Here is a 226,521-nt window from a genome sequence, read left to right as displayed (position 1 = left end):
ACCAGAAGATTAAAGCAAAGTAACTATTAAACATCAGATTAAAATACCTCCCACACAAAGTCTTATCAAAAGCACTTTTCATCTATAAAAAATGTTACTAAGCAAAGTATCTCTATACACAATGAATATTTGTTGACATACTGACTATTAACCTTTCAATCAATCAAAATGGACTAAAATATAAAGCTAATATATATTATATATAAAGGCTTGACATATGTCACTTTGCATGTAATGAGTCTATGTTATAATTTTGATGATTATGGCTTACAGTCCATTCAAATTCCATTCAAAATGTTCTAATTTGATGAGATTTTTAACCCTAGAACGCGATTGCCAGGTGGTTTTCACCCGAGTATTACATTTATTTGATTTTCATGATGCTGTGTTTATCTGAGTGTCCTGGGTCTCTGGGCCTCAGCTTTGTCTTTGACATCTTTGATAGCCTGGGTGTTTTCCTAATCCAAAACACACTTTCTCCTACAGGCTCATGTTTGGGTGATTTTCACCCAGCAATAGTGATAGAAGGTAAAGTAGGTTTCGGGTGGATTCTACACAGGGTTAGGGTAAAGCCTTCACCAGGGAAGTCTCAAATATCCCAGGAATGGCTCGACCAAAAAACAAGATTCCATCTTCATTATTTTTTTTAGGAACTTTTTGTTCCCAAATTCCTAATTTTCCAGAAATTTTGGAGCATTTTCATATGGTCCCCTCATGATGCTTTTCTTTCATTTTGTTTGACATGACACTGTTTAAAATAAAAGAACACTTTGTCATGTTTTTATATATTTTGGTGACAAGTACTTTTTATCGGGTAATGTTATGATCTCCCAGTGTCAGTGAATTTGAGCAATAGGTTTCTAGGGTTAATTTGTTTTGTTTTTTTACAAACTGTGAGCCATAATAATCAAAATTATAAACAAAAATAGGCTATACATAATAGTAATGACTCTGTATCATACATTAGTGTCACAGTTTAAGTTGAATTACAGAAATGAAAGCAGATTTCAACAATATTCTAATTTTCTGAGTTTCACCTGTAATGTATAAAAGTTTGAAACAGTTTATGGGACTTGTTTTGTCATTTCTGTGTTGTCATGTCACACTCAACCAGTTTTAGTTACTGTCTATCAAAGAGGAAGATCCAGGAAGACTAGTTTCCATATTTGGTCTAACACAAACAGTCATGTGAGAGACTGTTCAACTTGACTACCTGTTCACGTATTATAGCCATGTTGTTTCTGGGAGGCGTTAAAGCGACAGAGTTAAACAGAACAGTAATGCAAACCAGGAAAGATAATGAGAGTCCTGACAGCGGCCCTGGGAGCATAACATCCTGAATAAAGGTGTTAAGAATATATAGTGAACTTTTGATACATTGCGGTTATGTAATCTAATCTTCTTTTCAATGCCATTATGAAAATATATTCAAAGTACATTCAAAACTACTCTATATCAATAAAATATACAAAACAGATATTTATTCAAATCAATTGGATCACCTTTGGTTTGTGATATGTATCTCACTGCTTTTTATAAACTGTATCTGAGGGAAGTTTATTTAAAAAAGAATATGCAAAAAACAAATGAACAGAACAGAAATATATAAGCTGGATCTAAGTGAGGTGACATTAGGACTACATTTAGCAGATTATAGTTAAAACCAAAGCCTCTTGCAGCTTTTCACAATACGAATTGGAAAAAAATGTTAAAAAAATTAGGATTCATTATGTAAATTTAATCCCGTTTGAATCACCAACTCCTATTGGGCCAATTTGGGGTACTTAAAATACAACCATAACACAATTACTCATTAAAAAAACAAATGAACAAACATCTTTCGCAGCCAGCCACACAGTCCATTACGACTTGTGACTTTTGTCGTGCCAGAGCGGTTGTCCTGTCTGCTGTGTGAAAGGCGAGTGGGGCAGAGGTGTGGAGGAGAAACCGGAGAGGCCTTGGTTTCACAGTAACTTAGCGCCTCTGTGTGCCAGTCGTTCACACCTCACAGCGACCTGCACCGGCCACAATCCTCACAATCAATAATGGAGGAAAGCTGCATCAAAACAACTCTGTATATGCAAAATTTGGCCATTAGGTGAGCACTCATCTACAAATAAGAAAATGTAATTGGTCTATATTATGTCTTTTTACATTTGTGAACAGCAATACAAAACGCTAATATAGCCTGCCTTTATTTGTTTCTTCCAAGCCTATACATGCCTTTCTGTCATGTGACTTTTGTTGTTATGGTGGCCATTTTGAATTCCGAAATAGAATCATGCAGTACTACAACATGCAACAATATCTCTACACAGAATATAAAAGAAAGACAACTGATTGACAGTGACATTTTTGTTTACTTGTAATCATTGCACAAGAAGAAAACATTAAAAACACGGCGCCAGAGATGCAGATTTATGTGAAGAAACCAGTGAGTCAGTGTTTAAGATGTTAGCATACTACTGGTTAGCATTTAGCTTCAACAGCTCAGCTCTGACCTCTCCAAGAGAACGCCCTGAACCACACTTCAAACCTTGGCTACAACATGTGAGCTGTTACCGTAGTGTTTCCTCAGGGTTCAGAGATGTGAGCCACACGTGTTTATCATGATGACAGTTGCTAACCGGTAGCATGCTAACGTCTTGAGCAGCTAAAACATTGACTCAGACTGAGAATCTGTTATCTCTCTTATTTTATTTCATGTTTTCACATTAAAAATTAGGCATTTAGGCTATGGGCAGAGATGACCATGCCAACTACTGACTCTCAAATGCCTGGCCAATCACAGTGGTCACATGCCGCCCTCGCCTTCCTCCCCAAACCGGTCTGGCCGGCAAACCGCCCCAGACCCCATGGCTGGTCTGGGACTGGAGCGGGTTGGAGCCCCCCATATACGCTCCAGCTCATTCCGGTCTGGTGCTGTCGAAAAGCCCCTATAAATCCACACCTGGGTCCAAATTATAACCAATATTAAAAGGTATGGGGCCTGTTTGCTCCCCTATTACATAAACTTACATCTAAACACAAACAAACAGTGTACTCTACATAATAATCCGCTTTATTACTTCATTCAATCTCTCTGTTCAGGTTTGCAGTCAGTGGCTTCGTATCTCAGTATCTCGCCTTAACTTATTGTGCATTTCAAATTTTATGATAGCTACACAATCATGTTAGACAATTTGCTTTATTGATTATGAAGCAATACATTCACAAAATCACATCAGTGCATATTTGCGGCAGTCATTGAAATCAGGTTTAAGGTGCTTTTCATGACATTCTTCAAACACATATATTTACAATGAAGCAGGCATTTTAGGAGAAACTTTTACAACATAAAATATTGATTTCAAAAGTGCTTCCAGCCCTTTGAGAAGATTGGCTGGTACTTGGAGCAGAAGAAGAAGATAAAATCTGGTTCCGAGGAAAATAGTTTGTGAGGATTGCCATGAAGAGTAGGCTACACAAAAAGTGGTAAAAAGAAACAACAACAACAACAACAACAACAACAACAACAACAACAACAACAACAGACAAAACATAATAAATGTTCAAATCACAATGGAAAGAAAGCTGCTGTTGCACATTGATAAAAGTATATACCATTCAAATAAAGGAAGTATTTATTAAGTAAGTGATTTGAAATTGGATGGAAGTGGCGAAATAGCTAGACATGTAATAACTTTGTAATTAAGGCAGTACAACAGGACACTCATTTATTTAGTGAATAAAGACTAATCTTAATCCAGCCTACAGTTTGTTTACTGACCTTTATTTAACCAGGAAACGTCCCACTGAGATTAAGAATATCTTTTACAGGGTAGTCCTGGCCCCAGATGGGAACCTATTGTACATGTTTTAGTGGTAGGGGACACCGGAGTACCCGGAGGAAACCTGCTCAGACACAGAGAGAACATGCAAACTTCACACAGAAAGGCCCCGTCCTGGTGGGAATCGAACCCTGGACCTTCTAGCTGTGAAGCACGAGCGCTAACCAAAGTAGTGCCCCAAATAAAAGCAAAAAGAGAAAATGTTACTTGAGTTCTGTGAGTAACTATTGGAGCGAAAAAGTCGGATTTATATTTCAGTTGTGACAAAAAAATATGAGAAACGAAACTTGGAATAATGTGAAAATCCTCAGATTTCCACAGACAATACCATAAAAACTTCATACATTCAGGGGCGACATGAAGCTTTTGCAACTTTAAAATGTACTCAGTGGCAAAGTAAGTTTTTCTACTCAACTTAGAGTAAAGATACTTCACTACAAGATTAGTAGTAGTAGTAAAAGGTACTGAAGTACTCAAGAGCACTTGAGTAAATGCAACTGAGTCCTACCCACCTCTGGAAACAGGGCAATAATGATAATGCATTATGCTTTGTAATCAATTATCAATATGTTATTACCATGTTATTACAGTGCTTTTAAGTACAGTGCAACCCAAGTCCACAATCAACAATAGAAACTGACGGCAACGAGTCATAAAGGGGGCGTGGCTTAGTTGAGGGGCAAGAAAGTTTGCAAAGGGAATCACAATTTAAAAAAAATTCTGGTGGACCATACACATATTTAGCACACACAAAAAAACCTCAAGTCTAAATAATGTGAATGATCTTGTCTCAATCTGGTATCAAAAAATTAAGCAGATTGTCCAGTAGAGGTGAAAAACCGGCACTCGAAGCTAGCGGTTAGCATGACGCTAACGTTAGCATCACAGTTAGCATTCTCTGTTATTTATGTATTTATGGGCTGTAGAGAGTTACTTGATCTATGTCCATTTATACATACTCCATTTGCTTGTGGGTGCTCGACGGCGCCCTCTGCAGGTACACGCTGTCCGCTCTGGGCTCCAGCGCGTACACTCCCGAATACGCCGGTCCCTCTTCCTTGCCCCTCCTCTGGCAGAACCGCAGCAGCAGGATGACGCCGGTCGCGAGCAGGATTCCCGCGGTCGCCCACCCCACGTAGAGCGCGGCGCCCAGCTCCCTCTTCTGCGCGTCCATCAGCGTCGGGTTGTAGAAGGTCCGTATGACCGTGTGCGCCACCCAGCAGACCGGGATCAGCGTGGTGAGGCAGGCCAGCAGGAAGAAGCAGCCTCCCACAGCCAGCGTGGTCGTTTTCGCCGCCGGCCTGTCGGCGCAACACGACGTCACCTTCGTCCCGCTGATGGTGATGGCGAACGCGATGACCGAGATGACGATGGACGCGATCGTGAGCCCCCTCGCCGCTTGTAGCTCCGCGGGTAAGATCAGCAAAGAGTCGTAAACTTTGCACTGCATCCGGTCGATCTGCTTGATGCAGTTCATCCACAGCCCCTCCCACTGGTCCTCCATCACGATGAGGTTGGCGCCGATGAACGCAGAGACGCGCCATAGTGGTATCGCGGTGATGGCGATGGTGCCGATGATGCCCAGGGCGCCCAGGACCAGAGCCAGGATCTCCAGCTTGTCTCTCATGGCTGCAGAGGGAGAGAGGAGTGTTGTCGATCTGAAGGCTGGGAGCGTTGTGTTCGCTCAGGCCGCTCGCCAAAGATGATATCCTCGATGCTATGCCGCCATACTGGTTTCAGGCGCACGGACATTGATGAAAAAGTTTCAGTCATAAGTGGAGCAGAGGTTTGTTTAAGTTTCATCCAAACCTGGAATGAGTAATTGACATTGCGTCTTGCCAAAGGCTTGGCACAGAACTGTCGATGGTTTGACCAATCAGTGCCTTGAATATGCAGAGGTTTGTGAAGAAAGACTGTCCATGTTCTTATGAGGCATTTGTATCAATTGTGAGCTTGCAGGTTAGTTTTTTTAAGCATTACTGTGACAGTGACACAAAAACTGACCCTGAAAGTTGTAAAATGTGCTTATAAAGTCATCCCTGTGAAAAACGAGTATGTCCGAAATCCATGGAATATGTTTGGACCACAACAACCAGCTGAAACTTTTGCTCCCTTTTTAATTTTTGTAAAACAGAAAAACAAATCTGGTATACAGCCTGTAACGTTTATGTTAGCTAGATATGTAGTAAACAAAAAACCACAAAAGTAAGTGCTTTATTTATCATTGTACAACCGTACAATGAAATTGTGTTCAGGTGTTAGTCCTGAGCCGCTGCGACTGAGCCGCCATTGTGGCCCAACCTGACCAGCATGTTTGTGGAGGTCAGGGAAACCGAAGTATTGCCCTCAGTCGACTCTGATCCTCTGAAACAGTGCAGTGCCTCTGGGGTTTGTCCCTGTTTCAGAGCGTGGTGTCCTGCACTGGTTATCTCCTCCACCTCCTCTTTCTGTAATGTTTCCTCAGTACTCATAGATGTGAGCCACACATCGTATTGAATCCATTGACAGTTGATTGATGACAGTTGCTAACCAGTAGCATGCTAACGTCTGGAGCAGCTTAAACACTGACTCACACTGAGACTCTGTTGACATGACAAACTGTAAAAATCACAGAGAAAGGTTTTCTGTTTCCTCTTTGATGTGTTCATTTAGAGGAGTGAAGCAGGTCTTTAGTAAATTCCTCTGTAGCTCGACAGACAGAGCTGCTACATCTGTGCCACATTTGCTGGTTATATCACATAAACATGCGTCTCTGGGGCCGTGTGTTTTCCTGAGTAGAGATATTGTTACATGTTGTAGTGCTGCATAATTCTACTTCGGTGTTCAAAATGGCCGATGATGTCATTGGAAATATACTAAACTAAACTACTTTGCCTGTACTTGGTTAAAAGGGGCAGATTTGCACATTTAACTGCACCGACCGTTGAGTTCACTGAGGTCTCACCGGAGTTTGTGTGCCACTAACTTCACAGCACGTGCCTCAGCTTTAGAAACAGCTTTTCACTTTAAATGCACCAGCAGTCGACGGCTTCACTTGAACAGTTTTACAGAGTATTGTGTAAATGTCAGTCAGACTCTCCAGCAGCAGGTGAAGAAGCCTCGGGGGTTTGTTTCTCCTTTGCCTAAGCCACTCCTGTATTCAAAGTCTCCTGATGCGCTACTGAAGTGAGGGATAGTCGGTGATAGGCCACGGAGCAGGAACAGAAACTGAAAAACCAGTCAGACAGGATGGAGCACGATACTGTCGTCACATCCTCGCTGCTTCAAATGTAAACACACTGACGTTCCCCCATCAGAGACAATCACCACAAACCACGAGCTTCACTTATGGATCTACAAGGAAACAGCTTGGTCACAGTATCTCAATAATGCAATCATATAACAGAATATATGATGAATATGATTGCAAAACAGCTATAAAAAATATGGACACAAAATAGAAAAAAAATGTATTTGATTGTGTTGTTAGTGCCGGCATCACATAGCAGCACAAAAGACACCTTTCTAGTGATTAAATAAATGTTAAACTAAATGTGGGGTCATGGCCTGATCTTCCAATACATGTGTGTGTTATTATTCAGAACTATTCAGGCAGAGAGTTGTTTTGATGGAGCTCAACAGGACTATCCACTCCCCCTGCTGGACGGGATTGTAACTGCAAGCTGGGACCTTTCTGGAGGGTTTGGTGAGAAGTAGATATTTTATTAAATGCTACAAAAGGTAAACCTCTGGACTATTAAGATACAAATCAATAAAATACTACCATTATAAGCACTTTGTTGCATACATTTATATAATTCTTTCAATATATCTTAAATAGGTGGGCCACATCAAGTTGTGTGATGTTGTGGGACAGACTCGAGAAATTCAAACTTAAAAGAAGACCAGCATTGAAGTGTTTCATTTGCTAATTTAGCCCAAAAGCACAGAGATAGAAACAGGTCCCAGAATATTGTAACCCAGAGAGTTAGGACACGGAACATTGTACCTTTCATGCAAAAATCATGGGTTATGCAGTATCATGGGGGTCATTTAACAACCATTTTCTCTTACGCAAAATTAAAGGAACCTCTGGAGCCTCCACAGAGCTCCAGAGCTTGATTGACAGGCTCTGGAGCCAGTCAATGTACAGAAAATGCTTAAAATTTTTGGGTTGATAAACAAAACCTAGCATGGTTAAAAATATTTCTCCTACCCCAGCGTGGTCACATAGGTCATAGCAATTTTTAGAAAAAGAAAAAGTCTTTGGAGCCAGGCTTTTAAGCCGTTCTTGGGACGTTTGAAGTCCTATTAGAATCAATGCTCCCAAGTGTCTCTTGGAGTCGCCCCTGGCCACCAGGGGGTGGTATTACAGCAATGTCAGCTCCCCACCATAGAGAAGTGCGGTCCTCGCCCATTGGATATGTTCTTACTTCAGCTTAGACGAGTTGATACGTACCTGTCTGGGCTTTGTGCCCGTGGAAGAGCGTGATAGCGTCTAACTTCACCCCAGTTTGGAGCTATAGGAATAAACTGGGAGAGGCCAAATGCAAACAACATCTTTGGTCATTTTGCATTTTACGTATCAACTCGTCTAAGCTCAGGTAAGAACACACCTCAGCATGGAAAAACTGTGGCCTGTTCCTTTAAAAGCACGTGCAAAAGTGGACCAGCAGCAGTAATTTCTGCATTTTTACTTTTACTAATCAGATTCCCCAATATTGTAATACGCAGCATTTCAAATGATGAATGAGGTGCAATATGTCCACAAATCGCTCTTCGCTATTTTCCAGTTTGCACTCACTATTTAGCAATAGTCTTAATGCATGACCCTCAAAGTCATTATGTTTATTCACCTTTATAGTGCAAGTTACTGCAACATTGAACGTCTAAAAGTGCAACCAAAAGGGAAATGCTAACCTTCAGTCAGTTGTGCTCACACTGTTGTGGAATTTTCTTTCAGGATAAAGAATTCTCTTTTGGCCTTTCTTGTGATGTAGCAGAAATGAAAGTACAGCCTCAGACAGAAGCCACTAAAGCAGAGTCTATCACATACTCATCTTGTTTCAGTGCTTTGACCTGTCTTACACTTATAAAACGAAGTGTCAGCAAAACAAAGAGTCATGGAGAAAGAACAAGCTCAGTATTCACTGTGTGAACTGTAGCTGAGACACTGAGGCAAAGTTAACACTCAGAAACATGAGGCAATGAGTTTCTATTCAACTTTTTTATGGTTAGGACAATTAGGTGGAGGGAAATGCTTGAAAAAATATAATGTTACAGGTACAATATATTGCTAAAACTGTTTAATTTACTTGAAAATAACATTATTAGGTTTCAGGGTTTGAGATAATGATTTTGCATAAACTAAACTATCATTATGAGTAAGTGCTATTATTGAATATAATTTACCAGTATCTGTAGACGGTACATTTAACAAATAGCTGAAATTAAATGATGGAAATAAAGCTTTGTAGTAGAAAATAGTAGTAGAAAATGTATTGTCCCCGTGGGGGAAATTCATTTGCAGTGAGTACACAAATACAACAATGACCACAGCAGACAAATCCAAACATCGACAACATACAAAGAACAAACCACGGCCAGTCAACCTCAGTTTAAATTGTTAAAATCGTTATCTACATTCCTTAAAAACCTTCTCTGACAGACCAGAATAAAAAAAGAAAAAAGAAAAAAAAGAAAAAATCACTGTTGGTTACTTCGAATTGTTGGTTTGTTTAATTGTAAAATGGCTTGTGGCACAAATGACTGCCTGGTCCTGTTTTTAGACAGGGCGGGACACCTGTACCTTCGACCTGAGGGGAGCAGCTCAAACTCACTAAACAGAGGATGTTTTGAGTCCGATATTATTATGTCTGCTTTATTCCGAGCTCGAGTAAAATAAATGTCCTGCAGACCCTTCATAGGAACACCCAGGATTTTGTTTGCAACTGTACATATTTTCCTGAGGGAGTTCTTTTGTGCCTCAGTCATGGCCCCGAACCAACAGATGATAGAGAAAGTCAGTACACTCTCCACTCTCCTTTGGTAACCTCTTTTAGAGCGGGGGAATGCAAAAAGTTATGTCAGAGGTGCAGATGTTGAGTAAAATCTTAAAAATTCACTAGCGCCATAAGTAGCACCAATATGCAGATGTGGGAAAACGGTTTGATGCAGGGGCCACATTGAGCCTTGAACTTGTCTAGAGAGCCAGACCCCCAGAGCATTTAAAGCTGCTCTAAGTGATCCCGTTTTGCCGGTCCGGCTACGATGCATTACCAATAAGCTCCTCTAGATGCGCCACCATGTTCACCACACGCAAACAGTAGAAGAAGACCAGAGCTACACATAGATCCATGCCCACACCTCACATTTTAGTAATGTTTCTGACCAACTTTGACAAAAGTCAAACGCAAAGAAATGAATCACAAACTTGCGAAATTAGCCCCAATTGCAATATATGTGAGGGCAAATAGCAGTCCCAGGTCTTCAGCCCTGCCACACCTGTGGAGGAACTGAACATCCAGCGGTGCCAAAGGCTCTCCAAGCGCGCACTGCGCCATTACGCATCACACCTCCAACCGCAGCAGCAGCTATCATTCACCACTCTCATTATATTATATTAAATGTGTAGGCTAGGTCATCGCCATTTTACTCACAACAGCGACACCAAAGCACAACTTACCATTGATGTCTTCGTGAGTCCTTCTTCTCCTCCATGTGCGTCACTGCCAACTCCATATCTCTCCTGTCACTTCCATCTCTGTCCTCAAACGTCCTCGTGTCTCAGACTCCGTGTCTCCCGTACTTCCGGTTGTTCGGTGACTCGAGCCTCGGATCCGCCCCGGGTTCCAGTGCACATGATGCGGGTAAACTCCTCTCCTCTCGACAACCCGTCGGGCCTCGACTCCGCTGCTGTTCTCCACTAAGTCCTGCGTCTCTGTCAGAGTTCCTCTGGAGAACGTGCAGCCAAATGTCCAGATCAAACTGATGTTGTTCATTTCTCCGCAGTTTCGTCATTTAAGGATAAAAATATAAAACATCACAGCTGTGTTTAGCTCGCGGGTTTTTGAACAAGATTTGACGGAAACTCGCTCCATCAAATGAAAACACGTGAATCAGCTCGAGGGCGTTTGGGCAGGTGAGCCTGCGCCTCTGATTGGCTGAAGGGTCAGCTACGTCATAATGTCATATCCAGTAGTTTGCCTTAATAATTATCACCATTATATTATAAACAATCTGAAATAAACTGCTGTAGAGAATTTCTTCTGACGCCTGTGATTTATAATAAAATATAGTGAAAGGTGTATATGGTTTAGAGTCTAATGATGGAAAGAAAAAGCAATTTATTTATTCATGTATTTACCGCAGCAATAATTATTCTTCCTGGGATCCATTTATTTGTATTTTTTCTGTTACTTGAGATGAGTAGTGATATTATATTGAAGTATCTTTACTCTTGAGTGTATAGTTCTCTTTTTACTGAGTAAATCTGCAAGCGGAAAACTGAATACAAAAAAAAAGAAATGAATCAAAGCGCAATTAATCTAAACCTGTATTAATTTTCTTGTGTCTTATCAGAAGAATTATGTTTTTTTTTTTTCTGGGGCATTATTTTCACATATCAGAATTGGGGGCGCTGTTTTAGTAGACGTCTTATATGGTCGTAAATCAGGGATAAGACAAACGACCACTTGTGTCGTTTTCTATTGGAGGACAAAGTTTCCCTTTTCACCTGCAGTGTCTCACCTTTTTCTAACCAGTGAATGTGACTTTTAACCTCTTTAATGTAACACCGAACAATAACAGAACAGTCATAGTCGGCGCAGTGATGATCCATTCATGTATTTCCATTTTCCTTTGTACAATTCTAAACACCGATTATGCAACGAAGCCGAGTTTGGACGTCGCAGAAAGTTGGTGTGACAGTTACAGTGAGAGGTGCACACAGACAGGCACAGTGTGGTGATCTCTGGTGGCACAGATGGCACACACACAGTACACACAGTACACCCAGTACACACAGTACACACTACACTCCCACTCACTGGAGGATCACAGGTTCACTCCCGCTGCCGTGCGCTCTGTGCCAACCAGCCTTTGTACCAGGCCATTCACACACACTGTACAAAACTGACCATCATTCATTCAGCTCCGTCAAGCAAAATGTACTTAAAGAGAAAAAGTATTTGACAGATGCAGGTTTTAGATGGTCATGATTGAAATGTAATTGAGTAAAAAGGACATACACCTGCTCTAAAATGAAGGGGAGTAAGGTGTTCTTTTTTAAAACCTACGTTGTAAACTTGATGCTGTAAAATGTAGTTTGGTTTCGAGGAATGCCATGTTATGCAATGGCTCGTCTGCTAAACTTTCCCGCATTTCTCTCCGCCGTGGACACAGTCTGTCGCTCGCACTTTCTCGTATCCGTCGTCGTGTGGCACGTTTCAAGATGAGTGCCAGGTCCCGAACACAAGAGGGGAGCTACGGCATGGCTATTCATCGAAACTTAAAGGGACTATACTGAGTTTAAAAATGTTAAAATGAAGTATTTTCCTCCCACTACATGTTCCAGCCATGTCCTAATGTGTAGAATGAGCTCAGACCTGTTCACCAAAACTGCCTCTAAAATCCTGCTGTCACTCAAAAAGTTGTTAAAATATATTTAATCATTCAAATACAATCATGTCTGCATCAATATCACTTTATCAAACACCTGCACTTTGACTGTAAACTTTGCACTGCCAATGTTGACTTTTGATCTTTCTATATTTTCATTCGGCTTTCATTTTTCCTTTTATTATTCATTTGTGTATACTGTATAGTTTTGCCCTTTAAAGGGACTAGATGCAAGTTGGTCATTTTATACTAACTACTGCCACCTCAGGTCTTGCGCAAAACTGCAGGTTCTATATTAAGATCGTGCGTGACTCACACCTTTTTGCGTGAGTTTGCAGGATTTTAGAGGCAGTTGTGAATAGGTCTGAGCCCATTCTACACCAGGGGTGCCCAAATTTGGCCCACCGGAACAATTCCCCAAGACCCACTTTTGCGCCATGTATAGTTAATACCAACTCTCTCCCATTCATTCTCAATGGTAAATATGAATGCAGTACACTTTTTGGCCACCATCGTCAAATTGGGGGCGCTGTTTCACTCATTTCACAAAGTTAAGGAAACACTGTTGTGGTGCTTGGTGTTTATCAATCACATGATCAACTCCTATTTTTCCAACTTTAATTGCAAAGGTTGTCAACATCAACAAAGGTACGTGTTAAAAATGGACTTGTATAAGAATTTATGCTGAAATCACACTTTAAAAATGATCTAATATGGCATATTCTGCATTGTACATGTTTTTACTCCCCCCCCTTTATTTTTGCCCCATTTTTTCTTGTTCTCCCAATTTTACCCCTTCATTTTTGCTCATTAAAATAAACTTTAAAAAAAAAAACACATTTTTCCTATTTGCACCCATTTTCCCCCCCAGTTTGTCCCCAAGTTTTCCTTATTTTTGCCACAATTTCTCCCAGTTTCTCCCAAATTATTCCCCCCTTTTCACACATTTCTCTACATTGGGGATGAAAACTATTTTGTAAATATCTTTTCTGGTTCTAGATGACAAATATTTTCGTATAGGTATCGGAAATAGTATCGTTCAGGTATCGCATCGAAAACCAAGCATCGTTAAAAAAGTGGTGATAATGATGCTGCCAATTCTTAATAAAGACAACTGCTCCAAAGGATACATAAGAAAACCACTGTATTTATTATGATATCAATACATCTTCTATGTACACAGTCATAAAAATGCAGATTTAGTAGCACGAGAAGCTGTTTACAAGTTCTTTCGCTCTTTCAGGCAAGTCAAAATATCCCTTGATTGCTTAAGCAAATTCCATAGACCAAAACAAACTAAAGGCAAACAAATTAATTACACATACAGTATGAATAAATAAAAAAAAAAGTTGATTTCCAGTGAACATTATTAAGACACAGTATAGCTAATGTGCAAATTCTCTATAATGTTGAATGCGCACGTGTTAAAGAGTGTCACAATATGCTGAAAAACAATTTATTTCACAGTAAACAGAAGTCGAAACAGCCAATTCAAGTAAAACAGGATTAAGAATAAAACATATCGAAACCCCATGGTCCGCAATGGCTATGACATGATTCAGCTATTTAACAAAAGGAACAATATATTTTTAAAAACATAAAATCCATTTACATAACAGGGAAGTGACCCAAAATAGTGTTAGAATTTACAATTAAAAAACAATTATTCGCGATTTTTTCTTTTTACAGCCCTTGACTATAATATATCCGAGTAACACAGACACGAAATAAAATGTTGACAAAATATGTTGAAATTTGGTAACAGCAGGCAGGACTGTACAACGCTGCCTAAATATGTGCAAACCATGCCAATCGAAGCGACGGATTTCTCTGTGATTGTTCCACTACTATTTTTTATTTTTTTTAAAAGTCTTTTCAGGCAAAGGAATTGATATATTGCTCCCGTTTGTGGCGCCGACACCGAAAGTAAAAAGGAGTGGACTGAAAAAGCGCTGCTAGCATGGGGGTGAGACGACACGGTATGCTAGGCTAGCGCTAATTTTGAAAACTTGCAGGGCGAACGGTAAAGCTAGGAATGTTGACGTTTGTACAGAGCAATGTGAAGCCAAAGTAGGGCTATAGGATAGTCTTTAACGGAAATGTACTTCAGCATAACATATGTAGCCTCATTTTGCTAATGCTAATGGTCCAAAGATGCTAGGCTACGGCTAACAGCTGCTTAATACAATGTGCTAACGAGATATTTCGGACTGGGAACTTCTAGTTTTTTTCCTTATGTACCAAGTTTCGATGCCTGAAATGTCCTTAGGCAGCACTCAAGAAAGTATTTTAGTAGTACCACAAAAATAAATTAGAAAAACACATGTCTTTTATCGAATGAATGGCTTTCAACTTTCCGTTTTATGGTTCTAGATCATGAGTAATGTAGCATAGGTACAAAAAAAGGTGCCGGTGCTCAGAGGTGGGAGTAAGTCACTAAATGCAAGTCTCAATTGCAACTCAATTGGTCATGCTGTAAATGTCATATTGAGTGAGACATAAAGTACTTATTTAAAGCCACACCACGTAGAATTTTACCCAATAAATAAAATTGAAATACAAGCATTTATTTTATGACAGATGTTTTCATCATTGAAAAATACATCATAAATGTACAATCAAACATTTATGAAGCTCACCCCTCCTAAGATATGACTGTAAACTTTACCGGGAGTGGGTACGTCTCCAGCTCATCTCCATGGAGATGTGACGACAGGCAGTAGAATTTGCGATTTAAACAGGTCAGGTTCTCATCCAAATCCATTATTTTTTTACACACTGCAGTAATAGCACTTTCTGTGTCGAGCTGGTCACAGGAGCATGTTTTGTTTTGCTGGCAACCGTATAGTCCAAAATGTTACGCAGTGTACCTTTAAAGGAAACATTTTGGACTATACTGTACATCAGTACAAAAACATGCAGCTAATGAGCAGCTCAACACATGCTATTTCTGCAGTGGGTAATCAAAGAATGGAGAAGAATGAGGAACTAACCCACTGAAATCTTAAATACTTTAGTCACATCTCCATGGAAACGTAAAGTTACCGGCACTGGTTAGCGATTATCTTCTAGTACGATAATCACAATAATCTATTAATTGCCAAATTTTTTGCGCAATTAACGATATTATTGTTTATCGTCCCATCCCTAGTCGGGACACCGAAAGAGCATGTGGCTAATTAGCATACGTAAACATAAATGCGCTGGTTTTTCACAATGAATCCTGTTCTTTCATCTGTTAAACTCGAAGCCAAGCCATTGCAAGTTACTGATCTCAAGTCAAGTCCGGATCATTGGTCGAGTTCAGTCTCAAGTCCCGAATATGGCAACTTAAGTCATGTGACTCGAGTCTCCCACCTCTGCCGGTGCTTGTATTGGTCCCAAAATAAATCCAAAAAGGTACCTCGCCCTTGTGAAAAATTCAAGCTAACATGGCTTATATTTTATGCTAATAGCGTTGACCTCACAAGATATGCAGCGTTCATGAAAGATTAAGCAACATATCTGTGGAAAAGCTGAGCATCGTTAGCAATAGCATTTACATCGCTGTGCGCTTTTTAGCCGCAGACAGAAAATTCACATTATAGTAACACTGACCGAGCATGTTTTTGCAGCTTTGCCGTGACACCGTAGCTTTGACACAACCTGAGAAAACTTGAGCCACACCGACCTTTTAAAAACGGCGACATTTTGCGAAAAGCGTCTTTAGCTAGCTGCTGCTAACCAAGTCCACTCCCCTTTACTGCCGTCGTCTCCAACCTGTACACAAAGCACTTAGCATAAGGTTAAATATAGTTCTACTAGCTGTATGTCAATGCCCATGCACTGGTGGTGAGGATGGGTTTATAGTGGAGCTTATTTTATATTATGTCGTCCACAGGTAGGGCTGCACAGAATCAAAATCATGACCTCCATGTAAAAAGTTAAATTTAACTCTTGATTTTCTTAAAGGAATAGGCCACCGTTTTTACATACTGAGATATGTTCTTACCTGAGCTTAGACGAGTTCATGTGTACCTGTCTGGTCTTCAAGTCTGCCCTCAGTCACGTAAACACAACACACGGCGTTAGCATTTAGCCTCTCCTCTATAGCTCCAAACGAGGTCAAGATAAAAGCTACCAAGCTCTTCCATGTTTTCCTTATTTAAATATAGTTACGTGAAGTATTACACTACAAAAATGTAGATTTTCTAAGCTGATAAAAGGGGGAACTATATTGTAAGGCGTAATAATACCAGGAGTAATATCTTCACTTTACTGTGCGGACGCCAAACTACTCCTGGTATTATTACGCCTTACAATATAGTTCCCCTTTTTATCAGCTTAGAAAATCCACATTGTTTAATTTAGCTTCTATCTTGACCTTGTTGGGGCTATAGTGGAGAGGAGAGGCTAAATGCTAGCGCCATCTGTGCTCTGTTTACGTGACTGAGAGCGCAGTTGAAGACCAGACAGGTACACATGAACTCGTCTAAGCTCAGGTAAGAACATATCTCAGTGTGTAAAAACAGTGGCCTGTTCCTTTAAATTACCTCCATTTTAGTGTTGATTTTCCTATTTTAGTTCAATTTCAGTTTTGATTTGGTCCTAAGTTAATATTTTCAAGTTTTTTTTTACATTACAAACTGCTATCTATCAATTGAATGGGATCTACTGTACTGTAATGGTTTAGTACAGTATCGCACTAATCCTATAGAGATTTTTCAGACAGTGATCACATTTTGCAGCCTGTTCCCCCTCGCATCGTGCAGCCCTCTCCACAACAGCTCTACGTTTCACAGTCTGGGGACTCCCTCCTCACCCACACGTCATCGTCCGCCTGCTGCCCCTCGTCCGCGCCGACGCTAATCTGCTTCAAGTCCTCCATCGGGGACATGAGATCCTCGCTTTCCGTTTCCTCGCTCTCCAAAGACATGGCGGACATCGGGCCGTCGATGGAGGCGTGTCTCAGCTTCCGGCAGAACTCCTCGTCCTCGTCGCTCAAAATGTCCGTCTCCTTCATCTCCTCGCGGTCCTCGTACTCGTCCAGGTCGAACTGCTCCTCCACCCAGCGGTCCGTGTCCGACTTGTGCTGCTGCTGGGGGTCGCTGTTGCCGCGCTGCAGGCGGTCGGGGGGCGTGTCGTCGGCGGGGGAGGGGGAGGAGTCCGGCGGCAGGGCGAGGTCCGGGTCGCTGTCGAAAACAATGTCCGTGTCGATGGTGAAGCGGTTTCGCACCAGCTTCCTCCGGCCCAGCGTCCGGGTGGGCGCAGACACTGTGGGCAGAATAAAGTTACTGGCACTTCTATAAAGAGGCTGGTACTTCTCTGCACTAATGACCAATAAAGCTCTTTAATTTACATATATACTTATTTTCATCCGTCATCTTTCCTCGCATGAAATATACCATTTTGTATTACCTGGTTTAGAATTGACAATGCCCCGGGGGGTCTCAAGGCTCAGAGAAAAGATATTTTTGTGAATTAATAGAACAAAAATATTGACTGTCAGGAGGCTGAACTCTCCTCATCCCTCCCTATGCTTCCCCATATTGTGTACATATTTTGTAAAATTGTTCTGCTTCTCACATTAACTCGTTTTTTTTGTACAAGGGATTTAAGCAGCATTTTATTTATCCTTTATTTAACCAGGAAAGTCCCACTGAGATTAGGAATCTCACTTCCAGGGGAGTCCTGGGCCCAGGGGGGAACCTGTTGTACATATTTTTTGTGGTAGGGGAAACATGAGTAGAGGAAACCTACGCAGACACGGGGAGAACATGCTTTGAGAACATGCTTTGCCACCTTTTGGAACAGAAGTCCTATTCTCTGCATGTGCTTTACAATTACAAAGAACTATGGTTAATTTGTGTTTTTATTATCAAAGTGTTTTTTGTACTCTGAATTTATGTAACAGATTTTTTGCATCTGTTTTTCACCAACCATATTGAAAAAAAAGTCAGTGTATTTTTTTTCCTGCTTCAAACTCAATGACGGACACATGTAACTATACAGTGGAGATTGGAATCATTCAATTTTGTTTTCAGAAAAAAACACGGCTTAATGTCCAATGCTAACTGTTCCATGTAAACCAATGGGTTGACTTTGAAGCAGCAAAAAAAAAAAAAAATGCTGAATTTTCTTTTAGAGCAGCGGGGAAAAAAAACACTGAATTTTTCTTCAATATGGTTTAAACTTTCTTACTGCTGCTCAATTAGCCTGCAGTGCCCTCTAGTGGCATGTGCAATTATATATTTGAGAAAAACAAAAAACAAAACAAAAAAACGCATTTTACTTGCTCCGGAGTACCCCCCGGCCAAACTATGAAAAAAAGTGCGACTTATAGTCCGGAAAATACGGTAATAAATATATATTAAAGTACATTTTACATGTTCTGCTTTGTCGTTCTGATTGTTATTTTGAGGGTTGTCAGCCTCAGAAGTTTAGGAGCCCCTTATTTTGGAAATACTGTATGAAACCCCAGCTCTGCTTATCATTTTGACATTTTCAGGTTGTGCTAAAGAAATGAGCCGTTAATTAGGCCTAGTTCTAATTAGAGGTAATGATTAAGTGCCAGGTAGCCAGATAAACCTTCCTAAAACACTTCATTCATTCATTCTGCAATACTTTTGGACATCCTAACAATGGCTTTCAGCTTTTGAAAACAGTGCACACGAGACTGTTATGACATGAGGGCAATTGGAGATCAGGTTTGAACCTTTAAGGACTGAATGTAGCCGTGCGTGTTCAGGTAAGTCAGGAGAAGCGCAGAGCGAATGAGGCCAGTGGGCGCTGCAGGGCGAAGGGGACAGGAGGGAGCGCTGCATTTACCTGCTCTATTTATGACGGGCCGCGCTCCCTTCAGGGCGCACAGGCGCTTCCCTCCGAAGGGCACGTACTGCTGGCTCAGGGGCAGGCTCTCGGTCTTCAGCAGCTGCCTCCGGTGCTTCTCTCGCAGGATGGAGTGCACCGTCTTCACGAAGTCTTTCCTGCTCTCCGGGGAACTGGGGGCAGACAGAGAAATGGATAAACAGGCCTGCGTGACATGGCAAATGATAGTTATTGTAGGGTAATGTGTGTAGGATGCACTCTCTGAGGTTTAAAAGGAACTACAATTGTTTAACAGTGGGCAGCAGGAATAAACCGTTTCTGTATTGTGACGAAATCCGGGTCCTTACCTACAACAGAGCTGAAAGACCCTCTCGGGACGGCCCTCCGACTCAGACTTATTGTGGACGATTTCACACACAGCGGAGCCTTCGCCATCTGGAAAACAGCGTTGTTTTAGTGAATATTGCTCATCAGGGAGACATAAAGATCCAGCTATTATTGTATATGTAAACTTTTTCATTAGACTTTTCATAACACTTTAAATCTATAAACTCTTTATAAAGAATTTACTTATGGGGGGGGCTATGGGTCTGTGATTGACAGGCCAGGTAAACAGCCCTCTCCCTGGAGAATGATGGGTGAATAAACAGGAACATTGTTTTAGGCTTTACGCGGTGTTTGTCCCTCAGCAATGTCTGCAGGAAAAAGGAAACTGAAAAAGTGTCTGTGCCACTGAAGTAAAGTGTGATTCAACTTCTTAAAGCAGTACTAATTAACTCATGTCCCTAGAAGCCATAAGCGCTACTGCAGGTGTCGTAGCATGTTGCGTTTTTTCAGGTATTAATTGTCTCTGAGAGTAAACACTACGCTGACAGAAAAGACAAAGGGACAGAGGGATATTGTTCATCCAATTACACAATGGAGATACTTTTTTTCACTCAAACTTGGCTGTAAATACTGTTTAAGTGGCGCTAGCCCGCAGTTAGCTTTGCCCGTTAGCCTGCTAGCTTCTTCTTCGTGATTCCATTAGTGTGTATTGGGGCTTCCAACCCGGTGACAGTCAAGTTGCAAGCATGGTTTTCTGGACAGAGATACCAGGGGGAGATGAAAGACCCCAAATCATCCCATTAACACTTATATTACCCCCCAGAGAGACTACGGAAAGGATTTATTAAGGTTAACAAGTTTCTTAGTACTGCTTTAATCGTATTAAACCACACGTCATGAATTAATCGGAATAAATAGAAAGAAGTCTGAACATATTTATGATTTGAGCAATAACAATATGAATCCTTTTGAGTTTATGAATGGTAATTATTAGATTATGAAATTGTCCCATTGGTTTGTGAAACCATGGCAACACACAGTATTTATAAATCAAAGGTCACGACATGGTTGTCACGGATATCATGGATTGCGTTGACCAAAAGCTTCACACACCTGCGTTGGCCACGGCGCGCACTTGCAGGGCATTGGTGGGAATCATGTGGCGATAACGGAAAGGGTCTTTGTCCTCAGACGACATGGACACTCTGTGCGTGCCGCCCTGAAGTCACACAAAAACAAAACAAGTCAATGTACAGTATTATTACAGGTTTACCGTACCCTGAATGTGGCAAAAAACGTGATACGAGCTGCGTGAGCCGACGTACCATTTTCTTTTTCTGTTTGGAGCCGTCCTTACAGATGAACACCACTGCTGTTTTGAACACTGTGGAAAAACATTTCAAATCAAGTTAAACCGTAGCAAAACATTCAGACTTGTTATTTACATTGCGTTGAGAATTGTTATGTACCAAATGTCGCCATCTGCGGTTCCTTCTTCCACTTTCCCAGAGAGGGGGGAGGGTTGAGCCAGGTGACGGTGGTGTGAAGCAGCAGATCCCCCATGGACAGGTCAGCAACCTAAAGAACGATATATTAATGTCCAGTTCATATAAATACACGTCTTAAGCGACTTCATTTAACCTCTAAACCCCCACCTTGACCGAGCGCATTTCCTCCAGTTCGGCTTTACCCAAATCTAAAGCTTCTTGACTGGAGATTTTATAGCCTATAGACCAGGGTAACGGCTCATTTGAAAACTACAAAAACGATCTAAACGGATCTTTTTCCTCACGTTGTTCCATTCACGTTTTCATTGCTTTTCTGTTTCTTTTTTTTATTGCGTTTGTCACATTTTTGTTGCTTTTTTTGTCACTTCATTGTTGCATTTTCATTGCTTTTTGGCCACTTTTTTGTCACATTTATGTCAATTTATTGTTGTGTTTTGGTCTCACTGTTGTTTCACGTTTTCATAGCTTCTATTGTCCCTTTTTTGCTGCGTTTTCAACAATTTTTTGTCGCTCTTTTGATGCTTTTTTGTCACTTTTCTGTGCATCACATTTATGTCACTTAACACATTGAGTGAAAACGGAAACGGATTTTTTTGTTGTTGCATTTTTATTAACAGAAGTGAAATAAATGACGATCAAAATCTTGTGAAAAGCCACGATCTGGACATTTTATATATTATTGCGTTTCTTTTATTTCTTTTTTTTCTCCGCGCGTTTGACAAAGCAGAGCGGCTTCCCATGGAAACAGGTGAGATTTGAGTTTTTAAATGGTTAAAATCGGTCCAAGGACGACTGAGAAGCATCCTGTTAAAGTCTTCAATCCGAGAACCAGGCTGTCTAAAAGCACACGTGATAATGAAGATCGATCTGCAGCAACACGCGGTGTTTCAAAACGTGTCAACACTGTTGTCCTTGAAAATTGACTTGAAACAGAGATATTTAGGCATTTGCCTCTTCACATAACGTTAATGTTCGCCCAAAGAGGAGGAGAGAGGAGTCAATCAAAAAGGAGAGTGTTTAAAAAAAAAATCCAAACTAGCCTCTGTTATGTTGCATTTTCCCCTATTTTTTGTCGCTTTATTGTCATGTTTTTGGTCACTTTTTCATTGCGTTTTTATCATTTTTTGACACTTCTTTTTTTTATCAAGAAGCTTTTAGATTTGGGAAAGGCCAAACTAGAGAAAATGTGGTCAGTTCAGGTGGGGGTCAAGAGGTTAAATAAAGTAAAGTTTGTCTTCTTACACTTTACCCTCAGATTTTTTGTTTTTATTTGTTAACGTTTGGTGAGCCAGCCAGTCCTTTGTATTCAAAAGCAGGAGTGTCTGGCCCCAAATCTATAGTTTAATCTTCTTATAAATCATGCCCATCGGATAAGACAGGGTTTCATACTGTCCTCCTTGGTGTAGAATAACAATGTGGTCCCGGGGTAGAAGTTTCAGTAAAGTTAACAAACACTGACCTCTTTCTTTTCTCCGATCTGCTCCGTGATGAGCTGGTCAAACACGGCCCCGAACTCCTCGTGGATCTTCTGCATTTCATTGATGTGACTCGCGACTTTGTTCATGGCTTTCATGGCGACTGCAGAGACAGATTGAGCCGCATGGTTAGAGTTCAGAAGCGTCCACGTTAGGTTTTTTAGTCCTCGTATCGTACCGTCGAGGTGGTAGTGCTCCTCGCTGTCGGGGTCGGTCAGAGAGTAGAGCTCGCGCAGCAGCAGCGGGTACTTGAGCACCCTCTGGATGGGCTTGATCAGGTAGGACTCCAGGGTGGACGAGTGCTGCTGCTTCGGGTTACGCTCGTCCAGGAACGCCTTGAAATCCGGGTCGGATTTGGCTGCACGACAGAAACCCTCGATTACAACCCGTCACATGCTTTTCTAATGCATGATCTTTACATTCTCAGTCCCGAGCCTAAAAGTTCCTACGATAATTACGATATCGACTTGGGCTTTTGGGCTCAATATCTGTCAGCATATTTATTTGCATTTCCCCCACATTTTTCTAAGGCAATACTTATTTTTAGTCAGTCAAGTTGTGTCTCATTGTATTTTATGCTCACTGTGGGATATCCATTCATTATTAAGCTTTAGAGTTATCCGCCTCACTGTACTGTTAATTATCCATCTATGACTAGCAAAACAAAAGAAACAAATGTGATGTCAAAGTGAGACCAAATCTAAACCAGGACCAAGGCGATGATTGATTTTTGAGCGTTGTTTATTAATCCATTATCTATCTTTTTCAAATGTTTACACTACCGGTCAAAAGTGTGGGGTCACCCGGGCCAGTTCTATAGCTCAACACAACAGTTTTCAGCAGTGCGAGCATAATTTCCCGAGGGTTTTCTAATCATCAATGACCCTAGCTAACACGACTAGCTAACACAATGTACCACGAGACACTGGAGTGATGCACCTCTGAACATCTATGTAGGTATTCCATTAAAAATCACCTGTTTCCAGCTAGAATAGGCATTTACAACAATGTCTAGACTGTGTTTCTGATTAATTTAATGTTATCCTCCTTATTTTAATCAAAATTAATGGCATTTTAAGTGACCTCAACCTTTGGACCAGTAGTGTATATTGCAATTAGAATTCTATATTTCACTTATACTGACAGAAATATGAATGTATTGCAAGTTTTCATGAATTTATTTTTGGAACTATACAGAGTTTAAAAATGTTAAAATTATGTATTGTCCTCCCCCTACATGTTCCAATGTCCATGTCCTAATGTGTAGAATGAGCTCAGACCACCACAACTGCCTCTAAAATCCTGCACTGTCACTCAAAAAGGGTCCGAAGTGCCGTCATGCATGAGCTTAAAAGAATAGGCCATCGTTTCTACATACTGAGATATGTTCTTACCTTAAACAATGTGGATTTTCTAAGCGGATAAAAGGGGGAACTATATTGTAAGGGGTAATAATACCAGGAGTAGTTGGAAATCCGCGCAGTAATCTTACAATATAGTCCCCCCTTTTATCCGCTTAGAAAATCCACATTGTTTAGTTCTGTGTAATTATACTTTGTAGTGGAACACTTCACGTAACCATATTTCAATAGGGAAAACGTGGAAGAGCTTGGTAGCTTCTATCTTGACCTGTTTTGGAGCTATAGTGGAGAGAGGGAGAGGCTAAATGCTAACGCCGTCTGTGCTGTGTTTACGGGACTGAAGGCACGGGGGAAGATCAGACAGGTCCTAAAGAACCCGTCAAAGCTAAGGTAAGAACATATCTCAGTATGTAAAAACGGTGGCCTATTCCTTTAATATAGAAGCTGCAGTTACGCGTATGACCTGAGGCGGCAGTAGTGAGTATAAAATGGCCAACTTGCATCTAGTCCCTTTAATGTCTTCACATTAAAAATATGGTGTTTTGTGTGTCAAAATGGTCAGTATTATCTGCAAATTATGTACTTGTATATATGAATATGAATTAATTATGAAGATTGGGATTTTGGATATCTTACTTAGATTTAAAATAAGCTTGTTACTAGTGTGTTTTTGGGGGGCTTCAAAAGTCAATAAATGCTGATAGAAATTGGATATCTGAAAACTTTCTAAATGTTTTTGTAAGTGAAAGACAGGAAAGTTGTTGTGTGTCGGGGCAAATGTTGTGGAGATATCGTTTCAACAATGTGACAAAAATCCATATTGAGAAAATGGCAATTACAATTTCTCATACAAGTTGATGTAAAAACTGTGACATGTGAAAGTTTCTCTGCCTACAGGGTGGCTAAAACCTGAAAACTTTCGCTTCCACTAATGTTTAACACACAAAGGTCATGTGGACGTCTCCCCGGTCGACCCATCAAAGCTGTACATTCATGCTTCCCAGATAAATCCACATCCTTTTGCTTTGAGCCCTGGAAGGAAATCAAAGCCAGATGAAAGCGCTCACCCTTCGCCAGGACCTTGGGGACTTTGGTGTGGCTGGCGCAGAAGGCACTGTAGATCTTAAAGCGGTCGGCGTAGTACAGGAACGAGCCGCCCAGCGAGAACAGGATTTTCTGTGAGGACAAGACGAGTTAATGCAGGTTCATGGGTTTAAACAAATTGTGGTTAAATATATGGTCAATTATCATCAGCGTAGGGCTTTGTCATCAACAGGTCAGTTCTTTTTTCTGTAGAATCTAAACAAAAACATGTTGCATAAGACCATTACATTTATTACATAATGCCGGACGATTATTCTTCGCCGTCGCACCGGTGCAACACATAGCCATTATACGCTCTGTGATTTCAAATGTCAAGTGTGGAAAAGGTTATGATAAAGGTATGGAAAGCAGCAAATGTCAAGAAGGCTGGCATTAAGAATGGCTTAAGAAGATATACAATATACCAATATTATCAAAATTGCAATTTTAATGTTCGATATTGCAAAGCCAGCAGTTACTTCTGTTCATTGCAAACAACAGAATAGATAATAAACGCTGCAAACCTTGTAGCCTAGACCCAGCAGTTTTGGATGTGCACTGTGATAAATTCTTAATCTTGAAACATGAATTGGAATTCTAATCCAGACTGCAATATCCCACAGAAAAAGTGAAATCTTTCCAAATATGGCAGAAGCTTTACGGTCCTTTCTAATAACCTGCCTGACCACCTGGTTTAACTAAATGATCTGATCTGGGGTTTCTAATAGGGACGCAACAATCCGCTTTTTTTGAGCTCCCGATCCGATATTTTGACACTTCATCTGGCCGATACCGATACGATCCGATACAGTCTTTTTGTATTATTATATTTTTATATAATATATATCAATATTTATCACAGCCTATGGATATTACAGTAGTTTCACCAGTTGTTTTTGTTGAACAAACATGCAAGAGGTTTTGGCTTTAGCTTTGAATTTTAAATTAGAAAGTTTTTTAGAAGCAGGTGTTAGTATCAGGTTATGGATAGAAAAGGAATTAATTTATATCCTCCTGTGTGATGTGGATGTTGTTCTGTTGTGATTGATTGTACAGTTTCTGTGATTTTACTTTGGCAGCATTTGAATTCTGTTTTGAGATGTGTCTTGCAAACCCATGAGGACACTTACTTATGTGCAAGACACAAAAATAATAAGTCAAATCAAATTAATCAAACCAATCAGTATCCTAGCTTAGCGATAGCATGAAGGCCGTGAATCTGTGGTCCTGGTTCTCCAGTCTGCAGGTTTACCACTGCCGCTGCAGATCCATGGCCACTGATTCACAGCCGTCTTTTGAATCGGACCCATCCAGTCATCAAATCCGGTCCAATCCTCTCAAAATGCCCAGATCGGCTACCGATACCGATACTGAATATTGGATCGGCACATCCCTAGTTTCTGCAGTTGGTCAGGTCTAGATTCAGCAACACTATCTGCCCAAAGAATGAGATCAGGTTATTCCATCAATGGATTTCTTGCATATTCCAAGACGACAATGCCAGGATTCATCGGGAGCACATTGTGAAAAAGTGGATCAGGGAGCATGAGACCAGCAGTCCAGATCTAAACCTCCTTGAGAATCTTAAGGATGTGCTGGAGAAGGCTTTTCACAGTGGTCACACTCGCCCATCATCAAAAGTGTACTAAGCCCTATAGTTCCCTCAAACCATAGGAAGTTCTTCTTGTTTTGTAGAAGTAGCTTATGTAAGAAACAAGTTAGGAAACACTGCACCTTCTTAGTGTGAGGCGAAAGTTTCAAACAAGAGCTGCACTGTATGATCGCTGCAAACTTTTCGAAACTTTCAGACAATCCAGTAATTATTGCCGGCTAACCTCTCTTACTGAGTCACAACATGTCACCGAGTACGACATACAACCACCAATTTGAAGCGGCGCTGTGCCGTCTGGGCGTGACTAACGACTCGAGCGACTCGGCCACACTGACTGAAGGTTTGTTCTGCTGCTTCCATATTTAACGAAGATCTGTGCCTGGAAACCAACAATTAGGTTTTTAAAATCATATCAAAACCTGGTGGCACGGCCGTGAGCGCTGGAAAGGCCTTTTGGCAGCTATTCATTTCAAAAAGACACGGCTCTGTAGTCTTGAAGGGATTATGAGACGAGAGCAAAAAGTATGAAAAAATAGCAACATTTGTCTCCAGATTTTGACACACTCGGAGTCTGCATATTTACACAATACGACTGCCTGGTTCTGCGTCAGAGAAATTACATTAGGAAGAAACCAATCACTAGGCCCTGCATCTGTATCATTTGCACACAAAAATATTCAAAATGGCTGCCACTGTAGCTACAGACAGCCATAGGTTGTACTCGGGGCGTGGCCTAGCCTCATTATGGGAATTATCATTGTTCACTTCTTTTTGATGTTTTCTCCCGGACTATAAGCGTATTTAGCACATCCAAGTAAAGTCAAGTCAAATTCGGGTTCTTATGAATGTTTTGTCTCATTTTTGCAATAGAAAATTAAACAGATTGTCCAGTAGAAGCTAGTAGTTAGCATGTAGCATGAAGCATAGTATAGTATTGGTATGTTGTATACATTACAGACACTATACCTTTTTTTTTTTCCTAGTTGTGGAACAAATGTAGTGTTGTCCTCCTTTAGTATATCGTAAACTAGGGGTGAAATATCGTATTTTAAATGAGACATGGAATTAGAACACATCGCGTATATCGGGATATTTCAAATTCAAGGTAATCTCAAGCTGATTAAAAACGTTTATCTTAAACTGAAAACTTTATTTTGTTATTTTGTCTCTTTATATAAACGCTGCCCTTCGAAAAAGATTTACCTATTTTATTTTCTTGGCTATTTTTATTTAAGATTTTTATTTAATTTAAATGTGCACCTTACGGAGCTTTGTTATGCAGTGTTTATGTTCACATTTTATAGTGAGTTTTCAATAAAACTACTTGTATTTGGCTTTGACTTTGACTTAACATTTAATTTCACAGCTCTCACTTTGCGGAAGAAATATCAGGATATATATCGTATATTCATATTCAACCTAAATATATCGGGATATGACCCAGATGGTCCATATCGCCCAGCCCTATTGTAAACTCAGACCATTGTGAGGGGAAAAAAACATTGTCCATCTAATTAAAAAGCATTTGTATGGATTTCATGAATTCTCAGGCTGGTTTTTCTACCATGTCTGTGATAATGCCACTGGAAAGTGGCCCCCCATGTTGTGAAACGTGCCATTAAACTCATCCCTGTGAATAATCGGGATATTACAAATATGGTAGAAAGTTAGGAATGAGTTTGGACACATCTAACACTTTAATTTAGGGACTTCCTCTTTCATTGTTTGTAATATAAAAAAAATAATCAGGTATAGGGCCTTTAATTGTGTCTAATAAACATATCAATCATGGCACATATACAAGTGTGCAACCACTTGTTTCATGCCTGAAGAAAGGCTACTTTGTGGGGCCAAACAATAAACACTCTTTGGGAGCTCTTAAACTGTGCAGAGATATGATCATTTTTCCAAAACGTTTGATGAAGTGGTGGTGTAGTAATGGGTGAAAGAGCAGTAATCTTCCCTTTTTGTTTTCCCCTCTGGCAGCTGTGAACGTGACCATTTGTGGGCGTTCACAGAGATGCCATCTGTGTTAGCGGATCCTTTTTTTCTACTGTGCTTTTGTTGTGAAAGAAGACGGCAACAGGCTGCTTTTCCTCAAAACTTCTTCATCTTATTGGATTAGGAACGCCCTTAGACCCCTTATTACTCAGCTAGTAACTTAGCAAAGACCTCACTGTGATGTTGGCCAATGTAATCTCTTTAAAGACTATACAGTATCCATCAAGCAAACTTTTCTGAAGCCAAATCCAGTGTTTCCATAGTTTTGTTACCTTAAACTGCTCCACTCTCTCCAGCTTCTCCAAATCCGGCACCAGCCTGGTCCCATCCTCCAGGGTTTTGAGGAATTCCACTTGAAACTCCACCATCTCCGGCAAATTCCCGAACAGAACGTCCAGCTGGAGGAAAACAAGCGCTTATTATAAACATGTTAAGACTAAAATGTACCTTTTAGAACTTTCTACCCTCATCAATAAACTTACTGGGATTTGTGGTAGTTTTCATATATAATCCTGCATATTTACATCTAATTCAAGATTTCAGTTAGTGATTTACGGCTCTTTATTGGGAGCCGAGTCTTTGGGATCCGTTCATTTCAGAGAGCCGTTCAAAAAACTGGCTCTTTTAAAAGGGACTTTTCTTATAACGCCAGCCAGATAACACAATATCTAAGACACAATCGATAAAAGGCACTTTTCCTATTTATATCATCTAAAATTATAATGGGACTGTAATGTAACAGGTTTTCAAATAAAATATTGCACCACAACTAATAAAAAGAGGCTGCAACTGTTTGAAAATCATTTTTATTGCATTAAGCTTTCACTTTAGTGTAAAAAGCTTTGACTTGTGTGGCCTGCTCCATTGTTGGGCTGATTTTGGGGAATTCTGGGTAAAATTGACTGACAAAAAGATCAGGGTCTTTTTTTCAACTGAGATCCGGTTTGAACCGTTCAAAAGAGCCAGTCGGTCATTAATGTCACTAATTTCAGTTCATGCTTTTGAACGATCAAAAATCCTCAAACCCATTAATAAAATTGGGGCTCTAAGTGTTTATGACACGTTTTGATGCGTTTGAAAATATGACTTATTTAGACGGATCTGTTATCCAAGAAAATTAAGTTATTTTTAAGTACATTTTTAAGTTATTGACAGGAAGTGACATAGAGGTAAAGTGTCATAACAGTTTGACTCATTTCCCATACGTTTGTTAAGTGTGACGTCACGACCCCCCCTTCCGGGTACTAGCAGACAAGCAAATATGCGAGAAAAAAACATTAAAAACTCTTAAAAACAACCATCAATATTTCTGAGTTACTGAACCTACTTATTTATCAGACTCATTAGCCAAAAATGCCACACTTACTGCTAAAAAAGTAATATTTACTAAAATCGGTACTTCCGGGGGGTTAGCGTAGCTGCTGCGCCGTTAGCATTTATCTCTGCTAACCCGGATGGACCGATTTTGGTAAATATTACTTTTATAGCAGTAGGTTCAGCATTTTTGGCTCATGGTTCTGATAAATAAATATGTTCAGTAACTCTCTGTTGAGTTTCAGAAATATTGATTGTGATATTTAAGAGTTTTTTGCAGTTTCTCGCACATCTGCGAACCCGGAAGTAGAGCTGTGACGTCATCACTTAAATGTATTGACTTAACATGGTTGGCACGGCAACAGTTTAAAATGCTTTGCCTTTATCTACATCACTTTCTGTCAGTGTCCAATAAGGAAGTGAAACTATAAACCTCACAAAAAATTGTCAAATGGTAGAAAACTAAATCTTAAAAATAATCGAGTTAACTATGTTTTAACAAAAGTTGTGTCTAATGTGTCATATGCACTTTAAATAGGTTTTCTGATCAGTTTCATTTTTTTCCAGCAAATTACTGACATAAATATAAGAAAATGTGATATGTTACTAAAAGAATGGATAGAAATCTTTAAATTTTATGTGTAAAAACAGCCAAATCTGCTTATTTTCAGCAACAAAATCTGAATAAAAGGCCAGAACCAGGCTTTAAGTTTGGTTTGTTGATATTACAAGGAGTATTTTCCCCCGCAGATATAATTTCGGATATTTGAGTAAACTAATTAAAATGTTTTCCTGTAGATTTTTGCATAAATCTATAGAGAAATGTTGGTGTCTCTCCTAAAGCTATAAAATGTGAATTGCAATGCCATAAGCTCGCTCTCACTGTTATTTTCTCGACACTCGCAGCTATTACACAACTCATATTCGCTAATGTGAAACCGATACAAAAACACGCCTGTTCCCTCTCATCACCTGCTCTTGTCCCTGCAAACTCACCACACGGCCGTTATGTAAGCCACTTGATTCTTTCGACAGCGCTGTGGCATTTGAACAGAGAAACAGACGTACGCACCTCCTCCTGCGTCAGGAAGGACTCTTTCTGCAGCGGCGTCAGGTATCGGCTGATGAGGCAGTTGAGATCCTGGAGGCAAACAGAGCAGAGGATAAAAGCGCTTAATTCAGGGTCAGGCCGGAGAGTGATCAGGGTAAGACTGAATCAACACGAGGCTTATCAACTCCGAGCACTGATGGGAGAGAGAGGCTTAATGTCGCAGCAGGTAAAGAGGTGAGGCATGAATTAAAATGGGAAAGACAATACAAGACGGTCATAAGAAAAACTGTAACATATTCCCAGACCCGATGAGAGAGAGCTACTGAGCCAATATTATCGTTAAAAAGGCTGGGTACTGCCAAAATGTAAAGGAAATAGTCTTTTTTGGAACACATTCATATTATTGTTCTGTTTTCTGGTTCTATATGACACATATTTCAGCATAGGTATTGAAAAAAGTATTGTTCAGGTATGGGTATCAAAAACAAAGTATTGTTAAAGTACTGGAATGGAAAGAAATGTAGCGGCGCCTCAGCCCTAATCATTAATCACAGCACTTTCGACTGTTTTGTTTGTAAAATGTGGATTTTACAATGACGTGTATCACCACAAGTCATTGTTTTTTAAAGCAGAACTAAGTAACTCGCGCCACTGCAAGTGTCGTAGCATGTTTCGTTTTTTTACTCATTAATTGTCCGTGAGAGTAAATATTACGCTGTCAGAAAAGACGACGGGACAGAGGGATATTGTACATCTAATTACACAATGGAGATTTTTTTTTTTTACCCAAACTTGGCTGTAAATACTGTTTAAGTGGCGCTAGACTGCAGTTAGCTTTGCCCGTTAACCTGTTAGCTTCTTCTTCGTGATTTCATTAGTGTGTATTGGTGGCTCCGACCCGGAGGCAGCAAAGTTGCAAGACCCCCAATCCTCCCATTAACACTTGTATTACCCCCAGAGGGACTAAGGAAAGGATTTATTAAGGTACACAAGTTACTTAGTTCTGCTTTAAGCTGACAATCATAAAGGAGCTCATTTACACATTTAATGGTTTATTTCATGCCACTAAAGCTAATTTAGTTTGTATGGTTGACAGGCTGTGCTAAACCTTTAATAATCCTAAATAATTATAATCTCTTTGCTTTATAGCTTTTGATAAACTGATGACACCACAATGTCCACTGGCAGAAGTGTCACTGTGAACATGACTTTTCTCAAAAGCGGCCGCTCTCCTCGTCATCTGATCATCACTTTGACATTTTTCTTATCAAAAGCGCCGTCTGCACATTCCTTCATCAACATGCTTTCCGCCTTCATACGCTACAGTATTTAAAACTGTCCTGCGAAAAGATAATGTCCCTGTGACATCACGTACTGGTGCAGATTGTCGAGGGGGAGAGAGGGGCGGAGCCTGCAGCCTGTGAGTCCATGGTCTGATGAAGCAATTTCTCCTATTTTCATCTCGTCAACATAAACCCATAAACGTCTAGTCATGTTTTAGTCTCCAAAGAGCTATTTTTAGCCCGTCATCAATACGTCATCGTCCCTAAAAGAAAATGATGTCGTAACAGTCTTCGTGGCCGAAAACAACATTGGGCACAATTCTAAATACAGTCAACAAAATAATGACATTCTGTGTATTACGCCTAGCCTACCTAAATTTATGTTGCCAGTTTATGTATTATATGAAGTGTTCATGAGTGGGAAATGTGCTGAGTTGTTAACACAGTCTCAAAAGGACCCTTCCCTTCAAGAGGAGAGGTTTATTAAATATAATGTAACATAAGCACTTAAGCACTGAGAGCGCAATCGTCCATGTTGAGCCAGATCAGCACAAGTTTTATGAGGAGCCTCAAGTCAAATTATGCTTAGGGCCCATGGAGGCCTGAAACAGTAAAGTGCCCACTGCTCCTTCAGTTTAATCATGTTTGTTTTGTCTGCGCCTTAATCACAGAGACGTCATTAAGCTGTAAAACCTTACGCTCAAACTGTACAATTCAGATCGACACAAAACCGCCATGTTACGTAGGATTAACGGTCAAGCTGAGCCACGGCTTCATACCTGCTCTAAAATGGTTATAGCGCTCTCGATCAGACTTTACCCAGACGAGGACACAGCTGCGCTCCGGCTGCATCGCCCTCGTTCTTACTGAGGCTAACACTGATGGATGGAACCGCGGGTACACGGAGAACAATTATCTAGGGCTGCAAAACGGATCACTATCGAGGCAAAATGTAAATTGTTGCAAAAAGGCACCGTTTGTGGTTTGATTGACTGTGTGCACAATATTAAGCAAGTGAGTGTTTTTTAAATCATTATTGTTTTTTTCTTCACATTTTCAAACTCCAAAACTGAAAGTCTGTTAGATTAGAGCGTCCCGGGAGACGGACACCTGTGCAACGAGGAGAGGTCGATCAATATGGGTTTTCTAAGGCAGATGCCAATTTTCGGGGATGTTGATTGGACGATGCAAATTTTTAAAAATGTCTCGTCTATAATCCTGATGCTTCTCAACAGTAAAATATGTCAGTGTTGAACTGTGACAGCAGGGGGCGTTCCGTTCATCTTTACTGCTGTGCAGCCGTGGTGAAAGCGCACACAGTCAGAGGCATAGGGCTGATTTATGTTCATGATTAATTGGTACTTCAGAGGGAGCTTGTTTTACACACTGAGTGTCAAAAATGAAAAAGCGCATTTTTTTTTTACTAAACTAGACACTTTAATACACCTTATGTGTGATTTTAGTAGCTCTGTGATGAACAAAACTGAAATAAATGACGATTAAAAACTTGTGAAGAGTCACATCTGGATATTTCATATATTATTGCATTTCTTTTCTTATTTTTTTTAGTCTGAGGGGCGTGGTGTTGCGCAGCGAACAGCTGTAAACCCGACACTTCAGTTGAGATTTTAACATTTCTCTGTTTTTAAATGGTCAAAATTGGTCCATGGATGGCTGAGAAACATCCTGTTAAAGTCTTCAATCTGAGAATCAGGCTATTTAAATGCACACGAGATAAAAAGCGATCGAGTCACAGCGTATAGTGTCCATAGCTATAACATTGAATACAGTGTAGTGCTACAAAAATCATGAGAAATTGTCTGGATTGTTGGCACGCTATAGTTAAATCCCCAAAACAGCACGGCCTCAATGTGTTAAATAACAAAAATCAGAAGATTCCAAATGTCTTATGGTTTCGAAATTCTGAGCAAAAGTGCAACATAAAATAAATATGATCTGAGGCGATGTTTCTCAGCTCCACTGAGGTGTAGGAACTTGGGTGGCTCACTTTAAGGCTGTGACTCTTTCCTATGCTTCTAATGCAAAAAAAACGGGAAACCGCAATCACTTTTCACCCCAGACACATCGCTCTTTAATCGGCATGATATCAACTGATTGCCGATATTTTGTAAAACACCCATGAGTTGGCCCTATACTTTGAGGAGAAATTATGAAAAGCATTGGAAAAGCTATTCAAATGACAAGTTCCCATCTAAATCTAACTATGGAATACTAAAGCTGGTCGTATTCCATCGTCTTTACTCACTTTGACATAGGTGCGCTCCGTCTCCACCAGTTCCCCGATGACTTTGCGGAGCTTGTCGGCGTCGGAGAGCTGCCGGGGCGGGGTGGGCGGCGGGTAGGGGGAGTCCGGGCTGGGAGAAGACGACAGGCACTCCGACGGATTCATCTCATGGAGGCTGCGGCAGAAAGCGGCCACTTGCTCCGTGCTCTGCGGAAAGTGGAGATCGGAGAAATTAAGAGAGAGAGTTGCCAAAATAAAGTAAAAAAAAAGTCCCGCTCGGAATTGGAAAAGCGCTTGAGCGACACCTGAGGGTGATGTTCACTGAATCATGGCGGAGGAGGGAGTGAGAGCAGAAAGCAGCAGCGGCGGCGGCGGCAGAGGTAGCTCCGCGTGTGCTAATTCAGTCTATTTTGAGGCTGTCAAAACATTGCCCCCCCCTCCCTCCCCCTCCTCCTCTTAGTGACGTGACGTTCAGGAACAAATCAGATCTTTTCATTTGGTCCTTAAACCTCCATCATCTCATTTGTGAAGAGGCAGATCTTTTTCTGTTGTTTTTTTTAACTTTTCAAACACATTTTTGCTGCACAGATGTGACTGAATGAACACAAGAAACAGCAGACGCAGAAACTCAAGTGTTTGCTTTAAGAATCATTTTAAACAACAGTTCCTTTTGGGTTCCTCAGCATTGACAGTTTGTACCTTTTTTACTGTAATTTAACCCCTTAACTCCCACCTGAACCGAGCACATTTTCTCCAGTTTGGCTTTACCCCAGTCCAAAAGCTTCTGGAAATAGCAACAAAACTGAGACGAAAACAATGATGGAAATGTGACAAAAAAGTGAGAAAACATTGACAAAAAAATGACGAAAAATTGATAAAAAATGACAAAAAATTGATTTAAAAAATTGACGAAAAAATGAAAAAAAAAAAAAAAATGTGACAAAAAATGAAAAAAAAAAAATTGACAAAATTTGACAAAAAAAAGACAAAAAATGGACAAAAAAATGACAAAAAAAAATGACAAAAAATGTGACAAAAATGTGATAAAAATTGACAAAAATGTGACAAAAAATGACAAAAAGTTACAAAAATGAGTTGAATACCCAACAAAAAAATGATGGAAAAAAATCTGATGACGTGAGGAAAAAGATCCTCTCGGTTCAGGCGGGAGTTAAGAGGTTAAACACACATCCTGTCTTACACTTTGTGGGTTAGAAAATGCCACAATATACTGGCAGCAAAATATCTGATCTTGATTCAAAGTCTGGTTTAACAAGGGCCGCCCCCTCCCCTTTACAACACCTCCGTACAGTACCTTCGGAATATGTCAGTGATAGTGAAGCTTTGGCGGATGTTTTTGCATGTCAGCGCTCTGCGAGAGGAGGATAGGCTTTGACAGTGATTGGAACGTAAGACACGTGCTCGTAACTTAAAAAGGTGGCTCAGGTGCGCTTAAAGGGATATTTCAGGATTTTTGACATAGGGCCTAATTTCCTAGTTATCCAGAGTGTTGCTGATTTCTGGAGGTTTTTTTTGCAATTCATGCAGTTCTTATATGCAGCTAACCGCTGCACGGTAGCGCCTCCGCTTCACAGCTAGAAGGTCCCGGGTTCAATTCCCACCAGGACGGGGCCTTTCTGTGTGGAGTTTGCATGTTCTCTCCGTGTCTGCGTAGGTTTCCACCGGGTACTCCGGTTTCCCCTACCACTAAAAACATGTGCAATAGGTGAATCCTCCAGCCAGGTGATTCTGACCATCAGCCTGGCTCCACATCATGGAGATGGGTCCACGGGCGCGCACGGCCGTCGACCACTGCTCCTTACGGGTCGCCCCAGCGGCATCGAAGGATGGGTTAAATGCAGAGGACAAATTTCTCTATGGGGACAATAAATTATACAAAGAAATACAAACAAAAGAGTTACGTGGCGCTAGGCTAGTGCAAGGCTAGTGCATGTCTATGGTATCAGCTAGCCTGCATTAAAAACAGTCTGACCCGCTCCACAGAGCACCTGAGGCACATCACTTATAACACCAGACTAACCATATAAATGAATGATCGCATTTTCAGGGACTATTTTCTAGCAGATCACTCCACCGCTGCATAGTTTACAACCACAAAGCTGATGCTGCTCAAATATAAGTTATTTTAAATGCAAAGTGGTTAAAATTACTCTATCGACGGTTAGTCTGGTGTTATAAGTGATTTGCCTCAGGTGCTCTGTGGAGCGGGTCAGACTGTTTTTAATGCAGGCTAGCTGATACCATAGAAATGTACTAGCCTTGCACCACAAAACTCTTCAAATATAAGAACTGCATGAACTACAAAAAAAAAAAAAAAATCAGCAACACTCTGGATAACTAGGAAATGAGGCCCTATGTCAAAAATCCTGAAAAATCCCTTTAAAAGCTCAGACCCCGTCACGTGGTTTTACATACACTCAAACATAATTCCGGTATGGAATAATAGTGACAATAGTACAAAAAACAAAGAATTCAAAATGGATGAGTGTGGTGGTATAGAACATACCCATGTACCCACACTAAAGTAGCATCTTTATAAGAATATACCTTGAGCAAAGCAACTTGTAGCCAGTTCTGACCCAGAGGAGCCACATCGGGTGCATGAACAGGTTGTTGTGATTTTCTTACCTCGCTCTCTCTGTTTTTATGACGGTTGAAGGATATTCTTGTAGTTTCTGAACGACACTGAGCGACACGCACAAAAGCACATGTTTCAGCACACGCTCATTGTTCTGGTTCTTCAGAGCGCAGCAGCCGCACGTTTCTAAGCCATAATAGTGAGGACAGATTCAGACGGACTTGTTACGACGTGCAGTGCGGATCTAAAAACAGCGGAGATTGGATCGCCGCTGCGTTTGTAAGGAACTGAAAGCGGAGCCTGATCTGCAGGTGTGAATCTGAGATGACTCCGCCCTGATGATTAATACGGCGCAAAACGGCATCAGTAAGAGGCATTGTTTATGAAGGAGGGATTTGATTCTGATGGATTACAGGAGGAAAACTGGTTCTTCTTGATTCCCATACCAACAACAGTCACACGGAAATATACAAGTTACTCAAACATCCAACTCAACTGTTTCTGTAATAACATGTAAAACTGAAAAGGGCCCCAAGTAATATGATTTATCAGCCTGACTGCTAAGAGAAAACAAGCTCTTTGAAATGAATACATCCAGGAGATTCGGCTCCCGTAAAAGAGCCATGAATCCCAGTCCTCCCCCTCTCTCTTGTTGATCCTCTCCCACTAATGGCCGACCCGTGCAGTGATTCATCAAATTCACACCAGCAACAAAACAAAACAAAATACGCAGCAGGAGACGTCCGCACGGCAAACACAGCAGCTCCGGAAAAGGTGACAATGTGAATAAATGTATAAATTACGCAGATGAATCATTATTATAAAAGGACAATATTGTAGGTCTGAGTGAATGAGAAGGAACAACAAAGTGTGACCCTGGATTATAATAAACAGCTCAAACAGAGCTTAAAAGGGCCTGCGGTAAATCACCTTTATTGACCTTGTTTGTTCAAAAGAAAGTCCCTCTTAAAGGCCCTGCACCCAATTTATTATCATAGTAGTGAAATGATACGTCTCATCTTAAGTGTGTTGTAAACACAGACAATTGTGAATGAATAAGCATTTACATCACTCGTGAAGAAGGAGGCTAGTCGATGCTTCTGGAAAGGTAAGGAACAAGTTTATAATGTATGAACAAAGTATTAAGGAAGTAGGAATGAGTTTGGGCCACAGATAATGGTTCAAACTTCAATAATCAGGTACAAGGCCTGTTTCTGAGCATTTCAGCGCTCAAATTTCCTCCAAAATTAGGGCTGGGTATCGATTCGAACTAATGCTGCAAATAGAAGAAGGTAACTTGGTAAATTAGTAAAAATATGAATTACATAAGTTGGTCTATGACAGTAAACAACATGGCTGCCACCACAGACATTAGACTGAAGCTGTTCATGTTAAGATTTCTGGAAATAAACCACTAAATCTTGGTTTGGAGGATATGCGGGACAAAGAAACATGTGCGCAAAAGCTGTTTTATATCAGGGGGAGTTTTTTTTTTTTACTTGTGTTTTTGTTGTAACTCTGCTCTCCGGAGGGCTAGAGCGACGAGCTCACACTCGAGCAGAAGAAGAAGAGCAGACCACGGCGAACGCGATGCAAAAAGTAGCACGTTTCAATCTCATTTAGTTCCAAAGTTATTGTTCATTGAAACACACGACCTTAGGGTCTTTTTTTTTTTTGGGATATCGGCCGATTCAAAGGAAACTTGATTCAAATTGATTAATCCATTAATCAAACCCAGCCCTATCCAAAATACAGCTTTCTAACTCTGGTTTGTTCGAAGCCTTTGCAGTTGCACTTTGTGCGCAAAAAAAGCTTTTAAAAGCCCAGATACTATATTTTAATCATCATTAATAATCTTTTCACAAACGATGAAAAGATCAGTGCATATTTCATTTCTTGAGATTTGCAAACATTTAATCAAACAGAGGAAAGAAAATTGAATAAAACAGGAATCTTTTGAGCAAAAACAAATGTGGTCAGTGTTTTTGACCAAAATGTTGGTATGTTTCGATAACGAACATATATGGTAAAACTTGTTGACAAATGTCAAAATTTTCCAAGAAATGTAGATTTAATGCCAGTTTGAATCCAATTTAATGCTTTTTAATGACATCTAGGTATTGATTTTGGCAAAATTCATCTTTAACTAAATACTTTTTAATGCCCCACAAAAACCCTGTTCATGCACCTTTTAAATACATTGTGCTGATTTAGAAACTCAAATGCACCATATTTAGGAGCAACAATGTCTGTTATTTTGTTTTTTAATGGCTGCAGTGCAAAATAAACCTATCATAGCAAAAGAAATCTACACTGCTGCAATAAAATAAATGATCGCCCAAGCTTTAAAACATGCACTTGATTCTGCAAACTTTCCTCTGGACATTTTCCCCAGAGAAAAAGGACACCATGTCTTGTTCAGAATGGATAAAAACGAGTCTCAAAGCCAAAAGCAGGTTCAGCCAAATCAAATTCGCGCTGTCATAGAGTCTCATTAGTTTCATTTTCGTCATGACTAAATGCTGAAATGGGGCTGCCTGTGAAAAGTGCACGTCACGTACTGGACTGCTGAGGATTTGACGGGGCAGACAGAGGCCATCTCTCTCTTGTCACCGCTACAAGCTCCTCCGGGACAGAAAACGTACGTCAATAAATCTCAAGAGCGGCAGAAACGCTTTTTTCCGAGATGGAATCACTGCATGAAGGAATTGGGCTTTTGTGTATTGTGAGTGCAAAAGTGCATCAAACCCCAGCAGGAGTTATAAAAATGAATTTATGATGAATGGCTGCGAAAACAGAGCGAGACGTTTTTCAAGCTGCAAAGATCGGAAACGCGGGGAAGACAATGCGCCTCGTGTTGACATTTGAAGGGTAAATATCGATACAGCGTGACATTAAGAGGCTTGACTTTAGCTCACTTAGAAGTATTATATTTGACAGCAGTAATAATCATAGTCCTGCCAAGTCGCCAATAACAGATTAGTGAAGAATTGACCTTTGTTGAACCAGGAAAGATGCAGAGAGATTTCAGAATCTCTTTCAGGGAAGTCTTGGTCCCCTCTTTTTAGCAGTAGGGGAAACAGGAGGACTCTATGCAATATATTTTGGCAAAGGGCATGGGGTTTTTATGCAAAATCAACTTTTTTTTAGCTTATTACGATGTTACAATATTGATCTCTCGTCAAAAACATACACGGAGCAGTGTTTTGACACTGTTGCGCATCTTTGAGTGATGTTTGAATCTTCTATATCCTCCTGAGGTCCTATCTATGTATCTGGGAAACGCTTTCTTCACCTCTCCATCTCTTTCTGCATCTCTCTGAATCCTTTCATTGTGAAGTAAAATCACTCGCCATAGCTTCACTACAGCCACATGGGCCGCACTGAACCTTTACTCTTTAAAGTCCGTATGACACATTCGACACAATTTTTGCTAAAACATAGTTAACACGATTATATTTACGCTTTTGCTTAAGATTGTACCCGGTTTTATTTAGTTTGGCCATTTTTGTGATGTTTATAGCTTCACTTCCTTTTTGGACACCGACAGGAAGCGACGTTGAAGAAGGTAAACAATTTTTAACTGTTGCCGTGCCGACCATGTTACGTCAATGCATTTGTTAACAGCTCTACTTCCTGGTTTGCAGATGTGTGAGAAACTTCAAAACACTCTTTAATACCACAATCAATATTTCTGAAACTCAAAGGAGAGTTACTGAACATACTTATTTATCAGGCCCATTAGCCAAAAATGGTGAAACTATTGCTATAAAAGTAATATTTACCAAAATCAGTACAGGTTAGCAGAGATAAATGCTAAGTCTGAGGAATAAGTAGGTTCAGTAACTCTCCGTTGAGTTTCAGAAATATTGATGGTTGTTTTTAAGAGTTTTTTGTGCTTTTTGAAATGAAATGAGTTCTTCTATGTCACTTCCTGTTGGCAGCTTAAAAATTCAAATAAAAATAACTTTTCTGCCCAAAATGTCTTTATTAAAATTGCTGCTTCACTGAAATAAAATGATAATTGACTCTGTGCATAACTTCCAATCATAACAACGCTGCCCAAGAAGTGACTTACTGTTTCGATTCCGCACACCAAAATAAAGCGCTCGAGGCATGAGGAGGATAAAAGTAAAACGCAAAAAGATTATGAAGTTTTACTTTTGAGAGAAGACGAGGCAGATTTAACCTCTTACCCCCCGCCTTAACCGAGCACATTGTCTCCAGTTCAGCTTCACCCAAATCTAAAAGCTACATAACTCATCACTTTTCTATGTCACTTTTTTCGTTGCTATTCTGTGACTTTTTCATGGTAAATGGTCTGAACTTATATAGTGCTTTTCCACCTACATCAGGCACTCAAAGCACTTTGAGTCTTAGTTAGTTTATTTGTTTATTTGAGCAGTAAACACTCTACTCAAAAGGAGTGGGCCGAAGCAAGAGATTATAAGCGCCCACTCCCAAAATCCATACAATAAGGTTATACAAAGGCATATAGTGCAAAAGGAAAAAATAGATTATACCAACTCTCAGATCCAATCACAGTATAAAAGACCATTTACATATGAAACACATGTACTGTATACATCTTCCGCAAAGGCGTAACTAATTAACAGAATGAATTAACAGAAACAGAAACGAAGCACAACTACAGTCTTGCCCAAGGACACAACGACAGTGTGCACCTTCAGGAGGCAGGATTCAAACATGAGATCACTTCAGATCAGAGCAACATGAGACGAGCCCCTCTAACAACTGCGCCACTGTCGCCCACATCACAGTTTTAACGCTTTTTTCAAGAAGCTTTTAGATTTGGGTAAAGCCAAACTGGAGAAAAAGTGCTCAGTTCAGGTGGGAGGTAAGAGGTTAAAACAGAATTAACACATTTTATTGTATTTTATGAATCAGTTTTCTTCATATGAAAGATCAGGAGACTCGCTCAAGTTTAATCCCCCAAAAATAATTGAATCACTGTCACTGATCACTATCACTTTCCTGGTTAGAAGATGCAATATTGATCTGAAACAGCTTATTCAAAGATCCAATTGGCTTTGCTTCAGTTCAATATTTATTGCAAATAGCCTCAGTATCTTCAACTCAATCCGCTGCTTGTCTTTCCAGAGTCGAGTATGTGAAAAAACAAATCCAGGTCTGCATTAGGAGAGGGAACAACATTGGAGGAAAATGGTAGAAATCAGACAAAAAACTGATTTTACATAACCCCCCCTCCCTTTCCATGTAGAGCGGTGAACATTGAACTGATACTAGAGCGGAAACCAACCAAAACTAACACCCGCACTGATTCAGATTCAGTTCATTTCTCCTCAAAGGTAAATCCTCTTCACTACAGCCACTTACCTCGACCGAAAGAGGAGAAAACTAAAACCTATCATAAATATCCAAGCAAATAAATGAAAACCTCAGACTTTATGAAGCTAAACCTCACCTCGTGTGGAAAATGATGTTGGTGTGAATCATTTCTGGTTAAAGGGATGTTTCAGGATTTCAGGATCATAGGGCCTCATTTACTAGTTATCCAGAGTGTTGCTGATTGTTCTTATATTTGAAGAGTTTCGTGGCGCTAGGCTAGTGCAAGGCTAGTGCATTTCTATGGTATCAGCTAGCCTGCATTAAAAACAGTCTGACCCGCTCCACAGAGCACCTGAGGCAATTCACTTATAACACCAGACTAACCATATAAATGTCTGTGTCCATAGAGTAATTTTAACCAGTTTGCATTTAAAATACCTTATATTTGAGCAGCATCAGCTTCGTGGTTGTATAAGCTACGCAGCGGCGGAGTGATCTTCTAGAAAATAGTCCCTCAAAATGCGATCATTCATGTGATGCAAGGTCAGTTATATTCCAAAAATTATTCTATCGACACAGACATTTATATGGTTAGTCTGGCGTTATAAGTGATTTGCCTCAGGTGCTCTGTGGAGCGGGTCAGACTGTTTTTAATGCAGGCTAGCTGATACCATAGAAATGCGCTAGCCTTGCATTAGCCTAGCGCCACGAAACTCTTCAAACATAAGAACTGCATGAATTACAAAAAAAAATATCTCCAGAAATCAGCAACACTCTGGATAACTAGAAAATGAGGCCTATGTCAAAAATCCTGACATATCCCTTTAATAATGAACTCAAACCTCTTTCAAAAAAGCCCATACAATGAAAAAGCAGATGTGAAAAGTACGATGTAGAGCAAGAGACAAGTCAAATCTCTGAACTCTGGCAAAAAAGTCAAAAGTTGTTGGGCAATCACTACTATACTATAGAATAGCTCTGGGGGAAAAAAGGAAATTACAGACGATAAACGCAAAGAAAGCAACTCAGCAGAACCAACACCACGATAGAAAACAAGCTGTAGCCTAACTTTAACTGAAATACTCCCCCCACACGTCGAAAGATCGAACTCCCGTAACCAGCAGTGACTCCAGAGCAGAGCTTTCCCCCTCATCTCCAAACCCGAGAGGAAACCCCACTATCTATCTCCCCCCCCACCCCGCACTCAATCTTCACACTTATTATATTTCCGAGCACACTGGCACACGCGGGCTGCGACAGAGCGGTGACTCACTGCTTCCTCGTCTGTGTCTGTGGCAATCGAGCGCCAGAGATGCATCTTCAAAAAAAAAAACCTATGTTAGTTCACCCTGGCCGGCACAACTGGGAAATCTGGCGCCAACGAGAAGCAGCGAGCGGGAAAAAAAAATGGCTCTTACCAGATGCAGCATGTCGTAAATGGAGTCGGCGGAACGTTTGCGATCTTTGCCCCAACTCAGGATGGACATGGCTGGCAGGAAAAGTTCTCACAAAAATAATAATAATAATCTTCAGCGCATCAGTGATAAGAGTAGAGGCTTTATTCTCCTCTCTGAGCTCCAAATCGTGCAACCTCGAGACTTGGAATGAGAATCTATCTTGCTTCTTCAGAGAGTGTATCAGGAGCTCAAAAGCGCGCGCTGGAGATGACCAAAGTGGTGGGAAAGATGGGTTTGTTGCTCCGAAGTGAGGAGGAGAAAGAGAGGGGAAGGGAGAGAGAGGGAGAGAAGGCAGGGGTGGGAGGGAGAGCAGGATTGGCTGGATGAGCGGCGGCACTTCTCTGATAGAGAGATCGGCCTTTAACGGGAGGAATTTCCTTCTGGACATCAAGGACAGCGAGACGACGTAAACGCAGATCAGAGAATACATTTCCCCCACTGCTCACAATCCATCCATGATCAAATCACATGATGAGGAACAGGCTAAATCTTAAAAGTGACATTGAAATCATTCTTTGTCTAGTTCCGAACAGGCTTAAACTGTAATTTTGAAAAGACTTTGACCTAATCTTGCAATACAATTCTCTGATCACATGACATGTAGGTGGATAATATCTGTTGTAAGTTATAATTATCATTTTATGTCAGTGAAGCAGCAAATTAAATAGGAAATGTTGGGCAGAAAAGTTATTTTTATTTGAATGTTTTAACCTCTTAACTCCCACCTGAACCGAGCAGTTTGGCTTTGCCTAAATTAAAGTTTCTGGAAAAAAGCAACAAAAAGTAAACGAAAACGAGGATGAAAATGTAACAAAAATGTGGCAAAAATGTGACAGAGACACAACAAAAAGGCGACAAAAAAACAATGAAAAAGTGTCAAAAATGTGATTAAAAATATTACAAAAATGTGACAAAAATGCTATAAAAACACTACAAAAAAGTGACCAAGAACTATAAAAAGTGGCAAAAATGTGATTAAAAAGTGGCAAAAATTCAATAAATAAGCCTACTTTTTTTGTTTTTTTTTTATAAAAGTGACAAAAATGGGTCAAAAACGCAAACAAAAAAAAGAGCCCAAAAAAAAAAGGCAACAAATAAAGCGATGAAAAAGGCAAGGAAAAGGATCCATTTAGATCAGTTTTCTAGGTCTTTGAATGAGGCTGTAAGCTTTCAGATTTGGGTGAAACTGAACTGGATAAAATGCACTCAGGTCAAGGTGGGGGGTAAGAGGTTAAAGGTGCACTATGCAACTTTTTAAGTGAAAAAGTGACTTTATGGGTGCAGCTTGTCACAGTGGCGTCTATGATGCTCCAGCACCAGTTGTTTTATGGGTTAGTGCCAGAAACTGTCCAGAAACCCCAAAACAATTGATTCTGGAGCATCATAAAGGCCAGACAAAAAATAATTATGTATTAACAATTTCTCCAATGTATTTTTTCCATACCTCTAATGTATATGTACTGCCATTTGTATGTAAAGACAATTTAAGAAAAAAACATGACAAGGAAAAGATTCATTTTACACATTTGTACCCTAAAATAAGCAGATTTCATCGTCCCCAAATGGCCTTTAAGCAGCACTAAGTGACTTCTTTACCTTAATAAATCCTTTCCGTAGTCCCTCTGGTATGATAATGGTATGATTGGAGGGTCTTTCATCTCCCCCTGGTGGCCAGAAAACCACAATTGCAACTTCGCTGCCTCCGGGTTGGAGTCACCAATACACACTAATGGAATCACGAAGAAGAAGCTAATGGGCAAACGGGCAAAGCTAACTGCGGGCTAGCGCCACTTAAACAGTATTTACAGCCAAGTTTGTGTGAAAAAAAAAGATCTCCATTGTGTAACTGGATGTACAATATCCCTCTGTCCCTTTGTCTTTTCTGTCAGCGTTGTATTTACTCTCACGGACAATTAATGAGTAAAAAAACGCAACATGCTACAACACCTGCAGTGGCGCTTTTGGCCTCTAGGGGCTTAGTTCTGCTTTAAGCACTTGGCCCTAAGCCCCACAAACAGAAACAATAATTACACTCCTCCATGACTGACCTTTAAGAGCAGTTAACATCATCACAAGGCCTTGAGGTGCAGTTAACATTACCTCCCCTTGTTTATAGCACGTACTTCTTTTCAGGAATGGCCAGAGGAAAACAGGAGTGGAAACAGAGGAAGATTTCATTTGGCAAATTTGAATTCAGAGTAGATGTTTCTGCAGCAAACGAGTCAGAGATCTGCAAACTATGACAATATGAGAGTATGGTCATAAGAAAGTACAACGTGTTCTGGAAATATCTAATCAATTCTTGGCCCTGTTCCCTTACACAAGTGCCCCCTTGGACCCGGTGAAGTCCACACACATTCCCCGGCTTTTCTATTCTTTTTTAAAGTCAATTAACCCGAATCGTTGCATGAAATAACAAGTCCAACGAGTATAATTGGATGAATTGGGCCCATGATTTTTCCCAAGGTCGATGTGTTGACAATTGCCTAATTGCATTGCACACACAGTCCTGTCGCACCAGCGCTGACCTTGCCACTGGACAAACACAACTTCTGCATAATTAACCGAGAAAAGCTACTTCAGCGAGAACAGCTCTCCACTGGAAACATGACGGAAGGGACGGAAACGGTCTTTTCCTCCACATTGATTACACGGCAGCCTGGTCAAGTCTAATCTCATCCAAATTACAAATAGAAAGGTTCAATTCCAGAGGTTGTAGGTATTTAGGAAAGAGTCGTTTCCACACAGAAGTCCCTGAAATTAGACTTTTCTTTGTTAAGCAGATGCTCTGTGAATGTGTAAAATATGCACATTATGGCAAATTCAATCAACTTCACCTGAGTGAACGCACCCAAACACAGGAGAATGTGCAAACTCAACAGAAAACAGCCTTTGTAAGACTTTTTAAGACCCTCCGGAAACATTTTTAAGACTCAGCGCCACAAGTTCTCGCCAGAAATGCACTTTTAACTGTACTTTCCCACTGTACGGCTCAAATTAGGACATTTGTTCATTTCTACTGGGCCTACAAAACATTTTAGGTAAAAAATGATAATAAAAAGTGCTTCAAAAATACAGAATATGCCATTTCCAGCATCATGTGGATATATATAGTGTATAACAGTGGGGGAAAATTGAAGAATGTTGCCAAAATGTAAGTAAAAAGTATTTAAATTTATGGAAAGTTTTAGCCAAAGGTGCAGTTGAAAGTGGTTCAGATGATACGTTTTGTATTTTTACTGATTTATACATTATTTTCAAAGACATGTAGCTTTAATGTCTGCTGGAATCAAATGAAATGCTTTTATTGACATTTAAAAAGTGCATATGACACATTAGACACTATTTAGATTTTGCTATGTTTTACCCTGCTTTATTGGCTTGAGATTTTGTGATGTTTATAGTTTCACTTCCTCATTAGACAGGAAGTGACATAGATAGAGGCAAAGCATTTTAAGGTGAGACACTGCAGGTGAATAGGGGAAAAAAATGAATTTACAGATATCAATTTGAAACTGTTGCTGTAGATCACTGACATAAATGTGAGTTTTTAAGTTTTCTGTCATTTTATCTTTTCATATAAGAACACGGTGTTTTATGCCTAAAAATGCCCCAAATTTCCTGTTTTTTCGGCGACGAAATCTGAATAATGGATAGAGCTACATTCAAATGTATGGTTTCATTTTATTGATAAATGAGTTACCAAGACTTTTTCACAGGGGATTTTGGATTTCTTGTTTAGTTTTAAAATAATCTGTTTTTTAGTGGAAAAATGTGTAAAAAAAATATTTTTGCCTTATTTTTTGACATTCAAAACTCAATAAATGGGGCTAGGGATTAAATAATAAAAAATCCCTCTGAAAAAATCTTCCAAATATTGTCTTTAGGTCTTTAGGTCCTACTGACGTGGACATAGTGTCGCCACAATGACAGAAAAATGTGTTTTGAGAAAAAGGCCCTTGAAATTGCATTGTCCCATATAAGTCTATGGGCAAACATTGAATCAGCGCAATATTTAAACATGTTATTGTGAAGATTAGGTATATTTTTTGTTTCCGGGTGAAAGCTTATATGTTCAGAGACCAATTTGGCCCAAAACCTGAAAACTGAAAAAATGTAGTTTTGCCTGTAGTGTCTCCCCTTAAACTGTTGCCGTGCCGACCACGTTATGTCAATGGGAAAAGAGTTGAACTGCTACTGCAAACTTTACCTTAAAAGGAACAGGCCTCCGTTTTTCCACACTGAGATATGTTCTTACCTGAGCTTAGATGAGTTGATGCGTACCTGTCTGGACTTTGTGCCCCTGGAAGAGCGTGGTCGCTTCTAACTTGATCCCTGTTTGGAGCTATAGGAATATACTGGGAGAGGCCAAATGCTAACAACATCTTTGGTCGTTTTGCGTGACTGAGGGCACGCACAAAAACCAGACAGGTACGTATCAACTCGTCTAAGCTCAGGTTAGAAGCCTGTTCCTTTAGTTTATGTCACTTCCTGTCATAAGCGTTTCTTCATTAATTTGCTGCTTCATTGAAAGGAAATGATGTTACTTACAACAAATATTATCCACCTAAATAAGATATACAAAAGCATTAAAACCTGTCACATGCACTTTAACCTCTTAACCAAGCACATTTTCTCCAGTTTTGGCTTTACCCAAATCTAAAAGCTTCTTAGAGCCTATAGGCCAGTGCCTAAGCTAAGACCCGGAAAACATATCGAAATGGCTTTTCCTCTTCACTTTGTTGCTGTGTTGTTGAGACTAGGGCTGTCACGGTATGAACATTTTACCTCGCGGTTATTGTGACCAAAATTATCACGGTTTTCGGTATTATCGCGGTATTTTTTTTAAATGTGTGTTAATATGTTCAGAAAGCATTGATAGTCCTGCACAAACTGAAATCGTTTCAAAAAAGTTTAACAGTGCTTATTATATTAAAAAAATACAGACAAAGCCTTTTCACATCAAAGTAAACAAACTATAACGAAGTGTTGTTGATCATTCGAGGGTATTACATGTACTATTTATAGCGTCAGAAACGAAGATAAACCGTCTATATCAGGAACATTGTTGTTGTCCTTCCAGTGAGCTTTCGCTTTGCAGATTTGGGAAAATGCCGTCATTATTAAATTCATAAAACTGCGGCGAGAGTGAATCTATTGCAATCTGCCACCGGGAGCCCCGTAACGCATTGTGCCATCGTGCGGAGGTATCCGGACACGGCTTATGCTGGCGGTGGCGCTGCAGCCGCACTATGGGGCGACTCGTTACATTCTCCTTCAACCCAAAGGCCCACATCAGCATTTCAGCTAAAACGCTAGCGTTAGCTTACTGCTATAGAGCTGTGGGAGACGGTCACGCAGGAGAGTCAATGGTTCGAAGTATTGCTGCATTTGGAGACACTTTTTCCTGCATGCTCCGCAAACTGAACTCTGAGGCTGACAGATCCTGCGCGCTGTCGTGTCGGACATGATTCCAGCTTCGAGAAAGCTTTGTTTGGGTTGCAAACAACAAAGTGCGCATGCGCGGAAACTGCAGCAGATGAGACGGTGGCTGGTGAGGCTCACCGTGCCTACACCGCGGGTGCGGTTATTCACCGAGATAATAATAAAAACACAAAACAAGACGGTCATTTTCACCGTCAAAATTTTTAACGGGGTTTACCGCTACACCGGTTACCGTGACATCCCGAGTTGAGACATTTTTGGTGCATCCTCCTTTTCATTGCTTTTTATGGCGTTTCCGTCTCGTCTTTGACACTATTTTAATGTTTTCTTCAAGCTTTTATTTGGGTAATGCCAAATCTGGAGTAAATCTGCTCCGTTTAGGCGAGGGTTAAGAGGTTATGTCTTTAATTTTGCGATGGGAGAATGTACTAAATGAACAATTCCACTGGGTTTTAAAGTCACTGTAAACAGATTAGAAAATGTCTCATCTAACAAGTCAAATCTCCGTTTCCGCTTCACCTTGACCAGATTCCTTCCTGCATAAATAAAGCTCCCTCAGATCGACTGAACCCCTGCATGAACACGAGCCGCCCCTGTGATTGTCGGCGTGTTTGCCTGGGCGTCAGATGCCGGCGCGTGTAAACAGCGGCGTTATGTAAAACAGGTACACGGTGCTTTCCTTAAACAACGCCTCGGTGGCAGATGGCGCGCGAGGCAAACTGTTGTTGAGCGCTTGCGTGCGGGGGAAGACGTGAAGGACAAGGCCGCCGCTGTGAAACCAATCGAGCGCTCCCAAATGGCACCGCGGACAGCCTGTGACATTATATCACAACGAGAACAGCGGCCGCTCAGGAAACAGCAAACAGTGGACGGACAAACGCCATGATTCTGACGCTGTGCCAGGGACGGCTCCTCCTCCGAGCTTCATACTGCTATTGTGATAAACAATATTATTAAAGACCTTTTAATGCCATAGAAACAAACACTACTAAAAACACTTACTTAGTACTTCATCTTGAAATTAGAAATGCACCGATCCAGCTTTTTTTGCTTCCAATACTGGGGTTTGAGTATCTGCCGATATCCGATATTTACCGATACCAAGAGACTTTCTTAAAAGTGGCTTCTCTGAGTGAAAAATGTATTGATCTTACAATGGTTGAGAGTCAATGAAAGTCATATTTTATTGTCATACAGCTCTTGGATAAACATTTAACATGGAAGACTTTTTTACACTAAATATCCTTATATGACAGGCTTCAGGCTACATTAATAGAGATACAGACCGCATCTCTGGATTCGCCCATATATGGTCATGTTTGAAAACAGTTAAAGCAGTACTAAGTAACTTATTTACCTTAATAAATCCTTTCCGTAGTCCCTGTGGGGGTAATACAAGTGTTTATGGGATGATTGGAGGGTCTTTCATCTCCCCCTGGTGTCTCTGGCCAGAAAACCATGTTTGCAACTTGACTGCCACCGGTGCGGAGAAAGCAATACACAGTAATGGAAACACGAGGAAGAAGCTAACATGCTAACGGGCAAAGCTAACTGCGGGCTAACGTCACTTTAAACAGTATTTACAGCCAAGTTTGAGTGAAAAAATATATTTCTATTGTATAATTGGATGCACAGTAACCCTCTCTCCCTTCGCCTTTCCTGTCTACTCTCCAAGACAATTAATAAATTAAAAAATCGTAACTTGCTACTACACCTGCAGTTGCGCTTATGGCCTTTAGGGGGAAGAGTTACTTAGTACTGCTTTAAGGGGGAAAACAATTTGGAGAAAAATCTAAAAAACTACTTTAACAAATGCTGAATTATTGATATACTTTTCTACTAAATAAAGATACAAAGACATGGGGAGGAGCAAAGTGCTTCAACAGCCCATAAATACATAAATAACGGAGAATGAAAACATGATGTTATATGTTAGCATCGTGCTAATTGCTGCGACTGCCGTTTTTTCTGCTTCTACTGAACAACCTGCTGTGAATAAAAATCCATAGGGACCCAATTTAGCCTTTATTTGCATGTGATAAATCAGTTAATATTTCACTAGAAAATGGCAAAAAAGTGTGAAAAACTGTTTTGTTTTCTATTTTCCCCCTCAACGAAGCCACGCCCCCTTCTATGATGCGATGCCGTCTATCTATAAACAACTAACATGAAGTGATCTGATAATTACAAATACGCTAGATCAGTTATACTTATACTTGGCTTCAGCAGTGTTTTTTTTTTATTTTTATTATTTTTTTTATTTAGGTATTTCTATCATAGTTTCTGACCCAGCCTTGATTAGTTTTCGTTAGCAATAGCTCCCGCTAGCTTTTGCATGCTATTGCTAGCCGCAAAAAAACCAAAAAAACAAAACAAAACAATTTATTATTATTTCTTCTTCGCTCCCCCTTTGTCACTGTACACGGCATCCTCCTCATTGGGTGCTAAATAAAAAATATAATAAATAAAATAAAAAGAAATACGTTTGCGGAGGTTAAAACTAACTCAGCGATTTAATTCCCCAGATTCTTAGCGTTACAATGACAGACAGCATGCCCATATTCACTTCGATGCAGTCGGTGAAAGTTGTTTTTTAAGGCGTTGAGAGCTAAAATTGGTATCGGTTCAGTATCGAATATTTGTAGCTGATACTCGATATCGTATTTTTTCCAGTATCGGATCGGTTCATCCCTACTTAAAATATCCCACTACAAACATGGAATACAACCAACTTAGGATGAAAAATAAAGCTTTACATGAGAAAAAAGTCACATAAAATGCAAATAAATGTACATATTAAGTCCAAAAATATATAGTTTATGTGTCATTCTTCAAACGATAAGTCGATATAGAAACTATCGTAAGTATTTAAGGTATGAAAAATATTATTATGCACAGCTGGGTAGAGGCTAAAAATTGCACCCGAGTAAGAATACAGTATCTTCATTTTAACCTCTTAACTCCCACCCGAGCCAAGCACGTTTTCTCATTATCCAACACCTTTGTGAAGCTTCTTCAACAAAAGCGTCAAAGCAGCGACAAAAACAAGATGAAAACGAAAATGTGACAAAAAAAGCGACAAAAACGTGCCAGAAAAGCAACAGTACAACAAATACGTGACTAAAGAACGACAAAAAGGTGACTATAATGTGTTCATTAATGACTTATAAATGTAATGGATGGTATTGTGTTGAAACGGTTCAGTAAAACATCACTTCTAGCTTTTTAAAATCATGTCATGAAGCTCTATTTTCAAAATTTCCGAAAAGCAGCCTCGAACACTCAGGTATCCAATGTCCGAGATATATTTATTCAATCGATGACGTTTTGGCAGAACCTTCTTCAGATCATTTTTGAACCACCGTAGCCTACACGATACGCTGTGGTTCGAAAAAGAAAAAGCGTAAAAAAGATTGACCTCTGATATAACTTTTGGAGCGCATTCTCTTTCTCACATGAAGCCCTATTTTTATAAAAGTCAAAAGTAGTGATGAAAACACGCACATCTGATGTAGTCACTGGGCTGAGTGTAATCTTGCAGACTGTCATTTTAAAAGAGATAAAATAGTAAAAACAATCTGCAGGTGAGGTCTGGTCTCAGCCTTTACCTCCGTGATCTCATGTCTTACTGTGGATTTGTCAAAGCTCACCTCAGAGTTCAGACCCTCCAGGTTTAAGTCCCTGAGCTGAACGCCCGCACTGGTGCTCATTAGGACCGGATTGGAGACAGGTGGAGCTGGGATCTGGGAGTGGGTTAAAGGGATATTTCAGGATTTTTGACATGGGGCCTCATTTCCTAGTTATCCAGAGTGTTGCTAGTTTCTGGAGATATTTTGTTTTGTAATTCATGCAGTTCTTATACATGTATATGAAAAGTTTTGTGGCGCTAGGCTAGTCTAAGGCTAGTACATGTCTATGGTATCAGCTAGCCTGCATTAAAAACAGTCTGACCCGCTCCACAGTGCACCTGATGCAAATCACTTATAACACCAGACTAACCATATAAATGTCTGTATTTTGTTTTGTATGCAGAGCCCTTTTTTCATAAATATGATCTGTCTGTGTCTGACAATTATCCAATCTTAAGCAGAATGAGCTCCACTCTTATCGTTGCCTCATCCTAAAGTTTAGACCAACTTGGAAATAAAAGTCCCAATGAGAGTCTGTGCAGCGTCCAGTCATTACAGCTCAGTGGCTGAGCTCTGGAGGTTCTCAGCTTTCAAATGAGGAATTCACAGAAATGCATGTTTGTGTTCATGTGCAGCTTTGTGCAAACCAAGTTCAGCTGTAGTGACTGTTTCAAAGCAGTACTAAGTGACTCTTGTCCCTAGAGCCTATGAGCACAACTGCAGGTGTCGTAACAAGTTACGTTTTTTAATCATTAATTGTCCATGAGAGTAAATACTACACTGACAGAAAAGACAAAGGGACAGAGGGATATGTTGTATATACAGTATATATTGTACATCCAATTACACAATGGAGATTATTATTTTTTTCACTCAAACTTGGCTGTATACTGTTTAAGTGGTGCTAGCCCGCAGTTAACTTTGCCCGTTAGCCTGTTAACTTCTTCTTTATGATTCCATTAGTGTGTATTGGTGACTTCGACGCGGTGGCAGTCAAGTTGCAATTGTGGTTTTCTGGCCAGAGACACCAGGGGGAGATGAAAGACCCTCCAATCATTCCATTAACACTTGTATTACCCCCAAAGGGACTACTTAAGGTAAACAAGTTACTTAGTACTGCTTTAAAGCACTAAGAGCCTCCCACAAAAACTCACTTTAAATTTACTTCATCAACACGTCCTCAGGTTTATGCGGGAACACCATTTTCATGCGTCACATGAATATATGAATCTACATAAGTGTTAGTAAAAAAGCAACATTTTTGTAAATGGACAAATCAACATTACAACTTATCAGTATAATCTATATTTGATTTGAACATTACCTCAGATCTACATGCAAATCCTACATAAATCCTACATATTTAAAGCTTTTGTTATGTCCAGTCTATCTCCCAGACAAACCACATTTTTTACTGAAGTGAGGGAACTCTTAAAACCTTACTCAAGAACAAGTCCAGAAGTTACAGTCAAGTGAAAGTAACAAAGCAAAAGTAACTCTTCACCAGCCGCCTCTGATCTCAGGAACATATTTATCTCTTCTCAATCATCAGGAAATCATTGCACCAAAAAACTTCCCAGAGATTCAATTCAGAAAACTACAGTCGCCAACAAATGAGCAATTTAGCCACAAGTTTCAGACCTTGCAAGAGTGAAAATGCTTTTGCGGGTTATGTCAAAAGTTGAATACATTTTGATTGATTTGAAAAGACACTCACCTTTCTGCATTCCTCGAAATCGTTGAACAGCTCGGAGTCGTCGTCCAAGCTGTCGCCGGAGCTCTCCAAGAACAGGCCCACTCCATCGTCCAAGATCTCCTCTGAAACACAGGAGGGAAATGTGATTTAAATGAGATTCAACACAAACCACTGTTCAATTAGGGGTTCCCCAGGGATTTACATTAGGACCTCTCACATTTTAAGACCACTATTCAAGTTTGTATAGTCAGCAAATGATATAGTCTGGATTTAAAAGCATTTACATACAAAATATGCAGAAATTGGGACAAGGCAGGATAATATTAACCTGCTCTGTGTCTGCGCTAATTGGAGCCAAAGCCACAAAAGCCGTTGACTTTGTGGAGGAAAACGTCACTTTTCAAGTTCCTCCAACACTTTGACATTTAAATGTTCCTTATTATACTAAAAAGGTCATTATCCTGCTCCCTCCTTGAAGCCGGATGGAGATGGAGTTTCATAAGATCAAGTCAGGCCTGAAGAATCGTCGCCGTCACAATAACAGAAACAGTTGGATCAGACTCAGGCCAGTTCACGTCAAGCACAAGAAAAAACATTGACTTTTTTCATTGACAAAATCCTTTCCATTGTGCAAAGCATGAGAAATGAACAAATGTGTGTTTCTCAAAATGGAGAAATGGCTTTTCAATAAACTACAAAAGCGCTGAAATATCACTTTTATACCTGTTTCCCAAAGTTTCACCTCTTTATTTTTTAGCAAAAGTTATTTTCAGCTTTTGTATTGGTGACAATTGAATGGATATTGTGAATTTGCGATTGGAAATTAGCATTTTTTGCTATCACCTGTCCTTCTTTTTAAGTCTTACATTGTAACTGACTAATGCTATGTCTTTTAGTACTAATGCTAGTTGTCTTTTCTAAGGTGAATTGTCTTTAAACACTGTTTTATGAACTGCTGCTTGTGCTTTATGTCCTGTTGCCTCCTGCTGCATATATTTCACACTTTAGCTCCGTCATGCGACGGAGTGATAATAATATTGTGATCATTTAATTTGTTTTACCTATTTCCAGGGTTCCTACTGTACATCTGGCCTAGGAACTGGGACTAACTGGCATATGTCACAGTTGAGCTGTTATTTGAATATACTGTACACTCGGGCTGGACGATAAATCAAATGAATTAATTAAAGGCTGAGTGTTGTGTTTTCGGAGTTCTCGATGGAGTTTCCCCCTCTCTGAGCAGAGACACATAGCTAAACTCCACCCCTTTCCCCTTGAGTTTCCATAGAGACGGCTTTTCATCACAGCAGAGCTCGGGACATGAGGACGATAAAACGCTTTTGGAAACTCCATGGCTTATTATGAAGTTTTACTTTTGAGAGCGGACAAGGCATATTTATAGCAGTACTAAGTAACTCATGCTACGACACTGCAGGTGACGTTTTTTTACTTATTAAATGTCCGTGAGAGTAAATACTACGCTGACAGAAAAGACAAAGGGAGAGAGCGATATTGTTCATCCAATTACACAATGGAGATCATTTTTTTCGCTCAAACTTGGCTGTAAATACTGTTTAAGTGATGTTAGCCCGCAGTTAGCTTTGCCCGTTAGCCTGTTAGCTTCTTCTTCGTGATTCCATTAGCGTGTATTGGTGGCTCCGACCCGGTGGCAGTGAAGCTGCAGTTGTGGTTTTCTGGCCAGAGACACCAGGGGGAGATGAAAGACCCTTCAATCATCCCATTAACACTTGTATTACCCCCAGAGGGACTACGGAAAGGATTTATTAAGGTAAACAACTTACTTAGTACTGCTTTAAAAGTTTTAATTGTAGGCTCAATTATGAATCTAAATATAAATGGGCAGTGAGATGTTTTTTCTAAATTGAAGCACAAAATACCATCTCAGTTCAAAAATTAAAGAAGGTTTACTTCGCACATCTCCTTTGTTTTCAACAGGTGCGTAAGAGAAGGCATAAAGGCCAAATATAGAAAAGGAAAAATCTCTCGCACACTGTATACTTGCAACACCAGTGTTCTTTTATTAATGCAACGTTTCGGCCAGTGGCCTTCGTGTGTATTTTTCACTGCTTTTTTCACTATATCCTGGCTTTGTTTTTTCTGTGATTGGATGTATGTTGTATAAAGATGTTTAGCCATAGGCCATTATGACAGCTTCCTGTGAAGCAGCAGGCCACACCCTATTTAAGGTTGGCTTCTCATTCACAAAAAAACATTTTGCCTGACGAAGGCCACTGGCCGAAACGTTGCATTAATAAAAGAACACTGGTGTTGCAAGTATACAGTGTGCGAGAGATTTTTCCTTTCCTTACCATCTCAGTTCAAAATTTATATAAAATACAGCCTCCAGATTGATACCAAAGTGCCGCTTTTATTTGTAATTATTTGTGTCAAATAAATCGGGCTTTTGCCAAGTTAAAACATCGAGTCTGTGCTTCCTTTACACAGCGACGTTAGAACTTTTAAAAGCTCAGTTCTCTGGATAATCTTCTCCAGCGGTCCCTCACCTTGGCTCTGGGAGAAGATGTCCGTGTACAGGTCGTCCTCGGCTCCGGAGCGGCGCGGCGGCAGGAAGCAGAGCTGCCTCCGGTCCATAGGGGGCAGTGTGCTCACGGTCAGAGACAGCGAGGCCTGGGAGAACGCGGCTTTCATGTCGGCGAAGTTCAGACATGGGGCGTCCTTCCCGTTCAGCTGCAGGATCTCATCGCCAGCGTTCAGACCTGAGAGGGAAACCATTGGAGAAGTTAGAGAAGCAGCTTTAACACCTTCTCAAAGCCCAGAAATGCCAAAATGTGTGCATATTTAATTTCTCCACTGATCAATTCCTCCAGCTCCACAAACTTGTATTATATCCAAGCATGAAATTCTCTTTTGATGGGGGGGCGGGTCAGTGCACTGAGCCACATCTAACTGAAACATCTTTACAGCAGGCTCTTTGACTGAAAAATATGAGGCACATTTTTATACAACATGCAGCGTTTTGCAGCTTTTGATTCAGAAAATGCTTTCATGGAGCCCAATATCCAATATGGCCATGACCTGTCCCTCTGTGCGCGAGTTTGCATCAGCTCTGCTTTCTGCCCTGACGGTCGGGTCCTGCTCCCTGCGCTCTAAAGCAGGAAGGAGAGAGAGAAGGGACGGATACTCGGCAGTCTCGCTTATTTTATTTAATGATTAAACCCAAAGACTTTCTGTTCCTGGCAACTCCAATACAACTCCAATGCAACTCCAATGCAACTCCAATACAACTCCAATACAACTCCAATGCAACTCCAATACAACTCTAATACACCTCCAATACAACTCCAATACAACTCCAATACAACTCCAATACAACTCTAATGCAACTCCAATACAACTCCAATACACCTCCAATACAACTCCAATACAACTCCAATACAACTCCAATAAAACTCCAATACAACTCTAATACAACTCTAATACAACTCTAATACAACTCCAATGCAACTCCAATGCACCTCCAATACAACTCCAATACAACTCTAATACAACTCTAATACAACTCTAATACAACTCTAATACAACTCTAATACAACTCCAATGCAACTCCAATGCAACTCCAATACACCTCCAATACAACTCCAATACACCTCCAATACAACTCCAATACAACTCCAATACAACTCTAATGCAACTCCAATGCAACTCCAATACAACTCCAATACAACTCCAATGCACCTCCAATACAACTCCAATACAACTCCAATACAACTCCAATACAACTCCAATACAACTCTAATACAACTCCAATACAACTCCAATGCAACTCCAATACACCTCCAATACAACTCCAATACAACTCCAATGCAACTCCAATGCAACTCCAATACACCTCCAATACAACTCCAATACACCTCCAATACAACTCCAATACAACTCCAATACAACTCTAATGCAACTCCAATGCAACTCCAATACAACTCCAATACAACTCCAATGCACCTCCAATACAACTCCAATACAACTCCAATAAAACTCCAATACAACTCCAATACAACTCCAATGCAACTCCAATACAACTCCAATACAACTCCAATACACCTCCAATACAACTCCAATGCAACTCCAATACAACTCCAATGCACCTCCAATACAACTCCAATACAACTCCAATACAACTCCAATACACCTCCAATACAACTCCAATGCAACTCCAATACACCTCCAATACAACTCCAATACACCTCCAATACAACTCCAATACAACTCCAATACAACTCTAATGCAACTCCAATGCAACTCCAATACAACTCCAATACAACTCCAATGCACCTCCAATACAACTCCAATACACCTCCAATACAACTCCAATGCAACTCCAATACAACTCCAATGCACCTCCAATACAACTCCAATACAACTCCAATACAACTCCAATACACCTCCAATACAACTCCAATGCAACTCCAATACACCTCCAATACAACTCCAATACACCTCCAATACAACTCCAATACAACTCCAATACAACTCTAATGCAACTCCAATGCAACTCCAATACAACTCCAATACAACTCCAATGCACCTCCAATACAACTCCAATACAACTCCAATACAACTCCAATACAACTCCAATAAAACTCCAATAAAACTCCAATGCACCTCCAATACAACTCCAATACACCTCCAATACAACTCCAATACAACTCCAATACAACTCTAATACAACTCCAATGCAACTCCAATACAACTCCAATACAACTCCAATGCACCTCCAATACAACTCCAATACAACTCCAATACAACTCCAATACAACTCCAATAAAACTCCAATACAACTCCAATACAACTCCAATGCAACTCCAATACAACTCCAATACAACTCCAATACAACTCCAATACACCTCCAATACAACTCCAATGCAACTCCAATACAACTCCAATGCACCTCCAATACAACTCCAATACAACTCCAATACAACTCCAATACAACTCCAATACAACTCCAATGCACCTCCAATACAACTCCAATACAACTCCAATACAACTCCAATACAACTCTAATACTGCTGCCTCTTGTATCCTGTTGCTAGTTTTAGGCTTAACTTTTTAAAGCACATTATAGAAGGAATTAAAGCCGTGGTCCATCATTCAGACTTGCCATATTTATAATGCGCATATTTTTTTCCTAAATTGCCCCCATTTCCCCCCAAATTTTCGCACTTTTTTTTCCAACTTTTGTTTCACTTTTTTTTTTTTTTACTTTTAAATTTTCGATTATTTCTTTTCCTTCCATTTAATTGCTTTTTCATTTGTCATTTGCTTGAAGTGAAACAACCAAGAAACTTCCTTTAGGCCAAAAAAAACACTTTTTCCCCCCAAATTTTGGACATTTTTTTTCTTCACTTCATTTTTTCTTTCTTTATTTTCTACTTTTGCCCCAAATTTTCCCATTTTCCCCCCCAAATGTTTCAAGTTTTTCCCCAATGTTTCTCTCTCTCTTTTGTTTTGTTTTTCAGCATTAAAACTTGAATATGAAGATTTTTTGTTGTTGTTGTTATCTGCTTTGGATACTTTTTTCCCCCAACACCAGTAGAACCTAAACCTTTTTTTTTGTTTTTTGCCTTAGTTGCGGGGCCAGCAGGGGCGAGTAGGACACTGTCTTATTTGCAGGTGGGCTGAAAAAAACACTACCTAATGCAGCTGAGGGCACTTTTTTACAAACCACTAAGGCTGGAGACTCAGAATGTGGCTTTATCTTGTAGTACATTTACTGGAAAGTCGGCTGTGCACATAAATACAATTCTAAAACACGATACAGCCAAGTCACCAGAAACTTGACACCTTCTTCAACTTTCATTAAAATGATCAAATAAGGAAGTTCACAGTCGGTTTCATTTCCTCCCACCCTCGGCGGAATAAAAAAAACCACTTCTTTTGTAGACACGGTGCACTTTGCCAAATACATCTCTAAAAACTGATGTGTCATCCCCCACAAGAATCACAGCTCCGCTCGGCTTTACGTAACCGCATCCCACTACGGGTTCATCTGCACCGTGGAACAACTATTTCAACTTTCTCTTTGACTGACACCTGTAATATCGATTCATTATTGCCTCCATACACAGTTTAATTACATGTAAAGTAATGACAGTAATAAGTAATGACAGTAATAACTAGTGACGTGCTCCAAGTTTTGACCAAGTATAAGAGTATTTTTGCAGATAATTGTGCAGGAAATGGCAGCAGAGTCCAGACCTTTGGCGAAGGCGAGTCCTCCAGCCTTGACGTCGGTGATGTAGAGCTGCTGCACTCCGTCCTCCTCCACCACGGAGATGGAGAAACCTGGAGGAGGAGGAGGAGAGGACGTTACATAAGGATCAGCGAACAAACAAGAGTGCATGTGGACAGCTGCGCGTCAAGTGCAGGGAAACGTTCTGGAGCCAGTTACGAGTGTGCGATGTTTCTGCAGCTCTGGCAGAGGCTCACTCAGTCTGGTTCAAGCCAGAGGGTGATGTTTACGTAAGGCGGGTTTTTTATATGCGAACACAGAGCAGAACGCAGAAACGTCCATGTAATTACATTCGTTTGGGAAGGAAGACATGCAGATCCACAGCTCTCAGTGTGCTGGATCCAAAAACACAGTGCAGGGTAAGAATGGAGGAGAGATCCACACAAGTATATGCTCACCAATTATTTACTGTTCTCACCGGGGTCTTTGCCTTTCATTGTGTAATTACATTAGCAATAAAAGGAAGTAAAAAGACACCGTCACCTTTTGGGCAACTACTGCTGAGCACATTTACAGTAATAACTAGTAGTGGGACTCGATTAACCTCTTAACTTCCACCTGAACGGATCCCATTTCTCCAGTTTGGCTTTACCCTAATCAAAAAGCTTCTTGGGGAAAAAAAGCACCAAAATAGCCATAAAAAATGAGAAGAAAACAAGGATGTAAACGCAACAACAATGTGACAAAAATTTAACAAAGAATGTGACAAAAACTCAACCAAAGAGTGCCAAAAATTCAACAAAAATGTGACAAAAATTCAACAAAAATGTGACAAAAAACTCAACCAAAAAGTGACAAAAATTCAACAAAAATTCAACAAAAATGTGACAAAAAAGAAAGAAAAAAAAGAAAGAAAAAAAAACATACAAAAGGTGACACAACACAGCAACAATGCGAGGAAAAAGATCAGTTTTGTCGGTCTTAGCTTTCAAATGAGGTGTTACACAGCCAAAAGAGGACAGAATGCATTTGGTTTAGGCGGGTGGTAAGAGGTTAAAATGTTTTAGAGTTAATGGGTTTGTAATTAATCGCAATTAATCACATTTTAATCGAAAACCAAACACACCTTAATTATTCAATAATTAGATGGAAACATGAGTTCAACAACAAATGTATTTATTATTGTTAATCTGTATAGTTATTCAAGTAACAGAAGCAAAAAGCATTTATAGCTATTTAGCGTTCAAGTTTTTTAGGAACATAGTATATTTAGCACATTAAACAGTAATACCGCCATACCGCCATACCGCCTTTGCTATGCCCAATCCCGTCAGATCTTGGAAGCTAAGCAGGGAAGGGCCTGGTCGGTACTTGGATGGGAGACCGTTTGGTAACACCAGGAAGCCTGGGGTGAATGTGGTGTGTGAGTGAGTGGTTGGTGGTGGTCGGAGGGGCCGATGGCGCAGACTGGTTGCCTCGCTTCCGTCAGTCTACCCCAGGGCAGCTGTGGCTACAACAGTAGCTTATCACCACCGAGTATGGAGTGAATGAATAATGACGACAATGTAGCGCTTTGAGAAACTTGTTAATACAGGCTTGTAAAGCGCATTACAAGTGTAAGGCATTATTATTATTATTAATAATAATGCGTAATAAGTAAAAAAAAAACAGAAGTCAAAGTGCCATTTCTTATACTAACATGGGTCAGGGTTATTTTGGCTCGGAAGCCTGTGGTTCAGCTGCTAGCTGAGCGCTAACATTAGCATCGAGGACGACTCTTCTGTTTTTGAGGCTAACGCTAAGATTAGCATCAAGGACGTCTCTGCGTTTGAGGCTAACGCTAACATTAGCATCGAGGATGTCTCTGATTTTGAGGCTAACGCTAACATTAGCATCGAGGACGTCTCTGCGTTTGAGGCTAACGCTAACATTAGCATCGAGGACGTCTCTGTTTTTGAGGCTAACGCTAACATTAGCATCGAGGACGTCTCTGTTTTTGAGGCTAATGCTAACATTAGCATCGCATTGACTCATTTGTCAATTTTGAAATAAGAATGCGGGAAAGAGTATAAAAGAAATGTTCTTCTACTCCTGTTCTTCTTTGCATGGAATATATCATTACTTTTATTGCATTTGATAAATTGTAGCTTTCCATTAAAAGTGACAAGTGTAGATAACATAGGTTCAGTGCAATGGGCGAGGAAAGTGCTTCTCTTTGGTCCTCATATTAAACACAAATCCTACGTTTTTCAGTAAACTGTGTCAAAAGAAGACTTAAAAAACACTACATCAGGACCAAAACAAGACTAATGTTGAACTAAATGTTAGACCCAGGCCTGTCACGATAATGAAAGGTGGATTATATCTTGGTACAGTCTGTTGAGACGTCTCAGCAAATCTTGGGGCAGATCTCGGGGCTGAGTAGAACAACGGAAAGACTGAGAAAGGAACAACCTGCTCCGATTGTCTGAAATAATGCTGAAGACCTGGGGAAAAGCCTATTTATCCGGAAATTACAAAACTGGAATATTTCTTTCCTCCTGGGAGAACTGAAGGAGCTGGAGCCGTCAACATGCCCCCTCCAAGGCCAAGCCACGAGACTGAAAGAACTGTATGACTAGTTATACGTAACCTAAACATCGCTCAAGGTCTTTGCAAAGAGCCTCCTACTGCAAAACATGACATGACCTCTAACCACCCCCAAGACCCGCCCTCTGAGTCAGTGTATAAAGTGTGGGCGTATGGCTTTGCTTTATTCTCATTTCTAATTTCAGCAGAAAAGGGCGTCATGTAACGGTCGCCTTGGCGCTTTCGAGCTCATGCTGCGCGAAAGCATCGAAGAAAACTCCTAGTTGTGAACCTGTTCACTAACAATGGCAATGAAACCTATTCTGATTCTGATTAAAGTTTGATATATCGAGGCAGGAAACGATCGCGATAAACGATATTATTGAAGAAACTCAAATTCTAAAGCTTAAAAATAACAGGATCTACTCAAAAAGTACTTGTAATGAACATGAAATACACTGAGACACAGTTTACAGTATTAGACAAACCACTGAGCCCAAAATGTATTATTTTTCTGGTAATTTATTGAATAGTAAGTCAATATAATAATTAGTACAGGATATATGCAGGAAGTCAAAATTAATAACTTTTTAAAGACTTCTTTAAAACCTCTTTTAAAAACTTAGACTTCACGGCAACGCACCGTAACCTGATAAAAGGGTGCACTTTGAGAATATAATTATAATAAGCAAAAAAAAACGTAACAAATTATTAGAGATGAAAATAAACTATACAAGTCTATTTGCAAAGTTCATTAAATGGGTATAAGATCCCTTAAAGAACATAACTGGCATCAATTAAAGGCACTAAATGCAAGTTCGTCTATTTATACTCACTACTGCCACCTCAGGTCATACGTGTAACTGCAGCTTCTATATTAAGCTCGTGCATGACGGCACTTCAGACCCAAATTAACACCATTTTGAGTGACAGTGCAGGATTTCAGAGGCATTTGTGGTCTGGGCTCATTCTACATATAAGGGGGAGGTTACGTGCTGTTACACATAAGACCTGAGGTGGCAGTAGTGAGCATAAAATGACCAACTTACATCTCTTTAAGGGTCTTAATTTGGTGATTTTTAAATATCAACTTTTTAATACTTTTTAAGACCCTGCGGATACTCTGTAATAAGTCCTTTTTCTATGGATAATGTTTGCAATTTGCCCACAAAATGGTGGATTTCTCCATTCAGCTCATTACAGTTGATTCTATTCCATTAACTCTGTTCCAAATTGGTCATATTGGTTCAGAAGTATTGCATCTTAACAATAATGAAATGACGGCTTAAACATAATTGCGTCTTCTTACCGTATCCGATCATGCAGGACTCGTCTCTGTCAAACTGGATGACTTGAGTTATTTTGGAGCAGATCTCGATTTCTTTGTAAAGCTGCGAACGACAAAGGGAAGCTCATTATATAAAGCGCTCAATAATAGTCGGCTCCGCTCAACAAAGCGGTGGGCGGCGGACGACAGCCAGGAGGCACGCCATTCAATTTCACTATTTTTACGACCGTGAATAGATGATAAAAATACGCCGCATTGTGATTATTCCAACGCTGCAGGAATCAATTACAGGAAACGGAATCATCATTATTATTATTGTTAATACAGCTAAAAATACAGACACCGAGTAAGTTGTTCCAAGGGGACTTTTCAGAGTTTTCAAACAGGATTAAAGCTTATTTGCTCATAAAAACATCTTCTATGACGTAGCCACTTGAAGCCTTTGTTTTTAGCTTGTCCCGACTGAGACTAGCGCCCTCTGTTGGCATCTTTGAATACTGACGTTTTATGCTGGTTTTAGTGGTTAAAGCGGACTTTGGGAGGTGGTGGAACTCGAATCTAGAAGAACGCGACATTAGGTCCATATATAAAAGGCAAAGAAGGTGTTTTATATGACTTTTATTGATTACTGTATTTTCAAAATAAGTTGTACATTGTAATAAGTTGTTCTGTGTGCTCTTGTTTGAGATACTCTGAGAAAGTGAGAGCAACAGTCAGTCCTCCCCAGGATTTTTTTTTTAATACTACTTTATAAATTTTGTGCAATCTGGTGTATTTTAGGCAAGAATATGGTATTTCAAATCATTCACATGGTTTGACAAATAAAACATCTTGAATCATGAATCTATTTAACTCATTCTTATACAGTGATGAAAGTCAGAACTGTCTACATTATGATTACTTTTTTATTTATTATTTATTATTTTATTTATTGGGGAGAACTTGCAAACTCCACACAGAAAGGCCCCGTCCAGGTAGGAATCAAACCTGGACTTTCTAGCTGTGAAGCACGATCGCTAACTACTGTACTACCGTGCCGCTCTCTAAATGAAAAGAAAACACTGATTTGTATAGCTGCAATTATTATTTAATCTATTTATATATATTTTTTTATGTACTGTCAAAATCCCTCTACTGCCCGTGTCAGCTCCGCCCCTGTTCTTCCTCCGTCTGTAGCTGCTCATCGCGCTGAGCTGAAGAGGAGGAGACACAGGCTCCATTAGCATTACGGACGTTTTTGTTGCTTTAAAACCAGACAGATTCAGAGGATCAGATCAGAGGAAAGAGGCCGACATTGTGCCATAACTCCTGCACTGTTTTATCGCCTTTTCTCTTCATTATGCTTCCTAAATTAAAGCAGTACTAAGTAACTCTTCCCTAGAGGCCATAAGCGCAACTGCAGGTGTAGTAGCAAGTTACGATTTTTTAACTTATTAATTGTCTTGGAGAGTAAATACTACGCTGACAGAAAAGGCGAGGGGAGAGAGGGTTACTGTGCATCCAATTATACAATGGAAATATTTTTTTTCACTCAAACTTGGCTGTAAATACGGTTTAAAGTGACGTTAGCCAGCAGTTAGCTTTGCCCGTTAGCATGTTAGCTTCTTCTTCGTGATTACATGTGTGTATTGCTTTCTCCGGACCGGTGGCAGTCAAGTTGCAAACATGGTTTTCTGGACAGAGAAACCAGGGGGAGATGAAAGACCCTCCAATCATCCCATAAACACTTGTACTACCCCCACAGGGACCACGGAAAGGATTTATTAAGGTAAACACGTTACTTAGTACTGCTTTAATCTGGAAAAAACGAAAATGTAAGGCCGATTGTTGTGAAATAAAAACTGGGCAAAAGCTTGGGAAGAGTAGATTTCGTTTATGGATTAGTTTGTGTCCGTAAAGTTGATGATTTCATGATTAAAGTTGTTATATTGAGGTGCATTATTCTTTCTCTCTGAAGAGTTCTGTCCAGCACGGCTTCAGCAAATTAACAATAATCTCCATGTGCTCTTTCGTCTTCTTTGTTTATTTGGTGTTGGTGAGTGTCAGATGCGATTTTTTCTTTTCTTTTTTTTCTCCTTTCTGGCCCACTTTAACCCCTGACGACGCGTGAAGCCTCTGCCCTGATTCATTAAATTGCTGGTGTTCGTGACTTGTCATTAAGTGTAAACCTAGCATTAGATGAAAGCAACTTTGATATTTTTCTAGTCTTAAAAGTTCGTAAACATTGCATCCACACACTCCAATCAGAATGTTATTTTAAGCATCCCTCTCGGAGAATGTTTCTGCACTCACCAGGTCGCACACGTCCTCCTCCGGTTTGGGGATGTAAAATTGCACTTGACTTTCAATGAGGAACTTGAACCGTAGGTAGTGCTTTGTGGGGTCGAGGCTGTGGGCCTGTGTGGACAGAGTTAGAAAAGTGAGAATAGCCATTACATCACTGTTTAAAGGAACAGGCCAACGTTTTTCCATACTGAGATATGTTCTTGCTTGAGCTTAGACGAGTTGATGTGTACCTGTCTGGTCTGTGTGTGTGCCCTCAGTGTATATTCCAATAGCTCCAAATGTGAAGTTAAAAGATACCACACTCTTCCACGGGCACAAAGACCAGACAGGTACGTATCAACTCGTCTAAGCTCAGGTAAGAACATATCTCATTGTGGAAGAACTGTAGGCAGGTCTGCGTCATGGAGGCCGATTTTCATCATTGCCTAAACACCCAAGGGCCGAACCTCAACATTGTAGCCTAAAGTACAGAACTATTTTCTGCAAATGCCAATGTTTTACTATGTTTGTATGGAATAGTCTGAATGACACCTTAAAAAACTCAACATCCTTAAACGCTTTCAAAAACATGTTCAGATCTAATGTAATAAGCAGTTATAGAGACTTATCCATGCATTTATCTCCAGCAGGAGATAAAATCTGGAACAGATTGTGAGACAAAGGCCTGTCTCACATGACGATGTGAGACACAGCAGACAGTATTTTATCTGCACTCTTGCCTTTTACTGTAATGGATTCATTTTATGTTGATGTTTTTATTGATTCTATTTGTTTTCTTGTATATAGAAGCACTTTAAATTGCCTTTTGTATGAATTGTGCTCTACAAATAACCTTGCCTTGCCTATACAGTAATAGCACTAAATCACATATAAACTCTCCTGTGAACACTATGTTTTGTCTTTTCAATAAAATTGACTGATTCGAGACAAATTTATTGATGAATGTGTGACTTGTGTGAATTAACTTTGTAGCCAATTGATACACTTTTTTTTATTGTTGTTCTCTTCTTGCAGATGGTAAAACTGCTGTATGCTTGGCGCTTTAAAGGGGCTAGATGCAAGTTAGCCATTTGATACTCACTACTGCCACCTCAGGTCATACGTGTAACTGCACCTTCTAAGCTGCAATAGGGTTTGGCTTTAGAAAAGTGTTTCCCTTCAGCCAAAACCCTTTTCAGTCATTGTTTCAGTGTTTTCATGTTTTGTGGTTAATCGTGTCTGTGTGAAGATACTGACTGAACATAAACTAGACTAAAACTGTGTGCCAGCAGTCACGCAAAAAGACCAAAGATGTTGTTAGCATTTGGCCTCTCCCAGTATATTCCTATAGCTCCAAACAGGGTGAAGCTAGAAGTGACCGAGCTTTAAAAGTGGTGAACAGATGGAATATTCAACGACTCCAGTGAAGGCTAATCTTTTGCCTGTTGTGTGTCTGTACCTTGCAGATGTTCTCCAGGACGCACAGCGCGGACTCCCCCGGCTGGATGATGGTCAGCACCGGTTGGTCGTTGGGCAGACACACCCAGGACGGCGTGAGGTGGTCGGGCACCCACATGTCGCTCTCCGTGGGCGGCCGCGGGAGGCTCTTCAGCGTGCCCTCCTCACTCTTCTGAAACAAGAACAAGGTAAGATTTCATCATGAAACAATGAAAAGTGTCAAAGGTCGGTCTTACTGAGTGTTCCTTGGCGTGGTCGATGTACAGACTTTCCCCGGGGGTTTTGGTCGATTCTTCACCGTCAGCAAAGACCTGAAGAGAGACATGGGTGAACAGGTTATAAAGCAGTTTCTCGACTAAAAGTGTAGGAAACTCTCGGTGCTCTACAAGAAAACAAAGAAGAGAATCTTTTCTCACAGTTTAAAAAAGTGAACAGACTGCACTGTACTGTACGTAGCACTGCAGCGGCTAATATGCAATAGTTTAACCTCTTAGCCCTGCGTTAACAGAGCGCATTCTCTGCAGTTCGGCTTTACCCAAGTCTAAAAGCTTCTCCACTACTTACTCCTATAGGCCAGTGTGACGCCTCATTTGAAAGCTAAGACCTACAAAACTGATAACTCATAATGTTTTTGTTGCATTGACGTTGAATATTATTATCCTGGCACTTTTTGTCCCTCTTTTGTTGCTTCTTTGTTGCATTTTTGTTTAATTTTAATCCTTGTTTCCATCGCTCTTTGAACACTTTTTTCAAGAAGCCAAACTGGAGAAAATGTGCTCGGTTCAGGTGGGGGTTAAGAGGTCGGGGGGTTAGTACTCAGTTACATTTACTTAAGTTAGTTACTTAAGTACATTTATTAACGTATCTGTATCTGTACTTTTTAAGTCATTTTTTCATACAGTACTTTTTAAGTAAAAAAAAATGTTGATGCATAAAATGTATGTATTTTGTTTTTTGTTTCTAATTCTTTATAATGATTTCTTTTATGTTTTTTTCTTAAAAAAAAAAATTACAACATTTCACATTACAGTGGTCCCTCGCTATAACGCAGATCACTCTTTTTTTTTTACTCTTGAGTAATAATTTAAGCCACTACTTGTACTTGAACTAAAAGTAATGTTATTTTGGCAACTCTACCGACCTCTGACCCCCCAGATAATTTTGAGAAATATAATTGACTTTGACTGAATAACTTCAAATCCTAACAAAGCTGCCCAAGAAGTGACTTCCTGTTTCGATCCAGCACGCCAAAATAAAAGCACACAGCTCATCTCATAGATTAGTTCAGCAGGTACTTGTAACATTACAAGAATATAATTAAATACACACATTTTAAGTGCTTTGTCTGTTAATAGTAAGGCAGAAAGAAAGTTGAACTAATGAACAAGACGGTGCTTTTATTTTGGTGTGCTGGATTGAAACAGAAAGTCACTTCTTCAGCGGCGTTGTTATGATTTGAAGTTATGCACAGAGTCAATTAAATTTCTTAAAATTATCTGTGGGGTCAGAGGTGGGTAGAGTAGTCAAAACAACATAACTTTGAGATATTTTTTACTCAAGTAATCAAAAAATCAAGAGAAAACCAGCCCTGTTTTAAGTGCACCTGGTTGATGGTTGGGTGAGCCTTCGTCTTCTTCTTTGAGGTAGTGTCCAGGCCCCACAGTGAGGAGAAGCGGCTCTTGCGTTTGCTACAGGAGCGGGACATGGCCTGGGTCCGGCGCCGCACTCCGCTCTCCGTGCGCGCTGCCACCTAGAGGACAAAAACGATTCTATTCAACACAATAGACCAACTACAGGGACCAGCGACAAAAACAGCTTTGATCTCTTTAAAATGCATCTGTAATTGCAATCACAGTAAGAAAAGTGACAAATGGACATTATTAATTCAGTTTGTTAATGTAATGCAGCGATGTCGTAATGAGATTTGTGATTAGCTTGTGCGCGGCTCGGCCTGCCCTCCCGAAGAGCCGGCTGATTGGCCTGGATCGCTGTGTACAGAGTGCGGCTGTTATGCCTCCCCCTCACAGACACTGTTGTTTTGAACAAGCTGTGGAAATCTCCGCTGAGATTACCAACGCTCTGTGTTTATGTGCATTAGTCGCCCATTCAAAACAATAACAATAACACAGAAAGGTCGTTTTTATATCTGCTTTAAATCAGCCATTCCCACAGACACAGTTGGGCTGCACAGTAAGAGACACATTGTCATCTTCTGCCTGTTATGAATAAGACAACAGCTTCTGACTTTGGTCTAGGCACCTTAACACTTACCACCACCGAGCACGGAGTGAATGAATGGTGCAATGTAAAGCGTCTTTGAGTGTCCAGAAAAGCGCTATATAAAACCAATGCATTATTATTATTATTAAGTGTAAGCCGTTTTTATGAGGCTTCAGTCCTGCCAGGTTCATTATTATTCATCTGTTGAAAAAAAAGTTTCCTCAATAGTATTTTCCCAATCAAAACATGTTTTTATTTTGGAGCTTTTGTTTATGGGTCCTGGCGATAAACTCGATATATTTTGAACCCAGGAAAATGTACTTGGACACACATGCGCATCCTTGGCTTGACATGGCTAAACATTTACAGAAAATAATAGTCCTACTAAAAAAGCTATTCAAAATACACAAAGTTGAGCAGAATAAGTTTGAGTTATTGTTGCTTCTCATGTGGCCCCTTATGAAAATTAATCTCCCACCTCTGATCTAAAGTGTCGAAACACAGAACCCGTCAAAAGTGTGGAAACGCTTTTTATGTATCTTTTTTCAATTCAATTCAATTGTTTCCATGATTCTCAATGAAGGCATTAAACTATGAACGAACACTATGGGCCTGATCTTGTGTCTCAAATCGCCGACCACAGCGTAACATTTTGTGCTTAATAGGAGCGCCCTGTGATCTTGCAGCTCCAGACTTAGCACATTTGAGAGGGAAGTACGTAAAGTGGAGAAACATTTTTTCCTCCAACCAGACTCCGCAGCCGGGAGGCTGTCAGAGCTGCAGTACATCCAGAACAACAAGAACCAGGAAATACGACCATGTTTGTCCAGTGCTCTGGTCTCTGCACTGGCTTCAGTCACTCAGAGAACAGAATTTAAAACAGCTCTGCTTGTGTACAAGTTTTTTCATGGTTTAGCACCAAAGTCCATCTCTGACATGTTACAGCCGTATGAACCATCTCAGGGAGGGGTCTCCTGGTGGTTCCAGAGTCAGGACTAAACACGGTGAGGCTGCGTTTCAGTTTCATGCAGCTAAAATCTGGAACAGTCTTCATGAGGCTGTGAGACAAGCCTCAACTCTGACAATGTTCAAATCCAGGCTGAAAACAGCTCTTTTTACCCGTGAATATGACACTGAAAGTATTTTATCTGCACTCTTGCCTTTTACTGTAATAGAGTAATTTAATGTTGATGTTTTATTGATTTAATTTGTTTTCTTGTATTTATGCATCTGTGAAGCACTTTGAATTGCCTTGTGTATGAATTGTGCTTTACAAATAAACTCGCCTATATAGCCTTGAAATGAAAGAAAAATCAATAAATAGAAAAAACATCTCCAAACTTTTGACGGGGATTATATGTAAGAAATCTGACTAAAAGGCTTTAATCCAGGGTTGATAGTTCAGATCAGAAGCAGAACTTGATTGTAAAATTGCTGATCCACTTTCACACGAGCAGCTCTTCTTGCACATTAGCAAACGCTCGGTAAACGACCCCCCAGTGTTCCTTTTCAATTAAATTTCTAGAATAAGGAATAAATCTCTGCTTTCAAACAAAACTTGTTGAGTCCTCCGTTTCCGTGCCCTGTCTCTCTCCCCTGCAGCTGCCCGGCCGCCCACCCGCTCTGCCGGCGCGTCGGCGGCGTGGGCAAACCGGACGCCATCAGTCCACAAAAACCACTCGAAAATCAAACGGCCGTGTTCCTGCGCTCGCTCTGCTTTTAGCCCAGTGGGAGGCCTCCAAAACAAAGTGTCCCGCGACCACAAGACCCAAATCCAAAACCTCGTGGACGTCTCGGAAAACCTGTCTTGACACGGTACGCCTTCATTCCGCGAATCGATTGTTCCCCCGCCGTAAATACACACAGCTGTGGCCCCGGGAGAAGGTGAATCTGGGGTTATGTTAGCCTGGTTGCCATTGGTTACGAAGAAGGGGACCATAAGGATCTGCTCTTGAAGAGACTTTGTATTTAACTACCATCATTTACATTCTTTATGCTGGATAGAGCAGACGTTGTGAAGTATTTTGGGTATTTTAACTTCTACTTGCAATTTTTCTGACCAAAATATTTAAAAGGTAAGTATTTGGTAATAATCCCAAACACATCTTTATCACTAACTCACTTAGTTGGTTAGAAAATGCAATATCTAAAACAGCTAAAAGAAAATATCCAGTTCTTGATCCTCCAAGCGATCTCCTGATAAGCCCCTCCCTCCTCCCCTCCGCTGTTTCAATAAAGAAACATTTAAACCCATGTGGCTGTAGTGAAGCGAGTGTTTTCACTGCGCGATGAGAGGATTAAGCTTAGCAAGTGATGGACCTCAGGAGGAGCTTTTTGGGAGCCAAGATTAACCACTGGAGATGACCCGAAGATCACTCAAAGATGTGCAAGCAACTCAAGACACAAAGCTATGTTTTTGATGACAGAATAACATTGTAACATCACAAAAAGCTCAACCCCCCGACTCCTGGTATCCCTCTTCATCCATATTTATTAAAGCGTGATTGTTAATTAGTTCAGCACAGTTCATATGTAAATGTTCCTATATCGTTATATTTTTTTAACTATACTCGGTTTACGACACCTATACCAGAACAAAACTGTTTTCTAGGGCTGGGACGATACACGTTGTCACGATCCGATAAGTATCACAATACTCAGGGCCGATCCAACACGATACAGCAAGCAATTATGATATGTTTACCTTAAAATGTGCAAAAAGAAAGTTGAACAAAGTTTACAAACCAAATGCCATTTGATGCCAGTGTTAAAGGGACTATACAGAGTTTAAAAATATTAAAAATAAGTATTTCCCCCCTACATGTTCCAGCCATGTCCTAATGTGTAGAATGAGCTCAGACCTGTTCACCACAACTGCCTTTAAAATCCTGCACTGTCACTTTAAAAGTTGTTAATTCGGGTCTGAACTGGCGTCATGCACGAGCTTAATATAGAAGGTGCAGTTACACGTATGACCTGAGGGGGCAGTAGTGAGCACAAAATGGCTAACTTGCATCAAGTTGGTAATTTTTACACATTAGGACATTGCTGGAACATGTACGGGGAGGAAAACACTTCTTTTTAAAATGTTTAAACTCTGTATAGTCCCTTTAAGACTGAAAACAAAATGTAACAAAGTATAACTGTAACTCAAAAAGTGCCTGTTAAAAATGCCTCCAAACAAGCATTGAAAGTATTGCGATACTTGATAAAGTATTGAACTGGTATTGCGATCCGAGCCAATCTTTTGTCCCAGCCCGACTGTTTCCGATACTTATACTAAAATATTCTCATCTAGAACCACCGTATTTTATGGAACAATACAACATTATTGTTTATTTTAAATGGGTGTAATTTATTTGAGCTGAAACTCCCTTTAATGCTGTCCCTGGACCCAACAGGCATCTAAACCAGGTGTCTACAGATATAATACTTTTTCTGGTACCTGCTTTCGATACCAGGATTACCTAAACTGTTTTTCCACAACATACTGGTATCATTTAACGGCACCCCGTCCTAAATATGACCACAACTGTGTCTGTGAGATAACAAATGAATAGTTTTGTTTTTTTCCATCAAATTGAGACAAAACAGGACTAAAATGTGAAAACCATGACTAACATTAAGCTTAGAGTAGATGCAAGTTGGCCATTTATGCTCCCTACTGCCACCTCAGGCCATATGTGTAACCGCACCCTCTATATTAAGCTTGTACATGACTTCGGACCCGAATAAACTCCTTTTTGAGTGACAGTGCAGGATGGAACATGTAGGGGGAGCAAAATACTTAGTTTTAACATTTTTAAACTCTGTATAGTCCCTTTAAGTTACAATGAATCTTTGTGTTGGGCTATAAAAGATGGGTAAATGTGAGTCAGATGGAAAAAGTCAGTGATCTGGAGATGTATTTTGTTTTCTTGGGATATGGATGTAGCATCATGTAATAAAGCGATGTTGATAATTTAGTGATAGCCTGTTTAAGCCTGGATTTATATTTTCAAGTATAAATTACAGAAAAGACACATATTCAGTAGCTGCTTCTCCACATTTCCCCGCCTCACTATGATTGTTTTCTTCCACTCGGTTCCTGAGATGGTGCGAATTGTAAAATCACACTCCAGCGCAGGTGTCCTGGGGCCGCACACTCACCAGTGCGTGGAAGGAAGAGACGGAGAAGATGCCGAGGCGGCCCATGGCCAGCTTGGTGGGCCGCGACGCGAAGGCCAGGAGACGCTTGGGGTTGGGCAGCTCGCCTCCCTGCAGACTGGCCAGGTAACACCGGAATCTGAACAGGTCCATGTGAAACTGCTCCAGATTCTGCTCCCACAGGAAAATCTGCGAAAAGAAAAACGCCAAGACATAAATAATATGACACGTTTAAAGCCGTATTCGCACAGGGTTAGAATTACCTAGAGAGTCGAGGTAAAAAAAATACTTGAATAAAAGGTTCTTTCTGTCGAATTTGAGTCGGCTGGAACTAATTGGAGATAAATGCCAATGGAAGAAGCATAAATCACACTTGAAATCAGACAGATTCATTTTAAAATGTTTCTTTTTCACTTGAAATGACACAAAACAATCTGAATGAAAAAACTTACATACAAGACCAGGTTTTATCAAATCAAAGACCAGACGAAATCTATTTAAACTTTAGATTTAATCTCTTAATTCAAGTCGAAAATTAAAATTATTAGTCTTTTTCTAGTGCTATGAGTTTCTGCCCGTACAAATCTGCCATGTTGTTAATCTGGAAGGTAAAACTTCCCCTGATTTTTTATTTATAGTGTAATTTCACTATAGCTGCAAAGTGAGGTTATTTTAGTGCCGTGTGAATTGACATGCAGTTTTGAAAGTAATGAAGTCTAAAGAAGACAACATCAATTCAAAACATCTCTCTTCAATCGTATATAGAGGTGGAATGATATATCTACCGGCCAATATATCGGGCCAATATTTTGGGATTTTGCAATAACGGCGATCGGCCGATCAAAAACTATGTCTCTGCGAAGAAAAGAGAAAGAGGGTGAGCGAAGTCAGTTCTTTAAGCGAGTTCTCCCACAACCTCCTAGGCCTCAGGGGAACTGAGAAACAGCGATGAAAACTGGTTGGCCTCTACTTAAATTGGTTGCATGATAAAGACAACCATGTCTTTGTCATGTTGACTGGATAAATGCAAAAATTGAGGACACACATTTTTCATCAACAATATCCTTCTAGAGATCACATGAGAATCACTAAAATTAGAATATGGACATTTCATTTTGAAGCACAGAACCTGGAGAATTCAAATGCTGGCTTAGTTTTAAAGGACAGTCTGCACTGTCACTCAAAAAGGTGTTACTTTGGGTCTGAAGTGTCGTCATGCACAAGCTTAATATAGGAGCTGCAGTGACACGTACGACCTGAGGTGACAGCAGTGAGTATAAAAATGACCAACTTGCAAATAGTCCATTTAACCTCTGCAATTATTTTTTTGATCGGCTAGCAACAGCATGCTAATGCTAACGTCAACTAATCAAGGCTGGGACAGAAACTATGATTGAATCACCTAAAGTAAAATAAAATCAGACACTGCTGGAGCGGCCAAGTATTTATGTTTTTACAGGATTATCGACCAGACATTTGGAAAAATCTGTAAAAATAAATCAGGATTAGAAAAACCCATATTGATCGACCTTTAATCGTCTCTAACTACGCTCTATATTAACAATATTACAGCATCATGTGAGTTAAAGGTTCGGCCTGAGTGTAAAATATATATTTGTCTCACACATTTCACAGAGATGAGCTCACACTGCTCTGCACAGTTAAAAACATCCGTAATGACAAAGACATTAAAAATCTAATTAATTCCAGTAAATGATTAAAATATGAACAGATTAAACAGCAAACACTCGAAAAGAGGTTTTGTCTCATCGAAAACCAAACTTTAGATTGAATCTCTTAATTCAAGCACATTAATGTCTTCTTAAAGATGATTATTGAGCCTGAAGTAGAAGTTTGTAAGCATCATCAGTGGCATAATCTGTCCATTATTTCAGGAAAATAAAATCCAGGGGAGTCATTTCAATTTTACCGAAGTCCCGATGAAATTCCGATCCCGCAGAAGTTTTGGTTTCCCAAGTGTGACTAGTCCGAGCCCCTCTTGGCGAATGCGGGGCTGTTTACTAGGCCAGTGGAGCAGGACATTGTGGTTATTCACTGGGCTGTTCCCTCTGTCACGGTTCTGCGCCGGAGTTTAGGGGGTAAAGACAGGCCGGGGGGCGGGAGAGAGAGCCGGGCTGCATCATTGCCAAGTTTGCAGGGAGATGAGAAGGGGGGGAAACAATGGCGCGCATTCCACGGGCCGAAACGAGCAAAACCTCCGCTGGGCCCGTCCCAAGGAGCATTCAGCGGCGGCACAAAGCGAAACCTGACGCTGCCAAAGCGGTGCCGCGCCAAATGGGGTCTAACCTAAACGTCCACACACACAAAGGTTTCTGTTTCTACTGGTCACTGAGGTTAGGGGGAGAAAGTGGAGCAATTAGGAGGAAGAGGGTGGAAGGTGTTGATTGTAGTTTAAATGGTTCAAGAAAGAAATCCCCAAAATATCCAGGATAGAACTTAAATAGAGTCCACTAAGTCAATGCAGCTTTACATTTGTACATTAGTAGGGTTTATAAACGTGGCAGCGTTTATAAACAAATTTAAGGCTTTTGAATCTAATATGTTTGTATTACATATTACTGTTTCAAAAATTCTCTTGTGTTTTGTTTTGTGGACATTAAAGGGATATTTCAGGATTTTTGACACTAGTTATCCAGAGTGTTGTTGATTTCTGGAGATAAATATATATTTTTTAAATTCATGCAGTCCTTATATTTGAAGAGCTTTGTGGTGCTAGGCTAATGCTAGGCTAGTGCATGTCTATGGTAACTAGTAGCCTGAATTAAACACAGTCTGACCCAAGCACACTTAGACATTTATATGGGTAGTCTGGTGTTATAAGTGATGTGTCGACTGAATAATGTTTGAAATATAACTATTTTGCATTTAAAAGAACTTATATTTGAGCAGCATCAGCTTCCTGGTTGTAGCTACTCAGCGGCGGAGTGATCTGCTAGTAGTTTGTTTATTAGCATTAGCATAACTACACGTGGAATTCACAAAGGAGCTTTCTACAAATCAGACATGGCAACGTTTGGAGGACTACCCCATGATTTTGAAGAGGTTTTTAATGCAGGCTACTAGTTACCATAGACCTGCATTAGCCTAGCACTAGCCTAGCACCACTAAACTCTTCAAATATAAGGACTGCATGAATAATGAAATTTAAAAAAATCTCCAGAAATCAACAACACTCTGAACAACTAGTAAATGAGGCCCTATGAATCCTGAAATATCCCTTTAACTGCACACAACTGGTATTTCCTGAGACTCGAGCAAAGAAAAGGCAGTCGCGAGGAGGTCCCCGAGTGCATAAACTCTGGCCAAGTAGGATTAAGTGGAGACTCGCGATGCATACTTAAGCTATAGGAAGCCCAGGCTCCAGGGCGTCGGGCGTTTGCATCTTCTCTCTGCACAATAGGTTTCCTTATGAGGCCAGGACTCCCATGAAAATGAGATTCTGACGATTCCAGTGCCTGTCCTGATGAAAGCAAGGACAAAAGTAGATGATTTATGCTCACACCGATACATTGTGAGATCTCATGGTGTCCAGCATCAAACGGCTGCTCTGCGATGGTCTCAGAGGTCTGTTAAGAGACTATTGGGGAGCAGACAGCATCATGAAGTCCAAGAACACACCAGACAGGTCCGGGATAAAGTTATTGAGAAGCATATAGCTGGGTCAGGTTATAAAAAGATTTCCAAAGCTTTGAAGATCTCTCAAAGCTTTGGATTTATTAAGGATTTACCTTAATAAATCCTTTTCGTAGTCCCTGTGGGGGTAATACAAGTGTTTATGGGATGATTGGAGGGTCTTTCATCTCCCCCTGGTGTCTCTGGCCAGAAAACCATGTTTGCAACTTGACTGCCACCGGACCGGAGTCACCAATACACACTAATGGAATCACGAAGAAGAAGCTAACAGGCTAACAGGCAAAGCTAACTGCGGGCTAGCGTCACTTTAAACAGTATTTACAGCCAAGTTTGAGTGGAAAAAAATGATTTCCATTGTATAATTGGATGTACAATATCCCTCTCTCTCTTCACCTTTTCTGTCAGCGTAGTATTTACTCTCCAAGAGAATTAATAAGTCAAAAAATCACAACTTGCTACGACACCTGCAGTTGCGCTTCTGGCCTCTAGGGGCAAGAGTTACTTAGTACTGCTTTAAGAGATTTTTGCCAAAATTATATTTCAACAAAATGAAATAAAATTCACTAATTATACTTAACCATACTTGCCAAAACTCTTGCAGATTTTGTTCAAATTGATCAGAACAAAAAGTAAAGGCACCTAAAAAGTGACCCATCATCGATCAGTGCGGGTCCTTTGGGAAGTTACTTGGAAACGGCTGAAGAGCTTCTGACTGGAGATAACTGTTGTAATCAGCGTATTTTTTTTATTTTATTTTTATCAATAAACTAATATTAATAGTAAATTACAGCTACATAATGGAATCCAAACACAGATCTTAGGACCTTCTGTACCTGCTCCAGGATGGTCTTCCTCTTCTTGGTGTCGGTGACCGCGGACAGCTGCATGTCCCCCATCTTCTTCATCTTCTCGTCCATGTCGATCTTCTGCTCGAGCCGCTTGATCTCGGTGCGGAGCAGGCGCACCGTGTCGTCCCTGTGGTGCTGCCGGGCGACCGCCGTGGCACAGGCCGAGTGGATGGCCGTGATCCAGTTCTCCAGCTCCGTCTGACTGCAGGTCTGAGGGAGCACAGCGGGAGAGGAGAGTGTGGGTTCAGACTGGAAGTGGACATTCATGCATGGAAAAAGACACTTGATGAACGAGAACTCCACTGTGTTTGCTGCTTGGAGCGCCCTCTACTGACAGCAGGGGGAATTAAATGTGGCAAAAGCTCAACAGGAAAACTGAAAGTGTGTGAACATGCGACCTTAATTTGAGTCATCTTGACCTGCCAAGTAAAATTAATCTACCAGTGCAAGTATGTTTGTACTTTGCATGAAACGAAACATTTAGTTAACATTCAAATTGAGATTCATTCAAGTGTAATCAGTTTCTTTTCTAAATTTAAGTGCAAAATTACTTGTTTCATCAGCAGATTTCTTACCTAACAGTATGACTCTAAAATCAAGGGTAAAACGACTTCAGGGTTTCTACAGGTGGCAGCAAGTCAAATTTTTTAATGCTTAGATACTATACTTTTACTGTAACAACTGCAAAAAATCATGGCGTATTTCCATTTGTAAACATTCAATGGAACAGAAGAAAGAGGGGGGAATTTGGTATTTATAACCCGACTGGACACGACGGGAAACTTTTGAGCAAAAGACTATGTAAACATTCAGTCAAAACTGAAAAAATTCTTGTAGAAAAAAAAATGTCTGTAAAAATATAGGGTTCTGTGTCAAAGGAAAAAATCATATTGTATATTCAATACTAATAAGAAATGTTGATTTAATGCCAGTTTGAATCCGATCTAATTCTTTTAAATGACTTTTAAGGCCTTCATTTTGGTGAAATTAATTCAATGTTTTTATTTATTTGAATTAGGACAATACACATTAATCAACATTACAGCAAAAAGCACCAATGTAAATATGCTGGCGTTAGCAAAGTAGCTAATTTTCATCCATTGTCTTAAGGCAGGTGAGATCAACAAACCTTAACTTAGACAATATACAGAAGAGATATATACACACAATACAAAGACATCTTCAAAGATGCCCCCAACGCTAAAAAAAAAGAAAGAAAGAAAAAGGTGAATATGGTATATAATGGCTATTTTTGACTTTAAATGCTTTTAAATGCCCTGCAGAAACCCTGTACTTACTTGGGAGACATTTTGAGATTACTTTTTTGCAAGGTAGTGCAAAAACCATTGTCATATTTCAAAAGATTTATAATTGTTCATTTACTTATTGTTATTTTGTATATTTGGTCGGCACAGTGCGGAACAGAAACACGCCAAACCGGATTGTAGCCTTGGGCTGATTTCCATCCGTTGACCCCCACACTCTCACTCTCAAACATTCTCTCAATCATCCCAGAGGAAACCTACACAGACACGGGGAGAACACCGTCCAGGTGGGAATTGAACCCGGGACCTTCTCACTAACGTGCCGCTCTAAACTGATAAACTGATCATTTCTGCAACACGAAATAATCCACTTGCACATTTAAACATCTGAGTGATATTGCAGATAAAGGTGCAGCCCTTCAGTTCACTTTACGGGCTTGTTTTTTCCTGTTACCTGGAAGAGGAACGCGTCCCCCAGGGAGTTGCTGAGGCAGAAGACGAAGTCCTTCTTGGGGTGCTCTGGGACGGCCTGCACGATGCTGCTCTCCACCCACACGGCGTGTTTGGGGACGCTGGTGTGGTCGATGCCCGAGCGGTCGTCCGTCTCGTAGAAGAACAGAGTGCAGCCTAAAGACAAAGTAAACAAAAAACAAACAAGTATGAAGCGAGACATTTCATAAAAGCCCCGGGATTAGAAGAGCTGAAGGTTCCTAAGCGAGGGAATCCTGCTCTCCAGTGGATGACGCTCAGAAGTGCAACATCAAGGAAGAGATGACGTGATCAAATAGGATTTTCTTGTAAATAATTCATAAATATGCCAAGATATGAAGCAATGAAGCAGCATTAGGCCTGACCGATATACGATAAGGAATAATAATCCACTGAGAGTTGTGTGTCATTTTACGAGAACCTCTTCCCAAACGTGACACTGTGGATTATACCCAAAGATAGATTTTATGCAAGTCACTGCAATTTGTGTTTCCACCACCAGATGCCACCAAAGTCCACAGTAGTGCACCAGCTCACTCTTTAAATCACATCAGAGCAGTGTTTTGCTTGATTTATGCACATTTGTTCTCAGGAGCTCCCAAATCTGCTGACAAAGTGGAGCCTCAAGGAAAACCTATTTATGTTTTCAGAATATTCAAGACAGTTAATGTGCATCCCTGATACCAGACAGCAGGAAGTAGAAAAGCAGTTTGCAGACGATAATTAAGAGCCTTTATCTAATATATAGTCTTTTGATTTAGTTTAGTTTTTGCATTTTTTTTCTACAATAAAAATTAACCCTGGCTCATGGTGACTTGTACCCGCCCCATTCCCAAAAATCCCTCATCCTCTTTTGGAAATCCACACACTTAATTGTTAAATGCTACTTTAAAGGTCTCTCTTTTAGTTTATATATTTGACCTTACGCCCATCATCATGCCATGCCTTCAGGGAGGAGACTGCGCAATCCACGGGCCAGGTCCAGTCGACTGAAGAACAGCTAAATTCACCAGGCTGTCTCCCTTCCCTGTGCTTCCACCCCACACCAAGGGTTTGAGAGAACTTCAATTTCGATTCAAATCAGTGAATTGGCAATGAAAATCTTTTGATCTGTGTTAGTTCGTTATACTATAATGTTCTATTATTTTTGTTCAATCATGCAAGATTTAATTCAGGGTTCGTACAGATTTTCTCTTGAGGTTTTCCACGATTCTTCATGACCCCAATGCCACCATTTTACTAGCCACATTTATAATTAAGCTTACATATTCATCAGCGGTAGATTTTCAGTTTGGTATTTGTAGTGTAGTCGAGACCAGAATAGTGGAGAAAGACCAATGATGCTGAGACCACAACCGGGGCGCCTCGTGACAAACACAGCTGCTTTGCTTTTTTATCAACACAACCACAGACTCTTTGTCCTCCTTCGGGTTTGCTCACGGCGAGTTTAGTTCACTGCTCTGGTCGTGAGAGACAAACACAGACAGACAGGTAGAAGCCTATGTTTCAAATCAGCCTCATGGTCCGATGCCCTGAGAGAGTCCGTTCACATCGCGGTGATGAGTGGACGTGCTCATGTTTGTGCGGGGAACACCGTGCTGCGCAAACTGTACCTGGTTTACTGTAGTCCCGACTCCCAAAGAACATGCGAGTATAAACCACCGGAGTCCTCACGGTCTAATGTGGCGCAGAAAGAGGATGTGCGACGTTCACAAGGGCCTTGATTCTTTACTCCTCTGAGGAAACGTCCATCTCCAAATTCATTGTCTGTACTCCACTGTTTTGCATGCCGAACAATCACCATCCTGTAGTAAACTTTTACTGCTCCACTTTGCATTCCCTGGTCTTGTGTTTGTGTATTTGTGATGCCAGCTCCAATATTTATGTCATCAATTTAGCCGCATTAGCTGTGCACAAGCTCCTCCAGAGGCCGCGGGACGTGTCGCCGCTACAGGCCGAACCACTGCCTGAATAAAAATGTGCGCCGTGATTCTTCATTTACTTTTGATTTCCCCATTTTTTTTCGTAGCATGTTACGTTTTTTTACTCATTAATTGTCCGTGAGAGTAAATACTACACTGACAGAAAAGGCAAAGGGAGAGAGGGATATTGTACAAACAATTACACAATGAAGACATTTTTTTTTCACTCAAGCTTGGCTGTAAATACTGTTTAAGTGGTGCTAGCCCGCAGTTAGCTTTGCCCGTTAGCCTTAGCTTCTTTTCGTGATTCTATTAGTGTGTATTAGGGATTCCGACCCAGAGGCAGGAAAGTTGCAATTGTGTTTTTCTGGCCAGAGACACCAGGGGGAGATGAAAATACCCTCCATTCATCCCATTTACACTTGTATTACCCCCAGAAGGACTAGGGAAAGGAACAAGATTTGATTTTAAAATCCCATGACTTTTCCAGGATTTCCATGACTGTGTGAACCCTGTTAATTGTATGCACTGCTTCATGGACTCCATTATTAGACAGAGCACAGACCTGTTCCTTTGGCAGTGAATTTAAATTGTTAGAGGGTCTTTTGAACTGTGACCCTGAAGTTCTTTTCATCTTAATTAAATTGTCAGGAGCCCAGATTTTAATCAGCAAAATACGACTATGATGAAATATCTTATTCGACTGCAGGAAACCAACCTTTGAGCGACACCCAGTAACTCTTCCACTTGCGCCTCGTGGCCGACTCCACTTTCTTGTTCTTCTTGTGCACCAGGAAGTTCTTGACGGCCAGCCTGCCGGCCTTGCGCACCATGCCCTGCGCCGTGGAGAGCAGCGGGTCGGACTGGTAGGCGGAGCTGAGGGTGCTCTGCTCGTCGCTCAGAGCGCCCTCCTCCGGGCTCTCCATCTGACACGAGCTCATCTGCAGCTCCTGCCGGAAGTTCTCGTAGACGCCCTGGACGCAGTCGCCCCCCGGTGGCCCGCCGCCGCCACTGCTGCTGCCGCTGTCGCTGCCGGCGAACAGGCCCCGCCCCCCCGTGGAGCCCGCGGAGAAGGAGGCGGACAGGGTCTTGTAGCGGCGCGGCTGGTGGTCGGAGTCCGGGGTGAGGCCATCGATGCCGCTGTCCTCGAACTCGCTGCCCTCGCCGGCGGTGACGTCCTGGACACATCGAGAACAGCAGAGATATAAGAAATCGTTTGCTCTTCCAATGGCAGCACAGCGTTTTCTAACTAAATAAAGATATTTAATATAGATGTTTTCCTGCCAAATTGCTCAACTCATCCCACACTTTCTGCCACCTCACCTACAAAGCATCTAAAAACAACTATGCTTTTTATTATTTTAGTCCATCTAGAACCATGCATTTGGCATATTATGACAATGATTAACATTTCCCTGATATATAAAGATTATTATGACTACATTAACATTTAGTTCTATATTTAGCCAAACTCAATGAGTTCAAAGTGGTCTCACTCAGGAGTCCATTGCCATGACATGTAAAACGAAGGCATTGATAAATGGTGATTGTGTTAACGTTTTCAGCAAAACTGTAAACCCGACACTTTTCTCTCGCTCTCTGGAGGGCGTTTCACAAAGCAGAGCTTCCCATGGAAAGATCAAAACAGTTGATTTGAACATTTCTCTGAGTTTTTAAATGGTTACAATCGGTCCAAGGACGGCTGAGAAACATCCTGTTTAAGTCTTCAATCCAAGAACACGGGGTGTTTCAAAACAATGTTGTGAGAGGAGTTAATCATCTCTGTTTCTAGAAAAAAAAAACAGTGACTTTGATCAAAATTAGCCTCTGTTTAGCTTAGATTTCTCAGGAACCGAGGCACGAAGAATTAAACAGTTTTCACCTACGGAGAGCTTAGAGTCCCAGCTTTCAAATGAGCCACAGTGTGTCCACAGCTATAACGAAAACGCTGTGGTGCTACAAATATCATGAAAAATAGCCAACAGCTAAATCCCAATAACAGCGCAGCACTCAATGTGTTAATAGTTAAAGCAAGTTATTGCGAGTAGGCCTGTCACGATAGCAAATTTGAGTTTGATATCTATTGGGTCAGGAAAATATCGTGATAAACAATAACATTGACTACAAAGACACGATTTGGTAAATGGTCTCAACTTATACAGCGCTTTTCCACCCACATAAAGCCCTCAAAGCGCTTTACATCATGGAACCAGTTACCCGCTCACTCTCTCACTCACACACCAGTGTATGCAGACACTGGAGGCAGTGTGGGGGAAGTGTCTTGCCCAAGGGCCCAACAACAGTGTGCACCTTCAGGAGGCGGGATTTGAACCCCCGACTTTCCGATCATGAGACGACTCAGTAAAACCAATTACAAGCCTAAAATACCACACAAGCTGCAATACATACATGACACTAGGTCTGCACAATATATCACAAAAATATCATATCGTGATATTAGGTGATGCAATATCCGCATCGTAAGAAGCCACAATATATCGCAACATCACTAAAGTCTTCATCGGACTGAGATCGACACCTTTCCAAAAACAAACAACGCATTCAACTTATACATGTGTGGAAGTTCAGTTTTAGTTAAATGTGTCCTCATTTTGTTACATTTTAGTCTTGTTTTGGTCCTGATGTTTGCTGAAAAACTAGTTATGTATCTGAAGATATTTGGTCATGATTTGGAAATTGGAATTTTATTCCCTGGTCGAGTCCTGGCCTCAGGTCGTATATAATATAGCACATGCTTTGAGTTTCCGAATAGTAGTAGTTTTCGGTCCAGCAAATACAAGACACAATAAAGAAACATCAACATCCTTGTAATTTGTGAGGGATTTAGCTGGAAGTTCAATATTTTTGCCTCACTCCATATAATACGATGTTCTAAATTTCATCACAAACAAAAACTTTTCATATCGACTAAAAGATGAGACTCTATTGATCTCACAATGGAGTACTTCACTTGTTACAGTAGCTCCTGAGATGACAAACAAACCAAAGCTTGCACTTCTAGCACTATCAACCAGTGGCATTACCTTCATCTCGCTGGTAATTCGCTAGCCCCGCCTCCTCTTAAATCCCCCACTTTTCCTCAGCCATTTTTGTAGTTCCTTCTTTACGGGGGAGTCCGATCCACCACCAGCAACACATCCAGCTCCATGCTCGTTTCCCCTTTCCTCCTGGGATCCTTCTGTAACTTCTCCCCCGTGAGCGAAGCGTCTCCTCTGGTGCGTGCTGCGCCGGGCTGTGGCACCCTCGGGTCTGCCCTCTCCTGCCCGCACGTCCCAAAGGCTCCGGGGAGATGAGGAGGGGGGGGGGGGGGACGGGGGCAACACACAACATGCCATCTCCGTCTAATCATGTGACCGAATCATGCGCTCCAGCGCTCTCTCCAGTGACCGGGCCACCATACTTTTACTGTTACTTTTCCCCGGGCGCCCCATGCTATTATCATGACAAAAGGGGCCAGGCATTTCAAACGGGGAGTCAGTTTAAGCCCTAACCCCCCCCCACACTCGTCCGCCCCAGTCATCAAGCCTTCAAGGGGAACAACAAGTCTATCAGGCAAGTACAAGCCGCTTGCCCCAGAGTGATTCTGTCCTTGTAGTGCGTTTGTCAGGTGGATGTAGCCGGGGCGATGCTCGGGGCTGAACCGGTGACGGCAACAGAGCCAGAAAGAATTCGGGCACAGAGTTGAGTCTAAAAAGGAGCTCTGTTGTCACCGCAAACACTGTCGGGGTTGAAAAGTTTGGGGCCAAACGGAGAAGGCACTGGAGAACAGTAGAAGTGTTTACTAGTTAATGTGCGGCCCAATTGGCGCAATTAAAAAGACAAAAGGGATGCAAATGCGGCCAAAGACGACATATGTGCAGGCATCTGGTTTGAAATCGCCAAATGGTTGCACAAGGCTTAAGACAAAGGACTCCTGCTTACTTTGGGAAATGATTTTAAAAGGGACTATAAGGACTTTAAAAATGTAAAAATTAAGTATTTTCCTCCCCCTACATGTTCCAGTGTGTAGAATGTGTAGAATGAGCTCAGACCTGCATCCCACAACTGCCTCTAAAATCCGGCACTGTCACTAAAAAGGTGTTAATTCGGGTCCAAAGTGCCATCACACACAAGCTTAACATAGAAGCTGCAGTTACACGTAAGACCTGAGGTGGCAGTAGTGAGCATAAAATGACAAACTTGCATCTAGTCTCTTTAAGACCTTTTTTTGCAAGTCAAGGAGGTCATTTAAGAGCTCACTAAGTTCCACTGTTCTGATTTCATTTACTCTTCTCAAAACACTACACTTACTTATTTCGCTGTATTTCATTTAAATTCAATCTGATTTCATATTGATGATGATGCGACAGTGGTGTAGTTGGGAGAGTCATGATGAAGATGCACACTGTCATTGTGTCCTTGGGCAAGACACTTCACCCTCCTTGCCTCCAGTGTCTGCGTACACTGGTGTGTGTATGAGAGAGTGAATGTGGTACTGGTTCTTTGCTTTTTAGCACTTTGGGCCTAATGAAGGTAGAAAAGTGCTATACAGACCATTTACCATAGTGATAAAATGCTCCAACTTTATTGAACATGAAAGTCGTTTTCAAGTCGTTTAATCTCGGATCCAAAAGCTTTGTCTGCTCAAGTGATTCTTTCAGGTTGCAGGGTTAGTCTCTCATTTTTCTAAAGTAGGGAGGAGTTAAACCTGCCACTGACACATTAATAACTAGTTACATAAAAACCCTTTCATGTAATTCTGTGGTGATCTCTTGGTAAGACTGAATTACTAAAAAAAAATATGGCGTATGTCATTGGTGTATAATAATTTATGTTTTATACAAGTAGCAGGAGGACCATTATAACGCCTTTTTAATTACATTTTAATGCCCAATATAGTGCTTTAAATAGCAAGTCTACGCAAATCTACACACTTCTAGACATGCAAACAGATTGATCAGAGAAACAAATTAAAATGTGGATATTTTAATATAAGTTTGATAAAATGGGACGCGATTTTTTTTAATTGACCCCCCAAAAATCTGAAAATTTCAGTAAACATGTAGGTAAAATGAGTTTAATTTTGTATTTTCAATTAATTTATGGCATAAAAGTAATCGACCACACCGATAGTCAGTTCTAGGGCTGCAACTAATGATTATTTGGTAATCGATTAATCTTTTCACGATTAATCGCTTGGCTGTGAATGGTGTATGAAAATGTTATTTAAAAAAAAATAAAAAATAATCACAAAATGCTAAAGTGGCATTGCTTGAGGACATGTTGATGGAGTAAACTTAAAGTGACTGTTTGTTGGAGGCTCTTGGCGCCAATTCTGCTTCTGATTGGATGAGACACAAATTTTCAATGTACAAAACAATGCATACCTAAACCTTAAAGGGTCTATACGGAGTTTAAAAATGTTAAAACAAAGTATTTTCCTCCCCCTACATGTTCCAGCCATGTCCTAATGTGTAGAATGTGCTCAGACCTGTTCTCCACAATTGCCTCTAAAATCCTGCATATGGAGATAGAGATATTATAGAGATAATATAGACTGCAGCTACACGTATGACCTGAGGTGGCAGTAGTGAGTATAAAATGGCTAACTTGTATCTAGCTACTAAAGTAGTCGTCAACTATGTCAATAATCAATTAGTTGTTTCAGCCCTAGTCAGTTCCTCCCTCTTTGTTTTGTTTGTTAAATTGTTGAACACAAAGCCCAGTACTGCGCCCCGTTACCTGGATGGTCTGGGCCCTCCTGCCCTGCATGGTGGCGCACACGGACACCTGGCGCTGCCTCGTCCCCTCGGACAGACAGTGGGACCTCCGGCAGGGCAGCGTGTACGCGCTGTAGGCGTTCCCCTCCTCCTCCGAAGGCGACAGCATCTTCTCCTCCCGGGCGTCCCTCGCCGTGGCCCTGCCCGCCCCGTACCGCTTGCCCTTCGCCTGCCTGTGCGCCCCTGGTTTCTTGGTGTACAGCTCATCCAGGGAGTTGGCCCTGTCCGCCGAATCCGTGGGACTGGCCTGCATAACGCGCCCGTCGCAGTGGGCGTAGTCTTCGTGGCCGGCGAGCTGCTCCTGGCTGAGGTCGGACAGCGAAAACTCCAAGCTGTCGTTCCGCCACATGTCTGCCGACTTGGAGCGCTTCTTCTTGACGCTCGCGCTCTCCCGGGCCTTTTGGAGATACTTCACCTCCGTCATGTACATCTCCTCGTCCACCATCGGGCTCGTCACCGTCACCCGCATCTTCTCCGCGTGCGTGGCGGCGTTGGCCAGGTCAGTGTGGAAGGACATGGGCCGCAGGTTCATGGCGACGCGGTCCACCCAGATGGGGCTGCCGAAGTCGGAGAGGAGGCCGGGCTCGTGGTTGAAGGGCTCCAGCCCATGGTCGGCCAGGGACTGCGGGATGCTCGGGGTGCTGCTGGAGCGCGTGCTGGTCTCCGAGTTACGGTGCTCTATCTTGCCGGACGAGTTGTGCCGAGGGTTGCGGGACTGTTTGTGGCTCGGGGGCACGCGGAGGGAGCGGGACGTGTGCTTACGGGACAGGTAGCCGCGCTCGGTTCCGTAGAAGGCATGGTCGTTGTTCTGGCTCTCGGCATTCCCCATGGTTTAAAGGCTTAAGAGAGAGCATAAAAAACAGAAGAAATGTAAGTCAAACAATTTCTTTACGGAGGATCAAACAATGGAAGAATGACGTCTTATCTTAGAAAAATGGCTTGAAAAGTGCTTGAATTAATCCTTTAATGTCACCTCCACAACGGGAAAATATTTTCTAACCATTTGGGAGACAAACCACTTTTCTTTTTGTTTTAAACTGGTCCAAACCTGATCTCAATCAGTCTAAAACTGGTCTAAACCGGTATGAACCAGTCCAAACTTGATCTAAACCAGTCCAGACTTGATCTAAACCAGTATAAACCAGCCCAAACTTGATCTAAACCAGTCTAAACCAGTCCAAACATGATCTAAACAAGTCCAGACTTGATCTAACCCAGTCTAAACTGATCTAAACCAGTCCAAACTTGATCTGAACCAGTCCAGACGTGATCTAACCCAGTCTAAACTGATCTAAACCAGTCCAAACTTGATCTAAACCAGTCCAGACTTGACCTTAACCAGTCTAAACTGATCTAAACCAGTCCAAACTTGATCTGAACCAGTCCAGACGTGATCTAACCCAGTCTAAACTGATCTAAACCAGTCCAAACTTGATCTAAACCAGCCCAAACTTGATCTAAACCAGTCTAAACCAGTCCAAACATGATCTAAACAAGTCCCGACTTGATCTGAACCAGTCCAGACTTGATCTAACCCAGTCTAAACTGATCTAAACCAGTCCAAATACGATCTAAACCAGTCCAGACTTGATCTGAACCAGTCCAGACTTGATCTAAACCAGTCTAAACCAGTCTAAACCAGTCCAAACTTGACCTAATCCAGTCCAGACTTGATCTAAACCAGTCTAAACTGGGTATAAACCAGTCCAGACTTGATCTAAACCAGTCTAGACCAGTCCAAACGTTATCTAAACCAGTCCAAACTAGCATAAACCAGTCCAAACCAATCCAAGCCAGGTCTAAACCAATCCAAACCAACATAAACCAGTTCAAACTAGTCCAACCCTTATCTAAACTGGATATTTTGAGTATTACACAGAGAAAGGCAGAATTAGAAACAACACAGACATTTAAGGCTGGTTTTGAGCAGGTTTGGACTGGCCTGAAATAAGACGGCCAATGGAACAAGGCATTAATTCACTTTATAAAACAACTCAACTTGAACACAAGCTCAAGTGGCTGAGTTCTGGAAGTCCTTAGCTTTCAAATGAGGTATGGTATGTCCACATCGAGAAAAGCATTGAAGCCTTTGCTTGTGTCACTGGCTTGTCTTGTGGCTGTGTTATATCGATCCGTGAATCAAAGTGAGTGAACCGCAGCCACCGCCGCCTCCGCCACCACCGCCACCACCGCCACCACCGCCACCGCCGCCACCACCTACCTGCAGGAGAGGAGCGATGTGTCTGGCATTTTGGTCACTGGATCCTCACGCTGTCTGGACGGGCTCTGCAAAAAGGACAAGTGATAAGAGAGTGTGAATTCAGTCTTACAATGGAAGGAAATAAAGCAGATTACGTCGATGATCACTGCATGGTGTAGAGAAACAAGTCATTTTTGTCGAGGTAAAAAGCACAAGAAAGCAGGATTTTACATAAAAAAACATCACAAAAGATCAGACGATGAGCTTGGCACTCAATAGATCAGGGTAAGTTTGTTTTTTTCCAGGCGATTTTCTATCTTGTCAAAAGACCAGGTACCAAACATCTGAAGCGTGGGAAAAGTAAAGCACTTTCCTCTAATGTCAAAGTTATCCAAAAAAATAGAGAAGATGCTTGAGATTTATTTGGTTTGCTCCTTACTCCTTATGTACTGTTGTTTGTGTTGCCATATGTGACAGGGGATGTTGTATCTGATCTCATTTCAAATCAAATCTACCAGTGGGTACAAATAAAGTAGGAACCTTGAACCTTGGACCCTTAGACCAATTACTGGTAGCACTCTGGTTTCTAGCTGAATTGGCCAAAATTGCCAGAAAAGCCACTTTTTACTTCAAGTTTAATAATTCTACACAATTACAAGCTCAAAAACTTACATTTTCATGAAGGATAAAGTTGGCATTAAAGTTCTATGCCTAAATAAAGATGTGGAGTGTGGTTTAAACCTCTGCTACTGTAAATGCACCCAAATTAAATGTAGAAAAACAACCAAAAACTATAATATTTTGACTGAGAGTACAGACATTGAGTTAATCTCGTATAAAGCAAATAATATTGTGGGCTCTTATTGGTTCAAGGAAAACAGTAGTTGGAATACTTTTATGGAGTATAAGCCCAACAGCACTGACGATGTGTGTGATGATATTCCTCTAGATTCTTCAGATTAACCGCAACCATTATCTTAAGCAAACATATTACTCTGGTGATGGCATTAAAATTCTTGAGATGTATCCAGTTACTACACACCACATACAAGCTAAATAATTGATGAGCACATGTAAAGTAGAGCAGTGGAGCACTGGGTCGACTTGGAATATTTTCTTTCATCTTTTGCATTTTCAGATCGCATGACCAGGAAACTCCAAATCCATTTATTTAGAGAGAATAGTTAATGAGTTAAAAAGTGCCTCTTAGTAAAATTGTCACACTTGAGAAATGCAATAAAGATCAATTTTTTCAAAATGCTTAATTTCTCTCCAAAATTTCTCACTTATTCCCCCCACATTTTCCCCTAGTTTCTCAACAACAACAAAAATCTCCACATTTTCCATGTTTTTTCCCAAAATGTTAAATTTCTTCCCAAAATCGTCCCTAATTTTCTCATTTTCTTTCTCTCTTCTCTTTGCCCCACATTTCTCACTTTTCCCCCCACATTTTTTCGCTAAATTCTCAACAACAAAACAAAATCTACATTTTTCCCCAAAATTTCCAGTTGCTTTTCCCATTTTTTCAAACTTTTTTCATTTTTTTTTCAACTTGTCTTTCAAAATGTTTTTTTTTCCTTTTAAATTATAATCAACAAGAGCATCAAAACTTAAAGATTTTATATTTCTTTTCGGCGCCTGCTTTCAATACTTTTATTTTTTCGATACCAGTAGAACCTAAACCTTCTTTTTCGATATCGTTTATCAGTACCCGGCCCAACACAAAACAAATTCAAAAACAATATAAAGCATAAAAAACAATAGAATAAACAGGGTCTGACCAAAGACAAAAGGCTACTACCCCCCCGGTCTAAACTCTTGCCTGAAACCGTATCCACTCTGAAAGCTCTCCACATGCGCCCCGCGGTAAAACACGTGAGGTCCCGCAATCAGGGCACGAGAGAGTGAGCAAGAGCTATTCAAACCCGCCGCGTCCCGTGTCCCGTCAGCTTCTGTTCCCGGGGCAATAACTCCCGCAAAACAATGGAGGTTTGCCCTGTGGCCTGCTGTGAAAACCTGTCCTCGGTCAGGGAGGGGGGGCGCTGTAAAAGTCCTGTTTCAAGCTTGGGACAGTCAAAGGCAGGGGCAGGATTGAGTAACTGTATTGCCCCCCTCCCTCCTGATGTGCGCCCCTCGTGTTTTTGGTCTGGAAGCCCATGGGGGGGTGGGGGGGTGAGTGGGAACGCAGCCTTCTGCTGTGGCGTAAAAAGTCGCCCTGAGGCAGAGCAGAGCAGAGCTGGACAAGATGTTGCCAAGTCATTTTTCTGGACACTATTTAAGTAACTGTATGTTGTTACACAGTTTACTTAAAAGTTTAACATTCTCATTAGTGTTTAGAGTCAGCTTCATTGGATGGTTTTCAAAAAGTAGTAATCTGGACTGGGTTGTTCAGAATAAAGGACGTTTTGCCTCTGCTCTGAGATGGGAAGCTTCTTCCGCTCTGGGCACTGCTTTTTTTGTCAACAAAGACAAGGGCTGAAATTTGATACCGGTACTTTAACAATACCCCTTGGTTGGCCCCTCCAGGAACCGCCACCTTAACGTGGTGGAGGGGTTTGAGGACCCGAATGATCCTGGGGCTCTGTTGTCCGGGGCGTCGTGCCCCTGGTAGGGTCTCCCATGGCAAACAGGTCCAAGATGACGGGTCAGACAAAGAGCGGTTCAGAAGCCCCTTATGAGAGACCAACAGGCCCGGTTAGAACCATGAGGCCGTCCTTCTGTGGACCCACCACCTGCAGGAGCAGCCATAAGGGGCTGGTGCAATGTGATTTGGGCAGCTCCAACAGCTGCCCCCACGACCCGGCAACGGAAAAGTCGAAGGACATGGATAGGTCTGAGCTCATTCTACACATCAGGACATGGCTGGAACATGTTTTTTTAAACTCCGTATAGTCCCTTTGAATCGTTTTGTAAGTATGTATTGTTAAACAGCACCAATCCCTAACGAAGATGGTCACATAATAATTTTGCTGACGTCCTTTTCTTTCTCGATTCTAGCGGTGACGACAAGCTTAAAATACCTCTTTTGTGACTAAAACACAGTTATGAGGCTTCATTGACGAGATGGATGGAAATGTGAGAAAGTGAATCACGGCTTGAGTGCGGAGCCGGAAAACAGAACTGACAAAGAGAGGTGCATAATTATGCGACTGACACAGACGTCACTGGGACTTCATGTTTTCTCAGGACAGTTTTTTTCCCCTAATTAAATAAATCAGTGGTATGAAAGCTGAAAGCATGTTGACGAACGAATGAGGAGAGAGCTTTTGCTTAGTTTTCTAGTTCTGGTCTTTTGGGCCTTTTGAGTTTTCATCGACTAAAACTATCACATGTAGAAAGCTCTGGGATGCACTGGTCTTCACACTGGATTAATATGATGTTATTCTGCTAAATATGTTGATATTTATCGACCACCGCACTGTTTCCTCACCCCTCGCAGCCCCACGGGACAAACCGCGTTACATAAACTCCATCTGACCCCGTTTGGAAGAAGCTCGCGCTCGCTGAGATTTTCTGCCCACTCATCTCCTCTTAGCGATTCACCGCAGAGCGCAGAGTTTGATGGTGGAGATGTTCATTCATATTTCAGATCAGCCCCGCAGTCTACCCCCCGTCAAGGCCTTCGGCTGAACGGGACACATGGGAGCACGAGACGAGCACAAACCGCCACTGCTCTTGACGGGGAAATCGTGCAGCTGCAGCAAAAAAGCAAAAGCCCTCATGGCATCTGCGAGAAAGTGACCCATATTTGTAAGCAGAGAACGGAAAGAAAAGAGGCAAACACAAACAACGCAAAGAAACATGGATGCTAACGTGCTCAAAGTCGTGTAAAATGGAGCCTTGGACGGTTAATGGCTGCAGATGTGGTCCCGAGAGCGACATAAACAGCAGAGTGTGTTTAGTCCAATCCGGATCTCTCCAGTCCACAGGGTCCTTAAAGCAGGCTGTAATATGGACTGGAATCAACTCTACAGCTCCATCAACGCGTATTAAGGGTAAACTCTGCGCTATGTTATGATGCTTTAACTTTACGGCCCCTCTATGAGCCCCCGGTTTTAATGGTACATGAAATTAGCTTCGATGAATTAGTACTGCAACATAGACTCTTAAGACTCCGTGGTCTTAAACTATACCAAGTTGCAGTTTTGCTCAATTGCTTGGACCATTTTCTACCACGAGTCCGTTGAATCAATACAGCTGGACATCTTGATCAATCTTGCAGACAATTTGGAATGTACAAACTGTTTGGCCGCTGTATGTGACGATTTGAAATATGGAGCATTGCAGAAGGACCGCAGTGGTTGTGGGTGGCGGCACTCCCATGGATGCACACGCTAGAATACACATTACTGAAGGAAAAACAAAACGGCATGTAGACAAATGCTGCCTTTTGGTGGGGTTTATGGAATTATTCAGGAGGTGCCAAGGCAAATACTAGAGGAAAGAAGCAGCTAAAAGACTAACACTATGAAGGTAAGCTATATGCAAATTATGTGCTGGCACCAGCTAAATCTGTGCTAACAGCAGCTAAAAGCTATCATTTGCAAAATCACCTTTCTCAACAATGGTATGGTGTTGTAATATACCAAATCCCGTATGACCCGCCTGTTTCTTCTGGCCAATCAGAGCCCTGGACTCCGTTCGCGTCACGTTAGCGTCAGGTCCCAAAACTTGTACCGGATCAGCCCCGATTAGTCCTGGCCTGGGAAGTGGAGACCCTCACCAAAAGGACTTGTTCCACAGGCGGGCACGTATTAGCCCAATGTCTGGTCAACCCGGTTTGGCGAGTTTTTCCATAGCAGAGGCCAGGGCCAACTGTTAGAGGCCTAACAGTTGCAAGTTGATTAAACCTTCATAGTGGTATTTAGCGGTTACTAATCTCTTTTACTACAGCTTGGCACCTCTGTATGATTCAATAAGCCCCATCAGAAGGCGGCATTTGTCCACATTTGTTCTCATCACGGCTTAAAAAACGCTTAACAACGATCTGTACAGCGTGCTCCTCTGTGGGGTCGATACCCACAACAAATGCTGGTGTGTGTGGTGGAAACAGAAATGTGTGCGGGGTAGAGTCGGCACGTGCATGTAGATCATGGCGTGTGTGGTCGAGTCGCGCTATGTGGAAAAGTAGCTTAACTGGGTAGACCAGGCACTGGGCTGGTTAGGGACTGCCAGTGGAAACGGGGCATTGGTGTATTTTTTTCCACAAGTTTGTAATGTGGGAAATGACGTTTAGGATTTACAAAAGCGGGAAAACCATGGATTCTCTACACAGTTTTGTCAGAATTACGTTTTTCAGAGACTGGTTGGATCAGGTGGTGGCTTGATTAAGTGTATGACGCTTATGGGGTGCTAAAAGACAAGCGCCAGCTAGAAAATAGCCTATTTGAGGGCATGCTGCACTTAATTTATCATTTGAAATTGAGCGTATTACAGTATAATGGGGAAATGACAGAATGCTATGAGAGTTAGAAATGTGTAAATGACGCTGCTGCTGATCCACTTTTACATGTGCTTCTCCTTTTGTACAAAGGCTTAGTAAATGATATCCACAAATGTCTCATCAATCCTGGAAAACGAAAAAGGCTTTGCTACTAATATCAAGAGAACCAAAATGGCAATATGAATCTTCACATTTCTGAGTGATCTATGCCAACTCAAGTGCATCATAGAGGAATAATTGTTAATCCTGCATCACCATCTCACTAAAAAAACATGGCTCTGTTGCAGTTTGTCAGTCCCAGACACCAAACTATTCACCTCCTGCAGCCTCCATTATCTCCCGGAGCTGCTCCTTCCAGCTGTTTGCTATTCACCGTCTCTAGGGCTACACCATATCCGCACAAAACTACGTGCTGCTGGCTCCTGCGCTCCTGCCCCGTGCACATAAAGCCCTCTGTTTATCAACTCCGCTCTAATAAAGCGGCCCTAATAAGTGACTGGTGTGAGCCGATTCAGAGTTTCCGAGGACGTTAAATACAGTTGTAGAAATTCAGTTAGTCATGAGATGTTTGAGCACATTAGCGAAGAAATGCGGCCTCGTCCTCTCCCCCATGTCCAACCTGTGCAATTATCCAGACTGTGCTGTTGGGATTACAGGGGACACTGTTACAGCTTGTAACTAGCCACTTTGGAGCATTCCTGTCCATCAGCGCAATGGTCCAGGGTGAAAGAAAGAGCAAACATGAATGAAAGAGATATACAGGTGAAGTCGCACACCTAAAGATGGGTTTGAAGCCGGAAATTACATGTTAGGAATTGAACAAGGCTGAAATATTTCTGTTTTTCAGTGATGAAAACTGGAAGCGAAAACCAAAAACCCAAGTCACAAGCGCCCAACTCTGTCTCAGTGGTTTCAGACATTTTGTGCTGCAGCTTGAGTGTTTCATTTATACTCAATTATTGGGGTGTGGCCAATCATTTAGAAACAAAACTTACTCAAGAATATTAAGATGTGTGTTGGGTTCAATATAAAGGAGAGGTCGACTGGTCTATAATCCCGTGCATGAAGCTTCTGAACTGTAAAATGTGTCAGTGTGGCCTGTAACAGCAGGGGGCGCGTTATTAGAGGCTGATTTATTCAGGACATTCGTGTTTAATAGGTTCTTCAGAGGGAGCTTGTTAAAAACAACAATCAGCAGATTCCAGAACATAGTAATGTAAGTCTCTCGCTCTTACGGTCATGAAATTATAAGCAAAAGTCTGCAACATAAAATATACACAGTATAGGCCAATACAGTCAGAAGTGTAAAAAAAAACATTACCTCACACCTATTGGGAAGATTAATTCAGTGATATTTAAGTCTTTTTTTTTTAACCACATGCTAATTGCTTCACAAATATGATCTAGTCAAACATCCTTCATTTCATTTGACTTTTTAAACACCTGCTCCCGTGTTCGATAGTCAGTGTTTATGCTGCTCTAAGGCTGGGCAATTAATCGAAATTAAATAGAAACTGCAATCTCTACTTTGGTCAATCTCAATAATCATCATGGGACTTTATAATCGACAGGTTTACAGCCATTTCTTTGCCACAAACTGTACCTAGTTTCAGAGTTTGGACAACACAATGGAAGACTTTTGTGTGCTACATGAAGCTGGAGGAAGCTTTTTTTTTGTTTGAACTGAGGTTTGAACAAAATATGTATCGAATCTTATGAATCAGCGAGATGTATTAAATTGATTATGAAAAAAAATCAGATCAAGTCGAAAATCGAGAACGATCAATGTGGGGGAAATAATGGTGATTATTTTTTTTCCAAAATCGCCCAGCCCTATGCTGCTCTGAGCGTAACATAAAGTATATCATGTCCACAACGATGTAAAAAATGACAACGTTATATCAAACAATTATCTCACGATAATGATATGTGATACGATATGCCCCACCCCTAGTCTCTATCACTCTCAGTTCCGAAGATATCGACCTTTTACCAGCATTAAATCGGCCAATAGCCAATATTGTAAAACCCAAATATCAGCCCGATCGGTCAACCTCTAAACGTCATTCAAATTAACTTTTCTTTGAAAAAAAGGATGATGTTCAGTTTCACCTTCCCAAGTACTCCTGGGCCAAATCAAGTACAAGCGCCCCCCAAAAATACAAAACAAAAGAAAGATTGTTACTCAGTTGTATGTTCCAGTTCCGGGTAAAGGCTGTTAAACATACACTAGAAAAAAAGTGATTCCCAACCTAGGGTCCCCCTGGGGGTCTTTTGAGGCACTACACATCAAACATATTAAGAAAGCAACATAGGGTTTTTACATATTACTCATATTGAATCAGTGTTTACCTCAACATATAGTATTGGCTGGTGACTCTAAGACTCATTTTTTTCCTCAATAGTCCAAAACAATAGTGATTTATACAATAGCTTAAACCCACTATGACAAACAGTCTAATAATCTTGCGTTACCGCTTCATACTTTCGTGACATTATCGCGCTGACATCGATGGCAGCCGCTTTCCATCAGCTTTGGAAGCCGAGGAATCCTACGGCAGCTGTTTCTGCAACTTCAGAGCTGCCAGGTTTGTTTTGAAGACACGCACACCGCCCGGGGACAAGTATTTTCATTGTTTTCCATACTTAGTGCCTGACATTCTGTCCCGGCGTAGGAACAGGTGAAGACGCTCTTCCCCTCTGTCCCGACAGGCCCGAACCTGCAGTCGTCAAATATCAGCGCGACAGTTTGGGGCCCCGGTCGTCCCCGTCACATTCATCACACAACGGAACAGTTTCAGTGTCACTTTCAGAAGACTTTGATGTCCCCGTACGAAAGTTTCAGGAACCGTTTCTACGGCAAATATATTCGGGCTGGACAATACGATAAAAGATATTGTAATGCACCAAGTTTGTAATTTGTCATAATGAACCGCAATACTTGAGTGAAATGAATAAGAAAGCCCAAGTTGAGTTTACAAAAGTTATAAAGTAAATATAAATCAATCAGATGAGGTTAAACATTTTGAAAAGTGCGAATGACAGATTCTATATGTTTATAATAAAGTTATTTTGAATGGCTGGTCACAGTTGCATTTTTCCTTCTGACGGTACTTAGTTCACTTTACCAATACCTGATTGATGCTTTTTTCGATACCTATACTAAAATAATTGCCGTCTAGATCCATAAAACAGAACATCTTTGCTATACCCGAATGTAAAAGCTTTTCCAGTGCCAGTGTGATGCCTGATTGCACTTCTTTGTCGCATAAAGCAGGACTAAGTAACGTGTTTACCTTAGTAAATCCTCTCCGTAGTCCCTGTGGGGGTAATACAAGTGTTAATGGGATTATGGGGGGTCTTTCTTCTCCCCCTGGTGTCTCTGTCCAGAAAACTACAATTGCAAATTGACTGCCACCGGGTCGGAGGTGCAATACACACTAATAGAATCACGAAGAAGATGCTAACAGGCTAATGGGCAAAGCTCACTGTGGCTAGCGCCACTTAAACAGTATTTACAGCCAAGTTTGAGTGAAAAAAATATCTCCATTGTGTAATTGGATGTACAATATCCCTCTGTCCCTTTGTCTTTTCTGTCAGCGTGGTATTTACTCTCACGGACAATTATTAGTTAAAACCGCAACATGCTATGACACCTGCAGTTGCGCTTATGGCCTCTAGGGTTAGGACTTAGCACTGCTTTCAGTGTTTTTGTCGTGCTTTCGTAGTTTTATTTTTTTTGGTCGTGTTTTGGTCACTTTTTTGTCGCTCTTTTGTGGTCTTCAAGAAGATTTTTTGTTGCTTTTTGTTGTGCTTTTCCAGCATGTTTATGTCGCTCTTTTGCCGTCTTTATTTGAGCTGAAACAACCAAGTAACTTTCTTTGATGCCGTCACTGGATCCAACAGGCATCAAAACTTGGCCCTACTTTATTCATATTTACTTGCATAATATGTAGCACCTAAATGTAAACATACTATTCAATCAACCGTTTCGGATTCCCACATCATCAGTTGTAACGTGTGTCATTTTCCTCTGTAGCTCCAGCCCTCTCGTCACATGACCTCTCCTCGCTCTGCCTGATGCTCAGAGTTATTTCATGGGCTGCGATTGGCTCAGGGAGTCCCAGAGCACGCGGCCACCTGAGCCCGAGCGACGGGGTCGGCGGGTCGGCGCTGGCAGCTGCCCTCCCTCAGCACCGCGCCGAATAACCAGCTGGTTTACTGCTCACCTGGAGAGCAGGCGGATGCCAGCAGGTTTTAAATGAAATGCAAAACAAAAATAAATAAATATAGGATGTTGTTCCAAAGACAACATTTTTGGATGCACTTTCCAGCATAGAATAGAAATGGGAGGACAACTATGAAAAAAACGCCGAGAATTATAGCAATGTTTCCTGGTAGTTTTATGATCATTACACTGGATTAGGGCTGAGCACCATTGGTTTTGAAGAAAAATAAAAGTATCGAAAGCAGGAACCGGACAAAAATCTTTCTTTAGAGACAAAGTTTTGATGCTTTTGGTCCAGGGAAAGCTTTAAAGGAAGTGACTTTGTTGTTTCAGCTCAAATAAATTATATAAATGTAAAAGAAATAGCACTTTATGTAACATTAACAGCATTGTTCTCAATATTTTAGTATAGGTATTGGAAAAATTATCAGGTATCGGTATCTTAAACCAAGTACAGTACCCAGAGTGATGTTATTAGGGCTATTGCGATTCATATTACCTTGAAAACATTTATTTTGTGTCATGTTTCCAGGAAATTAGTCTCAAGGTGTTGGAATATTGTTCTAATGATCATTTGGGAGTCATCCACCTTTACAAAACTACCAAAACAAAAATAAATTCTCAAAAAATGGTGAAATGCTAAAACATGTGATCACGTGTGAGGCCTGATCCTCGATATAGATTGGGAGAAGTTTTATATCTGACATAAATTCATTTAGTTTGTTGTAAATACCGGTAGTGTATGTATAGATATATATCCACTTTTGTATATATTGCATTATTGTGGCACAAATGCATGTGTGTAAACGTGTTGTTATTTTGTCATTATACAATAAATCTAAAACAAAATGTCGTCTAAATTTGACCCAGCCTTCGACGCCGCTGAGACGAGACCCGTAAGGAGCAGTGGCAGTACCCCGTTGGTTCACCCATCTCCAGATGTGGAGCCAGGCTGATGGACAGAATCACCTGTCTGGAGGATTCACCTATTGTACATGTTTTTGTGGTAGGGGAAATGAACACATATGGGACTCATGCATGTAAACAAGCCATGCTGGATTGTAGCCATGGGGTAATTTGCATCTGTTGTCCCGCACTCTCACTCTCACACTCATTCATCCTGGTCTATTGTACATGTTCACATGGTTTGACAAATAAAAAATCTTGAATCTTGAATCTATTACAGTACTGTCAATGGAATAGAGGGATAAAAAGGCTTTCACAAAAATATAACAGCAAAGTTCCAAAATAATAATCCATTGACAAGGCAAAAGAATTGCTCATCTTTAAGTGATGATCAACAGAATGGTCCGTATCTGTTTTTGCATCCGAGCAAGAAGGTCTCAGGTTCAAATCCCAGATCATGTAATAAAAAATGAGTGTAGGATTAGTATCTTCTCGGTGACTCTCCAGTTTCCCTTATTAAATCAACAACCTTCACATATAATAAGGCTAATCTGAAATATGGTCAAATGTAGGGTTTAGACAAATCTCTCAACAAGAACTCCCCCTGACAAGAATATTTCCATCTAAACCTGCAGTTTTTCCCGAATGAACCGACTGTGTGATCCATACATTGACTTACATCCGCTATGGCAACTCCGACGGCAGCACAAAGGCTAATGTAAACATAATGTCGCGTCACACACAGGGCGCAGCAGCTGGTGATGTTTAGCCCGACTGCCCCTCTGTCTCGGGGGCGAGCGCTGTACGCAAAGGTTAAAGGTCACCAGGGCTGCGGCGGATCGGGCACAGTTGGGCTCCCGTACAGCAGATGCTGCAGATCCAGTAGGTCAGCACGGCTTCAGGCGCCCGGAGCTCTGAGGAGGCTGGGTTTAAAAAGAGACTTTAAAATCAGCTAGACAGAAGAGATCTCCAACTGTGATGTGGAATCCAATTTACATTATGATTATAAATGTTATAAAGGACATTATTATTACATAGCTATAAGATGGAGCCGCTTTCATCCAATGTGTTTATAATTCTGGTATTGTCATGGAATCAAAGTTATAAAAAGCTTGATCTCTTTTCCTGGCTGTAAAAACCTGATCAACCAACTCAGAGGTTTTAATCTCCACTGTTTGCAAACTGAGACAATTAGTTTTTACGACACGCTTTTACAGCTCTCTCATCAGGGATCTTCTCTTTCCTGACTGACTCTGTGAGATGTTGTCACGTTCTTTCTTCCTAAAAACAATGGGAGGTCATTTGCTCAGAGTGTCAGTGCTGAGGTGCGACTGACCACTTCCTCCCTCAGCCTCTCGCTCCTCTCCACAGGCCTTTGAAGTGGAACAGCTGGGAGCGGACACGACGACAACAGGGAGACAACGGTGGTGGTCGAATAACGCTGCAAAGTCTGGGTTTATGTTGTTTCAGCCCCTTTGGAAACACATTTGTTGGGGTGTCATCTTGAAATTCACCAAAAAGAAAGAAGAATCTATTATGATTGGGAAATGCTATCTTCATTCGCTTTCATACACCAATGTACGCAGACAATGGAGGCACTAAGGATTCGAACCCCCGACCTTCCGATCATGAGACGACCTGCACCACTGTCAACATCAACTCCATCAGACCAGGGGTTCACAAGCGCCAAAAGAAGTGGAGCAACATCTCGCCTCCAACTAATAACTTCAGGTGCAAAGTATGGACAGGGCGGTGGTGCAGCAAGAAGATCCCGGGTTCGATTCCCACCTGGAAGGGGTCTTTCTGTGTGGAGTTTGCATGTTCTCCCAGTGTCTGTGTAGGTTTCCTCCGGGTACTCCGGTTTCCCCTACCACTAAAAACATGAAGGACTCCCATACTTTTCTTTACATTTCACTTTATTTCCCTATAAATACACCATTATATATCCAAAACACATAAAAATGTATGTTGTTTTAAAAGAAAAATATTGTCTTAAAGTGATCACACAGACCCCACTTTAGGAATCACTGTATTAGAGCACTGTAAAATAAATGGAAATCTATTTGTCCACCTATATATTCCAGCCATGTCCTAATGTGTAGAATGAGCTCAGACCTGTTCACCACAACTGCCTCTATAATCCTGCACTGTCACTCAAAAAGGTGTTAATTCGGGTCCGAATTGCCGTCATGCACAAGCTTAAAGAGGGGGTATTAAGCTTTTTTCAATCACATAACACCAGTCTATATCACACTACAATGATGACAAAACCTTCTGTTGGTCTGTAAATGCAGTAAATTAGAATAACTGCCTTGCATAAAATTGCTCTCTCAAAATGGCTGTAGTGAATGTCTTGAAATAGGCCTCTGTCTCTTTAAGAACCTCTGACTCATTCCGACACGCCCCCTCCACACGCTGTCTGTGGCATCAGTGGGGAGGGGGTTCTGCTGAGGAGCAGTGGTTGGTTACTCGGCTGGTGACGAAAGCTCGGAGGCGTCTCCAGGAGGTGGGGGCGTTCCTAGGAGGACTCGGGCAAACCTATCCCTAAAATGGCCACCATCAGAGTTTTTACAGATTACTCAAAAATACGTGAATGTGCCAAGGCAACACTTCAGACATGTTTTTAATGAGGGAATGACATAATAACATTTTTTTAATTTATTTTTTAGTTTACTTTATTTCTAACAATTTAAAAACAATGATAATACAAGTAATGGATACCAATACAGCAATTGTTCAAAAAGGAGTGGGTTGAAGTGTGACCTTATTTAGTCCCACCCCCTTTCATGATGTAAAGCTTGAAAAAGTTGATTTTGCATAACACCCCCTCCCTTTAATATAGAAGCTGCAGTTACACGTATGACCTGAGGCGGCAGAAGTGAGTAGAAAATGACCAAGCACCTTTAAAGTAAGTGTTAACATATCTTCAATAACGCACAAATTGCAAAAAACGTGAATCACGATGAAGCAATTTACTTTGGTATTAACACAAATAGGATAAACAATGAAAACGCACATAATATGGTAAATATCAACACATTGAGTCAGCAAATTCTAATAGAACCGGCATCAAATTAAACTTGAGTTGAAACCAAGCCGTCGCACAGTGATTTAAGTAGATCAGTTCATCTTCAGTTCGAAAAGAAATGTCCCGTATCAGTGACAAATCTCAGTCCTCGGTCTCCACAGCTGACCTTCTTCACTCGCTGTAACTGTCACTGCTGTGAAAAGGTCTCCACAGGCGACAAAAGCACCGACATTAGCGAGTCTTCACACGACTCCATTTCCCCCCAGCTAAAATCTGCAAAGACTCTTAACACATGTGGGAATCTAACCTGCGACCATCGGGAATGACTGATATCACAACTTCTCTTCTTGTTGCAAAACATTGTTGAATTCATAAAGGGATATTTCAGGATTTTTGACATAGGGCCTCATTTCCTAGTTATCCAGAGTGTTGCTGATTTCTGGAGATGTTTTTTTTGTAATTCATGCAGTTCTTATGTTTGAAGAGTTTTGTGGCGCTAGGCTAGTGCAAGGCTAGCGCATTTCTATGGTATCAGCTAGTCTGCATTAAAAACAGTGTTACCCGCTCCACAGAGCACCTGAGGCAAATCACTTATAATGCCAGACTAACCATATAAATGTCTGTGTCGATTTTGCATTTAAAAGAAGTTATATTTGAGCAGAATCAGCTTTGTGGTTGTACAAGCTATGCGGCGGCGGAGTGATCTGCTGGAAAATAGTCCTTCAAATCATGCGATCATTCATGTAATGCAAGGTCAGTTATATTCCGAAAATGATTCTATCGACACAGACATTTATATGGTTAGTCTGGCGTTATAAGTGATTTGCCTCAGGTGCACTGTGGAGCGGGTCAGACTGTTTTTAATGCAGGCTAGCTGATACCATAGACATGCGCTAGCCTTGCATTAGCCTAGCACCACGAAACTCTTCTAATATAAGAACTGCATGAATAACTCCAAAAAAAATATTTCCAGAAATCAGCAACACTCTGGACAATTAGGAAATGAGGCCCTATGTCAAAAATTCTGAAATATCCCTTGAAGTTTGGATAAATGAAAAATAGAATGGACTGTACAAGAAACAACAGAGCTCCATGACTAGAAGTCTGCAATTATATCACGTAAGGGATAATGTATAGAACGCTGGTCATTATCGGGAAGATAACCACCGACAGGGCGAACCGCGTTGGGGTCCCGCTTATTATACGGCCATTTGCCAACTGAACACACACAACATAAACTTTGTACACTTTTATGAAGGTCGAAAGGTTTATTTAATGACTTCCGTGACAAATAGTTCCCAAAAGTTTGCGCGTTGCTCGGCAATGTTTTGCTAGGCTATAAGCAGCAAGGCTAGTAGATAGTGTCGCCAGATAGTGTCGCTACTACGTACGCGCGGAGTGATATGAAAGCACGAACTCCATTGTCATTGGCAGCGGTCATTATTTTTTTCAGAGGTCCCTTATCAGAAATTATTATACAGCTCTTCACAACGTAAGTAGAACGCTCCGTTGATTTGAATGGGATTTCTCAACGTTTAACTGGTCATTATTTTCTGATGGCAAATGGCCGTATAATAAGTGGGATAATGTATAGAACACGCTGGTCATTATCGGGAAAATAAGCCCTGTCGGCGCTTATTTTCCCGATAATGACCAGCGTTCTATACATTATCCCTTACATAATGACCGGTAGAACGTTGGGAAATCCCATTCAACGGAGCGTTCTACTTAGGTTGTGAAGAGCTGTATAATAAATACTGTTGCATATTGCTGCTGCTTTGCAAAAACATCACTTGGTCATTTCTATCTAAAATATTGAAGCATTTTTATCTCCCGTGCAGCTATTCCGAGCTTCGTAGACGACACATTGGCCACATCTTTAACCAGGAACCTCCGCGTGTGACAAACAACCCTGACAGATTTATGATCACTGACTTGTAAACGCTTGGATCAGCACTGGGAGCCTGCGGTTGCTAAAAATGCGGCCTCACACTCGGCCTGAAGGGAGGTGACCCGGAGCTCCGGGGAGAGGGAGCTCCAGCGCTGACACGGCCTGATGGGCTGATTTATGGGGAGAGGGGAAATATGCAGCTACAGGCGTCACTTGTGAAAATCATTACTCTGGCAATATATCAACGCAGATAGTTTTGTCACATGGGGGTTTGGGCCGAGGCAGATTTAGACAGTTTTTATAATTCAAACGGCTGTGAGAGAGAAGTGGGATATATATCGTCTACAAGGTGATATCAGAAGTGATGTTTGGAAGATACACAGATTTACTATATCGAGCTGATCGCCAGGGGCAAGAAATGTGGGAAAACAAGGGGAAAAACAGGGGGGAAATGGGGGTGATTGGGAAAAAAAGTCAAAATGAAAATGGGAAAACAATGCTTGCCCTTAAAGAGACTAGATGCAAGTTGGTCATTTTATACTCACTACTGCCACCTCAGGTCTTACGCGTAACTGCAGCTTCTATATTAAGCTCGTGCATGACGGCACTTCTGACCCAAAGTAACAACTTTTTGAGTGACGGTGCAGGATTTTAGAGGCAGTTGTGGTGAACAGGTCTGAGCCCATTCTAGGACATGGCTGGAACATGTAGGGGGAGGAAGATGCTTAGTTTTAACATTTTTAAACTCCGTATAGTCCCTTTAAGGACAATACATTTTTTGAGTGACAAAACAAATGTTTTCCAGAACATTTTGGCACTTTTCTGATGGTTTGCAAAAATATGGGGGTGTTTTGGGGAAATTTCAGGGTAAAATTGATGATAATTTGGAAAAAATTGGGGAAAATTGGGAGAAAAAATTGCAAAAAAACAAACATTTTAAGTCTTTTAAAAAATGTGGAATGGTAAGACAAAAATTGGGAGGGGGTAAAAAGTAGGATAAAAGATAGGGGGAGAAATTTGAAGAACAAAACGGGGAAATTGTGTCCGCCCTTCAGGACAATAATCTTTTTGAGCGACAAAGCTGCAGAAATGTTTGCCAGAACATTTCTGATGGTTTGAAAAAATGCATCATCGTTATTGAGCTATTAATGTTGGTCAGTTTTGCACAGCTCTTCTGTGAGAATATTGAGACAACAAAGTGATTGTCAAACCGAGTATATTAAGAATTACTATCAATATCACTTTGCGGCAAGATATGAGGGAAAATACCGATATGCGACTGTTTTGAATCCAAGTCAATGGAATATATACTGGCTTCTTCAGATCTGGATACACGTTGGATATTGGACATGGCAATAAGACTCATTGTGCAGCTCTACATTACAAACGAATTTCACAAACTACAACAGACGCTGGCCAAATGTATCTTTTATTGAATTAAGTGACCCCAGAATGAAATTGTTCCCAGCCTTGATGAATTAAAGCTGCAGTTTGCGATACCAATAAGGCTTGTGCTGTTAAATGTACTGCTTCACAGCGATCAAAAAGACTGAATTTTAGAGGTATGACATGAGACGAAGACAGAGAAACCTGGGCGGGAACTAAACGGTCATTGCTTTTGGTATTGGATATTCACAATCTATGCTATTTTTTCTGGATCGGATCCGGGTGCATCATCATTTTCAACCTTTAACAGTAATTGCACAAAAGGCTCGACGGGGCATCAGAAGCCTGTGGCGCAGCTACTCCAGCATAAATTGAGCCATTATTCAATTGGCTTTAAGTAGATTTCTGTCGTTTTTTTTTTAGATGCTACTCAGACGATACTCACATCAAAAGGTTTGTGCGATAACCTTCCCTTTTCACTCCTGCCGTTTTCTCTCACTGCCCTAATTCAATTCATCCAGTATTTCCAGAGAGCCCAGCTGTTTACATTTTGGTGCGGCCACAACATAAATTACTTGCATTTTTATTGACAAAGTCGGATGAGCTGCTGCAGAAGTGGCCCATGAGTAATTGAGCAATACAGAAGGCGGTCAGTCAGTCCGGGTCAGTCTGGGGCTGAGCTCCGGGCTAGACCGAGGTCCCGACCCCAGTCTTACAGTAATAGACGTCTATTTATACAAACGCAAAAGGTCAAGAGTCGGATGGTCCCCGCTGAGCTGCTCTAATGACCGCATAATCAGACCGCTGCGGGCGCTGATGCAAAATTATTGATTCATGAGGGAAACATATTTGGCAGATATTGCGGTTACGACCAGTTATTTTCATTACAAATCCAACGCAATCGAATAGAAAACATTACACATGAGTACAATGTCACAAACAGCAACCGCCAGCAAAGTTCGGGCGTTCTGCTCTCCCAAAATTTCATCCGATAGGTGTCAGAGCGACTGAATTTTGCGGTGCATTATGGGTAACATTTGACTTTGCAACTTCTGGTTCTGTCTGCCGAAGCGTTTTCATTCGCTCTGCTTCATCTTCTTCTAAAAAAGGATTACAATTCTGTAGCTGATATTTCATGATGACTTTGGCTGTTCCGACTCCCTACATTTGGGGCTCGTACCTCCCGTCCCCCCTCCTGCCTTCACACTGCCCCGCTGTACCGGACGGGATAGCTCACCGCTGCCCCCGGTGTCTGTGAGCTGTCCCTGGGAGACTATAGTAAAAAGCAGACATTTCATAAGTACTGACAGCCTCTGATCATCTCTCTCAGCCCAATGCAACTTTATCATGTCTGTGTTTTCAACGTGAGAACATCAGCCATGTCAAAGAAGTCCGTAGCCGAGCTGCTAACCGCTCGCCCGGAGCTAACTAGCTCCTAGCAGCACATAGATCCGGTGAAACCAAGTCTTATGAACTAATAACGTCAATAAAGTTGGTAACTATATAAAGCAGCCTTTGAGATGATCACACACTGAGCCGGGCTTGACACATTTGTAGTTTATTACGGGCTTTTCATCAACAATGAGCTGTAGGCGATTGTAACAAGCTAACGGGGCTAACGGGGCTAACAAGGGTTAACCTGGAGTAACCATTGTCCACTGGCACAAATTATCATCCTTTATTCGGACATATGGGCTGGATATGTGCTTAAATACTAGGGAGATCCTCATGTAGACCATGGGTATAGCTATAGTTAAAGACCCATAGGACATGGTAGTAACAAAGAGGGACTAGTTAGACCAAAACAGCCGTTATTTCTCAGCCCAGAGCTCCTTCCTGCGCTTCAGAACACATTTAAAATCACTCGCCCCTGACGTCTCAATCAGTGGTTTTGTAAAGCCCAATATCACAACAGGAGTCGCCTCACAGGGCTGCACAAACCATTAAGGCAATAAAACAGAACAGAAAAGTCTCCATCGCGTTTGGTCTGAATGCAGAATACAAGCAACAGGAAGTGAGTCATTGTTTGATCACAGCGCCGCTCAGTGGATGAAACTTTGGGAGAGCAGGACGTCCATATTGCCAATAGACATAATCCCAAAATCATGCATGTCAATCCAAGAGCCTTAACACTTGGGAAAAAACTTGACATAGAAACGGTGGCTCAGAAACTGCCCGCTGACCAGAGGGTTGATAGTTCGACCCCAGCTCCGGCCATGTGCACCTCTGTATGTTCCAATGTTCCAACAGTTCTCAAACTACATGAGAAAGGGATTTTCAGTTTAGTATCTGACTACAGCTGCTCAGCCTCTGCCAAAAGTGCTTCTAAAAGGGTTAAAAACGACGCTACATAAAATATTTAACCTTTGCGGTAAGTTTTGTTTTTTGGACCGGGATTAAAAGGTTCTCTTAAATCCAGACAGGGAGGTGCTGAGGTGAGGCGAGGACAGCGGCGGCGGACACATTTCCAAGGCAAAACAGGATTTGATGAACCCCGGGGAAGTCGTTACGAGTCATTCTGCGTAATATACTTTAATGGGGAGCTTGATTAGTGCTGCTCCCCACAGCCCAGAACTTCCTTAACTGACTTTGCAGCCTTTTCTGCTCATTCACAGCCGCGCCGAGGCCCCCGGGAGTGTTATCCAGCCCCCCCGCAGAGCATCCCCTTCACCTCCCTTCCCTTTTCAATATGGAAACTGTCTCCCCCTGAATGTGTCCTCCTCGCCGGCACAAACGGAAGGCCAAGGGCGCGCAGGGGAGCCGGGATACTGCGCATGAGGGATAGAGCTGTATATAGAGAGGAATTAAAGCCAGGACCATCCAAATCACAGGTTAATACATTTCAATATCGTTCATCCAGACGCATTTAAGAAGAGACATTACAGTCTACAGGTTTAGGGCCAGACTGGTCTCTTAAAAAACATCTACAAATCAATCCATTTCATTGTTTTACAGGACATTTTTTTCACTTCTCAGTCAAGGAAAAAGATCTACCCTTAAAGTTACACCTACAGACATCACATTTTACTTGTAATCAATAAAAATGTACGTTCCCTTTTTACCAGAAGAATGAGTTTTTGAGTTTTAGATTCTAATTGTCTTCTTAAAAAACTAAAATAAATCCATAAATCTGACTTTATCCCTTAATTCTTAATCATAAAAATGTCTCATCTCCTTATTAGTCTGACGTTTATGTAATTAATCTACAGCAAATGTTTTCCGATGTTATTTACATTTTCTAATATTAAGTAAGTCCAATTTGATCCTCACCAGGTGATAAGAAGTACTTCACTGCACATAAGAGACTTTTTCAGTCAATGCACATTTGGAACGGGACAAAAATACTCTCAACAGACGGCAACAAGAAGAAAATCCTCTTGAAGGGTCAACATCTATGCATCCTTGTTTAGAACATTGAAGAGAATATTTTAGTTAATGATTTGGTTCCTGTCGTCGTGACAACATGTTCTACGATTGGGGCTGGGTACTGTAAAGAAAAAAAATCAATACCGGTACTATAACGATACTTGGTTTTCGATACCGATACTTTTGTCGATACCTACCTGTCATATCGAACCATAAAACAGATGAAAAATGTTCATTTATTCTTTTTCCTTCCATTTCCAGTGCGCTTTTTGTCTGTAATAACTTGTACCTATGGGGTAGATAACTTGTATTAGTACTTTGTAGCTACATAATGTAATAGTGCACCTTAGGGTTAGAGTGATGTCCTATTACATTATGTACCTACAAACTACTAGTACACATTATTGCATTGTGTGTCTAACCCATAGGTACAACTTATTTACACATTGTTACAAAGCTTGCAGTCAAATGTTTGAAATGTAGCTTTATTTTGAACACACGTTGTACAAATAAAGTAAATTGAATTGACTGGGATGCCAATTGACTCTGTGCATAACTTCAAATCATAACAACGTCGCCCAAGAAGTGACTTCCTGTTTCGCTCCAGCACGCCAAAATAAAAGCACCGTCTTATTCATTTGTTCAACTTTCTTTCTGCCTCACTATTAACAGACAAAACACTTACAATGTGTGCATTTAATTATATTCTTGTAATGTTGTAAGTACCTGCTAAACTAATCAATGAGACGAGCTGTGCTTTTATTTTGGCGTGCTGGATCGAAGTTTTTCCCCCCCCCCAAATTTTTACATGTTTTCTTTAAATTTCCCTACATTTTTCTACACGTTTTCCCCCCACATTTTTCCCCCCGAGCAATTTTCCCAGTTTTCTTCCACTTTTTCCAAATGTTTTCACTTTTTTCTTATTAATGTTGATGACCAACAGCATCAGGAACTTTAATATAACGATTTTATATATTTCTTTTCAGTACCTGCTTTCAATACTTTCACGATTATTTCAATAAAAGTAATAACTAAACCTTTTTTTTTTTTCAATACCAAACTGGTATAGTTTAATGGCTATATCTACCATTGTATAGATATAAAACTTTTCAAGATGCGATTGGCTGTAAGGAGAGTTCAGACAGTCCTGCTTCTGAACAGACACAAAAAGCAGAAGGGGGTGGCCAGGCAACTGTACATCAAGTTACTCAACTCTGCTCAAGTTCTGCTTCAAATATAACAAATCTAAAGACTAAGGACTAAATCAAGAATCTCAAGTGCAGTGTTTCTTAGCCACAGCCCCGTAAACAGTTCGGTGGGTTTTCTTTTGGAAAAGTCGCCCGTTTTCCTCTTGAAATACTGTTGACAAAGTGATATCACATTTTAGTTTCATCCCCCCCTCCCCTCCCTGTCCATGTAGCCCATGAGTAATACGTTTCCTAATCCCGTTAACTCCGGAGCTGCTGTCGCCGTCACACGGACCCATCTTTGCTTCCAGGTCAATGAGTGGGAAAAATCAGGCTCGGCTCGGGCTCCGGTTTGGCGCTCTTCCCCGTCAGCGCGACCACATGTGCCGACAGAAGCCACGCTCCCGTCCAAGCGGATCTGGGTCAAACTATTCCCAGCGTTTTCTTGTACAATATTAATTAATGCGGAGAAACAAATGGTTCGTGTCACTGGCGGGACTGGGAGGAGGAGGAGGAGTTTTCGATTGAAATCAGACGTGATGTTTGGGGAATGTCATGATTTAGACTTATGAGAATCAGAACCAAATGTCTTTTATGGTGCAAGACTTTCTTCATGGTGAAATCCAAACAGCTGCCAGTCGGGCAAACAAGATTTATTGATTTACTTGTGCAATTTTTTATGAATTTTGGAACAATGCATTTCTGTTTAAGCTCCAAAAACTCTGATGTCAAATCTGAAAAGTTTGATCTAAACCAGTGAAGTCCAAACCAATGGTACTTGAGGAATTATCTGAGGGTACTTGGAATTGAAAAGGACGAAGAAACTGACTATTAGGACATTATTTTGAAAGGAATGGCTTTTTAAACAACATCTTGCAGTAAAATGTTTGAAATGTACCTTTATTTTGAACAACACTGAACATTTTACAAATAAAGTAATTTGAATTGACTGGAGTGCCAATTGACTCTGTGCATAACTTCCAATCACAACAACGCCGCCCAAGAAGTGACTTCCTGTTTCGATCCAGCACGCCAAAATAAAAGCATTTGTTTCTGCCGAACTATTAACAGACAAAACACTTAAAATGTGTGTATTTAATTATATTCTTGTAATGTTGCAAGTACCTGCTGAACTAATCAATGAGACGAGCTGTGTGCTTTTATTTTGGCGTGCTGGATCGTAACAGGAAGTCACCTGTTGGGCAGCGTTGTTGTGATTTGAAGTTAGAGTCAATAAAGGCTTCAAGGGGTCCGCAAGGAACCGATTTCCTAAACCAGAGGAGTCTTAAAGGAATAGGCCACCGTTTTTACATACTAAGAAATGTTCTTACCTCACTTTAGACGTGTTAATATATCCCCGTCTGGTCTTTGTCCGTGCGCTCTGCCAGGCAAACGGAGCACATACGCAGCCTCTCCCACATGTCACATAGCTCCGAAAAAGCTCACGATAGAAGCTACCAAGCTCTTCCACGTGTTCCCTATTTAAATAAAGTTACGTGAAGTGTTTTCATGCGAAGTATATTTACACAGAAATGTAACGTGTCGATTTTATAAGCAAATAAAAAGGGGGACTATATTGTGAGGCGTAATGATACGAGGAGTAAAACGTCCGCGCAGTAACTCCTAAAGACTTCCCCCGCTCACTTCCGTCAATAACCTTTAGGAGTTACTGCGCGGACGTTTTACTCCTCGTATCATTACGCCTCACAATATAGTCCCCCTCTTTATTTGCTTATAAAATCGACATGTTACATTTCTGTGTAAATATACTTCGCATGAAAACACTTCACGTAACTTTATTTAAATAGGGAACACGTGGAAGAGCTTGGTAGCTTCTATCGTGAGCTTTTTTGGAGCTATGTGACATGTGGGAGAGGCTGCGTATGTGCTCCGTTTGCCTGGCAGAGCGCACGGACAAAGACCAGACGGGGATATATTAACACGTCTAAAGTGAGGTAAGAACATATTTTAGTATGTAAAAACGGTGGCCTATTCCTTTAAAGGAGAAGTTTTAAATCATCCCCCAAACCTTTATTTAAGCGGAAACATAATTTATTTCTTAATTTTATTTGTTTATTTGACAGGGGCAAGTGTTGATTGGAGGGTCTTTCATCTCCCCCTGGTGTCTCTAGCCAGAAAACCACACTTGCAACTTTCCCTGCACCGGGTCAGAGGCCCCAATACACACTAATGGAATCACAAAGAAGAAGCTAACAGGCTAACGGGAAAAGCTAACTGCGGGCTAGCGCCACTTAAACAGTATTTACAGCCACGTTTGAGTGAAAAAAATGATTTCCATTGTGTAATTGGATGTACAATATCCCTCTGTCCCCTTGACTTTTCTGTCAGCGTAGTATTTACTCTCACGGACAATTAATGACTACAAAAATCTCATCATGCTACAACACCTGCAGTGGCGCTTATGGCCTCTAGGGGCATGAGTTACTTAGTCCTGCTGCTATATTTAGTGTTGATAAAACTGCAAAAGAGGCACCTTTCTGCCCAACAAGCAGGAGAGGTTATACTTTTGTGGTTATGATGCTGTACAAATAGTGAAAACTGTCAATTCCCTCTTTATATAATAATTGCAAAGCCAACGTTTTACAGTCAGGACTAAAACTGGCTTAAAATGATATAAAATACATCTGTCTGGTCTAAATGACGTCTAAACTGGGTGTAATCTTGTCTAAACCAGGAAAAAACAATCACCTAAATGCATTAATAAAGCATAAAAGAAATAACTTCATAAAAATGACTCCAATCTAAAAGTGCCACTGGCTTATACCCAAAACGCCAACTTTTCAACAAGGTTTTTTACGATTTTCTGTATCAGTTCAGTGAAGCATTTCCAACTCCATCCTGCCACACATGAGCGGACTGAGCCGCGCCGGTCCCAGAAATGCACGGGCCGGTTTAATAGCGGAGAGAGGACCCACTACCTCCAGCATTTATCAGGTGTAGCTTTTAAGAGCGGTGGTAAAAAGCACCCAAGCAATAAGTCACTCCCCGGACTATACGGCGAGTTCAATGTCAACACTACGGCTAAAAGCTGATGCCATTGCTTTGCTTCAACTGATAAATAACCCGGGTTTTTACACAGACACTCAACGACCGACAGACTGAGTTAACGATACAAAACCAGTGAATAAAACGCTCAAACAAACAAAAATACTCTGGATCAGTGAATCGCTGCTATTCCAGTTTTTATGGGTTACACTCGGGAAACGGCAGTGGATTGAACTTAATGTAACAATCTGGAGACCAATCTCAAAGTGCTGCAGGTAAATCTAGGTCTGATACTGAAGCAAGTTTTCCACTGTATTGGAATTTAGTCGTTTTCTTTAATCATAGGCAATAAATGTGCTTGGTGTAGTCCAATTGGATCGATACAGGCGACAAAAGGGGCGTGGCTTACTCGAGGGTGGAAAAAATCTCTCACATAATCACAATTTTTTGCTCTTTTTGGCATATTATGAATATATTTATTGCACACAAATACAGTCAAGCCAAAATCAGGTCCATATGGATCTTTTGTTCAGTAGAAGCAACACAAATTCTACATATGCCAACGTTAGCTTATGTAGAATAAAGTTAACGTAGGGATATTTCAGGATTTTTGACAAAGGGCCTCATTTCCTAGTTATCCAGAGTGTTGTTGATTGATGTTTTTATATCTTTAATTCATGCAGTCCTTACATTTGAAGAGTTTAGTGGCGCTAGGCTAGTGCTAGGCTAGTGGATGTCTCTGGTAACTAGTAGCCTGCATTAAAAACAGTCTGACCCAAGTGCATCACTTCTAACACCAGACTACCCATATAAACGTCTGTGTTGACTGAATTTTTTTTTTTAATATAACCATTTTGCATTTAAAATAACTTATATTTGAGCAGCTTCCTGGTTGTAAGCTAACACAGCGGCGGAGTGATCTGCTAGCTTACCGGATCTACAGTAGTTTGTTTACCTGCGGCCGGCATTACTACACATGGAATTCACAAAATAGCTTTCTACAAATCAGATATAGCAACGTTTGGAGGACGACACCATGATTTCGAAGAGGTTTTTAATGCAGGCTACTAGTTACCATAGACATGCACTAGCCTAGCACCACTAAACCTTTCAAATATAAGGACTGCATGAAAAAAAAATAAAAAAATCTCCAGCAATAAACACCACTCTGGATAACTGGGAAATGAGGCCCTATGTCAAAAATCCTGAAATATCCCTTTAAGTATCAATGGGCTGATGAACCACTTTGCTCCTCTCCATGTATCTTTATCAGAAAAAAATAGATTCAAATTGAAGCATTTGTTAAAGTAATGGTGGAGAAATAGCTCTTTATTTCCCCCCTCTGAGTCTGACAGCTTCAATAATGACCATATATGGGTAATTCCAAAGATGCCGCCTGTATCTATAAAAGAAATGAATAAATTGGGCAGAAGCAGGAGGAGGATATTGCGGTCTGCCCTTATGAAATCAATTTTGCACCAGAAGCTTAACAGAAGGATGATTTATTTTGGGGGAAAAACACAAAAAAATGTTTGCGCAATGTTCCTAATCATCGTTACATAAACCCGAAAGCCAACAATCCCACATCAAAAGCGCCTTTGTTTCAGCGAAGTCGCCCAAACTTCACCCACTTTGTTGTTATTTGGGGGTGCGAGATCTTTTCATTTGTCTTTGCACAAAGCGAACGTCTAATACAAAGATGCAGGTGCAGCCGGAGCATGTTGCGTAAATCAATAACCGGAGGAGCGGCGCCGGTAATTGGGCGGCGGATATGGAGGAGCACCTGATCCCACATGAACTCCGCCGGCCCTGGACCCACAATATGGCCTTTGTTTGAGCGAAGCTTATGACACGGAGCGCGAGCCGAGCAGGGAGCAACGATATGACACGGTTAAAAGCTTAAAGGTATATTTCAGGATTTTTGAAATAGGGCCTCATTTCCTTGTTATCCAGAGTGTTGCTGATTTCTGGAGATTTTTTTTTTTTTGTCATTCATGTAGTCCTATTTGAAGAGTTACGTGGTGCTAGGCTAGTGCAAGGCTAGCACATTTCTATGGTATCAGCTAGCCTGCATTAAAAACAGTCTGACCCGCTCCACAGAGCACCTGAGGCAAATCACTTATAACACCAGACTAATCATATAAATGTCAGTGTCCATAGAATCATTTTTGGAATAACATAACAATGTTTGGAGAACTGACACATGAATGATCGCATTTTGAGGGACTATTTTCTAGCAGATCACTCCGCCGCCGTGTAGCTTATACAACCACAAAGCTGATGCTGCTCAAACATAAGGTCTTTTAAATGCAAAATAGTTAAAATTACTCTATGGACACAGGCATTTATATGGTTAGTCTGGCGTTATAAGTGATTTGCCTCAGGTGCTCTGTGGAGCGGGTCAGACTGTTTTTAATGCAGGCTAGCTGATACCATAGAAATGCGCTAGCCTTGCACTAGCCTAGCGCCACGAAACTCTTCAAACATAAGAACTGCATGAATTACAAAAAAATATCTCCAGAAATGAACAACACTCTGGATAACTGAGGCCCTATGTAAAAAATCCTGAAATATCCCTTTAACCAAGCACATTTTCTTCAGTTCAGCTTTGCCCTAATCTAAAAGCTTCTCGATTGGAGCCGACAGCCTATAGGTGTAAAGCCTCATTCAAAAGCTAAACTGACAAAACTGATCTACGATTTTTGATTCACTTTTTTGTCACTTTTTGTCATTTTTTTTTGCTGCGTGTTGCTTTTTTTGCTGTTGCTTTTCTTATGTTTTTGGTCAGATTTTTGTTATTCGTTGCCTTTTTGTTGCTCTTGATTTGCTTAATTTAAGAAGCTTTTTAGATTTGGGGCAAGGTTGAACTGGAGAAAATGTATTTGGTTAAGACAGGGGGTAAAGCACTGTAATAATGTGAGAAACAATAAAGAAAATCGTCCCTCCACCAAGAAAACCTGCAATAGTGAGTCTCAGTATCAAGCCTGATTTGAGAAACTTCCTCCTCATTACATCTGAAAGAGGTCTTTAGCCAATGATATAAATTGGTTTGGACACTTTGGCGATAAATACTGTCTGCATTTATAACCCTCTCCCAGATGATTATTTCCTGGAGGCAAATGTGTGAGCACGAAACCATTTACAACGAGCTCGGTTATGATGATTCAAGATATTTTTGAAAGCGGATGTCACAGCACAGTTCAATAAAAGCTGCAATTACTGCATGGTACACTTATAAAACACCTATTATGGCAGAGCAGGAGAGGACAAGTTACAGCAACACAGTCTTTTTTGTTTGTGTCCTGAATTGTAGTTTTTGTTTTCTTTGTTGCATTAATGTCATCTTTTAAACTTGACCTGATTTAGCCCCAGTTTATCCCTGTTATTGTTATTTTATGAAAGGGTTATAGAGTACTTTGTGTGAAAAGTGTGAGAACTTCTGTTCAAGAGATTGTTTTGGTGGTACTTTTTTAAAGCACTAGTAAATAACTCATGTCCCTAGAGCAGGGGTAGGCAACGTCAGGTCCGGGGGCCAAATCCGGCCCACCAGCACAGAACCTCTGGCCCTCAAGATGATTTTGAGAAACATTATGACACAAATCAGAAAGTACTTAAAGATTTTTAAGGTTAAATGGAGAGAAATACTGTCAATACACCCCATATTATGTACAACTCTGGCATTTGTATAAAGTGCACTGGAAAAGTAATAATAATTTTAAGGAAGAAATGACAGAAACCTACTTGAATTAAGAAATTCAATTTAAAGTTTGAGTAAATTTGGTCTGGTCTTAGATCAGATAAAACAGCTTATCGCCAATGGAACAAGTTATTTTTCTCTTTATTCACAATATTTTATAATTTCAAGTGAGAAACAAATCTTTGTGAAAGTAAAAGTTAATTTGTCTGATTTCAAAGTGGGTTTTATGCTTATTCCATTGGCACTAGCATTTGTATCTTTAACTTAGATTTGTCCAAACAGGCTCAAATTCAACATAAAGAACCTTAATTCAAGCAATTTTAAGTCATTTATCTCAGTTAAGATGGTAATTTCTCCATTGTAGTGATTTACTTTGGAAAAAAAAATGACCCTCGGTTAAGAAAACTTGCCTACCCCTGCCCTAGAGGCCATTAGCGCTACTGCAGGTGTCGTAGGAGTTTTTTACTTGTTAATTGTCCGTGAGAGTAAATACTACGCTGACAGAAAAGACAAAGGGAGAAAGGGATATTGAACATCCAATTACACAATGGAGATAATTTTTTTCACTTAAATGTGGCTGTAAATACTGTTTAAGTGGCGCTAGCTAGCTTTGCCCGTTAACCTGTTAGCTTCTTCTTTGTGATTCTATTAGTGTGTATTGCACCTCCGACCCAGAGGCAGGAAGTTGCAATTGTGGTTTTCTGGCCAGAGACACCAGGGGGAGATGAAAGACCCCCCAATCATCCCATGAACACTTGTATTACCCCCACAGGGACAACGGAAATGATGTATTAAGGTAAACAAGTTACTTAGTACTGCTTTAACCTCATGTGACTTCATTTGTAAATTCCCTTTACAATGATGAGGAATAGAACGCGCAATGAAAGGACAAGGAAGTATTGATTGACCAGAAGCCCAGTTATAAATAAAAAGATGCACATGACGCCTAACCTCTTTTCTATAAAGGACTTATCTAAAGTGGAAACAGTGATAAATGAATCCCAGACATACAAATCCAAAGAGGCGCATACAAAAATGTGGAGCATTCAAAACCAAGGGACTGCGTCTGTCTTGAAGTAGATATTCAAACTGCACATCTTCCCCAAATTAAATGTTTAAACAGGCCCGGCGTCGGTTTACTTTTCCCAGTGGTGACAGAAGACATTGTCAAGATCCAGAAAAAAGCCTTGGGTGATGAGGCTTGACCCTGGCGTCCCTCCTTAAGCCGCGGACGCTCAATACATTTCCATAACTATGAGCCAGATGACCACTTCTTCTTCTTCACTCACTCACCCCCCCGGGAGTCACATCGCGGCCATTCAAACTGATTTTTAAATTAACTTGCACACCGTATAATAAAATAATATCCCCCCTCCCCGTCTCGTCCTTTTCTCCCACAGTGACAACTCTCCTTGACTTTGTCCATCCAACTGCTGCATTTGCAATTCATCATCTTTCTCCCCGAGTGCCAACAAGCTGCTTTGTCATTACAACGACCCCCCCCCCCCACCACCACCCTGCTGAATGCCAAACAGTGCCCCCCCCCCTTCTTCTTGTTGCTTCCTCACTTGTATGGTGTCGAAGTGCTGCTCTATAGAAGTGAGGTACAGGTACTGACATGATACGGCTACCCTACCCCCCCCCCCCAACCCCAACAAAAGGCGCTCTAAAGACCCCCGGGGTATGCTTACATTGCCCGCAAAGTAATTATAGATTGAGATACTGAGAGCAAAAGCAAGCATTGTGAATGAAAGTCTGCATGCAACAAGGCAAATCTTGCAAATTGCTTTGTTTGGTTTAGAATGAAAAGACTCGGTTCGCATTCAAACAGGTCCGGGAGCAGAGACTAACATTTACCATTCCAGTAAACGCAATGGGGAACTATTGAGAAGAAACGTGTGTAAAACTGACAAACAATTTACAGAAAAAACAACCGAGCGTTTCACTTTTCGCATTTTCAATAAAGTTTTAGTCAAAAACAGTCAAGCAATGTAAACATTTCCAAGGATATTTTTGCTTGACTGCCTGCTGGAATCAAACTGAATGTCTTTTTAATTACATTTAATTTTACCACAATTCATTAAACCCTGTCAGAACATGTTTGTAGAGGTCTAAACTACCTTATCATTATCATTAGACACAACCAGAGCCCATTAAGACACACTACTTATACTTATATCCAAAAAACTGCAGCCACTTGAGGCTAACAACAATTTTAATTAAACTGTAATTAATCTTGCAAGCAATTGAAAAAGCACTGGAAATTGGCGCAAAAAAACTTTGAACAGCAATGAAAAATTCTCCCACATCTGCAGATGAATTGACTCACCAGAAATGCGTAAACAGGAAATCCAAAAGAAGTATCCCAGGGCTAAAAATCACACTGTTCGCTCGACTTGGAAGAACATAAGGTCCCCGAAGATGAATAGTCGTCCTGCGAGTCTCACAGCTGACTGAGTGACTGAGGATGCATGGGAGAGCGCAGTGGAGTGGAGAGAGAAGAGGGGAGGGGAGAGGGGGCGCGCCTGTCTGGTCCCCCCCCCCTCCTCCTCTTCCTCCTTCCTTCAGCTCTAGGTCTAAGTCGACGCCCCCTCCCTCTCCACTGGCTGCTGCGGCTGATGGCTTTTTCACACTCTGCGGCGCTCACTCATTCAAAACTTCACCCCCCCCCCAAAATCTACAAACGCACAAGCCCCTCCCCGTCTGTGTGTGACCGCACCGACACCTCTCTAAATTTAGAATACACTAGTTCTGATGATTGAACTGGGCTTTTCAGTATAGAATTTGGCCAAAGAATTCATTGATTGCACAGACAATATGATTAGATGAAAGCAGATATTGTTGCCTTGTTTAAGTAATTGCCCAAGTCATTTTTAAAGTCTTTCAGAAAATTGGAAAAACACTTAGTAATCCCAATAGAGAGGTTCAATCATGTAGCAATGTTTAGAGAGTGAAAATCTAGCAATGTTTTGGACTTTACATCTGACAACACTATGGTGGAGTTGTAGACAAAAACAGCCATGTACAAGGGCACATTGTTCTCCCATCATAAACATATCTGGAATATGCCTTATTCACACAAGTCTGACTAAGTTTACGTTGGAAGTTTCCTCCACAATAGCAGAGATCGCTCCTTCTAAGAATTCCTGCAGATTGTTTTAACTACTATAGCAATTCTGAAGTCCCATCCGCATTTTTTATGGGCTATATCCACACAACGACAAAACGCTTATATTTTCAGAAACTTTTTTTTGTAAGCACGAAGCCAGTTCAGTAAATTTGTGCGTCCACATGGGTCGAAAACGGCGCAGTTCATCTTCCAGGCCTGTGTGAGGCGCTGTGAGGCTAACACAGGTAATAGAACAAGATGTAGAGCATGTGCAGTAAACTTTAGTGGAATGTAAACAGTGAAAATGAAACTGATTCAAGGATTTAGGATCTACAGAAGAGACGAGGAGGAGAGTTTATTCTTCAGACGTAACGGGACTAAAGTAGAAAAACCTGTCAGTGACTTTTACTGTCAGTCCAAAAACACGAGTCAGTCTGTGTTTTTGGACTGTCACCTGTGGCTTGTGGACGGTAGTGGAGCAAAGAGGAGCGGAGTCAAACCATCATAGATTAATGAGGAAAACTCATTATAAGGTCAGTAGATTATGGATAACAGACTCTGGAGCTGTGATGTCATCGTTTAGTAAAAGTTGCGGAGACGTCGCAACAACAGAGCCACGTAAACGGCGTTTTGAGATCTTTCCACTCTGGGACCTAGTTTGGAAGATGTTCGTTTAAAGACGCTGGCTCGTATGGACGATACACTGGATTAATAAAATATCTTTGTGTTTGGTCCTCAGCTTGACTTAAGTTCATAAACCAGTTTTGAGCAGATCTCTGTTTAAACTGTGGTCATTGCGCCAACATTAATTCGTTAGCCAAAAATAATGCATGGATTATTCTTCCTGCTGCCTGAGGAGAAAACTCAAAGAACATCTTTGCTCTTAAATGGTTAAAAAATGCAAAAATAAAACAAAAATTTAAAAAGCTGAGATGCCTTAAAGCACATATTTAAAAGCCATTGTGCAATGAGAGGATTTTTAAATATTTAATTCTACATCACTATTATAATTAAATTTGCGTAGAAATTATTCAAAGTAAAACAGCCATTTGATTGTGCTCCAGGAAGAAAGATTCATTCAGCAAAAAATAGACAGAAGAATAATAATCTTTATTCATATAGCACACTAGTACAGGCCAAACTATGCCACGAGCTGTTCATGTGATCTACTTGGGATTCAGAAGAGTTTTTCTTCTTTAATTATGTTTCATATAGTTTATGGTTAGTGCATTTTCATGTGACTCCATTTTAAAATAGGACATGGATTATACCGGTAGCAGCAAGTCAAATGCAATGCTTGTTAATGCCCAGATACTATTTTTTTGAATAATACAAACAAAAGGGTGAACAATATCAGCCAAAACTGCAGGTGAATATGGAAATGCAATGGAAATAGTTGAGCAATGTCATTACTTCCTCCCAAAAGTAGATTTAATGTTTGAATCCTTTTTAAATGACATTTAAAGCTTTAAAGCAAAGGCACAATTCCCTCACTGACTTAATGCCTCGTGTAAATCCAGTATGGATGATTTATTGATGTAAACATTGGCAGAAAAATGTGCCGTGTCACTGCTCGAGCAAAGTTACCGTTGACACTATTTTCGGAGTTTGTCTTTGTCCCGACTCTGACACAACAGAAATTCAAATGTAGGCAAACAAAAAAACAAAAAAAAACACGCCTCACCTTAAAAGCACCACAGACAGAGTAACAGGTCACGGTGACAAGGTTGTGTCTGACAAAATGGACCCGTGGCGGGGGTAAAGTGTGCGGATTGGCCGTTGTCATGGCGCCGGTGATGTGGCGCGGCGTCAGCGGTGATGGAGCGAGCCAGTTCGGTTTGGCTGAAGGAGCGCGACACGGGGAGGAGCGGCGTGTGCATCATGACAGGTTTTCTTTCTTTTTTTTGCATGTGCTTCAAAAAGAAAAAAATAATAATAATGCCCCGAGCGAAAAGGGAGAGTGCAAAGCCATGACAACGGCACAGAGGAGAGGGAGGGGGGGAGTAGGGGAGGAAGGGGGGGGGACAATTGCTGTGTCTAGACTCCCCGATGACTAGGAGCAAAATAAAAAAAACCCGGCCACACTGGTCTGAGCTGCATTCGCCTTGGATTCATGGCCAGCCGAGGTTCTGACCCCTGAGTCACCCGCAAAACCACACGTCTCACAACAGAGGGGGACTACAGCGGGAAGATCGACCACAAAAACAGAAGTATGTAAAAAGCAAAAGCTGCAACTATTTTGGCACTGCATTGTCCAGACTCCACTGGGTCTGACCATGTAATAAAATCTGCTGATCTTAAAACCGATATGGGTTTTTTGGGATGTTGATTGGCTGATGCTGATATGCACGGGCGATATCTAAAAAAGACCTCTTAATGTCTATAACGATGTGTAGTAGGGCTAGGCAATCATTCGAATCTGAATCTAATCGCGATTTTAATAAAGGTCGATCTCAATAATCGCCTAGAGCGTTTTCATCCGACGTCTCATTATTCCGAAAATGTCCCATTGAGTAGGGGAATCAAAATAAAATTAGGTTCAGGCAAGAGTCCACTGACCTTAAAGGAACAGGCCCATTTTTCCATACTGAGATATGTTCTTACCTGAGCTTAGACGAGTTGATATGTACCTGTCTGGTCTTTGTGTGTGCCCTCAGTCACACAAAACGACCAAAGATGTTGTTAGCATTTGGCTTCTCCCAACATATTCCTACAACTCCAAACGAGGAGAAGTTAGAAGTGACCAAGCTCTTCCACGGGCACAAAGACCATACAGGTACGTATCAACTCGTCTAAGCTCAGGTAAGAACATATCTCAGTATGGAAAAACGGGCCTGTTCCTTTAAAAGGGACTATACAGAGTTTAAAAACGTTAAAGTATTTTCCTCCCTCTACTCAGACCTGTTCACCACAACCGCCTCTAAAATCCTGCACTGTTACTCAAAAAGTTGTTACTCACTTGCTTAATATAGAAGCTGCAGTTATGCGCAAGACCTGAGGTGGCAGTAGTGAGTATAAAAATGACCAACTTGCATCTTGTCTCTTTAAAGTGGTAGTCTGGAAGTCTAAATGTTTTACAAATTGTATAAAATGTGCAAAATCGACCACCTGGTTTTGCATTTTGATATTAAGTTAGTAGAGATTAAACCTAAATAATTTTTGTTCCTCCTTCCCAGATTTCTGCAGCTAATCACAGTCTAGAATCCTCCCGTGTTGACCAATGAGACGAGCTTTTCCTGTGAACCAACCTGTCAGGTCCAATCAGGAGGAGAGGGGGAGGAGCTTGATCGTTTACTTTGCAAAATGAGGAGAGCAGGAACAGAATTTTGAAAGTAAGAAGGGCTTGCTGGTTCAAGAGGGGAGGAGTTCACTGTCACATTTCACGTTGCAAACTTACAGACGGTCACTTTAAGGTTAGGGCCAGTGGTTGTACATGGCTCTCTTATCCACAACCCCACTGGGTAAGAGATGTCGGACTAATGGCACCTCTGCTCAATGGTAAATCTTCAGAATAATGAGACGTCGGACTTATGGGTTGTCGGACCAATGGCATGGCACCGTTTTCACCGACAGGAGAATTGGCCAGTCTTGTCGCGATGCTGCAGCGCCTGTCAGATCAAGCGCAGGGAATCACACAGACAGGAAGGGAAATGCGAGAGCAAGAGAAGAGGATCTGGTGAATTTAAGTGACAAACTCGCACTAACTCGTCTAATGGGCAAAACACATAAGGATCCATCACGCAGATGAAAAGTTTACCTTCGAAGAGGAAAACTGTATTTAGATTATTTTTGAGGCTGCAGCCGACAGTCAATTGTAAGTTTGAACGCACATTTTACTAGTATTTCCTTATGTACATATTAAGTTGATCGTGGCCTTGAAAGGCTCTGAATGTGCTCGTTGTCTATTCTTCAAACATTCTCACTTTTTTGCGTCTCCTTTGCAGATGTTTGTGTGTTACATGGTGCGTTGACAGGTGAAATGACATGGAGATGTTGTACTGTGAGGCTAGAAGTGTGGAGCTTGTCTTTGCTGCTGCCTGACAGAGTTAGCCGCAGTTTTCAGCATCTGTTTACTTTGCTTTTTCATCCAGCTGTACTGTGTAGGATGCTTCTAAACTGGAACATGCATTGAACTGTGATATCACATCTGTCAGAAAGACAACAACATTTACAATAGCCTGAGAAAAAATATTGCTTGACCTAGGGCTGCTCGATTATAGAAAAAATAAAAATCACAATTATTTTAGTAAAAATTGAAATCACGATTATTCAAATGATTATTTGTTGCCTTAAAAAAAATCTTTTTTTATTTATTCATTTTAAAAAAAACAACTATGGACAACATTTTCTTTGGACAATAAAACCTTTTTTTTTTTAAAAATATGTTCACGTTTCTAAACTAATCCTATAGGGATACCTGCCCCCTGCTGGCCAGCCCTCACACCGGTCCAACAGAGCCACGCGGCCTGATGACATCATCACACAGGGCTAATGTTTTTATGTCAAACCAAAGCCTGAGCCTTTAGATCGGGAAATACGAAGGGAACAGAAACAATCATCACAGTGGTATAAAATAATAAGAGTTTGTTTGAGCTCCGTTGATCTGCTCCTGAAGAAGAGTTTTAGACTTTTCTACTAAACAAAACCAGGGCCTGAGCAAAGGATGTCGGGGCTTCTAAACAGCTGTTCTCCTTTCATCACAACTTGAGCTCTGTACAGTGGTGTTATGAGGTATAAACAAATATTAGGAGATATTAATAACAGTTCTATTAGCTGGTATTTCAGCTGATCAGATGCGTCACACAAACCGTGCAGGACAGACTTTTTGTGCTTTCGATGGACGAGCGGGAGAGCATCCTTATAATCGTTTTTTCTCGATTATGCTATTTTTGTGATTGTCTAGTGTAATAATCGAAATCGTAATTGAATTTCGATTAATTGCACAGCCCTAGCTTGACCTCTACAAATATTGGTTCTGAATTGAAAACTCCTTGATCCAGTTTCATTCTTACGAAAATCTTACCGGATCACTGCCTCTTTCCATCTAAATCAGACCCACTGCAAAAGGTATGAGGCTTCACATGCATCTTGTTAGTCACCAGACAAATGCTGAATCCACGTCTGCCTCCACCACAGGCATTTAGAGATTGCTTTTATAAAACTCATCTCCACAAACCACTCAGCTTCTCCCTTCTGAGACACACGACCGTAAAAGACATAGTGATCGTCGCTCAATTTAGACTGATTGAATTATGCGTCCGATGTACTGACGCGGCGCTCGATACCCCTCGGACTGCGGGCTTTGGCAGGCTGGACCCGCTGTTGCACATTCGCGGGTCCCGCTGGAGCCCGGCGATGTTGGTCCAGGTGTCATCGGCGCAACCACTCACTGCCAATCACCGTCAAACGCTGGCGGCAAAAGGAAATCTATTAAAAGAGCTGATGGCACTCAATGACAAGTTCATCTGAAGAGGTCTGGAGGTCTCTGTGGACGCAGCAAGAAGCTCAATGACCCCGAAACCACTAAACACAATAAAAACATCACAATGGAAGCACAGTGTCTGTCAAAATGGAAATTAATGGACCCATGGAAACAAAAATTACTATATTCCTCACTCATCTCCATCAACATTAATAACACCAGTCGTGAGAGACTCTATAAAACTTTCCATAACAAAAAATGGCAAGGCTAAAAATATGATAGTCCCCTCAGTGGTGTCGCAGGAGGAAACTATATTTTTAGATGCAATATTTGGAGCCAAGCTTTTAAGTTATTTTTGACCCATGTCCCATGAGGATTCTATATTGCCCGGACCTCCTGCCTCACAGCAAGAAGTTCCCGGATTCAGATCCTGGAATGTGGAGGCCTTTCTGTGTGGAGTTTGCATGTTCCTCTCCCCGTGTCTGGAGGGCTTTCATCCAGGTACTCCGGTTCCCCCCCTGTAAACTAAAAAAAAAGAAAAGGAACACAATAGGTGAATCGGACCATCAGCCTGGCTCCACATCTGGATTTGGCTCCTGAAGGTTTGTCCCAACGGCATTGAAGGATGGGTTAAATGCAGAGGACAGATTTCCCTACGAGGACAATTAAGTATGCCTAAACCTAAGAAAATCTTTATGGAGTCGACTCAAGCCACCAGGGCAGGGTGGCAAACTCGCAGCTCTTGGCCAATCAGAGTACGGCTCTTTGCATAAGATCCATCCATCCATTTTCTTCCGCTTTATCCGGGGCCGGGTCGCGGAGGCAGCAGTCTGGGCAGAGAGGCCCAGACCTCATCCACACGCACCTCCTCCAGCTGTTCTGGAGGGACCCCGAGGCGACACCAGGCCAGCTCGGAGACATAGTCCCACCAGCGTGTCCTGGGTCTTCCACGAGGCCTTGTCCCACTAAGACATGCCTGGAGCACCTCCCGAGGGAGGCGACCAGGAGGTATCCGGAACAGATGCCCGAGCCACCTCAGCTGCTCCTTTTGACGTGAAGGAGCAGCGACTCTACTCCAAGCTCCTCCCGGGTAACTGAGCTCCTCACCCGATCTCGAAGGGCGTGCCCAGCCACCCTGCGAAGAAAGCTCATTTCGGCTGCACGTATCCGCGATCTCTGTTGTGAGGGGATGCTGTACTCTAAGGCTAGAAGTGTAGAGTTTGTTTTTGCTGCTGAATTAGCTGCAGTTTTCCGTCCTTGCTAATCCAGGAAGGCCACATTTATTGTCGAGATCGATCAATATAGGGATAATTATCGTGATTTTTTCTTTCCAAAATCACCCAGCCCCAATATATGATACAATGATCACATTATATTTAATCACAATAAACTACCACCCCTGGATCTTGCAAATGGCGGTGCCTTTGTGGCTCTTCACAGGAGGGTCAAGGTTGAACATTTCTCTTGGTCTCTGACTAGTTATAGCCACCCCTGCACTAGGGGTTTGGTATCACAGCAATGTCAGCACACCGTCATGAGGACTAAAACAGTGCATTCCTTGTCTATTTTTTTTTTTTTGATACCTCTGTTATTAGGTTGATCCATCATCAAAATTTACAACAAGTGTGCCCTGCTCACGGGAAAGCCGGCAGCCATACCTCGAGCTTCTGGGTAAAGAAAGTACACTTCGAATGTTGAACACAGTGCTCTTGAGTGAAGTACAATGGGTTTGTTTACAGCACAGCACATGGCTGAAGAGGGAGGGAGCACAGCACGAACATGGTCGAACATTGAGTGCTCTCTGGGCGGAGGCGAACAGATCCGAGGGATAAACGTTTTAATGTGGGGTTTTGGTATCGTTTCCTTCTGCTATATCTAAAATATCTAAATGTAGCAAGACGAGAAGCTACAAGAAGCTTCCTTTCAAACACCATTTATTAGGGTGTGTATTATTAAGGGGTTGTATCTATTATTAATCCTTTGTTTTTTATCTTCCTCCAATGTCCAAACCCTAAACAATGAGTTGTCACTGCCACGGGACTGGACGTAGAAAAAGCAGCTCTCGGTGACCCCTCACTGTTCCTCGGCGCAGACAGATGGGGCCTTTGTGCGCCGTATTCCAGGGATATCCAAGAAGAGAAACGCAAGTGTTACAGGAGACATGAAAGCGGGGGAGGCGGGGCGTGCGGGCATCATTAGAGGAGGATTCAGGAGTTTCCAGCAGAGCGCGGGATCTCCAGAGTCAACTTCAAAGAGGGAGGAGATGGAGAGGGCTGTTTAGAATGCACGAGCACAGGGTAATGGAGTGGTCGGGGCGGAACAGCGCCGTACTGGACCGCGGGTGGCGGTTCAGGCGTGTAACACGACGCTGCAAATAGTGGATTAAAGAGGGGAGAGAGGCCGCAGTAAAAGGGTCGGCTCGAACAGGAAGGTAAGGCCACATGATCAATCCCAGTCCAAATGAAAACATACCTGCTCTGGTGGCAATAAACGTCTCCTGCATCTGTACCTAGTTTTTCATCACACACTGCTTGAACTGAGCATCAGAAAACCGACAACTGGTTCAAGAGCTGTGGTTTATTCATTCACTGTTGGTAAAAGGTGAATTGTTTCTGTAGCCACCGCTGCTTGAGACTGAGACTTTATTTGCCATTATACAACAACAACTGTACAAAACGTGGCTTCAAATATGGACCAACGACTTCAACTCTTTCTCTCAAACCGACATGAATCCTGGTTAAACACTCGCCCAGGCAAAATGAACAATTACAACCAATCATAGCCACTGTCGTCTTTTAAAATTGACTGATCATGCACACAATTCAGCCACCTCAGCACTGATTCTCACATTTCAGAATTAAAATAACGTTTGTGTATGGAAACGACTATCAGCAAGGACTGTGTTGGTCTGCAAAAGCAGGTGGAGCACCCTTTACAGGCAGCAATGAGACTTATTAACATTCAAAGTTTTAAGATGTATTGTCTTTGCAGTCTAACAAATCTATATTTTAGTTTTAGAGTCCAGTGTTGGTTTATGGGCTTTAAAGACGGGGTGTTATGCTTTTTGCAGGCATCTATTATAGAAAACGCTATCTCAATGGCCGCCGCCTGGGCGCCGCCATGTTTATTTCCCATACCGACTTTGAAGCTAAGCAGGGACGGGCCTGGTTAGAACTGCGATGGGAGACCGTTTGGGAACCTGGCGACAGTAGTGAGTGTGTGCGTGGTTGGTGGTGGGGGCTGATGTGCGCTGTGGACTGAATGAATACTGCAACAAATTGTACACCGACGAGCGTCTGGAAAAGCGCTATAGAAGACTTGCCATGTTCTTTTTCCTACAATACGCGGGCGGCCCCACGTCACCGTCCCACCGGCCGCGGGCATTGGTCACGGGTCCATATGGACCGCGGTGCTGCTGTCCGAGGACAACCCGCCGTCACAACAACGCGAGTGCACGAGATCTGACTGCCGTGCGTGTGTGTGTGTATGTGTGCGTGCGCGCATCCTAACAGGGCGATGTGTGTCATCGTCACTCACCCTAAACTGCAGCTGTAGACGCTCCGCTGGTACAGGTACATCCTCCAAAACACATCTACGCGTCTTTGTTTAAGTCTCTCCTGCAGTGACCGAGGCTGTGGTTCATTACAGATCCAGTGCTGTCATGTCAGAAGCTCAGACACATGCGTAAGACCCAATCCTGGTCATATTCCGTCTCCAAAGTTTTGCCTCCGAAAAAAAGTACACGCAGAAACACGAGCTTCAAATGAAACGCGCTGCTCCGAGAGCTTCAGCCTCCGTGTGCGGAAAGCGAAAGTCAAACCACTTAACGAGCGCATGGCCTGCACTGTTGCTTTTTTTTTTTTTTTATGTTTTTTTTTTTCCTTTGCTGCTGTACCATTTCTTCTCTATTTCTCCTTTACATTCTATAAATCGGCTTTGAAAGCATTGCCAATTGTATTATAAGGATATAAATACTGTCTCATAACAAACAACTTCTTCTTTTTTAGATTGCTCCAAACCACGGGTCCTGCACCGTGAACCGAACCGTTAGAGCTGAACCGCTAATATTTCTCCATAACTATTCCACTGTTTCTTGATTTCTATTCCCTGAGTTTTGCTACATATTGTCCATGTAGTTTATAAGAAAGGAGTACGGGTGCAAACACTCCAATTGCAGTTTGTTTGACATTACTTTTAGCATTCATTCTTTTAAACATTTGGAGTGGCCATAGTTTTAGGAATGGGTTGGGAACCACTGGTCTACTTACTGCGGGTCTACAGCTGTACTGAGTGACGGGTTATAGGGACTATACTGGACATTTCTTTGTAATAACTCATAATCTCTCAATATCAAATGTGGAGACTAGCGAGGCCCGGCCAAAGGCCGGGTCTCAGCTAGTTTGGTAATAATCTCACATCTTCATCACCATCTCACATTGTGCTGGTTAGAAAATGCGATATTGATCTAAAACGGCTGAAACAAGGAGGGTGGTGCACTGTGCAGGGCGCATTCCAAGGACATCTCTGCTTCATCCCGAGGAGCTGAAGGGCTGTTTGAGGAGGGCACAGCAGACTTTTACATATCTATCCATCCATCCATCCATCCATCTATCCATCTATCCATCTATCCATCTATCCATCTATCCATCTATCCATCTATCCATCCATCCATCTATCCATCTATCAATCCATCCATCCATCCATCCATCCATCCATCCATCCATGGACAAAATACTTCCTGATTTTCAAGCAGTCTCACCCCCACAAATAGGCTGTGACTGTAGTGAAGCTACGGCAAGTGCTTTCACTTTGCGATGAAAGGATTAAGCTTGGCGTGTGTGGAAGTCATTTCCTGGATACGTAGGATTTCAGGAGGAGCTTTTAGGGAGCTGCCTTAGAGGATAACATTAAACCGTCAATTGTCACACTGGGTCAAGCTGTAAAGTCGTACTATCTCGGTCGTATCCTTGACTGTGGTGCTCAGACTCTCGCATATCAGTATGACGCTCGACAGGGTATTTATCCCTCTTCTGTGGAAGCATAGACAGACTTGAATGGTAGGACTAGCGCAAAGTCTCGAGTTCATGTCTCCGGGTCCCGCACCGATGGTAAATAAACTTCTCCTGTATAAGACATGGAGACTGCTGCCTATTCTTCATCTATCCTCTCCAACACCATTGCTAGTTCTGTAACACTGCCGCCACAGTGTTAAGAACTGGTGTAGATTCAAAGATTGCTCAAAGATTCGCTAGAGACTCAAAACACAACTCAAGAGTATGATTTCGATGAGAGAACGACACAGAAACATGGCAAAAAAAGCTCTAAAAAGGCAATTTTGCACAATACAACAAGCCAAAGAGAACAGGGTTACTTAAAATACATTTAAAGGTATGTTTTTTTGATGAGGGACAAATCACAAAAAGCTCAAAAGTCGATTTTGCAGGATCTCTTCCCTGTTAAAGTTTAACAAATCCCAGCCTGGCATGTCAGTGGTTTCCCTTCGCAGCAGAGTCCAGTGCACTTAGTATCCATTATTCATGGTGACCACATGACCACGCGGAGGTCTGACAGCCGCTCACTCACCTGGCTCCTGTCCGCGACCGCGAGCCCGGGGAATCTCCACAGAGGCTCGGGCAACGCTCATCCGTCATGTCCCCTCAAACCACACAACCAGAAGAAGACACGTTACAAGAGGGCTACTGCATAAACTAAAGCACCGGGGCTAAAAATAGAAGGTAGGGCGAATACTATATTTATGCTATAATACAAAAATGTAATGGCGCCTCCGGTTGTACAGACAAAAAGCCATTCCCATCAAGACATAGCAGTAGTAAACAATATTATTGAAGATCTTTCAGTGCCACAGGAACGAACTCTCATGGACAACTCATGAGAAAAAAAACGTAACATGCTACGACACCTGCAGTGGCGCTTATGGCCTCTTGGGGCATGAATTACTTAGTACTGCTTTAAAGCTCTCCGTGAGAGTAAACACTACGCTGACAGAAAACACAAAGGGAGAGAGGGATATTGTACATCCAGCTACACAGTGGAGATGTTTATTTTTCACTCAAACTTCGCTGTGAAGACTGTTTGAATGGTGCCATTAATAATAATAATAATGCATCAGTTTTATATAGCGTTTTTCTGGACACTCAGACGCTTTACATTGCATTATTCATTCATTCCATACTTCGCCACACGCAACCACTCACTCACTCGCTCACTACATTCGCTAGGCTTCCTGGTGTTACCAAACGGTCTCCCATCCAAGTACCGACCAGGCCCTTCCCTGCTTAGCTTCCAAGGTCTGACGGGATTGGGCATCGCAAAGGCGGTATGACCACGACACATTAGTGTGTATTGGGGTCTCTGACCCGGTGCAGTGAAAGCTGCAAGGGTGGTTTTCTAGCCAGAGACACCAGGGGGAGATGAAAGACCTTCCAATCATCCCATTAACACTTGTATTACCCCCAGAGGGACAACGGAGAGGATTTATTAAGGTAAACAAGTTACTTAGTTTCTTCTTTAACATTATAATAAATGACAAATTGCATTTGGATTATAAACTTGACTGAACTTTTACTTCCTCCCACTCCTTTTTGAGGTTTTGTGCGGTATTATTTATATATGAAAGCATGTGGAAATGTCATGAATGTATGTATGCATGTTACTGTAAAAAATAGACATGTGTATATGTAATGTACATTGAACTCAGAATAAACAATCAAACAAACGTTTTACCCATTTTAAAAAAAGGTAAATATATCACTTATCATAATTACTAACTGTATCGCAAGATGTATCAATCAATCAATCAACCTTTATTTGTATAGTGCTTTACAACAGCACCCGCTGAACCAAAGTGCTTTCCATAAGTGCAAATGTATGGGATCGGCCCCTGAGTATCGTGATACGTATCGGATACGTATCGGATCCTGTCAAAAGTGGATCATCCCAGCCCTTGTCTGAAGGGTGTTACATTAGGAAAGGATCAACTAAAGCTCCCTTTTGATAAGGAAAAAGAACAAGTTTCTTTTACTTTCACTTTTCAATAGCTTTAATTTGAATAAAATATGCAAAAACCTGTGCTGTTCTGCTTGTGTAGCTCAGCGTTACCTCGTTTGGGAAACAGAGAACCTGCTTGACAGGCTTTGCTCAGTGCTGTGCCAACTCTTATTCTTATAAAACATCCCTGTTCCTGCCACACAGCCTGAGCCCGTGCATGACGACAATGTGATCGCTCATATTAAATCAATTTTGCGTAGTCCAATATCACATTAACAGTCACACAACAAGGCTTCGCAGAGACTGGATTTGATTAAACAGAAAAACATTCTTAAAATCCAGTCAAATATGGATTATTTAGCTTATTTTTAACGCTCCTTTTTCCAGTCTCTTTACTTATGAAGGTCATCATTTGTTTTCAAACTATAGTGGACTTTTCCATTGTAATCTTGCATTGCAACATTATTCTATTAAAGAGTTCTAACAGTCCAAGAATATGTTGGCAATATGTGGACAGTAGACCAGTGTTTCTCAACTGGGATGCCGTCAAGACCCACCATAAATCTAAGCTGGCAAAAAAGAATTTCTTAAATATCATGTAAAACACAGTAAGTACGATACAGTTGTGCAATATCACATAACACTATATGTTCCATTCTAATTAAAAGGGACTATATGGAGTTAAAAAATGTTAAAACAAAGTATTTTCATCCCCCTCGTGTTCCAGCCATGTCCTAATGTGTAGAATGAGCTCAGACCTGCCTCTAAAATCCTGCACTGTCACTCAAAAAGGTGCTACTTTGGGTCTGAAGTGCGGTCATGCACAAGCTTAATATAGAGACTGCAGTTACGTGTAAGACCTGAGGTGGCAGTGGTGAGTATAAAATGACAAACTTGCATCTAGTCTCTTTAAACACAAATCGTAAGTAACTACTTTTTCCACAAATTGTGTCAAAAGAAGACTTAAAGCAGTACTAACTTGTTTGCCTTGATAAATCTTTTTCCATGGTCCCTCTGGGGGTAATACAATTGTTGATGGGATGATAGGGGGATCATTATCTCTCCCTGGTGTCTCTGGCCATAAAACCACACTTGCAACTTTCCCTGCACCGGGTCAGAGTCACCAATACACACTAATGGAATCACAAAGAAGAAGCAAACAGGCAAACAGGCAAAGCTAGCTGCGGGCTAGCGCCACTTTTAACAGTATTTACAAACAAGTTAGAGTGAAAAAAATGATCTCCATTGTGTAATTGGATGTACAATATTGTTCTGTCCCTTTGTCTTTTCTGTCAGCGTAGTATTTACTCTCACAGACAATTAATGAGAAAAAAAAAGCAACATGCTACGACACCTGCAGTGGCGCTTATGGCCCCTAGGGGCATGAGTTACTTAGTACTGCTTAAAAAAAAAAAGACTACCAGGACCAAAACAAGACTAAAATTGAACTAAATTAGTAAATGTTTAAAGAAAACTGAACTTTTTGCCCCTTGAGAACCCCTGCTAAAGCCTCTGTGTATGAAAAGGTCAGGACTGAAAAGAATTAGCCGTAGATAATGCGTTTTCTGAAATTGTGATGAAACTCCCATATCGTTTTTTGCTCCATTTCATTTATGACCAAAACGTTTCCACATGCTTTGAATTCTAACTGGATAACTAGCCTTGAAAAACAGACTACTTCTACTTTTCTCTTGCCCACAATGCAAGGGGGTTTCCCTCAGCGCCCGGGTTTGCTCTGGAACTCATCTGGGAGAGATTCTGGGCGAGATGCTCGGGAGATAAAGCCCACCGTCAGCATCATAAATCCTACATGTGTGACCTCACTGGGCGACGCGCTGAAAGACTGGAGCAGTTAAAGGGCCGATAAAGGAGATATGATGCAAGGCGTTTGAAACCAGGCCTGCTTCATATTAACGACACGACGCAGATAATCCGGGCAGGGGCTCTTATCTTTATGACCTTCAGGGGCCAAACTTTTTCAGAACAAAGCACTCTGGGGTCCATTTTATCTACTGTACTTCAATCTAATCAGACCAGCAGATAGATGCTTTGTAGAGGAGATCATTTGAGCACGGAAATGATCAGTAATTATCTCCCTCCTCTATAAAAAGTCCCGGATTTTTAATCACGCTGTGGTACTTGGTATAGAGTGGAAAATTAGAGGCAGAAGCAAGTCCAATATGATGCTACATTAATGCCCAGCAATTATATTTTAAAGGACCTATATGATGCAAAATTGACTTTTTGGAGCTTTTAACCATGTTGTCATGATATTTCCGTCTCAAAAACAACAACAACTGAAGTAAAAACAAACACACCCCCTGAGCGTCTGAACAGATGACATGTTTGCACTGGAAGTTGTGAAGAAGGAGCTCGTTCTAACCTACTCTGGACACGCCTGGTCTTTTTTCTTACCTAACGATAATGTCACGGAGAAAAGCGTGTTTGGCTGCAATAGGACAGGACCTTTATTCAAACTTCCTTAAGAAGAGGCCACTCGCCAGAAGTAGTTTTTTCTCTCCGTGAGTCAGCGACTATCAGCCAAAATAGTGTTTTTCTGTGACTGTCTCTGATGGATGTTTGATGAACCTTCACCAGAATCAAAGTGGATTCACTTTTATAACCATCATGAGCCCCATAATGTGATGGAGCGGCCAGGACAGAGCAGTGAGTCAATCAAAACGTGTGTTAGCGTGTGTGTTAGCGTGTGTGTTAGCGTATGTGTTAGCGTGTGTGTTAGCTTGTGTGTTAGCTTGTGTGTTAGCGTATGTGTTAGCGTGTGTGTTAGCTTGTGTGTTAGCTTGTGTGTTAGCGTATGTGTTAGCGTGTGTGTTAGCTTGTGTGTTAGCTTGTGTGTTAGCGTGTGTGTTAGCGTGTGTGTGTTAGCGTGTGTGTGTTAGCGTGTGTGTGTTAGCGTGTGTGTTAGCGTGCGTGCTAGCCATTTATGAAGCTGTGTTGCAGATGTCAACTCCTTCTAACTGCATCGTGAAGTAACTTCACTTATTGCTGTGGTATTTATAATTCTATTACTGCTAAAGTTGTACGAGCGGAGAGAGGGGGCGGAGTTAACTGAATCCAAGCGTCTTGTCTTAAGGGTTTGCAAAATACCCCCAGAAAATACTGATATTTCTCACAAATAAATAGTACTCTATAGTGGTAGAGGGACAATGCCTATAGTTTACTTTGGGATGGCAAAAATAGCATGATACAAATCTTTTAACGCCACAAATGCAGAAGAAGTAAATAAATTGTTAAATTAAAAATATTTTGTGAAAATTAATTTCTTAAGATTTGCAAACATTTCATTAAACAGAGGAGCAAAAAAAATGTGGTAAATTGCCGCCAAAGCTGCTCCTGAATGTGTTTTAGACCACGCTGAAGTGTGAGGTTTACATTGAGTGGCGTTCCTCATATAGTATTCTGAGGAGGTTTAAAGAGGCGCACGGGCTGATGCTGGGACGCATCAATCCCAGTGTCTAATGGAGACAGATGTCCCGTCAGGACCCGGGGAAACAGGGACGCGCCACACGGATGTTCACCGACTGCAGCTCATGTGTCACTGTGGGCTCCGAAGACTCACTCACACTCCCTGCTCTTCAAGTGTGATTCTCTGACAGTTTCAGACGACAAGACGATAGATGACTAAGATAGATCACTTTGTACATTCATCACTTCACATTATCAACTACTGCAACAACATCCATGCTCAAACTTCCATCTGATACATATTTTTTGGCTGATAATGAGAATATGTTAGGCCTTACCAGGTGCAGTTACAGCCACAGAACTCGCTGTAGTTTAGTGATTAAAAAGCTCCATAACGATTATTGAGATTTATCAAAGCTGAAATAGTGTTTTTGATTCAATGTTGATAATTGACTAGCTCTGTCTAACATACAAGTCTGGTTTTAGTCACACTGAGCAAAGGTAAAAGGTAAAGGTGCTTTGTCATTATACAACAACTGTACAACGAAAATATAGTACGAGTAGGGCTTGTACAAAATATTGTTTTGCAATATACAGTGCCTCTCGAAAGTACTAATACACCGTGAACTTTTGCACTTTGTGTCATGTTTGCTACCATAAACATAAATATCTTATTTTTGAATTTTTTACTGAAAGTTCACACACAAGGAACAGACTGAACTGTGAAGTGAAAGCAAAATTATACATGATTCTGTCATTTTTAAAAAGATAGAAAAACGAAAAGTGGGGCGTGCATAAGTATTCATACAGCATGAATGAATACTTTGAGGAACCCCATTTTGCTGCAATAACAGCAGTAAGTCTTTTGGGTCTGACTCTACAAGATTTGTACATCTAGAGACTGACATTTTAGCTCATTCCTCTTTACAAAACAGCTCAAGATCTGTGAAATTAGAAGGAGAGCGTTTGTGAACAGCAGTTTTCAGGTCTTTTCACTGATTTTCAATAGGATTTAGGTCAGGACTTTGACTGGATACATCCCATCGTATTGGAAGCCAGATATTGCAATACTTTTGATACTCAACTACTCATCCTATAAAAAGGATGAAATTGTTTTGGATTTAAACAGGCCACAGGTTTTTCCATACTGAGATTTGTTCTTACCTGAGCTTAGACGAGACCGCACAGTAATATCTTCATTTACATATAGTTCCCCTTTTTATCCGCAAAATTGTTTAATTTTGTGTAACTATACTTGGATCATGTAACTCTTCATATAACCGTATTTAAAAAAGGAAAACGTGGAAGAGCTTGGTCGCTTCAGACTTCACCCCCGTTTGGCCCCATAGCGGAGAGGAGGAGAGGCCAAACGCTAACAACATCTTTGGTCTTTTTGCATGACTGAGTGCACGCATGAAGACCAGACAGGTATGCATCAACTCATCTAAACTCAGGTAAGAACATATCAGTATGGAAAAACTGTGGCCTGTTCCTTTAAAGTTGATCTGGTCAAAACCTGCATTGGTGCTGAACGGTTCAAACCAAAGAAGATACTTTTAAAATGACTTAGACATCGGGTAAAACATTTTGAAAACTGCAAATGGCAGACTGATTGAGACAAAGTATTGCAGTCATGAATTATATGTATTATATCGTAGCAAAAGTTCTATAAAAGCATCTTCTTTTCCAATTTAAAAATACATTACATTTAGGTGTTTTATTCATGGCCCATAATAAGACACTTATATTTTACTAATACTTGTAGTTTGCACATTTCCTAACTATTTGCATCTTCTGAGTTTTCTTAAGAGCCGTTGTAACAAGGGCCAATAAAGCCTTATGGTTTATCTAACCTGCTCTGGTCCTGGTTATATAATACCTTAGTGTGGGCTCAAACAAAGCTACTACAATACTAATCCCTCACACAATAGCTGCATGTATTCGTGAAACTGCCATGAAAAGTGTTGGAAGTAGATTCTTAAAACAGCTTTGGCTCCGCGCCTGGATCATCGAGAGCATTTGGAGAAACATCAGAGCTGTGACCTCAGCGACGCTGCACTCGAGTGGAGTGAGAAACAATTAGAAAACCAAAGTTGTTAAATTATAGACTTACTTTGCGCGAAAGTATGCAGCGATGATTTACAATTGCAGCTTATTATACAGTGGCTCGGGTCCAAGAGTTAAGGCAAAAAACTAAAAGGTGGCTGTGGATAAGAGCTCAGAAATAGCACCAAATATTGAAGAGTAGGGACTAAAAAAAAACATTATCTACAAATGTGCTGCACAAGAAGGTACAAAGTGCATTTGTGAGATACCGTCTCCAAATCAGTGCTTCCTTTACTCAAACATTCAGCTTATGTCAGTGTTTCTCAAAAAGAGAAACATCATGAGGCTTAGCACAAGTACTTGTTTTTGCTTTACCTTTAACACAATACACAACTTGGTAACACTTTATTTCACAGTACCCATTACATTGTACCTAACTAAATTTAGTACAATGTAAAGTGCTCTGCAAGAATGTGTAATAACTTATATGGGGTAAATACACAATGTAATAATATGTATTTGTCGTTTGTAGGTGCATAATGTAATAAGACATAACTCTAACCCTAACCTTAAAGCAGAACTAAGTAACTCATGCCCCTATAGGCCATGAGCGCAACTGCAGGTGTCGTAGCAAGTTGCGATTTTTGAACTTATTATTTGTCCGTGAGAGTAAATACTGCACTGACAGAAAAGACAAAGGGAAAGAGGGATATTGTACATCCAATTATACAATGGAAATATTTTTTTCACTCAAAGTTGGCTGGAAATACTGTTTAAGTGACGCTAGTCCACAGTCAGCTTTGTCCATTAGCATGTTAGCTTCTTCTTCGTGATTCTGTTAGTGTGTATTGGAGGCGCCGACCCGGTGGCAGTCAAGTTGCAAGCATGGTTTTCTGGCCAGAGACACCAGGGGAGATGAGAGACCCCCCAATCATCACATTAACACTAGTATTACCCCCAGAGGTACTACGGAAAGGTTTTATTAAGGTAAACAAGTTACTTAGTACTGCTTTAATACATGCTCGTACAAAGAAACAGGGTCACTCAAATTTCAAATTGCTATTTTCTGGTCCAAACTCATCGCATTTACAACATCAAAATTTGTCACAGGGAGTTTAAACCTGGTTTCACAACTTTCAGGAAAACTGTCACTTCACTGTAAAAAAAAAATGCTAGCCTGACATTTTATGACTGTTTAAAAGGCTTTAAAACCAGTGTGTTTTTTTTGGGATAAATGTCTGTTTTTACCATATACTAAAGGACAAACTAATTTTCCAATTTCATTTTCCAATAACAGAAAATGAAAAAATCACGGATAGCTCCTTTAATCCCAACCCTTGGGCCTCGTCTCCTATTGCATTATGTACCTACAAAATACTAATACAAGTTATTCCATTGTGTATCTAACCAATAGGTACAAGTTATTACAGATTGTTACACAGCTCATTACATTGTACTAAATTTAGTTAGGTACATAAGGACAAAGGGGTACGTGAGAATAAAAAGGTGAGGAACCACTGGCTTATGTTACAATTACTCGGGATGAACGATGCAAACCGACTTCTCTTACAAACTACACGATGCTGCCAACTTTAAATGTAATATTCCCCACCTTTTAAACGTACAACATGACGAGTACAACCGTCCCCAAACAAACCGAGTCCCACAAACTGACCAACTGTGGGCAAAATCTGCTATGTTTGTTTTTAAAGGGCAGCATCCTCCATAGAGTTACATAAGAGTCAGCAAAAGAGCTGCAGGAACAACTCCACTAACTCTCTGTTGCGGAGTCTGACTCACCTTTCAGATGGCCTGTTCTCGCTTCATTCTCTTCGTAGCAGAAAAAAACACTGACGAAAACGTAAACAAACATCCGCCGCCGATTCAGATCGCTTTAAAAACCTTCTACGCTGCAAAACACGTCCAACAAGGTCCTCCGCAAACTCCAACCAGCCGATCGCGACTGCAGACCAGTACTGCTGTTTGCATGTTATTTACTCAACACTTGGCGAAAACAAAGGGACGCCTTGAAGTATTTACTTTACAAATGTTAAGTGCGCGCGTGGGACCGGACGCACAAAAGGGCGGCTATGGAAGGGTTAAAATATGCACATCGGACAAGTCATCTGGGCATCTGCGCGACACAACTGTACACGCACGCCGAACAAAGTGCCCATTGGGGAGGAAAAGCCAACGCATTATCACATGAATGCGGTCATATGAATGCGAGGCTTTCACAGAGCGCTGCCATGTTGATCTAACATCTGGGATCTGACAGGGATCTGCAGAGCGGAGAGGAGGACGAGTGGATGATCCAAGAGAAATCAAAGTTTTTTTTTTTTTTTAGGTCAGATAGTGTCAAGCAATAATCTGACTTCTGACGTCTTATTGTCAGAGACGTCAGACGTCTTATTTGAGGCAACCAGTCTGCGCCATCGGCCCCTCCGACCACCACCAACCACTCACTCACACACTATATTCGCTAGGCTTCCTGGTGTTCCCAAACGGTCTCCCCTCCAAGTCCTCCCAGTCCCTGCCTGCTTAGCTTCCAAGGTCTAAGGCCAAGGTCAAGGTCGGGCGGCACGGTAGCACAGCGGTTAGTGCTCTCGCTTCACAGCTAGAAGGTCCGGGTTCGATTCCCACCTGGACGGGGCCTTTCTGTGTGGAGTTTGCACGTAGGTTTCCTCCGGGCGCTCCGGTTTCCCCTACCACTGAAAACATGCACAATAGGCCAGGGTGAACGATGTGCGTGAGTGAATGTATGGTGGTGTCAGAGGGTCCGTTGGCGCAGACGTGTGTAGTCGCTTCTTACAGTCTCCCCCAGGGGAAACTGAAGCTACAAACGTAGCTTTCCACCACCGAGTATGGAGTATGGAGTGAATGTACAATTGTCTCATGTAAAGCGCTTTGTGACTATATGTCTGTGAAAGGCGCTATATAAATAAAGATCTTCTTCTTCTTCTTCTTCTTCGTCTAACGGGATTGGGCAGAGTAAATACTACGCTAAAAGACAAAGGGACAGAGGGATATTTTACATCCAATTACACAATGGAAATAATTTTTTTCACTCAAACTTGGCTGTAAATACTGTTTAAGTGGTGCCAGCCCGCAGTTAGCTTTGCCCGTTAGCCTGTTAGCTTCTTCTTCGTGATTCTATTAGTGTGTATTGGTTGCTGCGGTCCGGTGGCAGTCAAATTGCAAGGGTGGTTTTGTGGCCAGAGACACCAGGGGGAGATGAAAGACCCTCCAATCATCCCATAAACACTTGTATTACCCCCACAGGAACTACGGAAAGGATTTGTTAAAGTAGGTTGTACTGCTTTAAAGGGGCTTGATGCAAGTTCGCCATTTTATACTCACTACTGCCACCTCAGGCCATACGTGTAACTGCACCTTCTATATTAAACTCGTGCATGATGGTAATTCGGACCTGAAGTAACATCTTTTTGAGTGACAGTGCAGGATTTTAGAGGCAGTTGCGGTGAACAGGTCTGGGCTCATTATAAACATTAGGACATGGCTGGAACATGTAGGGGGAGGAAAATACTGTACTTACTTTGAACATTTTTAAACTCTGTAGAGTCCCTGTAAACAATATTGTTGTTATATCCAAGACTGTGTGCTGCAATTTGGTCTCATTCCAAGCAGGAGACGGGAAAGAGCAGAACAGAGATGGTCAGAAAACATGTTGGAACGTGGCCCACAGCTTGACACGCAGTATGTGACAACAAAGGTGCTCAGGTTACTCGCTCTGGGGCAGGCGGGAGCTTCGCCCCAGCGGAGGGCTGATGCACGCAAAAGAAAATGTAATTAAAGGAAAATTATATATTAGCCTTTGTTGCGTCTTACATTGGATATAAAAAAGGGCTTTGAGACTTTGTAAGACCCCATCGACACCCGGGATAACTTTGTTTTTGACTTTTGGGTAAAACTTTTTGAAATGTGTCATATGGAAAATATGTGAACTAAAAGTCTAAAATTATATTCAACTGCGCTGGGCCATTTCGCCTCTACAATCGTGGACCATCATCGTTTACACACACGAGGCTTTCAAAATGTCGACTGGACCAGGTTGAGCAGAAGACATCGAATGTAGAGGGTGGGGCGACCCCCCGGCCCGCTAATCGTTGGCCCAGTGTCCCTGAGGGTTTAAAAGGCCGTGCCTAATTTTGTTTGTCCTCTCTCTCCTCTTCCCTCCACCGGATCGCTCGGTGAATCATCCTCCCAAACACTCTATTTTTGCACATGTAACAAATAAGACATGTATATTTTGATTCTCTGTGGTCTCTCCCTCTTTGTTGTGGTTTGTTTGAGCCGTAACAATGGGAACAAGAAATACAGCAGGTGGGTTTACGGCAGCGCTGACCTTAAATAACACTATAATCTCACGTTGGACAACAAATTCAAGATTTCTGAAGATAGAAGCCACAAGGCCGGATTTATGCAGGGGCTTACAAGGGCTGAGCCCTGGGGCCCAGCAGGTAGAGGGGCCCCTGGGCATAAGGAGAAGAATGTGTGCTCAGTGCGGGCTTTCAAATTGGCTCCCTCTCTCTTTGCAGACCTACATGTGTACGGCTTTAGCAGAGGACGCTATACCCGAGACTAAACCAGGACTAAACCAGGACTAAACCAGGACTAAACCAGGACTAAACCAGGACTAAGCCAAGACTAAACCAGGACTAAACCAGGACTAAACCAGGACTAAACCAGGACTAAGCCAAGACTAAGCCAGGACTAAAGCAGGACTAAGCCAGGACGAAGCCTAAACCAGTTCCAAACAAGGTCTGAGCCATTTTCATTGCATTGCCGCTGGGAAACAAATATCTACCTATTGGTTTGTTAAAATGCACCAAATGCACCAATAAAATGAAAAAAATCTCTGTGGCAGGACCCCCATATCCCCCTTTTAAATGTGTCCCCCACCAGTCTGGTAAAGGTTCTTCTGCAAAGGCCACGGAGCCCAATTTGGGGTCATTATGTTTTTTGTTTTTTTTCACTAATTTGTCATTTTTTAAACTAGTACTATGTTTAAGAAGTTACTTTTGCATGTTATCCTTTCATTGTAGAGAGAGAAATCCAACAGACATACAGTATAAATACAGATGCTGTGAATGCGCCATATATTAGCAGCACAGTAGCGCAGCGGTTAGTGCCTCCGCTTCACAGCTAGAAGGTCCCGGGTTCGATTCCCACCAGGACGGGGCCTATTTGTGTGGAGTTTGCGTAGGTTTCCTCCGGGTGGTCAGGTTTCCCCTACCACTAAAAAACATGTGCAATAGGTGGATCCTCCAGCCAGGTGATTCTGACCATCAGCCTGGCTCCACATGATGGAGATGGGTCCTCGGGCGCGGCACTGCCGTCGACCACTGCTCCTTACAGGTCGCCCCAGCGGCATCGAAGGATGGGTTAAATGCAGAGGACAAATTTCCCTACGGGGACAATAAAGTATACAAACAAAGAAATAAATACATTTAAAAATGTGATTGAGTATATGGGGGGCCCTGAAAAAAATTCAGCCTCGGGGCCCATTTTACATAAATCCGGCCTTGGGAAGCCAATCATCCTGTAAAGTAAACCCAGTCGAGATGACAATATTTGAAATGGAAAACTTCGACGTTTGTTTAGTATTTCAACATCTGTAGAAGGTAAATTTTAAAGCAATAATATTTTTCTCTACGTTTGTTCTTTTATTGTCTATTCTGGTTTTCACACATTGGTATAAGCCGTGAAAAAAACACACCGTTGTATAACAAATGTGAGAATCGTTGACTAAATACGGCAGCGTCTCTTTCCTCGTTTTTGGGACATGACTTCCACGGAGTCCTTGTTGAGCCCAGCACTATCGCGGCTTCATTACACAAACAGCGCCGTCCGCACCTGCCAGGGGAGGAAGGGCAATTACCGGACTCGCCGTGCACAATATCACGCGGGGGGGCGGCGGCTGCGGCGGGCACTGCCAGAATACAGAATGCCAAACCAACTCGACACCTCTGAAGTCACCCGGGAGAAGCATCGCCTTTCAGCGCGCTCACCTGCACAGCGCGGCCGATATGAGAGCGAGATAAAGGCACGGTGCCAGCTGTGGATGACAATAGGCGAGTGGCGGCAGCAGGCGGATGTAAAAGGTGCATGTGCAGGGGCGGTGCAGAGGGAGGGGTGAAACGGGGAGCGAAGATGGGCAACAAAAGTGGGCCCCCAAATCGTCATTACAAGCAGGACACACGGCACACTTCTGCTTTTAAAATGGCAGTACAAAATTAAAAGATATTTCAGTATTTTTTACATAGGGCCTCCTTTCCTAGTTATCCAGAGTGTTGCTGGTACCTGGAGATATTTTTTTTGTAGTTCATGCAGTTCTTATGTTTGAAGAGTTTTGTGGAGCTAGGCTAGTGCAAAGGCTAGTGCATTTCTATGGTATCAGCTAGCCTGCATTAAAAACAGTCTGACCCGCTCCACAGAGCACCTGAGGCAAATCACTCACAACACCAGACTAACCATATAAATGTCTGTGTCCATAGAATAATTTTAACCATTTTGCATTTAAAACACCTTATATTTGAGCAGCATCAGCTTCGTGGTTGTATAAGCTACACGGCGGCGGAGTGATCTGCTAGAAAATAGTCCCTCAAAATGCGATTCCAAAAAATTACACAGACATTTATACGGTTATTCTGGCGTTATAAGTGATTTGCCTCAGGTGCACTGTGGAGCGGGTCAGACTGTTTTTAATGCAGGCTAGCTGATACCATAGAAATGCGCTAGCCTTGCATTAGCCTAGCGCCACGAAACTCTTCAAACATAAGAACTGCATGAAGTACAAAAAAATATCTCCAGGTACAGCAACACTCTGGATAACTAGGAAATGAGGCCAAAAATCCTGAAATATCCCTTTAAAGAAAAGAAGATGTCTTGTCATATTTTGAACTGCTTAGCCTTAGGGGTTGCCAGATCATGTGTAAGGCTGGGCACCGTTTATGATTTTTTTTTTTTTTTTTTACTGTTATACCGGCACTTTAACAATACTTGGTTAACAATACCAATACTTTTTTTGACTTGACTAAAATATTTCTCATATCTGAGACCTAAAAATGTCTTCTTCTGAAACACCGAATAGGCACCAAGAGCCCCCCCACACCTGTAGAGGCACTACAGGGAACAGGGAAGGGGCAAACAAGGAGGTATCCGGGCAAGACTCACAGCTAAGCCACACATGCCTTATATTGTTCTGACTAATGGATGTTCATTGGAGAATAAAACAGCTGAACTGTTAAGCGCTACCCAGACGATGGTGAAAGACTCTAGTGGAGCGGAGGGAGCTACGCAGGAGGAAGAGGAAGGAGGAGGTGGGGCTGATCAGTGCAGGACACCACGCTCGGAAACAGGGATAAACCGAGGAGGGGCTGCACCGTTTCAGAGGATCAGAGGAGACTGAAGGCAGACAGGTTTCCTCAACCTCCAGAAACATGCTGGTCAGGTTGGCCCACAGTAGCGGTATTTGTCATGTAGAATCATAAAACAGAACAATAATCTGTATATAATAATAATACTGCCACCTCAGGTCTTAAGCGTAACTGCAGCTTCTATATTAAGCTTGTGCATTGATTCATACACATTAGGACATGGCTAGAACATGTAGCTGGATGAAAACACTTAGTTTTAATATTTTTAAACTCTGTATAGTCCCTTTAATGCTGCCCCTGGACCCCACAGGCATCAAAACTTGGTCTTTAAAAATCTTTTTTCTGACACCATGCTGGCATCACAGTACCCAGCCCAAATCACGAGGACTTGAAATCTGCTTCAAACAATCTAAACTGCCCCAGAGATGCATTGTGCTTATTATAGTTTGTAAAAAAAAACAATGCAGAATTTCATTGTATCGTTTAAAGGGACCAGATGCAAGTTGGTCATTTTTATACTCACTACTGCCACCTCAGGTCTTGTGAGTAACTGCAGCTTCTATATTAAGCTTGTGTATTACAGCACTAACACCTTTTTGAGTGACAGTGCAGGATTTTAGAGGCAGTTGTGGTGAACAGGTCTGAGCTCATTCTACACATTAGGACATGGCTGGAACATGTAGGGGGAGGGAAATACTTAATTGTATCATTTTTAAACTTTCGTACAGTCCCTTTAAATTGAAAACCATGGAAAACAGCAGTTGTGACACTGGGGACTAAAGAAAGACGGGTAACCACTTGTAACACGAACAAGCAATAAACTCAAAATAACTGTATTACAAAGGTGACATCCTGGATGAGTGAGAGCCCACACAAAACACCACCAGCCAAATATAATATTGGTATAAAATGAAATACTGTTGCAAGTACTGTTGTCGACCGAGAAGCAGCAGGGAATGTTACATACACTATTCCAAACACAAATTTCCCTTTCCTATTTCAGATCAAAATACGCACTTGTAAACACACGTTTCTATAACCAGATTTCTGTTGTAAACCTGAAACCAATCCAAATCCCTCATGTCTACCCCGGTGGATGGGAAACACGTTCATGTGCCGTCAAATCCCAAACGTGCCAAACGTGCCCCGTCATTGCATTTCTCGCCCAAACAGAAACGCACATTTCCCCATGTTTAGCTCGAGCCACATCAACAAGCGTCACCGAATCCGAGGCATTTCCACACAAAAAAAAGGACACATTCTCTGAGAACAGAGTGACGCATGAACGCAAACTTGGGGTCACAAGAATCCCCCCCCCCCCCTTCTCCCACCTGCAACACACGGCGTCTCCAACGACGCGCTGTAAACACGGTGCCAGTCGCGTTCAGTCAGTGACGAGCAGGTGGCGACGGCGAGCCGCGTTTATGACCTGATGCATCGTCGCCACATGGGCTTCACCGAACACCGCATTACGCAGAGCAGGGGCAGAGCAGAGCAGCACCCCCCCCCTTTAAAAACGTCCCGTCTGGGGCTTTTCCACGAGGTAGAGCGTGGATTAAAAGCCCTGTTAATCACGTTTATTCCTGTTTATCATCCTTTACATGCGGCGCGTAACGGCCACACGTGATGCTTTTTTTTTTTTTTACCCCAGCAGGAAAATCCAATCTAACTAAGCATAAAACTAGGGATTCCAAGGTCTCTGGCTCGCGATGCAGCAGCCGTCACCTCTCATAAACTTGCCTGATTGAACGACGCGGTCAAGCGTGTTGTTTGGCGCGAGGACCAAGCGGGAACATTTTTTTTTTTTTTTTTTTTTCTTTTACTATATTGCTTTAATCCCGCGGTAAACTCGCTCGGAGGTGGAAAGGATTTGGTACTTACGTGCGTCCTGCGTGGCCGTGCGCATCGTGCATCATGTCCTCGAGTGCGAAGCCCCGGCGTTACGGGCGATGTTAGCGGGGCGAGCGCGCGGCTGTGGCGGGACTGGAGAGGCTGGAGAAGAGGGTGATGCGCTGTTGCTGCTTCTACGGGAGGAACAGGAGCAGCGGCGGACCATGCGTGTTGTATCCGCGGAGAGGAGTGGGAGGGGCGGCTCGGTGCTGCTGCTGCTGCCGCTGCTGGGAGACTGCGTGCCAAGTGGATCATGAGAATGCCACTTATTTACGCGCGCGGCCAATCAAAATCGGGTTACCACACAACACTGCTGAATCAGGGAAGGATTTCGGGGGGTTTTGTAATTGGGAGTGACGTGAAATTGCGCGTAAGCTTTGAAAGGCTGCGTTAACGGCCACCTGAAGAAAGAAGCAGTAAAGGTGGGACAAGTTATGATGTGGTGTGCAGTGTTTGGAATAACGCCGTTTAAAAGAACGGCGTTAGGTAACGGCGTTATTTTTTCAGTAACGGAGTAATCTAATTCATTACTCTCCTCGTCGTTACAACGCCGTTATCGTTACTGGGTAAACAAAGTGGCACGTTACAATTGGGCAGAATGAAGCGCCGCGGTGTCAGCATGGGGAGAGCAGTGGAGAGGGTGGGCGGAGTCTGACGGAGCAGAACACGCACATCTGACTGTCCGTGCAGAGTACTGAATCGCGCTCTCTGCTCCATAAACTACTTGTGTCCCCGACCCGCGGCTTGTCATCCCCACAGCGCGGTGCAGCCGCAGGGGAGAATCAAGTTGGTGATCATTGATCAGTAGTGTTGGAACTTATTTTTAACCCAAAGACGCAGTGGACGCGGTGGAGACACGTCTTTCTCCCTCTCTCTCTCAGCGCCTTTCTTCTTCCTCTCTCCCCGCTCTCCGCTCCATAGAACAGTGCAAGGCCACTAACCCTCTGGGGCATGTAAACTTATATTTGCTGTCGATTGTTTCACGGAGAGATATCATGCTTGTGCGTAAAGTCTGCCCTGATCGTTGGCACATGTTACTCTTGTTCCTCCCCATTCTCTTTGAATACGGCCATATTCCTACATTAATAAAACAGCGGCGCAAATACAATACCACTCAGTCACAGGGGCCTCCCCCACTCACCCCCCATTCAGTTCATTCAGTTACTATGAACATCTTTGAACATCTTTGAACACCTGTCTGTTCTAACCATTTCAATTGACTTGTGAAAACAGCAACAACAAAAAAACAAAATTCTTTGACACATAGCAACACAAATAGTTACTTTCCCTGGTAACGAGTTACTTTTATTATAGAGTAATTCAGTTACTAACTCAGTTACTTTTTGGAACAAGTAGTGAGTAACTATAACTAATTACTTTTTAAAAGTAACGTTCCCAACACTGGTGGTGTGGCATGACAAATGTAAAGTTTGATTACATTAAAGCCACACTGCGTAACATTGTGGGTTATATTGTTGTATAAATCATCCTCACAGAGACCAGCCACACACAGAGAATGCTGTTTTGGCAGAGGGTAATCTAAGAATGGATTTGGATGAGGACTTTGGAGCCCCCCTCCTGGAACCGCCACCTTAACGTGGTGGAGGGGTTTGAGCACCTCTGTTGTCGGGGGCCTCGTGCCCCTGGTAGGGTTTCCCAGGGCAAACAGGTCCTAGGTGACGGGTCAGACAAAGAGCGGTTCAGAAGCCCCTTATGAGAGACCAACAGGCCCGGTCAGAAACATGAGGTCCTTCTGTGGACCCACCACCTGCAGGAGGAGCCATAAGGGGCTGGTGCAATGTGATTTGGGCAGCTCCAACAGCTGCCCCCACGACCCGGCAACGGACAAGTGGAAGAGGATGGATGGATGGATGGATGGATGGATGGATGGATGGATGGATGGACGGATGGACGGATGGACGGATGGACGGATGGACGGACATTGGAGCCTAATGGTGTGTTCCATTTGTCCTCGAAGGTCTTAGCACTGAGCGGGGAAAGAGTCTCGGTGATCCAGTTGTCGGACATTTTAATGACAGTGCAACAACTAATTTAAAGGAATAGTTCACCGTTTTCTCCATACGTTGATATGTGCTTACCTGAGCTTAGACGAGCTGATGCGTATCCGTGGAAGAGCTTGCTCGCTTCCAACTTCACCCCCCTTTGGAGCTATAGGAATACGTTGGGAGAGGCCAAATGCTAACAACGTCTTTGGTCGTTTTGCCTGACTGAGGGCACACACAAAGACCAGACAGGTACGCATCAACTCGTCTAAGCTCAGGTAAGAACATATCTCAGTGTGGAACAACGGTGGCCTGTTCCTTTAAGCTATGAAGCTGGTCAAAGCTAAACAGTGTGGTTATATTTATAATGCTACAAATAATGGGCGTTAGCATTGTTAGCATCGTGAAGCAAACAGTAGGCCTACATTTTGTAACCGTAGGCTTAACTCCTTCGCAGAAGCCAGGGGTGGATCTAGAATAAAAATCACGGGGTGGCAAGCAGGGTCAGGGATCATTTCTGGGGTGGCAACACATTTTAGAATCTTTCCGTTTAGATGCAGCTGAGCCGCCCAAAAATATATACAAATAGTAGCATTGTCCATTATATAAGTAGGGGGTTTCTAACTTTCAAGTTTTGTTAAAAAAAAAAAATGGCCAACTGGCTCTTTATTGAGCTTTAGAGAGACTAGATGCAAATTGGTCATTTTATGCTCACTACTGCCACCTCAAGTCTTACGTGTAACTGCAGCTTCTATATTAAGCTCGTCATGAAAGCACTAAAGACCCGAAGTAACAATGTTTTGAGTGACTGCAGGATTTTAGAGGCAGTTGTGGTGAACAGGTCTGAGCTCATTCTACACATTAGGACATGGCTGGAACATGTACAGAGAGGAAAATACTTAATTTTAACATTTTTAAACTCTGTATTGTCCCTTTAAGTTTAGCTATATAAGTTGTTTAAGTTGTTGTCAAAAAACTACTGAGAGTAAGCCTCTGTGAGCACCAAGTAGCTTCTGCCACCTCGTGCCACCCCTCTAGAGCCGCCTCTGGCAAGAGCTCAGTGACAGACAGCGAGTGGGCAGTAGAGAACAACTCAAGGGTTAAGTTAAAGAAAATAACTTAACCCTTGACTACTAAATAAAAAAATATAGCAGTCGGGTGATTTTATTTACTGCTTACAGATGTGTCGCTTTATTTTTTGCCCCAACTCGGGGCTTGTGAGGATCGTCCGACTTCCCCAGTGGGAAACCCGACATCAGGGGTCATTCCCGTTGACATGACCCACTTGTCTGTCTTCCGAGAACAAATGGAACACACCTTAAAGGTCATATTTAGCTGCCTTTAGTCAACATCTCCATGGAGACGAGCTGGAGATGTCCCGCCCCCAGGAAAGTTTCAGTCAGTCAGAGTCGCTCACAGCAACCACACATTTGTTTGGTCTTTTTTCCCTGTATTAAATTCGATCATAAATAATATAGTTGTAGCTTGTGTTGTATTCTACTTGTTGAGTGAAATGTCACGCAGTGTGGCTTTAAGACCACCCTTGAAACGTTTCATTCGCTGTTTTAGACTAAAGCCACACATAGACCTAGCTACCGAAACGTTGGAGCACTTGTAAATAAAATCTCCCTTTTTCTCTGCAAGTTTACAGTGTGTGAGAGATTTTTCACAGTTTTATATACGAGCGTTACGGACGACGTCTCCTACACACCGGTTGAAAGAAACAGATGTGCGAAGTGCCTCCTCTTCAGACATGGTTTACACCCAGTTCAGTCATAATTTACTCATTTTGACCCTTTTTTTACACCTGGCTAGTCCTGACTAGTCCTCTTGTTCTAGGGCTGGTGGTACTTGGTATGTGAAATGTTTTGTTGTTTTAATAATAACCTTTTTGCACTTCACTAAACACAACAAACCAAAAAATCCAAATGGTATTCATATTTTTTTATATTCACACGTTCTTGCCATGACCTTTATGTACAACAGAGATATGCCACTGTGGATGCTACTCCCCCTACTGGCCACACACAGAATCCCTCCAAATTAACCTGCAACAGAATTCTGGATCTCACTTTTTTTCTTGTTGTCGAAAAAGTTCTTGAATTGAGAAATCATATCAAAAATACTAGACTTTACACCGATACGAATATACAAAAGAGCAGATGTACAATATATACAACCTTCCAAAGGATATTTGCCCGTAAACTTTGGATTTAGTCTTAAAAAAAGAGTCTGATTAAAACATCTACCACCTCCCTCTGAAAGGAGGGGGTCCGAATCCCGGGCGGAAGTGTCCCATGTCCATGCCGGGCCTGGGGAAGGGCGGGCCACGTGGAGGGAAAGGCATGGGCATCCCGAAGCGGTCCGGTGGGAACATGGGTCCTCCGGGCATCATGGGGGGCCGACCCATTGGAGGGGGGCCCATGAAGGGGGGCATGTGCCCCATTCCCGGAGGAGGCATCCCAGGCGGGGGGAATGGGCCGGGCATGTTGAAGGGCGGAGCTACGGACGGGTCAGTCTTGGCGTTGCCGTCAGAGGCTGAGGTTTCAGTTTTGTCCAAAGAGGCGGCGTCAGGAGATTTGAGAAGAGCTGAGGGAGAAAAAAGACCAAAGTTAGAGCTAAGCTTTTTTTAATGAAGTACATTTAGTCAAGTACAGTAGGTTCATAGGTTTTGAAAAGCAACATCAGACGTAAAAAAAACTTAAAAGAGCTGAAAATGCTTTTTAGTCTTCGTCACATTTTAGTCATTGGTATATGTGATTGTTTTAGTCTAGTAGTTGTTAGTATTTCAACAAACTTTTTTAGATCAACAAGTATTGTAAATTGGGATCAAGTTTGACAGGTTGTATCAAGCTTTTGACATTAGACTGAAATGTCATGATGTGAACCGTGACCTCTCACCTCATCCTTTAATCATCGCTTCAAGGTTTTTTATTAACAGCACCGTCATACACATTTTAAACAGAGAGAGGATAAAGCTGCTCAGTTGCTGCTCAGACTGGAGCGTCGGGAGAGCGAGTGTGAGTCACGTGAGCAGCAGCTCTGTCACGTGGCTCGGGTGTGTGTTCACAACCAGGACGATTGTGAATGTCTGATGAACCACAATAACATTTTCGGCTCGTCAACAAACGTTTTATCATGCTCCAGTGGTGAAAGGGTCCTCGTATCTGACGTTCCTGCAATACCACCCCCTGGTGGCCGGGGGCGACTCCAAAAGACACTTTTTAAAACGTATTCCAATGTCGTCTTTATACCTCACAAATGCTGCTTAAAGCAGTACTAAGTAACTCATGCCCTTAGAAGCCATAAGCGTCACTGCAGGTGTCGCAGCATGTTACGTTTTTTTTATTCATTAATTGTCCGTGAGAGTAAACCACCAGGGGGAGAGGGATTTTGTACATCCAATTACACAATGGAAATAATTTTTTTCCCTCAAACTGGGCTGTAAATACTGTTTAAAGTGAAGTTAGCCCGCAGTTAGCTTTGCCCCGTTAGCTGTTAGCTTCTTCATGATTCCATTAGTGTGTATCGGTTGCTCCGGGCCGGTGGCAGGGAAATGGCACTTGTGGTTTTCTGACCGGAGACACCAGGGGGAGATGAAAGACCCCCCAATCATCCCATTAACACTTGTATGAGCCCCAGAGGGACGACGGAAAGGATTTATTAAGGTAAACAAGCTATTTAGCATTGCTTTAAAAGCCTGGCTCCAAAGAGTTTCCCTTTTTCTAAAAAATGCTATGACCCATGTGACAATACAGCGCAAGGTGTCGTCATTTTAACCAAGCTGGTTTTTGTTTTATAAAATTTCAAAGTTCAGGACTGAGACTTTGATGGACAGGTTCTGGAGCTCTGTGGAGGCTTGTTGCTACTCAGCCCGCCTCACGGGGGCTGAGTTTCCCCGCCCTTTTGTCCTTTTTTGGAACAGGAAACAGAGCAGCCATCATGGATTGTCCGTCAAATGGAGTAATTAATGTAAATGGGAAGGAGTGAGAAATGACTATAATGAAATGACGATTAATAATAGGTCTATGATCTGGACTCTGTATCGGCCAGTCCATCGTGAAAATGTCCCCTCGTGCTTCCTACAACAGTCATTCACTATTGGAGCCCGTCTCTGTATTGACATCTTGAAATATGCCTCCCCCATCCTCAGAGAAGAAAAACACACAGCATGGTCTTACTTGGAGTGCCATTAGCAGCCAGGGCCTTCACTGCTGGGACCACAGCGTCTGCCTGGATGGATGAGGGGGACAGCAGGCCCGGAGCGAGGGACGGGGGGCTCAGCATGGGGGCCGGCTGCTGGATCGGAGGCACCTGCACACACACAAACAGGATTTTCAATTTGTTTATAGAAAACAACAACATATACAGTAGTGGAACCAGAAGGTTTTAATTCACGAATGAAAAGGCTTTCACACTTTTTGGTTAGGCAGGGTTTTTTTTATTAATTAATTATTAATTAGATCATAGCACGTAACAATGCAAGTGCCAATAAATGAATGAAAATTGTTGTGGAAAGTGGGTCTTCTTGCCATATTTCTTATCCACAGGAAGAGCGTTAGAACTGGAATATACAAGATGTTGTTGTTGTTGCAGAATAATACAATTGTTGTCCTTCAGTAATCTGTAAAAGCAAACATTTGTGAAAAAGACCTTTGAATCATGTGCAATCAATTATTAAATGGACTAGATGCAAGTTGTTTTTTTTATACTCACTACTGCCACCTCAGGTCTTATGTGTAACTGCAGCTTCTATATTAAGCTCGTGCATGACGGCACTTCAGACTCGAAGTAACAGCTTTTTGAGTGACAGTGCAGGATTTTAGAGGCAGTTGTGGTGAACAGGTCTGGGCTCATTCTACACATAAGGACATGTCTGGAACATGTAGGGGGAGGAAAATATTTAGTTTTCACTTTTTTTAAACTCCGTATAGTCCCTTTAAGCATTTTTATCGATCAGGAACTAACAAGCAGGTTGTTTACATTACAGTGACAGTATTTCTCAAAGCGAAAATAAATAAAGGCTTTATCATCACTCCACTCAGTGGTGGTAAACTACTGCTGCTCATCTGCACCACCAGCAACCTCTCACCATCATGGCAATCTGGAGAACCAGGAGGAAACCTACACTGAGAGAACACGCAAACTCCACACAGAAAGGCCCGGTCCAGCCAAGGATCGAACCCAGGACCCAAAACTGAAGCACAAGCGCCAACCTCGATGTCACCATGCCACCAAAAAATTATTTGATAAACACAATAATGTACTTTCAAATGAATGCAGTACACTGCAATACTTACATCTAATTCTCATGGTGTATTATCATAACTTAGAGCAGACTTTTGCACTGAGGAGCTCCGTCTGTGTCTATGTTCTCCACTTGAAGCTAAAGTGCTTTTACCCAAAGCACTTTACAGGAAGGAACCACTGACCCATTCACGCAGACGTAATTATTACGTAATAATAATCATTTTAAAGTCATTTGTAACTTTTACTTGAGCTTCTCTACCTACCTCTGGTCCCTGGGCAGATATTTAACAAAGAAACAAATAGCAGCTTATTGTATATGTAAAAAAAAATCACTAATAAACAACTTAAGCAAATGCAGTTTACCAACAGTGCTACATAAATCAAAATATATATATATATATATATTTAAATATCCACCCACATGCAGTCTTTCACTCAGCGATCCCAAAAAGTACAAAATATTTTCCACATGTGTCTTGTACATAACCACATTAATCCTTCATTCATTACGGGAAGGTCCTATAACACGCCTTTAATCAGGATTTTTTTACTTTATAGAAAAGATATTTCAAAACTTCAAAATACTATTCCAGTGAAGCTGCTTGAACTTTAAAGACACAAAGACGCACCACCTCATGACATCAGCAGGTGGTGGGTTTGGAGCTGAATGAGATGAATGAATGGTGCAGCAGAGGCGTGAAGGGCAGACACAAAGTCTCCCCAAACTGAGCTTTTCACGGCCCCTTTTCAAACAGCACCAGGTCCTAAAATTGGAATTGCACAAACTCAAACTTCAAAACACCCGAGTACCATCAGAACAGTTGTGTGTAGCTTCAGGGCCAGGATGCATCTTAACCAGAACTACTACTACGACTACTACTACTACTACTACTACAACTACTACTACACTGAACTTCGAGTGCCTAAGGTAGGAGGAAAAGCACCATTTACAACATTGTGAGAGTGTACAATAAATGAAATGTTTATGGTCAAACAATTTCAAGTGTCAAAGAGGTCACTTAAAGAGGACACTTAAAAACTACAAAGGGTTTAGTAAAAAATATCACAGGAAAGAATACCATACTCACATATACTGTACATATTCAAGCGTTGTACCATCACTATATGATTACAAGAAGTGACCCAAATATAAATATTCATTCAGATTATTGTCATTTTAAGCACTGAATACACCCACAGACCCAAAGCTCCTCCTAAACTTATAGTAGATGAATACTGAAAGAACTGCTTCCTGGGAAACTTCTGATGACCAGCCATTGGTTTACAATCACCTCGAGCAGGGGTTCCCAAACGCTTCAAGCCGCGCCCCCCAAAATCACTCAACCAAAAACACACGACCCCCTTCTGTGAAATGATTTTAGCGTTTGTAGTCATTTAAAGCTGCCTCAATAATAATAATAATGCATCAGTTTTTATATGGCGCTTTTCTAGACACTCAAAGGCGCTTTACAAAGCATTATTCATTCACTCCATACTTGGTGGTGGTAAGCTACAACTGTAGCCACAGCTGCCCTGGGGTAGACTGACGGAAGCGAGGCAACCAGTCTGCGCCATCGGCCCCTCCGACGACCACCACTCACTCACTCACTCACTCACTCGCTACATTCGCTAGGCTTCCTGGTGTTCTCAAACGGTCTCCCATCCAAGTCCTGCCAGGCCCTTCCCTGCTTAGCTTCCAAGGTCTGACGGGATTGGGCGCCGCCATGAATTGTGCCCGCCCCTTTTCTCCTATTTGTTAACATGGGGCTGGAGAAGTCCAGATAACATCAGTCACTACACGAAAACAAAGCCGTTTTTAGGCCGCACAGAGAAACGCTGCAGTGTCGACATGTTGGTGCAAATGAACATCGGACATTTTACACAAATCAATCGACTAAACATCAGATTTCAGCGGAGAATATTTTCCCTCGTTCTCCGTTTAAATGAACGGGCAGGAAGTGCAGAGACAACGCAAAAAGTGGCAAAAGTGGGCGGGGCGGAATAAGGTGAATGGCCACCGCCATTAAGCGATGTCTTGGTGGAGTTGGAGTGGTGAGCTCTGCTCCACCACCACCCCCCTCCCCTCACTTGGCTCTGCCCCGTCGCCCACGCCCCTCCACACTGGTTAGACCACACGCTGCTCCGATTGCATTCAATGAGCTACGGAAATCTCATTAATCTTGCATGAAACACACATTCATCTGCATAAATAAGATATAACATAATAATTCCATTCAGAACTAAGTTTACAGAACAGTACTCAGCCTCTCCTCCGGTGCTGCTTTGTTTTGTAAGGGAAAAAAAAGGACGAAAAAAACCTGACGGGGGGCATGTGGGGGTGAGGCGTGTGTTGGGGTGTGTGCTGTGAAGTGAGGGCATCTATTATAATAAATGGGTGAGGGAGAAGCGAGGTGCAGCGCTGGTCTCCTGCTGTTTGCGAGTGAGGCGCACAAGGTGGCGCATCTAGTGGAGCTTAATGCATCGGTGCTGGACCGGCAAAACGAGATCGCTTAGAGCGGCTTTAAAGTGCAAAACATTTAAAATCTGGTTTAGAGATGTTAGTTTGGATACTGTGTTTGATATTTGTCTAAAATACATTAATAAATATATGCCGTTTTCAATCAAAAATGCATCAAGTTCAATGTCAGAAAAATGACCTTTGACCTACACTTCAATGTCCTGCGACCTCCATTTTGGGAACCACAGTGGTTCTCAACTGATGTGGCTTCAGGACCCACTCTCTCGCTCGGATGGCAAACCACCACCCAATAGGAATTTAATTTGTTATATACAAAGCAAAATAGTCATTTTCTCAGAAATGATTTTTGAAAAAGCATTAGATACACTTTTAAAGATGAAAAAAACATCAACTCAAACAAATAACAGTAATTTAAAAGGAAATGCTTCTATCCCTTTTCAGAAAAAAAATATTGAAAGAGAAAGGGCCCATAAACCCCTGAATTGTTCCACAACCCACTTTAGGTTCCCGACCCACCAGTTGAGAACCACTGAACTAGAGAAACCCAGTACATATACAGTAACTACTTTCTGAAAACCTTTGCTGTGATGGAAAACTCCTGGACAACAGAAACTTTGAACAAAAAATAAAAAGTATAAACCTGTACAAACTTCCCCAAATGAAGAGCTTACCTTCAACTTCTACAGACTGAGTTCAGGCTGATGCACTTTTTCTCTCCTCAAAAATACAAATGTCATTTTCAGCGGAGACACAGATGTTTGTTCTTCTGTTACAGATGAACAGCCTCTGTTTCAGGAACCACAGTGACACGGGGCCACACAGGCCACACTGCCAAGAACAGCAGCTAAATCTAGTACAAAGCACCTTTTGTTATTAAGACTAATGTATTTTATACACGGTCCCAGTCAAATAAACAGAGGTGGCAGAGGAGCCAAAATATTTACTGAAGCAAGAGTAACGTTTCTTTAAGATAATTCTGGTAAGTAAGAGTAAAATTTTACTTGAGTACTGTGACTATTAAGTAATTGTTTGAGCATAAAAGGTTGATTCATGTTTTAGTTAAGACATAAAATGATAAAATATTTAAAAAAAAATGCTAAATTTTCAAAGAAACTACCATAAAAACATATAAAAGATGAAGAATCAAGAAAACAAAGCACTTACAGATTTACTCAGTTACCATTTGTTTTTACTTAAGAGTACAGATACTCAAGTAGAAGTAATAAGTACTGTATGAAAAAAACTTCTTGCAAGTACAATTACTTCAAAACGTTACTTAGTGATGTGAGCAGAGTATTCACCCACTAACCTTAGCAACAGCTGTTGTGCCCTTTGGCAGGACACTACGCTGGTGTGTTAATATGAGACTGAGCGCACAGTCCAGGTCACTGAGATTCACGTGACTTATTAATAAACTTTGTCCAGATAAACCTTTTTTAGTTTTCAGTGTCAGAAAACGGGATTGAGGAAAAAGAAAAAATCAAATAATCTAAATCAATTACTTTGCACGATGTCAAAACATAAAGTATTAATATTACTGTTGGTAAAATAACAAAGTAAGAATATAAAGAGAATCTATGACATAAGACGCTGAGACAGTAGAAGACTGCTGCACTTAAAGTCTTGGTTAAGGTTTAAAACCTGGACTGTATCCAACGATTAGAGTCAGCGAGGTTATCTAGGCTTAGGGTTAATGCTGGTTTACCAGAGCTGCCAAGCAACAACACTTTCAGCATAAAACTACGAACATTCCCAGCACACAAAGACTCAGGGCAGATGCTGACTTTCGAATGTGTAACGGAAAACACAAACTCTGTAAACCACGTGTCAAGGTCAAGGCCCACGGGCCGCATGTGGCATCCATGTGACATCCCCGCCCCCGCTCTGTGTACCCAGGAAGAGCACAGACCTGCTCTCACAGAAACGAAGCTCTTGAAGTGTGATGTTATCGTGCCCATTTAATGTGGCCCTTTGAGGAGCATGAATTCCTGAGCATGTAAGTCTCCTGCAAGACACTTCACCCAGTGCCTGTGTGTGAGTGGTTGGTTGTGGTCGGAGGGACTGTTGGCGCGGATGTGAGCAGCCTTGCTTCTGTCAGTCTGCCCCAGGGGAAACTGTGGCTACAAATGTAGCTCACCACCAGCAGCATGGAGTGAATGAACCCCCCTCTCTTTCATGTAAAGTGCTTTGGGTGTGACTTGTGTCATATGAAAAGCGCTATACAAATAAGATTCCCTTCTCTAGCCCATTCCTGTGAAGTTGTGGATTTTGAAGAAAGTTTGCTCACTCCAGCCACTAGGGGGCAGCTTAAATTAAAAAAAGGAAATAATTCCACAAGTGTCCAGCAGAGGGCACTGACATAGCATGAGATCAGGATATAAACAGCGTATTATAGCAACGTGGTAAATGGTCAGTCTGCCCCAGGGCGGCTGTGGCTACAATAGTAACTTACTGCCATCGAGTGTGGAGTGAATGAATAATGACTTTAGCAGCACTTTGAGAAACGGTTGACACACAGGCTGATAAAACACAATAAGTATAAGTTGTTATTTATGAGGCCACAGTCCTTTACAATATATGCGACCCACGACCCGCCCTGGGGGCCGGAGGTTCTGCCCTCGACCCAAACAACTCCGACGCCCCTGCTGTAAACCGATATGCGGTGAACTCAATCATAAAAATCAGCTTCATATGATTTATCTTTGAAGCATGTAAACGTACGCAAAGGTCTCTAAATGTAACACTTTCACATTGACAATACAGAAATGTCAACTTAAAGGCGACACATTAAACAAAATGGACTTTTGTGAGCTTTAAAGCTGCTATGGAGACTTTCCTGTGTATTTACTCTGCGGGAAGCCTGCTCTGCCTTTGTTTATTCTGTGCTCTGGAAATGCACGTTTGCACCTTTCTAACATCTCCGCCCCCTCTGTGTACCCAGGAAGAGCACAGACCTGCTCTCACAGAAATGAAGCTCTTTAGATGTGATGTTATCGTGCACATCTGTCACATCGAGATATATTGTAATTGTATTTTGTAAAAAAAGACTTGCTGCCACACTTCTCGAGAAAACAAACGTGCTCGGAGCAGCTGGAATCCACAGCGCTAACTCTGTCCACTGCAGTTGTGCAAACGTTTGACAGATAATTTTAATTTCTGGGTTATTAAAATGTCTCCATAAGGAATTTTCAAGTTTGGAGTTTGTCTGTGGTCCATCCTTTAGAGTAAAATGTTCTATTTGTGCAGATCATTTTACAGACGAATGCTCCGTAAATAAGGACTTATCGGACAGTGGGAAATACACAGTTGGGCAAACCTGATGCAGTCCCTAGATATAAGACGCTGCTGCTCCTCATCACCTATAACAGCGAGTAAAACTACGGAGAAATGGTTGCATTTATGTCATATAATGTGCATTGAGGCCAGAAGGGCTAATAACTACTTAACATAATATAACACTAAGCCGGACTGACACGTTACACGTCTCACAAACTCTCACTACAAAACTCTCCTCACGTCGGCGTTTAGTCAGAAACAGGGCAGTGCTTTATTTCACCAGATGTTTTCTTATGTGATTGTTTATTGGTAGTTTTGGTTTGGGAGAGACATTTTCGCCTTGACGCTGTGTTTTAGTGACAACTAGTGACGTTTGCTTGAGGGTTTTTGGCTGGGACCCCAAAAATTGACACGTAAACAACAATTCCCTCTTATGCTAATTTAGGGCAGAAAAAATACATTTTAAAATCAAGTTAATATCTATTTGAACTTAATTTTTGATTTCACAAAAGATGATATGCTGTTTCATACTAAAAACATTCTTTTTATTTAATCTTGAAATCATCTGGGGACCCCCACCCAAGGCCTCCTGAGGAGGCCCGACCCCCACTTTAGGAACCACCAGCTTAAGGCAGTGGTTCTCAATCTTTTGGAGCCGCAACCCCCATTATAACAATTAATGGGGTTTGAGACCCGTATGTCTTTATTTCTGCTGTTGGGTCACACTGTGGGAAACGGGGACATTAGCTATGGCTAAATCAAATGAATCAAATCAAGAACAAATAACACTCTGGTAAAATAGCACACATGCTAAAAAAATAAACTAAATAATCAATATGATCTGGCGACCTCCCAATATTTTCTCGCGACCCCCGAAATAATGTTGTATGTGTAATAGATCATCTCACAATGCCATAAAAAGCTGATTTTTTTCCCCCTTTAAAGCACAGATCAATTATAATCTTTGACAATCACAAATATTTGTCAGAGTTTGTAAAGTTGGAGTGTGTGAGTTAAGTGAGTCTCAGACACATTTGCCATGAGTGATGAAATCCCCTGTAGAGGTCAAGACACCTCTTCATAGTAAAGCGCTCACAGACATTGGCATATGCTTCAGTCAATTAAATAGCACGACAAGTGCTAATTATTTACAAACTCATTTGACATTTTCATCAATTGTGTAATCAAATGTCAAAACATATTTAATTAATTAATTCAGAATTAAATGCATTTGATAACACTTAAAATGCCAATTTGAGATTTCCCTGCGAAGTCATAATACGCTTTATAAAGTCACCTGGTGTCGTCCTCCTGATGAACACGACAGTTCACTGAGCAAATGTGGAGTCGATTCACAGCAAGAATAACATGGACTCCCTTTGACAAGCGGTCAATAAAGGTAAAAACAAAATATATAATTCATCAACTTATCCTAGGGCTGAAAATAACTAATAAAATCAAATATATAAAAATACATGGTTTATATAACAATGCATTAGCCTATAGCACTTTCCTGGATGCTCAAAGTCGCTTTATAATTTAGTGTATTTGTTTTTCATGTAGCCGCAGCTGCCATGGGACAGACTGACCCCGTCAACCACCAACCGTCTCCCCTCCGGGAAAGGACAGGGTTTACTGTCATTGCAAAATAATTTTTTAGGGGAAAAAAGGAAAATGACTTCATTTTAATGAATGACCCTGGTGCTAACCAGGCCAGACCTGCAGCCGTGCGTCCTGAAGCCGTGTGAAGTTTCTTTACACTCACTTGTGGTGCAGCGGTTAGAGCTCTTGCCTCAGCGAGACGGTCCCGGGTTCGATCCCAGGCGGGGCCTTTCTGTGTGGAGTGTGCATGTTCTCCCCGTGTCTGCATAGGTTTCCGCCGGGTGCTCCAGTTTCCTCTACCACTAAAAATATGTACAATAGGTTCCCCACTGGGACCAGGACTCCCCTGAAAAAGACATTCTGGAATCTCAGTGGGACTTCCCTGGTGAAATACACCGTCCGCCATTTTTAAAGGATTCAGCACTGGCTGAACACAATTTCCAAAGACCAATATATTGAGCTTTTTATTCCTTCTATTGATGCCAAATGAGTCATTGCTTCCAAGGAAAACAAAGCAACTCTAGGAATAAACATTTGGAAAGGTGCTCTTCAATAACGTAGTAATATTTGCCAGGGGAGTCTGGTGGTGAGTTTTGCAGAAAGCGCAATGTTTATATTTATGCCATCAAGTTTCTTTAGAGCGGAGTGTGTGAGCTGTATTCAAAGTCCTGCCAGGTTAAACCTGCAGAAACACATGACCTTCCAACAGGAAACTGTTCATATACTGAGCATTACTGAGTCATTAGGTCCTGGTCTGTCGGTGACTGTGCGGTGGCTCCTGACCAGCCTCAGACCATTCTGCGAGGATTTCCGTGATTCACTTGTTTTTACATCAGTATCCAGGTTGCAGAGACCCCTGAAGCCTTTTCTGTTCACTCAAATTGTTTTTGAAAACACAAACACAGCCCTAAGCAGGCAGCTGCAGTTCACAGCAGCCCACAAATTTCCTTGGGGACAATAATGTTAATTCTGAACAGTAGGCAAACATGTAACTACACGGCTCCTCTCAGAGGAGACGGTCAAAGATTACACAGAGTCTTCCCCATGATTAGTGCGGCAGACTGAACCCGACTGAACAATATTCCTTCTGCATCACAACCAGGAATGATGAACACATGAACTGAATTACACAAAGAAAATGTACTTTGGTATTTTACTAAGAAGCACCTGAATGTGTCCCAATGGGACACTTCTAATTACGGGGAATCTCCATGTGAATTGCAGTGGCTGCTTTACCGGCTCATGAGGTGAATAAATAAAAGGAGCACAATGTGTTTAAAAGCTTGAGCTGTTGAGTCTGTGAGATACGGCCAATGACAAACTCAAACCTTCACTTTGGTCACTTCAGCGCAACAGACCTGTTTTCCCCTAGTACAGGCGACAAGCGTGAGGAACGTTTCATCTTCCAATTTTAGTTTAGTAATATTAAGGTTAGTACTGTGGCATTGATCTGACACAAAACCACTGTTTTGCATAAAATGCATTGAATCTCAGGAAATTAGCGAGGCCATAATCTCTCAATGCTTCTCACCTGCAAAAACTGCATGAAAACGAGTAAGGAAAGGTTTTCTAAGTAGTTTCTAGGTACAAAACACTGATCTAACCGTTAATATAATGAGCAGAACACCACATAATTGTACTACCACTAAAGGAAAAGAAATAAAAGTATTAATATGTTTCACCTTAAAGATTGATACAAGCATGTATTGACATATCTATATCAATCCGCCAAACAGTTGTTGTTGAAACATGAAACATAATTCAACAAACAATCTTGTACTTCTATATATACTAATCATTAAATGAACTATAAAGCAGAAACATGAATCACATCAATGCTGGCAAACAGCTGAGGCCTGAGACAATGTGAGTGGTTTATATTCAGGTACACAAAGGCCAGTGTGGGCCTTCAGTCAGAGCTGCTTCAAAGTCTTTACCTTGAGCAGAATCAGCAGGAGACACTGCGCTGCCTCTAATGCGGAGCAGGTCCAGAGAAATCCCACGGGTCGGACACGCGCTTTGATCAGTCATTCCTGCCTCCATCTTTCTATTGTTTATGCTTAAAACAGTCATATCCACAGACTGTACAAGTCTAACCCTGCTGTACACTAACCACACAGTAACATGCACAAACTAAAGCATTCTTTAGCAGAGAGGATTACAAGTTTAAGAAATCACTTTTACCGTCTATTGACATCTTTGCGGTCGAGCCATCGCGCAGGCGAAGAGTCACTCACCTTTGAGAGGCCTGAGGTCCAGTCTGGTTCAAACCAGGCTTAGTTCAGTGCTGTGACTTAAGTGACGATTTCCTCGCTGCCTGAAATCTGTCTTCGTTTGAAAATGACTGAAACGAGACCACTCAAGAGTCTATTACAAACCATTCCTGCCTGTGTGACATGTGCGCTAAACACTATTCACTAACTGATCTGGCAGGGTTTAGATAGAAGAACACGCTTTACAAAAGCAAAGCATATGGAACAATGTCAAAAAATGAAACTTTGTGAATGTTAAACCTGACAATAATCCCACATTAACAGTAATGCTGCTGCAGAGCAATATCGCACAACATTAGTTGTTTTCAAAGTAGCACTTTGTGTGTTTTGGAAATTAGAAAAACAAAGTATGAAGAGCTCCCAGCAGCTTACTGTGTCTTCTCAAGGCTAAGACATTCTTCTGACATTCAAACATGATCACGCTCATTCTTCACTGTGCACACATAAAAATACAGTGAAACCTTTAATTATAAATTAGCTAAATTATGAATAAGCCACAAGACTATTAACTAAGCACGAAGAATCTAGCTCAGAGACAGAGTTGGGCAGTACTTGGGCATCAAATAAAGAATAAAACATCAAAGCTTGTGGCTGTTTGGATGTCTCAGAACTAATACGCTTGTACCTTTGTGTTTTCCGGGCTTGTTGTTCCAAATGTTCAAGTGAGAAGTGCACGCATAAACCCTGTCGTCTCTCTGTAGATGCATTTGGATCTTGCAAAAGTTCCTGCCTCTTCACTCCCGCTGCTTGTTCCAGTTGTGGCTGGTTTATTGAACTACGACCACTGCAAGGAAGGGCCGTCGGAATCACTTGAAAGCCTCACACGGCGGTGCAGCTCATGAGTAGGGCTCACTTTCCCTCATTACATTTATTAGAATCATAGCTCAGAGCGATGTCTCTTTAACTGAGGTTCCCACTCTTTCCATTTCCAAGTTTGTTCCAGGACATTTTAAAGGGACTATACAGAGTTTAAAAATTGTCCATTTTCCAGCAAGGGTACTAGGGAGCCCCAAGCAAGAGTGTCAGTAGGGGGCCCTCTGGGGGCCGCCCTGTGTACTGCGCTCTGGAAGAGGGGAAGTTGTTTGGGCAGGAGCTGGTCACCTGACAACTCCCATAATGCATTTCTCTGCAAAGTTTCCCTCTGAACAGAAGGATGAGGTTCTTTTGGTCATGATGATTGTTACAATGAACTGGTTTCACTATAATAATCTAGTGGAGCCGTGAGTAAAAAGTCTGTCCACTGCTCATTATAAGTTAACATTAGGGAACCATGACTTACTAAAGCAGCAGTGGGATGGGGATGAACAGCACCAGAGAGCGGTGGTGGAGAGATGGTCTAATTGCAGGAACTGTGAATATCAAGCATTTTATGCAAGCTTATAGATAATGGATTAGTTAGTGGTGGCCTTGACTGTTGGGGGGGGCCCAGGCAGCTGCCTGCCTTGCCTAATGGCAAGCTACACCTCTGCCTACAAGTTCCAGCAATGTCTTAAGGTGTAGAATGAGCCCAGACCTATTCACCACAGCTGCCGCTGAAATCCTGCACGGTCACTCAAAAAGCTGTTAATTCAGTTCAATAATATTCACTTATTCCGAACCACCCACTTTTGCGTTGTCTCGGGACTTCCGTTGTACAGACAGTTCCGGTTGAGCGCGAAGCCCGTTCATTTAAACGGAGAATGAGGGAAAATATTCTCCGCTCAAATCTGATGTTTAGTCGATTGATTCGTGTAAAATGTCCAATGTTCATTTGCACAAACATGCCAACACTGCACCGCGCGGCAGAAAAACGATTTTATTTGGACTTCTCCAGTCCCATGTTGACAGAAAAGAGGCGGGCACAATTCATGGCAGCGCCCACGCGAACGTCCGGAATAAGGTGAATAGAAGCTGCAGTTACGCATATGTAAGTGCAGGAACCCTGCTACTGTACATGAACTGCTTTAGGCGGCACTCGGGCTCCTGTTCATGTATGAGTTATAACTAAGAGAAAACTTTAATCACATTTTGGTTCATTGTGTCAGGCCTTGTTAAGAACTGTAGTCGTTTGGATCTACACCAGGTTTAAATTAGGACAAAAATAGTTCTTGGAAGGCCAAATTATTTCTTTGGTGATACTTGTTGATACCACTGACTTAAAGCAAACTTTTCATGGTGTTAATAATACAATTGTTTTTTTTCATATATTAAAAAAATACTGCAAAAGTTATTAAATCTTACACAAAATATGGCTATGTAAATATAAGTTTTAATTTATAAACTATACTTTGAAAGTTTTGATATGCAATAGTCTTTAGAAAAGCACATGTGCAGCACTGGGAGTTAAGCCTCTGTGAAAGTGGCACCAGGCTGAGGGGCTGCAGCTGCCCAAAGGGTAGCAGGGCCCACCTGTGGCCAGCAGGTGGCACTACATGTGCACAGTTCAGTTATCAAAATTAAATATTGTAAAAATATAGAATAAAATATTTCTTTCTTTAATGACTGTTGTCTTACCTTGTCTTTGCGCATTAAAAATCCCGTTCCAGTGAAACTCGTGAATCAGCAGCGTGTCAGTGTACGGCCGTGTCTTGTACTTTAAACCAGTTTCTATCCTCTGACAATCTCCATGCTTTACCAGTTTACAATTACAGTTCTTTCTTTTAAGAATATTCTGCTCGGTGACCTTCAAATTAAAATATAACTACATTATGGCCGTTCTCAAAAAACACACCAAAGGCACTCATGAGTTGTCACACATCACAGAACTAACTTTTTCACAGCACCAGTTTTATTGCACAAATATTCTACATTCGCAATGTTAAAAGAAATTATATTCCAAAGAAACACTGATTTATTTATCAGCTCGGAGCTAAATCCATATCAGCAGAGGAGCTTATCCACGTTGGTGCTTACATGAAGGTCCCACTAAATCAACTTGTGTTTAGATTTGAATATTGTGACAGCATTTGAACTGTGTTGGAGTGATCCTGCAGACCGAGCGCCCCCTCCATTGCTGACAATATAACTACATTGCCTTCACTGAAGTATCTGTTATGGGTCGCGAGCTGAAAGTCCCAAAAGTACTAGTGTTGTTCCAACACCATTATTTCCACTCCAGTCCAATACCTGAGGGCAGCTGCCAACCAGAACCTGTTCACAGATGTGAAAAGATGCTGCGCTGAACAGGGACGTTTACTGTGAGTCACAGAGCTCAGTTCTGCCCAAGTCCCTTCACTCTAAAGAGTAAGTGAAGGATCATTGTGGATGTTTTGTGTCTGCAGAGGTTTCAGAGTCAGTATTTAGGCTGCTCTGGTCGCTTGCATAGCATTAACTATGATGTAATTAGGGATGCACTGATATCAATACTGGATCGGGTATTGGGGAAGATTTAGGGAAAAAAATATTTCATCGGTATCAATATCCAACACTCAAATCATTAATGACACAAACCAACTTAAATCTGTTTTTTTTTACTCATCAAATGTACTTTGAATGCCACAGAAAATAACGCATTGCTGCTGCTGCTATTGTCTACTGAAGGCAGGAACAGAAGCTATGATTGAGTCACCTGAAGTAATAAGATAATATTGTGGGCATGTCGCATCTAATTTACCATTTACCTTGGCCTGTATCAGAGAATTAGAGCCTGTGCCTATGTCAGTTAAGAGAAATTAAGTTTCAATTTATTAAAGGACAAGGCCAGGGGGACCACTCATTTTCTCACCCACTGCAAAACAATGTAAAAAATTGGATCAGCGTGGAATCCAATTGGTGAATTAGATTAGGTACTCGCTGATATTGACGCCAGAAAACATAAAATTAATTGGGGGAAATCCATTTGGGAAAACGGACAATAGACTTTAGTGCAAATGAATTAAAACTAAATGACTGCAGTTATTTTTGCCGTGCTTCATATTTAACTAGAAAAATCTTTTTTTTTTAAATTTAGATGGCGATTGTTCAAAAGTCCCGCTCATTTTCTTCACCATCTTCTGCCCTGTGACTCGACATTAGCGCCGTGATGTGTAATCAGACATCTGAGGTGTTGCAGCATTTATGACGGAGTCACAGGTTTAGAATCGTCAGAAAACTCTGTTGTCTTTAAAACACAAGGACTGAAATGACGACTTAAATGATTTACCATTTCATTCAGGGTCCATTCAGGTTTTTTTTTCTTTTTCCAGACTTACAGCTTTCCTGAGCGGCAGGCAAATTGTTGAGAGATTTCAGTTCACAAACACTAGACCCGTCTTGATCAGTTTACCACAGATTCAGTGGCAGATTAAACTAGTCAATATTAGAACAATTTACTTGATTAAACCATGTTGTCTAAAATGCAATATATGCTTTTATATATATACACAAATAAAAATTTCAGTTAATAAACATTATATCGCTTTACCATCAGAGCGATTTGTTGGTTGTTAGTTTGAGCCCCTTCATGAGCGATTTCAACAGCAGTCAGTACAGACTGACATCACTATACTTAAGTCTTTAACACCGTCATGATGTGACAGATAAACGTGCAAAAAAGCTCCACATTTCCAATGCAAGGCGTTTATTCAAACATGCAGAGTGTTTAGATAAGCTCCAATGCTCATATGAGACACTATAACTGTTAAAGGGTAGAAAGTGTAAAACAGCTGAGGTGAAAAACACCATTATTACCTGAAGTGGACCCGGAGCTGCTCCATCAGTCGATGTTCCCTCTGCAGCTTCGTCTGGCCGTCTCTGTTTGTTGAAGAAATCTTCAGAAATTCCCCATTCTGTAACAGAGAAGTCAAATTAACTGAAGTCCGGAAAAAACATCATAACCTTCCAGTCTAAAGTAGAAGAAGAAGAAGTTTACCAGGGTTAACAGAGTCGGGGTCGATCATTCCTCCCTCTCTGTAACTATCCAGCTCCTCCACTTTCACCTTGTTCCAGGGGATGTAGGTCACGCCCCGCTCCACGTCCCACAACTTTTTATGAGCCGATTTGATCCCTTTGTTAAGAGCCCAAGCAATCTGTAAACAGGAACCCTGAGTTTCACCAAGTCACAGCAGAACAACGAGCGAAGCGGAAACACTGTATTTACCTTAAAGTGTTTCTGGTTGACTTTGAATGATCCTCGGCTGAGCTTGTTCAAGGCAGAGTTCGCATCTTGTCTATGGACCATGACAATATAAGCACAGCCTCTTGGAGGAATCATCTATAAAAATAAACAACTCAGTCACTAAAACATCTTACAGACCAGTGTAGGACTGTGTAATGCTAATGCTGGCAAGTGTGGGGCTTACGTTAACAGACTCGATCTGGCCAAACTCTTCCAGGAGCAACATTATGTCGGTCTGCTGTGTTTTCTTGTCCAGCTGCCCAACCCACAGTGTTGTGCTGCAAACTATTGACAAACAGAGAAACAAAGTAAAGGACGTCACTTCAAGTCAACAGTAACAACATCATAATCATCACACGATATAAGTGCACATCTGTAAACGTACGGTTTATTCAGTCTCAAATGAATAAGAAGCACAGACACATCTTAAAGGAATAGGCCACCGTTTTTACATACTGAGATAATACCAGTAGTTTGGCATCCGCACAGTAAAGTGAAGATTACTGCGCGGATTTCAAACTACTCCTGGTATTATTACGCCTTACAATATAGTTCCCCTTTTTATCCGCTTAGAAAATCCACATTGTTTAATTTTGTATGATTATACTTTATATTGTAACACTTCACGTAACCATATTTAAATAGGGAAAACGTGGAAGAGCTTGGTAGCTTCTATCTTGACCTGTTTTGGAGCCATAGTGGAGAGAGGGAGAGGCTAAATGCTAACGCCGTCTGCGCTGTGTTTACGTGATTGAAGGCATGGGGGAAGACCAAACAGGTCCTATAGAACTCGTCAAAGCTAAGGTAAGAACATATCTCAGTATGTAAAAACGGTGGCCTATTCCTTTAATGTTCTGTAAGTGTGATTGCAGTGCAGTGCACAGGCACTCAAGCCCACGTTTTGAGAGGCTGGATCTTGGGTCAAAACTATTCTTACGGAAAATTAGCCTCCCATGCATATTCACCCCACACCAATATGGTGAGAACATGTGGAGTTTGGGTTTGAACCCTAGATTGAGTGGAGCAGACAGGATACAGTATGTTCTGTATAAAACACTCACTGCCACGTTTAAACAAGTTGGAGGTTCTCAAGGCACCTACACTAAAGCGTTTAGCCAGTGCACAATGGAGCCACACAACAAAGCACTTTAACAAGTGAAAACACCATTCTCCATTTCATTTCTGTGGTGGCACCAAAGTTACCAATGTAACTATGGCTCTATGAAGCCCGGATGACGGCTTGAGGAGGTCCTTGGAGCACAGACAGATCATACACTTGAGTGAAGAAGGGGTTGGTGGAAAAGGGGCGTTAATGATGTAAAGCCACTGTGCGACTCACCGCTGAGTGTCTGCCCCTTGATAATGGGGAGACCTCTTTGTCTTCGCTCTCGTTCTCGCTCACGTTCAGCACGTTCCATGGAGCGGGACGTCCTGTGGCGCTCTTTGGAACGGGACCGAGAGCGTCTGTGCCTGGACCTTCGGGTGCGAGAGGAGGAGCGCGACCGCCTCCTTCGGGGAGATCTGCACCAGAGCAACACAAACATGGTGTGGGGGGTTGGTTGTAACTAGCATTCTGATTAACTAACGGCACTGATGTTAAAAATCACAACAGGAGATTTACAAAAATAATCACATTTGCCCATTTACCTGGAGCGAGTGCGGGGACTCCCTCCATAGCTTCTGTGCCTGCTGTCGCGTCTCACAGGAGAGTCATCTCTCAGAAGTTCCTGGAGACAGAGAGACACAGATTGTGACATAAATCCAGAGGCTGAAACATGAGAGAATTAGACCAGGGCGTGTTCTCACCCGTGTGTAAGGCTCATTCACAGCACCGTATTCCTCAGGCGCCGGATGCATTATCTCAGAATTCATCACATGTCCATCATCCTGTGGGCAAGATGGCAAACACTGAGTAAATGTCAGTATTTCGTACCAACGTATATAAATATAAAAGTGTGGTTATGCACAACATCCCACTTTAAGCTTCTGTTAAACTGCATACCTGAATCCCACTGGTCGGAAGCATCATATGTGGCTGAGCGTTCTGTGTGTCAGGCAGCTGATCAGTAAACTGCTTCAGGACACTTTCAGCAATACTCCTAAAATAATAATACACAAACACAGATTGTAAATACTCCCTAAAACAGTGCTAACAAAGTGGATGCCATGTTTTATCAAGACTCACAACAGTTGAGCGTTTTCTCTGGCTGCTTTATCCTCTGGCGGTTCGTCGTCATATTCAAATCGGTCTAACAGTTTCTAAAGAGGAACATATCTCCGGGTTATTTTGTGTGAACTGACAAACATGTGACTGACTAAAAGCCGTTTTACCTCTGCAAACGAGTTGTTACTACTGGAGTGTGTGATGTAAGCATTGGCATGTTCCGGGTTGGCCAAGTTGTTTTCGATGGCAGCTGCGAGTGTCTGATTCCCCTCCTGCAGATTCTGGAGCACTCTCTGCAACTGCAAAATCCATGTCACAGAGACAACCTTTAGTCTGGCATTCAATTGTTTAGTAACTTACTTTTTAGTTTTCTTCACAGCAAGAAAAAGTGTCTAGAATAGTCAACAAACTGAACTCTGATGGTACCAAACAAAGTGACTGAGCTGTGACTCACCTCCTGCCCCTGCGGAGACTGGAAGAGCTGGGCCATGGCAGCCAGGGCCTCCACACCGGACAGGGGTTGCTCACCGGGGACAGCGGAGACGGCCGGGGCAGTGGGGGCCGCACTCATATGAGGCTCAGGCTGAAGAACTTGAAAAAGAGGAAACACAGAGGTGTGAGCCACTAAGAAAGGCAGAAAAGACAAGGTGGTTGTAATTTAGAACACCAGGAAGATGTTCAATTAGAGGTGTGCCAAGAAATAATAGCTGATATTTTCCCAACATTGTGTGGATATTAAAACAAAGTTATGTATACTGACATCAAATACTGCTCCAACATTCAGGTAGACAAATAATCTGACTTGGATTAATCAATACATCTGGACATTTGACAAACTTCGGACTATCATGAAAGGACTTCAGTCCCAAAACACTAGCTGTTTATCAAGAAATGTCCAGCGCATCAAACTCCAATGACTGTTCTCTAAAGTCATTCATTTCTTTCAAACTTAAAAGAAGCTATACCGGATATTTTTTCTAGTTACAGAGTGAAATATGTTTTGTCTTCCTCAAGTATATTGTAAACTCAGACATTTGTGGGGAAAACACTGTAGATCTATTTATAAAGTATTCATATTAATTTAATGATCTTGCAGACAGGTTTTCTAGCATTGTGAAAGTATCCCTGAAAAGTGACCCTGCGCGTTGTGAAATGTGCCTATAAACCTGTCCCTGTGAAGAACTAGGAGGCTACAAATATGTTAGAAAGATTCGGGATGAGTTTGGACCCCCACAAACATGTCAATTTAGTGGCTTCCTCTTTCATTGTTTGAAATGAAAAAAAAATCAGATATAGGGCCGTTAAGGATGACCAATGACCAAACGGATTTAAAAGAACTTTAAAAAAAAAAAATTTGAAAAGCAAAACACAAATACTGACCCAATTCATCAATATGATTTGATTGAGGATGGATTTTTTTTAAATATACACAAACTGGAGTAAACCTGGAGTTCCTGGTTCTGTACCAGAAATAACAAATAGACAAATGTGTGAATAGATGATGTTGAATAAATGTGGCTATTTCAATCAACAATATATATTTCAATTCAGTGTTTTGTTGGCCCATTTTGAAGTAATCTGTATCTATTAATCTAAAGATGAAGTTCAGACGTACTCACCCTCTGCTGCTGCTGCAGTTCCAGCTGGTCGATGCGCCATGTCCATCAAGGGCTGGATTGTGTCCATTTCAAACACCCCGTTCTTCTGCCACAGTTTCAGGACACGCAGGATTTTGGTCTGAGGTAAAAAACAAACTCGAGTTCAAAGTCAAAGTCCTGCTTATTGTTCGGAGTACAAACAAAGTACCTTGTCCTCCTCTGGGCAGCAGTACAGGTGGTGGAAGGTTTCTGTGAAGTTCTTCAAGAATCTGGGTCCAAAGACGTCCTTGTCCACTCCGAACTGATGCCGAGACTGACGGACGATGGAGTCCACCACGTACAGCCCTGGGACCTTCAGCTCAGGTTTGCACTGAAAAGATCATTTTACTTAATTAAAGTTATTACAAGCAGCGTAATTATCATAATAAATTAAACTGTGTTCATACCTTTTTGACAAATTTCTCTACAAGCTGGACAACATGTTTGTACAGCTAAAAGCAAACAAAAACCTCATTAACAAAAGGTCCATCCAGACAATCATCGGGGAAACATTCTTTAAATATGACACACATGGGCTGCAACCCTTGAAACAAAACATCAGGTTTGTCCATTGTCATTGTAATGTTCATATTATGCAAAAATATGCCAGCCTGCAAGGGGAAGTCTTTTCTTTTCCAGGAAGAACATCGAAAATGCACAAAATTCTCCCCTAATTTTTTGTTGAACATGTAGGATTTTTCTAAATACACAAACTTCATGTTTTTTCTGTCCCATAAAGTAAACATCAAATCAATTTATTGGTCGTCTAGTATTAACATGTATATTAAGGTTAAGTAAATAAACAGTAGTGTTGGTGCATTTTATATCACTGTATCTTTCATAACCTCACACTTTCTCTCAAAAACGAATGTGTCAAACAAAGCGGATTCTAAATTCAGGACCAATTACACAAAGTACATTAATGATGAACTCTTATGAATGCAAACATTTCTGACCACAGCGGTGGAGCGTACACAGATGTGTGTAAATGCAGAAAACCAAAATGAAGCATGAACCGCTAAGTGTTTTTTTGCCTTGTAAATAAAACATTTCAGCCTTACATATTTTACTTCCAGACACGTTTTAATGTTTTTAATGTTGTGGGCTAAAGATGACCGTATATTCCATGACAAAGTCAAACTGCAACATGTTGTATTATAGGTTGCCTGAAATCCAAATTTCATTTGGGTCAGGGGAGGTGCTAAATAATCCACATTTATGGTGTTGGGATCACAGCTTTAAAGGAATAGGCCACTGTTATACATTGATATGTTCTTACCTTAGACGAGTTCATTTGTACCTGTCTTGTCAGGAGTAGTCCAACATCCGCGCAGTAGTATCTTCACTTTACTGTGCAGACGTCGAACTACTCCTGGTATTATTACGCCTTACAATATAGTTCCCCTTTTTATCCGCTTAGAAAATCCACATTGCTTAATTTTGTATAATTATACTTTATATTGTAACACTGTGGAGTAAAACGTGGAAGAGCTTGGTAGCTTCTATCTTCACCTCGTTTGGAGCTATAGAGGAGAAGCTAAATGCTAACACCGTCTGTGCTGTGTTTACATGACTGAGGGCACACATGAAGACCGGACAGGTACAGATGAACTCGTCTAAGCTCAGGTAAGAACATATCTCAGTATGTAAAAATGGTGGCCTGTTCTATTAAGACAACCAGTCTGTTTATTTAAATTAACCAAATGGACCCTAATGCGGATGCAATATGGATATGATTAGAAAACCCTGGAATGCTTATTTAGATAACCCGCATTTATGAACAGCAACAGTAAACGTGAAAAGCCACACACATACCTTGATTGCTTTTATGGCAGATTTCGTTACAGACATCATCTTTGCTCTGGATATCGGAGGCTTCATTTCAATCATGGAGAAAAGCTGAAGAAAAAGGCACATTATTGCAGAATACAATAGAGTATGCGTTCATCAAACAGACATATTGGCTTTGAGGCTTTGAGAGCTTAGACTCAAATCTCAATGGGGAAAAAAAAAAAACATTGGTCAGTGTAACACCAGATGAATAATAGTCCTGTTATTTACAGCGCCTCCTCAAACCCAGGAGTCGCGTGACCAGTGGCTAACGGGCTGACGTTCATAACAGCCGCTTTCCCCAGACCTTACACACACTTTAATATTACTTTTGACCCATTTTACATGTCACATTAGGGCAATTAAGATGTTAGTTTCCTTGAAATACAGCATCATCAGGTCACGGTCTCACGTTACGTGACAGCTGGTGATCTTAAGGCCATCTTGCAGGACGTTAGCGGGGTCGAGGCCTAGTAGCTACATTTCTGTTTTACGATCATGTATTTGCGCTTTTATTGGAGTCATTTATGACATGGTGCGTATTACAAACTCAAAATGCCAGTGTTGGCTTTCAGTTGTAATTTCTATCATGTTTACAACAGACTTAGTGCAACAAGAGAGTGATTATTGTACCATAATAAGGCAGGTGTGGCAGAGCTAAGCTAATGCTAAAATTGGAGCAATCTTTACCTCCGCGTTAAACGCGTTGACGGCGTCCATGTTGGCTTCTTCTCGTCGACTTCTGGTATATACTGATATATACTGACTTCAGAGCCTTTATCTAAATCATATTAATGCGGAAAGACAGAGATTAAATGTAAAAACAGTCGATAACAGAACTGGAAGCTAACGCGACCTCGCAAACACCCCCGACTCGACGTCTGTGTGCGTCTGACGTCATTACGCCTGGCAAAGGAGAAAAGAGCACTTTTGGACACTTCCTGTTACTTCCTGTTCCCGTGGTTAGCTCGAAGCTAAAGCTTTACAACACCTTGTCTGTATAATGTCTAAAGTCCAAACTCACAGAGCTCCGGAGAATGAATGGCTGACTGCGGATACCGAGGAAGAGCACGAGGAGGAACCATGCAGCTCCACAGGGGAGAACCAGAGCGGACAACAGGCTCTGAGCCCGGGAGTCCTGCGGGTCAGTGGGGGAGTGGGACTCCCGTCCGGCCTTGGTCTGGACCAGGACATCGCGGAGACTGTGCCGGTTAAAGAGAAGCCGATCATTAAATACGAGGAAGAGGAGCAGCTGGTTTGTGTCCGTGAGTCCAGCGCTGTCTGCGAGAAGAAAGATCCCTCACCGCGTCAACAAAGGCAAACTGAGCACCGAAAGGGAACGCAAGGACAGGACGTCAACCCAGAGTCAGAGAGAGTCACTCATCACTCTAGCCTCAGCAATAATGGAGTCAGGGCACGTCCATTCAGCTGTTTAGCTCCACAAAAGACTGTCGGAGACCACTACAACCAGCTCCAGATCAGAGACAGAAGCACAGCCCCTCAAACTCCACCTTTCGACTACAAAAAACCTTTTAGCTGTTCAGTGTGTAAGAAGACATTCTCCAAAAAGGCTCAGCTCGACGTGCACACGAGGACCCACACCGGCGAGAAACCCTTCAGCTGTCAGTTTTGTCAGAAACTATTTGCCAAAAAGAGTAACCTCGATCTACACGTGAGATTACACACGGGGGAGAAACCTTACAGGTGCCAGTACTGCGAGAAAACATTTGCCCAAATTAGCAATCTGAAAGTCCACATGAGAACTCACACCGGGGAGAAGCCTTACAGCTGCTCCGAGTGTGAGAAAACGTTCGCCCAGCACAACACCCTCAAAGCCCACATGAAGACCCACGTCACGGACCGACTGCACGACTGCGCCATCTGTGCCAAGTCCTTCATCCACAAGACCAACCTGGACGTGCACATGAGGATACACACGGGCGAGAAGCCGTACAGCTGCGACTTCTGCGAGAAAACCTTCAACCAGAACAGCAACCTCAAGGCTCACCTGAGGATTCACACCGGGGAGAAGCCGTACGGGTGCTCCATGTGCGAGAAAACGTTCGCCCAGAAGGGAACTCTCGACGGACACGTGAAGTTACATTTGCAAAGGGAAGCCAGTCAAAAGTGCTCAGCGGGAAATGACTGAGGGAGGTTTACGTGATGATAGGGCTGCACAAAATACAGCGATGTATCAGGAGAAGCAATGTCCGTATCGCCACAAGCCGCAGAGTATCGCAAAATCACTTGGGTCTTCCACCTGTCGAAGGGAAAAGCGCTGATGAGCTAGAGCTAGGGCCGGGTAGGGCAGGAACCGAAGGTTTTAATGGTCCAGGGACACCACTTTTCACGTTTCCCTCCCAGTATTTATTTATTTTTCGTCCTATTTTTTGCCCAATGTTCACCCAATTTTTTGTCTTAAAGAGGGGGTATTATGCTTTTTTCAATCACATAGCACCAGTCTATATCACACTACAGTGATGACCAAACCTTCTGTTGGTCTGGAAATGCAGTAAATTAGAATAACTGCCTTGTATAAAATTGCTCTCTCAAAATGGCTGTAGTGAATGTCTTGAAATAGGCCTCTGTCTCTTTAAGAACCTCTCACTCTTTCCGACACGCCCCCTCCACACGCTGTCTGTGGCATCAGTGGGGAGGGGGTTCTGCTGAGGAGCAGTGGTTGGTTACTCGGCTGGTGACGAAAGCTCGGAGGCGTCTCCAGGAGGTGGGGGCGTTCCTAGGAGGACTCAGGCAAACCTATCCGCCATCAGAGTATTTACCGATTACTCAAAAATACGTGAATGTGCCAGGGCAACACTTCAGGCATGTTTTTAATGAGGGAATGACATAAAAACATGATGTAAAGCTTGAAAAAGTCGATTTTGCATAATACCCCCCTTTAATTTTGACCCAACTTTTACACCCCAATTTTTACCCTCATTTCTATGACTAATATTTTCTCTGATTCCCCCAATTTATTCCCCATTTCCTCACCCCCCCCCCTCCCATTTTCCCCATATTTTTGCCCCTTTTCTCCCAATTTTGACCCATTTTCCGTATTTTTGTCCCAATTTTTTAACGTTTTCCAATTTTTTCCCCCTATTTTTAATTACTAATATTTTTTAATAATATTTATTTCCCTCCCCGTTTTTGCCCCATTTCTCCCATTTTTTTTTACCAATGCTTTCTTGTTTTCCCAATTTTTCCCCTCATCTTTATTACTATTTTCTCTATTTTACCCAATCTATTCCCCATTTTTCTCATCCCACAGTTTTTCCGATATTCTTGCCCCATTTCTCTCAATTTTTTACTCTTTTTTTTGCCCCAATTCCTTCTCGTTTTTCCCTCATTTTTATCACTAATATTTTGTCTATTTCACTCCATTTTTTACCCAATTTTCTTTCTTATTATTCCCCAATTTTCTTGACATTAGAGATGAACTCGATATTGACAAATATTTTAGTATAGGTATCGGAAAAAATATATATACTAGATGCAAGTTGGTCATTTTATGCTCACTACTGCCACCTCAGGTCTTACCCAGAACTGCAGCTTCTATATAACGGCACTTCAGACCCGAATAAACACCTTTTTGAGTGACAGTGCAGGGTTTTAGAGGCAGTTGTGGTGAACAGGTCTGAGCTCATACTTAGTTTTAACATTTTTAAACTCCGTATAGTCCCTTTAAAGTACTGGTGTTGGTCCCCAGCTCTACCTAGAACTGTCCAAAGGTTTTAGTTTTAGCCATGATTTTCCAAATTTACTTTCATCGTCTTGTTTTGACACAGACGTGCAGCCCTACATGTTACTGAAAGGCCTTTTCAAGATGGAGGACAGGGTAGAACTGCTTGGTGCTTACGTTTTTGTTTTGTGTTATAGTTAGTATGTCTGTACTTACTAACGTAGACATGAAGCAACACTATACATTTCAACATCCGCGATTCACAAGGGATTTTATTTTCGTTCTGAACATGTAAACGCACACATTTCGGTTAAAACGTAGTTGAATCTAAAGAGGAAACGTTTATTTAATTATGTTGGAATCTCTCTCCGGGACGAGCTCCTCTTAAGTCGCGTAGTTTCACCAGTGTCTTCGAAGCTCAAGTAGTTTTCTCGCATAAATGTAGCTAAAATATATATATTACTTTAATATTAGAGGATTTTTTTTAAAATGCTGTGTTATATTTTCCCTGTGCTTATGAACTGTTCACACTTGCATGCTTCTGCTCATTATCCTTAAAAAGTATACGTTCTAATGCCTTTTTTTCATATATGTGCTGAGAAGCTTGCACTCGTATTATTTTGGCAATAGTTTTTTTGTTGAGAAAGTTTGCCACACATAAACATAGAGTTTTTAATCAATAAAGAAACTTGAAAATAACATGGATGACCTTTTTTGCAGCACACTAATGATCATACAATGGTGTAGAATTGGAAAAGAATAATAGAAATGTCCCACTCAGGAGATAAACACACTTTGGTTCATTTCAGTGCCGATACTGCCCCCTGCTGGCCATGCACGTGACACCAAACAGTCACCGCGCAGACTCCAGTGTCCAAACCAATGAACAGGGCACTTGGAAAACCTTTTTTACTGATCGTTTCATGCTGAATCTGAGCAAACTCTTAGTCGTAACGATGGAAAACTCCACGGCTGAATGGGAATATTATTACGACTATTTGGATCCGGTGATGGTGGATCAGACCAAGCTCACCTACAACAAATGTGAGGATTTTTACACAAATATTTGACTTTTTCTTCAAGCTCACACTGGTTTGTGGTTTCATTTCTTTTTCCAGATGTGATTGTTATTGTGTTTTGGATCATTCTGGCCGCTTTTGTGGGATTCCTCTTTGTGAGTTTGAACCTTCTGTCTCAGATTGGAACCAAGTAAGGAAATGTTTTTGATCACTTACATTTACTCAACTACAGCTACTTCAATAATTTTTAATGACTTGCTCTCCTTGTAGTAGTATTATTAGTTACTCTTACACTGGGGTGTATTTGGCAGCTCTTTTCTTAGTGATGGATGAGTTTGTGACAAAAGCTCCATGTTTGTATAGAGCACATGTATAAAAAATGTATAGAAGTTTGTCTTTCTCTTTACTGTGTCATAAAGACAGAATTCTCTTACATAGAATGGAAAAGAAATCTGTCATATATCTTCACATTATTAAATCTAAACCTCACTTTTTCCACTCAGTTATGCAGCACTTGAGCAGCATTTATATCTAATACATGTTGGAATGACTACTTTTATCTCTAGTATTAGTTATTCTATTAATCTTACTCTTATCTGAGTGAATATTGCAGGTAAAATCTGAAGAATCTGTACCAGAGTTTTTGTTTGCGAACAATGAAAGACAACTCAGGACCTCCTTCTGTAAAGTGTTATTAGATTTATAATCATTTAAGGTTAAAAGCATTTAAAATTTGGTGTTAATGATGTTGGATACTGTATTTTGATATTTGGCTTAATTTCATTCATTCATTTCATTTATTTATTCATTTGAGCAGAAAAAGTATGCCAACATTTACAGAAAGAAAAAATACAAAACAAGACTTTGTGCTCAAAAGGAGTAGGAAGAAGTTCAAATAACGTATAGTAAACCTACCCCTTATCACTTATTCACAACAATATACAGTATTTAATAAAAAAAAAATGCATAAAATTTAATTGAAAGGGACTATATAGGGTTTAAGAATGTCAAAACTAAGTATTTTCTTCCCCCTACATGTTCCAGCCATGTCCTAATGTGTAGAATGAGCTCAGACCTGTTCACCACAACTGCCTCTAAAATCCTCCACTCAAAACAGGTGTTAATTCAGTCTAAAGTGCCGCCATGCACGAGCTTAATATAGAAGCTGCAGTTACACATATGACCTGTGGTGGCAGTAGTGAGTATAAAATGACCAACTTGTATCTAGTCACTTTAAGAAATGTAGCAAATATTGTCTCAAAATGATCTTGCGACCCCCCCAATGGGTCCCGACCCCCACTCGGGAACTACTGCTCGAAACCAGCCATGTCCAAGTGCGGCCGAGGGGCCAAATGCGGCCCTCTGACCGATTTATGTTGGTCCACAAGCTTCTTGTTATATTCCACAAAATTAAAACCTCAAAAATTAAAAATAACATTTTAAAAAAGTATTGTGTGACAACTGGCATTATGGTTCCAAGCCTAAATAATAGTGTGGGGGAACGGTTTAAACCTCTTTTACCCTGTTACTTGCCGTCTCGGGGGGTTAGTGTTATGATTATGGTTATGAACGATTCAAGTTGTGTTTCACTCACACAGATCTTACACATAGTTTTAGAAACTAGAAGGTCTAGGTCTAGGTATCACACTGGCATATAGGCTGTAAGGTCAAGTCAATATCTTTGTGGATATGCCTAACCCCAAACAGGCAGGTAATAGGATAAATACACCCAGTTGAATGTTTGAATGCACTGACCACTGATCTGTGTCCTCCATGCTGCAAACAAGTCAACATACATAGTTGGGTGAAAAAGGTTTGGACTTTTCGAACATCCCAATTCTTAACGGGAATGAGCAGATTTAATCAAATGCAGGGTCACTTTTCAGGGTCATTGCTAAAACTGCTAAAACCAGTCTGCAAGTTCATGAAAGTGATGCAAATGCTTTATAATTAGACCCACAGTATTTTTTTCCTTTTGTTTTTTTTTACAAATCTGTGTGAGTTTACAATATACTGAGCATTTTGTGTTGCATATAGAAAAAAAAATAGGTTTGGGGCCTGTATAAGTTCTCAATGTTAGGAAAAGCTTGGCCTCTAAAGATTCCTCAAAGTAAAAAGCTTGGTGTGAATAAAGCCTACTACTATTTAGCTCACAACTATCAGAAAGTATTTTTATTTGTTGCCTCTTCTCTGTGATTTAATAGACTAACACATCATTCCTATTCTATACAGATACAGCAATCGTTTCCAGCATATTCTCTGATAAACGTAATTCTTTGCTTATTTATTTTCAGGAGTAACCACGACCAAACCAAAGGGAGTTCTTGTTGACCCAAGGCTGACGGTTTCTGAATTCACTTCCAAGTAAAGGATCATTGTTGTTATAAAACATTACCTTTGTCCTTCTTTGTCAGGCCATTATTATTGCATCAGTGCTACACAAACAAACTAATATTATTATACCCTTGGGCTTGACGTGAAACAGCCTTTGACTAATAACTCTGACGTTTTTGGGGGCATTGGACCATTTTTTCCGCTACATTTAGATGAGGCTTAGATTTCACTTAAAAACAGGGTCTTAAAAGGGTTAAAAAATAGATCTAAATGGGGCTAACATGTTCCAGGCATGTCCTAATGTGTAGAATAAGCTCAGACCTGTTCACATCTGCCTCTAAAATCCTGCACTGTCACTAAAAAGGTGTTACTTCGGGTCCAAAGTGCCGTCATGCACAAGCTTAATATAGAAGGTGCAGTTACACGTATGACCTGAGGTGGCAGTAATGAGTATAAAATGGCTAACTTGCATCTAGCCCCTTTAATGCCAGTTTGAATCAAATTGATTGCTTTTAAATAATATTTAAGAAAAAAAAATGACCAGCTCCATGTTTCTTATTCCACATTTATAACAAAGTCATGATAATAACACTGGTGCAAGGGAATTATTCACATTTATTAAAAAAGAAAGAGTAATTTTACATGAGAACCACTGAACAAAGCTGTGTCAGGGCTTCATTCTTTGGTCGATCCTATGATGTCATTGCAGATGGCTCTAACGGGACACTCGGACAGCGCTCCTGATGTTTTCTTTGTCTTGGGCGTGGGTTTTGTCACCGTCCTGACGTGGGACATGAACAGTTCAGCCGAGGGGACCCCGCTCCACAGCTCATGGATGTACAGGGAGGACAGGAAGAGCCCGGCATCTGCAACAGAGACCAGCGGAAGATTCTTCTGTAATTAACTCGTCTTTAATGTGGGAATAAGACACAGGTTAGGACTTAGGCGATGTGAAACTCCCTATAGAGCTGTGGGCTACACTAGGGCTGGGCAGTTAATACAATTTTAATCTAATCGCAATTTTAATAAAGGTTGATCTCGATAATTGCGTTTTAATCGACAGGAGAATTGTCCAGTCCTGTTGCATTCTGGAAAATAATTCCAGCCACCGCGATGCTGCAGAGCCTGTCAGATCAAGCCCAGGGAAAACTTGGACGAACAAATAGGAAGTCACCATAGACTGTAAAGCCACAGCGAGAATCTACGCTAACTCGTCAAAACAGAAACACGTGAGGAGCAGTCAGAGGATCAGGACACGCACGCGGGTGAAAGGTTGTTTACTCGCTTGTCCAGGAAAGATCTCATTAATTGTTTTTATCAATAAAAACAAAAAAATCGAACACAAAATCAAGATCGATCAATATGGGGAAAATAATCGTGAACATTTTTTTCCCAAAATCGCCCAGTCCTAACCAAAACATACAAGTTCAGCAAATGCCCAGTTTGTTTTTGGTTCAGACGCCTGACTTATTTGGATGTTCTGGAGTATTAAAGTCAATAAAAAGCCTGTGTGATCTCCTTGGCCAATTCTTCACATTCTTAAGGGAATAGGCCACGTTTTTTTACATACTGAGATATGTTCTTACCTTAGCTTTGACGAGTTCTTTAGGACCTGTCTGATCTTCACCCGTGCCTTCAGTCACGTAAACACAGCGCAGACGGCGTTAGCATTTAGCCTCTCCTGCTCTCCACTATAGCTCCAAACAAGGTCAAGATAAAGCTACCAAGCTCTTCCACGTATTCCCTATTTAAATATGGTTACGTGAAGTGTTACACTACAAAGTATAATTACACAAAATTAAACAATGTGGATTTTCTAAGCGGATAAAAGGGGGAACTATATTGTAAGGCGTAATAATACCAGGAGTAGTTCGAAATCCGCGCAGTAATCTTCACTTTACTGCGCAGTAATCTTCACTTTATTGTGCAGTAATCTTCACTTTACTGTGCTGATGCCAAATCAGCCAGCTTCTATCTTGACCTGTTTTGTAGCTATAGTGGAGAGAGGGAGAGGCTAAATGCTAACGCCGTCTGCGCTGTGTTTACGTGACTGAAGGCATGGGTGAAGATCAGACAGGTCCTAAAGAACCTATTCCTTTAACACATCTGACCATTTAGAAGCATAAAGAATATTTGGAATTGGGCTGCATGATATTGAAGTATCAGCAAATTGTGTAAAACCGGGGTGTCGAAGTCGTTTGGGTCGAGGGCCGTACATATTGTAAAGGACTGTGTCACATGTTTCTCAAAGTGCTACATAAAGTCATTATTCATTCACTCACATTCTATGGCAGTAAGTTACTATTGTAGCCACAGCCACCCTGGGGCAGACTGACCATTTACAACGTGGCTATAATATGCTGTTTATATCCTGATCTCTTATTATGTCAGCGCCCTCTGCTGGACACGAGTGGAATTCTTTACTTTTTTTTAATTTAAGCTGCCCCCTAGTGGCTGGAGTGACATGCTCAGGAATTCATGCTCCTCACAGGGCCACATTAAATCCTCTCGCAGGCCGCATGTGGCCCACGGGCCTTGACCTTGACACATGTGGTGTAAAACAAGACTTAAAACAAATTGAACTACATTAGGTAATGTTTAACTAAAACTTTAACCAGAACTTTTACAAACTTTTATAAATTCGTGATCTCAGTCCGATGAAGACTTTAGTGACGTTGTGATATTGTGGCTTCAGATATTGCATCACAATACAAGATTTTTTTCATATATTATATGTTCAGTCCTAGTTTGGAAGCTTTAAAGGAACAGGCCTCCGTTTTTCCATACTGAGATATGTTCTTACCTGAGCTTAGATGAGTTGATGCGTACCTGTCTGGTCTTTGCGTGTGCCCTCAGTCATGCAATACGACCAAAGATAATGTTAGCATTTGGCCTCTCCCAATGTATTCCAATAGCTCCAAACGTAGGTGAACTTAGAAGCGACCAAGCTCTTCCACAGGCACAAAGACCAGACAGGTACAACTCGTCTAAGCTCAGGTAAGAACATATCACAGTATGGAAAAGCGATGGCCTGTTCCTTTAAAACTCTCTCCCACAAGTGCATGGACGTTGCCTGCTCTCCCTTTTGATCTAAATACTTGGTTCTCAGCCTCTTACCGAGTCCAGATCGCTGGCTTTCGTCCTCTGGCAGACACGACGACGCCACAGCTCGGTGCATTTCCGGCAGCTGGCCTTGGCTTTCTAACAAACGCATCATAATCTTCGTAAACAATCTCAAATCCATCATTTCTGCACAAAGGGCATTGGGATTACACTCAAACGCCCGATGATACAGTCTGAGAAGATCTGCTTTAAAGGCGACATCGAGCACAAGGGCGTCCGCTATTAGTTTATGCCCAATTACTGCGGTTTCCAGCCAGAGCAAAAAGTCCTTCGTTCTTTGGGAGGAGGAGGAGGAGGAGGAGGAGGAGGAGGAGGAGGAGGAGGGGGAGGGGGAGGAGGAGGAGGGGGTTTCCAGCAGACTCCGCAGTGACCACTTAGCGAGCAACAGCGCGGTGTCCTTGGCCAATTCGCTGGGCACCGCTCGGTCTGGAGGCTGCGTTGTTTGGCCTTGGGCGGGGGAGAACACGGGCGTCCAGCGGCAGAGGACAGAGCGCAGGGACACCGGGCTCTCCGCCTGGGCGTCTGCTTCCTCTGGTCCGCTCTCTCCCACAGACGCCGGACCCTTTTTGGTGCGAGCCTGGGAGCCTTTGACACGGCCTTTGTCTTTGCATGGGTCTGTGGAAAAGAGACGAGAAAACTTGGTAGATTTTGATGGAAGGTGTTTAAAACTCCAAATAAATCAATATCACAGTCCAAATTCAGAGTGTAAAATTTGCATTGAATATATATGACCTTGTGTCCCACCATCAGAATGACAAGCCATGACCAGAATCATTTTTCTTAAACCATAAAAACTTTGCAGGTAGAGTCTGTTAAAATGCCAGCCAGAATACACACTTTTCCTATTCTTTATACAGACGTGTATCTGGGATCAGGGGTGATTTTGCCAAGCATTTAGAAAAGCAGGATATGACAGCAGTGGCATGTGGAGTTCTTTTATAAACAAGGAAGTTAGTGGTTTTATGAAGCAATGGCCATAAGAGAAAGGCAACTTTATTTATACCGCACATTTCCGTACAGGAGGCAACTCAATGCTCCTAAAAAAAATAAATAAAAATGAAGCAAGCTGCCCAGGCAACCTTCTTACATTGCTGTTGATTGGTTTATTGGTATATTTGGTAGGAACAGTGCATGTTAATGAACAACAAGCCCTCAGGCTATTTTCCATCCGTCGTCCCCCAATGCGTACTCTCAAACACACTCTTATTCATTCTGGCCTGGATTAAAAAGAAATAGGCCACTGTTTTTAAATACTGAGATATGTTCTTACCTGAGCTTAGACGAGTTGATGCGTAACTATCTGGTCTTTGTGCGTGCGCTCAGTCAGAGCAGACGGTGTTAGCAAAAGCCTCTCTATGGGGCCAAACAGGGGAACTATATTGCAAGGCGTAGCAATATCTTAGGAGCACCGCGACTTTCCTGCGCGAACGTCGAAGTGGTCCTGGTGTCATTACGCCTTACAATATAGTTCCCCTTTTTATCCGCTTAGAAAATCGTCATGCTTTCATTTTGTGTGACTATACTTGGATCGTGTAACGCGTGAAGACCAGACAGTTACGCATCAACTCATCTAAGCTCAGGTAAGAACATATTTCAGTATTTAAAAACGGTGGCCTGTTCCTTTAAGGACAAAAATCCTCCATTGGACTAAATTCATCATTGTCTGAAGCAGTGGTTTCCAACCTATTTTGTCGTGCGGACCCTTTGGACCATTTAGTGGTGCTCTGTGCACTAGGGATGGGCGATACCACATTTTTTGGAATCGATACGATGGGGTAATTTTTCTCGAAACCAATACCGATACCGATACTGGTCATTTTTATATGGGTGAATGTATTTCAATCAGTATACATTTGTAAAACTGGTTATTTTATATAATTAATAGGTACATTAAAATGATATTACTTTAACTGGTTAATTATACAATGTTAATGTGAAACAAAGTTTAAAAGTAATACTTAAATGACAAACAGAATCTAAACCAGAATGATATGGCTGGCTTAATTCAATCCCCTGCTCCTGTGGACTGATTTGGCTCAGAACAAAGATGTAAATCGTTCTTTTATGTTTAAAATTGCTGCCACGCCTACTTTTTACATATGCAAATGAATATCGATACTTTTTGTCCGATATCGATACTTAAAAAATAGCCATTTGGTATCAATATATCGATACTGTGGTAGCAGTGACTTACAAGGACTATTCGTAAGTAAAAAGACAATGTTCAAAATAAACCTAAAATACTCCAAAAACAATATATTTTACTGCAAAAATATAGCTTTAAAACCGTGTTTGGGAAGCACTGGTCTAAAGAACTCAACACTTGGTCATTTTAAGAAACTCCAGAGCTTTTTCAGTCAATGAATATTGTAAGAAATGTTCCTGTAAAGGCTCGTGACGCACTGTAAATGGTCCCACGACCCACCAGTCGAGAACCGCTCTTGTGAACGCAGCAATTTGAGAAAAAAGATTGACGACATCTGCTTTAAATAGAGCATATTTTAGGAAGAGATTAAATCAGCACCATCTATTTTTATGGCAGTCACTTCGCCGTCTCATAAAACTGTACACGCTCAAAATGGGAATTTAATGAATCACGATGAACAGTGGGGATGTGGGGAAAGTCTTCAGTGCACGTATGAAAGCAGAAGGCCTTTGTTACTTGCAAAGGGAAGATGTCGCGTTAACATAATCTTGTCTCTGACGGTGTGGACTCACGGAGCAGTTGTCTGAGCTGGTGTTTCTGGGACACACGGTGGACCTCCGACAGCAGCTGGGGGTGTTGGTGCAGCCGGGCCCAGCAGTGCAGCAGGCTCAGGGCGTCAGCACAGGACAGGGGCTCAGGGAGGAGGGTGAGGCGCCCCCCCTGTGCGCTCATGTCCAGAGACGCCGTGTAATGGTTCAACACCGAGCTATAGGTCTGAAGGAACAGACTGAAGTGACCGGTCTTCACACACAACCTGGAAGTAACAACAGAGGATCAATAAAAGTCAGTTACTCTCTTCACTTCTCTTTGACGACGCGTTACCTGAGGTGTTTGGTGATGGTCGATGCCACACAGACAAACTCACAGACGAGAGGCAGCGGCAGGAGCTTCACCGGCTTCACCGGCTTCTCTTCAGGCGACAAACACTTGGTCTGATCCAGCTGCTTCTCCTTCTGCCCCAGGTTGGTCATCCACAGAGAGTGGACGAGCTCAATGACGGATCCAAGCAGCTGCTGGTCTAACTTCCTGAAAAAAGACAGCAAATATAATACGAGGTCTTTTCTTGGTTTGATCTTTAGATAAAAAGAACTACATATACACTTAACTGTTGTGATTCATGAACATAGACAAGATATTATATAAGATATACCACTGTGCCACCGTGCCACCGTGGCACTGCTCAAAATAGTTGAGCAATGCCACCACTTTCCAAGAAATCTAATGTCAATGCCAGTTTGAATCTAATTTAATGCTTTTTATTATACGGCTCTTCACAACGTAAGTAGAACGCTCCGTTGATTTGAATGGGATTTCCCAACGTTCTACTGGTCATTATTTTCTGATAAAGGACCTCTGAGAAAAATAATGACGCTGCCAATGGCAACGGAGTTCGTGCTTTCATATCACTCCGCACGTACGTAGTAGCGACACTATCTCTGTCCCCGTCACTGCGAGAGAAGTTGGGGGAATTGCTCGTGAAGTTGACTTTCAACTTACCAAGAGATTCACCACCATTCCTCCAACTGCGCCTTCAACTAAGGAGCTAGGCTAGCTACTAGCCTTGCTGCTTCTAGCCTAGCAAAATGTTGCCGAGCAACGCGCAAACTTTTGGGAACTATTTGTCGCGGAAGTCATTAAATAAACCTTTCAGCCTTCATAAAAGTGTACTAAGTTTATGTTGTGTGTGTTCAGTTGGCAAATGGCCGTCCGGTTCGCCCTGTCGGTGCTTATTTTCCCGATAATGACCAGCGTTCTATACATTATCCCTTACTTAATTACACGGTCATCCATATTAGAAAATAAGGGCTGAATAATGAACTTAAAGCAGAACTAAGTAACTTGTTTAACTTAATAAATCCTTTCCGTAGTCCCTCTGGGGGTAATACAAGTGTTAATGGATGATTGGGGGGGTCTTTCATCTCCCCCTGGCAAGAAAACCATGCTTGCAACTTGACTGCCACCGGGTCAGATCCACTAATACACACTAATGGAATCATGAAGAAGAAGCTAACAGGCTAACGGGCAAAGCTAACTGTGGGCTAGCGCCACTGTAGCAGTGATTACATCAGAGTTTGAGTGAAAAAAAATATCTCCATTGTGTAATTGGATGAACAATATCCGTCTGTCCCTTTGTCTTTTAATGAGTAAAAAAACATGCTACGACACCTGCAGTGGCGCTTATGGCCTCTAGGGGCATGAGTTACTTAATACTGCTGTAAGTGGGTTGTTTTACCTTTTATCCAGCAGTTGTATGACCCAGCTCAATAGTCCGCTCTCTTTGGTCAGGTTATAGGCGGCTTGTGTCACTCTGGCAGCGCGGCTCAACACGCGGATGATCTGGGCCTTTTGGGGGGAAACAGGATTTATTATGCAGTAATATGAGCTTCAGCTGCTTTAACAATGGCTCAGCTTAGTAATGGTTACGCAGCACAAAATCCCAGCGTCTCCCTGACATTGTATACAGCTCACGGTATGATTTCTTTGTGGTTACGCCGTGTGCTGAGTGTACCTGGGTGCCGTTGTCACACAGAGGCGAACTGCAGAAGCCCAGTAGACTCTGGAAAATCCCTTGTTGTTGGCACAGGTCGTAACAGTATCGGTCACTGAGGCCTTCCTCCAGGATGTTCAGAATCCAGTCGCGCTCCAACTTGTGCTGTCGAAAAAACACGGACAGTTTAGGGGATTTAAACACGTTTCTCTCTGGGAAAAACATTCAATAAGATGAAACAATGCTACCTCCAGGTCAAAGCCGTAAAAGAGCTTGAAGAACTCAGGGACTCGTCTGAAATCCAGGCTTTGGTGGGACAACAGGAAGCGATTTATTACAATGTACATGTGGTCTTCTGCAGAGGGAGAGAGAAACAAACTTTACACAAAGGGTAAAAATAGACTAAAACTAAATTAGAAGTAGCTAATCAGACTAAAACTATAAAAGAACAGATTAAAACCTCTGAACTTTGGAGGTGCAGTTCATTAAAGGGTCTCATATAATATAAATGTAAAGTTGACTCCATTGAGAACATTCACAGCAAAACTTTGATGAAAACTGACTTACATTTTTGTCAAAAGACTTTAAACGAACAGTTACCTGGTTTGAGCATCTGCTGCACCACTTTGGAGATGTACGTGGTCAGGAGGAACGGGAGCCTCTGATTCTGCTGCCGGACGCTGTTCTTCACCGTGTCCACCAGATACAGCAGCTAATGGAGATAAACATCACTGTTATCATCAGCTAAAGCCACACTGAGGAACATCTCAGCCTGTTATTCTGTACGTTGCTACGTCACCAAAGCAAAACAATGATACTTAAACCAAACACACTTTCAGTTCAAATTTTCACTAATTACAATGGGAGTCGTTAGATCCCATTAACATTCACAAATCCTGCTGTTCCCTTGATCTGAGGACATATTGTGTCAAGGCCCACCCCCACTGTTCAAAGTACATCTGCTGCTACAGATTACACCTCCCAAACCATCTTTTCTCTCTTGCTAGAATTCTGACCTCACTGACATAAAAGGTTATGGTTTGTGGCTTTAAGATGGAGATGGAAATCCCTACTATAGTGACTACAAATAGCATATTTGGCATCTCTGGCATCCCTATGTTTGAGTCATAGATATAATATAATAAAGATGAGCGGGTCAATTCAGCCACATTCATTGAAAAGGTTCCAGAGTCGTGTGTGAACCTTAATGGCCGCTCTCTCTCTCCTCCAGCCTGTGCCTTAAAAGGGCAAAAAGGCGGGAAGCCCTGCACCCGAGGAGTGGGCGGAGCCTCCACAGACCTCCAGAGCTTGATTGACAGGCGCTGGAGCCAGTTAATGTACTGAAAATGCTTCCAATTTTCGGGCTTTTAAAAAAAACCCAGCATGTTTAAAAATATATCACCTACCCCAGCATTGTCACATAGTGATTTTTTGAAAAAGAAAAAGTCTTTGGAGCCAGGCTTTAAAGCCGATATTGGGACGTTTGAAGTCCCATTAGAATCAATGCTCCCAAGTGTCTTTTGGAGTCAACTCTGGCCACCAGGGGGTGGTATTACAGCAATGTCAGTTCCCTGCAATAAGGACCATAGAGAAGCACGTTCCTCGCAACATTGGTTTGATTTCAACAACAGTTTAATCTAGCAACAAATCTATGCATTTATAATTTCTAAAAAAAAGAAGAAATTGGAAACACCAGAAAAAGCAGAGGATTGGAGTAAAATTTGGATATTCGACAAATTGGGCAAAAAGTGTTAAAGTAAACACTGAAAATTTTGTCGAAACCATAGGACCATAGTTTTTGGGATTTTCTATGAATTTATGGCATAAAAGATCAAGAAATTTAGATTTAATGACTGTAATGCTTTTCAGTGACGTTTAAAGCCTTAATTTGGGCACAATTCCTTTCAGGACTTGAAACACTCAAACAGTGTGTGGATAGTTCGTCATTCTCTATGTTAATCTAACCAAGAGGGACAGGTGGTCACCATAGTTTAACAGAGTGGCTTTAAGGGAAATGAAAGGGTCAAGCAGCTGTAATGAGATGAATCTAAAATACCTGCTCATGTAAAAGAAGCTCTTGTTGAAATCGTGTGTGTTGTGGTGGATTTGTGGCCTGACCTGTTTCTTCTCTTTGAAGCGAGCTCCCTCCAGGTGTTGGTAGAAGCAGGTCAGCACGTGGTACGCCGCCGCTCTCATTTTGGGGTCGTAGCTGCTCAGCGCCGCCACAGTCAGGCCCAGGGCGTGACCGGACACAAACTTCAGGCAGTCGATGGCAGACTCTAAGATCAGGAGATTTAAGGAGACGTTAGTGTTGTTGGTCTGACATGTGCAGGAGAAGGTGAGGGAGAGGTTTTCCGACCTGGTCTCAATATGGCACTGAAGAGAGGCAGGAGGAACCGGGGGTCGTACACACTCTGGAGATCCTTCAGGTCATCTGTTTGGAAAAGGGGCTCGTCGTCCTAAAACCGAATGGTAATAAAGGGTTTATAAAGGGAGCAGCAAATGTAATACTTTTAAATTACATTTTATGGCCCTAATACTATATTTCTAAAGCCAAAAATGCACAATATACAGTCTGAGAATGTGTTTAACAGGCAAAACTGCAGTTGAATGTGTTACCCCCATGAAACTTTATGATACTTTATGATAGTACAACTTAAAGAGCAGATATTATTCTTTCTGCAGGTATTTGGTAAAAATGTCAAATACATCCATATAACTGTTAGAAAATGCCACAACGGCAAAAACAAACAGTTTCACTTTGTGATTTTCAAGCGATCTCCCCATAAGTCCCTCCCACTCCTCCCTCATCTTGCTCTCATTTGCTGCTCAGCTGTTTCAATAAAGGGAAAAAAGAAAAAAAAAAAACTGTGGGGCTGGCGAGGTGAGGAAAGCATTTTGTGGATAGTAGGACCTGAGGAAGAGCTTTTTGGGAGCTGCTGCCGGTGTAACGTCGAGATGCACTTCTTTGTCAAGCTGCACTGACAGTATCAACACGCATGTGCATATGTCTTTGTCTCTCATTAAAACGAGTTATTAACAGCTGGTAAACTTTGTCTTGCATAATATTACGTAACTAAAGAGCAGTCGACTCTTTCCCCAGCAACTTTTATTACATTTAAACGGTCATGCTTTCTGATTATTGACAAAACTTGTACTTTTTTTTACTTTTTTTACTTTATTTAAAGGCAAATTGTTTTAGCAGCTACGTCATTTACTAATTACATGTAGAATAGACTGCCTAATTCGACAGTAAAATTTATGAAATCATGTTATTTGCTGAAAAAGCGGAACTCGATGGCTGAATGTAAAATGATTCGATAGTTCTGCACATGCGCAGCAACGAGAAGTAGTGCAACTCGACAAGCCGTCTGTTTCGATTGTACACCGGCACCGGTGAAGATCCATAGATTACTCAAAGAAGCGCGAGCGGGCCAAAACAGAACTGCAGGTGTGTTTTTGATGAGAGAACCACATTGTAACATGATAATAAGTTCAAAAAGTCCTTTTTGCATAATACCACCTCTTTAAAATAAAGTATGTGTCTAAAAATATCTTCCTCATTGTTGATATTCAATATAGAGACACTTTATAGGAATCTCCATTTGATGTGTACCAGAGTGTAGGCTGGCGTTGAAAAGTGCAACAGGCATTACCACTCCAGGTATGATTTCGATGAGGATTTAAAATAATAACACAGTTAAGAGCTATAAAAACGTTTGCTATGATGATGCTTGTTCAGACTTGTACTCGCCTGTGGGATGAGCTTTCGCGTTTGAGGAAACCGTGCGATGGTCTGGATCATGTTGTCGGGTTTGAGCAGCGCCAGCAGCTCCTCTGTGCTCGTCTGCTTCCACAGAGACGAGCCCAGGGACTTCTTCGCCCGGTGATGCTCCACAGCCGCTGGACCCCACACGAACGACCTGCCAGAGCAAACAACTTAACCTCTTAACCCCCGCCTTAACAAGTGCATTTCTCCAGTTCAGCTTCACACAAATCTAAAAGGTTATAGGCCAGAGTAACAACTAGTTTCAAAGACCTACAAAAGTGATCGAGAGGATTATTTTCCTCACGTTGTTGCCTCGTTATCATTTTTTTGACATTTTGTTTTATTAGTTTTTTTTTGAGTTGTCACTTTTTTTTGTACATTTTTCGTCATATTTTAGTCACATTTTTGTTACTTTTTAGTCACTTTTTGTCACTTTTGCATAAATTGTTGGTCACTTTTTTGTCATATTTTTTCCCTTGTCATTACTTTTTTGTCGTATTTTTGTCCATTTTTCGTCACATTTGTGTCACATTTATGTCACTTTTTTGTCATATTTTTGTCACTTTTTCATCAAATTTTTGGCACTTTTTTGTCATATTTTTTTTAACTTTTTTGTCATTTTTTGACATTTTTTTGTCACTTTTTCTGCACTTTTTCTGCACTTTTTTATCATATTTGTTTCACTTTTTCGTCACATTTTTGTCATATTTTTGTCATATTTTTGTCAATTTTTCGTCACATTTTTCTCACCTTTTCGTCAATTTTTTGTCACAGTTCTGTCGCTTTCTCGTCACTTTTTGTGTTATATTTTTGTCACTTGTTCATCACATTTTGTCACTTTTTTATTTGTTTTTTGTGACTTTCCCATCTCTCGTTTTTGTCGCTATTTTGACACTTTTTTCAAGAAGCTTTTAGATCTGGGTGAAGCCAAACTGGAGAACATGTGCTCAGTTCAGGTGGGGGTTAAGAGGTTAACAGCAGCACAACTCCGCCCCACAAATACCCAAGTGCATAAATCTGGCTTATAAACCTACTTTTGGAAACCCGGGTACAGATAATGCATGTTTTGGGATTTAAATTAGATCAAAGATACAGATTTTTCGCTTACTGGAATTTCAGAAGGCTGACATTGTTTCTTTCATATTCTTGTAGAAGCAGCAGCAGCTTTTGATCTGCAAAATCACAGAATGAGGAAGAAAAGAAGATTCCAAATGTGAAAGTGCTTCAATATTCACACTGAGGACTCGTGAATGTTTTTAGTACCTGAGGTGCTGAGAGAGGCTCCATACGCTCCCAGAAGCACAACAAAGTGATTCACGTTACACACAGAGGGACACTTCTTCACCAGAGAGAGCAGCAGCGACACCAGAGCCTCTGTGATCGACATGGGAATGGTTTAAACACTCATATTAGGACTGAGGAAAATTCAATATTCATTTATCACTGTGAAAACAAATGCATTTTAATAGAAACTGCCGTCACTACCTTTGGACTGTGCAGCAGTTTTGTCGCCCTCAGCGCAGTCCAGCATGCTGGGCAGGAACAGGGAGTGGCTGCTGCTCATCATGTGGAGCGTGGATAAAGGCAGCAGGTCGGAGCGAGTCTCACTGCCCCCGTACATCACCTCCACCAGGCGGGACAGCGAGCTCAGGAAGGCACCAAGTCTGTAGCGATATCTATGAGAGACACAAAGAAGAAAATCTGGGCTTGTTTCACTTCTTACAATGAGCAAAACCCTCCAACAATCAGAGGAACGAAAGATTTTTTTTATAGTATAGTCGAGCAATGTCATCTTTCATCAAGAAATTGAGATTAAAAGCCAGATTAATGACATTCAAGGCCTTCATTTGGCCGTTTTGTTTCATAACTTGATTTTGACACACATTTGTAGTGATGTGACTGGCTCTTTAAAGGGATATTTCAGGATTGTTGACATAGGGCCTCATTTCATAGTTATCCAGAGTGTTGTTGATTTCTGTAGATATATATTTTTTTTAATTTAATTCATGCAGTCCTTATAGTTGAAGAGTTTAGGCTAATGCTAGGCTAGTGCATGTCTATGGTAACTAGTAGCCTGCATTAAAAGCCTCTTCAAAATCATGGGGTCGTCCTCCAAACATTGCCGTATCTGATTTGTAGAAACTCCTTTGTGAATTGCACGTGTAGTAATGGCGGCCACAGGTAAACAAACTACTGTAGATCCGGTAACCGAGCAGATCACTCCGCCGCTGCGTAGCTACAACCAGGAAGCTGATGCTGCTCAAATATAAGTTATTTTAAATGCAAAATGGTTATACTTCAAATATTAATCAGTCACACAGACATTTATATGGGTCGTCGTGTTATAAGTGATTTGCCTCAGGTGCACTGTGTTTAATGCAGGCTACTAGTTACCATAGACATGCACTAGCCTAGCACTAGCACTAGCCTAGCACCACTAAATTCTTCAAATATAAGGACGGCATGAATCAGAATATATGTATATCTCCAGATATGAACAACACTCTGGATAACTAGGAAATGAGGCCCTATGTCAAAAATCCTGAAATATCCCTTTAACCCCGTAACCATGTTTTACTTACTTGAGTCCAGTTTTGACAAAGCTGTTCCAGTCAGACGCAGAGACATCATCAGCGTTAGTCTGTGGAAGTGAGTAAAGTTGTAAGTGAGTGAAAATTGAATCATTATTAAAGCTGGAGCACCAGATCTTTCAGATTTCTAACCACAAAAGGAGGCGGTAGTTGAGTATTAAACACTAGTTGTAGCACTAACTTGTTTCTAGCTCAAACAAGCTTCCCAGATTGTTCACCTGAATGCATAAAATGTATGTTTTGGGCTCTTGCGGAGCTTTGTCAGACTTTGTCTATGATAGCAAAAATAAATGTACTCAATAACAAGAAAATAATGAATATTGGTTACCCCAAAAGTTTGGAAACACTTTTAATGTACAGTGGGGAATAAAAGTATTTGGTCAGTTCCCAATGGACTTTCTATTGGATTTCGGCCAAATACATTTTTTCAACATTGTATATATATGCTAAATGTTTACCAGGTTATAAATGAATGCCTTCGGTAAGAAACCAAAACCAAATTTGAAATAACAGGCAACGTTTGAGAAAAACATGTTTTTGACAAATGTGTGCTAACTTAATGCCTTAATTTTGGCATAATTAATTTACTGATGCTTAATGCTATTTAATGCCCGGCGGAAAGCCTGATACAGGAAATGTAGAGCCATGTGACGATGCTAGTTATTTTGCCTACATAACTGCAGCTTATTTGCTAATCTCAGGCTTTTCAATTACAATTTCTATTTCAAATAATTATGCACAGACAATATAAATCTTAAAAATATTAAACCAACCAGGCGCCTGTGCAGTGAGTCCAGGACGATCTCCTCCTGCTCCGCCTGCGCAGCCTCCGGGTCTTTGCACTGACTGTACGAGGCTTTAAGACACACGAGGGCAGCAGCGAGCACAGACTTCCTCCAGCTTTCCGCTTCCTCTGGGCTCTCAGACAGCTTCTCCACGATCACATCAACCAGTCGCCACCTGGGACACAACAAAGAGAAGTCATTTATGCTAAACTAAACAAACAGAAGCAGTAAAGAACAGTGTTACTAACCTTTCCAAAGAGGCCGTGCTCTTTAGAGCTTCGGGTAACGCGGTACAGAGGTCTTTAATGTCCTTGGCGTTGGCACAAATCCTGATCAAACTGCCCAGAGTTTCTACATAATCCACTCCGTTGTTTTCAGGGAGATCCCCGAGCACGCGGCGGGACAGTCTGGGCAGCAGGGTGAGCTTCAACATCTCCAGGACTTGCTCTTGTACTACAGAAATACACATGAATGATGAAGTTACAACAGTTTCTCACTACTTGAATACATTTTTCCCAGACTCTGAACTATTAGGTCTTATCTTTGGGGTTAATGTATGAAATACATCATAAAGAAGAAAATGCACGTTGCATCTTTCTATACTACTCATACTATACAAAAAAAATCTGTTGTGAAGTAATTTCATCCTCATTTTGGTTTTTAATTGTATTTTTCATGATCACTTCTGTAACCTGAACGCACCATAGTTGTGAGCAGTATTGAGTGATGTTTCAGTGTTGAAAATCTGTATTCCCAAAGTAGAAAATCCATTAGATTCATATTAATAATAAAGAAATCACACGCTTAAAGGGACTATACGGAGTTTAAACATTTAAAAACTAAGTATTTTCCTCCCCCTACATGTTCCAGCCATGTCCTAATGTGTAGAATGAGCCCAGACCTGTTCGCCACAACTGCCTTTAAAATCCTGCAATGTCACTCAGAAAGTTGCTAATTCGGGTCCGAAGTGCCGTCATGCACGAGCTTAATATAGAAACTGCAGTTACGCATAAGACCAGAGATGGCAGCAACTATTAACGCAAAATCAAGCAAACTCAGTGCGGCACTGCAACTTTTCCAAACACTCGCAACTTTCCCGCAACTATTCCTGAACTCCGCAACAACTGAAGTGAGTTTCTGATCAGTTAAATCCATTTTACTTGTTAAATTTCCGCGGGTCATTCAGACTGAAGGGCTGCTGCTTCTGCTCCCGCCTCCTCTCACTCGCCTGGGTCTTTCCAGTGTGTGCCGCTTTGTGCTCCTACTTTTTTGCTACTGAATCTTTATTTTGCAAAATAGGTTTCATCTGACAGATAAACTCTGCGTGTGCATTCAGTGCTTTTTTGCTGCGCGAACTTTAGGAGTCACAGTTCTATTGAACTGGAGCTGAAGCTCATTGTCGATGTGTGAAATAAACAGACATTCATCCTTTGGTTGGTTCTCCTCAGAGTCTCATTTATGGACTCAGAGCCTGGTGCTCACAGCGACAATCAGGTGCCCACTGTCCACAGATTACATGGGGAGGCGGGGCGCACATGGTTCTGTTTTTAAGATGATACAACTATTTAAAAAAGAGATGTCCAAAGTGCGGCCCGCGGGCCAAATGTGGCCCTCAGACCAATTTTCGGTGGCCCTCGGGCTGCTTTCTGAATCGATTCACATCATCAGAGATGGTCCTTTTTATTTAATATGTAATAATTCTACACAATTCTAACCTAACTAGAATTTTATTGTGAGACAGAGCTGGCATTAAGGTTTTGAGCATAAATAAAGGCATGAGGTAAAATTTAAACCTCTGCTACTCGAAGGTTTCGTGGAACTAACCACCGACCCATGGCCCTTTACCCCATGTGCGCTCCAATATGTGGCCCCCCATGAAAAAAGTTTGGACACCCCTGATTTAAAATAACCTCCACTTTAGGTCTTTTCTTATTCCCCAGAGTCTCTTTGGTTTAAAACAGACCTGGGGGAAATACGGCCCGCGGGCCGGATGTGTCAGTCCGGCCCACGACTTGTAGGGCATAAATTCAAGTATGTCAAAAAAAAAAAAAGTAAGTCTCGAGCCCATTCCTGTGCAGAGTTATGATTTTTTTAGAAATTACCAGAATGCTTAAATTCAGCCACTAGGGGGCAGCTTACATAAAAATACAAGGAAAGAATTCCACAAGTGTCCAGCAGAGGGCACTGACATATTAAAAGATCCGGATATAAGCAACACTTGAAATGGACAGTCTGCCCCTGTGCAGCAGTGGCTACAATAGTACCTTACTACAACGGAGTGTGGAGTGAAAGAATATTGACGACAATATAGGCTTGATATGGCTAATTATTAACAGAAAATAATAGTCCTACTAAATAATGGTAGGTATCAGCTATTCAAAACACACAAAGTTGAGCAGAATAAGTTTGAGTTATTGTTAGTGCGGCTCCGACTCAATTCAGGCTTCTCATGTGGCCCCTTATGAAAATTAGGGTTTAAAATGATGTAAAAATATTGTTTAAAGCAAATCAATGCAACCCTGGATCTTTTGACATTGCAGAAGCTTATTGAAACAAAGCCACATCAAAGCTTAGGGTGATCCAAAGACCTATAAGTTATTTTTGTATATTCTTTTTATTTTCGCAGGTATTCTTTTAACTTGATATTTAGTCAATATGAAACCCTAATCTGTTTTTTTCTTTCCAAATAATAAGACAAAAATGGTTGCACCCACCATCTTTGGGCCTGGCCGGATCCTCTTTAACGACGAGCTGCAGGTAGGTCTTAACAAGAGCGAGGTAGGCGTCCATCTTGTTCTCCAGCATTTCCACGTTTCCCGCCTCCAAACACCACCTCTCGAAGCACAGCCGGTGAGCGCCGCAGTTCTGAAGCATCAGACACGCGATACTCTGGCTTTCTGCTCTTTCCTGCGAGAGACAATGCCGCAGAACCTCGGTGTGGATGAGTTTGGCGCAGCCCGGCTCCTTGGACAGAGTCTGCAGAAGGAAGGCTTCCAACTCCACACTGGAGCACGAGAGGAACAGCGTCCCGAGGCCGCTGAGATGGGCCTGGGACAGAAACACTGACTCCGATGAGGTGCTTTGGGTGAGGATCTGCAGAGCGGCTTGTCCGTAGACGGTGAGCTCAGTTCCTTCTTCACTTGAGCTAAAAAGCCTCTCATGCGGAAGGAGCAGAAGCTGAGAAACAACCTCCTTAACATCTGAAAAGTCCATGAAGTTGTGAAGCGACAGAAGAGCTTGCATCGGGTGGGATCTCGCCTTCGATGTCTGGGTGTCCGTCAGCTCCTTGAGAACAGCCTTCACGATCGCGTCGGAGAAGTTTCTGAGGAGGTCCGGCTGGTTTTGAACTTTGGGCGCGATGAGTTTCAGGAGAGTCAGGATGTGCTCGGTTAAAAGTGAACACAGGAGTTTGAGACGCACGGGTTTGAGGTTGTGAGGAGGTAAGGAGGACAGCTCCAGAGCCAAGAACCACTGCTGCAGACAGGGGTGCTTCAGGATGGAGGACAGGCCTGACACGAGGACCTACACGGAGGAGAAAGAAGGAGGAGAAAATGAAAGAAAAAATGTTTCAAAACCTTTTTATTGGATATTTTGGTTATACACTAGGGCAGGGGTAGGCAACGTCAGGCCCGGGGGCCAAATCCGGCCCTCCAGCACAGAACCTCTGGCCTCCAAGATGATTTTGAGAAATATTATTGTGCATATAAGAGATCAAATACCTTTAGTAGTCTAAAAAGCGAGAAATAGTGTCAGTATTTTAAAAAATTTCCGCTTGGTCATATATAATGTTAAACAGTGATTCTCTACTGGTGGGTCGGGACCTAAAAGTGGGTCATGGAACCATTTTCAGTGGGTCGTGAGTCTATAGGGAACTTTTATTCAATATTTTCCATCTGAAACTGCACGGAAACACCAGCTGTGTCTGTTAAAATGAATGTTTTTGGGTTGTTTTGATCATAATGTCAGTCTTAATGGGATATCTGATTTTTGTTCAACAAAAACCTTTGTGGAAAATACAATATTTTATGACAAATAATGACAAATGATAGTGTTATTTGGGTCCTCAGCTCGTCATCCGAGGGTAATGATGGATCCCAAAGCCCTGCCACCTGAGAACCACTGATGTAAAACATTGGCATTTGCAGAAAATAGTTCTTTACTTTATGCAACAATGTTGAGGTTCGGCCTTTGGGTGTTTTGGGAATGATGAAACTTGCCTCCCCCTGCACTAGGGATTTGAGATAACTCCACATGGAATAATCACAGGGGGCTAAATTAGACGAGCGCTCAGGTCAGTTCAGTCGCCCCGGGAAGGCTTCTCTCAAAATATCCATTGTTTTGTAAGATAAGATAAGATAAGAAGAACTTTATTGTCTGTCCCCAAAGGCGACAGAAATTCGTCTTTGACAGGCTCAAAAAACATGCACACACACTTCCATAAAACACAGGCACATTTAAAATCAACATAACAATAATGAACAGCAGGACTATGATTTGTGATCATTCAAAGTGGAGATTGCCCTTGGAACAAATGACTTTTTATAGATGTCTTTGTGGGCCAGTGGGACTTTAAAACGCCTGCCTGATGGGAGCAACGTGAAGGAGCTGTAGAGTGGATGGGAGGGGTCTTCAGTGATCTGGGTGGCCTTCCTCAGCACTGAGCGACTGTAAAGTTCAGGCAGAGGGGTTTGAGCTGTACCGGTGATTTTTGAGGCCTGAGTGATGATGCGGGAGAGTTTGGATTTGGATTTAACTGTCAAAAAGTTGAACCATGATGTGATGCTGAAGGTCATTATGGATTCTATGAGTGATTTATAGACCAGTGTTAGAATGTCTTTTTTTACATAAAATGACCTGAGTTTTCTGAGCAGGTGGAGGCGCTGCTGTGCTTTTTTGAACACAGAATCTGCGTGGTGTTTAAAGGACAGGCCAACATCTATTTCAGTTCCCAGGTATTTGAAGGACTGCACCTGATCCACCGGCTGACCTTGTACGCAGAGTGGTTGGTTGAGGGCAGGTGGAAGCTTTCCTCTGGGCCCACAGCACAGCTCTTTAGTTTTTGAGATGTTCAGCTCCAGTGAGCTTTCAGCGAACACCTGGACTAAGGTGCTCACCTCCTGCTGATACTGGGACAGAGCTTCAGCATCCACCACATGCGCGACCAGGGCCATGTCATCTGCGTACTTCAGCAGTGTCATCCCACTCCTGCTACAGCTGATGCCGTTGGTGTAGATGGAGAACAGGATGGGAGACAGGACACAGCCCTGCGGAAGTCCTGTTTTTAAAACTAGTGTGCTTGATTTAAAACCATTAAAAAACACATGTTGCGGTCTGTCCAATAAAAACTGTCTAATCCATAAAATCAATGTGAGGTGAACCTCAAGGTTGGTGAGGCAGTGCAGCAGTGTGTCCATTTGTACAGTGTTAAAAGCAGAGGAAAAGTCCATAAATAAAATCCTGGTGTATGGTTTAGCCGAGTCCTGTTGCCGGGTAACTGTGTTCAAAAGTGTGAGGCTTGCATCCTCAACCCCCCGTTTTGCCTTGTAGGCAAACTGGAGGGGATCCAGCTTGTCCTGTAGCATGTTTTTTAGTTGTTGTCCCACAACTCTCTCCATGCATTTGCACAGGACTGATGTTAGGGCCACCGGTCTGTAGTCCCTAGGATCCTTGACGTGTGCCTTCTTGGGGATTGGGATCACTTTTGATTCCTTCCACAGGCTGGGGACGCAGCTGCTGTCCAGCAGGAGCTGGAATAGCGTGGTAAGGACACCACTCAATTGAGCAGAACACTCCTTAAGAACCCTTCCTCTTATTCCATCGGGGCCGGGAGCCTTATTGGGGTTGATTTTGCCCAGGATGGAAATCACCGTCTGCTCGCTGACAGTGATAGCGATGGCAGGGGGGGCAGAGCTTGAGGTTGAAGGGGGCCAGGTGCAAGGTGTGCTGCGGCTGTTGTAACGAGCGAAGAAGATGTTCAGTTCCTCTGTGAAGGAGGCAGGATCCGGACAGTTCGATCCTGCAGGTTTTGAGGCTCTGTCCATCATGATATTAAGACCCTGCCACGCCTCTCTCACATTCCCAGATGTTAGCTTTTGCTCCACCCTGTTCTTGTAATTGATCTTTGCCAGCCTGGCCTCCCTTCTGAATTCTCTCTCCATTTCCCTGGCCCCGACCCTATCCCCCTGCAAAAATGCCTTCCTCTTCTGTGCCAGGCACCTTTTCATGCCCCTGGAAATCCACTTTTTGTTGTTTGGGTAGACAGTGATCTGCTTAACTGGGGTAACATTGTCCTCACAGAATAAGATGTATGCTGTCAGTACCTCTGTGAGCGTGTCCGGGTCATTACAGTCTTTAAAAAATAGATCCCAGTCCGTTAGCTCGAAACATCCCCTTAATGATTCAGCTGCATCATGATTCCATATTTTGATGGATTTAGTTATGGGTTCCTCTGTCTTCAGCTTTGAGCGGTACTTTGGCAGTAGCAGAATGACCTTATGATCAGAACGGCCAAGGGGTGGGCGGGGCTTAGAGACATAAGCATTGGGGATGTTTCCAAAGCACAGGTCTAGTGTGTTCTGCAGTCTGGTAGGAGTTGTGACATATTGCTCCAAGGTGGGCAGGTGTGGGGTAATGTCACACTTATTAAAATCCCCCAGCAGGAACACAGGCTGATCACCGCTTTGCAGAAGTGCTTTATTATAACACTCCGAAATGCGCTCAGCGGCCAGATTGTAGTCAGGCCCGGGCACATATGCTAGTATTACGGTGATCTGCGCGAACTCACGAGGTAAATAGTGCGGCCTGAAAGACACACTCATTATTTCGTAGTGCTTACAACACTCTGTCTCCCTTACGGTGACGTTTGTTGCCCACTGTTTGTTGACAGCCATGCAAAGCCCGCCCCCAATTGATTTCCGCGTCTTCACAGCATCCCTGTCGAATCGTAAAATATTAAATCCATCCAAGTGAACCTCTACATCTTCCGTTAGCCATGTCTCTGTAAAACAGAAAAGGCTTGTTTGTTTATAATCCAGATCAGACTGCAGGAGTGTAGAGAGTTCTTCGGTTTTATTCCGTAGGGATCGGACATTTGACAGCGTGATGGCAGGTAAAGGTAGCCGGCTTCCTCTCCTCCTCAGTCTGTTTCTTATGCCCCCCCTGGAGCCTCTTTTCCTTCTGATCCGCTTCGGTTTGTATCCGCGGCGCAGCTCCGGTGGTATGTGGGACAGATCCATCTGCTCCGGCTCCCGACTCAGCTCCAACAGGTACGCCCGCGAATAGCTGAGCCTACCCGGCATGGTGGTCTGTGACAGCACGGGCAGCGAAGAAAGTCTATTTACGTGGTTTAAACCAGAGATCTCATACCAAATAAAGGCTATATAGAACACTGCTGTCATTACCATTATGATCGATCAACATAATATAGCCAGATCACACTAAACTGTACAAACAAGCAAACGTGAGCCTGTCGAGAGTCGCTTCACCTCACAGCGACTCTCGAAGTGAAGATGAAGTTCCTTGTAAAGAATTCAACGTCACAAAAGGCTAAGAGCAACTGCATGTTTTGGAACAGAACGCTTGGGAACTTGACAAAACAGACAAACTCGTTTGCTTCATTAGTTTAGATGCACAATGTTTAAGGCCACAATAACCCTTGATTGATTTGTACAGTTTGAAGATTAACAAATAGGCAGTGATTAGAGTGAGATGAAATGAGATGTGATATTCAATAACTGCATGGAAAACTAGAGTTTTAACAAAGCTTTTTTTTTTTTCTAAAAATCACTATGACCCATGTGACAACGCTGGGGAAGACGTCACATTTTTAACCACACTGGTTTTTGTACATCAGCATTAAAAGGTGGAAGCCTTTGTCTATGATTGACAGGCTCCGGAGCTCTGTGAAGGCTCGTTACCCAACAGGCTTTGTAGGAGGAGGCAGAGCAGCCATGTTAATTTGAGACCACTCAGGACCATTACAATGAATGGGGCTGAATAGGACCCGCCGATCTCTATCTGTTAAATCTATGGTTCTGTTGAACCGGAGCTGAAGCTCAACATCGACATTCGTCGTCCTGGTCTGTTCTCCTCGGATTCTCATTCATGGCTCTATCTTATCAGATTTGTGTGGAGTCAGACCCTTTCTGTAGCTGAGCAGAGGAGACGAGAGGGGAGGGGCCCACATGGTTCTGTTTTTTTTTTTTTAAGATGATGCAGTTACCTAAAATAACAGATATTTTAAGTCTTTTATCATTCCCCAGAGTCTCTTTGGTCAAAACTGATGTGAAATGCAAAGAAAAGTTAAATTATTAATGCAATTAATGCAAAAATATATTGTTTTAAACAGAAAAAAAAATCGCAACATTTCAACAGAACTTTTGGAAAAATGGCCCGCAAAATCAGGCATTTTACCCAACAACAATTACAAAAAATACCTGTGAAATCCTGCAGGGAGTGGCTTTTTATTTATGTGCCTTTTCCATAAACTCTTAGCTGAACCATGTGTGTATTTTAATTTCATTCCAAAATAACTTCATGCTGACCTGCTCTTTGTCGTCGTCCTCCTCCGGTGACTGTCCGGCCTCCAGGAAGAGCTCAGATCCCTCCTGAGGATCCTCCGCCGCTGGTTCAGGTGTTGTTTCTTGTAACTGCAGCAGTTTGGTCACGAGTAACTGCAGGATCTTCATGAGGTTTTCCAACATGACCTTCCCGGAGTCTTTGGAAAACTGCACATCACATAATGACAATGGATGGATGTTGGTTTAAATGTTTCAAAGCATTCATATGTGTGATCATCTCTGCTTACTGTGCCAAAGTCCTCCACTGTAGATTTGATGTAAAGCAGCGTTTGTTTGACGGCTATGGGAAATTCAGCTACGGACATGGAAGTATTTCCCAACGTTTCTACGAAGTCCTCCTTGCTCAGAGCAGAGGGTCCTTGGACAAACGCCTCGGTCAGAGAGGAGCTGAACGTAGCCGGGCTTTGCAGATCTTTTGGATGGATTTCTATCTGCTTGAACTGTAAAGAAAATGATACCATAAATGTACTTATTGTTTATTGGTTTATTTGGTCGGGACAGTGCATGTTAATGAACATACATGGGTCTCATGCATGTAAACAAGCCACACCGGATTGTAGCCATCTGTCGTCCCCCATGCGCACTCTCAAACAGACACGGGGAGAACATGCAAACTCCACACAGAAAGGCCCCGTTCAGGCGGGAATCGAACCCAGGACCTTCTAGCTGTGACTAGAAGGTCGCTGTGCCACTAATATATTGGCAGTCCTGATGATGTCTGTCCCACTGTTGTTCAATTTGTTGTCAATCATATTTTACTTTTTATTTTAATATGCTTTATGCATGCCCTTATAGTCTTATAGTTTTAAAGTTTTAATAAATAAGTTTTAATAATAACTTCTGTGTTATGTTTTATTTTGCACAATTGTACCAAGAAAATGTCCTAGTTTGAGAACCTGTTCTCAAGCAACGGCAACAAAACCTATTCTGATTCTAACTAAATCAAATTAATATGTTCCAATATATTTATCAGGGCTGGCACAAAATATAATTTTACAACATATCGCAAAACGTCTTTGTTGTGATACGTGGATCGTATCGGAAGCCATGCGTCACAATACTTTTGATAAAAACACAAAAGAAAAGAAAAAGATACAAATTAAAGTTGATATGATTTATACCTGTTTTGGTGCTGATCAGGTCAGTTAGGTAAAGCTCTGACCCACAGCCTGAAGTAAAGCTGCCTTAGGAGGAACACTGCTGTGGGAAGTACGGTCCACTGAGCGCTCTCCTCTTGTTCTTACTGCAGACTTTGTCTTATTATGATACAATATTTAATGTATCTGTAGTCTGTTCATCACTATTCACTATGTCTCCTGTCCCACTCCCCACCTCGAGTGCCTAGTGTCTAGATCGAACGAAGGAACCCTGCATTCTGGAATCTGAGTACTGGACGGTCTGCAATCGTGGCCCGTCTGCTGAGGGATCCTTCGGCCCTGGGTCTATAGCCTGTCCGTCCATGGGAGTGGATCTTCTGTGGTTCTCCCCAAGGTTTCTCTTTTCTCCCGCCGGGTTTTTGAGCTTACCGTGCTGTAGAGTCTAAGAACAGGGGACACCCGCGTCGCTCGTCGACTCCTGCTGCCGACGCTTATTGGACATTATGTTTGCCTGGATACTTCATTCACCTGAACTTTACATTGTCATATTTATTGCTGTTTTATTGCCTTAATGTTCGGTGCAGCCCTGTGAGGCCCTTGATTGGTTTAAACAAAAGAGGATACTTTCCAAATGTTTTACTCAATGTCTGACTGATTTATCTAACCACTTACTCAATTAATTCAGGGTAAAGTATTGCAATTATAATATAATAACAAGCATCGCAATACGCAACAAATCTGTATCGGGCCCTCTGTGTCAGGATACGTATCGCAACAAAAGTGTATTGTCCCAGCTCTAATGTTTATTATTGCTGTTTTTCCCTTTAGTTACATTTTTAATCCCAAAATGAGTGGTACAAACTTTACTTTAGTGTGACTGACCAGTTCCTCGTGGCTTTGCGGAGGAAGCCACTTGGCGTAGTAGCGCTGCAGGCGGAGCACAGAGGAGTGAGGGGCGGCTCCGGACGCCTGCAGGTCTTTATCGTACTGCAGCAGAGCCAGGCACAGGGGCAGGGGGTCTCTCTGACTGTGCAGCACCCGGGACAGGACCGCGCTCAGGTACTGGAACACCACGTCTGAGGAGACACAGACAGAAACACATTCACTCATGTCTTTAAAATCAAACTGCAGACTTACATACAAAACGAACAAACCTCCAGGTGAATCTCCACTGTAAGGGCTTACCTTTGTCCGGTGCCAGCCTGTTTCTGGACTCCAGCGCCGCGGGCACCAAAGCGCTGAAGGGAAACGTCTGAAGGATGAGGTCTTCGCTCAGAGGAGGTCCAAACTCCTCCATCTCGCCCTCACTGCTCTCCATGATCACGTCCAGCATGTCCAGCACATCTGACCACACAGGCAAATAAGATTAAAATGTCTTGGATTTAAAATGTGCCATGATACAAAGTCTGGTTATTCGTTACCGTCGATGTGAGAGACGGGCACACTGGCGGCGTCTCCCTCCTGCCCGCTCAGGTTGGCCTGGAGATACGCCGCCTCCTGCACCAGAGCGGCCACTTTGTCTGTGTAAATGTGTGAGGAGGACACGAGCTTCACCAGCACCTGCAAACAGAAATGTTATACTTTACCTCATGTAAGAGCAGGTATTATGGTTTTTGCAGCTGAAACTAAATATCCGACAGATTCACCACCTGATATTCAAGCGAAGGATTAAGTTTAAATTAGAGATTGAAGGCCCAATATCTGATCTTTTCTATTACAAACAATGAAAGAGGAAGTTAGTAAATTAAATTGTTAGTTGTGGTCCAAAACAAAACATTTGTAGCATTCCAATTCTTCACAGGGCAAGTTCATGAGCACATTTCACAACTGTCAGGGTCACTTTTCGGGGTCACATTCACAGAAAAGCTAGAAAACTTCCAAGTTCAAGAGTTCATGAATTCAATGCAAATGCTTAACAAGATGCACAGTACTATTTCCACAAAAGAATGAGCTAACTAGATACTAAGGCAGGTTAAAGCACATTTCATTTCAAAACAATAAAAAAACTCAGGTATTGGGCCTTTTAGTAAGAGATGGAGGGGTGAGGAAAGCATTTCTTGGATCAGTAGGGCCTCAAGAGGAGCTTTTTGGGAGTTGCCACAGGGCACCTATAAAAAGCCACCAGTGAAGACCCAAAAGATTTCTCAAAGATGCAAGAGTGTGGAAACACAGCTCCAGGTCTGTTTTTGATGAGAACAACATTATAACAGGTATTATAATAGGTAATTTTGCATGATACCTCATTAAATCTATCTGTTGCACTTCTGCTTTACTTTCCTTCAAACTTTTCTTGTTGAGATGACTTAGAGCCATAGAGTGCTGCTAAACCTGCAGTTTAGACCAGTGGTTCTCAACTGGTGGGTCAGGACCCGGAAAAAAAAAAACCTAAATAACTGCTGACTGTGAATATATATTTATTGTTTTCAGCTAAAGTGCATCAACAGACCTAAAAATAGCAATGGTAATCCCTGTAAAAAACATATAAGTTACTGCACAGTTTGTAGTTTTAAACAAAGAACATCAAAGATCGCCGCTTGTCATCCCAGGGTGAACGCCAAACCAGCTGAGAACCACTGGTTTAAACAAACATTCTGAAATGCTTGTAATTCTTGACTAAGTTCATTTATATTTCAGTCTTTTGAAGTCTTTAAAGTGTACACTGTGAACCAATAGCAAAATATCTAATGCATGTAATCTACAGAAACCCTAATGTGGATGTTTAAAACTGCTTGATTGTAAAGAAGTGAAAAACATTCACCTTTTCGAGGAAATGGATGACAGTTTCCCGCTGACTCGTCTCCAGAGCCGTCAGCTGGTCAAGCCACAGCTCCAGCTCGGCCGCCGTGTATTCGAAAACGCCGCTATCCTTCAGGACCTGAGAACAAGGGAGTGTTTATGAAATTATACTGTACACAGACATCTTATATTTCTGAAGGAAATGTCAATAGAGCTTTACCTTTAAAACCAGCATCCGGGTGGAGGTCTTTAAGTGGCTGCTGCTGCTGCTGACAAACATGTTCAAAATCTGAAACAGGACCGACTTCTCTGAGGAGGAGGATTCACTGTCTGCGGATTCCTGAAAGTCATAGAAATGAACGCACAAGCCTTTATATATCAGCTCAATATTCAAAGAAGCAAGACTGTTATTTTGGGGGAAAGTAACTATCTCCAATCTCCACACAAACAGTCTCGTCCTTCAGGTCGATAGTAACTCACCTGAAGGCGAAACCAGGAGAACTTGCATGAGGGCAGCTCCAGAGCCAGCTGGAGGATGTGGACCTGCAGAACCGGAGGCACTTCCTCCTTTAGGCCCTTCTCCGACAGGATCCCTGAAGGTATTTACGTTTATTTAGAGAAGCAACACCTGCAGTAAATCATCTTCAAACTGAGACAAAAAGACTTTCTACCTTTGAGCAGTTTGCTGAAGTCAAACTTGCACTGAGCCACCAGGTGAGGCACCACTTTCTGATACAGACAAATGACCTGCAGGATCAGAGCTTTGAGGAGAATCACCTCCGCTGTTTCGGGAACTGTACAAACCAAAAAGGGACATGAAACACCTGATTAAATCTATATGGCAGTTAAGGCCATAAGGACCATACAGAGGCGCGATCCTCGCCCATTGGTATAGTCCCTTTAAGGTCTGGTGTTTTTTAGCACCATCCATTTAACCTCAAAAACCTCACCTGAACTGAGCACATTTTTTCCAGTTTGGCTTTACTCAAATCTAAAAGCTTCTTGGAGAAAGTGTCAAAATAGCGAGGAAAAACAAAGAGACGTACACAAGGATGAAAACGCAATCAAAACGTCCCAAAAAAGCAACCAAAAAAGTGACCAAAACAACAAAAATTTGATGAAAACGTGACATAAAAGAAATGAAAAGGCTTCAGAAATATGACAAAAAAGTAACGACAGTATGGCAAATATGTGAGGAAAATCTTCTATCAGTTTTGTAGGAAAGTTATTTGAAAGTTAGGTCTTAACTTTCAAATCAGGCATTAATATGGCCTATAGGCTGTAAACTCTCCAGTTGAGAGGGTAAAACTGGTGAAAATGCACTCGGTTAAGGTGGGAGTTAAGAGGTTACTGACTTGTTGTACTTTTGCCCCGTATAAACCTTGTTCCTGACCTTGTGCCTGTTTATCCCCAGCCTCTTCAGCGCCCTCATTCGCCGTCTTCCCGTCGCTCTCGGTTTTCTCCTTCTTACTCAGGGCCTGCCATTTCCCCACGATGGTCGTCATATCAGGCAGAATCTGAAACACAACATGAAAACGTTTCCTTCTGGGTCCCACACAGCAGGAGGATCACAGTGACAGTGAGGCCGTACTCTGCTGAGGCTCTCCCTGTAGAGCTGGACCAGGTCTGTCATCATGTCTCCGCTGAACACGTCCGCTGAGCCGCACTCCGCTCGCTCCTGAAGGCACTGAAGGTTCCTGTGCGCTCGCTTCAGGACGAAGTTCATCACAGAGAAGGTGGTGAGCTGCGCCGCTGTGGTGGAGAGCTGGAAGAAGAGGAGAGTGGCTGATGCAATGTAAATCAAACCTACAAAAGATGGGTCTCAGTTTGCCGACCCAAACCCACACACATTAAAAATAAGCTGTGTGAGTCACTCTGCATTTGAATTTGATTGAATTTCCTTCATTTCAATGGTAATGGTATTTGGTCCCAGCTCCTGTGTCAGTTCTGTAGAGTTGCACGATTTCGATACGTAGTGCAAACCAGAGATTGTGAATTTAGGTTTCAAAATGGTTTAAGGTGCATTAGACAACTTTTTATGTTTCGTTTTTCACTTCTCAGTGACACAGAGGCCGTGTGGGTGGTTAACTTAGCACCTTTACTTTCCATCTTGTCGGCCTCTATAACGCGATCAATTTCATATCAGGTTTTTTAGGGTTTCTGGTAGGTTTTCTGTATGGACTGTACATATGCATAACAATGGAGACGATGAGCATTTACAGGCAACTTTAAAAAAATAATTTTCTTATTTTTTTAGTCTGAGGGGGCGTGGTGTTGCTTAGTAAACAGCTGTAAACCCGACACTTCTCTCTCGCTCTCTGGAGTGCGTTTGACAAAGCAGTGGCTTCCTATGGAAAGATCAAAACAGTTTTTTTTTTTACATTTCTCTGAGTTTTTAAACGGTTAAAATCGGTCCAAGGACGACAGAGAAACATCCTGTTGAAGTCTTCAATCCAGAACCAGGCTGTTTGAATGCACACGCGATAAAAAGAGATCGAGAACACGCGGTGCTTCAAAACGTGTCAACAATGTTCATTGAAAATTGACTTGAAACAAATATTTAGGCATTTGCCTCTTCACATAACTTTAGTGTCCGTCCAAAGAAGAGAGAGGAGTTAATAAGAAAGGAGAGTGTTTCATAAAACACGCATTATCTCAGTCTCTAGAAAAAAAAAAGTGATTTTGATCAAAATTAGCCTCTGTTTAGCTTAGATTTCTCAGGAACTGAGGCACGTAGAATTAAACTGTTTTCACCTACGGAGAACTTTCAAACTATTCTACAAATATCATGAAAAATGGTCTGGATTGTTGGCACTCGACAGCTAAATCACAAATACACTCGACAGCTAAATCCCAAATACAGCGCGGCACTACAATGTAAGGTAAAAGGTGCTTTGAATCAGTGATAATAATGAGCACTTCCTTACATTGAGGCCCTGGGTGAAGAAGGCCTTGTTGCAGACGGGAGGCAGCGACAGCACGTGGATCATGCTGAGCAGCCGCGCCGTCGGGACGACTTCTTGACTTTGGAAAATTGTGGAAATATCAGGCTGGGCTTCGTAAATCTGAAATCACAAAGAGTCTGACTGAGATTCAATTACAGAACAGCAACAATAACCGGGCTGTAAACAAAGCTTTATTGTGGGCGAAAGAAATGACAAACGACTTTCAAACAAAACCCAAACAAACACTGATTGTCCATCTCGATTGTATTACAGAGAGATTACATCCTTTCATTAACCATTGTGAGGACGCACTGACGGGGAAAAAACAAATGTAATTGTATTAATCTATTGTTTGTTTTCTTTGCTCCAAACTTAGCCTGAGATGTTTTAAGATAACATCGCTCTCACTGACTTTTATTATTTGACGAATGTGATGTGTCACACGCGCCAAACAACGGAACAAACCAGTGCGTCTTTATCGATAGAACTCAAGTACAAAAAGATCCAATCCTTCAAACAACAGAGCAATCGCCGACCTGTCCTTACTCGAAATCTGCAGCCAGTCTCGAGTTGAAAGGACAAAGTCAGTCCCTTCAGGGTTTTGTGATCGCAACTATTACCCAAGCAAACTCCGCGAAATCAGAGCGGCACTGCAACTTTTTCCAAAAGCCCGCAACTTTATCGCAACTATTCTTTTGAGCAGGGGCGCCCAAAGTGGGGCCGCGGGCCAGAGATTGACCTACTTTTGCACCACATATGATTAATACCAACTCTCTCCCATTCATTCTCAATGGTAAATATGGATGCAGTACACGGTTTGGCCACCATCGTCAAATTGGGGGCGCTGTTTCACTCCTATCGCAAAGTTAAGGACACACTTGGCCTTGGTGTTTATCAATCACAGAGCGTTGTAGCATCAACTCCCAGTTTTCAAACTTTTATTGCAAAGGCTGTTGACATCAACAAAGGCACATGTTAATAATAATAATAATACATTTTATTTGTCGGCGCCTTTCAAAACACCCAAGGTCACCTTACATGAGATACAGTGATAAAATCATAACAGGATATAATAAAAACACATCAAAGTGAGTAGCTAAGTTTAAATAAGTGGGCTTTGAGGTGAGATTTAAAAAGGGGCAGAGAGGTCATTTGACGAAGTTCAGCAGGGAGTGAATTCCAGAGGTTAGGGGCTGAGCGGCTAAAAGCTCGAGCACCCATAGTGGCTAAGTGGGCGGTAGGTACAGACAGCTGAGGGGCAGAGGAGGACCAGAGGGTGCGGGAGGGAGTAGGCACATGAAGGAGCTCAGTGAGATAAGGAGGGGCCAGGTTATTCAGAGATTTGAAGGTGAGGAGAAGGATCTTGTATTGAATGCGATGGTTGATGGGGAGCCAGTGGAGCTGGTTAAAAATGGACTTATAAAAGAATTGATGCTGAACTGACACTTTCAAAATGATCTGATATGGCATTTTCTTTGAGTTAAATGAATGAGGTAAAGTCACTGTAGATACAGGCTTTTGCCATAGTTACCATTTGTTTTAATGTAGCATAGATAGAATCATATGCAAATGCAAATGTATATCGAAAAATAAAGTAAAGTAACAATTATTATTTGCAGTTATATGTGTTTCACGCTTGACATCACTGTGTTTGGCCCGCGACCCACAGGCACTTTTTCATTTTGGCCCTCGGACACAGAAAGTTACAATCTCAAATTCTGCTGCCTTAAGTCACATCTCCATGGAGCCGGTAAAGTTTAATTAATTCATACTGAAGCGAGGTTCGGCGAGGACTTTTGCATCATCCCAGTCATGGCTCTTCTTTATCAGACTGATGTGGAGTCACAGCTGAGCGGAGGACAGGGCAGGGTTCTTTTTATTAGGTGATGTAACAATTTAAAACAACGCTTATTTGGAGTCTTCTCTTATTTCTCAGTGTCTATTGTTTTAAGCAGATAAAAAATTGCCCACAAAATCTGGCATTCTTGCCCACAACAATCACAGAAATTAAGAATTACCTTCTTCATGAGGCCGACGTTGTCCTGCCAGGCGCTCTTGAGGCGCGGGGTGTAGCAGTGCTGCGTCTCTTTGAAGTATCGGGACAGAACGTCAGGGCTGGCCTTCAGGACGAGCACCAGCAGCTCAGACACCAGAGCGTCGTCTGCGGCCTGTCGCAGGCCCACCAGGAACTGGAGGAGGACCAGGTTCCCAGCTCTGCACAAAACATCAACCTGGTTATTATCAGGGCTGAAGGTAAATAAGGGAAACATGTGAGTTCAGAGAAATCCAGACTTTGCAGAAGATCCCTCACATAAATATGAAGGCTGGTGAACGATTTATTGCAAGTGGTATTTTTGCATAAAAGGTTAAAATTTATGATATTTTTTGCTGACATATTTATTAAAAAGATTTACTCAAATGGGATTTTGGATCTTGTTTAGTTTTTGACTTCGCAAGTGAGTTATTAGTAAAAATAACACTTTTGCCAAGTTTTGGGGGGTTTTAATCTCAATAAATCAGGCAAGGAATTTGTTAATTAAAATACTCTTCAGGAAAAAAAACAAAAATAATATTGTTAAGTCCAAGATGGAAAGTTTGGAGTCTGTAGGAGCTGCTAATGTCAATGTCGAGGTCAACTTTATTTATGTAGCACGTGATGGTGGCGCAGTTGGTCGGCTCGTGATCGGAAGGTCGTGGGTTTGAATCCCAGCTCCTGCAAATGCACACTGTCGTTGTGTCCTTGAGCAAGACACTTCACACTACTTGCCCCCAGTGTCTGTGTACACTGGTGTATGAATGAGAGTGAATGGGTGACTGGTTCCTTACTGTAAAGCGCTTTGGGCCTGATAAAGGTAGAAAAGCACTAAATATGTTGAGACCATTTACCTTTGCTGTACAACAAACATTATAAGGTGCAAATAATGAATTAAAAAAAATGCAAAAGTGAAATAAATAAATAAAAATCAAGAGAAAATGGCCTTTAAATTTTGCAAAGTATGCAAATGTGTGTGTAAATCTCCATGGCTGACGTCTTCCACAAAGAAAATGGCCATATTTGGATTACAGAGTCTTGTCTGAGTGATTCCATGCATCACGTGGATGGATTTAACATGTCAGTATTTGTGAATGGAAATGCGTAGGACAGGGGTTCTCAAACTGTGGTACGCGTACGCAAAGACATTTTGGAGGAAATAAAAAGGTTTATCACAATCTGATCAATATTGACCCGTTCAACTGCCGCACGGGAAACTCGCTTATACAGGCGACAGAGTCTGATAATTCAGATGTGGAGGAGCTTGTTCTGGACCCGAGTGCGCAAAGACCGGGAGCGCGGCTGAGGCTGCGTCCGCCCTTGCTACAGCACAACAACAGCACCTTTAACGTGAACAGCGCCAAAGTTTGATACATGTTTCTGTAATATCTGTCATATAGAGAGAGGAGCCTGTGCGCTGTCAGACTGATGGAGACTTTGATTTACAACAGAAGTTTTCCTCTCATTCTGATCTGAGGAGCGAGAGGAGGAGGAGAAGCATCTGTGGTCGTCCCCACATCTGCCACTAAACCCGTAGCTTTGTATCTGACACACATTTAAATTAACGTGCAAAGATGTGGATACACGATCTTCGCTTTAACAAAAGTTTAAACCAGCGCATTTGGAGTCTGATGTTCAGAATGAGCTGGTCTCTGGGACAAAGCAAAACACTCAGCTTTACCCATTCACACTAACAGCCTGTTTTCAAAATATATATATTTTTTATTTTCATAAAAAAATTAGTATTTACACATTCTTAATAGCCTTAGTTTAAGTTTAAAAATGTTAAAGAGGGGGTATTATGCTTTTTTCAATCACATAGCACCAGTCTATAGCACACTACAATGATGACGCAACCTTCTGTTGGTCAGTAAATTAGAATAACTGCCTTGTATAAAATTGCTCCTCAAAATGGCTGTAGCGAATGTCTTGAAATAGGCCTCTGTCTCTTTAAGAACCTCTGACTCTTTCCAACACGCCCCCTCCACACGCTGTCTGTGGCATCAGTGGGGAGGGGGTTCTGCTGAGGAGCAGTGGTTGGTTACTCGGCTGGTGACGAAAGCTCGGAGGCGTCTCCAGGAGGTGGGGGCGTTCCTAGGAGGACTCAGGCAAACCTATCCCTAAAATGGCTGCCATCAGAGTTTTTACAGATTACTCAAAAATACGTGAATGTGCCATGGCAACACTTCAGGCATGTTTTTAATGAGGGAATGACATAAAAACATCATGTTAAGCTTGAAAAAGTCGATTTTGCATAATACCCCCCCCTTTAAAACTAAGTATTTTCCTCCCTCTACATGTTCCAGCCATGTCCTAATGTGTAGAATGAGCTCAGACCTGTTCACCACAACTGCCTCGAAAATCCTGCACTGTCACTCAAAAAGGTGTTACTTCGGGTCCGAAGCACCGTAATGCACAAGCTTAATATAGAAGCTGCAGTTACACGTAAGACCTGAGGTGGCAGTAGTGGGTATAAAATGACTTGCATTTAGCTCCTTTAAACACCCAGACGAGCAAAAAAATACTGATTGTGGAAAAGCTGCTTGAGTTCACTGTAATAAGTGAGGAAATAAATACAATATTACATGTGGTATTCCCAGTGTTTGCAATCGCGTTAAAGTAGGGGGTACACGACTCGTCACCGAAAGCTTCAGGGTGTACACGGCTCCAACAAGTTTGGGAACCACTGGAGTAATTTCCACAAAAACTCCACAAAACATCATAAAAAAATAAACATCACCTAAAAACAACATCTCAAATTGACCACTGCAACAAAGATGTATGTTTTCACTTGATCGCTAAACTTTAATAGTGGGTCATTTGTAAAAGTGTGCCCGACCTGCCAGCGGTGCCGAAGCTCGCGTCGTGGAAACTGATGCCGTGTTTACGAGAGCAGCAAAGGTCGATGAGGAAACTGTGCACGAGGTCCCGGACCACGGAGGCTCCACTCTGCGCCGACTCCTCCTCCATCTTATATACACACATACACGAACGCAACAAATCAAAGTAAATGATCAAATAAACAAGAAACTGTGGACAGATAAATCGACTCACAGCGTCCTCTTCAGTGGCAGCGTCAACGATCCCGTTCCATTTATAAAGCGACGCCAGGTTTGCCAGAACGGCCGGTGTGAAAAAGCGAACTTTCTGAGTCTTACTGAGGCTTTTGTTCAGAACGACCTGCAAAAACACAAAGTCAGCAGCAAAAACAGTGAAGCAATGCAGATAATAAGATAATGTAGTCAGAATGCTTTTTAATGGCACACAGAAACCCTGCTTTAGTCCCGATTTTACCATGACTTGCTCTAGATTGAGGCCTGGTGGTGGTACTTGGAAGATTGTGGTGTGAGCTGTTTGTGAACCTCTGATTTAAGCATTGACTCACCCTGCTCTTGAGCGTGGACAAAATCAAGTTGACGATAGAGAGTCTGTCCTCTTTCAAACCGGTGCTCAAGATCTCAGGCAGAAATTCTATTCAAGGAAGAAAATATGACGACAATAAAACATGATACGAATGTAGTGCATTAGGCAAAGTTCAGCTTTTCCTTAAGGTGAGACGCTGCAGATGAATAGGGGGGGAAATATTTAGAGATATCAATTTGAAACTTTTGCTGCAGATTACTGACATAAATATAAGGAAAAAAAGAAATTGCCATGTTGTCTGTCATTTGATGTTTTATTTTACTTTTTTTTATCACTTTTTTGTGGTGTTTCTGTTTTCCTCACATTTTTGCTGCATTTTTGTTGCTCATCGTTTGCATCGCTAGTTGACGCTATGTTTTTTTTTAGAATTGGATAGATAAAGCAGTACTAAGTAACGCGTTTACCTTAATAAATCCTTTCCGTAGTACCTGTAGGTGTAATACAAGTGTTAATGGGATGATTGGGGGGGGTCTATCATCTCCCCCCGGTGTCTCTGGCCAGAAAAAACATGTTTGCAACTTGACTGCCACTGGACTGGAGTCACCAATACACATTAATGGTATTATGAAGAAGAAGCTAACAGGCTAACGGGCAAAGCTAACTGCGGGCTAGCGCCACTTAAACAGTATTACAGCCAAGATTTAGTGAAAAAAAATATTTCCATTGTGTAATTGAATGTACAATATCCCTCTGTCCCTTAGCCTTTTCTGTCAGCGTAGTATTTACTCTCACGGACAATTAATGAGTAAAAAAATCGCAACTTGCTACGACACCTGCAGTGGCGCTTATGGCCTCTAGGAGCAAGAGTTACTTAGTACTGCTTTAAGAGGTTAACCTGCAAAAAAGAGCCACATTTGCTCTCTCTCTCTCTCTTGCAACACAGACATAGGTGTATTTTATTCATAATGAATGGATAAATTATGTGTTTAAATTGCTAAAAATCTCCACATTGGCCACCGTTTTCACCTGCTGTGTCTCACCTTAATAACATACTACTAACTAACATTACGGCACAGAAAAAACTCGAAAACATTGGTTCATTCCATATAAATCCACTTATTGAGTCTTCCCGTACCTTTTACTTCTAGTATCTGTCCGATGGTGGCGTTGTCTCCAGAAACCAAGAATGACAACACAAACTGGACAAAGGCCATGCGCACGTCAGGTTTCCCCTAAAACAGATTTCAATAGAAGGAAAATAATCATCTAAGTACAGCACAAAAGCCTGACAAGAATTATGCAACACTAACCTGCTTATCTCTCCTTTTGGCGAGCCCGGACACTGCCTTGTAAGAATAAATGTGACTTAAGACTTCTCTGGCGGCTTCTGGGCCCTGAGCCACCAGCGCAGACAGGAAATTGAGGCATTGACGTACAAATCTGCAAGACGGGGAAAAGGAAAGGCAATTTAATAAAGGCACAGATGAGAAATGAGCCATTTTCTGAAAACAACCTGCAGCATGATATGTTTAGAGATATGTTTAGAACTTGTTTTATTGCTGTTGATTTGATCTTTTTTTTTTATTTAGTTACAATAACCTGTGATTGCTGGAGTGCAGAGAACCCAGGAGAATCTTCATGTGGTTCGAAACGGTCTTTTTCACGATGGCGTTTCCCACTGTGTTGAAATGAGTGAGATCGCTGGCTGTTCTCAGAAGAATCATCTCCAGACTCTCAAAAATCAGCATCGACTGCAGAGAAAGAGAGAGTTACAGCTGCATGAGGAAGGTTTGAGAGAGAAAACACATGTTCAAGAATGCTTCATAACTTATACGCTTTCTTGCTTCGGCCAACTCCTTTTGAGTTATTATTTTTGGTTTCACATGACAATGTTAATATAAATCATGTAAATAATTACTCAAATAAATCAAATCAACTAGAGCTGTGAGATCAATCATATTTGTATTAACATAGCAATGAAGTGGCAAAGCTGAAATGCCTATTTCAAAACAGGAATAAAGTGAATGGAAAATTGAAAAATTCCTTCCAGAAAAAATGCACTTATTTATTAATACAAAAAAATACAGTTTAAAGTAAAGTATGCAGCTGTTTTACGAATTGGGGACTCACTTCATTCATGAATTCACTCAACAATGACATTATCTAACGTGTTTGAACTGCAGAGTCTCTCACAAACAACTCAGTTGTGAGTTTAGGACCACATTCAAAATGACTTTGTTGCTGCTCAGAGTTGATGGCGCTGTAAGAAGCCCTGCTTATGCAGGTCCACAATCAGACCATGTTCAAAACAGAAAGCTTTTTTGCTTTCCCATGACAGTGTGAATATCTGGCAGAAAATGACATTGAATCCACATTTTGGCACAGATTTGGCCTTTTAAAGGAATGTGGTCTAAAACATTTGAACAGCTGCAAAAAGCCTATTTCAGTTTACTTGTTGTTTTCAACAAAAGCGTTACTTAAAACCTTTTGTTTGTCTCACTCCCAATTCTTCTTGTTGTGTATTGAAGTTCTACTTTGTTTACCTCATTTTTCAACAGGTCTTAAACTTTTGATTGGGACTGTAAAATATCCTATATATCATATTAATTGAATAACACAAGTCTGGATTACAGGTGCTGAACCGAAACACAAGTGTAAATAAATGGCATTGTCCTCTTCAAATATATTTATTTATTAAAGGTGCATAAGGCTATAAGCTCTTCAAGACATATTTCTGATTTCTTTTTCACTGGTCTCATTCAAGTTATCCAATGAACTTATTACTGCAACTTTCTTTCTCTTGGCAACTGTACGGCTGGAATAAGAGACACTCACTCACCTCACTCTCAGCTTGTTTTTCTGCTTCCAAAAGCTTAAAAATGTCTGCACACTCCATGGAGATTTTAATGTAGCCTTCAACCACATCATACAGGTCTGGGCAGGGCAGTTTCTTTGCTGTTGAGATGAACTTCTCCAGTCCTGCAAAAACCCATTTAGGAGAAACATTTGCTCAAGCTGCTCACGCGACTACTTTTTAAAACAAGCCATCAAATAAAAAATGCCACAAACCCTTCATCGCTTGTGTCGGATCTTTCAGCATGCTTTTGAAGACAGTCCCGTTAAACTCTAGTAACTTGTCTTTCTTCGCCGGAACGTCTCCCTCCGCCGTGTCATCGCTTTGACGCTTTTTACCCATTTTGTTGCCGGTAAAAAATTATGTAATTATCCTAGATTTGTGCTGAATTATTTCTATTTATTCATGAATGCTCGTTTTCTGACACCGACCCACGTTGGATGCGGCATGTAAACAGAGCGGAGCGCGGGGTTAACGTTCCGGTAGGAAACGTTCCACTAGTGAACATTGGTTCCGGGTTGAAAAGCGCCATGAGAAATTATTATATATATTTTTTTGTGCTTGTTTATTATTAATGTATTATTATTATTATTATTATTATTATTATTATTATTATTATTATTATTATTATTATTATTATTATTATTATTATTATTATTATTATTATTATTATTATTATTATTATTACTTTTTTAGCTATTTATTTTAATATGGCGATTTTTTTATTTGATTGATATGGGCATTTTAAATAGTTCGTGACTGGAGATGAGCAAAGGTAACCTCTTAACCCCCGCCTTAACCAAGTGCATTTTCTCTTGTTCAGCTCTACCCAAAAGTAAAAGGTCACAGCCTATAGGCCAGGCCTTATTTGAAAGCTAAGACCTACAAAACTAATTTAAACGGATCTCTTACCTTGCGTTGTTGCCGTGCTGTCGTCCCTTTTTTAAATTTATTTTCATTGTTTTTTCGTCACATTGTTACCACTTTTCTCTTACTCTTTTGTTGCTTTTTCAACCCATATTTGTCACTTTTGTTTCCACTTTTCTGATGCTCTTTGGTTGCTTTTTGGTCATGTTTTTGGGAGGAATTGTTTTACATTATTGCTAAGGTTTTTTTAAATTTAAATCTGTTTTTTATGATAGCCTAATAAGAAATATCAGGCTTCTCTTTTTGCATTGGTTTATGTGACCAGTTAATTACTCATAGGCTGTACTTGAGAAATGTTTTTCCCCCCTGGTGTACTTGAGTTTGGATTGGCTACTATGGATGTTATGACTATACCTTAAAATGTCGAGCTGGCCAGCAGAGGTCAGCAGAGGTCACCTACGATCATTTCAGTTTCACATCGGCTTTGAGTGAAAGGACAGGTGCAGTGCATGGTTTGCAAAAGCCCCTACTTCTGCGGTTGGCAATGTTGTTTTGTCTATTATGAGAATTACCAGATCGCCTCAGATTGCCTAAATTAAGGCATAAAGAAATAAAAAGATATATATATATAGCCTATATATGCAGTGTTGGGGAGAATACTTTAAAAATGTATTCCGTTACAGAAGAGTGAATACTTGCCTGATAATGTATTTTGTAATGTATTCCGTTAATCTGGCCAATCAGAGTACTGTATTGCACTGCATATGAGATTATAACACTGAAAAACCATGGCACACACGGGGAGCATGTTTGAATGATCCATGGATAAGTTTTCATCTTTATTTTTATGTTGGGAGGACAGTCTTCTTATGAACCATTGGACAATTACTGCATTACTTTGCATCCCATTCGACAGAGGAATTTGGTAAAGTGTGACATACTGCAGCAGCTAACCAGCTAACTTCGCTTACTGCTACAGCAAACAACAACAACGTTCATTCTATGACTGAAAACACAGTAAAAAGGAAAACTAATTTGTCATCCATAAATCGTCAATATCAAAATAAATGTCCAGATCCAAAATAGAGGTTGTAGTAAGTTGCTAGTGTGATAATTGGTAACTAAATTTAGCTGTAAATTTAGTGTCATTACAGTAAAAAATGTAGAAGCTATTGAAGAGTAAGATCCAAAAATTGTTATATTTTGGTATGGATTTCAAAATAAAGGCTCAGATCTAAAAATAAAGGTTGCAGTAAGTTGCTGGTATAATAATTAATAACTGTTGCCAATTTAGTGCCAGTCCAGTAATAATTGTAGAAGCTATTAAAGGTAATATTCATCAATTTTCTTATGTTGACATACATTTCAAAATAAAGGTCCAGACCTTAAAAAATAATAAATAATGGTTTTAAATTTACTCTGGGAACAATTACCTCTTCCTATGTCACATCCTGTGCCCATGTCTGACAAGGAAGTGAAGCCATAAACATCACAAAAAAAAACTTTCTGGCTAAACCTTAAAGGTACACTGCGTAACATTTTGGACTACCATCAGTACAAAACATGCCAGTTCAACGCAAAAAATGCAATTGCTGCAGTGGATAATAAAGAATGGATTTGGATTAGGGCCTAGCCTGTTTAAATCTGAAATTCTGCTGACTTTACTTAACATCTCCATGGAGACGAGCCGGAGACGTACCCACTCCTGGTAAAGTTACAGCCTTGTCTTAAAAGCTGAGCCGCTCACAGCAAAAGCTCATGTTTGTTTGTACATTTATAAGGTATTTTTCAATTGTTAAAACATCTGTCATAAAATAAACGCTTGTATTTCAATTTTATTTTGGGGGTAAAATCTTACGCGGTGTGCCTTTAAATATCTGCTCCAGTACAGTAGCCCCGGTTGACTGTGTAAAACCTCTGGGTGGTTGTCTCTCCAGCTGAAGCCACTTTGTCATGGCTGCTCCCACCGCACCGGGCCTTCTGTACAGAGGGGGGTGGGTGGGGTGGGGGGGTACCACTTCCGCCCTCTGCCCGACACCCTGACCACACCACACACCGGCACTGGCGGCGGCATCAAAGACTGTCAAACCCAAACAAAACAGGCCAAAACCAACCAAAAGGGACCGATCGGGAGTGCGTGTGAGGAGCGGAGCACAGCTGGCGGTGCCCACGCCCCTCAGACCGTCCGGACGCGAGCCAGATGTGCCAAAGATCGCACGAGAGCAGCACATGTTCCTGCTCCTCCAGCACACGGTGGGAGCGCGTCTGTGAAGCCCTGTTTGTTCTGCTCGCTCTCAGATATGTTTAGGCGCCCAGGGATTTGCCACCGGAATTGGACCTAGGGGTTGTTGTCACCTTTTTGATTGAAAACAGGGATTTCTGTAAAAGGAAAAAAGTTCAGAGTTTTTTCTTTTCAGCAAAGGAGAACCGCCTGTCTGCCTCATGAATACATTCACTTGGTTTCAGTGAAATCAATGATGGGGGTCAATCGACTGCGCAAAGGCCAACTTCAAACTTACAAGTGTGTTATTAAACCTTGTGCAGTGCAAAGAAATGGATTTTAGCGGCATAAAGGGTTCTGGATTTATTTATTTCATTAGTTACGAAGCACTTTTTGAACACCTTCAATATGTTGAAGCTTAAAACATTGCTCGAAACTGGTCAAAGCAATTAACCCCTAATTTATGAGGCCTGTTGCTCTATATCAACTGTTTTAATCATGTTATAATCATCAAAAACATACCCGGTGTGGTGTTTTGTTGCATTCGCACACTTCCAGGCAACTTCTAACAAGTACATTTCTGACCTCCCACTTGGAAAAATGCCCTGGAACGCCGCTCAAAGTGATAATTACAACATGTAAACTCGGAGATGATCAGAGTGCCCCGAGTTCAGATCATAGATTTAATATTTAAAGATGCATTATCGCCATTCCACCTCATTCATCATAATGGTTCTGTGTTTTTGTGAAAATAACACGGTGCATCTTCCTCCTCCTACATATCATGTTCCTAAAAAAAAAAAGTAGCTAAATCCGCCCGGCACTTTTCAACTGCTAATTAACCCAAATTGGAATAGT

General features: G+C 41.6%; 4 protein-coding genes and 1 long non-coding RNA gene across 8 annotated transcripts; all 5 read right to left on the bottom strand.

Annotated features, from left to right (window-relative positions):
- Positions 1-4,779: 4,779 nt before the first annotated feature.
- Positions 4,780-5,511, bottom strand: LOC306970075 (claudin-like protein ZF-A89; the record flags this gene model as incomplete). Its single annotated transcript, XM_079565910.1, has 1 exon — positions 4,780-5,511. Exon 1 carries the CDS (start codon positions 5,455-5,457, stop codon positions 4,780-4,782), a length of 678 nt encoding a protein of 225 aa, XP_079422036.1. The 5' UTR covers positions 5,458-5,511.
- Positions 5,512-12,371: 6,860 nt separating this feature from the next.
- Positions 12,372-184,486, bottom strand: LOC306977227. Its single transcript, XR_013793817.1, has 3 exons — positions 184,379-184,486; positions 125,094-125,112; positions 12,372-12,415 (listed from the first exon to the last, which is right to left on the bottom strand). It is a non-coding gene; the product is annotated as an uncharacterized lncRNA (long non-coding RNA).
- LOC306975623 (rho guanine nucleotide exchange factor TIAM1-like) lies at positions 16,965-149,424 on the bottom strand. Of its 4 annotated transcripts, XM_079573235.1 has the most exons (27): positions 149,376-149,424; positions 90,967-91,031; positions 88,708-89,584; positions 83,684-84,143; positions 81,009-81,181; positions 79,275-79,499; positions 74,791-74,976; positions 70,025-70,171; positions 68,658-68,732; positions 68,423-68,593; positions 66,991-67,095; positions 64,720-64,801; positions 60,869-60,955; positions 57,157-57,369; positions 54,653-54,753; positions 34,517-34,702; positions 30,989-31,057; positions 28,875-29,000; positions 24,974-25,082; positions 22,724-22,903; positions 22,530-22,648; positions 21,032-21,140; positions 20,888-20,946; positions 20,676-20,781; positions 19,583-19,670; positions 19,236-19,408; positions 16,965-17,681 (listed from the first exon to the last, which is right to left on the bottom strand). In XM_079573235.1, exons 3-27 carry the CDS (start codon positions 89,572-89,574, stop codon positions 17,197-17,199), a joined length of 4,701 nt encoding a protein of 1,566 aa, XP_079429361.1. In that variant the 5' UTR covers positions 89,575-89,584; positions 90,967-91,031; positions 149,376-149,424; the 3' UTR covers positions 16,965-17,196. The 4 variants fall into 4 exon arrangements, with proteins under 4 accessions (XP_079429361.1, XP_079429358.1, XP_079429360.1 ...); XM_079573232.1 differs by having other exon boundaries at positions 22,530-22,903; XM_079573234.1 differs by having other exon boundaries at positions 22,530-22,903; positions 68,423-68,590.
- LOC306969600 (SR-related and CTD-associated factor 4-like) lies at positions 153,368-177,831 on the bottom strand. The gene is made up of 18 exons (XM_079565263.1): positions 177,663-177,831; positions 176,958-177,041; positions 175,550-175,594; positions 175,312-175,473; positions 175,125-175,242; positions 173,960-174,096; positions 173,673-173,804; positions 173,527-173,600; positions 173,344-173,440; positions 173,148-173,228; positions 172,989-173,068; positions 172,681-172,862; positions 171,526-171,626; positions 171,324-171,437; positions 171,096-171,252; positions 170,915-171,012; positions 155,552-155,701; positions 153,368-154,010 (listed from the first exon to the last, which is right to left on the bottom strand). Exons 1-18 carry the CDS (start codon positions 177,690-177,692, stop codon positions 153,633-153,635), a joined length of 2,220 nt encoding a protein of 739 aa, XP_079421389.1. The 5' UTR covers positions 177,693-177,831; the 3' UTR covers positions 153,368-153,632.
- Positions 184,487-184,607: 121 nt separating the features above from the next.
- On the bottom strand, positions 184,608-223,024 carry urb1 (URB1 ribosome biogenesis homolog). Its single transcript, XM_079575337.1, has 39 exons — positions 222,791-223,024; positions 222,561-222,700; positions 221,321-221,472; positions 221,032-221,161; positions 220,857-220,953; positions 219,744-219,829; positions 219,413-219,538; positions 219,198-219,328; positions 216,345-216,540; positions 214,309-214,446; positions 212,973-213,146; positions 212,775-212,898; positions 212,053-212,175; positions 211,862-211,974; positions 211,602-211,721; positions 211,404-211,520; positions 210,067-210,205; positions 209,831-209,989; positions 209,528-209,721; positions 207,776-207,988; positions 207,513-207,695; positions 201,684-202,491; positions 199,218-199,422; positions 198,958-199,144; positions 198,176-198,234; positions 197,079-197,269; positions 196,857-196,967; positions 196,702-196,765; positions 195,579-195,747; positions 194,184-194,283; positions 193,943-194,103; positions 192,425-192,536; positions 192,073-192,179; positions 191,846-191,989; positions 191,570-191,679; positions 190,159-190,362; positions 189,849-190,090; positions 187,125-187,745; positions 184,608-184,873 (listed from the first exon to the last, which is right to left on the bottom strand). Exons 1-39 carry the CDS (start codon positions 222,915-222,917, stop codon positions 184,683-184,685), a joined length of 6,768 nt encoding a protein of 2,255 aa, XP_079431463.1. The 5' UTR covers positions 222,918-223,024; the 3' UTR covers positions 184,608-184,682.
- Positions 223,025-226,521: the final 3,497 nt, after the last annotated feature.

The sequence above is a fragment of the Gobius niger genome (assembly GCF_951799975.1).
Source record: "Gobius niger genome assembly, chromosome: 1".
NCBI lineage: Eukaryota > Metazoa > Chordata > Actinopteri > Gobiiformes > Gobiidae > Gobius > Gobius niger.
This window is presented reverse-complemented; position numbering and strand designations above follow the sequence as displayed.

Excerpts from the sequence above, each read along its gene's own strand:
- LOC306975623 (XM_079573232.1), bottom strand. The coding sequence starts at position 89,574 with ATGGGGAATGCCGAGAGCCAGAACAACGACCATGCCTTCTACGGAACC. Across the intron at positions 57,370-60,868 it reads AGGACTCGCCTTCGCCAAAG|GTCTGAACGCTGGCGATGAG; the intron begins GTCTGGACTCTG and ends TTTCCCTCTCAG. Across the intron at positions 20,782-20,887 it reads CCAAACAGAAAAAGAAAATG|GGCGGCACGCACAGAGTGTC; the intron begins GTACGTCGGCTC and ends GTGTGACTTCAG.
- LOC306969600 (XM_079565263.1), bottom strand. The coding sequence starts at position 177,692 with ATGGACGCCGTCAACGCGTTTAACGCGGAG. Across the intron at positions 174,097-175,124 it reads AACTGCAGCAGCAGCAGAGG|TTCTTCAGCCTGAGCCTCAT; the intron begins GTGAGTACGTCT and ends CTCTTTTTCAAG. Across the intron at positions 155,702-170,914 it reads CAGCTCCGGGTCCACTTCAG|GTGCCTCCGATCCAGCAGCC; the intron begins GTAATAATGGTG and ends GTGTGTGTGCAG.
- urb1 (XM_079575337.1), bottom strand. The coding sequence starts at position 222,917 with ATGGGTAAAAAGCGTCAAAGCGATGACACGGCGGAGGGAGACGTTCCG. Across the intron at positions 192,537-193,942 it reads GCTTCAAAGAGAAGAAACAG|CTGCTGTATCTGGTGGACAC; the intron begins GTCAGGCCACAA and ends TATCTCCATTAG. Across the intron at positions 190,363-191,569 it reads ATACAACTGCTGGATAAAAG|GAAGTTAGACCAGCAGCTGC; the intron begins GTAAAACAACCC and ends GTCTTTTTTCAG.